The sequence below is a fragment of the Hirundo rustica genome, chromosome 2, assembly GCF_015227805.2.
Source record: "Hirundo rustica isolate bHirRus1 chromosome 2, bHirRus1.pri.v3, whole genome shotgun sequence".
Taxonomy (NCBI): Eukaryota; Metazoa; Chordata; class Aves; order Passeriformes; family Hirundinidae; genus Hirundo; species Hirundo rustica.
Genome location: NC_053451.1, coordinates 116,060,193 through 116,348,550, shown reverse-complemented (window position 1 = coordinate 116,348,550; position 288,358 = coordinate 116,060,193). Strand labels below are relative to the sequence as shown.

General features: G+C 45.5%; 3 protein-coding genes across 9 annotated transcripts in view; 2 read left to right on the top strand and 1 right to left on the bottom strand.

Annotated features, from left to right (window-relative positions):
* The window catches only part of KCNJ15 (potassium inwardly rectifying channel subfamily J member 15), a 24,077-nt gene extending 10,570 nt beyond the window's left edge, over positions 1-13,507 (top strand). For 2 of the 4 annotated variants that reach the window (XM_058419345.1, XM_040055689.2), the window contains one exon: positions 11,368-13,501. In XM_058419345.1, the coding sequence (XP_058275328.1) occupies positions 11,384-12,514 (1,131 nt within the window). In that variant the 5' untranslated portion in view covers positions 11,368-11,383 and the 3' untranslated portion in view covers positions 12,515-13,501. Of the gene's footprint in view, positions 1-7,254; positions 7,392-10,854; positions 11,001-11,367 lie in introns of those variants that run through there. The other 2 variants (XM_040055690.2, XM_040055688.2) reach the window with 2 other exon arrangements.
* A 36,507-nt stretch (positions 13,508-50,014) lies between these two features.
* On the bottom strand, positions 50,015-192,507 carry ERG (ETS transcription factor ERG). 4 transcript variants are annotated; one of them, XM_058419399.1, is made up of 12 exons: positions 192,474-192,507; positions 151,559-151,646; positions 140,723-140,908; positions 81,926-82,143; positions 69,623-69,774; positions 65,759-65,962; positions 64,786-64,866; positions 62,786-62,857; positions 56,825-56,893; positions 56,458-56,514; positions 54,805-54,852; positions 50,015-52,073 (listed from the first exon to the last, which is right to left on the bottom strand). In XM_058419399.1, exons 4-12 carry the CDS (start codon positions 82,063-82,065, stop codon positions 51,553-51,555), a joined length of 1,344 nt encoding a protein of 447 aa, XP_058275382.1. In that variant the 5' UTR covers positions 82,066-82,143; positions 140,723-140,908; positions 151,559-151,646; positions 192,474-192,507; the 3' UTR covers positions 50,015-51,552. The 4 variants fall into 4 exon arrangements, with proteins under 4 accessions (XP_058275382.1, XP_039912139.1, XP_039912138.1 ...); XM_040056205.1 differs by lacking the exon at positions 192,474-192,507 and adding an exon at positions 189,979-190,007; XM_040056204.1 differs by lacking the exons at positions 140,723-140,908; positions 151,559-151,646; positions 192,474-192,507 and adding an exon at positions 111,656-111,777.
* Positions 192,508-264,710: 72,203 nt separating this feature from the next.
* On the top strand, positions 264,711-280,104 carry ETS2 (ETS proto-oncogene 2, transcription factor). The gene is made up of 10 exons (XM_040056700.2): positions 264,711-264,962; positions 268,058-268,129; positions 270,896-271,016; positions 272,626-272,745; positions 273,223-273,423; positions 274,025-274,108; positions 274,766-275,008; positions 275,183-275,446; positions 276,127-276,245; positions 278,492-280,104. Exons 2-10 carry the CDS (start codon positions 268,058-268,060, stop codon positions 278,705-278,707), a joined length of 1,440 nt encoding a protein of 479 aa, XP_039912634.1. The 5' UTR covers positions 264,711-264,962; the 3' UTR covers positions 278,708-280,104.
* The last annotated feature ends 8,254 nt before the right edge of the window (positions 280,105-288,358 follow it).

Sequence of the window (288,358 nt, the reverse complement as noted above, 5' to 3'; positions counted from 1 at the left end):
TCTTTGATATTCTCTCAGTCCCCACCTAAAATGTCAGAACATTCAGGAGGGTTAAGTACTTCATTTGAGCAGAATGGAGTTTTACCAACCAGCAGCTACTTTTTCTTCACATTTATTTTTTAAATCTCCTTGGCACTCCACAGTTCCAGCTTGAAGTCCCAAGCAAGTGCTGGGGCTCAGAACCCTGTAAACCTTAGGAACAAAGCATTCCCATGGACAAAGACTGAGGTTCTTTTCTATTTCTGCTCTGAAAGCACAGGTATAGCTAAATTCCTCTTTCTCCTCTGCGTGGTTCTCCCCTTAAAAATGTGCAGGAGTGGAAAAAAGGGCATTTTTCCACTCATTGCAAGGAGAGTAGGGAAGCTTGGCACACGAGTGAGCTATGTACTGGAATTTGGGTGGGTCTAGGAAAAAGCACAGACTTCAGTGGAAAATATATATGGGTGTGTGTATGTGTATGTGTGAGCAAAAAACCTTTCTAAACCTTATATTAACCACATCCATGGATTGGTCAGGAACAAAAAAGAACCAAAGAAACCACCCAAACAAAACAAAATAAATGAGAAAGCTTTCCCAAAACAAAACTTTTGGGCAGTGCTGAGGATAAGGAACCCTACACCAATGGGGAAGTGTCACTGATATCTTTAATTTTTTGCCTGACCACCCCAGGGAGGCAGGTGGAAGGCCCTGGTTTGTACAGCAGCCCAGAATTTTAATGGTTTAGAGGACCCCCATGACCACTTCTGTCCCCTCTGGGAGCTGGTGAGGGGCAGCAGGGTTGGGACAGGAGTGGGGACAGGAGTGGGGACAGGGATGAGGATGGGGACAGGGTGTGTGAGCCCCAGGAAACCTCTGGGAGGTGTTTTAGCAAAGGGCTTTGCTCTGAGACCACAGCCCCAGGTGGTGGTTCCTGGTCCTTGTGGACGTGTCCAAGACTGGACATTTGAGGAAATTACTTTATTTCAAGATCTAGAGATTTTATTAAGGGTAAAAATGGCCCAAAGGGGGATGTGTGTGAAATAAGATGCATCCACCAAAGACTTTAGATAAAGCAAAATCTCCCACATCAGTGTTTTAGGTTTGCAGCTGATTGTGCTTTACAGAACTGGGAATCACAGAATCCCAAAATCTTCTGGGTTGGAAGGTTCCCACAAGGACTCCATCAAACCCAATTTTTAAGGGAATGATCCATCCAGGGATTGAACCCCCAACCTTGGTGTTTTTAGCACCAGACTCTAACCAGCTGGGCTCACACTCCATGGAATGATATTTTAAATAGTAGGAATACACCTCTGACTTCTGTGTAAGTGCACATGAATGTTTGCCCATGAAATATCACATCCTGAATCTATTGGACGCCATCAAATTTTCTTTCCAGCACTTAAAAATGTTTGAGTTTTGTTTAGGTGAAGTAGCTTCCAAACACTTGTTTGAGATGAGGCAGAGCTTTCTCTCCATTTATCAGACCTGGACAATTAAGGGAGATGGGTTCTTTATGGAATTTGAAATCTTTGTAGCAGAGAGAAATGTGGTAGGAATGAACATTTTTGAAGATGTTGTGCCCCTCAAAGAGAATATTGCTCACAATTGCTGTAATTCACTGTAAAGTAATTAATTTTCAAAAAATAAGTCATTTATATGTGCCAGTAGCATCATCTGTGCTTTGACTAGGAGAGAAAGACATCCAGTGCAAAAATAATTTAGGTTTGGGCGAGGGAAGTGGGTACTTTGTCTCACAGGCTGCATTTTGTCAGCATGAGAGAAGAGTCTCTTTTTGAAAACATTTTCCACAGAGTGAACTTGTTCACACAGGCAGGGCAATTCTTCATAGCCAAATATCTTCCTGAGACAATCAGCTTGCAACAAGTTTTAAGATGAAACCCTGACAGACCCATCCTTCTTTCTTGGAAATGTGCTTTGTAGGGTGGCAAACATCACTCCAAATCCACTGCTGTCTCCTGGCCATGCAGAGATGACAAAAATTTGGATTATTTAGCGGGTTACTCTGCATTTATCATTGCTCTGCCTACATGAAGCAGCACAAATCAGCAACAGCAAACAGGTTAAAAGGATCCAGGAATTCTTTTAAAGGAAAATTTTACTCCAGTAACAGTATCCACCTTCCTGCTTGGTCAAGGTGTGCTGTTTCCCCAGTTAGATTTGATTTTGTCCACATTAGGAACAGATGAAAAAAGGGTTACCTGTATATAGACCTTTAAATAAAATTATTTTTTTCTCTTACCAGCTTTGTGGCCTTTTGCACCCTACGGTTACTTTCAATACTATTGAGGCTTTTAGATATTTAAAAGGCACAGGAATTTTAATATTTTTTGATGGAAAAATCTTTTCCTAGCCTGACGTTTCGGTGTTGAGATTTAGTGGCTGGACAGAGATGGAAAATTCTGAGCAGGTTTATCTCTGCGGAGTGTGCGCGCACAATATTTTTGGGGTACTCACTGGGTGTTAAAGCAGTTCCTCATGAGCTCGTGGCGTGGGCTAAAGGAGGGCTGTGACTTACTGGAAATGTGATTTATAGGGGAGAAAGCAGAGCAAAAACTCTCCCCCAGCGCCCTGCAGGGAGCCTCACCCCCGTGGCCACACCTCCACACGGCTCTGAGAGAGCCCCGGTGCGCAGTGACTAATTAAAAACAAACCCCAACTTGACTGGGACGCAGCGCAACGAGCTGGCACAACAAATTGTAATTAAAAAGAGAGCTGACGAGCCCCAGGATGTGCTCCTTCCCTTGCAGGGTTGGGGTGCAGGTAGGAGATGATGCTGGAACCTGGACCTGGCATCCGATGTTGGGTTTGGGGCGCCGGGGGACCTGTCGTGAAAAAAAATAAAGAGGGGCAAAAAGCATTGTCAATTGTTTGCTTTAACTGGTCTGAAATGCCCCAATGCTGTCTGATAAATCTTTCCTGTTCCAGCTGGGAGTCAGGGAGAAGCAGCAGCCCTGGGGAAAGCAGCCTGCAGCTGTTTTATCCAAATTTTTGAACCACCAGCAAAGCGCTAACTTTCCTCCCCGCCATGACTTGGCACGCTGCTCTTCATTTTCAACCACCTGCTGGCAACTGAAATTAAAAATCTAGAGGAAGTGTCTGTTTGGGGGTTTGCTTGCTCGTTTGTTTTTAAACAAAACCACATTTTTATTAGGCCAAGAAATGAATTTGGAGGAGAAAGGCAAACAAACAAGAGAAGAAAGCAGAGCAGCTTTCTGTTCCACTAACCCCTCTTCAGCTCCAAAACAGATGCAGCAAATTTCAAACCAGCTGCACACTGGCAGATGACTTGCTCTGAGTTTGAGTTCATTACTCTTATTACTGTTATCCAAGGTGATGAATTGATGAATGAGTACTGGGAAGGTTAAAAACAAGGTGCTGTCCTTTATCTGCTGTGGAAGAAGATAAAGCAGGGACACAGCCTGTGGTGAGCAGGGAGTGACAGTCACAGCAAGATTATCATGGGATCATGGGGTCGTGGGATCATGGGATCATGGAATGGTTTGGGTTGGAAGGAACCCTAAAACCATCTCATTTCAAGCTCCCACCATCCCAGGCTGCTCCAAGCCCCAGTGTCCAACCTGGCCTTGGGCACTGCCAGGGATCCAGGGGCAGCCACAGCTGCTCTGGGAATTCTATTCCAGGACCTGCCCACCCTCCCAGGGAACCATTCCTGCCCCAAATCCCATCCAGCCCTGCACTCCTTCAGCTCAAGGCCATTCCCCCTTGTCCTGTCACGCTCTGTCCTTGTGGAAAGTCTCTCTCCAGCCCCCTTTAGGAACTGAAAGGCTCCTGTAGGGTTTCCCTTACAGCAATCCTTTGTTCTCCTGCTGACCTGGGATGGGATTCCCTTCCCCTTGGACTTTTTCCAACATAACCTCAGCAGTAAATGGCTTCAGATGAATTATTTTCTATCTCGTTGCCACCCTGTGACCAGAATACTGAGAGGGAGCACAGACAGCCCCCCCTCATTTGGGTACAAAACCACGAAACTCTTGGCACGTGAGCTCCTGCAGGTGGATTTCTGCCAGGTGATTTACACCAGGCAGTATCCAGATGGGCAGAAATCAAGGGAAAACATGCCTTTGGGGCAAACAACTCACCCACCTTGAGCCCCAGCCCTGGAATCAAACAAAAAAAGGCAGCATCAGCCTCTCTGGGTGCCTTTCCCCTGAGAGCCGTGCCCTGGAGAGGTGGCCTGTCCCCTCTCTGGGATGGGGAGGGCAGCAGGAGCTGTGTGAAATCACTCTCCCAGCAGCCAGAGCAGCTGGCTGGCCGAGGGCCCGTTCCCCAGAAAAGGAATTAAGTACTTAGGAAGGACTTAGGTAGGCCTGAGTTGACTAAGTGAAAAGCTATTTTGCAGAAAAATCCCTGCCCAGCTCCTGTTTCGTGCTGGAATGTGTACAGGTGTCTTCATCCCTGACCCTCACCCTGCTGGATGCCCAGGAGCTCTGCGTTCAGGCACGCCACAAAAACACCACATGGATTAATTGATCTTGTGTCTAGGCAGGAGGAGCCAAAAAATGAGGCATTCCTTGGCTTGTGTTCAATCCTCTCCCAACATATCCCCTGCTCTCCTTCTCCGCCTCCCTCCTGCATTGCGAAGCTCCTCAAACCCTGTGGCTGCTGCCGCTTGTGTCCCCAAATCTGACCCTTGGAGGTGAAGGTGAGGCTCCTCCTTGAGTCTGAGGCTCTGTTCCCACATTTCTGATTGATAAGGGACTGGGAAGATGGGGAGGGGAGACCTTGCACTAAACGAAGCTTTGCAAAGTTTGAAACCGCTCAAAACAGAGTTGCTGCTGCCTGTGGCAGGGGCTTGGAATGAGGTGACCCTCAAGGTCCCTTCCAACTCAAACCCTTCCATGATTCCCTGGTTTTCTGACATGATGGAGAGGTCAGGAATAGGTGGTGTGAAGCCACAGGGAGATTTCTGCTGAACATAAAGTGTTATGCACTCATCTACACTCTTCTCTAGGGTGAGGAGAGGCACCCTTGGTTTGGATGTTTTGATTTGATTTGATTTGATTTGAGGGACACAAAATGAAATGAGGCAATGCAGGATAATGAGTGACACCCTTGTGGTAAAGAGAAATATCTCCAGGGAGGAAGAATGACAGGATTTAGCTGTTGGAAGTCCCCAGGGTCATCCCGGAAGGGCATGAAACTCTGGCAGTGACTGCAAAACAGGACAACAGTTGGCTTTGAACTCCCTGAAAGTTTAGTCCTGGCTTTATATTGGCTGCAAAGCTCGGTTGGGATAGGACATCACTCCTGTTCTGTCCCAGCTTGATTCCCTCTCTGTGCTGAGATGTTTGATGTCCCCACAGCAGCTGAGGTGTAACTGAAAGTGGAAGTGCAGGGTAGGAGCTCGATGAGCAAAATGCAACAATAAATGTCCCTTTCAGCCTTGCAGAGCAGCTCTGGCACCCAACTTCCCAGAAACAGAGAGGGCAAGATCCCAGGAGTCTGTCCAGACTTGTCTGTGCAGAAAGAGCCAGGGATGGTTTGCACAGCAAGAATGAGGAAAGGGTTTGTGGGTGGGAAGAGCATCACAGCACGGGCAGGTTCTAAATGCTTAACTGCTCTCCCAGTGTTTGAAAAGACTTTGGAGCAACAGTGTGCCAGCCAGGGAGGCTTTCTGAAGTATTTTGTACTGCCCTGCTGAGGAAAAGCCATTCATGGAAAAAAAAAAAAATAAAAAAAAACATTTCAGGTTTCTGGGGAACTTTTCCCTTTTTATTTTTTTTTCCCCCAGCTGTGCATAAACCATATTGCTGAGCACAAAAAGGAGAGTTTCGTGATGTGAGCAGTTAATTCATTTCTTCCTGGAGGAACACTTTGGTGCACTTGAAGGATGTGCATGGCCAAGCCCCCTGCTCGTCCCCAGAGCCCAGGGCAGAGGCTGGAGGGCAGGATTTTTTGGAAGGCTGGATGCTCACTTGCAGAGAGTTAACTGCTCACACCCTTGCAGGATGTGCTTTTTCTCCCCTTGGAGGCCTGATCCAGAGGCTTGGGAATCGCTGGGAGCTTCTCCATGAATTTCAATAAGCTTTGAGTCATCTTTTGCCTCCGTTTTACTTTCTAGCTTCTATTTTTTCACATCAGTGTAATTCCAAAGGCTCCTCGGTGTAAAACCGTAACTACTGCAAAGCCTTGCACCCTGACCTGGGGAACAACAACATTCCTGGACAAATCTCCCTCAGAAGCAACACCCATGAGACTTCTCCAGTTCAATTCATCTTCCATGCCCAGCAAGCAGCAGCCTCGGAGAGGCTGATGGATTTGGGGATTTTGCTTCCTTACCACTTCTCTGTGAATTGTTGTTGCCCTGGCCCTGTTCTGGGTGATGTAAAACCCATCTCTGGCTTGACCATTGCGCCCTTGATCCCTCCCTGAGCTGGCCCAGGATGTATCCCTGCTTTCACCTGCTCCTGGAACCCAGACTGGAGAGAGTGACCACTGCCAGGGCTACCCTGTGCTGATGGGTGGCTCCAGCTGGTTTGGGAGCTGATTTTGACTTGAGGCTGCATTTAGGGTTCCCTTGCCTCAGTCTCTTTGTGATAAAACCCAAAAATGTCTAAGTTTATCTTTTCAAGCTTGCCTGTCACCGCTCCCTAGCGGGTCCTAGCACTGAAGGGCTCTTTTTGGGGCCAAGGGGAGCAGTGTCCAGCTGTGTGGCTGTGCCAGAGGCAAAGCACCCCTTTCTCAGCCTCTCCTTCCCCCCCTCCTTCCTCTCCTGCTCCTCTCGAGTTCCATAACTCAGCCACCGAGGAGGATTTTGCCGGCTGACGGTCGTACAGCCCAACCTGCCGCGCAGCCCAGAGGGAGGAGGATGTTCATGCTACGCAGAGCACTGAGAATTCAGGAGGCACTTTTGTAACCTACTGAACCACATCAGACCTAGGAAAGATCTGAAGATTATGCAGCCCTCCTCAATGTTTTCTTTCCTCACCCCGGGCTTTTCATTTCTTTTCTCGGTGCCAAGCCCGCTAATGTTTTTTTTTCTGTTGTTGTTTCTTTTTTTTTTTTTTTTTTTTTTGGCTGGTTGAAAAAACAGCTCAAGTTCTGCCCCCGTATCGGAGTGGCAGCGAAGCATGCGTGAGGATTTGCTCCAGTGGCAAAGCCATATCTGACTGGGGAGGGAGGGAAAAAAAAAGGGAAAACAGCTGAGGCCCTTCGAACAAGTCATGCTCCTGTGTGCTTTTAATCGCTCGTGCCTGCCAAGAGAGATCTTGCACAAGCAAAGCTGGCTCCATGCGAGAGGAACGTTTTTGCGTGTGTGCGAGCTGGCTCCCTGAGAATGCGCTCCCTGGAAGCAGCGGCGATGTGCTGCTTAGATCCCTGCCTGCTGGAATGACCTTAATGTCAAGGTGTTCATGCTTGGTGGTTTGGTACGTAGCTCCGTGTCCTGTCGACTTTGTCTGCGCTGAACTTCCATCTGCTCTGAGGGGGAGTCTCCTTTTGGCTGCTCCAGAAGGGCTGGTGAGGAAAGGAGGTAATTCAGAGGGCATTAGAGCGCCAGATAAACCTGGAGCAATTTCATTTTCTTCCCTCTTGAAGTATGTTTCCTTTAACTCGGCTTCAGCTCAGTTTTATTTGCAGCTCCACTTTGATTTACGGCAATAAAAAGTGATTTATCAGTGTAAAATCTGTGAGGGAACAGACAGAAGGAGTTCCTTTAATTAAAAAAAAAAAAAAAAAAAGGTATATTGCTCTTATTATTTAAGCTTGTTTGCTCAGATTAACTTACTGTGGTAGATGTGCTTTGTGATTTACAGCAAGCATGAACCAAACAAACCAAAGTGTTTTGGCTGAGGTGCTGGGGTTGATTGTCAGGGCAGAGAGTGTGAGGCGCCTCTCTAAGATGGGAAATAGCGATGCAGGTGCTATAATGTTTTTTTTTTTGCACACACACCCACAAATAATCCATTTTGGGATATTATAGTGGTCACTTCACTCAGGAAGCAGTGGGGAAGTGGGGGCAGGAGAGGATCTTCATCTGAAGCCCCCCTTTTTCTTTTTTCTTTTCTTTTTTCTACTGATGGTTCCATCAGTTTCTTGCCCCTAGTGATTTGATAAGGGAGGGCAGCAGAGGCAGCGTGACAGATCCTCTCTTCCCATGCCAGTGTGGCAGAGAAGGGAAGTATTTCTGCAGGGAAAGGAAACCAAGAGGAATTTCCCGGGGGAGGAAAAGAGCACTGGAGGAATTCAGGATCACACAGGAAAGAATGATGTGAGAGAGAAAAAAAAAAAAAAAAAAAATAGGAAGCAAATCAACACAAAAAATACCCTGCCACCAAAAAAAGCACCAGAAATTGGCTGGGATCCATTTCAGGAAGTGACTGTGAAGCTGAGTAACTTTGTCACAAATCAAGGGAGGACGCAGAAGATGATGGGGGAACTCTGAAAAAGCCTCTTTCACCTATGGCAGACTCCAAAATTTCCCACTCTGCCACATGTGGGGATCAACATCACACATGGGGAGATGGAGAGTGAGAAACAACCTTGGCTGTGAGTCTGGAGTGTGCCAGACTCGTCCAGGGCTGCACCAAAACTTCACTGCTCAGCTTAAAACATGAAATTTTACAGCTGCCCCTCTCTCTGTTGGTGCAGCCCAGGGAGGAGACTGTGCCTTGACACTTCCTTCCTACCTCCCATCTTTTTGGGGGAGCTCTTCTGCCACGGCGTTTTGGTGTCGTACCTGTGGTCCTTTAGCAGGTCTGGAGATGTGGGAGGCTGAACTTCCAGGATTCTTTTCATTTGGGGTTCTTGGACAGGGAACGACCAGGGCAGAGCAGAGGGAGGGCAAGGACTCTCACCAGGCCCTTGGGAGGGATGAATCTTTTCCTTCCCTGGAAGGGTGGGCAGGCCCTGGAATAGAATTCCCAGAGAAGCTGTGGCTGCCCCTGGATCCCTGGCAGTGCCCAAGGCCAGGTCGGACGTTGGGGCTTGGAGCAGCCTGGAACAGTGGAAGGTGTCCCTGCCATGGCAGGGGTGGCTCTGGATGGGCTTTAAGTTCCGTTCCAACCCAAACCACTCCATGATTCTATCACTTGTTATTCCCACTGCATCCCACACACATTCACCCACCCCTGCTGCAGGATCCAGGGTCTCCTGGGCATGGCAGAGCCATGGTGAGTGTGGAGAGCTGAGTGTCCTTGGGCCATCGCTGACCCTGGACAGGTACCCTGACCTTCAGACACCCCGGGAGCCCTGCCCCTGCAGCCCAAACCCACCAGCTGGAGATCCAGGGAGGGAAGGTGGAGCCTTGGCTGTCCCCATCCCTGTGATCTCCAGCGGAGGAGGAGCTGTCAGCCCTGGGAATTGCTCCCAGGAGCAGACATCCAGGTAGGCTGAGCAAGGGGGTGGGATGGGGACATGCCACCAACACTGGAGCAGAGATCCCAGCTGTCTCCTGGCACAGCATTTCGTGCCAGGGAAACTGCAATGTGCGGCTAAAGGCTGAGGGGAAGCGTGCTTGAGAGGGAGAGGTGTGCTGATTTCGGAGCAGAGTTTTGTTTTAAATCCCTGTCCTGTCCAGGGAGAGGCTTGGTGTGGGGAATGGAGCCTCTTCCCTGAGGAACATGCCTGAAAGGTTCCCCATTAGAGGCTGCACACATTTATCTCCCCCTGGCAGGGGTGCTGGGCTTTGGGTGGGCCTGAGGAGCAGTTGCATGTACAGTGCTTCCCAGCCCTACCCCTCCCAGCCCCCACATTTCCTCCCGTTGTTCTTTTTCAGATCACTTGAAGGTTTTTTCCTGTTTATTATCCGGACGTGCTGCGCTCTCTGTGTTGATTTGACTGTCACATAAGGAATCTCCTACTGGGATCGTGGATGCGCTCCTTTTCTTTTGTAAATGTGGATCTGTGGCAATGGTTCATGGCTGTGGAAGAGAAATGTTGGTGATTAAACCAAAACTGGAAAGGGCTACAGTTGTTAATGGGGCTAAGTTTAATTACCCTTTCCCAGAAAACCTGCGACAGTGTGATGAGTACAGTCACAAACAGAAATTCTCCTTAATTGACATAACAGGAAAGGTACTTCAGTGAGCAATTATGCTGATGTCCTGGGCTGGCACATGTGTGTCCTACAAATATATCTCGTACTTCCTGCAAAATTCTTTTAAGTAGCTATAAGGAAGACATTATTTTTTTTTTTTCTTTTAATTTTTTTTTTTCCAGCAGTTGGCGAAAACTAATCACTGACTTGGAGGCCCTTTTTGAGGAAAACAATGGGACAAAACAATGCCTTTTTTGTGAGACCTGCCAAAGCACAAAGGATGCATGGGATGTTTTTTTTCTTTGTTGCTTTTGTCAGCAGGAAGTTTTGTTGTTGGGAACGACTATAACATGCACTGTCCTTGCTCTACGTAATCTCTGCCTGGTCCTGCGAGCCGGGTCCCGTTCCCTGCCTCTTCCAGCTGGCACGGGCAGGGCTCTGCCTCACCCGGGCGGCTCTGCCCAGCCCTGGGTGCCCGCACTCTCCCTCTCCATCCGGACTGATGCCCAGTAAACAAATCCAGGAGTCGGGTGCTCCAATGATTGCTGGGGTTGAGCAGGTCAGGGCCCACGTTTAGAATGCTGACTTTGTGAATTATTTCCTTTTTAAATTTTTTTTTTTTAATTTTTTTTTTTTTCTTCCTCAGACGGCTTAAAATGTGGGTGTGCTGTCCAGTGAGGGCAGATTCAGAGCGTTGCACCCAGGTGTAAATATTCCAGACCTCGCCTTTGATGTGCTCAGGTCTGCTTTGTTTCCCTCTTGGTTAGTTGTAGGTCCGTCACAAAGAGCCAGATCCGACTGAGTAAGTCACTTGTGGAAGTTAATTGTTCCCAGTGAAAGCTGGTCTGGCTCATTCTGCCTCCGTCGCAGGAAGGGACAGAGGTGGTGAGCTGGATCTGCGTTCTGAACCCAGCGACTTTAATTCTGATCAGATGTCTCTCTTCAGGGCATTAAAGAAAACCTGCTCACTAATCAAAAAGAGCCTCTTCTCTAGACAAACGTAAGGAAAAAAATAAATATATATATATTTAATGCCTTTTACAGAAATAAAGTACTGATATAAAATTTCAGCTTTGACAAATTTCTTTTGCAGGCTATCATTAAAAAGAAGCCTACTTCTGTGTACTTGGCAGGCACCAGAATCAAAGAATGATTTTTTTTCCCCCCCCCGGGGCGGGGGAAAAAAAAAAATCAAATAATTTGTAATGTCAGATACTGAACAGTGGTAACTTTATATCCCAGCTGTTTTTATTCACTGCTGCTGTGTTTAGATTGTGTTTGTGCTTCTCTCCACCAACATTTTCACGTGCTCCTCAAAGTCTGCTCCGGCTCCATTGGGTAACGGCTTTGCTTCCTTCTCTCCTCAGGTCTGAAGCGGTGAGGATGGAGCCCACGAGGATCAACATGTCCCGCGTGCCCCTGGTCGGGGCAGGCATCGACGGCGCCATGCTCAAGGCACACAAACCCCGCGTGATGTCCAAGAGCGGCCACAGCAACGTCAGGATAGACAAGGTGGATGGCATTTACCTGCTCTACCTGCAGGACCTCTGGACCACGGTCATAGACATGAAGTGGAGGTACAAACTCACCCTGTTTGCTGCTACTTTCGTCATGACCTGGTTCCTCTTCGGGGTGATCTACTACGCCATCGCTTTCCTCCACGGGGACTTGGAGATGAACAAGTTCTCCCCGAAGCGGGAGCCGTGCGTGAAGAACGTGGATTCCCTGACTGGGGCGTTCCTCTTCTCCCTGGAGTCCCAGACAACTATTGGCTATGGATTTCGTTTCATCACCGAGGAGTGTCCCCACGCCATCTTCTTGCTCGTGGCGCAGCTGGTCATCACCACCCTGATTGAGATCTTCATCACGGGGACCTTCCTGGCCAAGATCGCCAGGCCGAAAAAAAGGGCAGAAACGATCAAATTCAGCCACTGTGCTGTCATCACCAAACACAACGGGGAGCTTTGCCTGGTGATCAGAGTGGCCAACATGAGGAAGAGCCTCCTGATACAGTGCCAGCTCTCTGGGAAGCTTCTTCAGACCTACGAAACCAAAGAAGGGGAGAGGATTCTGCTGAACCAAGCCAGCGTCAAATTCAACGTTGACTCCTCTTCGGAGAGCCCGTTTCTCATTTTGCCTTTAACCTTCTACCACATTTTGGATGAAAGCAGCCCCCTGAGAGACCTCACGCCTCAGAACCTCAAGGAGAAGGACTTTGAGCTTGTGGTGCTCCTGAATGCCACGGTGGAGTCCACCAGTGCTGTTTGCCAGAGCAGGACTTCCTACATCCCCGAGGAGATCCACTGGGGCTACGAGTTCGTGCCTGTGGTTTCCCTCTCTCCAAATGGAAAGTACGTGGCGGATTTCAGCCAGTTCGAGAAGATCAGGAGGAGCACAGATTCCACTTTTTACAGTGTGGACTCTGAAAAGCAAAAGCTGGAGGAGAAATACAGGCAGGAGGACCAAAGAGAGAGGGAACTGAGAACAATGTTGTTACAGCAGAGTAATGTTTGATGGGATGGACAAACTGTTCTGAATAATCCTTTTTCTGCAAACTGAAAAAAACCCCAAAACAACCCATACCTTCTGTGCTGTATGTCTGCTGTGAAACCAGAAGTGAAGTCCTTTTCAGGATTATTTCGTTTTCAGTCCTATTTCAGCAAATAGCCTTGGTGTACAGTAAATCTACCCCTTTGGCTGAGTTGGTAATCAAGTATTTTGTAATTAGGCAGGGTTTCTTTGTTCCGTGACTTAGCAAAACTGGGTTTGTGTTAAACCTGTGCCTTATGCCACTCCTGAAAGCAAACACGCCGCTTTCCGTTTGGAAAGCGAAACTGGATGCGCTGTGCTGATTCCCTCCAATATTTATTTGACGTGGTTTTACTGTGAACATGCAGGGACAGCACACAGCACTGCTAGAGGGAAAAGTGCTGCTTTGAAATGCTTATCTTTAAAAGGCATATTCTCGTTCCAGGGATCACCTGTGTGGGGATTCCTGGCGCTGAAAGTAAGTTGATTGAAGAGACAGATGGTTGGATGTAGGAAGAGCTTCAGGGAGGGGTTAAACTCTTGAAATCTCCAAGGAGGGTGACAGAGCAGTGCTGGGTGATGGGAAGAGAACTCTCTCTCTGTCTCCGCTCCTCAGAGCTTTGTTTTGTGATTGTTTTAGGATCACTCACTTTTTTTTTTAACCTTGCTAATGCCTGATTTATATCCGATAGCAAAATGGGGAGGTGAGGGCAAGACACACACAGGAATCACAACAGTAATCAACTAAGGTTATGGCTGGCTTTGAGACACCTGGTTTTTTATCCAATGTAAATAGTTTGTAACAGCAGCATAACAATACAATTCTACAGATTGCTTGCTTTGCTCCAGACTGTATTTAATTTTGGTTAAAAAGAAAGCCGTGTAATGTCTGCAGACCATATTTACTTTTTTTTCTGGCAGCCGTGAAGGACAAGCATTCCTTTCATCCAAATCAATTTTGGTCCTGCTAAAACCATTCCATTAATAAATGAATTTAATTTGAGCAGTTCCTGATCTCTTTGTGGCATGGGGGAGAGGGTGAAGGACCTTGGAGATGTGGAAAGGTCCCAGTGCTTGAAGGAGGCATTTGGCTCTGGCACAGAGCTCTGGGAATTCTGCAGCTCACTGCAGTGGCCAGAGGACAGGTGGCAAACCAGCTAGCAGTGGTGTCCACGTAGCATCCCTGTTACAGAGGCTTTTTTAAATGGGAATTTGAAATTATTTCTGACTCACATCACTTTGGCAGCTCTCTGAGTTCTAGAGATTGCGCTCCTCTAAAGCTTTGGCAAGGAAAAGCTGTTTTAAATGGGTCTGGCCTGAGAGCCACCAAAGCTGGCAATGATGAGGGGACGGGGGGGGGAGTTGGAACCAGATGATCTTTAAGGTCCTTTTCAACCCCAGACCTCCTGTGATGCTGTGACTTCTGGCATCATTGCATTTATTTTATTTTTTACCAGTGCTGTGCTGAGCTTCCCAGCACCGTGTGGCCTGGTGGAGTGCGGTGCTGCAGTCTGCCATACAATATTCTATAGAGCAAATAAACCCAGTTTGCAGCCTAGAGAGGCACGCAGCACGCTGGGCACAGAGGTGGCAGCACCAGGAATGGATGTCAGGAAGAGAGGAGCACACACTGCAGGGGCCTGTGGGGTGTCTGTGAGTGGGGCAGGATGGTGGTGGTGAGGAGGGGAAGGAGAGGCTTGAAACTGCTCTTTTATATAAAGTTTTAGCTCTCCTGTGGGGGAAAACCCACATAGAATGATGGAATCATGGAATGATTTGGACTGGAAGTGATCACCTTCCACTGGACCACGCTGCTCCAAGCCCCATCCAAGCTGCCCTTGGACTCTCCCAGGGATCCAGGGGCAGCCACAGCTTCTCTGGGCAGACTGGGCAACATTTTTCTTGTTTGAAAAGATGAACTTTTCTTAATCCACAGAGCTTCTCTACCCGCTACAGAGTGAGCAAGCTCTCTCCCTGTAGGCAGGGTCAGCCTGGCACTTGTGGAAGGAATTTCCAGGTTGTTTTATGCTGTGTGGTAACACAGGTCTGCAACCTGATATAGAGGAAGTTAATGCTTTAATTCTGGATTGTTAATTTCAAATTTCCCATCGCTTTTCCTGATTTCTTGCTTCATCACACTCATAAATTGCATGTGCTCCAAGAATTTCTGCAGTCACTTCATCGATCTGAGGTTTGTGTCCTGTGACTCAGAGCTTTGGGATGCTGAGGTGAGAGTGCACAGGTGTCTCAACCCTTCATCTGCCAAGTCCTAACATCCATGTTTTGATAATCAAACAAGCACCCCTATTATTATTTTTTTTTATCCAGATAGGGACTCAGATCGTTCCTAAAATAATAGTCACAGCTGTGTATTGACTATAAAACAGCTTCACCAAGAGCAAATGGGCTGGTTCTTCTCCAGGAACATCTGAAGATGACCTGGTGCCTTTGTACACCAATCCCAAAGCTCAGTCACTGTGTTCCTTAGGCCATTCCTGTCATCAGATTATCCTGGAAGAAAAAAAAAAAAAAAAAAAAACACGCATTTTAAAGCTTCTTAAAGCTAAAGCTTGGAAAAGAGAAAAAGAAAAAAAAAAATAACAAGTGTTTTTTTCTGTCCTTTTGGTCCTACAGGGAGAGGAGAGGAGAGGAGAGGAGAGGAGAGGAGAGGAGAGAGGGAGATGTTGCTATGATAGTATAGGGAGGGGAGAGTCGCTAGATTATAGATAGTAGAGGATATGAGCGGTCGGAGTCGCTTCTCCGTTATCTTCCGTCTCGTCTACTTATCTTCTCTTTGCATCTTTCGTCTTCTCTGCGCGTGCGCTCTCTGCTCGTCTCTTCTCTTCTATTCTCTCTCTCGCTCTCTTCTCTTCCTTCTCTTCCTATCTCTTCTCTTCTCCTTTCTCTTCTCTTCTGCTCTTCTTTCTCTTCTCTTCGTGCTCTTCTCTTTTCGCTTCTCTTCTCTGTGCCTCTTTCTCTTGCTCATCTATTCACTGTCTGGTTCTTAATCTGTTCTTCGCTGTCTGAGGAGAGGATAGGAGGTTATTCCTGTGCAAAAGAAAGAATAAAGTTGTTTCTCTAAAACACCGAACTCCCAGACAGGAGGATCATATAATGTAAGAGTTGAGGGTGGGTGGGGCGACGCCTCTGTGTCCCAAGGGAAGGAATGAGAGTAAAAAGCCTTGACTGCTCCAGGGGAGGCTCAGTATTAATCCTGAAAAGAAGTCAGAGAACAGTGGTTGTGGCCTTGGGATGAGCTGCCCAGGGAGGTGTGCAGTCACTGTCCTTGGGATGCATCAGGAGGAGTCTGGATGTGGCCCTTGGGGACAGGGTTTGGGTTGAGTGATGCTGGGACTGGGTGATTTAAGGTCTCTTCCAATTGTTGATAATTCTGTGAAAAACATTGGAAATCTTTTACGAAATCAAGACAAATCTTCATTAGCTGGTGAGAGACGGTTGCAGTAGTGTTATATATACATACATTAAAATAATAGTTATTGACTTCAGCTTGAGAAAGCAGCCTTGCTCTGGGATGAGCTGATGTTTTCCCTCCTGCTGTTGGGCAGGTGTAACTTCCACTGCCCTTTTCGAGGCCCCGCAGGGCAGCAGGGGAGCAGGATGATCAGCAGCAGTGGGAAAATGCCAGGACGCGTGGATCTGATAGGAACCAGCATCAAACACCACCTTCTCACTGCTTGTGCAACCTCAGCTCTGGGGATTTACCTTGCCTGGGATGGGGAGCCAAAAAGCAAAACTTGGGTGAGCTCCCCCAAGCTGCCTCACCCACAGGCACGGAGTGTTGAATCTGAATTTAAATTTCGGGGTCTAAAGAAAGCAGTGGAATCCCATGCCCTGTGTGAACAAGAGCATGATGTATGTAAAAAAGTAAAATCCTCCATTCCAGAAACTATTTAAAAGTCAGACTTTTTAAAAATCCAGCCATTTACTTTTTCAGAATTCACTGAGGAATATGACATACTTATGTTTCTTTTATGATGAGCTGTCAAGTGAACAGAACATTTTTAGAGTAGCTTTATTGTTGGGACTTTACAATCCACAAATGAGTGAGAACTTATTTCACCTCATGGACTGTCTCTGAACTCATTTGCTTTGGCTTCAATAATTCATTGTTCTCTTTTATTTTTTCTCTCTCTCTTCTGTTTTTTAAAATTTATTTATTTTTTCTCTGTAGGTAGGTGATTGAATAAGCATGTTTCACCATCTGTTGCTTCCTTGCAGAAGGTGAGTGTGCCAATCCACATCCCTCACTAAAATTCCACTCCATCTTCCAAAGGGATGACACAGTCTGTGGGAAGCCAAGGATTTGATAGGGGAACAGGGTGGTCTCCAGAAAAACACTGTTCTCTAATTTTCTGGCTAGAATTAGGAGGGGAAAATAGCCCTTAGGTGTAAAATATACTGGGTGAGGTGATGGGAAAACAGAGAAAAAAAACCAAACCCAAACACACTTACAGATATCTGTACAACTGAACATTTGCTACTTCCATAGGATGCCAGCTTAAAAAAAAAAAAAAACAAAAAAAACAACAAAAGAACCCCAAAAATCAACTCCCAGATTTGCTGAGATGACTCAAAGCTCTGGGAAAAGTGAATGTCAAGTCCTGTACTTGAGCAAATGTTCCTTGTGAGAGTGTTTGCTCAGCGTCAGCCTGATGACAGCCTGAGCTGGTGAAGGAACAGGTAAGACTCTGTGATGACTCTGACAAATCCACGATGGAGAGAAGTTTAAAAAAGCTCAGTGTGTGCTCCAGCTCCTGCTTATCCATCCTGCCTGGCTGTGTCCTTCTCACCCTCCTGTTGCTGGGATTGTGTGAATAAAGGCATCTTCCCCAGCCTCCAGCAGAAACTCTCTGCAAATATGAGATTACCAGAAGAGAGCCCTTGCAATGCCAAAGGTGCTGCCTGAACATCCTGTACCTCTGTGGCCTGAAAGGAGCATTTCCAGGATGTCACACGTTCCCATCCAGGGCTGCTTTGTCCCGTGTCAGCACGTGGCACGGAGGGAAGGGAACTCCACCAGCAGCGCCACTTGCAGGGGCGTTTTGCATCTCCTCCCAACACTTCACTTTTTGCACACATTCATGCTCTTGCACTCGCAGGGAAATGGGATCCCACTGCTTTGTTTAGACCCTGAAATTTGAAATTCCTCAGTGCTGGCTGTGCCCCTCACCAGATCGCAGAACTGATGATTGCATTCCTTCTTTGACATCCCCTGAAAACATTTATCCGCACAAACCATGACGTGGTGGCTGCTGACACTAATACACTGGGAGGAGAAAAGTGTTTAAGGAAATACAGGTACAGAAGACATCTTGCTGTCAATTATTCCCCATAGACAAAACCCATTCCTGCTCTACCTCAGCACCAGCAGCACAACTGAGCAATTCCTGGCACTCCCAAAGCTCCAGCTGAAATTCTGACAGGCTCTGAGGGACCCAAAACCAGCTCAAGGAGGGTTGTTGGTACTGAGATCCTGCACTGTGGAGGTGCTCTGATGATTTTCATGCAGAAAAAAAAAAAAAAAAAAAATCCAATGGGTGCAGCAATAAACTTTCCTTGCCCACCCTCCCTAGATATTTGCCCTCTCTGGGGAACCCACCAACCTCAGACTAAAATGTTGAGGGTTTTTTATACATTGAAAAGGACCTGACAGAGGTCAGATGACTCCAGGATGCATCACTGGCGTTTGCACTACAAATTGTTCACTCCTATAGAACAACGTCAATGTTTTTTCCCTTCTCCTGCTCACATTAAGCATTTAATTATCCCCTACAGCGTTACAGGCTGGGGACAGTGTGGCTGGACAGTGTTCAGGTGGAAAGGGACTGGGGGTGCTGGTCGACAGCCGGTTGGATATGAGCCAGCAATGTGCCTTGGTGGCCAAGAAGGCCAATGGCATCCTGGCCTGCATTAGGAATTGTGTGACCAGCAGGAGTAGGGAGGTCATTCTTCCCCTGTACTCGGCTCTGGTGAGACCACATCTTGACTACTGTGTCCAGTTCTGGGCCCCTCAGTTTAGGAAGGATATTGAGATGCTTGAGCGTGTCCAGAGGAGGGCAACAAGGCTGGTGAGGGGCTTGGAACACAAGCCCTATGAGGAACGTTTGAAGGAGCTGGGGTTGTTTAGTCTGGAGAAGAGGAGGCTTAGAGGTGACCTTATTACTCTCTACAATTCCTGAAGGGAGGTTGTAGACAGGTGGGGGTCGGTCTCTTCCACCGGGCAGCAACTGACAGAACAAGGGGACACAGTCTCAAGCTACGTCAGGGAAGGTACAGGTTAGATATTAGGAAAAAATTTTTCACTGAAAGAATAATAAAGCACTGGAATTGTCTTCCCAGGGAGGTGGTGGAGTCAGTATCTCTGGATGCGTTTAAAAAAAGACTGGACATGGCACTTAGTGCTATAGTCTAGTTGAGGTGTTAAGGCATAGGTTGGACTTGAGGATCTTAGAGGTCTCTTCCAACCTCATTATTCTGTGATTCTGTGATTCTGTAATTATCCAGTGTTGGTTAGGATCGTAATTTATTTGCCTTTCCTTTGCTGCAAAGATGCGTTCTTGAACCATGAGCAGAGTACGGTTTCACTTAACAACTGTGGTTAAGCAACAATCTTCAAGTTAGGTAACTGTTATTCATTCTTTACGGGATGAAATGGGTAAAACGGTCTGAGAAATGTACCCTTTGCTGTGCTCCAAAATAAGAAATATCTCAAAATAAATATCAAAGTCCAAAATCTGGGATGAATTAGGTGATTCATGCTAAATGACCGATCTTGCCAGTTATTGAAAAAAACAAAACAAAACAAAAAAACCTCAGATGGTTATTTTCAGGGAAAAACTAAATCCTAAATGCTACCCCAATGGCAGGAAAAGTTCAGGAAGAACACTGTACACCATAACTGCCCCTGAAAGGTGCCTGCTGTAAGTCAGGGTAGTTTTCCAGACAAACAGCCGCTTTCCTGTGAGGAACACGGGTTTTAGGGAATGCTGGCTCCCCAAAGCGTGTCCAGCTGATATTTGTGTGACAGAACCGCTCTGGCTTCAGTGCAGCACCATCAGGTGTCTGGGGAAGGTCAGAATGGAGGTTGTGCAATTCCTAATGACATTCCAGGTTTCTTCTTCCCTCCCTCTCCCCTCTGCTCTTTTCCATGGGTTCAGAGTTGTTCTGTAGCCCAAGAGCCCTGAAAAAAGCAGTGAACAACAAATGCATGAACACGAAGCACCTCTAAAACTGCAGATTTGAGTGTGTGATAGGACATTTTTTCATGGCTGAAAAAATAAGGAAAATGCCTTCCAAAAGACAGACAAGGAAGAGGGGGAGCAATAAATATCTTCCCTAAGTGTGGAGCACTTCAGAACGGAGACTTGCATTCCACTCCGAACAAACTGCACCTAAGGATAAGGAAAGCTGTGTTTTCTTTCTAGAAAATTGTCTTAAATCCATTTTTTTTTAAAAAAACTTATTCCTGGGTGAATGACAGCTGATCTTTTCTCCTGAAACCAGTGTTTGAAAGCCAGAACAGACCACTCCAAACCAACGTTTTGAAACTAAGAAATGGTTGAGCCTTCTGATACGTTGGAAAAAAAGTTTACTCAGCTGTGAAATTCCCCTTAATGAAACACTGACTGCTTCACCCGGGCGGTTTTATTCCTACAAACCTCACAAACCCAGGCAAATCTTTCACTGTGAGAGGAAATAAACCAGGCTGAGTTTATTCCCTGATAGGCTTCTTCCATTCCCCACTTTTACAGTGAAATGAGAGGTCGTATTCACACGGAGTTACTCCAGCACAATCATTTAACAACTCTGAGTAACTCAGGCCACCGTGGCGGCACCTATGGATGCTGGGGGACTTGGAATGTGGGTGTCTTTCCCTGCCTCAGCTTCACTGAGCAGCTCCAGCAGAAATAAAAAAAAGGAATAATCACATTGGCACATGGCTGGCTCCCTTTTGCCGCCCTCACACTCCGAATTTACGGCTCCTCTGATTCCAGATGCGCTCAATCCGTGTGCAGAAGAGCCCCAGACTGCGAGGAACGGCTCCAGCTTCCCTCATGGAAGTGGTCCTTCCCAGGAATTCTTTCTGGGTGTTAATGTCACTGAAATCCAGAGGCCAAATTCTTGGCTCCACTGTCCCCCCTCCTCTGCAGCATCCTGGCTTCGCAAAGGGGCCGTAAAACGGATCCAAAAAGCCAGCTGAACCTTTTCTCTGGCACAGAGGGAAGGATCATCAAGACCAGGCTGTTTCCACTGGAAAAATGAGCTTCATTTTGTTCAAGAGACAAATGAGCTGCAATGAAATTTTACAACTCCCATAATAAGACCATTATCAAGATTGTGACAAAAAAAAAAAAAAACAAAATAAAACCACCCCCCAAAAACCCAACCCAACAAAAAAATGAAAAAAAAAATCTTTAAAGTTCCAGCAGTTTCATGCTAACCCAGAAGAATTTCAGCCAGCTCTGATTCTGATTGGTGATGATCAGCTGGTGTCAGACACAGGTTTGTTTAAACATTACATTTTACAGCCCTAAATTTGGCTTTTTAGCTGGAATTTTAACTCAGGCTTCACTGCTAATCCACTGCCAGTGACTGAACTGGTATTTCACAAGTTTGTCTGCGGACTTTCATATTCTGAAAGCGTCTATTTTTAAACCTGAGTTGTGACACCACCATCCCATTACCAAAGAGTCATCTCCTACCTGAATGCAGCTGCTGAATTACAGCAACCCTGCCTGGTTTTGCTTTTGCTGCCCTTCAGAACAGGAGGGGTTTTTCATGCTTCTTTGAGGCAGTCAAGGTGATTTACTGCCATTCCTCTGCGGAGCTGGGAAGCTGTGGCACAGAGGAGCAAAACATCAGCCCAGCAGATCAAAGCTGGGGCTGTCCACACCAGGTGTCAAAGCTGAGTTTTAGTTCGGTGAGGTCACACTTAGGTCAAATTAGTAATTTTTAATACATTTGATGCTGCCTGAGAGGTGGTATGTGTGAGATCTTTCATCTCTTCCAGGGGCCTTACAGATAATTTCTGAACCTCTTTTCTTCTGTCCTCAACTTCCTCAGCAGGGACACCTTCTGCTATCCCAGGCTGCTCCAAGAAAAAAATTCCAACCTGGCCTTGGACACTTTCAGGGATCCAGGAGCAGCCACAGCTTCTCTGGGCACCCTGTGCCAGGGTCTCACTATCAGTTTGTTGGATTTCCTTTGGATTTCTTTAGTTACGTGGTGACTGGAGCCACTGCGTTGCTCAGGTGGATCCTCTCTAAAGCTGGACAGTATTTGAGGAAAACATTTGATGTCCAGTTTGAGGAAAGAAAGCTCAGCAACTTTCTCCTACCAACCAGCCGTAAAAATGTGTGATCTTCTTTTCTCCATCTTCCTTCCCCTTCCTAACTTGTGCCAAGAGAGCTTTCTTGGGAATATCGTGTTCACAGTTAGGCTTAGGGGAGCAGACAGCTGGTGGAAGGCAGGAATATGTTCATTTATAACCACATCTCTTCTGATGAAGCTTCATCCAAAATAGCTTCAATTTTCAGGCAGCTACTGAGAGATTTGAGGGGGCGATGGAACAACATTCTCCAGGGGTTTAAACTACAAACAAACCCAGGGGCTGGCACTAAGTGGCAATGTTCTAAATGTGAGGAGACCAGCTCCAAGTGCGGGTTTGGGTTACAGAAATGGAGTGTTTGCTGCTCGGGATGCGTTTCCAGTCCTCCCCACGCCTGGGTCACTACGTGTCACCACCACACTGCCTGTGTGTGTGTACAGGGTGATCTGTGCTGCGACTAACTCAGCTGCTGGCAAAACACAGAGCACCCCAGACATGATCCAAAGTCCCTTGAAGTCAAGGACCCTTTCCATGGACTTCTCAAGGCACTCTGGATCCATGCTGGAATGGTGCTGAGCCAAGCTCCCTGCTGGAATAAATGATGGCAACTCCACGGAAGCCAACATGGCTCCATTTACTTGTGCCAGCAGTGAATCTGGCCTATAAACTTCATTCTGCAGCGATCAGAGACTGCATAATTCATTCAGTGGCTCGTAAGTAATTAAATTTTCATGGCCGTCAGTGTATCAGCCATGTTATGGACCCAGTTATGTTCTGACTGTATGAAATAGTTCTTGCCCACAATCATTTATTTAAATGCTGCCTCTTCCTTGCTGCTGTTGTTGAAGCTGTTAGGGTTTGCTCACTCTCCTTATCTAAAATGCCATTTAATCTCTGAAGCCTTGCTGTTCACACAGTGGCAAGGTAATAAAATTGAACGTATGATTATGAGCCTGGTTTTCATTTATCCAGAGTGTTGGTGGAGGAGAAACGGGATCACGTGACTTGTAAAAGAGCAGGATGGAAATAACTCTGGACATTACTGGTTCTGGTAAATGTAGCAGCAATGCTGAGCTGGCTCAATGCTCATTTTCAGCTCAGGTTTTGAATTCAGAGGGGACCTTCAAAGAACTGTATTTGCTTTCCCTTTACCGGAAGGTCTCAGTGATAGATGCAACAAAGTCGTGGAGACTGTAATGGCGACATTTATGATCACAAGACCACACAGACAAAAATAATAAACGGGAGAACATTATGGAGGAGAGCCTGGTATTTCTTCCCCTTTCTGTTGTTTAATTTAAATCCAAAGGCTGATTGCTTGTTTTATTGGATTTTTTTTTTCATATTAGCATCCCGACAAATGACCATCATCTGTGGACTGTGGAGAATGAAATGCTCCACAGACTTCCATCTTTTTTTGGCCAGCTGAACAAAAAACCTTGATCGAGATAACAGATGTCAAGTAGAGTATAGCTTTTTATGAACACATAAAATATAATGAAAATAATTCACTTTACATTTTGGCAGGAACAGGCGGTGAATGTAATCAGGGCCCCCAAGAGCACTTGCAAACCTTATGGTAATGTGTGTCTGGGCAGGAGAAAAATTGTGGGTAGTGCAAAAAAAAAAAACCAAAAAACCAAACCAAACCAAACCAAACAAACAAAAAACCCAACAAGCAAACAAACAAAAAACCCACAAAAACCCCCCAAAAAAGAAGCAAAGGAAAATTTCAGCATTTCATTCTTGTTTTTTATAAACGCCCACCAGTGACCAACTAGGAGGAAAAACCCTTTTATAAAACACTTACTGAACCTCTTTTCTTCTGTAAACAAGTTCTTTTGAAATTCTGTAAATAAAGATATCTTCCCCAAAAGTTCCAACACAATTTTTAAAGCAGAGCACTTCTGATTTAAGGTTGTTAAGGTTGAATACCTAGAAATACAAATTTTTTTTTGGAGGCTTCTTACCCTTCAGGCGACAGCCACCCATAAATAGGTTAATGTGGCACTCAGCACATGTGAGGGATCTGTGGTGGAGGAAGGAACAAGGGTAGTGATGGGTGGGAATTTCTGATAACCCCAATAAAAATGTGTCCTGATTTCCTTTTCGTAAGCCACCATTATCGGCAAGCTGGTAACATTTGCCAGCTGTATCAGGAGCCATGCTAGAGTGATTAGGTTTAATTAACGCAGAGTGGTTTATCAGAAAGAAATGATTCAGCCTTGCAATTTCTCATTCATGTCTTCATGGAGGGGAAGGCACAAACTCCAGCATCATTTCCTCTTCTTCCCATTGTTTGCACAATCGGGCTCTGAGGGTGTCCTGGGTATTGCTCTGCCTGGAACTGAGGTTGCTGGAACATCAGGGTGATAAATCCTTCTCTCCCCCAAAATGAAAATGTTTTTCAGGCTGTTAAGAGCCTTCACAATTGCATTTGTGGTAATGTCAGTGTGTCTCAGGAAGGTTTCAGACTGGAGAGATTCACAGTTTGGGATAAATTCTGTCTGACATTTCTGTCACCCCGTGAGGTAGGGACCTACATGGACAGGTTTGGTGGAAGGGTCGCTCCTTCAAGAGCACAAAGCACGGGAACAAATGTGTGGGGATGGTTCAGACCATCACCCAGATGGTACTGGGTGTAATTTAAATCATGCCACTGAAGGTGGGAGTCTCCCTGATTATAGGCTGGGATAGGAGCACTGACATAATTTTCATCTCCTGGAATGCTTGGGGTTGGAAGGAGCCTTGAGGACAATCTAATTCCTACTCCCTGCAATGGGTAGGGACAGCTTCGAGTAGACCAGGTTGCTCAGAGCCCCATCCAAGCTGGCCTTGGACACTCCCAGGGGTGTTCACCTGCACTGTTCTGCTGGCTGATGTCCCATGGGTGAATTTCAAGCACATTTGGAGAAGTGCACAGGTACCTCATCACCATCCACAACTTCCTCAGGAGGGGAAGAGGAGGGGCAGGCACTGATCTCTTCTCTGTGTGACCAGGGACAGCACCCAGGGAGTGTCTGGAGCTGTGCCAGCAGGGATTGAGGTTGGATTTTAGGGAAAGGTTCTTCCCACAGAGGGTGCTGGCACTGCCCAAGCTCCCCAGGGAATGGGCACGGCCCCGAGGCTGCCAGAGCTCCAGGAGCCTTTGGACAGCGCTGCCAGGGATGCACGGGCTGGGATTTTTGGGTCTGGGCAGGGACAGGAGTTGCTCTGGATGATCCCTGGGGCTCTGTTCCAGCTCAAGATATTCTGTGATTCTGTGATTCAATGAGGGCTTTGCTGGAACCCCCCCCGGCAGCACCAAACACCTCTTAACATGATCAGTTCTCCACCAGTCTGATTATTTTTCTCCAAGGCCAAGCCTCACATCACCCTGACTCAGCACTAATTAGTTTTTTGTGCTGAATGCAGCCCTCACAAGCCTTTCTAGCAGCAGAGTGATGAGACCAGTGGAGCCTCTGCTCAAGAAAACCCCCCCGAGCACAGAGCGGCTTCGGGAAATATTTTTCATGCCTACGACAAGTCAGTCGGAATTTCCAATCTGCAGCTTCCCCACAGCTGCAGACACCCCTCTGAAATGGGTCTGTCTTGAGGTATTTATAACGTGTCTGTCGCCAGGGGAGCCGAGCAGCACGTGGAAAAGCAGCACCCAGGTTTGCAGCTGATGCAGCTCGTCATCCTTTTGTCTCTCTCCCGTGTTCCACACCCCAGAATTCTTCCCTCCAACAAAGAGGGGGTTATGAACATTTGCCCCTCTGAAAGTTCCCAGTGTGGGAACGCTGAGCAAGCCTGGTGTCTGCCTCCCTGCAGAGCAGCAACCCCTGCACAGAGTAAGGGATTTTAAAGCTTTGATTTTTCTGTTCAAAGAGCTGGGGTGACTCTGGATGCCACAGTGAGCAGGAACACTTAGCCCAGGAGTACTTCTACCAGCTCTCCAGACTCTTTCCAAATTAACTTTCAGTGTCTGGATCTACCAATCTTGGCGGGTGAACACTTGGGAAGGATCACAGGCCGGTGCAGAGCATTGCCCTTGGTCCTGCAAAGCCATGGACTGCTTTCCCCTCTAATCTTCTTTCTGACCAATTCCAAAGGTACTTCAACCTGAACTAACTCTCTAACAACCTCATCAGCCATTTCCTTTCCATTTTGTCTGCATTTTTCATCCTTTCCTTGTGTTCTGCCCAATATTTACTTGGAGGAGAGTAATCTTATCTGAAAGATGGAGTTTCTTGCTCTTCAGAGTAAATATGCAGCTTGGACTGCCGGTAAAATACCTGTAAAGGAGCTGATAAAGGAAAATCACTCCCAAGCAGTTCTGGTCTGATCCAGATCCGAAGGCAAGGTAAAGACCTGAGACTCCAGAAAGCAGCCAAGGAATTTGAACATTTGTGCTGTTTAATTGGAATATATGTCCGGGCACAGTCACCCAGGGGCTTCCCAAACCAAACCCCGCCGCTGGGTTTCATATGTGCTTGCACGCCTGATCGTTGACAATTTGCAAAATGTGTTCGGAAAAGATGACTCCAAGGGGCATTTATGTGACAAAGAGCTGAGAATTCGTGGTAAAAGAGGCACTCCTGGTCACTCAGCCCACCTGGAAGGGCTCAGCCACAGGGATTTGCTGAGCCCCAGTAGCTGGGGGGAGCCTTTTTGTGTCAGCTCTGAGCAGGGCTGGGGTTTTCACACGCTGGGGGTATTTTGCTCCACTTAAAATGTTCACAGGGCAAGCTCTCCCAGGGGCAGACAATCCAAAGGATGGAAACACCAGGCAGAAATTGCTGGCATTCCCTTTTCCTTTTCTTCATTAAGGTTTCAAACATGAAGAGAACAGAACCTTTGGGGGTCTTAGCACAGCCCCTCTGGTGCTCCCTTCTAGCTCTGCCTCGTTTGCCGAGCCCTGCCCTTACAGAATGTTCCAGACACAGATTCCACCACTGATTTCCCGTGTTTTCCCTAGAGAGCAGCCTCGTGAGCTTCCAAGGTATCACCCACAAAGCAAACAATTGCCTCCACTCCTGTGGCCCTGTGCAGCCCCCGTTCCGCGCTTGCTTTGCCCACACCGCCGCTCCACAGAGACTATCACAGACCACGGAAAATTCCAAAATTCCCCTTTGGAATTCCTGCGTGTTCGGAGCGGGGGAAGGGGCTGGGTCTGCATCCAGATTAAGTTTAGATTTGGTTTGTGGCTCAAAGCTGACCTGGCACTAGAGTTCATGGTCATAACTGAGGAATGGAAAACTTAGGGATTTGCCTGATGGGGGATCTTAGTGAAAAGAGCCACTCTCATCAGATTTGGGGCACATGGGAAGCAGAGCAGGACATGGAGTATCCCCTCAACATCCATTGATTCTCACGGGATGACCAGAAGACCTTGCATTAACCTCTAAAAACAATCTGTGTGAGGCTTCTGATTTTCTAATCCTTATGCTGAACAGGATTCACTGAGTGGATTTGCTTGTGGGGAGCAAAGCCCTGGATATTTAACAGTTATTGTGACTTTTTGCCTCTTTGTGATACCTAAACTATGCCCTGGGCTGGGATTTGTCCCAGTCTATCTGGGGGAGAGTGATCTTCCACTGCTGCACACTCTAAAGGAAGAGGAGGCCTTCAAAATTTATGAGGGTGGCATCTCTTAGCTTAGAGAAGAAAACCTCTTCTTGGCAAGAGCAACACAACCTGTCCCCAGGCCAGCAGGGTTAGATGAAATCTGCCTCAGGTCCTCCTGGCTGATGTGCTCCAGCACTGTGAGAAACAAATCTGTTGCTCTTTTTATCAGTGCAGCACACGGCACCAGTTTTCCATTCATGCATTGTTAATCCAAAGGGGAAAGAAGCCAAACCTTTCACTTTTCCACTGTTGTTAAAGTGCAGGCATTTTATTTGGAGACTCTGAGAACATAATTGTTTAGAGTCTTAAGTAAGATTCCTGTGCTGCCAAAGATATCCATTCAGAAACCACGAATCAGCCACTGAAGTTCTTAGGGCTGGCATAAACATATGAGATCTTAAACAAGACAAAACAATTCCTTCTCTCTCTCTTTCTTTCTTTCTTTCTTTCTTTCTTTTTTTTTTCTTTTTTCTTATTTCTATTTTATTGATTTTTTCTTTTCTGTTTTATTTTTTGATTTTCTTTTATTTGCTTTTATTTCTTTGATTTCTTGATTTTTTTATTTCTTTCTTTCTTTTCTTTCTTTCTTTTCTTCTTTTTTCCTTTCTTCTTTCTTCCTTCTTTCCTTTCTTTCTTTCCTTTCTTTCTATCTCTCTCTCTCCTGTCTCTTTCTCTTTCTTTCTTCCTCTCTCTTGCTCTGTCTTTCTCCTCTTTCCCTCTCATTCTCCACCTCTCTCCCTTGCTCCAGGAATAACATTCAAAAGCTTTTCTCTGGACCATTAAAAGCAGCAAAACTTGGTTTTCAGTGGGAAGTGAGACTCAGTTGTTACCACCTGACTCTGGGACATGAAGTTTTCAAAAAAACCCCAAATACTGCTGAGGCTTTTAATGCCGTTACAAGAACCTGCCATAAGAGCTCCGCATAACCTAGAGAACTAACAAAATCCAGCTGCACACCATTTATTTAATTTCTTTTTGATTCCTATCTGGTGATAGCAATTTCATGGCTACTTCTATTACTATCCGTTGTCTATTTTAGAGTGAAACCTACGGGCTGTGGCCAAACTCAGGATGCTCATGCACCATTAAGTCTTAAAGGGTGAGATGAAAAAGAGGAGAAGAAGAAACGAGAGATTCCCTCTCCCTCCCCATCCCAGCACGAGGAGATGGAGTGGCTTTCCCACGCTGTCTCAGGAAGCCCGTGGCAGAGCTCAGAGCCCTGGTGCCTATTTCCAGGCAAGTTTGCCTTATTTGCAAATCCTTCCTATCAAAGCAAAGCCAAAGAGATGAGATCAGCAACCTGAGGTGACCCGACACCACACGAGCCGTGTCAGGCCACGCTCTGCCCCCTCTGCCTGTGCAGGGGTGCTCAGGATCTCTGCTGGGACAAGTTCAGGGTCCCTTTTGGGTGTCCCCGGGTGCTGAAGGGCAGTGCAGCCCCTGGCACGTCACCTGTGACCTGAGGGTGACTTCAGGGCTTGTGCTAACACACAGAGGAGAGCACAGCCAGCGCTGCTGTGACGTGAACTCAGTCACCCCCAGCCCCCAAGGGCTCCCTCTCAAACCATGGCCAGCTCTCCGGGGGCTCCTCTTGGTCCAAGAGGGAAGAAAGCGTGAAGGGCTTTGCTTACTGCAGCGTGAAGGGAACAAAGGAACAAAGTACACTGCTCTGGGAAGTCAACAAAGTACGGAGAAATATCCCAGACCTGGCAGGAATATCACTTCATTAAAGAAATAAAATAATAATTTTAAAAAAAATCGGTGAGCTGATCAACGTCTTGAATATTAAGGGATTTGTTTGATTATCAGAATGGAACTGCTTTCCACATACCTGGAAAACTATCTAATGTAAATAAACTTTATGACCCCCCAACTGTATGTTATTAGGTAATGAACATAGTGACTTTATGAAGGTTATTAGGAGTAACTGTATAAACTGTATCTGAGTCCCGGGATAGTTAATTTAAATTATTCCGGGGAAAACAAAAAGAGGGAAGTAACCTTCCAGTTTTCTGGATAAGGTGCTTTAAGGTTATATCATAAGCAGTGCTCTTGGGTTCAGAGGTCTTGCTGCCAATGCACTGAAAATTTGATATCAGTGGGGTTTGGGATCAAAAGATTATGGAACCAAAGCTCCTTTCAGGTGGGAGGTGAGGATGGGCAAGCACAAGCAGGAGATGGGCTTGTTTTTGCCAAGAGGATGGGATAGGTCTCCCCAGGAGCAGGGAAGGGTCAGGCCTTAGGAAGGGGCTAGAATCAGGGTCTCTCCTGTTTCCTTGGAAGTGGATTTGGTTGAAGGAAAATTTGTTATCTCTGAGGGCTGTGCTGGTGATGAGCTGGGACTGAAGTCAGAGTGGCCGGCATGAAACAAGCCCAGCTGGGCCCAAGGACGTGGGCTGGCAGTGCCTGGGGATCTGGAGGGACCTGGGAGGACCTGGAGGGACCTGGAGGACCTGGGTCACTGCCTCCCCCAGCACAGGGAGCCATGGGGACCAGAGTACAAGAGGGTTTGTGTCTGCCTAGGTCAGAGGAGTTGTTCATTTGTCACCTCTGGCAGGGCTCTCCTGGAAAATATTCCTCTTCTGGATGCTTCTCATGGGCCAAAACTTTGTCCCTGTCACCCCTGTGACCCTGCCAGGGCTCTCTGGGGACTGTGCTGCTTCCAGCTGTGCTTCCCCAGTGCCCCTCTTCCTCACCACAGGCTGCCTCTGAAAGGAAAAGGAGCTTTGCTCTTTATTTTGGATGGTGTTTACCCCCCCTTCTTAGTTATCGCAGGGCACACACAAAGGACAACCTTTGTCAGTTTTATTCTGATCCCTGTCCAGATCCATTTCCAGGGCTGATGCAATCTGGCTGGGTGCAAATGCAGTGCCCTTTCCTTCCTGCTCTCCTTTCTCGTGGTTACACAAGTGAAATAAATTATTTACAACACATTTTGCCACTGCAGCATCGTTTCATTTTATTGAAAGTGCCCCTGTTTAAACAGCCAAATCGTGCTGCTCCGTGGACGTGTTCCCTGGACTCTGAGAGGAGCTACAATTACATAATTTGGTTTTATGTGTAAATGGGCAGATACTTTAAAGGCTGCTCAGTTCTTCCAGAAAGGCTCTGTAGGAGCGTGGCAGGGCTGACAGAGGGCAAAGCACCTTGTGTGCACACGTTTCTGGATCCAGGGTACAATCACAGAGTCACAGAAGGGTTTGGGTTGGAAGGGGCCTTACAGATCACCCCATTCCACCCCCCTGCCGTGGGCAGGGACACCTTCCATTAGACCAGGTTTGTTTCTGAGCCCCTCTTGGGGTGGAATCACCTCCAGGTGCAGTCTGTGGGATTTGTGGGCATTTTGGACAAAGCTCCAGGTATTTAAAAGGGACGGAAGTGACAGGACACAGGGAACGGCTTCAGACTGACTTGGATCTAAGGTGAGAATTCTTCCTTATGAGGGCAGTGAGGTTCCTGGCACAGGGTGCCCAGAGCAGCTGTGGCTGCCCCTGGATCCCTTGCAGTGCCCCAGGCCAGGTTGGACACTGGGGCTGGGAGCAGCCTGGGACAGTGGAAGGTGTCCCTGGATGGGATTTATGTCCCTTCCAACCCAAACCATTCTGTGATCTGTGAAAACCATCAAGCCCATGGGAACACCAGCTGCAAGAGAAGGCTGTGGCAGCTCTGCTTTGCAGTATTGGGGACCACAGTCCTTGCCACAGGTCTTAGCCCAGCATTTCTGAATTTCTGAATGACCTCAGTGTGCCAATTACTTCCCCCATAAATTTCGTATTTCTCTATTCTAGGAGAGGAACTTTGGGAGATGGTCCTGCACCATGAAAATCATCTGCCCACAAGGAGCTGTGGGCCCTTGTCATCCTCTAATACACACCCCAAGAGGAATGAGGCTATTAAAAAACCCCAAAAGTGAATAATGAAACCCTGAAAGCACTAAATCAAACACACAAACACTGCACAAGTCATTTTTCCTCTGGGAAAAGAACGCCAAACCACATGCCCCATATGTAATTATGTGATATAATACACTTCTGAGCCACATACAGCTCCTGAGCAGATAAAAGCAGGATAGGATAAGAAACAATCCCCAACTATGGACAGTAGAACAGCCTAAACAGAATTGTTGGCTAAATTCAGAGAGTCATTTCCATTAAGCTGAAGTAGGAATGGGTGAGATACACAGAGAGGTATTTCTGGGTTGGTGTTTTTGTTTGGTTGGGGCGTATGTTTGTTTTTTTTTTTTAATTTTTAAAAATTGTTATTTTTTTTATTTTTTTTTTTCCCCCACCCAGAGAGAACTCAACCCTTTGGTCACAGGAAAAGCTGAATGAGGGAGCTGTGGAGGGCACGGCTGAGAAGCAAGTCACACACAGAACTCACGGTAAAGCGCACGGTCTTTGAAGCACAGGTTAAAATAAAGATCCCACGGGGGTTTCTGACCTCCCAGAGGCTCAGTGCACCATGGGCACCATCAGGAGAGAGGACTCAGGGATGGAGGCTTCCTGCTCCTCCAAGGCAACAGGATGAGAGTCCCAGCACGGCCCCAGGCATGCCCCGCACTCAGATAATGTCCTGCTGCAGCCCCTCGGCCCTCCCACTTCCTCCAGAGGATAAACACCTCTGCTTCCTCTTGATTCTCCCAACAGATATTTGGCAGTGGAGCTTCTCAATTTCCTCGGGAGAGATGAAGAAAAGTCTAGGGTTCTTCCCAGTTGCGCAAATACCTCCCCCCCCCGATTATAACCTTGGCATGCAGCAAGAAATGACTTCCTCTTTCATCAGTGAAACCTCTGCACAAGCCTCCCCCGGCTCCTCAGAGGGCAGGAAAGGCACAGGAGAGGGCACAGCATGCTCTGGGTCGGTGCAGCTTATCAGCAACTAAATATAGGCAGCAGGAGGATATTTCCTGCATTTACGCCATTCGCGCTCCCGGCGAACTCCGCCGCAATTCGCTGCAGCCCACCACCTCTGCCCCCTTCTCCAAAAGGGGCTGGACACAGGGTCATTTCCAAGGCCTTTGCCACACCAAACCTAGAGCAGGATGCCAGTAAAGCCTGCACAGCTGGAGGACAGCGGTGAGTGTGTTTTTTGGAAGGTTGGCCAGGCAGTTTGCTGGGAAGAATCGCCATAAGTCATTGGCACCTCTCTTCCCTCCAGCTCTGCAGGCCGCGCAGTCCTCCTGCAAGGAAATCATCCCATTTCCCTCTTTTTTTCTGGGCAGGGAGAGACATTTCAGCCCTCTGAGGTGCTCTGTTTCCCACGTGCTCCCCTCTGGAGCAGGACCCATCCTTAGGGACGTGGACTCTGCTGTGACAACGGCGCTGCCGGCCCGGGCACCTGCGCTCGCCCTGCAGGCCCCTCAGCACCTCGCGGAGCGAGAGGAGGGCTCTGCCTTAGGAACAGCCAGGACAGGATGCTGTGCAGTTTTTAGCCTTTTGTGTATTGAATCCCTGCTCTGCACAATGGCGTGTTTGGGAGCTCGCAGTCCCTCAGGAGGAAAACACACCGGAGGAAGCATTTCCTGCCGCGGGCAGTTGACAGCTGGCGTTGGAAAAGGGCGTCTCGAGTGATGGCGAGGAGGCTATTTTGGGGCGGTTTTGGTGACATTATTCCTCTCCTCTTGTCAACAGGGCTGGTGGTTGCCATAGCACAAGCGCAGTGACAGATCCAAGGGGGAAGGTGACAGCGGGGAAGGGCCTCAGGTCGGTGTGTGTGTCCCAGGCAAGCACAGTTGTCCACACTCAACTCATTCCGGGTTGGGTTCTCCTTCACCTGCCGGTCGTATTTTCTGAGCAAGGGTGGAGATGATGAGCACAGAGGTGCCACAGACCCTCAGGTGCACAATACCACGCATGGATTGCGTCTCTGAAGAGCTGTGATAGCTTGGGGAGGCCGCAGTGACAATGTAAAAGAGTATGGGGTGAATTCAAGCCACTTATGGGGCCCTGGAAGTGTCCACAGCCTTGGATAAGACCTTGAGTGGCCTGGTCTAGTGGGAGGCATCCCTGCCCATGGAAGGGGAGGTTGGGACTGGATGGTCTCTAAGATCCCTTCCATTCCCTTCCTTAAAATTCTCTAATCCTCTTTCTGTGGTTCAGTCAGCTCTTAACAGAGAAGAGATTTCGTGGGCCTTATTTTCTGCAACGAGACAAGGACAAGTTGGAACATACGGGTCAGGATTAGGATGATTTTGCTGAAGTCCTGAAAAAACATGACCATTTCAGTCGGCAGTGGGAGTATGAGAGGAAGAAACAAAAGGAGTGGGCAAAGAAATTAATCTGCTGGGCTCTAAAGGCAGCAGAACTGCAGCAGCCAGAGTTGGGGGAGCTGGGCCGCTGGGAAATCTGTGAAAAGCAATAATAATTTCTATTAACTGGCAACAAAATGTTTTATGGGTGAACCAAGATTGTACATCTAGTACAATCACATGTTTCCAGCCAGTAACTGCCTCCACAAAACCCATGGCACAGCTTAGCCGGGCAGTAACATCACTTATTTTTGGGAGAAGGAATTCAAAATAAAAATGATATAAATATGGAAAAAAAAAATCGCTCTGGACAGTCACAGTTTCCATGAGTGGAAGTGCCTGAAACAATTTCTAACTAAAGGGTATAACTAAGAAAAATACCTACTTTAATTGACCAAATATTTTGTTGAATTCCTATCAAATTCATTGAACTACTTCAACCAGAAAGGGCTGAGAAGACAAAATGTTAACCAACAAAATATTTAACTTCAAGATTCTCAAACAAAAATATTTGGTTTTCCACTTTGAATGCGAGGGTAGCTTTCCAAAATAAATCTTTGTACAAATATATCTTTAAGATTAAGGCAGGTGGGCGAGTGTTTGTCTCTGAACTCATTTATTTGCAGTTTGGGGCAGCTTTGCTGGAGATGCAAAAGGACATTGCTCAAAAAGGCTCCTGCTCCAACCTCCTGGCATGTCACACACCACATTTTCCAGGACAGCTGCACAATCCTCTTTTGTCCATCCGTCCCCTGGCATCGTGACTGTCATCACTTCTCCTGGCTTCAGCTGACAAAAGGAACTTTACAGCACAGACAGGCTCGTCCTTTGTGCTGCTGATGGGCTTGTCCATGGCTACCCCAGCATGTCCCTTGTGTCACCACCCCTGGAGGTGCCCAAGGAAGGGCTGGAGGTGGCACTCAGTGCTCTGGGATGGGTGAGGAGGTGGGGATGGGTGACACCTTGGACTTGGTCACCTTGGAGGTCTTTTCCAGCCTCAGTGATTCAGGGATTTTGGGATTTTGTCAGCCCATGGCCAGGTATCTCCTTTTCCTGCAGCGCTGTTAAAGTAAGGCTGGTTGCCTTTACTCCTTTTCTTCGTAACACTTCCTTTATTATTAAAAGAAATGTAAAATAACAGGCAGCAAGCTGAATGTTTACTTAATTATTGGTCAGGAGTTGGCTCCCGTGGAAATGTTGGCTAAAGGCACTGCTGTACAACTCCGTCCCTTCCAGGAGAGTGCCAGAAAACCCAGGGGCAGGTGGCAGCTCTTGAACAATGGTTAATTAGACTTTTTAGGCAAATATTTGCTCATGTGTCCAGACAATAATGTCTTGTGGAAATGTGTTTGCACAATGTCCTTGACAAAGGCTCGTCTATTAACCTGCACACAATCAGCTGCAGCCCTGGAACAGCGTTTTAAACACATGAACTTCTCAGTTCAGGCAACAACAAAACGTCACCGGTCCAGCCCTGAACAAAATAAACACCCCAAATCGCCTTCATATGGGGGGGAAAAAAAAGTCTCTTCAGACTATTTACTTTTAACCTATAAAAGCATCCAGTATGTGCTGGGATCTGTGACTCAGTTCCCATAATTTCATGTGCTTCCAGTATAGCCTTGGCCAGGTCGCTCATGAATGGAGTTTCCAGAGCATCTGCAGGGTAACTACCTTGTGCTGTGCCACCACAAGGGGATTTTGGGGTGGTCTGTGGGGTTTTACAGAATACTCCTTTGTGGTTAGTACTCATAGGACTAAGAAACAATATTTTAGCCTATTAGTGGCCAGATTTGGAGTACGGACTGCTTAGGAGGGTCTCTGGACTAGAACTAGACGAAGCCAAGCTGATTTTTCTGTATTTCTTTGGGTTTGGGGGGCACACAAAATGAAGGGTCTCTTATAGGGGTGACAGCCAGAAGCATTTGGGAATTGTTAGCTTATCCCTCTGGCTCGCAAATAACCACTCACGAGCTGCTGCTCTTCGTGAATTCCCTAATTCGTAGCAGCGTTTTGCTGAGTGTTTTGGCTGACAGTGTTCCAGCCTCTGCTTTGCACACCACATGTTCACCTCATCCCGATGGTGATTCAGTATCCACGAGGGTGTGGTGAGTCACCTCAGGGATGTGGGATTGTTTCTTATTCCCTGACTGACGTGTGGGCACTTTTAGAGGGCAGAAACACACCGTCTGTGACAGACGGGAAACAAATAAGCGAACGAAGCAGCAACAAACACGGTAGTGGCTGAACTTTGGCAGGAGCACATGTCTGGGCTAAAAACTGATTGAAAGTGGCAGAATTCCTGTAGTTTTTTTAACAGGATATTAATGAAGAAGTATGAACCTCTCCCTTAGTTTGTTATGGGAATAACTGGATTCAATGGTGAGGTGTTGTGTCGTTGAAGGAGGTCAGGCAAGGTAAGAAACTGGGCCCTGCTGACCTCAAAAGCTGAATCCAGGGGTCACAGCAAACTCAGCTTGCCTTGTTTGCTCCTAAAAAATATTCCTCACCCAATTCATTTAGGCTTTGTCCCTCCTGATGAATGATAAAAAAATCTCAAATTCCTCCCGCAGTGTTCCTGATGGTGAAATCACACTCACAGCCATTTTATTGTGATCATTATCTTATCCCTCTTTCCCTCCCCAAGGTTATTATTTTCCTGTATTTTTTTCAATGCTTATTTTTCCATAGGCTTGAAAAGCTCAAGCTTTTAAAAACTCCATCCTGTGCTAAAAGTAACTTTGTTCTTCTGGGAAGGTAAGCTCAGGTTTACATTGTGGGCACCACAGAAAGAGACACTGAACAACAGTTATGATGGCTTCAGTTCCTATAATGCATCACTTTTTCCTTCTTTCCAGTTCTTGGTGAGTTAAAAAGCAATGACTCGACTGGAGGCACATTGGTGCCCCAGTTTTGACCACTAATGCATGTAATTGAAGAGAACCTAAGCAGATAAGTATCAAACACCAGGACTGGTTTAAGTTGCACTCAGAATATTTTTTTGAGGTTGTGGGAGAGTGGGGCCAAAACTGCTGAAGTGGCCCAAAAACTGGAGTCAGGGGTGGTAGAGGCTGGTAGGATTTCATGTGCCTAATCCATGGTGGCATGAAGGAAATCCTCCCAGGAGTTGTTGTTCTGCCCCAGAGTCTGCTGCTGGCACGTGATGGAAAGAAAATCATCTCTTCAGAAGAAGAAAAAAAACATGTTTTGAACAACCACAATTAATGGCTTATCACAGAATCCCTGAGGTTGGAAAATCCCTCCCAGCCCAGCCAGTCCCAGCTGTGCCCCGTGCCCACCTTGTCCCCAGCCCAGAGCACTGAGTGCCACCTCCAGGTGCCACCTGCAGGGATGGGCACTGCAAAGCTCCCTGGGCAGCCCCTGCCAAGGCCTTAGCCCCCTTCCCATGGGGAAATTCCTGCTGCTGTCCAAGCTGAGCCTCCCTGGTGGCTCCTTGTCCTGTCCCTTGTTCCCTGGGAGCACGGCCTGATCCCCACCTGGCTGCACTCTCCTGCCAGAGAGTTGTAGAGAGTGAAAAGATCTTTCCTGAGCCTCCTTTTCTCCAGGATGAGCCACTTTCCCAGCTCTCCCAGCCACTCCCTACATAATTTACCCTCTAGACCCTTCTCCAGCTCTGTTGTCCTTCTCTGGACCCGACCCAGCAGCTCAACTTCTTTCTTGAATCGAACTCCCCCATCCCTCGAGGTGGGACAATCCCTTCCCTGCTCCACCTGGCCACCCTATTTCCAAAGAAGCAGCTAAAACAGAACCTCCCCCCCCCAAAAAAAAAAAAAAAAAAAAAAAATTCCCTAAAATTTCTGAAGCTGAAATCGATCCGCCCCCCAATCACCCGCTCTGCAAGAAGGCGCGTTTCACACCACGACCACAAAGCACAGGGCGAGCACAAAGGCAGGAATCATCCATCCCCCTGGGCCAAACCGTGTCCCATCTGCTGCCACTGACCTCAGCCGGTGGGGCAGGCACACACAGCTCCCCGTGGCTGCTCAGCACTTGCCAGCTGGAGCTCCAGCGCCCAGGAGAGGCGAAAGATGGGGAATTCTGCTCCCCTGGTTGGCAGTGGTACGAGCTGGGCTTGGAGGCTGTGAGGGGAAACGGGTGTTAGGAAGATTAATCCACAAACACCAGAAGTTTATGTCCGAAAAGGAGACAGAGGAGTCCTTTTATTTTATTTGAATAAAGGGAGAGGCCATGGGGCATTTCTCCTGGGGTCTCTCAGTTTTTTGGAGGATGCAGCCTCCTTTTTATCCTAATTTCCTGGCCGCATTTCCCTCTCTCTTTCCCCATTGGCTGAGGTACTTGAGAGGCACAGACTTCCCAAAATGCCTAAGACTTATGATTCCCCTTTTAATGTATAACCCCCCTAATTTTTAATTTTTATGGGATTTATGGGTTTTCCCCATTGTTGCTTTCATGTTTCAATATTCAATTTCATTTACGGTTTGTTTGTAAAGGCAAACATCTTCTTTTCCATCCATCAATCAGTAGGATCCTTCCCATTGTTTCTCTTATCTCTCAGTGCCAGTTTTATCTACCAGCAGACCCAGGGCTTGTTTGTAAAGAAAAATCTTGTCATTCCTCTCACAGGGGAAAACAGGGAAAACAGGGAAAACGGCCCCCATGGCAGAGCCAGACAACCCAGGGCCCGTTTTGGCACTGCAGGTTGGCTCCTGTTCCCTGGGGATGATTAATTTTGGTAATTAGCGAGGCTTTTCCTGCAGTTTCTGGGCAGTGATGCTGCTGGTGGAGGCGGAGGAGTGGAGCTGGGGTGGGGCCGGGCTGGCAGAGGCAGCCGAGCACCTCTCTGAGCCCTGACCCCCGAGCACACGGCTGCTTCAGAGCCCGGCGCCTCTGGAGAGGAGGCTGACAAACGTGCTCCATCCTGCCAAACCCCTGGAATGCGCTTCCAGCAGGATCTCCGGCGAGGAGGGATCGCGCTAACCCATCGCTCCATCTAGTGCCAGCTCCTCTTACAGCACCCCGTGCCTTCGCCTCCAAAACATCCCAAACTGATGCTCTTTCCTCCCTTTGGGCAGCATTTTGTTGTAGGTTTTTTGGGGGGTTGGTTGGTTTTGTTTTGTTTTGTCAGGGGCCTCCTGAGTTTATGAAAGGCAGAGAACTGCTGCCCTAAGGAAGGGTTAGGGGTGAATCCTACCCTCCTGGAGGGGTTTGGATGGATCCTGCCCTCTGGAAGGGCCATGGGTGAGTCCTGCCCTCCAGAAGAGGTAAATCCTGTTCTCCAGAATGTCTGTGGGTGAATCCTGCCCTAAAAAATGCCCGTGGGTAAATCCAGTCCTCCAGAAGGGTTATGGGTGAATCCAGCCCTCCAAAACATCTGTAGGTGAATCCTGCCCTCCAAAATGTCCTGGGTGAATCCAGCCCTCCAGAATATTCATAGATGAATTTATCCCAAGCCAGGGAATGTGGGTTCATGTCCCATCTGAATTGCCAGAAACCGATGCCTTGGGAAGGCTGACCTGGAACAGAGACTGAACAGAGCTGGAGAATAAAGTAGATATTTATTAAAAGGCCTTTAAGGGCACACCTTAGGCAGGACAAGAACCTGGTGAGGGCTACACCCAAGGTGGACACAAAATGGACACAAAATGGAGCCCCAGTCACGAGGTCTCACACTTTGATAAGTTTGGGTCCATTTGCACCTTGGGGTTTCATTGTCCAATTCCAGCTCCAGGTTCTGCAGTCCCATCCTTCTTGTTTTCTCCCCTCAGCCACCGTTGTTTGTGCTTTTGGGCTGAACACTTGTCCCAGTTGTCCTTGGTGTGCAGCAGGAACAGGATTTGTTTTGTGTGGCTGCTGTGTGCAGAGAGCTGAGTGAGCCTGAGTGTGAGCTCAGAGCTGCACCTGGGCAGCACAGAACAGGGAACACAGGGAAGAGAAAAATTAAGGCATCACATCCCTCCAGAATTTCTATGGGTAAATCCAGAACATGGGTGTATCCTGCCCTCCAGAATATTCACGGATGAATCCAGCCCTCCAGAATGTCCATGGGTGAATCCACCCCCTTGAAAATGGCCATTGGTGACTCCAGAACATCCATGGGTGAATCCTGCCCTCCAGAATATCCTGGGTGAATCCAGCCCTCCAGAAAGTCCATGGGTAAATCCGACCCTCCACAATGTCCTGGGTGAATCCAGCCCTCCAGAAGGGCTACAGGTGAATCCATCCTTTCCTCCAGATGTGTGCTACCACTTTACTGCTTAATTAGCAGCAAAATGGTGAGTGGCAATTTGTAAATCACTGAACAGCCCCAAAGACACGAGCAGCAAAAATGGACTGCACAGGGGCGAAAAAAATGCATGAGTGGGATGTGCAGATCGCTGATAAAAAACAAGGAAAATGGGCAGGGGCAGTAAAGTGCTGGACAGACTCCTCCAAGCTCAAGGTCCTTGGAAGAACCCCTGCACTGCAAGGACATCACCTTCCCCCAGCTCTGCCACGAGGGCTTTTCACACCAGGGCTCAGCAGAGTCTTCAGCTGCCTCTCGCACTCGTGTTTTTAATCACTCTTTAGTGCCGGTAGCACACAGAGGGCAAAGAAAAGAACTTTTCTGGCTGCATGATAAACTTTGGCCCTCCAAAACATTGAAAGCACGGGGGAATCAGGCGCCTGTCTTTAAGGAGATACCAACATTTGCAAAGCAAAAGAGCAAAAAGTGTCACTGCTGAAGTTGCTGTTGCTAATGAGCACGGTTTTAGAGCAGTTGTAGGATTCAGTGGTCCTTGGACGCTGCTGAGCTGCCCAGGCAGGGGAATTTCTTGGACAAGGTGCTCCCTTCATTATTAAATGCACATTCAGCCATGGAATTCTGCTGTCTTTGGAAATCCTTCATCTTCACACTTTCTTTTCATTTATAGAGCTGTGATCCTATCATTTTCTTTAATGAAAACTTCCACCTCTTCAGGTGATAGCTCCATTAGAGATGTTAATGAATACAAAAAAAGTCCATTATCTTGGAATGGGGATTGTTTTCCAGGAAAAGAAATGGTTTCTTTCCTGACAGATAAAAAACTCTTCAAGGGGTTATAGGAATTGCAAGGAAAGATAATCTCCCTAGAAGTTATTTTCATTGGTTGTATCCTTTTAATCATGGAAATATTTCTATAATTATCTTTATGCACAAACATTCGCATTTAAAAAGCCCTTAAAATGTGGTCTAAATTACCAGGCAGATTCTCTTTTCCTAGGCTTATGGGATGTGTTGTTCAAATGAAAAAAATAATTAACTTCTGAGTAAAAAACTTAATGTTGTCAATTTTGCTACAGCAGATAACGTCAGCGCTCAAGCAGATTAATTCCAATATTGCCGATTTTCTTTTCTCATTGCCTCGGGAATAAAACCCAGGGTGTAAAGGGAGGGAGGAATATTTGCATCCTAGGAAATGATTTCTAAGGAAAAAAACATCCCCTCCTGCTGCACACTCTGAGCAGGTGACAACTCGATTTTCCCCTCTGCTGCTGTTGCCCACAGCCCTGAGTCCAATCCCAGGGAAGGATGCTCCGGAGGGTTATGGAAGTGAGGGCTGGACACTGCCTGCAGGGTCCTGGTGGGATTTCTCACCAACACGAAAGCAGCCAGGGGCGCCGAGCAGCTCATTTCGGTGAATCCTAGTGCCATCTTTTGGGAGAAATGGGAATATGCCTTGGGCCGGCAAATGTGACCTGACACATCCGGGCAGAGGGAGCTCCGGCTCCGGGGAGCCCCTGGGGGTGAGCACACAGGGACCTGCTGAGGGCACAGGAAAAGGGAAGGGTGCTCAGAAGGAACTGAAGTTGTACCTGCAGTGGCTGCAGCAGCGTAAAACCATCCCAGGGGCACTGACTGTGGCATTTCCAGCCCTTGCTGCCTTCGTGTCCCGCTCTCAGGCACCTCTGCCTCTCCTTCAGCTGCCCTGGTGCAGGGCTCAGCACCACAGCCTGGGAAAAGGGCACAGCCCAGACCTTCAAACTGCATGGAGCATCCCAAACGTCCTGTGCAGCCAGCTTTCACCAGCCATAACACTGTGAGGTGAAAGAGGTGAGGGGAGAGAGTCTGAACAAAGCCTGTGCTGCAAAACACGGCCCCCAAAACACCTCTTAAAAAACCACCTGGTAAAACCCTGCAGGGTGCTGGTGTGGGAGTGAGGAGGTGATGGGGGACACTTTACCAGGGAGCACTGGGGACATGGAAACTCCGCGTGTGTGCGACGTGTTTTTCCACACCCTTCCCCAGCTCCATTCCCTTCTCCAGCCCCTCAATCTCCTTTTGGAAGTGAGGAGCCCAAAACTGGACAGGGGAGGTTTGTGGTGTGGCTCAGCAGTGCCCAGCACAGAGGGACAATCCCTGCCCTCTCCTGCTGGCCGCACAATTCCTGGATGCCACCAGGAATTGTTGGCTTCCTCGGCCACCCAGGCACACACTGCCAGCTGCCAGCCCACTTTTAAAATATCTCAGCTTTTTAAAACAGATATTTTTTGTTGTACTTCCTGAAGACAAAAGCTCCTGGTGCCTTGCACAGCCACAGCTCCATCAGAAATAGGGATGGATCAATCAGGAGCTGACTGATCCCATTGTCAGGATCGGAGTCTCAAGCTGTACCTGGGGAAGTTTAGGCTGGACATTAGGAGCTTGTCTTGAGCCCAAGGAGGCATTTGGAAAATACTCTCAGGCACATGGTGGGATTCCTGGGGTGTCCTGTGCTGGGCCAGGAGTTGGACTGGATGAATCCTGGTGGATCCCTTCCAACTCAGCCAGTTCTGTGACTTTTTGTGGTGGCATTTCCTGCCCGCAGCCCCAGGGCTTGCCTTTGCTGCAGGGAGGGTCCTCCAGGGCTGGGCACTCAGCTTCAAGCCCTTCCAAAGGAATGTGACTTTCTTAAAGGACAAAACACCAGGGAGGGATTTCTGGAAGGTCTCAGCAACATAAAATCCCATAATCTAATCGAATTTGAGGGCCTAAGCTGCTTTTTGGTCTTTTGGAAACTTTATCATCAGTCAGCTCACATTCACTTCACTACACTTGCCAGGTATTCCGACAAGTACGCTGCTTTACTTCTCAAATTTCTCTCCTTTACACTGTGCCAAAAATGGGGGGGGAGAAATGCATGGCACAATCAATGACTCTGCAGCACAATTCTCCCTCTGTGCCCCCTCAGGTAAGAGCCCAGCTGCAGAGCTGGGACCCAGCACAGGGAGCACCTGGAGCTGCTGGAGAGAGCCCAGAGGAGGCAGCAGGATGAGCAGAGGGATGGAGCAGCTCTGCTGGGAGCAAAGGCTGGCAGAGCTGGCATTGTTCAGCCTGGCCAGGAGAAGCTTTGGGCTGAGGCTCAGGGTGGCCGTTGCAGGGCCTGAAGGAGGCCCCAGGAAAAGCTGGAGAGAGACAATTCCCAGGGCTGCAGGACAGGACACAGGGAATGGCTTCCCAGTGCCAGAGGGCAGGGCTGGATTGGGAGATATGGGAATCAGAGAATTGTTCCCTGTGAGGGTGCTGAGGAGGCCCTGGCACAGGGTGCCCAGAGCAGCTGTGGCTGCCCCTGGATCCCTGGCAGTGCCCAAGGCCAGGTTGGACCTGGGGGCTTGGAGCAGCCTGGGACAGTGGAAGGTGTCCCTGCCATGGCAGGGAGGTGGGATGGGATGATCTTTAAGGTCCCTTCCACCCAAACCATTACATGAGTTCTGTTCTGAGTAAAGCCACCTGACATTTTTGAGGAATAAATGACTGAGTCACAAACCAACACACCTCAGCTTTTGTCCGAAGTAGAGAAATAGAAATCCATCAGTAACTGGATAACTGTCTCAGCTCAAGAGCTGTTCCAGTAGTTGACAATGTAACATCCAAAAATATCAAGCAGATTTCCCACCTCAAAGCCTGCTGTGCTGAAACCTTCCTCTGTGATCTGCTTGAGTAGGAAAATGGAGAGAATATTGGACTTGGCACAGAGCAGGAGACACACGCACAAGAGTATGAATGAAACTTTCCCGTTTTTTGGTGTACAATTAAAGTAACAAGAGCGAACAAAGCCGTCTGCAGAGTGCTAAGCCAGCACTTGTACAGCTCATGACAAAACAACAGAGTATGTATGGTCTGAATGCTTTTATACAGTCTGCAGTGACTGATTACTACACTACCCATTTAGCATATGCAAGACATTTAATTGTTGAGGTAAGTGGTTAAGAAATGAAAAATGCCGGTTAGCTCATTTTGTACAATGCTCGTCGGCGACTGGAGCTGGATATTACATTCCCAGTGCAAATTACCAGCATTGGCAGGGCTATTTTACAGCTGTTCCCTCTGCGGCCTGCATTGTAATGAAGTCGTGACATGAAATGTTTGTGGAAATTGTAATGAAATGTTAGCTGAAAATATATTAAAGCAGTAAGTGTAGAAAGAGAAATGAAGTACAACATTTACCCGCTCCAGCGTCTCCTCGGCTCAGGCTGCTGCCTCAGCCCAGATGTGCTGACCTGCCTCCTCCTACCGAACTGCACATCACAGCTGCTCTGCAGCCCATCCTTTGGGCTCACTTTTTGAGTTAAACCTGACCTTATTTTCTTTTTAAGCCTCCCTTTTCTTCTCCTGAATGTCTCAGTTCCCTCGGGTTCACAGTCACCTTCCACTTTCCTCTCTCTTTCTGCAAACCTCTTGACATCCAGTTCCTGTTTCCTTTCCCACATCCCTCAGATCCATCTCACTTTCCATGGTTAGACATGGAAAATGAGCTGCTTGGGTTTCCCTGGCAATTGGAGGCCTCCCTGGCATCCCCTGTTGTCCTGTGGAATTCCCCTTTTTCTAAGGGCAGGGGGAGGTTGAGCTAAGTCAACCTCTTTTGGCGCTGCTGTCCTCATGTTGTCATCCCCGTGTTTTGATGCTCTGGTTGTCTCCGTTTGCTGACAGCTCAGGCTGACCTCGTGTCACCATCATCAAATCAGGTCCCACAGCACACCAAGTAACCCCTGCTGTCTTAAAAACCTCCACTTCCATACGCCCTTCCATAAATTGTTAATAAGGGTGTCAGGGTCACAGCACTTGCTGCATCTCTGGCAGCACTTAGAACCTTCTTCTCTTCTTCTTCTTCACATCTCCATTTTTGCCTCGTTCTCCTATTTTCCCTTCCTCTTCCCAAGCCCTGCTGTTAAAAGCTCTTTCATTTCGCTGCATCCTTGGCTCTATGTCCCCGCCCCTGTCACCTCCCAGAACAGCCAAGATAATTTTCACACCTGTTTTGAGATTCAAACCCTTCTCCAAAGGCTTTGTGCCACTTGCTGTACTCCTGATTTTCCCATCTTTTCCTCAGAGACCTGTGGTGGGAGGTTTACAGTTTGCTTACAGCCATGCAGAGGCACTTGGAATTTTTCCATATTTGTAACCAGCAACTATTCTGACACTCCAGTCCCTTGGGGAACCAGGATATGAGCTGTGTCTCTGTGCCAGGATATGAGCCCATCACAATGTCCAAGGACCTTCCACATATTTCCTGGATTTATCCTCAGTGTGTGCTGGAAGAAACAAAAAAAAAAAAACAAAAAAACAAAAAAAACAAACAAACAAAAAAAATTCCATCCCCCCCCACCCCCTTTGAAGAAAGAGTGGAAAATGCTCAGCCTAGTCTTGGTAGAAAATACAGAATTTTCCAGCATTTATTAGCCTTGTGTATTTAAAGATACGAGCACTTCAAAGCAACATCTGTTAGTCATGATCTGTATTTACCCTCTCCTGCACAATGGGAGCCGACTCATGGCTGGGTCATCTCAATTCATTCCCATCCCAGCAAAACTGAAATGTGTGGATGCACCCAGACCGATTCTGGGAACTAGACAGCACGAGGGCATTTTTCAAGCCATGAAAAAAATGGATATTTTCATTTTCCTCCTTCCCCCCTTTCTTCCCCTTGTATTTTGAGTACACCAATGCAGGTGAGCATCCCCTCCCCAGCCAACAAGGAGAAAAGGGATATTATTTCTAATCTCGACCATTCCAGTGGTCAGAGTGGTTGCAAGCGATACTGAGGAGCTTCACAAAGCCCTCCAGCTCTTCTCTGGGAGGATGAAGGAAGTGTTCTTTGAAGCCCTCTCTCACCCCTGGCAGTCCTGTGCCCATGTGTCCAGTGGCCAAGGGTCCTACACGGCTGTTTTGTGACACAAGCTGGGAATTCTGCAAAAATATATGAAAGAATTGAGGAAGACGTGCCAAAAACTTAAAACTTGTCTTTCACATCCTCTTAGAGCTGCTTGGAAGCTTGAAAGTGCCATGGCAATCATTTAGTCCAAGTTCTTGTGCCTGTTTTAGAAGCCTGTATCCAATTTGGCATCTGGATATGGAATTTGGGGACAGGGTTTTGGGGTGATGCTGGCGGTGCTGGGGGGTCAGTGGGACTGGATGAGCTTGAAGGTTTCTTCCAACTTTGATGATGCTACAATCCTGCGATCCTCTGCAGAGCAGATTTTAAGTTTTCCGTGGAGAAGAACGACACCTTCAGCACAAAGAAAATTGGAAATGAACAGGCACTTTTTTGGGGGCAGGATGAGCTGGTGGAACCGGCGCAGCAGTTTCACTCCAAGAGTTTGGAAAAACCTTCCCAGTGGTCTGCTGGTGAAGACACCCGAGGACAGGAGGATTTTCGGCTCATGAGAAGGAAACTCCAAAGAAAGAAGAAGATGGAAATCCATCTTTTAGCTGCTCAAGCTGCTCACCTTTCACCCAGCTGCTTGACCGGGAAGAACAGCCTCCAGCGGGATGGAGGTGCAGTCAAAAAGTCCTAGATGGGAATGGTTTAAGACAGGAGGAGACATCAGCCCTGGCAATGTCAGGGGAGACAGAGGTGGAAAAAAGGACAAAAAAATCAAAACAAAAAAGAAGAAGGGCACATTAACGACTGTCAAGAATAGAGGGATAGGTTTGTGAAGTGGAATATGTCAGAGCTTGGCAAACACCCAGTCAAAGGCAGTGTGATAACAGACCACAAATATTTGGAAAGCTGTAAACACCGAGGCAGGCGAAGGAACTCGGAGGGTGATGCACGGGGAGTGCAATCCAAGGAATTTCAAAGTACAGAAATGCAGGAAAACAAAACAAAACCCAACAAACCACCCCTTTGACAATGAGATGTGCTGGGCTCCGTGTGACAGGAATGGGTGGAAATACCCTGGAATTGAGACCTTTCCAAAGGAGAAGGTTAAGGAAACATCAGTAAACGTAGAGTAGAAATAGTTTTGGTTATAATGGGATGGATGGACGGGGTTTCCCAAGCAGAATTCCTCAGTGCTTCTAGGATTGGGCACAGAAAAATTATTCTGCGCCTTATATTTTTATAAAATATATGTGGATCCATATTCTGGCACGCAACCCCAAAATTTTCTGATTTTGAGAAGTCCTCAATCCAGTGATTTAAAAAGACATCTCAGGGGCAATTCCTGGCCTAAGAACCCTGGGTTTTTTGTTAGTTACTCTGAAAATATGTGCCCTTTAAAAAAAATGCTGCGAGGGAGCCGACAAGATAGAGAGGGATTTTAAAAGAGCCAGGAGTGCCAGGACAAGAAGAATGGCTTCAAACTGACAGACCGTAGGGTTAGATGGGCTATTAGGAAGAAATCCTTCCCTGGCAGGGTGTTGAGGCCCTGGAATAGAATTCCCAGAGCAGCTGTGGCTGCCCCTGGATCCCTGGCAGTGCCAAGGCCAGGTTGGACATTGGGGCTTGGAGCAGCCTGGGACAGTGGGAGGTGTCCTTGTTGGAACTTTTATTTCCCTTCTGACCCAAACCATTCTGTGATGCTACAAAATCAAATTTTGAAATAATTTCCCACATTCCAGTTGGCCCCAATATCCTCATTAACCAGCTCAAAACACTCTCATTAACCAGCTCAAAACACTCTCATTAACCTTTCTTCAAGCAGAGCTCATGCTGGGTCGTGCTCTGATGTCCTTCCAGTGCCTCCAAGGAGAGGTCACAGCACCCAGGGGACAGCAGCAGAGCCAGGACACTTTGGAGGGTGCGGGCAGGATCTGCTGTGAAGATATCCAAGTGCTCCCACCACTGCCCAAAGAAGGAATGAAGAATTTGTGTTGCATCAGGCAGGTAAAACTCAGTCAGGGATTAACTGAACCCTTTGGATGGATGAGGTGCCCTTCTGACTAACCAGCAATTTAGATGAGAGGGTATTTTCTTAACGTGACCAAAACTTGAGAAGATGGCACAGACAAAGATCATGGGATGACTAATCATATGATACAGGTAAAATGTTTTCTTTTACCTTTAACGCACACATAATGAGAAATTTATTTTAAAATATTTTGGCTTGGGCAAGAAATAATCTGAGATAGAAAAAATTTGCAGAAGGAAAGTCTAAATCCCTGATGATCCCTGTGTTTCTGTGGGCAGTTTAAAAGGCTAGTGGAATCTGAGGTACCGAGTGTGGACTCTTTGGAATGTGGGTAAGGTTTGCAGCTTGGCTGACAACTGACTTCAAAAGCAACTCTGACTTAAAAAAAGGGCTGAAGCCGTTAATATTGCCAATTTCTGCAAATGTGGGCACATCAGGGCCGTGTTGTCCAGGTGCTAAATGGCAAAGAGAAGATCCAGCCAAGGTCTTGGGGTCTGTCAAAGCTTCACTGAATGTCTCCTGTGGTATGGACATGGAGTTCCTCAGCTCTGCCTCGTCATGGTCACAGGGAGACCCTACAAACAATCCCAATGCAGCAGCAGTAGGGGCTCTCCATCCTTCACTCCCCTCTTGCAAAATCCGTATTTTCCAAGGCTCCTGGAAGGCAGGGAGCAGGTCCTGGAGGAAGGCGTGGCTCTGCAGTGGGTGAGCACGGCTCACCAGTGAGCTTCCCATGGGCAGCTCCAGGATTTCACTCTTCACACGAGGGGACTCCATCAGGCCATCTGCTCTGGCTCCATCCCGGGATCTGCACACCAATGCCGGGACATTGTTCCCATTGCACTGGACAGCAGCCAGGCAACACAATCTGGAAATCCTGCAGCAAGCCCCGAGAGCACTGGGGATGCTTTGGAGGCCTCCGGGCACATCCCTGCCCATCTCAACAAAGACCTTACTTAAATCTGGATTTTTAGTGTTTAATTAAAAGCTGGTTCAAAAACACACTTACCATTTTGGGTTGGAAGTACACATGAAGCAGACAGTGAGGATCTGGAGATTTATTTCCACTGAAAGGCAAATTATTATCTTTATAGTCACATGTAGGTGTGCCTGCCATAACTTTCTAAAACAGTGATGACATTTTCCGAGAGTTCGTTTTTTTTCTTTTTTTAAGAAATACAGACTTACAGTACTTATTTCCCTGCTCAGGTCTCATGCATTGGTAACACAACCCTGTGCTTCTAAACTGCCACCAAGACACTCCTCACACAAAGCATGGCAGAGCTGGGTCCCATTGCTCCCCCCAAAAATGGATATGCAGAACATTTCCTACAAAACCTGAAACCACACCCATTTTGTCTGGGGAAAAAGGCCACAAAAGAACAGCAAAAAGGAGGGATACAGAGGGCTGAGCTGTCTGGGATTCCTGCAGCAAACACTGTGGAGAGCCACTCATAAATGTCAGTGCTGATTTTCCAGGCCAGTTCTTCAGATGGTGTTGGGAAAGAATGGATTTATGCCAGTAGGCACCAGATGCAGTTTTGGGGCCCAGGGTACAGAGTGGGAAGCCTCTAAAGCTAGAAGAGAAAAATAAAAAACCCTGCCCTTTGTAAACAGCCAGGATGGGCTGCAATGACAAATGAACAAGGCTGCCATACACTCCATTCTGAAGTGGGGAATAATGGAAATTGTTCATTATTCACTTTTTTTGCTAATAATGATACAGAATGTATTAAGGGCAAGGGGGCAAAGCAATTCAACACATGATTCAGGAGGAAGATACATCTCAGGCTGAGCTTTTGCAGCATAACTTTGTGGCAACAAAAGATAATTTCTGAGTATAAGTACTCTTCCTTAGAGGCCTCCCTTAGGCTTCATTTCCAGTCTCGGGTGTGGAGCTGTCAATTAATTAACTGGGGATGGCTGCAATCTCTGGGCCAGGGAAGCTCAGCACCGGGATGGCAAGGCACTGTTAAAGAAGGGCTGGAAGTGTTTCAGGAGAACAGTCTGGAAAAGAAGACACACAGCACCGCTGCACTTTAAACTCAGGCTGTTTGCTCCTACATTTTCACAGCCCAAAAAGCCTGGCCTGTTTTAAACTGGTGAGTAGCACATCTGGCACGGGTGTAACACACAAAAAATGCAAACACAAATGCAAACCACAGTGTCAATCTGAAATTGCCATGCTAGGCCAAGCTTATTTTATTACATACATTCTGCAATCTAAGGACTAATATGTTCATAATGTAAACATTAAGCATACAGAGTTAAAATTCAAGGCCACAATAGGGTTTTTTTGGATTGTCCCTTTTTTTTTTTTTTTGGATTTTTGTGTGTGTGTGTGTGTGTGTGTGTCTTTGGTTGGCCGAGATCAACTCGTAGTGTATAAATGCATAAGTTATATAATAATTATATAAAAAGGAAAAAAAAAATAACACTGAACTTGTATACTTCATTCTGACAAACGCACAGCGTTCGCGACTCGGTAAGAAAAACTGGCGCCCGCCTAACAAAAATACTCAGGTGATTTCTGATTCTGGCAGTCAGGGGTTGTCTCTTGCTCTAACCCATAGAAAACAAACTCCCTTGGTAATGATGAGGTTCTAACTGGTAACTTTTAAATATCAAACACAATTCCAGTTTTGCTTTTTTTTTTTTTTTTTTGTAAAAAAAAAAAAGAGAGATGCATATTCTGATTTCTCGCTTCTTCTGCTTTTCCCTTTTTCCACTTTTTATCACTACTGAATCAAGTCTGTTCCTCCTGAAATACTGGGAATGGTATAATACTGAGCAATATGTTTCACAAGTCCAAACAAGTGTTTCTTCATAGTCCCAACACTACAAAGTTTTCAGTCTTTTCAGTCTCTACTAGTCAAGAAGTTTCTTTCCTCCCCTTGTCACCACCTTCATCCTCCTCTTTCTCCTTCCTGCGTCCTGCTTCCAGGTGCAGGCCTCTGATCTACAACCATACACTTGCCCTCCAGCACATTCTCATTTCCCACGTTTGGCTCAGGGTTCCTGTAAAACTGTCAAGGAATCTGAAAGTTTGGGTTGTCTTCACAGTTTGAGCAGCTGATCCGCTCTGATGAATGGATCTTGTTTCATTTGAACTACAACACTGCTGTTCTATTCCAAATCAGCTTACACACTCACCAGTCTCTTCTGCTGATACGTTTCTGTTTTTTAAATACAGATAGGCTCTTTTTTTCCCTATTTTTTTTTCCTTTTCCCTCTTTTTTGTAATGATCCATATACTGTACGTTAGGTCACTATAGCCTTATCCTTATATTGCTGTAGTATAGTCCCAGTCTTGCACTAGCATGATATCAAACTTTACACACTTTAACAAGCTTATCAACTTTTTAAGACCACCAGCTTCCGTAGGTTTTCCTTATCATTTCATGCTTCTACCTACAATAGTCTATTGTTGTTTGGTCCACAGAGTCGATGCCCATATACATTACATTTTAGTATCTTAATACTTCTTGGATATTTCCTTTAAATCCCTACTACAAAAAGTCTTTTTGACATCTATTTTTAACGTGGTTTTGGGGTTATAATTTTTTCCCCCAGCCAAACCTTCACTTGTCTCTTTAGGCACTTTTAATTCGAGTACTCCAACAGAGTTCATTGCGACTCCTCAGGGGCCGAATCCCACCGAGAATCGCCTTTGCTTTGCCTGGCTTCTGTCTCCCCCACCCCACTTTAGTAGTAGGTGCCAAGATGAGAAGGCATATGAGCAGCTGGCAGCCTGGTGTTGGGGTAGATCCCTCCGGTGGGCGAATTCCAGTACGGGTTGGGGGCGGCAAAAAAGCTGGAGGATGTCACGGGCAAGGCAGGGGGGTGGGGGGCCACAAAGTTCATCTTCTGCGGGTGCGCGTGGTAGGAGCTCATGTAGGGCAGGTCCGACGGGTATTTGTACATGGACGACTCCGGGGGGTGAGGCTGCAGGGCCTGGGCGATGCCGTGGAAGTCGAATTTGTAGGCGTAGCGCTTGCCGTGCACCTTGGTCATGATGTTCTTGTCGTAGTAGTAGCGCAGGGCGCGGCTGAGCTTGTCGTAGTTCATGTTGGGCTTGCTCTTCCGCTCGCCCCAGCGCCGCGCCACCTCGTCGGGGTCCGTCATCTTGAACTCGCCGTTGGTGCCCTCCCAGGTGATGCAGTTGGAGTTGGAGCTGTCCGACAGCAGCTCCAGCAGGAACTGCCACAGCTGGATCTGCCCGCTCCCTGCGGGGAGGAAACAAAGCGGGAATTGTCAGGGCTGGCGCTAATAATGTCAAGGCGTCAGTTCTGCGGGCTCTCCCCGAGGACCCCATTAGGAAATGTTGTGATGTTGGCTCCTAATTCCTTCTATTAGCCAGTCCCCCCTTCTCTCAGAACTGTCTCACGAAACCCTAAAGAGCAGGGATAATTGCAATGTGTCGTGTTTTCCCTCATGTGAGTGGCAGAATGCCATTCCGTGGAGATTTAATTGTTACCTAATGTCATTCAGCGCAGACAATTGATGGGGAAATAATACAGCGCTCATTTAGGAAACTAATCTCTAAAGTTCAGCACAAACAGCTTTCACTTGCGTAACACTCTGCTTGTTCTCACAGCATTATGTTGCAACTAAATGTTCCCTGCTATGGAATGAGCCCACACAAAATGGAGAAGTTTAGAGCAAGCTGGGCCCGTGCCAAACCATATCATCCCTTTGCAGCATTTGGGGAAATGCAGAACGGAAACTTATTAGCTTGCTGTTGCACTGCATACAACCAGAGGGCAAAACAATTGCAAGAACAGTGAAAAGGTCCATAAAATACATCCTTGTCATCATTCTGCTTCAAATGAGTTAAAATTATTTTACATTAAGCCGTAAAAGGTTGCTGTTGCATTTTTCTCACCTCTCTGCCAATTCCACCGCAAAAAGAAAACAGTCTGCTGTGAACTTTGCAAGAGTGAGGTAGGGCAACAAAATTTGTCCGTTTTAGACAAGCGAAAGTAGATTTCAAGGGGCCTTGCCACTGATAGTCATGTTAGAAGCTTAGCATTTCTTAGCAAAGCAACACTGAAATGATGCAAAATGCAGCCGAAGCAGCCTGCGATGCAATCTGTTTCACAAGCACGGTGTCAGCAGAATTTGCCAACCAGCCTGGATGTGCTAACTCTGAACTATGTCTCTGAGCAGGAATCGGTTGGGTTTCTTTCTTTTTTTTTTTTTTTTTTTTTTATCCAAACCAGCTATGTGGGTATAATAAATAAGCTTTTCTTTAGAAAGCTTATAGTAGCAATTACAATATCGAGCTAGAGCGGCATCTGAAACCCATTAGCAGTTTATACTTCAGTGCAACTGAAACCCATATTCATTTAAATTGTATTTATCCAAACCGGCCTTAATGAATTTCTTCTGTTCCATTAACATGCATTAAATAAACAAACAAACAAAAGAATCCATGGTATGAGCAAGGCATGCAAGTTTTAATACACGAAACATAACAAGAGGATTAGGCTTTGAAAATCAATAAACAGTTCAGCACCGGACAAAACACAAACTTTTGAATAAGCAATCCAACATATGTTCTAACATAAACACTTGCCTTCCAAATGTAATATATAGTCCTATGAAAATAAATGGTTGCTGTCAATTTCCTTTTAATGAGAGAGTAATTCCACCGATTTATAAACACACAAAACATGTTAAAGCACAGGAATGACGGCGTGGAGGAATTCCACATCCAAATGTTAAAAAGCATCCCAATCCAGATTGTGTTAGTGTCATCCACAGAAATGAAGTCAACCAAATGGACACTTGATAAAATTTGGGAAGCCATGATTTATGACCAAATTAAAGGGATGTAGGCCCCCACTTCCAGTCAAGACCAGTGTTGCCTGGAAACCCCCACCACCTCAGGCCATTTGGAAAATCCTGTTCTTAACACTTACTTAATTACTTTCCTCTGCCACACAAAACTGTTTAGAGTCAGCTAATCTAGAATTGTGCTCGATGTCACTTGGGAGAAAGAGAAAGGAAACTGATCAGCATTTTGGCAATTTCAGGCCTTGAAAAGCCATAAGACTGTTGTAAAAAAACCCTTGTCACTGGGGGCTGAGGAGATCTGCGTGGAACAAGGAATGCTGTGCCCTGGGACTGTCCAGGCAAGGGACACAAGTGGAACACACAGTGCCAGTCCGTTGTGGCGGGCTGTGGTGTTGATCATGGTGCTTTACATCCACAGTGTGTCCTGGGGACTTGGAGCAGTGAAATCTGCACAATTCCCAATCAGAGCTATTAAATCACCCGGAAAATCCCTTGTCTGTAGCAAAAACATGCTGGCCCAAGGTTGCACTCGATGACCCTTGAGGTGTTTTCCAGCCTGAGTGATTCTCTGAGCCTGTGATTGTCTTCTAAGGTGCACATCCCTATCCACAATGCACCCCATTGCCTTCTCAAGGTGGGAGAACATTTTTGAAGTGTTTAAACCCAATTATTATTTGCAACTAGATTATTATTTCCTGGTTTTTGTTTTATTTTTCCTATATATTTCTGCTGGGTTATTCATCCCAAAATTTTGTATTCATCGAGGGCAGTATGATGCTGTGTTGTGGATTAACAGAATCTGGGACACAGCTGATGAAGAGATTTGTACCCTTCTGGAGCGGTAACTGGAGACCAGACGGGGTCTCTTACACCCCTTAACCAAATCCTGATGTTCAGGTAACTGAAGTGAACTCCAGCTTCAAAGGTTGGACTCTTTGGAGGTCCTTTCCAACCTTAATGATTCTAAATTCCTCAGTCCCACCCTTGTGTAATTCAGAAATTCTGCAACACCCTGTGTATCATCAGCTCTCCCTGATCCACGCTGAAGAGTGGGAGAATCAGGGACATCCTCTTCCAGGTCTGGTCTTAAAGCTGGAGTGGGGACACTCAGCAGTGAAAGAAAGGAAAGACTCCTAAATCAGCAAAATCCCTTCTCACCTGGATTTGCAAGTCGGCTGCTGGTCGGTCCAAGAATCTGATATGGATCTACAAAATTGTGAAAGGAAGATTTAAAATCATGCAACGGTGACGTCAAATATTTTAGGTACAATTTCTGAACCTTTTAAGGGGCAGTGTGCACTGCCTGATGGGACAGCAGGTCCAACACCTAAACAACTTTCTCCCTCTGCATGGTGATATTCCCATGTTTTCCTTTCAAACTTGGAGTGCAAGGATATACATTTGCCTTTTGTACTGTACTAATGTGCAGGTGCATATATTCAGAATGTAAATTTTGTTATGAAGCATTCTTCTGGTGGAATCCCCATCCCTGGAAGTGTCCAAGGAAGGCCTGGAGGTGGCACTCAGTGCTCTGGGCTGGGTGACAACATGGGAATGGGTCACAGGTTGGACTCAATGACACTGGAGGCCTTTTCCAACCTCAGTGATTCCATGATTCTGTGATTCTTTTTTGCCACTGGACTCCAGTGAGGGATCCCATGGATTAGCCCTGCAGCTGGGGTTTTCAGAAGAGCCTCTGTCAGCCTTCCAATGCCTGTAGCATCTCAGTATTTCCCTCTAGGAATTCCCTCTGGAAATGAAAACTTACTTTGGCCTGAAGTCCAACAGGGAAAAAGGGAGGGCTGTGACAGCAGGACCAAAGCCAAAGTGATGGGCTGAGACCACTGAGTGACCTTGTGGCTTTTACAGCCAAGAAGACAATTAAGTTTTGTCCCTTACACGTTTAAATCATCTGTGCAGCTCACACACAGACATTAAAAGGTCCTCAGGACTTACATAAATCATCAGTATATTTCTAGGAAGATTCCTGTGGTTGGAAGGTGAGATTAGACAAAACACTGTTTGGGCAAAAAACAGTGTACTACTTCCCAGGCAGTCTGTGCATGAGTTAATGAGACCTAGTCATGCACAGTCTTGTTTAGCTATAACAAAAACCAGAATAATGATTTAAAATCCATGTGATAAAAACTGGCTCAGAGTCTTCTGAGCTAAGAATATCCTCTAAATCTCTTTTATTTCCTCCTTCTAACCTTTTGCTGTTAACAAAAGCCACGACTGACTCAGGACCTTTGTAGTGCTCTCCAGCTACCTGTCCAAAATACAGCTGAATTTGCTATAAGGGATTAGGTCCCACCCCATGGATTTGCTGCTCTGAAAACACAAAAGGCACCCATCTTGCTAAACCACTACTCTACAAACCCATAAGCTCCTGCTTTCTCCTCAGTTTTCCAAAAGACTGAGAATCCCTCTAATATTCCTGTTGTTTTTCAGGAGCCAAATTCCAATGGGTTTCTGTAGCTGTAATCCCCTTTTTTTTTTTTTTTTTTGGCTTGTGCAAATTTTCCAGCTGCTGGCATCACAACTACTGGGGTCTTCTGACATCTCTACCTTCCATCTTTGTACTCAAACTGTAGATAGATTTTTTTTTTAAAATAGCAGTTTTATTCTGGAAGGGTGTCGCTGCCTTTAAACATTGCATTCATCCCAAATGCAGCTGCAGAGCAAACCCCACGCACATCTGGGGTTTTGGTGGTCTCCAGCTGGTGTGGTCTGAACTAGATCGTGCAGTTTGGCTGCCCTTCTCATCATATTCAACAAAAAGAGGCAGAACTCAAACCAAATGACACCCACCTAACTGAGGACGCTGGTCTTCTGTTTTGGGAACTGTTGAGGATGATGGCTGAGTAGCTGAAAATGGAAAAAACAAACAACAAACCCATGTAGTTATTTTTCCAGTTAGGAAGTTGCTCACCAAACCTATGAGAGGTCCCCTATGAGAGGATGGACACAACAGGATTTAAAGCTCCTAAAAAGCTTTTAAAGGCTCTATGCTGATGGACTTGATGAAGTTTAAGGAAGGATGCTGTTGCCCAGTGACACCTCCCAGAACTGCCTATACAACTAGCTTTCCGAAAATGCACAGATAAAACCCCTCCAGAGCTCCTGCAATTCCTCTGGAGTCTAATCCACGTTTCCCCAGATGTGCAGATGCTTTTACCTTTTGACTGAGGGCTGGGGTGGCTGTGACTCGTCCATGCTGATCTCCTGGCTTGCTCATAAGGCAAATCTGTGAAGGAAAAAAAAAGACAATTATTGATGCAGATATGGCCTAAAATGGTTATGTCCAAAAAGGGCACCTTTGAAGGGACTCAGGGTCTGGAAAATTACTGAAACAGGCAGGGAATTCTTTGTTAAAAACTTTATCATCTTTACTGCCTCTAAAAACAACAGTAAAAACAACAGTTGTGCTCTGCACTGCTCTGCAGAGGTGCCTTTTGTTGCAGGAGTCTGAGCTGCACTGAAACAGGTGGTGCGAAGAATCTTTAGAGACAATATTGATTTCAGCACTTCCAAAGGTTCAGGGGACTCCTTTCAGTCTCCTTCCTCAGCCCACGACATCAAGGAATGGCACACACTGACATCATGAATAATCTGTGCTAGAATCTTGCAGGAAAAGTCTCCCAAGAGCTTGTTTTATGCATAAATCCTCCCAAATTCAGCATCTAAGAGCATTTCCTTTGAGAAAGATAGGCTTTAGTTGATTTATTCCTTTCTGCTTCTTGGGACAAGCTCTTTAAATCTACACATCTAAATTTTCATTTCCCTTTCTTTCATTTACTCATTACTTCTATTTTATTTCAGTGCTTTAGCATATTAAAAAAATGAAAAGAAAAAACTAAACCATAAAAGCTTTCTTCATAAAGCAAATGTAGTAAATTCAAATGTTTGGTTTATCCTCAGAAATCTTTGGCAGTTTCCCGTGCTTCTCCATGGCTGATTTCAGCACATTAGCTAAAATTACTGCCCAAATCAGAGACTTATGTTAACTTCCAGGACCTCAGAGAGGGAGCAGTGCCCACCTGGTGGAACTAAGCTGGTGCAGATGTCTTGACTCTCAACACTACTTGTGCTTTATTTCAGACTTCATGTTTGGAAATGAAACCAGTTAGAAAGCAAAGAAACAGCCCCAGACTGGCTCTGTGCAAGGCAGATGTATTTTCCCATTCCCAAGCACTGGAAGAAGCAGCATTGCATGGAAATAAAGTGTAATGGAAAAGGCACAACCGAATTGCCATTAATTTATTTATTCTGTTTGGCACTGCCGGCACTGCCACCTTCCAGAACCCTACACTTCAAAACATTTGCCTTTGATGAGATTTGCAACGGATTTCTGTACTGCATTTTCATACTGAGTAACCTCATATCCCTGATTTCTTCAGAACTATTCCACAGCTTCAGAGAAAATAATGTGAATTTTACAGGTGCTCATCTCTGAGCAGAATTATGGATTATTGTGACTGCAGATGTCCTGCCCAGGCTGAGATCAACACTGCTGTTTAGTTAGAGACTTTATCATCTGGCAAAAAAACCAATCCTGAATTACTCTGGTCGTAATTCCAGTGGGTTCTGAGCTCTGTCTGTACAGAGGGGGCTCAGCTGTGGGGGGCTTGCAGGTGTATCCTGTGCAGTCCTGCCTTGCCTGCCCACTCCAGAGCAGGTTCACTGCCTCCTCCTCTCCATATTCCCCTGCCAGGCAGATTCTGGTGACATAAGGAACCTATTTTTTCCCTCCAGTTTTCCCACTCCCTGCCCAGAAAGACGTTGTCCCAACCACAGTTTCTTCTTTTTCTTTTTTTTTCTTTTCCTTTTTCTTTTTCTTTTCCTTTTTCTTCTCTTCCCCTTTCCTTCTCCTTCTCCACCTCTTCCTCCTCTCCTCTTCTTCTCCTTTTCCTTTTCCTTTTCCTTTTCCTTCTCCTTCTCCTTCTCCACCTCCTCCTCCTTCTCCACCTCCTCCTCCTTCTCCACCTCCTCCTCCTTCTCCACCTCCTCCTCCTTCTCCACCTCCTCCTCCTTCTCCACCTCCTCCTCCTTCTCCACCTCCTCCTCCTCCTCCTTCTCCACCTCCTCTCCTCTCCTCTCCTCTCCACCTCCTCTCCTCTCCTCTCCTCTCCTCTCCTCTCCTCTCCTCTCCTCTCCTCTCCTCTCCTCTCCTCTCCTCATCCTCTCCTCTCCTCTCCTCTCCTCTCCTCTCCTCTCCTCGTCCTCTCCTCATCCTCTCCTCTCCTCTCCTCTCCTCTCCTCTCCTATCTCCTCTCGTCCTCTCCTCTCCTCTCCTCTCCTCCTCCTCTCCTCTCCTCTCCTCTCCTCTCCTCTCCTCTCCTCTCCTCCTCCTCTCCTCTCCTCTCCTCTCCTCTCCTCTCCTCTCCTCTCCTCTCCTCTCCTCTCCTCTCCTCTCCTCTCCTCTCCTCTCCTCTCTCCTATTTTTGGATCTCCAAATCATCAGACACCTGTGCCCTGAGAGGACTGGGAGATGCTGTGTGTGCTTGTACTCAGTGCCACTTGAAACATACTTGGTACAAATTCAGTACTGTGAGAAAAATGTTTTGCCTTTTAACTCATCACATCACAAGACGATCTTTTGACTACGCCCTCTCCATGAAAAGAAAAATTACATTATCAGCTTTTCTTGGAGTAGAGCAAAGCTCCAGCTTCATGCTTGGTTTAGAATCGTGCCTTGATAAACACACTGTTATTCCAGATTAGTGGATCCGTTCTTGTCCATGAGATATCAGCACAGCATGTCCTTACCTCGGACAGACCCCTGATGGGAATGCTCCTGTCTGGGGAGACAAACCCCAGCCAGGGGTCCCTGAGCTCCTGAGAGCCTCATTGTGTCACTGTCACTGAAACCTCCTGTTCTGTTGTAAAGGTGACTGGAGAAATCCTCCCTTGCACTGCAAGCCCTGCTCATTTCCCATTTTCTATTGTAGTGCCTTAACAATGGCAGTGCTTAATTACTCTCTCCAGAACTGCACCCCAGGATTTGGCTGATTCCCACTGAATGTTATTTATTCCCCCCGCTCCTCGTTTTTGACCTTTTTCATGTCATCAAGTGGCTGTCCCCAGGGTCTGCTTTTGCTCTCACATGAACAGTGCTTTGTTAAGGGAAAGCTTCTTCGCAGCCTGGTTGAAATGTGACATTTAACTCAAAGGAAAGCCACGGAATGAGCCAACAAAACAGAAAGAAAACAGAATTTCTGCAAAAAACCCCTTCTTCTCTGAATAAAAATTCTGACTTTGAAGATGTCGGTCAACTTTCAGTTGTAAAAGATAAAATAAAACAATACTACCAAAATCACTACTGTTCATTGGGCAGAAATCGTTCATTCTGGGCAGAAAATGTTTAGTTCTGCACAGAATAATAGAGACAACCTAAAACCAAACTGCAATTCCACGAGTAATTGTGTGAAGGCAGGAATATGTTGACACAAAGCACTTTGTTTCCTAAGTGCCATTTTAAACGTGAGTTAGATAAAAATGCTGAAATGAAGGAGCTCACCATGTCTGATATGTGGTGTAGGACCTTTTCATCTAGAGAAAATTAACATTTTACTTTTCCATCACACATAGGATGAAACAAATATAAAAATCATAGACCTTGTCAGGGAACAAAAAAAAAAATCCCAGTTTTCATCCAAGTCCAGTGGAAAACAGACTCATTCCAACCTTTACCTGGAATTCTCTCCATTGGCATAGCTTTTCCTACAGCACACCAGCTCCCTCTGGTCCTATGTTACATGTTCACTTCCGCTGGGAATTACTGAGACTTTGGGGCCTCTGGATTTATGTTTGGTGATTGTTTCTATAATTCTCCTTTGTTTTCTCACCCTTATTTATGTTGACATTCCCCAGTGTCCCTGAGAGCTCCTGGGTGCCCCAGTCTGCTTTAATGCTCCATGAAAATGTTTAATTTATTTGGGATATCCCTTCTTATACTCACACTCCGCAGGTGTTCTGTGACACACTTTATTTTGATAATTGTATCACATTTCCTCAACCCCAGACCACGATTTGAACAATTTCAAACCTCTGTATCTCTCAACATGCTCCAAAGATTTCTCTATACTCCCATGGCTTTCCCAGGCGTTTCTAAGAACCTCTAAACTCTACAAAGAGCGCTTTTGATAAGGCATGATTGACACAGCTTTCCATGCAAGGCCACACTGCTGGGGTATTTCATGGCACAGCCACGTTTCCCATGGGATTCTCCACTGTGGCTCTTCATTTGTTCACATTTTTACTTTGGCCCACGAGCAGAGCAGTGGCTGTCACCGTGCCATAAATAAGGATGACTGTGTTAAGTTGCTCCTTCATGAGTGAAGGGGGCTAATTTGGAATTAGTAGATATGCAAATAGCTGGTGCTGCATCTATCACCTTGCATTTTCAGTTCTTAATATATTTCCAAGTTGTTTCTCCCTAATGAAATTCCTGGGTACCTGGGAGGAATCCTGTACAGGAATCTCCGGGTTTAAGTGACAACAAAATCATGGAATGGGTTTGGGTTGGAAAGGACCCTAAAGCTCATCCAGTTCCACCCCTGCCATGGCAGGGACACCTTCCACTGTCCCAGGCTGTCCCAAGCCCCAGTGTCCAACCTGGCCTTGGGCACTGCCAGGGATCCAGGGGCAGCCACAGCCGCTCTGGGCACCCTGTGCCAGGGCCTCAACACCCGGCCAGGGAACAATTCCTGATTCCCAGTCTCCCATCCAGCCCTGCCCTCTGGCACTGGGAGCCATTCCCTGTGTCCTGTCCCTGCAGCCCTTGGGAATTTTCTCTCTCCGGGTTTCCTGGGGCTCCTTCAGGCCCTGCAAGGCCACCCTGAGCTCAGCCCAAAGCTTCTCCTGGCCAGGCTGAACAATCCCAACTTAACTTAAGATGTCTATTACTAGAGACAGTCTAATTAGCCAGTTCTTAATTTCTTTCTTATGATGCACTGATTTAAATTCTACTGTAAATAGTTGTGGGGCATTTTGGTGAATGCCTTATGAAAGCCAAATGTATGCACTGGATTAGCAGTTCCCTTTTCAGGCATTAATATAAACAAACAAATCCAGCAGAGTTTGATTTCCAGCAATGCAAACAAGTTGAATTTGTTGATGTAATGGCCTGGTAGTTGTTTCCTTTTCTCTCTTGTCTAATTATCAATTAAAACCCCCCACACATGCATATATACAGGTACACAAGGCTATATAAAATAGTATCTCTATGTACCCTCCTGGACTCTACCCTAGAGCACAAATAGAACAATTGCTGTTCAATCCCCCTCTTTTTAATGTGATAATCTATCTTTTCACCAGAGCTCAGCCAATTCCAGCCCATGTCCCTTCAGAGCACTTGGATTTTTGCCTCTGGCTCAGTAATGGATTTACTTCCTTTAAATTCAGTATCTGCTGCAACCCCTCTTGATGTCCCTTAGTACTCTGCACTCATTATTGGAAAAGCAGATGTCCAGATCAGGTATTTTTCCAGCGTTTTTTGTGGTGAAGGGTGATAAAAAGAAAATATTTAGCTTCATAGCCATGTCCTCACCTTCTTTAATTATTCCCATTAGCCTTTCACAAATCAGCACATCCACAAAACTTTCACAGGTTTCAAAACTTTGAGCGTTAAGAACTTCCTTATGTTTTGATTTTATGTAAGACTCAAACTCATAATCAGATTGTTGTGGGTTCTGCTTGCATCAAACATAAATAAAATATAAATAGCAAGAGAAGCACATATCCTGCATTTTTAGAGTATTTTTCCACAACAGACTTCAAATAAAAAGGAATTTTAGCCTCATTTTATGAACAGAGAGCTGGAGGGCATTGACAAGTCACTGTGCTGGGACAATGCAACAGAACCAGTAAACAGAGCTCAGGTTTGTGATTCCCTGGTGCTTTAAAAAGTTTATACACTTGCTTCAAAGACAGATATTAGTGGAAGAAATGGACTTATTAAACGGCTCTCTTTAATTATTTCGCTCTACACAATTATATAGACACATAAACATGTGATATAAGTTCAAAATAGAGCCTCATATTTATGAAAAGGGAGTTGAATGAGAAAAAGAATGAGATACTTCAAGAGATGAAATGAGTAAGATCACAGCACACAAAAAGTGGTCATTGTTCATACCTGGCCTGGTTGCAATTCTTTGTGTTGCTTCTGGATAAACTGATGTGTTTGGAAAAATAAAAGTGGCGCCTCCTGAAGAGAAAGAAGAGGACATAACACCTAAAGATTCATTTCCACAGTCCCTAAATCCACCAATATTTTCCCCTCCTGTAGAGTGAATTAATGAAGACTCTGAATAACTTATTTCTACCTTTGCACTGCTAAATATAAAAGTTCCTTCCAATAATCTTTATATCTAGGTAAGTCCACTCAAATTACTGGATAGAATTCTGTGAAAAATCTGTTTTAAAAAGGAGACAGTCAAGCTCAGGAAATCCCTTCTATCACAACCACCTCCACCTGGGAAGGTGGTTTTGTATCCTCTGAAATAAAACCTCTTTGCCTTCGTTAATGCATTCCCAGAAAGGTTCATATTTTCAACAGAGACTTTTGGGTCAGGCCCTCAGATATCTCATTAATCTTCCCCAGAGTGAAAAAAAGAGAAATATTGAGCATGATGTAGGAAATGGACTCTCTCTTTTCTTGGGCATTGGAATTGTACTGACTGCACCAATGGACTTCTAACGACCCCCAAGAAGATCAAAAAGGTCAATCAATTACTGCTGATTTCAAGAAATTTTTTTCTAACTTTTTTGCGGTCCACTGAAAATTGAACAACTCATTTCCCATATGCTGATGATCAGCACGACATTATTCACACTCTCCAATGACAGACAATCTCATTTTGGTGAAATGAATTTCAGAATATCATTGTCAGTGCACACATAGAGAAAAAAGATAACACACAGAACTGCTGAACAACACTTGGATATCTGTAAGTGGAAGCTGCTCGGCAAATCAGAATCTCTAAAGCCAGCAATGGAAAAGACCATCAAGTCCATCTATTTTTAAAAAGGACTTAAATCTTATTCCAAACCACATCAAAGTAAATGGAAAAAAAATTTCGTTGCCTTTGGTGGGGCTTGCAGCAGGCCTAGGGCCCACAGCAGGACTTTGTTTGCCACTATGACCAGTGGCAAACCCCTAATCTCAGGGAAAGATCTTCTAATCCAGTGAATTTTGCTATGAAACTCACTCAGAGTGAAAAACAAAATAAAATACGCAAGAAGCATTGCAATCCAAGTTTTGTTTTCTTTTCCTTTTGCATTATCCTTTGTATTATCTTTTTCCTTTCTCATAGAGAATTGTTATTTCTGGTCACTGTAAGTAACTAACACCCTCAGGCATGATCATGCAATATTCCAAACATCTTTTGTAGGGACGTAAACCACATTATTTGTACAATTCCATGCCATCCTCTGTTGCACAACTGTTAGAGCAAGTCAAAATAGATTCTGAATTATTTTCATAAATATTTTAAGTTGCATCCTGAAAGACAGATGAGGCATGTGTCATTCTCCTGCCTACACTCAACACTTTCCTGGGCCAAATTAACAGAAGGGTGAATATCAACAAAAATCATTTTAAATTCAGATCAGACTCAGTGGTGAGAACAACATCAGACTTAGTGGAATTCCCAGCTCAAGTCCCACAGCAACTAGAAAATGAGATGAGCTAACTGCCAAAAGAGAAATTGTATTGATTTCTACAACATTTAGTTCATGGGAGGGGAGACATCCCCATTCCCCAGAGCCCAAAGCACTTCTGAGCTCCAAGAAGCTTCTAGGGATCCATGGAGTAGATCTGACAGCAGAATGGACAGAAGGACCAAAAAAATCCTCAGAAAAAAGGCCCCAAACCTGCAGCTTTCTGCCGTGTCAGGGACCCCATTCTCTTGCAGGACACAAGAAACTTTTGCACCATTTTCGCACCACCTGGTCCTGCGTGGTCTCACCTTTTCTCTGTGTGTCTGTGCAGAAAACACACAGACAGCAGGGAGGGGATTCTCTTGCCTCCCTCCTGATTTACCACTTCCTTTTTTTTTTAGCAATCAGCCCATGGAAAGGAACCCTGTGCTGTTAGAAGATGACCTACAGCAGTGGGAGCAGTGCCAGCATTACCTGTGTTTCTAGCATGCATTAACCGTGGAGAGTTTTGTAAGGCCTTATCAACATCATCTGAAGTCAAATGTGGAAGAGGAGCTACAAAACAAAACAAAAAGCAACACCAAAATGTAAAAAAAATCGCGAATTATCTTTTTAAACCATATTTTCCCCTGACAGGATTGCCTGAATGTGAATCTATCAACAGCCTGCAGTTTGGAGGGAGGTATGTGGGCTATGGGGTAAATCAGGGCATCCATTTATCCAATATCATAATTTATTGTTATGAATGCACAAAATTTCTGGCTGGTTATTGACAGTGTGCGTGTGGAGGAGACTGCACCGCACTGGTGTTGCAATGCTTGGTGTTTTTTACTCTAAAAACTATGTTCATTTTAACTTCTTTAAACTGAGACACATTTTCCTAAAGCTTAGGTGAAAGCCCTCAATCCAGGTAATCCCTAGTCCCTTTTTTCCCATTGAAATTCTAGCCATGCACTACAATTAATTTGCATTTGGACTTCAGGGACTGTCCATTTTTTCCCATGAATTTACAGGTATTTTTTTTATTCAATTCAGTTGAATCTTCCCGATCCTACCCGGCATACAGCAAACTGCTGCCAGTCCTTAGAATCATGCCTGGAATTCACTTTATGAATCAATTGCACTCTCGATTAGTTAAAATGGAAAGAAATGAGTATGTGACCAGAAAAAACATTAGCACTGAACCCCATGTGATTTCTCTTCCTGCTGAATATGCTGAGCTTCAACTCGATTTTTCTCTGAGATGGATACATAGAAAGAGCCCCTAATTCTTCTCTTTGATAAACATGAGTGAAATAATTTGGAATCTTTCCATCAAACCCAACAGGATTTGGGCTGGGCTCCCTCTTATGTTCTGAGGAACAGCGACACTTGCAACAGACATTTGAAAACCCAGTTATTCACGGCAATTCGGACCGACTGCAGGCACGACGGAGGACTGGCTTACTCTCTCTGAGGTAGTGTAGGTGTGACAGGAGGATGTCTGCATTGTAGCTGGGGGTGAGCCTCTGGAAGTCATCCTTGGTCATTTTGCAGAGCTCCTTGCCGTCGATGTTCTGGAAGAGCAGGATGTCCACGTCCGGCAGCCCGTACTCCTTGACCGCCCACTCCAGCCACTGGCGCACGTGGTCGGTGCTCCACAGCGTGGGGTCTGCGGGGGCCACACAGCGGAAAATCAGGCAGGGAAGGGGAATTTATCTTTTAGCTTCTTTTTTTAGCCAGAGCTGGGATTAAATGCTCGAGACAGCATTTCTTGTTTGGACTCAGATGTTTATTAATTCTCATCTATGTTACAGTCGCACAAGCCGTGAGTTCTACAGCACTTCTAGATAGCAAAGTGAAAAATGGAGCTCTATCTGTCTCTCTACAAGGCTTTCAAGGAGAAACTGTCCAATTAAGAAATGATACATAAATTATTTTTACTTTTAACCCAAAAACCAACCACTCGTGGTCCGCAATGCAGATTTTTCTATCCAATTACCAAATACCAACCAAACCCAGGAAGAAAGTGAAAAAGAAGAACTCAGCCTTTACCGTAAAACCTCCATCTTGCTTTATAGATATCACTATATTCTAAAACCTTAAACTCTAAGTTTTCTACCCTGTGATATCACACACTTCTATCCAAACTCCACACCCATAATCCCAGTGCTGTCACTCAATTTTGGAAACCTTCTCCACGGCCTCAAGTCAAATGCAGTGTTTGCTGGGGGCTCAGTGCCTGTCAGCACAGAAAGTCTGGAATTCTCAGTGCCCAGGGCTCCAGCAGGGAATTGCTGAGGCACTGGACTGATGCGTGGCTACGTGAAGCCAGGGTGTTATTAGCCTCATACCCTGAGGGATGCCCACAGCCTCAGAAATGGCTTATAGAAATTAGTGAAGATGACATGATTGGAGGTGTCTGGAAAAGCAAAAAGGTTTTAATTAAAGCAGGAAATAACAAACTATACAAAACAAAAGAGTGAAGGCTGTGCACGGCACAGGGAGGCACCTTACACCTGCTGAGACACCCTGAAAATGCACAGATAATCTCCGTGCTCTCTCTTAAGCATGTTTTGATTGAGGAGGGGTTTTTGGCATGCTGCCCAATAGAAAATAGCTACAGTTCTTATTTCAAAGACCCAACAGGTGCCTTTGTGCTGGCACCGGGCCAATTACGGTGAGAAGAGCATCGAAGTTTCTGGTTCTTTTTCCTTGTAAGTTCAGGGATGAAACTTAAACTCTTTCCTAATGTGGAAGCACCTGTTAAGGTGTGGGAGTGCATGGCAACGCTGGACCAGTGCAAAATAATCCCCTCTTTACTGACTGCTGGAGGAGTTAATTTGGTGTTGGGAGTTAATTGTTGGTGCTCCCCCTGAGTGCGAGGGAGAACTGTGGAGAGCTGTGAGCTCTGAGTGTTAACAGCAAACCCTGTGCTGACGAGTGAGCTCCTTCTCCCACTCAGCTCTTCTGCCTCATTGTTTTTTAGGCCATTTTAGTCACAGATTAACAGAGCTTCTGGCCCACCGACAGCACTGCAAGCTGTAGCTGAACAATTTCCAAAACTCTCTGTTCAATCCTTATCTTTATTCAAGTGAAATTTCCACTCGAGTCTGAAAGAATCTTTCTTGGGTGCAGGCTAAATCAGCACTCAGAGATTTGGGTGGTTATTTCAGAAACTGGAATGGGTCTCTAGTTAATAATATTGGAATATAATATTAAAATATTCTGCATTTTCTTTCCCAGATTGCTGTGTTTTACATTGCTACACCTGCGTGGGTTTGCACTCAATACCTGAAGTGTTAGCAAAACCATCTAGGGAAAAAGAGCCTCAAACAGTCGAGATTTCTAGCAAAATGTTTTTTAATGAATCCTTAATTTTAACTTCATTTTCTATTTCTCTCCCATTCTACTCTTCCTTGTTTTTGAGTAAGGAACTAACAACACAGAGGTCCCTCAGCTCATAGAATTTATACTTTTTGCAGAGAAAAGATTAAAGCCAAGGTAAAAAAAAAAAAAATTCTTCAAGGCTTTCTTCCTTATAATCTAAATGAGTCTGTGATTTTGTGATATCCTCAAGGCTGAGAATGGAGTACATGGAGGTCAACTGGCTGTTGTCCATCCCATGAAAATCTGGGACATGAATGGCAGCCTAAATTGGTTTTCCATGGCTTAACTTCAGTGCCATTCTCTCTATTTTCACTGTTGTTCAGGCTGGTCTGAAAGAGGTGGAGATCCCCTGAATTCCACCAAAAAACACTTAAAATAATGCCTCCATCTGGTATGAAATAATCAGGAATCTAGAGGGGTGCAAGTCTGGTGGTAAATCTTGGGTCTTGATGAGAGCACACCTACAGCAGAGAACCCTGAAAACTTCGGTTTGCTCTGAAGTAAACAACCAAACACCAGGAAAATTAACAAAATATTTTCATTATGTCTGTAATTTTGAAACACCCCTTAATTATGATAAATAGAAAGCTACCACCACTGGAAATGTGAATTTTATTTCTAACTTTACCACATGACCTGCACACTGCCTATGCAATAATCAAAACAAATTGATTTTTGCCCATTAACTTCTTCAAGTGACCTCAAAAAGGCAAGGCTGTGACTGTGACCATCTGGCTCCTCAATGGACATTCAAACCCATCTCAAACACACCTCCAGGAATACACTAAATAAAAAAATCCCTTGCTGAGCTAGTCATGCTAAGGATTACTAAAAGACTTTAAAAAAAGAAGTGCCAAACACCAGGAAGAGAAATGTTTTAGGAGAACATTCAAAAGCTGTGTATTTCAGTATTGGCAGGACACTCATTATTCAGAGCATCACTCTCCTGTCTCCAGAACAGAATTGACAATACCATTGCAGAGGACACTGCAACAGATTTGTCCACACCTTTCTTGACAAATAACTGAAATAATCACAGCTTGCAAAATTTGCCACAGTCAGTACTCTTGCATGTCTAAGCAACCGAAAAACTGTAAGAATATTAAGCAACCTGGCAGAGATAGAAACATTTCAGGCAAGCACCTCTCTGCTGGAGAGGAACCAGCAGAAAAACATTCCCTCCTGGCTGCTGGTGTTGAGTTTACCCTGTGCAGATCCTGTGGTTTAGGAACACCCACAGATGCCATGGTGCTGTGACTTGGAAATAGGCACATTAATTACTCTGCAGAGTATTCCAGGTCTGTTTGGAGGACAAGGCAGCCAGAAGTGACAAGAAGGCAGCAGCCTTCTTGTCCCATCAACTGTTGAATCCCACAGCCAAGCCTGCCAAGGCTGACCAAGAATTTCTCAATTGTGCTCTTACATTGCAGTGGAGTTGTCAGTTTGCTTATTAAAATGTTTCATGCTGCCCAGACTCCGGGGATAACCCACATAAAGGCCTTTCATGCCCTACTTGATTCTACAGAAGCTACTTTTTGGTATTTTCAAAGATAATCTGTGCTACAGTGACCCTTTCTCTCTCTCTCCCCCACACACCCTGCACACAGCTTGTCCAAAGGATTAAGAAACAGAGGTGCTTCTTCCTTTTGCCCACTTTAGGGTGAAATCCTCCAAAAGGAGCTACAGGGGTCAGATAAGATCTGAGTGCCTGTTATCAGCCCGTTCTGCTGCCGAAATGGGAAGAACAGATTGAGGAGGTGTCCTCTCTGTGATTCTCCTCAGCTCATTCTCTCAATAACCCCTAAAAATTACTGCTCTTCTCCTCCTGATGGCCCGCATCACTACTTTCCTCCAAACCCTCTTAAAAAATCTTAGTGGGCTTGAGGGAAATGCATTTTTTTTTTTTTTTTTTAGCTTGCAGTTTTGTTGTAGAGGGTCTAACCTGCTGGCACAATGACTCTTCGTTCGTTGGTTGTCATGTTCGGGGGTGGAACGTGCTTCTCCTCCATGTAGTTTCCATAGTTCATCCCCACACTGTCTGAGCTGCTGACCATCTTCCCTCCTTTTGCCACGCTGCAGTCATCTGGAGAATTCCTAGACAGACAAGAAAGGTGTGCTTCCGTTATTATTCCAGTCCTTATTAATATCACCGGCAGAGAATCACCTGGAATGAAATGGAAAACTGGGAGTCGAGCACCTGGAAAACCCAGTACCCCCCACCCAGTGACTCTGCAGATCCCTTCAGCTGTCTAGAAACACCAGCCAGGTTCAATGGACCATATATTTATTTCTCATATCACAGGATCAGGCCCTCATATCTCTCCAGAAATTATAAATACTAATAATTTAATTCCAGACATGGAATGGAGGCTTGGTCATGAGCTTGTTCAGCCTGGCGGCTGCAAGGAGCTGCATTTCCCTCTCCAAACAACTCACAGACAACTGAGAAACACAGAAATGCACTTATTGCATATTTTCTGGGGGAAAACTATTCTTAGTCGCCGTTGTCCAAGCAGCCCAAGGCTTGGAGAGCTGCCCACCTCCACTGCCATCGTTGTTCCACACTCAGTTGCACTCCATGTCATGCAATGTATTCACATTTCTATGTAAGGCTCACAAGAAAAAGGAGTATTTGCCAAAGCCATGATTCAAAATACCACACGCATGACTGGAAAAACCTTTCAGCTCCTGCCTAGCTCAGCCTCCACGGCACTGTAGTCAAGACAGGGAAATCTGCAGAGGATCTGCAACCAGACACCTCTTTAATTTTGGCTTTGCTTTCTGAATAGAGTCTTTAGGTTTAACATCCCACAGGGGGTTCCCTAATGGCATTTTAATTGCATCACAGTTTTCTTTCTGGCAGACACAGACATATTTGTCCCTTAATTTAATGTCTACAACGTGTTTCATCAGAGGGAGAAAAATTGTTACAAAAATCAAAATAAAGAACTCAGCCATGGGGAATACCTTTAAAAGTAAAGAGGTTGTTTGGCAAGGGAAGAAGGGTGTTAGCTGGGGTTTGGTTTCTTCAGCAGTACCTCATTATTAACAAGCTTTCCTTTAGTCCTGCTGTTTAACTCCTGAAATCGTGCCGTGGTCTCACTAAACAAGAGGCAAGTCATAGATCCATGGAATCACGGAATCACAGAATGGGTTGGGAGGGAAGGGAATTTAAAGAACACTCAGTTCCACCCCCTGCCATGGCAGGGACACCTTCCACTGTCCCAGGCTGCTCCAAGCCCCAGTGTCCAACCTGGCCTTGGGCACTGCCAGGGATCCAGGGGCAGCCACAGCAGCCAGGGCCTGCCCACCCACACAGGGAAGGATTTTTTCCCAATATCCCATCTAACTCTGTCCTCCTTCAGTTTAAGGCCTTGTCCCCCTTGTCCTGTCACTCCAGGTATTTGTCCAAAGTCCCTCTCCAGCTCTCTCGGAGCCCCTTTTAAGCCCTGTGACTCAGTTGTGTTGACTGCTGAGCACTACCATGGTTCAGGAACTAATCCAGTTACAATTCTCACATAAGTGTTTTATAAAAAGAACCGGCACTTGGAAAGCTGAAAAACTAGTGTACATCTTAAATACTAAAAGAAAATACAAAATATAGCATTATTTTTGCCACACAGTGTTTCTACTAATTTTACCCTTCTGTGTTAGGGCAGGTATTAAAAGAAAAAAATCAACTGCTGCTGACTTTCAGTTTAAAAATCAAATATATCACAGAGATCACTCAATGGTTGACAGCATCATCTTTAGGAGAAGGAAGAAGGCCTTGAATGTTGCCTGGAAAACGTTGGCTTCACACACTTTTTCCAGGATGCCTCTAAACACATCCCATATGAAATGTGCCCTGTGTAAAAACCCTGCAACTGCTCCATCAGCCCCAAGACTGAAAAACAACCAGGAGGGAAAGCACAGTCAGCACCTGCCACTGTGTGGTGGTGAATTCAGCCCTTCCTCTCACAACCAGAGCACTTGGGCAATATTTTCTCAGGTTTAGTTTTGCTCTCCTACCACACACCACTAAATATAACCCTGGGATGCAGCCTGTTTCTGTCCAAACAGAGCAGAGCAAAACAAAGCTGCTTATTGTTTCAGACATAAATGCTGAAGGAGAGCTTTTGTGATGGTTCCTTGTGAGTGAAATGTTGGCTTTTTCTTTCACAAATACAAATGGCATAAATGCATGAGTGAGTCTGGATAAATTATGGATATTTGGAAACATCCTCCACCACCTGCCCTTATACCTGTGCAGATGTGGACCCCGACTTCCAAAAGCAATCCTGTTACAAAGAACTATTTGGTCCATTCAGGGATTTTTTTTTTTTTTTAGGAAACAGAGAGCTAGCAACAGCCTTTAGTTTAACTGGCACAGTTATTTAATTTTGGGTTTTTTTCTGGGTAAAGAAACTTGGGATAAAGGGGCTCCAAAGTGAAATATCCCATCAGCAGCAGCCTACGGCACTTCTACAGGCAACGGTGCATTAAAAACACTCTTGTAAACACTGAGCAGTAAATGATGTGAAAGATCCAGTAGCTTTTGGCAACCTGACAGGGCTTCTGAGATGCTTTTCTGATCTGAATATAAACAGACAGGGGTGGGGAAGAAGATCATAAATAAGTCATAACTTTTCATTAAAATCCAGAAGCAGATGGTCAAGAGTTTTGTCCCTTTAGCTCAGTGGGTGGACAAGCAAATCCCCCATCCATCAAATCTCCTAAGACCACGCTTAATTTCAGGCATGGAATCAGCTCCATGGGATTTAACAGGACTACTCTGGTACTTCAAATTGAGTGTGTGCCCTAAACCACTGAGCCAGGACTTAACTGCCTGGAACAAACTTCTACAGTACAGAAAGCAAAACCAAAAATGCAAGCAGACGCAAGAAAATGGTGTTTCTAGTGTCCAGAACAACAAGAGAGTGATTGTCTACGGAGGGGTTTTTTTTGGGACTTTCTGTGAGTCTGCTTTATTTCTGAACCACCAGGGGAGCAGGGTGGAAAAGCAGCTTTTTGGAAAGTGTGCTCAAGATGAAGGGTGCAGCTCTGCAGTGATTCATCCCCAGGTCCAGGTCTGAAATGAAACCTGAGATGTTTTCTTTCACGGCTGCCTGTTATTTTTGCCCTTTGTAAATATACTGTGTTACACCTGGAATTCACAAAAAAAAAAAAAAAAAAAAAAAAAAAAAAAAAAAGTAAGACTACACACAATCATACTACCCAAGAACATTTCGTCCAGTCTTGAGCTGATCAATGTCTGCTGAGAAAGTATTTTCTCCTTGGACCTGAAAGCCTCACCTTTATGCAGGGCTACTTAAAATCAAGCTGATTTGATAGTTAAATTTATCACCCACTCCTACTGAAGCTAGTTGGAGTTTTGCCAGCCATTGATTCTGATGAAAGCAGATGTAAGTTCATAAATAACTGTATGAAACACATTTTTTTCCTTTTCACTATGCTACTATTTTCCCCAGGTGACATGAAACACCTGCGTTGTGCTGAAGTGCAAGGTGTCAGAGAAATTCAGATTAGGAATCATCAAAACCCTGCATGTGTCATTCCCATAATATAAACTCCTCTGTTCAATATTTCTGAGTTGCAGAGGGAAATAAATGAGAAAGAAATGTATTCTCCAAATATCTACGTGTCTTCACAAGTTTATTTAATAAGCACAGTTTGGACTTCAGAGGTTGCTACAAGGTCAGCTCATGCTGAGGGCATTGCAAAGCTTGCTCAGTCTCATCCTCATTCACTGCAGCCACTCAAGCTCTCGTGAATTTGGTCAGTGCTTCCTTCCCAAGAAGTTTGTCACTGAAAAAGTGGCCCATGAAGAAAAAACCTGAAACTTTCCTGAAATTTGTTAGTCTGAAGTACTGTGGGGACAGCCAGATGCTCCCAGGTGAGAAGGAGCCTGTGCTGAGACTCTGAAAAGCATTTCCAGGGGTGATTTTGGAGGCTTCAGCACTTGTCAGAGAATCCCAGAATCACAGAATGGTTTAGGTTGGAAGGGAACTTGAAGATCATCTCGTTCCACCCCCTGCCATGGCAGGGACACCTTCCACTGTCCCAGGCTGCTCCAAGCCCCAGTGTCCAACCTGGCCTTGGGCACTGCCAGGGATCCAGGGGCAGCCACAGCTGCTCTGGGCACCCTGTGCCAGGGCCTCAACACCCTCACAGGGAACAATTCCTGATTCCCAATCTCCCATCCAGCCCTGCCCTCTGGCACTGGGAAGCCATTCCCTGTGTCCTGTCCCTCCATTCCTTGGGAATTGTCTCTCTCCAGGTTTCCTGGGGCTCCTTCAGGCCCTGCAAGGCCACCCTGAGCTCAGCCCAAAGCTTCTCCTGGCCAGGCTGAACAATGCCAGCTCTGCCAGCCTTTCCTCCCAGCAGAGCTGCTCCATCCCTCTGCTCGCCCTGGTGCCTCTTCTGGACTCCCTTCCAAGACTTCTTGTGAGAGCAAAATTTCCCACAGAGAGCTCCAGCACAATAGAGGCACGAAAATGCCAGAAAACTCACACTGGTTGGAACATCCCTGGGGTGCTCCCACAGGCTCTTGACCAACTGCTCAGTGACCTGGGCTGGGGAGCTGTACACAAAGATGTAAAAAAATGAGTAGGTGAGTAATTGGAAAAGGGGATGGACCAGGTGGGAACGAGCTGCCAGCTCTGTGGAAGGCAGGGAAGTCCCCCAGATGCACACCACTGGCTAAAGCTGCTTAAACCGGTGCTGAAGCCATGGCTAATCTTCACTATAAGGTGTCAAAAGCAGCCCTGAGAAGACAAAAGAAAAAAAAAAAAGGAAACTGTCAGAGTCCAGGGCATTCCTTTGGTTGCCCTGGAGGGTCAGAGATCTGGGCAGAGGGGTCTGGGACCTGGACAGGAGGGTCTGGAACCCTGGCACAGAGCCCAGGAAGATACTGGCTTTGATCTCAGTCCATGGGAAAGGCTTCCTACATTGCAAGATGAATTACAGGCCACAAGAGTGTGAAAGGTAGTAGTTTAGCTTATCACAGGGTGAAAAATCATAGTTTTGGGTTTTTTACTATGGAAGTAGATGGGAGCAAGATGGAGGATTTTGGGTGTTGTCTCTTGCTGCTTCTTTCTTCTTCCTTCACTCCATTTTCTGAAGTGACGGTGGCACAAAGTAGTTTAAGGAGATTGGGTCAGAGTAGAGATGACCTTTTTAGAATAGACAGTAGTATTGGCAAATAATTACAAATAAAGAGTACGTAACAATTAGTATAAGAGGCAGTGACAGCCCAGTGTGGGAGGAGTCGCCAGATGCCCGAGCTGCTGCACAGACCTTTGTTGGGCACTGAGAGAATTGTAAGATAAGAAACAATAAACAAAGCGCGCAGCCTTGAAAATCAGAACCTGAAGACTCCGTCTCTTTCCTGTGTCTGGCTCAGGGCTTTGCAGAAGGCAAAAGATTCTAAAGCTACCTGAGTATTGGGAACAGAACCCGAGAGGAAACTGCAGTCATCCCTGGGCTCCTCAGTCGTGGCACTGCCCTGCTCTGTGTAGGGCTTTGCGTGGTCCGGCAGGCCCAGCAGCTGTGGCCATGGAGAGGCTGGAATGGGACATCCCCCTGCAAACAGAGCACCCAGAGCTGGGGCAAACACCTCTGTGTGGGGTGCCAGGGCTCGGTGGGTGCTCAGGGTTACGTGGGGCTGGCCCAGGGTCACCCACAGATGTCACCTGGAGGCACCTCTGGCTCCTTTCTCCTCCGACAGCGCACACGGAGCTGTTGGATTTCTGTAAACAAGGCGCTTTTTTTATTGAGCTGTACACGCAGCAACCCTCCACCTCCAATCGAACAATAACTTTGGCTAATTCAACCTCCTCATTTTCTTTTTTTATTTTCTTCCCCTGAGCTTTCCCCAGCTATCCTGCAGCCCACAGTGAGCCTCAAGGCCATGGTGGCAAACGCAGGCAATCGGCGTCTGGCTCACTAGAGGCCAGTCAAGCTATAAATATTCCCAGCCTGGCTCTTTGTGCTCCCAGTGCGGGGAAACAGCTGGTTTAAGTTTGACTGCACGTTGTCATTTCTCCATTAGTGCAAACACTTCAATATTTCTTACGTGTCAGGTTGGAGTGAAGAAAGGGAAAGCAGGGAAGGGGGTCACGGAAAGCCAAAGCTAAGAAGTGATGTTCTGTATATACATAATTTACAATTAGATCGCTGCCTGGGACAAGGCTGAGGTTTGACATGGTGATAGCTAGGCCAAAGCCACAACGACTTCCCAGTTGGCCTATAACTTTCAGGACCTATTTTCTCTTGTTTTTCTTTTATTATTTTTATAGAAATTCTATTATGATGGTAATGGATTACATTTCTCAAATTGTATTTCATTTCAAGAGCTTGTAAGGCTGTTGTATTTGTGGTTTCGTAAAATATGAAATACCAGGAGATGGGGCCCTTCCCAAGCCACACGTGCCTTCTTTTGTGGGAAGGGATCACATAGAAAGTCATGAAAATAGAGCATGCCAGGCATAAACAGAAGTGACATCTTGTATGGAAACCATAATCCCCTATGTCTGTGGAATGTCTGCTGATTTTCATGATTAGCACTGAGGGGCTGTGTGGGTGCAAAATGCCGAAGCCCACGATTAGGCACTTTTCCTTACCTTCTGTTTCGTCTTAAAAAGCTATTCCTAAACTTTAAATACTGAACACCCCCACCAATACTACCCTGATCAAAATGAAACACCCACTAATGACAGGGCAGAGGAGAAAACTCACCACCAGCTCTAAGTGCTCTGGACATGGTAAACCCTGTACAGGAAATCATAAAGCAATGATGGCAATAGTCCTGAATAATGCCAGCGATCACGACTCTTGTAGGGTCCTATGTCATTATTTGAAAATTATTTTTATATTTCACTGCCCATCTGAAAGCCTTCGGTCGCTGGGAATTCAGTGGTCAATCCCAAATGTAGCCATGATAATTATGAATGAGCCCATTATCCCAGACTGGAAAGCTGCTTATTTAGCACCTGCCAGCCCAGCACCCCCACCAAAAAGCTTCCAAAAAAATAGAATAGTTGTAGTATTAGTGAGCTGAGTTTGTTTTTCTCCTTGGCAACATGTTTGCCTCAAAACAGTGCCAAACCATGCCCCCACACACACGCAAGTGCTCATGTTAAGCTGGTGGATTTTTGGAGGAAAGAGGAGCTCCTTGAAGCAGTCACACATCCTGACTTTGCCATTTTTCCAGCTTGGGAGGCAGCCACCCCACCAACCACCCAGCCACTGGGAAAAAGCATTATCAGACTGAGATGTTCAATGTCTTCTTACCCAAAATCAATAACACTTTACACAGGCAGCTCCAATAAGGAAAATCATCCTTTTAGGATGAAGCTCCCAGCTCTGCCCTGGGCTGCAGTAAGGGCTGACTCTGCTGGTAATACCTTTTCTTTGGTTTTAGTATTAAGAGCTAGACATGGTTAAGGGATAAAGGGTTGTTATTTTGGTATTTAACAAGGATTTTTATGGTGTAATAATTTGTTAAGGTGAAATGTGCTGAAATGTATATATATCATAGAATGCATATACAATTGTATAGATTCTGTAAACTAGCATATTTAACAAAGATGTTTTAATGAGAGGCTTAAATGAATAGTGTGACATTTTTCTATTTTAAAGTATTTTTTTAATAATAATTTTGGTTTATAGGATATGTTTTAGAGGGGGCTTTTAAAGACAGTGTAAAGTTTTTTGGTTTTTGATCATGAGGGTTTTAAGATGTTTGGTTTTTTGGCTTAGTAGAATATTAGGATTATGTTAAGATATTAGGTTTAAAGAATTACAAGTATGTACGTTAAGGGTTTTGAGAATATATAAAAGGTATATAAAAATAAAAGGTAAAAAAAAAACCATCATGGCATCACTGGAGACAGAATCCCATGGCCTGTAGGGGAGTTTGGGTTGGGCTTGTTGTTTAGTCTGAGCTGAGGTTTCCCAGGAATCCCAGGCTGGATGCCGGTGGTGTGCCACCAGATGTGGAAGGCACCGCGCCCCGGCCGCAGGGTTGTGCTCCAGGGCTGGAAAAAGCCGTGCCTTGGGAAAACAAGTGATGTCAGGGTGGTGGATGCACATCAGCCCTGTCCCTGCACACGCTGGGCACTCATCAGGGACGGTCAAGAGGATGGGGCCAGAATTTTCAGTGATGGGATGAGGAGCAATAGCCGTAAACTGAACCACAAGAAGTTCCACCTCAACAGGGGGAAGAACTTCGTTGTGGAATAGCTGCCCAGGGAGAACAAGGAGTTTGGAGACATTCCAAACCCACCTGGATGTGTTCCTGCGCCACCTGCTCCAGGTGACCCTGCCTTGGCAACAGGGGTAATCTCCAGAGGAGCCTCCCAACCCCAACAAATTCCACAATTCAATGATTCTGTGATTCCGTGGAGCTGCCTAAATGCTCTAATTATATCCACCAGTACCACACCACGATGCAGAGGTGTCTCCTACAGCTTAAAGCCTCCCAGCCTGTATCCTGGGAGCAGGATGGATCTGCTGGAATCCAGAGCTCCACATGGATGAATTCTCCCTCCCCAGTGCCTGGGCACAGCAGCTGTCACACATCTTGATGGTACAAGGTACCTCAAAGACTCCCCACTCCAATTTGCTGGCTTGCATAGCACAAAGGATCTACTCCTTAGGAGACTTCACATCAAGGGAAAATGAAAAAAAAACCACCAGCAAAGAAACTCAAGTTCACCCTGGACTCTGAAAAGTCCTCCAGTGTGTCAGACGTTCTGAACTCAGGGAGTACAGAGGCTCTTTGATGAAAATTTGGGCAGTTACATGCAAAGAAAAATGGTATTTCCCAAAAGAGCCAGCACAAAAGATGTATTAAGTGATAATTTCATTCTCAAATGGTTTTCAAGCAACAACTGGTAGCACTTAAATCAACATTTTGCACATGATTAAATCCTAAGGACAACTAATTATTTCTGGCATTTCTTTAAAACTTCTCTATCGGCCAAGCTGATGTTGGAAAGTTTCTGCTGTGCTTTCACTGCAGTTAACTTTCAAAATACTTCTTCAATGAAATCACCACGCTGCTCAGAGCAAGAGAAATTTATCTGTGGCCTGAATAAGACTCTGTGTTCCACTTCAGCCTGCCTGAAAAAGATTGATTACCTACAGTAAATATCATTATTCCGAGCTACCTTTGTGTAGTCCCACCCATAGGCACAGCAGAGCCCCATGGGTGAGTGGGGAAATCCATAGATTTAAATGTTTTTTAAGCAGTACCCAGAGCCTCATGAGAGCATTTCCACGGAGTAAATTTCTCCCTAAATGCATGACATGAATTGCAGTCATTGTGGTAGAACTGCTCATGCCTAATTTGATAAAATGCATAAAGAACAATAAACGGCAAAGTGGCATATGCAGCCTCCAGATTTATACTACAGGGAGAATCTTTTGGCTTGACCCAAGAGCAATAAATAGCAGGAAACAGGATTGTTACATGCAGGTGAAAGATTGAACGTAGGGTAACACAAAAGGTCTCATTAGATTTATGTACCTGGAAGGAACAGAATTAATGTACTTCAAGAAACTCAATTTGATACTGCCTGTCACAACCTGCATTATATATGCAACAGCAGCCAGGTAAATGACAGCTTTAATTTAAACTTTTCTTGCTTTATTTAATTTGAGGTAAGCCCTCAGGCTGTGTTTTGTGGTGCTGGGCTGCAGGGTTTATCTTGAAAAATACTGTTACACTTGAAAATTACTGTTGTTGTTAAAGAAAAGTGGGCAGCTAATCCCTGTGCAGCACACTGAAAATAACCCTTTAATTTCATTCTAATAGCATTTCTTTGGTATTCACAGGAATTCCAGCTCTGAGACCCTTATGTTTTGAAATTTAATGTAAGGTAATTACAGCCAAAGGATATCTGGGGAAAGTCCTAGCAGAGGGGGCACGTTCCTTCTTTGAGTGGGTGCTTAATTGGGGATGTTTAAAAGGTTCAATATGCTCCTAAAATTTTATACCCTCCTCCAAAGAACAGACTGTATGGCCAGGAAGCGCTGACACAGTGAGAAGGTAGAGCTGGACAGCAAAAAATAGCAGTGTTAGCTTCTCCCTGGACACCAGTTTGGGGGATCTCATTCCCTGCTTTGCATCCTGAATTATTCAGATCCAGGTGCCCACGTGGGGGGACAGCTACAGAGAATGCCCTGAAGATCCTTTTGCATGGTTCTGCAATGTGAGGTTGTATTTTAGACTCCTCTGAAACTGAGATTTTAAAATGGTCTAAACAAAGCAGGTACAGTTTTACTAAAAATGAAACGCAGCTCCAAGCACTCCAGGTACTGCTTGTGGTAATATTTAACATGCAAGGAATTTTAAGAATTGTGGAAATATTGTCATTTAGTAATGTCATTTAAGGAAATAAGCTGATGCTAACAAGTAGAGTGGGGAAGGCTTCTGAAGAAAAAAAAATGCAAAGTAGCTTACAGAAAAGGCAGGATAGCACAGTCTGATATACACTTTGTTTTCCCTAAAACTGGCAAGAATACCACATTTCAGTTCCCAGAGCATAATAGCATATTTCATACACACATGTATGTGAGATTTAGAAATGCCACAACATGTTTATTTTTGTTGATTGGCAGCGATAGTTCTCCGTTAAAAATGTAGTATTAAGATCTATTCCTTCAGGCATGAGATAGGCCCTATAAAATAGAACTTCTCTGATGAAATAAAGTGTTTTTTAATGACAGTAATTTTTTAAAATTATTTTTGTGTACAGTATGAGCATGCCCTATTTTTTGTTCAGCTCTCTTACAGAAAGGCCAGCACAAATACTTCAGAGGCAATTTTAGGAAGCAGGTAACAATGATTTTGAATCAATACACAGTTTGTGATTATACCTGTGCATTTGCTTAGCACAAAAAAATTAAAATTTAAAAAGACACTGAAATAGATTAAAAACACCTGAATTTCTGAATAAGTAGCTTTACTAGAAGACTTCCTCTAATTCTTTGTAACTTCAGCTCACCGTTTATTTCTACGTATCTCAAATCTTTGACTACTCACTGGAAATTCTGATTTGACTTCGGCACAATTTCCATCCTCACCACAGAACAGAGGAGGTGTGATAAGCGGGCAGACCACTTTGCCCTGCTTGTGGTGCTCATCACATCAGAACAGCAAGTGTGAACAGCAACCACAGAGCCCAGGGCTGAGGTTTTCCTGAATAACTGATCCTGGGAGATGAGATTCAAACACAGGTGTTTGTGAAAGAGAGATGTGAAGCACAGGCTCCACTGGTATATCACCAACAATTGTCAGCAACTGACTCTTCTGGACCTTTGCCCTTTCTGCAGTACCAAAGGAAAACTGTTTTGACAGTCAGGCATTTTAAACAGGAAAGCACTTGTTTGGATAGTTTCCTCAAAAATTAAAAAAAAAAAAAAAAAAAAAAAATCTTCATTGTATTTTTTCAGATGTCCCACAGGGTGCTCCTAAGCTTGGGAAAGCCACCAGTCAATATCCAAAAATCCACTGCAATACCTTTGCAGCGAAATTGATACAAGTCTCCTTTATATAGTGACATTCCCCAAAAAATGTCCTGAGACAACAGTTAATACACAGACACTCTGTGGCTACTGCCTGTTGAGCCAAGTAATTTCTTTTTTGGTTCCCTTCTACTCCCCTGCCTGTCTCCATATTTATGCTGTTTTTTCAGCATGAATTCTAAAATCCAGCTCCACTTTTTGGCATTATGTTCACAGCAAACAGGAAAGGAAAGATCAATAGTTCAGTCCCTCTGCCATTAGAAGATTTTTACTTTCAATGTTTCCCTGTTTGGTGATCTTTGGAGCAAAGGCAAATGACCAAATTACTGGATTTGACAACTTCCATGGAGCGTTAGATCATACACACCACGCTCTTTGATGGATCAATGGTGCTCCTCCAGGCTACAGCAATTCCCCATTTTATTAACTTTAATAGGTGCTCTTTCACCTGGTGTGCAAAGCAAATTCACATCCGAAAATTATCTGCAGTCAGAGGAAGGGTGTTGCCCAAGCTCACAAGAAATCTGTGCCCATAGCACCATTTTAGACCCCCTGTAACACCTGAACACAGCTGGCAGGTCAAGGTAGGGCAACCTGGAGCCTGGTGGGATATACTGAGGCACCTAAAACGGTGCTAAATACACAGATTTAGACAACTGAGCCACACCCATCACAAAATTCCCTGCTCTTGAGCCACCACCAGCCTCATTACCTCGACCCGTTAACCTGGTTGGGGTTACACTCCATCTTGATGGTGACTCTGGCCGGGGGCTGTGACAACCAGTCCTGCTGGGGGACACGTGGGCTCATCTTGGAGGTCTGCCCATATTCACTGGAGGAGGAGGCTGTCATCTCTGTCTTGGCGAGGTGGGGAGATCCGTAGGCGCACTCGAACAGGGACTGGTCTTCGCTCACCACCGATAACGCTTCCTGCAAACCAGAGAAAGGTCAGTGCGGCCACGCCCCAGGGCACGCATCACAGCGTTCCCCAAGGGAAAAAGGGGATCATCTCACTGGGAGGTGAGCAGTCTCAGTAGTTTTAGGCACGGCATTGTTTTTTGTGGAGGTGAGGACCTGTGGAGACCCTCCCAGAGCAGCCGAGCCGATGCAGAAACACACAAATGCTCAGGAACAGAGGAGAGGGCAGGGTGGGCAGCAAAGCCCAGGTCTGTGGGATCTCAGTAGAGTTGCACAGGGTGAGATCTCCTGAATGCAGCAAAAATTGCTGCCCCTGAGAGGAGAAACCGAAAGCCAGGCCCTCCCTGCTGACCTGTTGGGATCTTCCTTTCCTTCCTCAGGGACCCAGGTAAAGTCCTTTCTGGACGAGGAGACGAGAAATCTGGGCACAACCTCCAATCCAGAGACACCATGCCCACCAGCCACCTCTCTCCTTCTCACGGCAACGCTTCCTGGTGGAAATCCCACTCTGGAGCTGTGGGAAGGGCTTCCCACTCTCCTCATGGCAGCACTGGGGTTATGGTCATTGAGGGCAGCAGGGCCCATCAGGTCCCTCAGTGCCATCGTGTCCGTCTGGAGGCCAGACAGACATCAGAGGGAGGGACAGTGACCCTCTGTCCCCTCTGCCAAGCATTTCTGCTGGCACCAATTCCTTCCCTGAGCTAGGTGGAATTGAGCCTTGTCAGCAAGGCAGCACCTGGCCCAGGCTTGGGATGGTGCTGTGGCTACCACATCCATCAGGAAGTGTGGGAAGAGCTGAAACTCCTGAAGGGACACATCCCACCTGAGATGAGGCTCCCCAGACATGAGAGCAGGTCTAGGCTGTCCTGCTGTCCTCCAGCAGTGCACACACACAGGGAGCATCCTCCAAAAGCAGAATTCTGAAAAAAATCCACCTTCTCCAGGGGTCACTTTGGGTGGATAAGGTGCATAAAGGTGCAAATTCAAGCACTGGAAGGGGCTTCCTGTCGGGATATTAAGAGATTTGGGACTACTGGGAGGCATCTTAAACCATGAATTATTGCCTCAATCTCATGAAGGGTGAGAACATCTTCATCGCGTACGCCAGGAGTTCGTGGTCAGTGGTCATCAGTGGTCAGTGGTTGTCAGTGGTCACAAGACCACAGGTTACAAGAGGTTTTAAAGGCTTATTAGCCAATAATCTACTGCCACACAGATTGTTTTATTTTCACACCAATGGCTAATTAAACTGTATCACACATCCTGCTGCAATGGGGACAATTTTATCCCATCGTACAGTGACACACAATCCTACAGAACTACACCTTAAAACTTCTTATTACCTTTATGACTACTTCTGTATCTTAACTTAAAAGCTTTAAAACTTTCCACTACCTAGCTTAATATGTTTTTGCTTGAAGTACAAATCCACATTCTTGCTTGTGGTCTCTAAATTTGGAAGCCTTTTCCAAGGCCTCAGGTTGAACCCTGTATTCTCTGCTGTATTTGGGCCTGCATGCAAAAGGATTTGAAAATTTTCTGTGCCTTGATCTCCCACAGCTGCCCAGGGAGGTGTTGGAGTGCTCATCCCTGGAGGTGACCAAGGAGTGACAAGGTGGGCATCGGGCACAGCTTGGGCTCGTTGCCCAGGAGGGCTTTTCCAACCTCAGTGACTCTGTGAAAGGACAGCAGCCCACTGTGTGACTCCATCCTGGCCCTGTGGCACGGAATGGAGCAGGGGGTGCAGCCCAGCACCTCCTCCCTGCCATTGTGGGGACAATCCCCAGCCCTGGGCCGGCGAGGAGGCTCCGTGTGAGCCCAGGGGCTGACAGCAGCTGAGGGGGAGGCTGGGCCAGCTGGCCACGGCTGCGAGTGTGGGGGCCAAGGATCAGCGAGTGGAGGGGATCCTGAGCCAGGCTCGGGGCAGGGAGCTCCGTCAGGCAGCATGGGTGGGCTGTGCTCCTGCCAGATCTGCTGCTGACGGCCAGAAATGCGTGGTCCTGTCAGCAGAGGAGAAGGGAGAGAGAAAATGGATGGGAGTTCCCCGGCCCTGGAAGGGTGGGTGGTTGTCTGCAGGCTCCTACCCTCCCAGGTTGCTGGAAGAGGCCTTTGCCGATCTCCAGCAGTCACATGCTGCCCTAAAAATCAGTGTTTGCTCATTTTAAGACCCATGGTGTGACCTTTGCAGATGTTCTATGCGAGAAGAGCTGGAGTTCATCCTTGTGGGTTTCTTTCAACCCTGGATATTCTGTGATTCTACATTCCTCCTTCTTTTTATCCACCTGGTTTGTGAGCCCTTGGGATACACTCTGCTAACATTCATAGTTTGCTCTGCAGCTGCAAAGGTGGGGACATCACTTCCAGCTTCTTACTGCTTGTGGAAACTGAGATCACCCCTTAATCCCAGGACTTGGAGAGAGGGATCTCAGGCCCTTCAAGCACCCTGAGACTGATGACTGAATTACTAACACAGAGTTCAGGCAGTGATCTGCACCTTTTAACTGCTGATTTTCAGATGCCATCTGAGTGCAAAGATCACCACTAGGCTGCCACCAGTGAATTCTCAGTTACCACCCTTTCTTCTGTGTTCTGCACACTCCCACCAACCTGCAACCAGCTGCCTTTTTGGTTCTGGGAGACAAGAAGGATGCCAGAATAACACCTCTCCTTTTTGTCATGCCTCTCATGCCAGGAACCTTTGCTGTTGGTGGTCTGAAGCCTTTCTGAAGAGCTTTTTCTGAGAAAACCGCAGACCAAGGAGGTGTGGGGGGAAATGGCCACTTGCTCCCCAAGGATTCTTCCCAGAGACAGCCGGGAACTTGATGTGCTTGGGCAATAAAGTAGCAGGGATCATGTAACAAGAACTAAAGAAAGAAGATGTTACACTGGAAGGAAAAGAAAGAGTTTTTTCTCAGCAGCCCACAAGATTTTCTTCATGAAATAACTCCCCCAAAATTAAATATATATATGTGCACAAACACAACCTGGCCAGATGTTCACAATGCATCCCATGCCTGATGCTACTGAACGCACATTTCCCTCTCTTCTACCTCAATCCGTGAGACAAAAAACATGTAACAGAATGTTAATTTTGGAAGAGTTAGCTCCAGTAAATACACTAAAGTGTGAATTATACTGGAGAAAGCTGATACAGATTGCAAATGAAACATTATTTAATTTTGTAAATCATTTACTAAAGGACATTTTCAAAACAGGCATCAAGCACTATATAATGGATTTATTTCTCATCCTCCCCCACACAAGTGAAACAAAGCACATTTTTCTGGTTCCTATTAAAAATCACTCTGCCTAATGTAAGTTAATTTATGGATATTTAGGGTAAGTATAAATGTAAAGAACAGCAAGAAAAAAAGAGTTTTCTATTTATTGGCATTACTAATGACAACAAACACTGCTTGTACTATGGGTGCCCAATATGTTGCCTGAAGAGGGAAAGTGCAAACATTTAAACTTCCTGACGAGCATAGTAAATGCTGGAAATACGAACCCAATTACTTAGGGCTGTGTGAATATCTACAACTAATGATACAAAACAAGACAAACATAAATGAGCCCAAGAGACAGACTTAAACTTCACATTTCAGAGGGAAAATTCATGGAGAAAGCAAGCTCAGCCCGAGTTTAGCTGAGGTTTAATAGCACTCATCTGTACTCCATCCTGCTGGTTATCAGTTAGTGCTCGCTGACAGGTCTGGGAAGGCTCTGGAGGAATAACTGAGTTCCTGCCAGCTTTGTGTGCTGTGGGTCGGGCCCTTGGTGGAGGTTCATTAATGTGCACTCCACAACAGTGTGGGCCTCTGACATTCTCCCCCCTGGTCCTGGCTGGCCTGTCTGGGAGGACAGCAGGACGTGGATCAGCCCTCCCTGCGTGACAAAAGCTGCACCAGCCATCGAAGCCTTTGCAAGATGTTGAGGAGTCAGCACAAGAACGTGGCCCATGCTGGGATCAGCCTCATGTCCTCTCCAACCCCCTCTTCCTCTCAGTGTCTTCAGTCAGAGAATGTAAGAATGGTTTGGGTTGGAAGGGGACAAAATCACCTCATTCCACCCCCTGCCATGGCAGGGACACCTCCCACTGTCCCAGGGACACCTTCCACTGTCCCAGGCTGCTCCAAGCCCCAGTGTCCAACCTTGCCTTGGGCACTGCCAGGGATCCAGGGGCAGCCACAGCTGCTCTGGGCACCCTGTGCCAGGGCCTGCCCACCATCACTGGGAACAATTCCTGATTCCCAATCTCCCATCCAGCCCTGCCCTCTGGCACTAGGAGCCATTCCCTGTGTCCTGTCCCTCCATCCCTTCTCCCCAGTCCCTCTCCAGCTCTCCCAGAGCCCCTTCAGGCCCTGGCAGGGGCTCTGAGCTCCCCCTGGAGCTTCTCCTCTCCAGGTGAGCACCCCCAGCTCTCCCAGCCCAGCTCCAGGGCAGAGGGGCTCCAGCCCTGGCATCAACTCAGACCACTTAAAAGGAGAGGATTTCTGGCTCAGGCTTTTCTGAATCCTCTGACCTTGCAAGCCCCAGGGATGCTGAACAACCAGAACTCATCCAGCCTGACGGAACCACCCCTGAAGCTCATCCTGGGGAAAAGCACGGAAATAGCACCCAGCAATGGGAAGCATTTCTCAGTTATACAGGAATGTCTGATGATGGGCATAACACGATGTCCCCAAACTGTGCAAGGAAGGCTCCAACAGCAAACTGCTGTCCTGGAACAGCTGACAGAAAGCAGTGCGGGTGATTCCTAAATACAGAGACTTCAAAATCTGTTTTGTGTTATAATTGCAAATGCTAGCTCCTGGACCAAATCTAATATGAAAATGGTCAGAACTCACCATCATGAAAAAATAGCTGCATGGTCTGGCCACATATAAATGTAAACAAAGCTATTAATACTGAGAGTGTTTGGCAAGGTTTTATTACATGTGGATGCCAGTTCTGTTCCTAGTAAATGCTTTTCATTACTCATTTACATGTTAATTTCTTTTTCTCATCCATATTAATGCTGTCTCTGGAGCAGTTTGGCAACATCAAGCCATAAGTGGGATAAAGAAATGTAAACATTAATAAATATTACAAAATAGATGCATTACAGGCTTCTTTCAGTTTTGCAAAGGTTTGTACCTTTTTGACAATAATTTTAGCAGTGAATGGGTCATCTTCCTAGATTTGACATGATGTAACATATTCACATGACATCTCAGAAATTAAGACTTTAATTTCTCAAAGTTAATGTCTGGAGTAAAGGGATATGAAGAAAAGAACACATGGAGCTTAAAGGAGAAGGTGGGAACGGTCTTTCATACAAGTCTGTGAAACAGAGTTGTTGGTATTTGAGGTCAATATTGAACATGAATCTTCTTTATTTCATCTTCCTTTCTCCACATATTTCCTCTCATGACATCACAGAAAAAAAAAAAAAAAAAAAAAAAAAAACAAAAACAAAAAAAAAACCCCACAAACAAACAAAACAAACCCAAAACCCCACAATACCCAAACAAAACCATGTTCTTTCATTATATTCCTTTTATACTTTAATTGGTTGTACTATGCCAAACCTGGCTTCTCCCTTGGACTTTCTGTACTAAAGATAAAAGAACAAAACGATTTCTCTATTTGGTTTTGACTTACACTTCACTGATAAGTTTAAAAAAAGAAAAAGAATAACAGACTGACAAATCTGTAGAACAATAGGTGCAGCAACGCCTTTAAAGTAGGCATAAAGTCATTAGGACAAAGGTGTTTACTTAATCAAATGCAAGATTACTTGGCCTAAAAACATGAAGTTACAGGAAATGTGATTGAAGTAGTTCCCATCATGAGAAGCACATGCAAGCTGCCCTCTCCTTTAAATGCAATCTCAGGAACTAAGGACAAAGAACTTTTTTTTTTTTTTCTCCCTAAAGTTTGGTCAAACTTAAGGAATGGCTACAGAAGACAATGAGGTGTGTGGTTGTGCAGCAGAATTTGCTTGGGGTGAGGGATATTGGGGAATAAACACAGCAGCAGGATTTTAAAGTACTTTGGAGGCCACTCTAACCCGGGGGTTAGAATGGACAAAAGTTTTAGACTGTGAACTGGGTTTTTTTGAGTGTGGGGTTTTTTTTTTGGGGGGGGGGGGGGTTTGTTGTTGTTGTTTTTTCTTCCATGAGCAATGGTTTTAAACTGAAGGAGGTCAGGTTTATATTATATTTCAGGAAGAAATGCTTGGCTGTGAGGATGGTAAGGCCCTGGCACAGGCTGCCCACATAAACTGTGGATTCCTCATCTCTGGAAGTGCCCAAGGCCAGGCTGGACAGGGTGGGCCAAGAACTGCACCCAAGGAGGAGGATGAGTGAGAGGACACAAACGCAGCAAAACCCGTCATTGTACATTGAGATGCTACAGAAATAAAATGCATTTTTTGCTTCTTCAGATAGCATTCCCATACTCCCAAAAGGCCCTCTTACCCTTGGCTTACAACAAGACTGCAATAAAGAACTTTTAATTAACTTTGCCATATGCATTGCATTTATACAATCTATTTTTTGACACCAGTTTTAAAACATTTATCCCCATCGATGTAAACACATTTTACTTTTCTAATCTGATTTCATGATAATACATAGATAAGCACAAGCTTTGACCTCCATGCAGCCACAATCCATTCAGAGACATGGGCTGTTTCTTATCACTTCTCAGATGTCTACAGTTGGTCAGAAAAACCTCTCTGTTCTAAAAAGAATTCTGACATATTGCAACTTATTTTCGTTCTAAATTAGACCAAAAGCTGTTATACAAAAACTTTCACCAAACTGTTTATTATGAGGATTAATTGTAACACACCAGCGTGTGTTCTGCAGATGTTACAACTTTCTACTAAATAGTCACATTTGGAGAGGACCTGCATTTTCTGAGGGAAGATTGTTCTCATTATGGCTGTGCAATTAGCTCCTTAAGCGTTTCCATGCTTTAGTGCTCTTGGTATCCCTCGTATAGCTGATAACATTTGTTGTTGAAGGTTTGTAAATTGAATTATGGCTGTTACTGAAAGAAAGAACAGGTGAGGGTGTGGAGGAGAGCACACAGTGCACAAGATTTGACCAAGTCACTCTTCTTGCTTGTTGGTCTTCTACCTATCCCCCATCAGACTGCATCTTCTGATGCTCTAGGCAGCTGCTCATCTGGAGTGAAAACCTAATTTCAAACAGGCCAGGAATGTCATTTCCAGGCTGGAACAGAGAGCACAGGGAGGCTGGACACCAGAACCTCCCTGAGCAGCGGGAACTCTTCCAGCCTGAGACTCTGCTCACGTCTGCAACAGCCACCACTGTACGAGGAAACAAGCTGGGGTTGAACCGCTTGAAGAGCCTAAATTTGCAGCCCTGCTCCAAAGCCAAGCCTTTGAGCCTTGGATTCATTGCATCCAGCAGCAATCGGGTGAAACAAAAGGCAAATGATTGATGTTTCAGCCTTGCTGTAGCTTATTAATCATGATGCTTGTACAAGTCTCGCCCGACCACTTACTTGCAGGAGGAAGATATTCAATACGGTGTGGGGAACATACTGGAAAAGGTTACTGCTTAAAATGCAGTCACCTGAGTCAGGAATTGCAACACACATCTGGAATATGTTTTCCTTCTAAATCTCTGAGTCCTGGATTCATTAGATGAGACAAAACCCCCGCATATTATATTCATGAGGAGAGTTCAGGAACAACGAAAAGCCTTGGCAAGTACAAGATAGGAAAGACAGATGTTGTCCTCACCTCCACCCATGAGAATCTTATTTGCCAGCTCAGTCAACATCCTCCACCTCCTTTCAGGGAGCATTTGGAGACTCCGTGTTAATCCAAACACAGGCCCGGTGCTGCCACTTATCACCTCTCCTCACCTCTCGCTGAGAAAAATACAAGGATGTTTGGAGCCCCACTTGAAAAAAGGAATAATCAAGCATCCATCAAACTGATGTTATGAAATTGCAGGCTAGATTCATTTCTGGGAAAAGGCAGCAGATGTTTGAGGCCTGATCCTGCAGCCTTCTTTGCGTAACTCTGACTTCACCGCTAACGTGAACAGAGGCCTCGCGGCTAAGCCCAAAGGCTTAGTATTTTGTGTCTTAATGAACAAATTCTGAAATACTATAAATTCAAATGCAGACCCTGCTGCCTTATCACAATTCCTAATAAACTGTCATTCCTGAAATGTCAGCAAAGCATAAGGTAATGTTTGCAGCATGAGCCATTCAACTCCATGTCTGCAAGTGCTTCAGAAAATAAAAAATCACCATTCTGTTATTGCAGATGGTGAAACTTTGGTCAGAATTGCCAAAAATTGGTCTTAGAAAACATATCTCCCTGTGCGCTGTATTTGGGACTACCCTGCATTTCACACATTAAAATTATCACGCAGAGTAGAGAAACTTCCAGAGCAAGCAACAACACATAATTAGAAGAGTTGCCGTTTCACAGTCGTTTCACCTGCAGTTTTTATCTGTCAGCAAAGTGCAAATGGGTAATTTAACACCAAGCCAAGATTTAATAAATGGAAGTAGGAAACTCTTTTTGTACATGTCACGGAGATGAAGACTTCCACCCTGCACCTATTTCAACCTTCTCAACACCTGAGTGGGCTTCAAGCTGCTTGGAAGCACCACCAGGCTCCTGAGTGAAAGTGAACCGCAAGAATCTCCTCCTGCACCAGCAAAGTGCTGGAAAATTACTTAAAATACAGAGGCAACACTAGGTTTTATCAGCTGCACTATGAGGTGAACGAAGACGGTGCAGGGTTGGAGCAGCACAATGATCAGAATACGGATTCCTGAATGGTTATGTCAATCTTAAATCACCAGGGCTGGAAACAATACAAATATATCCTGCAGATTGTATATTGCATACAATATATTGCATTTTTAAAGAAACTGGAGCTTTGTATGCTTATTTTAGCACTTCCATCCATGGAAAGAGCTCGAGCAGTGACGTTTGAATGACTTTTTTTTTTAAGTCAATACAATAGACTTTTCTTCCTTTTCATCTAGAGAGAGTATTGTCAATTATAAACTTTGAAAACTTGAAGTTTTTTGCTCTTTCATGCTTGGCTGGTAACTTCTAGACCTTCAAAATGCCTAGAAAACTGGGAGAACTTGGATGAGAACTCTTTAATTTCTATCTCAGCCCAGAGCTAGCCTGTTGGTGCTATTTTGCTTTTCTAGTACAGGACTGTACCAATCTGAAGGAGGAGCCAATCTTCTACTTTGTTGAAAAATACAAACATCTTGAGTGTTTTTTCAGCAACCTTTTCAGCATAAATTTGTTTTGCAAAGCAGGTTTCAGGTTTGTAAATTGGCCCAGAGCCTCATAGGAAGGGAACTGAGGTTGCACACACCTGCTAAGAGCTAAAAGATCAAAATGATATTGGGAAAGAACCCTGGGACAGTCTTGAGATCAAAACAGTGCCCAAACAAGGCACTGATCCCATTCCACACCATCAGTCTTACCCATTTTTTTTATTTATCTTAAAATCCTTTGCATCTTGGCCAGACCCAGCAGTTCAGCTGGGGTTTCTTCAAGAATTACTGCGTGCTAATCAGAGTTATTCTCTGCTCAGAATTAAAGCTTTTCCTTGTACACAGTAGCTACCCTCACTAAAGTTTGGAAACTCTAATGAGAAAATTTTTAACATCAGTTTTTTTAGCCTTATTCAGAAGATCTGTCCAGTGTTACGGTAACATTTGCAACTCTATTCCCTACCATCCAAGGAAAACTACAAGATTATACATTACATTTGTAATTTGTTCTGCTGCATTTAGTATTTGTTTTGCTGCATTTAGTATTTGTTCTCTGTGGTGGGTTGACCCACCATAGATATATTTTATATATAATTACATACTCCTGTTTTATATATGTTTATACACACACACACACACACACACACACACACACACACACACACACACTCTTAAGTATATGTACACATACACATTTTTAGAGAATCCTACCCTCAATCTCCAAGCAAACTTTAAAGTAAAAATAACTCAGGCGTTAAAATACCTTTCCCTAAAGCACAGCATGTACCAAGGACAAGCTCATCAGCAAAGTGATTAGAAATGTATGGGAAGGAATGAAGAGAGCCACCGCATTGAGGAAACCTGAAAAAAAAATGCATCCAAACGAGTTTCCTTTCCAGCGAGGCTTCGTTTTGCAGGAATGCCTTGAGAGCATTAGGGAAATAACACTTGGATGGAGGCCACGAGCTGAGCTCCTCGGTGACCCATCACTTCCCTGCAGGGTCTGTGCGTGGTGTTTGTGCACGTGCACACGCGAGGGTGAGCGTGGCTGTGTCACGAGGGGGTCACTCACCTTCCTGCTGGAAACACTGCACTCACAGGGCAGCCTCAGCTCCAAACATCCCCTGAACCAAGGGAATCACAGGAAAACAAAAGGGTGTCTCGCTGGGTGCGTGACCAAGCAGCAGCACGCTGGCCAGTCTCAGATGGTGCCCTGTGTTCACCTTCCTATGTATTTAAAACTCTCACCTCGCTATTTAGAGAGCACTGACAACGTTCAACTCTCGTGAATCTCCTCGCTTGAAAGATTCTACAAACACTGCTCAAGTCATCTTTATTTGTATGGATGGTTTTTATTCAATTCCAAGTGTATTTTGTCTCTATGTAATTCTTCCCTGTGAGGGTGCTGAGGCCCTGGCACAGGGTGCCCAGGGCAGCTGTGGCTGCCCCTGGATCCCTGGCAGTGCCCAAGGCCAGGTTGGACATTGGGGCTTGGAGCAGCCTGGGACAGTGGAAGGTGTCCCTGCCACAGCAGGGGTTGGGAAAAAAGATGATTTTATAGATCCCTTCCAACACAAACCACACCCTGATTCTATAATTCTATAATTCTATATATTTTACTGACTTCTCCACATTAGATAACTGGACTTTAACCACAAAGCTATGTTGCTTTTTAAAAATTTACCCTGTTAACAGTGCTCTCTGTTTTTGCCCAGCATTGGAGCAGAAAATCTTTTGTTTACGTTATTCTCCCTTCCTTTTCCTCAGACACTTTTCATTCTGGAGCTCCCATGTATACACTGGATATATACATATGTAGTATTGCATGCCGCTCATGGTATTCCCCATTTCAGGAGCATATGGAATATTGCTCAGATGGGTAATCCTTCTAAACTCAGAATGAGCTTCCCAAATATGCCCACTGTGTATGTAAAATATGACTTCCTGTCACGATAACCTTTGCAGTGTATAGCCCAGCATACTTTCCTATAATTGTTTATAATGAATATCTTGATTCATACTCCTGCGCACGTTATTTTAGTCATCTAAAAAACATGACTAATGAAATTAAGATGGGGTTGAATGTCACAGCATTAAGTAATTTCTTTGTGTGCAAAGACTCACACAGGAGAGAGTTTAGTGAAACAGCAATAAAGTTAAGTGCCTGCTTTTCTTTAAGGATATTTAACCTGCTCTGCTGAACTAGTGTAAAAAAAGGATGTTGTCAAATATTAACTACAATCAGTCCAAGAGACTGGTATTGTTTCTGATGTATTTCATTTTGAGAAGTAGCCAAACCAATGGATCAGAAGAAAATGTTGTTTCATACCTATGGCAAACAAAGTGGACATTCTTTGTTTGTCCCAAATAAATCAAAATAGAACCATCCCAAAAAGAAACTCTCACATACACACAAAACAATTTGCTTTGTGACAATATAAAAAAAAAATCTAACCCCATTTACACCTGTGCTTTTGCTTTTAAACTAAGTTCTTACTCCTTTATTTAAGCAATGTCTTTCTAAATAAAATCTTCGAAATCACAAAATATAAGCAATTACTTCAGAAAATTTTCAACTGGTTCATTATTTTTCCTTTATTTAGAGATCTGCCTCACAAATTTAACTGTTATCTTCCAACTCAAACCGTTTTATGATTGTGGCTCTCTGCTGAATCTCATATGCAACAGAAACAGGTTGTGGCCCATTTTTAATTTTACATGTGAAGAAGAAAAGGAAAATGCACGTGGCAATATCTTTGATGTGGTGGCAAGAAAAAATCCTGCAGCTTTTCACTGTGGCAATATTTCTTCCAAGCTTGTGATTACCAAAGTTATCAGTCAAAAACCAGGCCCTGCAGCTCTGACATTGACTGGTTTTTGCAACAGCACCAACATCAGCTCCAGAAAGACAAAAAAGATCCGCTGCTGCCATTGATGAAAAGTGAACTGAGAACATCAATGCAAATTAAGAGAATCTCCAGTCCAGAGCTGTGAGATCTGGATTTACCACAGCAATAGAAGCCTTTAAGATGGTTTTCCCCACACCTCACTAGTGAGTGTTCAATACACATTGCTACAGGAAATGAAGCTGGGTGGATGCAAAGCTTAAGATACGCTAAAAGAAAATATTTTTATTTGCTTTTCTTCGTATTCTGTTGAAAAGCGACCCCAAAAATGACTTTACATACTGTAACCCAGGCCTTCCAACATCCAGAAGAGGTAGAGATGTATGCAGGCTGTTTCTCTTTTATTGTTTCCCCAAACAAACCCATTTCCTACAAGCTGTTCCCATATCTTTCGTGCCATGTCCAGCTTCCCAGAAAAACAGCAGGAAAACAAAGTGTGAACTCCAAACAACCCATTTCCCCAGAACAATGTGCCATACTAAGGAGAGAGAGAGAGATAAAGGGGAGGAGGGCTGGGGGGAAGGCAGGGAAGAGCGGGAGGGAGGCAGAGGGGCTGTTGCGATGCTGCCAAGGGACCTGGAGGAGAAAAAGGAAGGAGGAACTTTTAGAAGTCACAGAGGGGAAGAGTTGTGAGTTGTGTAACTGTAAATATGCAACAGGCAGGTTGCCAACTATTTCAAAGGATTTGAGGTTTCAAAATCGTCGAGAATCGTCGAGGAGGCTTAACTGATTTGCGCTCTGGGTCTGGAGCTTCCAGGAACACCTTTACACGTCTGAGAGCCAGAAACTAGTACCTTTTTATAGACTCCTCAAGCCATACTTGGTCAGCATGGCAAGCTGAATCAGTAAGGAATGCAAGCAGACACCATTTCTAATCTAATAAAATTAAAGTGTGGACTAAATAAAGCGAAATGATAGATGTCATTGGGTAAGAAGGGAAAACCAGATGAGCTTGCTCATTTAGTTCATGGCTGACCTGAGCAATGTCCAATGCTCCTGCTCTTCAGTAGGCCAAGAAAAGCTATGCACCGAGCTCCCACAGGAATGAAAACCACTCATTGAGACACGTGCGATAAAAGAAAATGATAAATGTTACCATGACCTTTTAAAATCCCGTTTCTGTATTCGAAGGAATAAAAGGAAGGAAGGAACAAATAGTTTCAGCCTTTCTGTCCATGAGGATAATTAAAGTAAGAAAAAAACACAGTATAGAATCAACACAATTGGAATGCTCTTCCCCAAACTGTGGCCTGGGCTGATGCCCCAGCCTGGGCTGGGAAGGGGGGAATTCTGTCCCTGTGCCCTGGTCAGGTGAGAGCCCACCTGCAGAGCTGCCCCAGCCCTGGGCCCAGCATAGGGAGGATGTGGAGCTGCTGGAGAGAGCCCAGAGAAAGTCTTGAAGTTGATCCCAGGGCTTGCCAGGCTCTGGAGCCAGGCTGGGAGAGATGAGGGTGTTCAGCTGGAGAAGAGAAGACTCCAGGGAGACCTCAGAGCCCCTTCCAGTGCCTAAAAGAGCTCCAGGAGAGCTGGAAGATGAAAATATGTAGTGATAGGACAAGGGGGATGGCTTCAAACTGAAAAGAGGGAAAAGTTAGGTTAGACTGGGAATGAATTGTTCCCTGAGAGGGTGGGCAGGCCCTGGCACAGGGTGCCCAGAGAAGCTGGAAGTGTCCAGGGCCGGGTTGGACATTGGGGCTTGGAGCAGCCTGGGACAGCGGAAGGTGTCCCTGCCCAAGGCAGGGTTTTGGAACTGGGTGATCTTCAAGGTTCCTTCCACCCCAAAATATTCTATGAATCCATGAAATCAAGAATCTGACCAGCTTTGAAATATTTGGGTAGGGAGACACAGCTTCTGTAATAAAAGAGAAAAACTTGGTTCTTTTTTTTTTTTTTTTTTCTGCTGAGAAAAGATGCAAACCCATAGATGTTGCAGTCAGTGCAATGAAAACCCACACACAACCATTTGTCAGAGAGACCTGGCATGACCATGAAAGGTGCACTCTGCAGAGAGGGAGATGTGGGGCAACGCTCATGTCACAACGTGCTGACTTCCTACTGTGCACTTCTACTTAAACTGCTGTAATTCTGCAGCAAAAAGGACCTTTCCAGTGCCTCAAAAGTACTTACTGACAAATTTTATGCAATAAATAAATGGGGTCTGCTGTCTTGGGCACAGAACTAAGGCAAAGGATTAGACACACCTTGTCAGAAAATGTTTACAGCTAACACGGAAGAGACAGGAGTTGAGGGAAACAAATACAAAGCACATGTTGAATGCAAAGTGTGAGCACTGACTGTCACAACTGTGTCAGAGGTTATTTTTTCAATTTGAATGACCAGAAAATAATAAATAATGAAACAGCACTAGACATGACAGGCAAGATGTGGAATGAAGGTAAAGAGAAAAGCCTGATGAAAGAGGAAGGAAAAGCAAAGTTTCAGGTTGGAAGGGATCTTAAAGATCATCTAATTCCAACCCCCTGCTGTGGGCAGGAACACCTTCCACTCTCCCAGATTCCTCCAAGCCCTGTCCAGCCTTGCCTTGGACATTTCCAGGGATGGGGAATCCACAGCTTCTCTGGGCAAACTGTCCTCTCTTGACATGACAGCAGGAAGGTGGGCTTTTCAGGGTTTTTTTTTTTTTCCCTCTGAGAGCTCGGCAGCCTGAAGATTGGACTTTGACCAAGAAAAGTCTTACTCTTTTATTAACACGTCATTCAGCTCGTCTGAAACACATGCAGGTAATAAAGCTTTTGTAGCTGGTGGGTGATTGATACATTGGCAAGGCAAAGAATTAATTCTGATATACGTGGAGGTGTCCAGTCTCAGCTATCAGAGAATCCAAGACTGATTTGGGTTGAAAAGGACCCCAAAGATCAACTGATTCCCACCCCCCACCATGGGCAGGGACACCTTCCACTGCCCCAGGCTGCTCCAAGCCCCAGTGTCCAACCTGGCCTTGGGCACTGCCAGGGATCCAGAGGCAGCCACAGCTGCTCTGGGCACCCTGTGCCAGGGCCTCAACACCCTGCCAGGGAACAATTCCTGATTCCCAATATCCCATCTAACCCCCCCTTTCTGTCAGTTTGAAGCCATTCCCTCTGTCCTGTCACTCCAGGCCTTAGTAGAGTCCCTCTCCATCTTTCTTGTTGGTGTCCATGTCTGAACTGGGCATCTGTTCAAAGCATCAGTTTCTCAAGACTGTAAATTTCCAGCCAGCCAAACACAGTTTGTTGAGGATTTCACACACCAGTTTTACCAAAACAATTAGCAAATTCATTTTGCTCCATCAGAGTTAACAGAAACACTCAACTGGTTTTATCAGGAGAACTCTGACTCTTCAGAATATCTTTTAAGTATATAAAAGCTTTCTGATAAGATACTTCCAGTGAGACTGAAACCTAAAACAGATCTTTAGAAACCAACTCTTTTGTAAGAATATGGAAAACAGATCTAAAGCTTCAGTAAAAGTTTTTGCTTCCTCATGTTGAGTATTTCATCACTGACCAGGCATGTTTTAAAGCTGTTTATGGCCCTCTGAAGCTTCAGGCTTCAGACAAAAGTGTGGAGAAAACATTTGCTAGAAACATTTAAAATTCCTGCCACATCTTCTTATATTCTACTTTTTCTACAAATAGGTTTTGTATGCTGAGTACATTAAATACTATATTGGTGACATGTACAAAGAATATTTTTAAATAAGTTATTTGAAAAATTCTTTTTTATTCCTAAGTCCACAGCTCCTGATCCTGTATTTCTAAGAACATCTCTCAGGATATTTTCCTAAGTTTTACAGAATTTTTGAAGTGTCAGTGAAATCATCAGTCCTTGCAACGAAAACCACACTGCTCATTTTAAAACTTGGTAGCTAAAAAAAAAATCTGCATTTCAAATTTATCTTTTACATGAGCATTTGTATTGCCATAAATAGAACTATTTGCAAATAAGAGCAAAGAGCCTCTAATTAATAGATATTTCTCAAAGCACTAGAACAACTTCTGCATTAATGGAGCTTGGTGGCAGCCCATGCAATTTTAGCAGCTGAGCAGAATAATGTCCCATTTCAAGTCAGATGAAAAGCTCTTAAAGGCTATTAATGAAAATTCAGTGGGAAATAGAAAAGCTCTGAAAATCACAATGAAAGTGTCTCAGCTGGGAACATGAAAATAAACCAGCTGTTTCTGAAAATGCAGAGTGATTTTATTTCATATCACAGTGAGGATCTGTGGATGTGACTGAAAATTCTCTCTCCCAATCCTCTGCCAGAGTCAGCACTGATCACATGGAATTAAAAAAAAGCCAAAATATCCCGTCCAGCAATGACAGGAGCAAACAAGAGGCTGCTGATGATACATTTGGGATTGTTTCCCCCCTTATTTTCATTATTCAGAGGGAAAGATTTTCCCACACGAGCAAACTACTGTTAGAAACGTTTCAACAAGACCTGAATTTGAGGAGTTGGGTGAACTGTGTTTCTGCTGGAAAGGGGTGTGAGATGGTTGTGTGAAGATGACAGAATTATGGAATGGGTTGGAAGAGACCTTAAAGATCATCCCATCCCACCCCTGCCATGGCAGGGACACCTCCCACTGTCCCAGGCTGCTCCAAGCCCCAGTGTCCAACCTGGCCTTGGGCACTGCCAGGGATCCAGGGGCAGCCACAGCTGCTCTGGGCACCCTGTGCCAGGGCCTCAACACCCTCACAGGGAACAATTCCTGATTCCCAATCTCCCATCCAGCCCTGCCCTCTGGCACTGGGAGCCATTCCCTGTGTCCTGTCCCTCCAGCCTTTGTGGAAAGTCCCTATCTCAGAGATACAAAGTGTAAAACCAGCTCTGCCCTCCAGAAATGTGTGTTTAGAAATTGGGAGCAACTGAGGATTAAATAAAGCAAAGAGATTGAAATCTGAGTGTGAAAGAAAAGAGAGGAAGAGATGAAGAAGAGCAAAATGAGAGAAATCTGGTGAAGAAAGCCCATTAATGACTAAAACCAGGCTGAAGTCTGTGGTAGCAGAGGGCTCTTCTGGTGGCTGGAGCACTGGGAAGGTGTGGAATTGTGGAATCCAACAGTCACCCAGGGAATCGGAGAAATTCAGGGGTGACTGAGGCAATATTTTGCATAGCACTTCTCTGTTTGCAAACTCAGACTTTTTTTGGGAAGTTTGGGCCTCTGTTCTCCTTTGCTTGGGCACCTTCTCATTCATTTCAACAAGCCTGGTGATTTGTAAATGGTGTCTGGAACTGGAGATTACAGTTTATACTCAGTGCCATGAAAATCCACAGTCTAATGACTTTGTTTTTCTTTTCTGATACTGTCTCTCCAATATGAAGTTGACAGCTTCGAAAAAATTGAAAACTTTGTCCTCCTTAGGACCCTTCATGACACAAAGAACTTTCTCAACAGATTTTGTTTTCCCACCTTTCGCTTTGGTTTGGTTTCTTCAGCAGCACTGACTGGCACCGATAATTATTGCTTCAGTTGTTCATGGAATAGTGGGGAAATTATTTTAAATCAAATTTTAAATCAAGCTCCTCCTTCTGAGATTATAGTTTTAGTGTCTTTATCAAGCTTAGAAATTTCATTTTCAGCATTATCCCATTCCTATTTAACTAGGAATTAAAATAGTTAATTCTGAGAATTTATCAAGCTTCCTTTGTAATGATGGTGGTTGCCAACTTTCATGATCTTACTGAACCTTAGGTTCCTCTGAACCTAAATTCTAGAGTCAGCTAAAAAGACTGTTGGTTTTCATTTTGAGCAATGTACTTGTGAATTAGAAGGCAGATAAGACAAGCTATATATATATATATGTATTTCCCTGAAATTCCATTATTTTTAAGGTCACGTCATTTTGAATTCTGAATATTTTTACTGACAGGAAATTTAACATATTTCTTAACATTTTAACATCTTTTCACCTTAATTTCAACATCACAACCCACTGCTTTCTACCTCAACCTTGAGACTTTCATATAAAATGTTTTTTTGCAACATTTTAACTCAGCTTCTTATTCAACCTTCTGAATTTCTCTTCCCTTCACTAAGGAAAGAAACAGAGAATTAGGAGGGGAAAAAAAGGAAAGAAAAGCCTTGGGGCTCACAAACACTCCACTTTATACAGAACCTTCTCAAGAAACCTAGAGCACCTTCAACTGATCCTCTCCAGTGTCATCAAAGCCATCAACTCCCCTAAATTGCAATATTTGGGGGGAAATTTTCTATTAATATAAAAATAGAAATGCATTTTATTTACTTGTGATTATATAATCACAATTTCGTGCTGCAAAATTTGAATGCTTTCGACTTTTTTTTAAATATGTGCTGAAGCTTTTGGCAGTTACTACACAGCAAATATATTTCTCCAAGAGGCTGAAGTGCCAGCTTTATTTCTTGACACCTTCAAGAATAAGATTTAACCTGATGACAAGAAAACATCTGAATCCCAACTTAGAAACCAGAAACATGACCAGAAAGTTTTGGATCAGGCCTTGGGAAAAAAAGTACTTAAACCCAATATGTTTTGGGTTTGTATCTTGGCTTTTAAGACAAAATTTTTATAACTAGAGCCTTTTGTCAGTGAACACTGAAGATTTCGAATGTTCACACAATTCAAGAAACTGACCCTCAGTTGCTAAATATCACAAGATTCCCAATAAAAATGGTGAGAGCTGGTGAGAATTGCGTCCTCTAAGAAGCAGATGAGATGGACAGAGGCCGAATAAAAATCTTACAAAAGAGGAAAACAGTTTTGTGAAGATCCAAGCTCGGAAGACAAACATACTTGAAATGGAATTTGGTCTGGTCTGGGTCCTAAAAGGTTACATTAAGGATGTGATCAAGGTGTGGAGAAAGAGAAGTAAATTTGAAGACAACGAATGAGGGAGACCTTGTGGCTCTGCACAAGTCCCTGACAGGAGGGGACAGCCGGGGGGGTCGGGCTGTGCTCCCAGGGAACAGGGACAGGAGCAGAGGGAACGGCCTCAGCCTGGGCCAGGGGAGGCTCAGCTTGGACAGCAGCAGGAATTTCCCCATGGAAAGGGGGCTCAGGCCTTGGCAGGGGCTGCCCAGGGAGCTCTGCAGTGCCCATCCGTGCAGGTGGCACCTGGAGGTGGCACTCAGTGCTCTGGGCTGGGGACAAGGTGGGCACGGGGCACAGCTGGGACTTGGTTGTTTTGGTTGTTTTGTCTAACCTCAAGGATTCGGTGATTCTAGAAGATTTCACATTCATGCTGATTGAAAAGGATCTGGGCACCGTTGCAGAGAAAAAATTCACACAGGATGGGTTTAAAGTCAGTAATTTACATGTGCATTTCAAGGATTGTGCTTCAGCTCAAAGCATTTCCAATGTCTATTAAAATGAATTTTGTTTTGTTTTTTTTTTTTAGATGTTGCAGTTCTCAAATCTTCAACCCTCTTGCCCAACAAACAGCTTTGGAATTTGTAGTTCATTTTGAATGTCTGGATCTTAAGCTTCCTGTTCTAAGTGAGAAAACCAAACCATCACGGAATCACGGAATAGTTTGGGTTGGAAAGATTAAAGCCCATCCAGTGCCACCCCTGCCCTGGCAGGGACACCTTCCACTGTCCCAGGCTGCTCCAAGCCCCAGTGTCCAACCTGGCCTTGGGCACTGCCAGGGATCCAGGGGCAGCCACAGCTTCTCGCTGCCCTCAATTCAAAGATTCCATTATTTTGCTAAACAAAGACCTTTCCTTGAGAAAAATAAAATAAAATAAAATAAAATAAAATAAAATAAAATAAAATAAAATAAAATAAAATAATAAAAGATCTGACCACATTCAATGTCCTTTTTCTAGAAAGGTGGTATTGAGGGGGAAGGGTTTTCTCACGTCAGGTAAGTGGCATAACAATTCATAATTGTTCATAAAACTCTCTTCAAAAACCATCTGAATTCCCACTGAGCACAGACAGCAGGAACTCTCAACTCGATCAGCATCTTGAAAAACAAGATCCTCATTCAGGGCTCTGAGCAGAGATTTAACAACCTCTTAGGGAGTTTCTTCTTTTAAAAATAATTCAACCTGGCCTATTTAAAAAGCTTTTTACTAAACTTGCCTCCTTCAGCCTAAAACACCAGTGATTTAGCTGGCATTGTAAAGATTTACTATGCACTTTTCCTATCTTATTAGAACCAGTAATGGAATTCACTCTCTTGAATTGCTTTGGCTCTGAATGCACAGTGCTGAAGAGGATGACATCCAGAGGTTACATTCCTGTCTACCTTTCATTTCAGCTTTATAACTGGAGCAACTAAATTTCCTTAAACCCTGTGGATTCTAAATCAAAGGAAAATGCATTTTTAATCTCACTAGTATGAGAAACCTTAGGAATTCAGCAGTAAGGTTATTAAACTACTCAGTGATTAAAAGAAAATTTAAAAAAAGAAAATTAAGAAATTTTCAGAAACTTGTAGATAGATTTTTTTTTCTAAACAAAACTTGTTTTTCATGTAATTTATTAGTATTGTTGCATATTTATAGAACAAATTAAAAATAAATCATCCAGTGAGTGCCGTGCAGCCCATGACTCCACAGAGCTGGATTTCTTGGCTGGGACAATGCAGCCTGACTCAAAATTCACAGAAGTCAATGAAGAGGCTCAGCACCATCGACAGGATGGAGCTGATCCCAAGCCAAGACAGGAAACTTGAAGGAAACATCAGAGCTACCCTGTTTGTTGCCTTGAATATTTGTTTGGTGTTTTGGAATTTACTGACTGAAGCTGCGTGGCAGAAACCTGGCAGCCAGAGCCTTCTGCCAAGTTGTGTTATTTTGGTTGTATCAGAACTCCTGAAATAAACCCAAAATCTCCTGCGAGACTTTTGCCTTCGTGCCGCAGCCTCCTTGAACTCAGCCCATCGAAACGCTCAGGATGAGCCTGGACTGGCAGAGCTGCTGCAGCCTTGGCTGGAAAGGCAATGTTGTGCTAGGAACATGATGTGCCTGGTTCTCCTCACACTTTACATCCATCCCATACCTCTGTAGCCCAGTGGATCCATCTCTGAATGACTCCAGCTTGGAAAAAGAGGAAAATTCAGCAGGTTTGCTTAGAGCCCAAGACAGAACTCCCAAAGTCTGAATTTCTTTGAGTGGTCGCCATGATTTATTGCCTCTCCTTTAAACGTAAACTGAAGGCCTCGTCCATCAATCGACTGGACAGAAGCATCTTGGGTTCCACATCTCACCAGCTTTGTTGGCTAAAATTTTCACCAAAAATACACCTTTGGACCAAAAAAACCAGCTCCAAACGGATGAGGAGGGACGCAAAAAAGGAGCCTACGAGTTTGTGTCCACGAGGAGGGTTAACACAAACACTCCTGATTGTTTCTGTTGTTTATGAATCTCGACCTTCAGAAGAGCACTGAAATGTGCTGTCTCCTAAAGATGTTCCCCGCCGATATGACACACACTCTGCATTGTTTCGCTGCTCACAGGCATTAATATCCCAGAGGTAACCCACCCTTCTCTTAACGGCTGGTGACAGGTCCAATGGCTGAGCAAAAATCAGTTGGAGGAAAGGGAAGTCTTGTCGGAAACGAGATTAATCTTGTAACGAGTGTTCAGCCCTGATAACCCATCTGTGCAGAGAACTGCTTTAACTGGAGAGCAATTAACCTTCACCTGACAAGCTCTGTCCAACCGTTATAAACAACATTAAAGGCACAGGATCCCCCTCGTTTTCCCCCCTTTACGTAGACTAAACAATCGGATTCTGAATTCCATGAAAACAGCAGAGGTAACGATGCCTCGATGACAAATCGCGGGGAAATTTTTTAGCAGGTAATGCCTGCATGGAAATTATGTGAAAAATGTCTCTGGCCACCGCTTTAGTGAATTGATCTGATTAGTAAAAAGCAACAGTTTTGAGCACTTCCAAGGGAATACCTGACGCATGAGGAAAGCTGCTGTGAGTACGCCAAAGATTAACAATAATAAAAATTTATGTGAGCAGATAAGAACTGACTAAACCACATCTGAGGAACATTGCTTTCAGGACAAAGTGTGCATTTCCCCAGCACCCCTGTGAGCCCAAAACCAAGGGGCAAATTCCTAAAGCTTCTTCATCCATTGCTTTGGGAAAGACACTTGTCAAAATCAACCTCCAGCTTGCAGAACTTGCTGTAATATCTGGGGTTTGGGGTCAGGTGCCCACAGGAGCATCCCTCTTGTCCCATAGCCAAGAAATCTCCAAAAAATGTGTTCACCATGGTGTCTGGATGGGCCTGTGAATCCAGCCTCAGATTCCATGCCTCAGTAAAACCAACAACATTCTCAGATGCCAGATGCAGAGCACAACATGAATTTAGCAATGTGAGGAGGTAACCTAACGTGGGACTACTCATCCCAGATGAAAAGGTGGGATAGCGATGAAGCTACAACAGCAAAGGACTTTTCAATTCTGCAGTGAAAGGCCAAAATACCCATCTCAGTCACAATGGCAGAAACCTGGAATGGCTCCAGTGGAATCACTGACAAAACACAGAAATTTTGGGCTTAACTCCTGAATAACTTGGGTGAAAGCCTGGCCCCAGTCAAGCCATACTGTTGACTTCATTTTGGCCAATTTCACTCCAAGTTTCATAAATCCTCATTCATCCTGTTCATGTGCCTGAAACAAATTACCCTGAAGTTATGATTAGCAATGGAGGTTTTCTGTCTTTATTTCCTCTCCCTCTGCTCTGAGTTTCTCTTTTCCATAGCAGAGGTTCAAACACACAGGTTAGTCATGGTTTTATTTCCCAGCACAGTGACGCAAAATTTGTTTCAGTCATTTTGACTGAATATGTAGAGCCCTGTGGATTGCAAAAAAATGGCCATGAACCTCCAAGATCTCCAGAACATGCTCTGAACTATTTGTTGGAGAAGTCCACCCCAAGTGCTACTGAATTGTGTATTTTACTTGGAGGTGTAGAGAAATGATGAAAGGATTCAGGCAACAAGGAGTTTGAGGGAGGATGCTTGTTTTTCATCTGACAGAATGACTGTGGATTTTGAAGCATCCTGATTCCCAGTATTACAAAACGCAGGGGCACTTCTCCTACCACTGCAGAGAAAAACGCTGATATTTCATAGTCCAGGATAACAGCATTGGTTTGAAATTTATTACAGCAGCAGCTGCATTGTACCAGGACTTGAGTGCTCAAATAGTATCAGGTAGAGCATTACCTTTATATGAAACAAGAAGGACTTAGAGCTTTTCAGTGAATTAGATATTAACAGATAGGAAGTTCCTATTGAAAGCATTTCCTGTATTGGTAGTCCCTGATTTTGGCAGCTTATCTGGGTAGGAAATGAACGCAGGAAGTATCTGTCTACAGACCCTTTATCATCAAGGTAATTGCTGTGGCAGCATTTTGCTGTTTATCAAGGTAATAAACAGAGAGTCTAAAAAAAGATGTTTTTCAGCTCTGAAGAATGAGGTTTAAAAAAACCCCCTCCTGCAGTTATGCAAACCCTTCCACGCAGAATTAACGTGCTGCTCCTTGCTGTAACGAGGCATTTGTCAAACAAAGCATTTCCAGTCTCCTGGGGTTCTTTTTTCTCTGCTCGTGGTACTGTGTCTTTGTTTGCCACTCTCTCATCCCCGTTAAATCAGGCAGGTAGCTTTAAAAAGTCCTGCCACTTCCCAAAACACAGGGATCCACCCCTTCCTGCAGGTATTTGCATAAAGCCAGTCCCTGTCATCTGTTGGCAGCACACACCTTTGACTAAGCAAGTCAGCTCCTCTCCCAGGGTGACAAGGTCACGCCAGCCTGGTGACACCACTTCCCACCCACGGCTGGAGATACAACTGCAAACAAACAGCACTGCAAGGGGAACACATCACATCCTAGGCATTCCTTCCACCCTGCATTCCCAAAAGAACATTTCCCTTGTCCACTCTTGAGTCCCTCAGTCCAGCCCTTGAAAAAAAATTTCACTATTACTCATCATTCTTTTTTAAGTTTTAATGGTCAATGACATTCTTGTGACAAATAATTGTCAATTCGTTCATTTTACTTTGAAACAAAGTTGATAATGATAATTACCAGAAGAGGTAACCGCTGGTTCATACACAGCAGTTACTAAAAACTATAATGAATTTTATTTATCAACCCTTTCCTGAAAGAAATGTCCAATCTTTCTCTGTGCACAGTAAAAATTGCTAACCCAGTGCCTCTCAGGGAGGAAGGTAACCCCTTGCAAGCCAAATCTCACCAGATGTCCCAAAACAACTTCTGTTCATCATTATAAATTATTTACAGGACTCTACAGTCCTTCTAAGAGAACAGGAATAAGCTGAGGGACACAGCATTCTCTAACCTCAGGCAGGCTTAGTTACGACATTTAAAACAACCCCTCCAACCACAAAGACACATCCACTCCTTAAGAAAAGGACTGATGCCTTTTTCACATAAGTGCTTCAGAGTTTTCCCATCTTTGTTGATGTTTTCAATGCAAAAAATTTCTTCTGTAATACACAGATATATATATCAAACACATATATATATAATATATACATATCCATCAAGGGTGGCTGTATAATTATCTATCCAAAGAAATTAATTTTTCAAAGATGGATCTGATAAGAATCACATTGCAATGAATTAGTTACCCTGACAAGGTTCGGCACTGTGGTATCTTCTACTTTATCACCCTTATTTTGCTAAAATTCGTAATTCTAATGATACAAAATATTTTTTTTTCTCTTTTTTTTTCTTTCCCCCCTGATTTTCCAAATAAGTCTCTTAGCTTGATTTAGAAACTTGCATTATAAAGGCTACTTCTTCCTGAGTAAACAGCATTATATATTTTTATTGTATTATAAAGCGCCACCTGGAAAATAAACATCTTTTTTTGGCAATCATATTTTGCAAAACAGCTCCTGTGTTTATCTTTCAGCAAGTCATTCTCCAAGAGCACTTGTCTCTTTGAACATTTTTTCTGAAAGGCCTTTTGTAACACGGGGAACTTGCTGAAAAACATTTTGTTAAGGGATAATGTAGTTCTTGTTCAGGAAAAACAAACAAACCAACAAACTCAGACAGTCAAACATATGCATTTTCCAGCTGTTGTTCCTTGCCTGGGGACTTAATTCTAGAAAGCAAAATCCTTATATTTCACTTCATTTTGGCATATGAAGACACAAACCAAATTGAGATAAATGACTGCTGATTAAAAGCAAAAGAAAACAACGCAAAAATCCCCCCAAAATAACTTCTGCTCATTTCTGCCTTGAAATTGGCACATTTGTAGGGGAGTCAGAAATACTGCTTTACCTGGAAATAATTATAGCTTTGATTCTACTGCCTTTATTGGGACAAAACCCTCATGAAGTTGCTGGGAAGTTTGGATTAAGGGGGGGAGGATCAGCTTTAAGGTTCCGTTGCTGTTACCTCTGGTTCTCCAGAGCACCCAGGTGTGTGCACAGCTTCAAATGTGCAACAAAGCCAACAGAAGCATTTACAGGCTGAAAGTTGAATATGTCATTGGATCAGTTGTTAACTGAGATGAGGAAAAAAAAAAAAAGATAATAATCTTTATAATTGTTCTAATGCAAAGAACAAAAGTACAAATTACTGTGTCAGCTCTGCTGGACTCAGTGCAGATGGAATCCTCTAAACAAAGCCTTAAACATTTCCATATGCCAAGAACAGATTTATTTCTTAACTGTCTCCAGCTTTCAGAAGCATTTGAGTGACTGCTTGGAGTTTCTAAAAGAAAGTGAGAGAAAAGTAATGCTATAGAGACAAGAACAGGATAAGACTCCTCAAAAAAATTAATCTTGCCCCCTATATTCTGCTTTAATCAGTGCATCCACGCCCTCAAGCCTCAGAAACCACAAAGATTCTCCTCTCCTTTATCAAATACACAGACTTTTTCTCCCCGAAACCATAGATTCCATATGAACATCACTTCAGAAAATAATTATGAAGAGTAGATGAGAACATATTTAGGTGTAAGTTAAAGTAAGAGAAATACCCACAAGTATAACCAATAAATCATTATAAATTCAATTTAGAGTTTTTCTAAGAGTAAGCATAATGGCACCGGCAGGCAAAGAGAGAAACAGAGCAAGGCTTGAACATGGCAAGGAATTAGAATCCTAGTTGTACTTTTCTATTTAATGCTCTTTCCTCCATTATGGAATGGATAATAGGAAAAAGCACCAAAATTACCTCCAGGATAACTATTTTTAGTTCACCTCAAGGTAACACTTCAATAATTTTTGCTCCATTCTATTAAAAAAAAAAAAAAAAAAAAAAAAAAAAAAAAAAAAAAAAAAAAGCTGGAACACAAATGAAAGACTGATGCCTAATTCAGATTTGTTCTAAAACTGCATTTACAGTGGTGTGACTAATAAATATAAACAACTGCATTTATTTGATAATGTTCAGCTCCAGTGCTCTGCAGTGCCGTGCCACCACAGAGCTGTCAAGACACCATCTGAGCCAGAGGGAAACCTGTCAGCACTGAAACCTTCACTCTAAGGAGACTTTTTCAACTTGAAAAGCCACGTTTTATCCTTCAAAATGCCAAAAAACATGACAGAGAGCTCAGCTGAGTGTGGCACCAGGTGTTGGGATGTGAAATATGAGCCCAAATCCTGGCAGCACCTTCATGCACCACCTACCCCTCCACAGCTTCTTGTGCTGAACTCTCCCCATCCAAGGGAGAGATCCCTGGCCTGGGCAAGGATGGTCCAGTGGGGAAATCAGGATTAATATTATTTATCCATGTCAGAGCCTGGGAAAAAGGTGCTGCTGCCTCCTCATCCTCCTCCTCTTGAGGAGAAACCTCCCAGCATGGCTCTTTCCCCTTCCCAGGGAAAAAGGAGCAGTGGGCAGCAGAAGGAGGGCATGGGGTGAGGAGAGAGCAATCCACCAGGAAAACCACGCTCAGGATGTCAAAGCCAGCGCCCCAAACCTCACAGCAGGGTTTGCCTTCCCAGAGCCCAGCGAGCCCCGGTGAAAGCAGCCCGGTTCCTGCCGAGCCCCGGCGTCCCACGGGTCCGTCTGCAGGCTGGTGAGGGGGAAAGGATGAATCAGACACCCTGACTGGAAAGTCACCTTGGCACGGGTGTAGGTTCCGAGAAGTCTCTGCCCGCTTATGGACAAATACAGAACCATTCACGTCCTAATTCTGAAATTTAATGACTCCACGGCTTCCTTAAAGAATACACTGAGTTCCCAGGGATCCCAGATAAGGCAATCTTTCCTCAAGCAAACTGGGGTAGCTGGGCTACCCGCTGCCAGCAGACAAACACTAGTAATTTATATTAACTATATATATATATATATATAGTTAAATATATTCATATATATATAACTGTTTAGCAAAAGCTAAGCAAACACCTGCCTGGCCTTCAAACAGAATTTCTTTATTTCAGAATCCCTCCAGTTGAAAGATTTCTTTATCCACGTCTTTACTCTATAGAAGAGGAATTGAAAATCTTTGGACTGTCTCATGTCAGAGCACATTTCCTGCACCTCGAGTACAAAGCACCTGTCATTTCTTTACAGTCATTCCACATTTTGACTTGCTTAAATAAGATTCTTGCTACAGCATGTAAGGCCTTCCCAGCACTCTGGCCAGCAAAATCCTCAACATTTTGGGTTGCCTGAGACCTCCTGCAAGATTCACACTCCAGATGAGGATAGAGAATTGGACATTTTTCCATTCTGCTGAGTACACTGCATTACCAGGCTATATAAAACAGTTCCCTAAGTGTAAGGTGGAGGTCAAATAATAACAATTAGGCATCACTGAACAATTTTCCATCCTATTAAATTCAGTCGATACAAAAAATAAAGTAAATAAATAATAGGAATAACCAAAATACAAATGGCATCCGATCTCATGGGTACCATTATTTTTGAAAATAAACTTTGTATCAATATTCTGATTAATAGAAGCAAACCCAGCATTAAAACCTCAGTACACAGCCCTCCTTTTAGCCAGAACTTGACTCCCTGAAACTCAAGATTTTCATTAAGTGCCTGTCATGTCCTGTGTGCCCTGAAATGCACGGCCCTAACCCTAACCCCAAAGGGAACTCGGTTTCAGGAGCTACTTAGCATTTAGCAGATGCTGGCCAGCAATGCAGAGCAGAATCAGATCTATGTCTCTGTTGATAGCCTCATGAAAACATCAGTGATCACAAAAACAAAAGGTTCATTTAGACTTTTTAATCATGCTGCCCTCGGGCAAGACTGTCAGATTCCCAAAACCATAACAAAAAGCATCAAATTATCTCAAAAATGTAAACACTGGAGCAGAATTTACTGAAAAATCCGACTGCAGCCCTACTTATCCAACAGCCAGGCTATTCTATATCCCTCATTAAATCTCTGAAATAATTAGAAAAGTACAGAAACAGACAATGCCACAAAGAAAACAAATACCTCAATCCTGAATCCAGTAATACCTTGATCCCAAACCTGATAAAACAACACCGCAGAGTCCTCCCTGTCCGTGCTCTTTATGTAAAATTAGTTTCACTATCACAGAGCGCTTAATTACCATTACATTCTGCAATTAACAACAGCTATTGCTCCATTGGCAACTGCTGTCCATAGAAACAAAATATAGGCAGACAGATTTATTCAACTTTCTAAGTGACACAGCCCAAAACAACTCAGCAAAGCCATTCTTTAAAAAAAACAAAAACAAACAAACCCCAAAGCCAACAAACCATGCAGCGAGATCAAGTTATGCACCAAGAAGAGATTTTTATTGTCCAAAAAATTAAAACATGAAAAAGAACACGCCCGCGAGATCTTCCCGCCACCATTAAAACAACCTTCAGAAAGGTCCCGAGTTGAAAGTCAAGAGTTTCTAGAAAAGCACAAAATTAACACCTGCATGAGACAGAGGAACAAGAGCTGGTGCCTCTCCTTCCCCGCTCGCTAAAATTTGTGTCCCCGTCAGCAAGAGAAAACATTTCAAAGTATCCAAAAGTTTGGTGCCCTTAGAAACCCGGTTTTTCCTTCCAGTGCACACCCTCTCCCCTCATGGCAGTCCACAAACACATCCAAGTTGTCCGAGGGATACCTACAAGAAATTTCAGAAGCTCTCACAAAAGGGCTTCGCCTATGCAATCCACACCACTGAAGAGTGAATTTAAAAAACCCAATTTTTTTTCCGAGTTTGAAGTTTTTAAGCCTTGCGGATGGTTGGAGTAGGAAAAAGGAAATTTACTAGGCAGTACAAAGGAAATCTTGTTGTCCTCTATTGTGGCAGTGGGGGTGTTGCCCAATTCTAACTTATCTAGGTTGATAAAGGAAACCAAAGAACACGCCAGTGAGAAAAAAATTCCAACAAAAAAAGGTACCCCCTCCTTACCTTAATAGTGCTTGCCATAATGTGATCAAGGTTATTGATCGCTAATAATTGCTAATAATAATTATTGCTTCGCTCTGACCAGAAAGAAGTTTTGATGAGGTTGTTTAGAGCGGATGAGATTGTGCTAACTCTGGGAAATGAAGTCAGCCAATGGCAGGAAGAGGTTTCTATTGGTCCTGGCCACCGCAGCTCGAAGAAACAGGATATTTGGGAGTGAAGAGATAAGAGTCCTAAAACAATGTTGTTTTTCTTGATGATATGTGACTGATTTTTTTTAAAAACAATTTGGTTTTTTTGTTGGGCTTTTTTTTTTTTTTTTTTTTTTTAAAAACAAAAAAGTCAATTGCCCGTGGCCGCCTGGGCAGGTGTGATCTGATGTGCAGTAAGTGTGACAGGCCACTTCGAGGCAGGATGCAGATGTCAGATGAAATGGGCCAAATTCAGCAGCGGTTTGATGCAGGCTGTTCACTGGGGAATTGCTGATGTAGGGCCAAAGCCAGGCTGGGTATAAATGGGTGTAACTCCAAATATGTTAATGAGGTCTGGCCCTGCTTACACCACGTCTATATTTGTCCATTAACCTCATTCCTGCATTCCTGAGCGATTGACACTTTTCCAGCCTATCTGATTTAGCACGTTTTTCTCCTTAGAGAAGAAGCAAACAGGTTGGAGACAATAATTTCTTCTTGATGTCTCTTTCTTACTGAGGAGAGGAAGTCACGAAAAGACATAAAACTTCAAAAGCATATGCCTGAATGCCATAAACAGTCTTAAATCTCCCGTGTTCTTCCCTTAATTCACAGCTCTATCCATGAATGGAAATGAGACGGTTTCGCTGGCAGTTCCCTTCCTGGTTAGAGTGCGATGGCCATTTTTTATTCAGTGTTATATTTTCATTTGTCCTTTTGGAGCACTTGGCAGTCATGGGGCACCCCAGAATTCCCAGCTGTGCAAACAAAACACTGTCCCTGTCCCAGGCCTTTGTATAAGAGATCTGAACTTTTTAAAAAAATACATATATAATACAAGGCAAAGTGCTTCCACAGTGGAAGCTAGAGTTATTCCACTCAGGATCCAGTGCTGGCACAACCCTTTCCCACTTAGGAGCCTCACAGTTCTCTATGTTTTCATGAAAGACACAATCCCTGGTGTCAAGAGATTCTGAGCTTTCAGCCTGAAGAGAAAAGCTTGAAAATACAACCCGTAAAAATGGAAGGAAAAATTCGAACAAGTCAGAATTTATTAATTTTTAAAAAACAATTTTAAAAATCTGGTCCTACTCTAACAAGTTCATAATTTCTCACAGCTCCCTGTGTCAACACCCAACCACAAACAGGTTGCCTGGAAGATAATTCCAGCTGTAGTAAGGTCCTGCCCTCTGACCAGGGACTCTGGTACGATAAAAAAGAACAAGAAATAGTGAATGGCTCGTTGCAGCATTATTTAGTGGAAGCAGATGACCTCACCCTCGCCCAATGCCGCCTTCTCCTGCTCCTTAGGAAAAGAAAAAGGAAATGGGAGCGTTGTTCTGTAGCTGGCGATGACTGCTGGCATTCAACACGGAGTTTTTCCACACAAAGGCAGCAGAAAGTCCCCGTTCACTTTTCCCCTCCTATCCTGACCCAAGAAAGGCGAAATGCATTTTTCCAGAGGTGCACACGGTGTCCCTCACTCATCTGTCCTGCAGGTGCTGCCCCATCTCCCACAAAGCAGGGCAGAGCAAAGGCTCATCCACCCGCTCCTGCTCATGGGAATGGCCCTGCCAGATCCAGGAAATTCTCATTTCCAGGTGTCCCATGGGGACCACAGAGCTGGGAATCCCTGGATGCAGCAGTAACAAACAGAATCACTAAGGTGGGAAAGAGCTCCAAGAGCGTGGAATCCAACCTTTGGGACACAGGATCAACTCCCTGCACAAGATCAGCTCAGTTTTAGAGCTCACTTTAAGGAGCTCTGGTTTCTTCCACTGTAAAGATGATTTTTCGTGGCTTCAGAGCAATCTGGAGTCAGCACTGCTATACAATATTTTATATTCTTCAGTAGCTGGTTCATACAGAATTGCAGTGTTGCCCTGCTGAATGTCCTCTTGCAGTCTACATCCACCAAATTACAGTGCTCCTACAGAGTAGGTGACTTTCCTATTTTCATTATGAACCGTATGAAAAGAAAGTAATTTATAGTAATTGTATTTCGTGGGGATGTTGATTTCCTCCCTTTTCATCTCCAAACAATGAGCAAGACAGCCAAAAGATTAGAACCTTTCTCTTGAAATTTCAAAGCATTGTATAATGTTTCAGTTGGGTGACTTCCACTCCAGTTAAGCCCCTGATATTTTGGTTTTTCCTCCAATATATCAAGAGGTTGCAAGTATCAGTTCCAGCTCCCCAGTGGAGAGGATCTAACAAACTCATTCACGAGCAGTTTTTAGGAATGATTCTTCTCCATCCCACCTCCATATACACAAACCTCCTTTTGGTTTACAGAGGGATTTTGGAAGCATAAGCAGCACTGCTGAGCTCTATTACTATTATATAAGTTTTACAGAGCCCACAGCCCAGCAAGGATTTTGCCATTTTCAACTGGCACACATTCTGTGCCAAAGAATCCAGTAAAGTTTATTTGACTTTCAAACTAATACCCACAGGCAGATTTCTGAGTGCTTACGCTGAGGCCGATCCAATTGCAAGCAGAGCCTTGGTATTGAGAGGCAAGGAAAATATTGGGTTATCAAATCACCATCATCCAGTTGCAAAAGAAAAAAGAGTACAAACGCTTCTACTATTTTTCTCTTTTCTGTTTTTTTTCTTTTTGTTTTTGTTATGTTAGGCAATTCTGTGCTATTGTCTCAAACAACGCTCTGTGAGTTTGAAAAACTTGGTCAACAGGCAGAATAAAACCATGACAAAAAGTACTAAAAATCCACACAAGTTACCTAATGCTCCCCTCTAATTTCTCTCTGAAGCTCGTCACCCTAATTTGTCCTGGCTCGTTTCAGCTGGAATATTCTCCTAGCTTCAGCCTGCATCTGGAAACTACAGAGCAGCAAAATTCCTCAGCATGTGTTAACACTGAACATGTGCTTAAGTGTCCTGATCAAAGCAGGGAGTTGCACATGCTTTAGAGTTACAGCTGTGCTTGAACTCTTTCCTGAACACACTGAAAGTCTGCTTGAGGTGCTTTCTACCTTCAGGACTCAAGAGTTCCCTCTTTAGAGATGGTCTTTACAAACTGGAGATGAAGGATCCAATCCATGTTGATCTAAGCCTGCTTAAACCAACAGGGCTCTGGACCGACCTGAAGATTTGGTTTGATCATGCAAAAAAAGTGATCAGGCTGAGTCCTAAACATGAAATTCCAAACAAAAAAGGGTTTTTTTGCTTGCTGCATCCTTTCTAGGATGTAACAGAGATATGCTCAGTATGTATGTACTCACTTAAACACCTAAAATGTTTTACATGGGTTCAGGTGAGAGGGACTTGTCACAAAGACATGGAGTGACAGGACAAAGAGGGATGGCTCCAAACTAAGAGTGGGTTTAGATGGGATCTTGGGCAGGAATTGTTCCCTGGCAGGGTGCTGAGGCCCTGGCACAGGGTGCCCAGAGCAGCTGTGGCTGCCCCTGGATCCCTGGCAGTGCCCAAGGCCAGGCTGGACACTGGGGCTTGGAGCAGCCTGAGACAGTGGAAGGTGTCTCTGCCATGGCAGGACATGGCATGGAATTAGAAGACCTTTAAGATCCCTTCCAATCTAAACTATTCCACGATTCTGTGAAGTATGAAGGAAATACATTGCAATACTGGAGGTAAAGCAAGAACTCTGCTCTGGGCTGACCAAGAGAATAGGGCCACACTCTACTATGGTAATAATGTGACCTTCATCCCTTGATCTGTAGAAAAATCTTTGGGTAAATAGCTGGAAAACCGGAGATACATCCACCTTTATGTTGTGGTTGGTATGGGTACACACAGTGTCTGCAGATGTCGGTATCAAAAGAAAAGACAACGGAGAAAAGAACTGAGTTTTGTTCCTCTTTCCAACCTTCCAGGTAAAAAGCAGATTCTCTTCTAGGTAGAACCAGGCTACAAATAAAAACACCCCCCCTGCTCCCCCTCCAAAAAACCCCAACCAACTGGAGCACAATAAAAGAATTTGCACTGCAGTTTTTGGAAGCAGATTTTAGAAGTCCAAGCAAATTACCGCTACTTCATGACACATGAAGACATGTTTGTAAAGGCCTTAACCCTCTCAAAAAACCTCAGCATTTTGCTTAAATGCAGCTCCCAACATCAGTTTGGCCATGCCCAGTTTGGTGTGTGAGGATCAAGTACGCTCCTACCAAGCCCTTCAGCTGAACTGTCTCCCTTTAATTCCCAGTTTTCCATAGGGTCTGATGAAAACATCAGTGAATCTGCTCACAGAGGGGTAGAATCTCCGTCACCCCAAAGAAAGATCTCACAATCAGGGTTTTAATGGTGAAACAGAGAAATCAGGCACTCGGAACTGTGTTTAGGAGAGAACAGAATTCCAGAACATGCCCGAGGGACTGCAGGATCAGCAGCTAAGGGATGATGGGCTCTGCTCCCCAGACAGAGCTGTGGCTGGAAACCTGGAGGTCAACTCCAGGAGGACAGAGTGGAGTCAGGCACTTCCATTCCCCAAAATCCAACCACCACGTGGGAGCCAGCGGCCCGCAAAGCCACGTAATTAAAATAATTATCACTACCCTATCACGGGGATGACACAACTCGCATCCCACTAAAGGCATCCTCTCCTCCAGCACTGCTTCCAAGATTTTGTGCCTCTCAATTCCCTCCCTGCCCGGCCTTGCAGAGCAAAGGAGGAGCAGGGAAGTGTCCCCACGCCTTTCCCTGCTCCCTGCCCTGTGGGCAGCCCTGTGGTCACTAGATGGTGCTCCCTGCCCCTGGAAAGGAACATCCTCCACACCAGGCAAGGAGCAGCTCTTTCCCGAGTCGGCACTGACACCTTTCAGTAAAGAGAATACTCTAAAAAGGATTTTTTTCCTGTTGCCCTGGCACTCCCCATCACTCTGCACCCTGCACTCAGGGCTGGCTGTGCTTAGTGCACCCCCACTTTTGCTTCCCTTCAGCTGCTCCAAACCATGTGTACCATCAATCCCTTCATGACTTTTCCCCCATCCCCACCTTCCTTCCTCTCACAACGAATTCACTCGCTGGCAGAAATGAAAACATGAGAGAGACCCTGATTCGGGGACACCGTTTTTATTTGACATTACTTCATGAAATAACAGCAGTCAAGAATGGGTTGTTTTCCCATGGAAGCATCTTTGTAGAAAAGAAACGCTGGAAGTTTTCAAAGTGAAAATCCAAGTACTTCATCTACCACCTCTTATCTGTGACTCAAGCTACTTAAGGTTTTACCAGCCAAAATATTTTTGGTGGCTAGACCGCTGTTTGCCCACCTTTTTCTGGAGACCAGCTACAGTCTCTACATAAAACAAACACCACAGAGCTAGGAAATGAAACAGCAGCTCTGTTTAGATGACACTGGAATTATTTTCAATAATCAGTGCACGTCCTTCATAACAGGGAAGTGCTGGCACTCATTTACAGATAGAGAATTGAATTCCTCTCTGCTGACGTGGGATTGAGTTCATCAGACTTCAAGATTTTAAATGTAGGGGTGAGAGCTACCCTAGTTCTCCAAGATTTCTGCAATTCCCAGCACAACCACCTTCATAATTTTGTTCAATCTCACCTACAACTGCTACTTGAAAAAGATGCGATGAATTTCACCTTTAAAGTATTTCTGTTCTTTTCCCTACAAAGGGAACCTCTAGTATTCCAAATTTTTTGACAGCTCTGCTTATATGAGATCTCACCTAAACTTTACTTCCTTTTTTCCTTAATTTCCCACCTCTGAAATGTCAACCTGTACCACCAAATGCCAAAGGGGTGCTGTGAGGATTGATTAATAAATTGATAAATTAAAGTGCACTGAAATTTTCAGCTCAAAGTTGTCACTGACATGAAAACCTATTTAATTTATGCTTGATGCTAATTTAAAGCTTAACGGTTAAGTGACAATGATAAGGCAGGGCACAAAAATAAAAGAAAAACAAACAAACAAACAAAACAAAAACCACAAAACAAAAAAAAACAAAAAAAACAAACAACAAAAAAACCCCCAAAACAACAACAACAACAACAACAAGAAACAAAACAAAACAAAACACACCAAAGCAAAACACTTCCAAAAAACCAACTTTTCTGCAAGGAAAAAAGAAGCAACCTCGAGGGCAAAGGCCAACATTTTTCCTCATTTCTTCCAAATGTTTTAGGTAATTTTAACTTAACTACACAATGGTTTGAAGTGGTTATTGGACACTGTCCTTCAAAGTCTTCCCATCCCTGGATTGATGGCCACTGCACACAGCAAATATTTCTGGAATATTGGATTTCTACTCCTTATTAGTCAGGCTGCTCCAAGATTTTCATCAAGAATGGAACCTATTAAAGTGTCTCTCACACTCTGCTGTTTGGGACTCTCTCGATATTGTACTTCTTTGTTAGTGCCTGTGAACAAGAAACAGATGTGGAATATCTGGGTTTGAAACTCAGTGACCCCGAAAGACCAGGGCTAACCCAGATCCTTCTTAAAAACTGAAATCTGCCACTCTCTGAGCACCTTGAGGTCCATGCCCACACTCAGGGATAACCCCATCCCCACTCCAGCAGACACAAACAGAAACCCTCAGGACTGTGAAACACCTTGATGCTAATTATTGAAAAACAGGGGGAAAAAAAAAAAAAAAGGATTCCCCATCAGTCTTTTTCCTCAGTGTCAATCAGCCCTCCACCAAAGGGAAATTCTCTATTTTGCCGTAAGATTCAAAATACTCATTATAAATTAAGCATTTGGGAAGTGTGATCTCCTAGGAATATTCCCAAGACCAGGCTGTGTGATCTAAAAAGGATAAAATTCACACATTTCTGTAAGTGTCTGATATTTCTGTCTCTTGCTAAGACACACTAATACCATATCCGTTGTGAGGTAAAAAAGTAAAAAAAAATTCACTCTTAACTATCACTGCTTAGCTACATGGTTTTATAACAGTTACAAAATTAAATTATAAATACTGATCACATTGGGTCTGTAAGGCCTGGTGTCAAATACCAACTATTCCAAACACACAAGAAATTCCACGTTAAGTCCTACCTGATCTGATTTCTGTATTTTCAAACCTCAGTATGTCTAGAGAAAGACATTTCCAACAGCATATAAGAAAATGAGATTGTTATCTTTAAAGTACTACAGTGAAATCAAAGGACTTGGCAACGATTAATCAAAATATTTTCTCCTGGGGACTACTCATTTACTTTAATGGATAAAAATTGTGGGCATTTAGGAAAAAAGAACACTGAATATAGTTAATTGCCAAGTTAGATTTAACTCAGAGCTTTTACAGACCTGGGATTTGTCATGATCATCACAACCTTTTTACCCATATCTAAAGCACTCTGTAGGTCACACAGTGTTTTAAGAAATAAATATAGAATAAGAACATAGTATCAAGAAATAGATATAACGAAAATAAAGACAAATGTCCTGCTTCCACCAACATGAAAGGCAAAACTCCTTTTGCTTCAATGGGAGTAACGTTTCAACCCACTGGGAATTCAACAAAAAGACACAATATCACAGTTTTCTGCAAACTGGAAATTCTGAGCTTCAGAGAGAGGGCTCTAAGTTAATTCTGGTACAAGGCAAAATAATTACTGCCCAATAACAAAAAAAAGAGCAGAAGTGGAAACAGGGAGGGAACCAATAATTGATAGGATTTAATGCACGATTTAAGGCTGGGGAAAGAATCCCTAAAGCCTTCTCCTACTGTGAGAGGCTTGCCAGACATGCGTGAAAAGCTTGCTACAACATGTGTGTTGAATTACCTCGGTGGCCCGTGACTTTCCCAACAAGCACTCACAATTAGCTGGGATCCAGCAGAACAGGAATTCAATTCTGTATGCAGCATTATTCCATGGAATGGGGCACTCATTCTGACAGGATCTGGCCCTAGAAAATGCCAAACTTTTCATGGCAGTCACCTGTGTGGTGGGTCTGCATCTCTATTTTCAACTGAATGGTGGATTTTTAAACGATCCTGTCTGGATCTGACTTTGAATCACTTGATTTTACTCACTCCAGAATTAGCCCAGAATTTCTCACATTGCATGACGGTGACTGGCCTAGAGAAGAGAGCCCTGGCTAAAACATTTGGATCTAAGTTCCTACTGCATTTCCCAAAAGGAGCAGTGAAAATCTGGACAGGATGTCCTCAAGGAAAGCCTGTCCCAGACTGTCCCTCCAGTCAGATTTGAGAATCTGGACGGAGGGGTGATCCTCTTTTCCCCCATGAAGTTGTAACCAGCATCCCACACAATTCTGTTTTAACAACCAAGACATGAGGAAAAGCTGGGAGAATTTGGATTGTTCAGCCTGGCCAGGAGAAGCTTTGGGCTGAGCTCAGGGTGGCCTTGCAGGGCCTGAAGGAGCCCCAGGAAAGCTGGAGAGAGACAATTCCCAAGGGCTGCAGGGACAGGACACAGGGAATGGCTTCCCAGTGCCAGAGGGCAGGGCTGGATGGGAGATTGGGAATCAGGAATTGTTCCCTGGGAGGGTGTTGAGGGCTGGGATGGAATTCCCAGAGCAGCTGTGGCTGCCCCTGGATCCCTGGCAGTGCCCAAGGCCAGGTTGGACACTGGGGCTTGGAGCAGCCTGGGACAGTGGAAGGTGTCCCTGCCATGGCTGGGGTGGCACTGGATGATTTTTAAGGTCCCTTCCAACCCAAATTATTTTGGCTTCTAAGTGGCAAGTAGGTTCTGACAGGAGGGCTGAAAAAATGTTATTCATGCCACTGTTATTTTATCCTTATGATCTTGCATTTAAAAAAAAGCAAATAGAAAAAGAGAACAGGAAAGAAAAAGTAGAAAATTTTTTCTTAGACTTTAAAGTAACTAAGATTTATGTTTTAGTTAAGCGGCAATATTTCACAGCTTTTCAGTTCCTGGGTTCAACAAAGGACACTACTGGTACCTGTGATGTGTCACTTGGTGACCATAACTGCTGGATTTCTTTTTAATGATCTCATTTTTGGGTTGAAAATAACACCACAGACGTGAACTCCAGTCCTGCAAAGACTCACAGCTGGCTTATCTTCACACAACACTACATTCTCACTGAGTTCAGTGAGGACTACATAAAATATAAGGAACAAATTTATGGATGTGGTTTCACAGGTTTGGGGCGTTATTTTTTTAAATTTTCCCTTTTTATGAGATGTTTCATTGTAGCTGTTACTAAACTTGGGTATGTTCCTTCATACCCAACAGGCACAAATGATTGAAGGCACTGGTTTGTACGTCCAGCTTGAGTCAGTCACCTGTGAGATTTATCAGTGTCATTAAAGCTTTAGGTGATTTAAACAGAAGGTGAAAAAAATGCAGAAAAGTCTCAGAAAACCTGGACTTTCCTGCCTGATGTGGAATATCGACCTTCCACCCTGAGTTACTGACAGAACTGATAGAGCCAGGACTGCCTCAGGAGATTCTCAGCAGATCAACCTGTTTTAAAAGCCAACTAAACACAGGTATTTAGGGTGGCCAGGTGGTTTAACACCTGAACACTCAAACACAGAGCTCCTTCCCCTCCAAGGTTCCAGACTTTCCAGGACCTTTCACCATCTCTTCTGCATCTCTTCCATCACAGCTCTGTGAAACCGTATTTATTCATGGGAAATGCAGTTATTTGCCAAAGAATGTGGTTTTGGGGACAGCTGAAGATATTTGTTAGCTCAGGACAAACTTGCTGGGTTGTTTTGGCGTGAACGAAAATAATAGCAGGCTTTGAAAACACCAGGCATTCCCTTGAGCTGGTATTTTTAAGTGGTTTCCACACTCAGTTTTCGGGGCACTTGTGAAAGCAGAGGAAGGAAAGAGGATGATTCTCAAAAGTTTTTGAGGAGGGAACCCCCAGTCCTTTGCCTGCAGTAGCCCAGGATATGCTCAGGCTCAGCACTGGGGTCATCTGCATCCCTGAACTTCCAACCCAGCAGTGCCAGGAGAAGATTCACCACGCAGTGCCTCCCTCCAGCGCTCAACCACCCACTTGCTCCTCAGCTTTCCTCTGAGAAGTGGGACAGAAGGAACTGCAAACACCAGAGCTACAACATGACACTTTCTCAAGCACTTTCCTGAATCAGAACCTTCAATTCCAAACCTGCCCCAGGTCCTGCACATTGGCAGCCCCAGGTCTGGGGGTCAGGGAAGCTTTGTTTGCCATTGGAATATCAACAGCACACAGGAATAAAGTTATAAAGGGGCGCATTTCTCTCCAGGCTGTGTTTATGTAGGCTTTGTTCAAGCCAAGCATGTGCAGAACCATCTGCCAACATCACAAGCAGGATCCAAGCAAGTCCATCGAGACACTGCCAGCCACACAGCTCTCTCCGCGAGGAGAGAATTTGGAATGCCTTATTTGACACAGAACCACATAACTGCAGAGTCAAAAATCAGAGTCAGTGGTTCTAATCAACTGCCAAAAATTGGGGTATTTTTCTGGCTTGAGTTTCTAATAGGAATGTGAAAAAATGCAAAGAAGTTATGGCAAGGCTGATGTTACTCAGCTGTCATTCCAGAAATTGTCCTTTACGAAAAAAAAAAAAAAAAATTGCAGGGGATAACAAATAAGATGATACAAGTTAGTTCAAGTAAGGCTGGAAAACATTGCTTTTTGAAGCTTCCTATAGCGAACCACAGAACTCTGTGCACCATGAATATCCAAAATCATATGTGGTGATTTATGTTATTCATTTAAAGACTGTACAAAAGAACTCAAAACAACTGACTCTTCGATTACAAAGATGATTTTCGCACATTCAGCTCTTAACAAAATGTTCAGCTGCTACAGGTGAAGGTTCATTGGAGGGATTTTCTCCCTCAGGTTGATTTTTTCTTATTGAGAGGGGTACCTTTTTTCCTACACTTTTAAAATTTTTTATTTAATTATTTATTTGTTGTTTGTTTACTTATTTAAAGTTACTCAACCATTTTAAAATTGGAACACCTCCAGATTAAATTAATCTCATGCATTAAAGTACCTTATGGAAATGGTACACATAAATTCATGCTCTAGTCACCGTGTTATTTCAGGCTTCAATCACATGGAGATTCCCAGGGCAAGACATGGAAAGAGCCTCCTTCCCCAAATATTTAGAATATCCAAGGGAGGAAATGCAGAGGGTACAGCAAGGTGACAAACATCTTTATGCAGTGGGCAAATCAGGCTGCATGAAACAGATCGTTAGGGATGGGACTTCACTGAGGGATGGTTTTTGAGGAGAACTGCTGACCAACGATATCAAAGCAGCAGACTGAAAGTGAAGGAAACTTGTGGTTTCTTTATGACTCGGAGATGAATTCTTTCATCAGATTAACCACTTCTGAGAGCATCCGGCGTGTCTGACACACTCGAGGGACAGCCAGGGCCTATTCTAAGGCAGTGCATGCAGGGGCTGACTCAGGAGAACATCCTTATTCAGGAAGGACATTTAATTTTAGATTTCACTGCAAGCAGATGCTCAAACCCCATTACACTTGGTGAATTTTAAACTTATCCTCAAAGTCAAACACGTGCTTTGGATACTTCCCGAATCCAAGATTGGCAGGTAAATGAAGGTAGAAATGCATGGAACTGCAGGAATCAGTGGAAGAAACAAAAACCTCAGATTGGGAGATAATAAAATGTTAATTATTCTACAGAAAATTTCCAGAAAATAAGGAGCAGGACTAGCATAAAAGTGGTCTTCCACCCAAGGTCCTGGGGGACCAGCACCTCTCCAGTTCCAGCCTCAGGAGAATTACAGCTGGGGACACGGATAAAAGAAAAATCCATCTCTGTTTCATAAAAGCCAGGCTTATAAATCACAACTTTTTTTCTGGGAAATGCTCAAATTCAATGCAGGCTTGGACATGGAATCAAAGAATCATTAGGGCTGGGAAAAAATCTCCGAGATCAAGTCCAGCCTTTGATTGAACACCACCCTGTCAGTTCAATCATACCACTGCGTCCTCCAAAAGTCTGAACTCCAAGTAATCAAGTGCATGTATTCAGAAAAATAACTCCAAACACTCCAATGGTAGAGCTGGAAATTCAGATAAACATTCAGGTAAGTAAACAAATTCATCAAAAATTGGATATGAAAACAGGAAATAATCATTAGGGAGTAAGTAATTAGAGAATAGGCTTAAGATGAAGGAGGGAAAGGTTAGATGGGATTTTGGGTGGAGTTGTTCCCTGGCAGGGTGTTGAGGCCCTGGCACAGGGTGCCCAGAGCAGCTGTGGCTGCCCCTGGATCCCTGGCAGTGCCCAAGGCCAGGTTGGACACTGGGGCTTGGAGCAGCCTGGGACAGTGGGAGGTGTCCCTGCCATGACAGGAGTGGCACTGGATGAGCTTTGATGTCCCTCCAACCCAAACCATTCCGGGATTCTGTGATTTATGCTATATAAAATATCCACAAGCCAAATAAACCTCCCCAAAAAAACAAAAGAGAAGTGTGTTCCCTAACAGGACCACTTCAGATTTCTTTTCCTCTTGAAGACATCTTGGGATGCAGAGAACCAATATCCACCCCTGACAGAGTGAGAGGAAAAACTGAGCAGCCTCTCCAAGCTGTGTCAGGGCAGTCTGTGGGTTGTCCCAACCAGAGTGAAAATGAAGCCACCCAGGTGAGCACAAAAGTGAAGTTTGTCCTCCACAGGCTCCACACAGGAGCTGCTATTGAGCCTTTGTCTTTTGGTGAAATTTGTGACAGCTTTGTAATCCAACCTAATAATAGGAAACCTAATATTCTGCAAGGTGTTGATCTCCTTGTGAGACTCAACTTCCATGAACATGAGCCACTGAGGAAGGATGCTCCACGTTGTTCTCAGCTTCAGTGGCTTCCCAGAGCTTTGCTTCATGGAATAATTACAAAGTGCAAAGATATTTGCCAGGATAAGTTGATGCTATTTTCTATTAAGGGAAATCAATTCAGAAAATAATTAAGAAATGATCACACTTTTCTTCTTCAAGCAAGTAAGCAAGCAGGAAAATGTCTCTAGTCTTCCAAGAGATCCAATTAGCTGAGGAAAAACAGTTTAGCCAGGTTTTGGAGAAACACAACAGGATTCTCTGGCAAAGAATGGAAACCAGTGGTCAGTAAATTATCCAGGGAAATAATCATAGAAATGACTAAAATTTATTTTAAAGGATTTGCTGGTGGGAAAGAATATTTCTGTTCTGGCACAAGTATATAAACATATGTGAAAAACTTAGGTCAAAGTTAATGGAGGACAGCTCAAGAGTAAATGTTTTGAAGAAAACACTGTTGGAGGAGGAAGCTTTTTGTATTACAATCTCCATTTCATTCAACCTCCAGGAAAGGTCATTGATTTAATCAAAAGCTTTTTTTCCCCCTTTGGTCAGACTCCCAAATGCACATACCATCAAGATCTGGTGCACAGAAATAATTTGAAGCAAATCTTCTAAAAAAGGTTTTGAAGATGCCTGCCAGTAGAACATTGTGCCTCACAGCTATAATATCAGAAAAAGCCATTCAATTTAAATTAATATATTTGGCCAGACAGCTATATTAAAATTCTTGTTGTTTTTTCGGTTATAATGGTAGCCTGTGGTATGACTAGCCCCCCTCAAAAATCTGTGTAGTTATTGCCTTTCTCTTGCCTAGGGTGCATCACATGTTTTTGATTTGGACGATCTGCATCGCGCTACCTCATTAAAACAAACATTTATGCAAAACAAAGGCCGCGGATCGCAGGGCAGGGCTCGGGAGCCAGCTTTGAAGGCTGCAGCCTTCCAAGAGCATCCCTCAAAGCAGAGCTTCCGCCGGCCCAGCTCCACTTGTGCCGAACATTTGTGGGTGATGCCGGCCGTGCGTGGTGCCCCCGCCAAAGGGGAGGCCTCAAAAGCGATCCTGGGAGCAGCTGTGGAGCAGGGAAGCGTTCGCTGGGGGAACGGAGAAGGTTTCTCCTGCTCCCCTCTCGGAGCAGCAGCCCAGCCCTGAGGAGCTGGAGGTGCTGGACAGCTCCGCTTCTCCAGGGCCACCGCCCCGGGACAACCCTGCCCTCCTCCCAAAGGCTTCCCACCCCTGCAGGTGGGAAAAGCCCAGGGAGAAACCACTCCCAGAGCATCTGTGCAGGGAATGAGGAGGATGTGTTCCGTAGGAATTGTGTTTCCTGGGTCGTTTGCAGCAACTGCTTTCAGCTGAGGTTATTTTTGCCCTCAATAATGTCGGGTTCCCTCACACTGGAGGAGGAAACTCCCACACTTCCAAAAAACGTTCACTGAGGGGCTGGAGCATGTCCAGAGAAGGGACTGGAGCTGAGGAAGGGGCTGGAACAGAAATCTGGTGAGGAGAGGCTGAGGGAGCTGGGAAAGGGGCTGAGCCTGGAGAAAAGGAGGCTCAGGGGGAACCTTGTGGCTCTGCACAAGTCCCTGACAGGAGGGGCAGTGAGGGGGGGTCGGGCTGTGCTGCCGTGTCCCAAAGGAAAGGAGGAGAGGGAACGGCCTCAAATGGCACCAGGGCAGGCTCAGGGTGGAGATTGGGACAGAAAATTTCCCTGTCAGAGTGCTCAGGCCTTGGGCTGAGCTGCCCAGGGAGGTTTGCAGTCGCTGTCTGTGGCAGTGCTCAGGAGGAGTCTGGATGTGGCCCTTGGGGACAGGGCTTGGGTGGCACTGGGGTGACACTGGGTGATCCTGAGGGGCTCTTCCCACCTTGATGATTCTGTGATTCTTCCAAAAGAGCTTCAGATAAACAGTTTAAATGCAGACATTACAGATGTCTGAAGGCAGGTGAAATGAAACCTAACAAAAAAACCCCTAAGATACATGAATTTGTGTACACATATTCTTAAAAAAAGCAAACAAACAAACAAAAAACCTCAAAACCAAACAAAACCCAAAAACCCTCAAGTGCCATGGTTAATGCTTTTATCCAAATCTCCCAAGTCGTTTACATGTCAAACTACACCACTACTAATATAGCAAAGTTTATACATGCTGGATTTTAGAAGGTCATAAAGATGTTACAGAACCTTGGTGATTATCATGGTTTTGTACAATGTATTCCTCACACTAATGCTTTATCATTATATGTCAAAATGTAGTAATCAATGCAGGCAAATATTTGCATACTTTAAAAAAATATTTACTGTTTGGCACTTCTGACACTTCATAAGCTTATTTTTAATCACTTATCTTCAAGAGTCAATAAACACCGCTAGTAAAAATCAGGAGAATTTTCTACAAACTCCCTTAAGATGTAGCACAATTAGTGACTGTATTTATAACTCCATACAGAAAAGGAATTACCAGCCTGTGTGCTACCTCAGCCTTCCAAAGTAAATATGGCCAGTCCATATATTCTATAGTTGTAAAAAAGTAAATATTTTTAGTTTCTGATGTGGCAGATTTTGGAAGTGACTGACATGAAATTGTGGCAAGGCTGTGATGCTTTGGAGGCTGAGGACACAAGTCACTTTTCACTGAGTATTTATTTGTGGGAGTTCTGCACAAAATGATTCCAGTGGAAAAATGAGCCCTGCTGGATTTGTTTCTGGCCCGCAGCTTGGACAATTTCAATTATCCGTTAACCAAATCTATTACAGGAAATGCAGGGAGCTCACCAGTCCTACAGTCTGAGCACAAGTTTTTAAATAAACTTAGTGAATTCAGGCTGGGGCTTGCTCAAGCTATGAACGGACTGATGCAATGTATGAATTACTTCAAAATAATATCTGTACAGATATCTGTACACAGCTGTACAAATATGCAGAAAACTCCATGTTCATGGATAACTATGGAAGAAAAAAAAAAGTATTTAGAACTTAAACAGGTTGTTAAAATATACTCAAACACTTGGCCTTAAGAGCTCTACTCATCAGTTTATCTTGTCATCTCCCTCTGGATGACTCTACTATCTCTTTTTTTTTTTTTTTTTTTTTTTTTTAATAGACTAATCATGAATAGAAGTGAGCATTTAATTTCCTTTTACAAAGCTAGCAACTTGACTTTTAAAAACACATGCTATTATCTTGCACTGAAGCCTGCCAAAATAAAATAGCAGGGAGCGATACAGTTCATCACCAAGAGAAGTATATACAGAGAGCTGAAAAAGAGAGTGAGGGTTAAATCCTGTCTCTGTTAAAGCCAGGGGAGTTTTATCACTGTCTTCCTCAGAGCCTGCACTCCATCCCAGCTACTCATAACACTTTTCATATTTGATAGGGGACAATTTAAAGTGATAAATAGCAGCAAATTGCAAGTGTGTGTGAGGAGGGGAAGATTTCAAAACAGCCTCAGTGTCGAAACTAAACTACTCCTGTCAGTTTGGAGATTTTTTGGCCTACCAGGCTAAAGCTGAGTTTAAGCAGGGGAAATATTTCTGCTTCTGCTGGTTATCTGAAAGCTCCAGGCTGGTCAGACTGGCTGCTTCTGGAGTCACCTACCTGGATGTGAAGTTCAGGCTTCCCCCGATTTTAAAAGGGGCCACCAACCTTCACTCAGAATATGAAGTTATTTTTATTAATGTGTCTGTGTATCAGTTGAAGATCTAGTTTCAGGCAGAAAGAAGAGGTCTCACACAGCTCTAAACAAAATCATGCTTTTTCCTCATTTCCAGTTGGTAAACCTTTATTGCACAGTCCTGAACCAGAAGCCACACTCACAATGTCTGCAGCTCTGTCTGGAATGTGCTGCAAAATTTCACCTTTGAGACCTGGTGCCCATTGATGCTGAACCAACCATCATCATCATCATCATCTTGGTGGGAAGAGGCTTTCAGCATCCACTTCCAGCTTTTAAGGTAATTCTCCTACATTACTTCAATTTTATTCCATTCGGAGAGTGGAACTCTTCAAAGCAGAGGAGTTTCATATCTTGCACTGCTCTCCTGAGAGTGGATTCATTAATACCTTTGAAATAGCAATTTCATATCCTCAGTCTCTTTAAAGGATTTATAATTTTTTGCTTCTTAGGAAAAAAAAACAAAAACAAAGCTATAAAGATATTTCTTATAGAGTTTTGCTCTCAAATATAAATATACATATTGGATAAGAAAACTTGTTTATGCTTTGGAATAAAGCAGCCAACAGACTCTGAGGATAGATTTCTACTGATTTGCTACCTGAAAATTAAAGTCATTAAAATGCAGGCTGACAGCAATGAAAGTTATGTAATTACAGATTCCTTCCCTCCTTTAAAGCACCTCTCCCTTCAAATAACATTTCCTCTGCTCCATCAAGTGAAATATTTCAGGAAACTCCCTCAGAGCTTATCTCTGGAAGAGGGAGGAATATGATGTGTGGGTTCTGCCCATATGTGTGAAGCCGATCCTTGTCTCCCACATCCAAGGCAATTTTTAGCCAAAATTGTTCGCTGGCCCAGAGGGAATAATGGTTTCAAAGTTAAAGCCACATGCAGACAGAGCAAGTCAGAGAGAAGAGATGCTACCCCCTGTCAAGCCTCTCAGATGTCTGGCTCTAAAAATACTTTTCTCGTGTCTGCCATGCCAAAACCAGTAATATTAACAGCGCTGCTATTACAGCCAGCACTTCCAAAACTGCCTCCTCATTAAAGTCTCTCATCCAAAACAATTTAAATGCTCTATATCTAAACCACATGAAAGTCTGTAACAGTGGGGACAGGCGTTATCTGAGCCTCACCCAGCCTGGTTTGCTCATCACGAGCTAGTAAAGCATCACGGGCCCACTGTCCAGTTTCCTGGAAAAATGCTGTCAGCCACACTCTCTCTCTTACACAGCTCCACCCAGGCTCTCACAGCCCTCATTTTTATCGTATTTTTTCAGAAAAGCCCAGCTGACGCTGTGGGAAGTCCTGCAGTACCAGATCCCAGTGCTCCCATTAAACCTGTCTTGGAGAGCCTATACTTAAGGCATGTACTTATAAGATCAGGAGAATGTGCACCCTTTAAAGACAAACCCCATCATTTTGGAGCTGCTGGTTCATTTCTTCAGTTTGAGCTTTCCCTCTGCTGTGAAAGGCAATGGATGCCACCCTACAGCTCTGACTCAAACATCCTACAGATTTTAAGAGGGGCATGAGAAGAGCAACTCCTTTTAGAAACTTTCTCAAAGGAAAATTATTAATTTGATTTATCTTAAATGATAAGGAAGCTTCGAATGTCAATTTAAGGAAGCTTAAATGTCAGGAAGCTTTGATCTCTAGCACTGGGCATCCAACAGGGTGCCAAGAGGACACCACCAGGCTTTTAGTTGTGCCAAGCAATGACATCAGAGCCACAGGCAGGGACTGAGCCCAGCAATTCCCCTGCACAGGAGGCACAACTTGTGCCCTGGGCAGGGAGCAGCCCTGAGCAGAGCCCAGAGAGGCTGGGGAATCTCTCCCTGGGGATATTCCAGAGCCATCTGGACACAACCCCAGGATGGTATTGTTTACCTCAGTATATTTTTCTGGTGTTTCTTTGTTTTTAACTTCTGCATCTATGTGGCAGCTCTTTCCCTGATAAATTCATCCTCCTAAAGGATGCATGAAGTGGAAAAACACTCCTGCCTCCTCTGCTGGCTGGGTGCCATCTCCCAACTGCACAGCAGGTAACTGAAGCAGAGGGAGACCTCAGGATGGAAGAGGCAACTGGCAGAGATGTGCAACTGTCTGAAGATCAACAACTGAGGAGAGAGGCTGAGGACACTTTTGGTCTGTGCAGCTGGAGCAGAGGACACTGAGGTCAGAGCTCCTCAGGGGCTGCAGCTCCTCAGAGGGACAGCTCCGATCTCTGCTCCTGGGACAGGGACAGCACCCAGGGCATGGCTGGAGCTGGGCCAGGAGAGATTGAGGTTGGATTTGAGGGAAAGGTTCTTCCCCCAGAGGGTGCTGGCACTGCCCAGGCTCCCCAGGGAATGGGCACAGCCCCGAGGCTGTCAGAGCTCCATGAGCCTTTGGACAATGCTGCCAGGGATGCACGGGCTGGGATTGTTGGGGGATCTGGGCAGGGACAGGGGTGGGACTGGATGATCCCTGTGGGACCCTTCCAGCTCAGAATATTCTGTATTTCTATGGAACAGTGACCATCTGTGTTGTTACCTCCATGTGATGTTGGCTATAAGGATAAGCCAAAACCAAACCTGTTTTCTCTTCCCCTCATCCTGAAGTGGGAAGGGTGAGGAGCCTGCCCAGGCTGCAATTTATTCACACCTTGTTTATTCACACTGAGGGCCTGGCCTGATGTTGGAATTAAATTTAGGTTTAATATATAGTAATATATATGGGGCAATATGGAGGATTTAAGGTGTTGTTTAAGTCCTTCTTCTTCACCAGCTTCTTCTTGATTTCAGGTGTTTTTTTCTAATTGAGTGAACAAGGTCCGCATTGTGGACATTGTGTGGTCAATTATTGGGTCAAAAGTATAAATAATATAGGTGTCATCTTGTTATTGGGTTATTAGTGCTTAAATAACCTCGGAAAGAATTAGAGGCATCCATTTTACCTCCATTTTCTAACCTGCTAGTTAGAGCTCACAACTCGTGAGACTGTGATATAGGTAAGAATTAATAAACACGGAGTCCGAACATGAAAACTGCGACGCCCGTGTATTAATCCCAGCCCTAACACAAAGAAAAGAAGATAAAAAACCTCACAGCCTCCCATGACCAATGTCATCACAACTACCAACAATTTGCAGAGTGGTCCCAGTTTTTCAGAAGTGCTGCAGACTTTTCCAGAGGCTGCAGAGACATGGCAACCATTTCCCCTGAGCGGCTGCCACATCTTCCCCCAGCACTGGCTCCACTTCAGCAATGACTGAAGGGACTCCCATAAAAATAGACTGAAAAGCACTCAGGGATTGCTTCAGGATAAAAGCTGCAGTTCCTCACCATATGGTGCAAATGGCCAGGAATAAAGTACCTCCTTGTCAGGAAAAGCTAAGATCTCCCACAGGCACAGGGATCCTAGCTAGGAATGGTACCATCAGCCTTGGTTGGAGGGTTTTGCATTTGGATCTATTTTAAAGGACATTTTCTGTCACAGAGAAAAAATAAACTTTTTTAATTTTTAGGGAAATCTAAGCACACACAAAGTGTTGAAGCAACACATTTCACTGAGCTCCTAAAGAGACAAGATTAAATACATTTTTAAAATTATATATAATTCTACAAGTACCGGTGAAAGGAAAATTAACATACAGAAGGGAAGTATGAAACTTTAAAAAAAATCACAGTCCCATGAGAGAGTTTTGCCCTCCTATCTCACACAGAAAACATCAAATTACAAGTAGTAATTTGTAAATCCAAATTGCTAATCCCTGTACCTCTGACACCTTTAACTGGGTGCTAAAACTACCCAAGACAGTCATTTGAAACCCATTTGGTAGAACTTTTATTCCATCTGATCCATGGTTATAAAGTTGGCATGCAAATTTTAAGTTTTAGGAAACTCTTCAAGGCTGTGAATGCACTTTTCCAGTAAAGAATCAAGAAGCAGCAATGTATGCAAATCCTTTAGAGAGATTATCTTTACCTCACCTTAGCTGTCCAAGAATTCAACATCTAGATTAAAACTATTGCCTAGGCTCCTTTGAAATCTATTTTAAAATGGGATTAAATACCCTCAGGATATGCCAATATTTCTATGAGCTCTGAAGACAGGTTTAGCTCTCAGCGTTAGGGGAGATGGATCTTGATCCCGAAGACATAAAGTCTCTTTTCAGTGATGCCCAGTGACAGGATGAGGAGCACTGGCCATAAACTAAAATCCAAGAAGTTCTCCCATAGCATGAGGAAGAATTTCTTCCCATGGAGGGGGCAGAGCTGCTCAGGGGGGGTGTGGAGTCTCCCTCTGAACACATTCCAATCCCTCCTGGACATTTTCCTGCATCACCTGCTCCAGGTGACTCTGCCTTGGCAGGGGGTTGGAGTGGATGATCTCCAGACATCCCTTCCAACCTCAAGTAATTTGGGATTCTGTGACAGCCACGCCATGGAATTCAGAGCAGGGCTCCACAGGCCTCCTCTGCAGGACGTCAGGAGGCAGAAATAATCAGAGATGTGAAGGCAGAAGACACATCCTCCAAAGCACATGGCCCAGCAAGTGCCAGCCACTGCAGCTCCTGATCCGAGGGACCTCACGGCACACTGGGATCTCACTGACATAAATGAGAACTTGGCTCCCTCTGCTCTGATCCTGGTGAAATTGTGAAAGAAGCATGTGGCCCCTGCTTTGTGCAGCTCCCCGGATGCTGACAGATCTGAGAGCTGAGGAAGCTCTAAATAGGAATTGGGTCATCCACATCACCAGTTTATATTCAGCTCAGCACACAGGTGCTTATTTAGTGGTGGGTTTAGGCCAGACCCTGGAAAACAAGAGGTTGTCCATGCTTCAGGTCACACCCATGCCTTGGCATTCTCCTCTGGAAAGGAAAAACTTTCCTCAAGAGACAGAGACAAAACTATTCTCTCATCCTGCAGTGAATGCCTGAGGCTGTGCCTGAGGCACCGGTGTGATGGCAAGGATGCTCACACTAATTCCTCCTGCTCCACATTATTCTCCCAGGCCAGAGGGATCATCAGTCCTTTCCAAATGCCCACCCCACTAGCAAATGCAGGGATGAAACCCGAGTAGAAATTTCACTGCCTGATACAACAACTTGCAGAGGCCACAGCTAACCCCAAGGCTCCCTCTATGCATTTTTCCAAGGACACCACCTGATGGTATGGCCAGAGGCCTCTGCTGTCACAGTCACTGGACAAGTGACATTTCCTTGGCCAGGAGAGACTTATAAAGTGGATTTCTAATACATCACTGACCACCTGTGTTTCATTTTTGTATTTCATTTTTTTTCTTTCTGGAATCTCTTCAGCCTGAAGAGGAGCCCCAGCTGAGAGGGGCCCTCAGCCCTGGGTGTCTCTGTCTGTCCCTGTCTGTCTGTCTGTCCCTGTGTGTCCCTGTGTGCAGGGAGGGGCAGAGCAGGGCCCAGGCTCTGCTCCAGGCCCAGCAATGGCCCCAGAGCCACGGGCAGGGACTGAGCCCAGCAATTCCCCTGCACAGGAGGCACAACTTGTGCCCTGGGCAGGGAGCAGCCCTGAGCAGAGCCCAGAGAGGCTGGGGAGTCTCTCCCTGGGGATATTCCAGAGCCATCTGGACACAGCCCTGTGCCCTGTGCCTTGTGGCCTGGGATGGCCCTGCTGGAGCAGGGAGGTGACACCAGTGACCCACTGTGGTTCCTTTACCCGTTCTGTGATTCTGTGTATTTCTAATACAAATCAAACCCCAAGCATTTTTACACCATCTGAGCGGCTCCAAAAGCTGATTATGGTATTAATTACCATCCCTGCCATTTGTCAGCCACTGCACCACATGGATCACTGCCTGGCCCAGACAGAATACAAGTGTACCACAAGCTTAGGAGTATGTGCAGAAAAAATTTTAAGAAGGTTATCAAAGAGAAATGGTTGTCATAGAACGCAGGTTCGTATTTCACTATAAATTAGAACCTGATAAGTGAAGTGCCAGAGACCAGTTTTCAGCATGGGAGAAGATTAATGCAGTGTCTCAAAAGTGCTTTTCATTGTATTTAATTGCAGTGATAGTTATTCAGTGGCACAGATTTTTTTTACATTACTTTCTCAGATGGATTTGTCAGAGTGCAGAGCTTTCTGCTTGGCTTGGTGAAACGTTCTGTATTTCCTTCAGTTTGTCCTCAATAACCTAAAAAATAGATGACCATGGATTTAATCTCCAATCTGACTGGGGTCTCGCTTCCAGCTTTCCAGCTCATTACCAAATGGATTAAACAATGCCAGATTTAGGATGTGATTTGAGACACCCTGCTACTGATCTTGAGGGCCAGCCTGAAAAACTAGTTTTGACTCTTCTTTAAAATGGTTTTTCCTTGTTATATTTCCTTGTTTCTTTCCTATCCATTTTTAATGGCTGACCCAATGTCACTTTTTCCTTTGACAAGAAAGCTTTTCAGGCTTTGGGTTTTTTTTTTTTTTTTTTTTTTTTTTTTTTTTTTTTTTTTTTTTTTTTGTGCGACCTAAAAAAATGCACTACAACAAAGACTTCCAATTTTCCTTTGGAAAATACGTCCCATTTCATACGGTTGATGGAGGAGGTGTATTTATAACTTGGCCATTGTTTATTATTGCGACTGGTTAGGTGTTATTTTTGCCCTGCAGTAAGGCCTGGAGGTGCTTCCCAAGCTCTGCTCTCATGTTTGTTTTTAGAAGTAAGTACAAAGACTGTCACTCGTAAGTTCCCCACTTCCCCTGAGCCCATATATTCGTGTTGTGAGCAGCTCAGGCACTTCATTCTTCAGGCCTTTCAAAACTCCTGGATTAATACCATTAGGTCTGGGTAACTTGTTGCTATTTAATTTATCAGTTTGTTCCAGCACCTCGTCTGTTGATCCTGGCAACAGAAGCAAAATGCTTTAAGGGCGCCTCTAGAGAAGATATCTAAAGAAAGTCACACACACATCCCTAAAAAAAAAAAAAAATCCTCCCTCCAGCAGCCAGAATTGGAGATTAGTGCCTGGTTCATGGATGTGAGCCACACCAAACCAAATGGGGGATCCAAATAACTCGGGTCTTTCTGCTGCTGAATGTATGGTACCACGTCAAGGCTCTTTATAATTAGCACAATCCATAACAGATTTGTTTTTTCTCCCAAGTAGTAAACATTCTCATGCTTTATTCAGCTGAGGTGGCTGCTGCTCTGCTCACAGCTGTGTGTGTGTGTGCAGGGACACGTATCCAAGAGACTGAGCACAAAGTGCCACAGCTGAGAGACAAACCTGATCCACAGTGCAGAACCATGAATTGCAGAATCATTCACAGGGAATAACCTCCAAAATCATCAAGCCCAACCTGTGAGTGATCCCCATCTTGGCAAACAGAGCACCAGGTGCAATGTCCAGGTGCTCCTTGGGGCTGCAAACCTCCCTGGGCAGCCCCTGCCAAGGCCTGAGCCCCCTTTCCATGGGGAAATTCCTGCTGCTGTCCAAGCTGAGCCTCCCCTGGCCCAGGCTGAGGCCGTTCCCTCTCCTCCTGTCCCTGTGCCCTGGGAGCACAGCCCGACCCCCCCCGGCTGTCCCCTCCTGTCAGGGGCTTGTGCAGAGCCACAAGGTTCCCCCTGAGCCTCCTCTTCTCCAGGCTCAGCCCTTTCCCAGCTCCCTCAGCCCCTCCTGGGGCTCCAGCCCCTTCCCCAGCTCCCTTCCCTGCCCTGGACACGCTCCAGCCCCTCCAGGGCTCTCCTGCAGGAGCCAGAGCTGGACACAGCCCTGGAGCACAGAGGGACAATCCCTGCCCTGCTCCTGCTGGACACACAATTCCTCATCCAGCCCAGGTGCCAGGGGCCTCTCTCCCACCTGGGCACCCCTGGGCTCGTGTCCAGCCCCTGTCACCAGCACCCCCAGGTCCAAACCCTGTTTCAGAGGAACTCTTGGTGAACAACCACCATCACTAAGGGGGTATCATCCCAAAAGCACCTATGCTCATTAATTCAACCCCACAGAGTGGGCTCAGCGCTGCTGGCCACGTCTGCCACTTCCTTGCCCCAAAACTGTGGCAAGGAGAACAAACTGAGGAACTGACCAGGCCTGGACACCCCTGAAGACAGATGAACCAGAGAGGGAGCTCACCTGGCAGCAGCCCCTCAGCCCTCTCCTCCATCCCAGCATTATTAGGGCTGCAATGGGACCCATGTGTGACCACCCCACATGTGCACAGCGCTTCCTGCGCTCTCAGCCCTGCTGTTAAAATGACAGTGTTTTATTTATAAATCTGCTGCCAGAGTCCTGCAAAGGCTGGGCTAATTCTGGACACCTGCAAGGTCCATTCAAGGAGCAGCCAGTTGGGAAAAGCAGCAGGAAAAGCTCTGGGAAAAGAGAAGAGCAGTGCCAGCCCCAAAGACAGGAATGCTAGGAGCAAGGACAGCTGCTCCCTACATTTGCTTTGGAGCATGTTTCTTGAGACCAGACAAAAACCCCATTAAATTTGGGGATTTGTTTGAGCTGTATGAGCACATCCCATGGTGGAGGTGCTGCAGGTCACAGTGCCCAGGAGCAACTGTGACGCATTAAGACACTCCCAGGCTCCACAATTTGGTTCCTTTATACCTTGAACACATTAAATCAAGAGCAGCCAAAAACAAAGGTGGGGGAGGATCAAATCTGTGCGACAGTAAACCCACAGAAATGCCTTCTCCAAAGGTCTCCTGGTAGATTTAATATGACTGGTTTTTGAAGGCTATCTATCATTTTCATTTGGCATGAATATAAATCCAAAAATCCCTTGATCCCAAGAAGGCACTGAGAAGACTCAGTCAAGGTTTCAGAAGGGATGTGCTCCTTAACTTGGAAAGTTGGCAGATGATTGAATTTTGCGAGCAAATTTGACAGTGCCGTAGGAATTTTCCAAAATCAAAGAGCCCTTTCATAGGCTTCCCTACCCAATACTCAATCCAGTGTCTAAGAATAACATTCAGCCCTCATTAATTAATGATATCAGTCCTAATAATGTCAGAATGCCTCAGAGGCCTTGCCGGCAGGGATGAATCACACTCGGCCGGCTCCAAGGCTCTCCCTCTGACAAAATCCAGTGTGTGATGACGGAAAGCTCAGCCTGGAAAGCTCTCACCCACGGAGCCCCAGAAGCCCTCACCTTGTCTGAGGTGTGTGGGGCACACCTGGAGAGGCCACCTGGCTGCCATCAGGAAGGAAAATATTTATTTTCACCCTGGTTAAATGGTGCTGCACCTCCTCATCTACTCTGTGTGGTGGATGCGAGAAAGGACTGCAGAGGTCCACTCATTTTTGGGATTCCCAGCAGAGTTGAGATCGTATCCAACAGCAAAATACCACAAAGAAATCTCTATCTGTGGTTCTGGCTTTTACCAAAACTACAAACTGAGATTTCTCACTGAAGCCCTACCCAGCTGATCCGATTCCAACTCGGGAGAAGGCACACCAGCTGTCTCTGTAAATGTACAGTTTTACTGAAGCCACGATTATGTATGAAAACATCCAGACTGCTTCCAGAATGCTCTGTCCTAATATTGACATAAAATTGCCTCATTTCTACTTGCGACATGATTGCAAATCCATGACTGGAGTTTTCACGTATCCACACTCCTGCGAAGGCTGAGAGCAGTGACTCCGTATCAGTCATGGAAGTGAAGCTTGGTAATATTCACGTATCACCAACTTTTCACATCAGCGTTGCATTCCTGGGCCTCATGAAAGATCTCCAGGCAAGAACAACCGCCTTGTTTAACGCATTCACATAAATATTTATCCACTCACGTTCTCCTTTTCCCTTCACAATGACCACGGCTGGCCAGGCACGAACCTCGTGTGCCATGGAACACCCCGGTCTTGCCACGAGGAGCAGCCCAGGGCTGAGCCTGGCTCAACCTAAACACGGGCTCAGCAGAAAGGCACATGTGGCCCTGGCTGTGGGATCCCGGTCACAGAGGTGAAGTGTCAGGCAGACAGAGCTGGGATTTGTCCTTTTTTTGTGCAGTGTTTGTTTATCTGCCGCACACGTCGTGCCCGGTAACACGAAGCCACCAGTTTCGGATTACAAATATACCATAAATGCCGTAAGTGATTTATTTTTTCTGCCGTGCCTGGGAAAGCAAATTTGGCGTTTTTTAAAAAAAAAAAAAAAAAAAAAAAAAAAATCTTAACTTGACGTTGATGTATTCTGATTGCTGCTGCAAATATAGATGTTTTTGTTATGCACAAGCACTGTTTTGATGTGATGGCCAAAGCTCTCAGAGGGTTTGATGCAGAGAGATGGAGCCTTGAGAAAGATCCATCAGGTTTTGGGACCCCCGCCACAAACAATTTTCAGTTCAGTAGGACTGGTCTGAGAACAACTCTAATGTGCTTTTTACTCTGAGGCATGTTGGTTCTAAAAGCCACTGACAAGTTTCGCACACAAACATTTGTGTTTGGAGGAGGCGCTGCCAAGCAAGCCTGTAAAAACCATTAAATCTAGAATTTGCTATTTCGCTAAAGCACTCTGAAAAATCACACCGAGCAACTGCATTTTGAAAAACCCTGAGACGTTAATTTCACCCCTGAAATGTGATTTCTTTTAAAATCCTTTTTTCCTCCGTAGTCTCTGCCACAGGATCCACCCCAACATCTGGAGAGCAGAATCCAGGCTGACAGACTAATGCACATGTGGAGCAGTGTGTCTGCTCCTTTGCTGCTTCTCAGGACAGACACATTGTCTCCCTCTCATTCTGCCTGTCCCCTCCTTTTCTTTTCCTTCTTTTTTTTTTTTTTTTTTTTTCCTCCCCCCCTTCCTTTAATAAGACTCCACATGTCTTGCAGCTCTCTGCTGTGAATGTGACCAGGATGTGATATTGCCTTGCACCAACACACAACGTCTGGCTAAGGTGATACCAAGTTACTGCCCTGGCTTTGAATGCCTGCAAGGTTATTAACCAGCACATCTGGCTCTCTCCCTAGGAGGGTGAGTTCTGCAGTGCCCCAGGAATTTCTTTCATACACCACTTTTATTAGCTTTTCAAAAGAATACGGATTACCACTGGAAGGGAAGACTTAGGTCGTTTGCAAACATATTGGTCGCCAACCTGCTTGCCATGTTTGAAAAGGAACACTAACCAAAACTCGTTATTTGATTTTCAGAAGTAGTCTTCCTTCGTTTTAGCACACTCTTATTGCTCTTGATCTGCATTAATGAAAAAAAAAAGGCTGGTGATTTGTGATAAATAAAATTTAAAAAAAAAAATGACATTACAGAAAGCCACAAGGATAACTTAGTTTGGAAATACGGCCCCTAAAACATTAATTTCTAATCCTATTTTTCCTGCAGACCTCACTCCATGATCACAGAAAGGGAAGAAAAATGTGTTTCAGGCTTAATCAAAAGAGAGAAGCACACGTGTAGCTCCAGAGAGCAAATTTATCTCCTTTGCCCACACATGGAAGTTGCACAGGACGTGAAGTTTGAATGCACAAGTGATATTACTGTAATTTCCCATCTGGACATCCCTATTTCAGTAATGCCAGAGAGGCCTTTTCTGGTTTCATTTATGTCACTTCCGAAGCAGTTTAAGACAAACGGGAAAACTATGGAAAAAATAAAAAAATCCATGTGGGGTTGTTAGAGGGGGAGCTCCCCAGGGCTTTCCTTCTACCTGCCCAGCAAAGTTCAACATTCCTGGCCAAAGTTCTCCTGAAAAAAACTCGGGAAACACCTGCCCAGCTCCCTGCCTGCCTCCCAACCCACCTGGAATTCAACCTTCCCAGGAGAAACCTCTACCACCTGCCACTGCTGAGCACAGCTCAAGTGCGATATTCTCCACGCAGAACTAAGCAAGTCCAGAGAAAGAATTAAGCAACTCTAAAAAAGTCCTATTTTGCTGGACTCGCTAATTAATCTCCTTTTGAAGCCAGTGAGGCCAGATTTTCGGAAGCTGTCGGCACTCAGCAGCTCCCATTGTTCCAAGTGGGAGTTGTTTGGCACTCCCAGCTTTTGAAGGGCTGCTCCTCCACGTAGGTGTTTAAATGGGAGCTCTGCTCTCCACTAACCTTTCGCAATTGCTTTTGGCCGGGCTGATCCTCCAGAAATATCCCACTGCAAAGAGCAGTGCAAGAACTCACAGAAAAGTCTATTTTAAAACTGAGCATAAATAGCCCATGCGCCTCCAGCCAGGGAAAAGAAACAACATTCTGTGATTTCCCCAACCAAGGGAGACGGCCAGGCAAAAAGTTCACAAACTCCAGTAAATTCATACAACGAAAACAAAACAAAGATTCCTAATTATGCAAATGAAAACAGTGAATGTTTTCAAGAATGTCACAACCTTACGTAGGGATTTCTGCCAAACAGAGCAAGAATTTAAATCCTTCAGATAAAATCCTTATATCCAAAGAAAAGGCATGCCTAGTTGAAACTCTGACCATAAATTCTACCATCAGATAAATTACACCCAACAGAACATAAAGATCTTCTCACCTCCTCAGGTCTGAATCTTCTGAAAAGCCCACCTTGGCAGCCTCAGACTTGGCATTATTCTGTCAGCTCCAGCCTTCAAAAGAGCCGGCCACGACTCATTTGGTCCACTAAGGCTCATGGAAATCCTTACAGGGCTTTTTGTTGCGCCTGCCTATAAATTGCATTGTCTTCTTAAGGCTTCCTGTCCTGCAAACAGAGGCACCAGCACAGAGATTCAACTGAGATTGTTTTCCCCCTCTTCTGCTGCTTTTATTTAACACACACACACACAAAAAAAAAAAAAAAAAAAAAAAAAAAAAAAGGCGGGGGGGGAGAGAGAGAACTGGTAGAAGTTCCTTACAGGAGTTGGAAGAGGACATCTGCAGGCAATTTAACATGAGGGTTTGTTTCTGTGTCAGCTGGCAACCCCTGGATAACTCTGTCATGTAACTTATATGCTAAAACATGATGTAGGACAACCAGTGAGACTGGGTAAGTATGACAGCACATCAGTTTTATTTGATTAAGATTTACACTTTTTCGAAAGGAGCAGCCCTGCCATAAACTCTGAGAACAAATACAACCCTGGAGCTGTGACAGTGTCCCACCCTGATCTTCAAACCCACCTCCTGCTGCAGCCCAGGAAGAGAAAATAGGTTTTTTCAAGGTGAAGACAGGATTTTTTTCCATTCCCTCCCAGTTCGGGAGTGACCCAGCTCATCCTCCACTGCAGGTGACAGCAGCAGAATGTGGAAGGGCTCAGGCAAACAGGAGGCTGAGCCCACAGTTTGTGCCTCAGTTCACTGCTCCCTGCCCATCCCAAAAGGCAGCTCAGGAACACAGACCAGTATCTGAAGGGAGCTCTGGAGATAACCCAGCTCCCCAGGTTCCCCCACCCCATGTGTTCAACTTCCTCCCAGCCAGAAGAATCTGGTCAAGTGAGGAAAGCTCATCCATCCTGGTTCCACTGGCACTCTTGCATCAGATCTTCCGTATTTTGATATTTACAGCCACGCATTTGAACTGAGGCCCTGATTAGATTCAATTAGTAAAATTACCTTCCTCCCCTTCCTCCCCCTTCCTCTTGGTGTGTGTGCACACTTTGGTTTAGATTATTAGTAATTTAAAAATCAATCCTGCAGTAAAATGTTTAATGGCATAATTGCTCCTGTTGCCAAAATGTGTTTAGTTTGTGCTTTATTAGCATGTAATAACTGAAAGTATATTTTCCCCTGTCTCGGTTAATAACATCTCTGCCATGGCTGACACACTGTGAGCCAGCTGTTTGCAGTTTTGGGACAGCTCTGGGGGAACTGGAGACATTTTCTGAAGCTTTAACTTAGGAGTCAGTGGCTTCCCTTAACTGAATCCTCAGCTGGCCTCCACTTAGGTTTTAAACAATTTTTTTTGTTTCTGAGTTCATTTTTAAGGCCATTTTAGCCCAGCTGTTGGGCAGGTGAGCTCTGTTGTCCCAGAGCTGGACACGTGTGCCAGCTGTGCTGTACACAGGATGGGTCAGGCTGGGAGGGACCACAGTGGGTCACTGGTGTCACCTCCCTGCTCCAGCAGGGCCATCCCAGAGCACAGGGCACAGGGCTGTGTCCAGATGGCTCTGGAACATCCCCAGGGAGAGACTCCCCAGCCTCTCTGGGCTCTGCTCAGGGCTGCTCCCTGCCCAGGGCACAAGTTGTGCCTCCTGTGCAGGGGAATTGCTGGGCTCAGTCCCTGCCCATGGCTCTGGGGCCATTGCTGGGCCTGGAGCAGAGCCTGGGCCCTGCTCTGCCCCTCCCTGCACACAGGGACACACAGGGACAGACAGACAGACAGACAGGGACATGCAGGGACATGCAGGGACACCCAGGGCTGAGGGCCTCTCTCAGCTGGGGCTCCTCTCCAGGCTGAGCAGCCAATCCAACAAAGAGCTAAACACAAGTCCCTCTGTATTTAATGTAACTTCACCAAGTCCCCATGGAAAGAGTGGAAATATACAGCGCTTCACAAGGAAAATTAATCCCTTCCTAATACAAGTCACCCCTTTTCTTTAAAAAGGGAACCCAGATAGTGTTTAAGTAGTTGAATGGTTTGGGAAGGAAGGGACCTTGAAGACCATCCAGTTCCAACCACCCCTGCCGTGGTCAGGAACACCCTCCACTATCCCAGGTTGCTCCAAGCCCCATCCAACCTGGCCATGAGTATTTCCAAGAGTTGGGCAACCACAGCTTCTCTGGGCTACCTGTGCCAGGATTTCTCCCATATTATCCACAGCCTGGACACGTCAAGTTTCTGAGATCCTGGAAAATCTCTCTATGTGACTAAGTGAGTATGGATGGAAACCTTGTCAGCCCACACCGGAAGGCTCACAGCACACCTCAGATTTACCTCCCTCCTTCCCAGTGTAATTTGAATTTGCAATAGCAGGTTGCAGTGTCCCACCAAACATTTACTGCTGTTCAAGGAGGTGATAATGACTGCCAGCAAGTTTATCTCTTTGATCCAAGGCAATCACAGATGATATGGAATACACAACACACATGCCAAACACTCTTTTAAGCCTCATCAGCAGAAGAAATTGATCCCTTCCGTGTCACAAAAAAAAAAAACCAAAACAAAAAAAAAACAACCCAAAACACTGAAAGCAACAGAAGCATGGGCCTAGAGATGCAGGAGAATAGGGTTAGATGGGATCTTGGGCAGGAATTGTTCCCTGTGAGGGTGATGGGGCCCTGGCACAGGGTGCCCAGAGCAGCTGTGGCTGCCCCTGGATCCCTGGCAGTGCCCAAGGCCAGGTTGGACACTGGGGCTTGGAGCAGCCTGGGACAGTGGAAGGTGTCCCTGCCCATGCCTGGGAGTGGAACTGGATGGCTTTTAAGGTCCTTTCCAACCCAAAACATCCTGGGATTTTATATCTTACAGTAAAAGTCATCCATATTAGTTGAATTTAAACATGCTATAAATCTGGATGGCAACATTTGGGATTTACAGAATATAAGGAAGCATAAAGCTGAATTTCTGAGGGGGATGTGGTAGTGTAGAAAACACTGCAGAGCCTCTTGGGAACAGAACTCACTGGTCACACAGAGATGGAATTTTAGGGGCACAGCAGTTACCCTTTTTGCTCTTCTAGGTGAGGACATGACACTTTTTTGATAAACAAACAAAATTGCACCAGGAAAACACATAATGCACAGAATCAGTTTCTCTTTCTAATTAAACATGTATGGAAATACCCAAATATTCCCTACTGTCTTGAGCCAAGGAAGATTTCCTACAACGAGAACTTGATTTGTCTTGGGAGAGAACACTGGGAGTCAGAAAATATCCTACAGAACAACAGGGAAAGGCTTATGGCAAATGATAAAATAGCAAGTTGGTGAAAGGTATCTAATCAAATGCCCATAACTGTTTATGAGGTAATGTCTGTATTAACAGTCTAAAGAAGGGGATAAAACAACACATCAGCCAAAGATACTGAACCCCAAAGTCAACTTTGGGACACCAACAGGATCAGTGAAATAATCCAAAAGGGTCTTGAGGAGATAAGAACAAGGGTAGGAAATAATGAAGTAAAAATTCAGATTTAAACAGGATAGAATAAGTTGAAATGTGAGATTTTCTAAAAAGGGAGGGAAGAGAGTGAGAGGAGGAGCAGGGAGAATGAGAGAGAGGAGAGATTAATTTTTGAACAGATGAAGCACATCACCAAGTCCAAGAGAATCATTTATCCCTGTCTGGGCTGCTGGAGCAGCAGCTCCTGGAAAATGCCTTTCAGCCCTTAAAAGCAGTACCAGAAGTGTAACAAACTATTCGTTTATGACCACATTTAGTTGACCAAACAACCAGGGCAGCTGAAAGCAGGGATGGATGCAGAGGTGAGGGGTGAAGCTGCCTGATCTCCAACACCCAAAACGGACCCTGAGCAGAACCAAACTCAATCCTGAGCACTCAATGTGCACACGCTGTGTGCTTGGCAACCTCCCCTCAGCTCTCCCTATAAATCTCCCTCTCTACGAAGGTGAGGAGAGCAAAGTCAGTGTGGAATTGAGGAGTTTGAATCCATACAGAGTAGCTGAATACGAGGAAATGCTTCACAATGAGTCACGGGGAATCATCCCGCAGGAAAGGTGAAAAATGAGCCATTCCTTGGGATATTTGTGGCCAGATGAAGGCAAAATCCAAAATCCAGTGTATATCAAACAGTAATCTCTGACTTGCTCCGAGATAATCTCCACACATCTTTAGCATTTGCTCTGCAGATCTGTGTGAGGATCGTCCAGGGCAGGTGGTTTCTGTGACCAGTTTTCAAGGAAGAAGGACACAGCCCTTTAGAGAGTCCCAAGGCTGCTCCAGAGCCAGACTTTCCTGCACTCCTTCCCTTCAGTGATCTCAATGAAGCCACACACAAAAATCACAGCCTTGGAGGCACAAAACAGCACTGGACACTTGGGCTCGCGCCAGGGTTGGCAGGACCTAAGGAAGAGGGGACAAATATTTTGGCAGTGGGCTTGAGAGATCTTTACAGGCTGAGGTCTGGGAGCCCTCAGTCCCACTCCAGGCTCTAGAGCAGAGCAGTAGGAACAGGATGAATCTTTCTCAGTGTCCCCCAAAGTTTAACCGGTTTTGTTCCTGCTCCAGTTTGTCTCGTCCGTTTTTCTCAACTTCTTCTCGTTGCTTCCCCCTACCCTCAGCTTCCCTCCCTGGCTCTGGTTTCCAAGAGCATCCATTTTATGATTTCTACCCATCACCAGTGGGAATGTCCAGACTTTTAACAGTCTGGCAGACTGCAGAAATGAGATTTAAACACATCTGACTCCATGCAACAAAGGGCTCGTGTAAAGCACATCTATCAGCCAGAGCTCTGAAAATGCATTTGGTACTCTTTAGTTTGCTCTTTCCTGCTTATGAAGAAGATAATTTTTGTTTAAAAATGGCCCCACTTAAGGAATTATCCATGCCATTAGTCCCTATAACAATAGAGATTAAAGTCTCTAGACCATCCCCTATCAAAATAACATACTCTTCTTTGAACATGTCATTAACACCGTTTTCCATCTGGTTGTTGGCAGCAATCTTGGACTTGCTCTGAATTGCTGAAAGTTCATCAATTATAGCACACAGAAGCCATTATCTCTCTTTTCCTTTAGCAAGGAGGTATTTGCTCAGGCAGACAGAAGAGGTAGAGTTCAAGAGCAAAGAAAAAAAAATTAAAAAGCAGGAAGAATTTACTCACTGGAACTCTATGGCAATCATTTGGTTACCATCCAGAACTTTAGGCTGCTGGGAAGTGAATCACTCTCTGCCTAGGAGGGGATTCTAGAGTTCAAATCCAGTAGTGATTCTGGCATTATTACAGGTAACTGCTGTGTGCTGACACAGAAGGGAAAAGGAACAGCAAATCTGAACCCTGGCAGTGTGGGAGCTCTGAACGAGCATGTGAGGGGAGGAGTGCCACCCACATCCATGGTAAACTCTATTTATAAACTCACCCATGGTCAACTTTATTTTCTGAGGACACAGAGTAAGCTGTGGTGATCATTCAAACAATATTTAGGGGCTGCAATCCAGCACAATAAGCAAGAAGAACAGTGAAACTCAAACTGTGGTTTTACCCTGTCAGTACTAAAAGAGGGGAAGAGCTTTTAAAATTTCACCAGAATAATAAATGAAGTCCACAGTGTGAGGTAAGAAAAGGGGATGGAGCTACAACTCCAACATCCAACTCCAGCTCTGGGGGCTGCTGATACTAAAAACTTTTCACATCTGTCATGAAGCAGGCAGCAGTTATCCCTGAGCAGCAGCCAGGGACCAGTTTACAGCCCAGGTAACATCCAGGAGCTTGTTCACCTCCATGCTCTGGGGCTAAAAGCAACTTCTCCCAGTGAGAGGCCACTGCAGGACTTTTGCCATGGCCGGGGGGGGGGGGGTCATCACTGATTCACACCTGGAGGAGGGTTGGCTCATCACCCAGCGGCTTTCAGGAGCAGCTCTTCCCTATTTTCTGGAAGGGACAGGAATATGTTATCACCCGGTGGCAGGCTGTGATCCAGCAGAACTCCATGCTCCACACGGATCACCTCCTCAGCCAGGCTGCAGTGGGTCTCAGTTTACTTCACGTGGGGCTCTGGGCAGAGCTCTTTGTATCCTTGGCTCAGATTTCCATGCTCTCACTCCCAAGTGAGCTGCCCAAATATCACTCCATAAGCATTGAAAGAAGTGTTTTAGCCATGCAGAGAATCCACAAGGAACAGGCTTTTGGCTCAGGCAAGACTCCAAAAAGAGGTGGGGGTAAAAGCCTGGCTTTATCCTCCTTATCCTGGAGGATAATAATAAATAATAATTCTGTTGTCCTTCCCTTCTTGTCCCCCTGCCTGTTCAGGCAGAGACTGACTGTATTGTGCATACAAAACTCCCAGCATAACAAAGTCTTGGATCATATTTAGAGACTCTACAATTCCAGGAAAAATAACAGATTGTTTCAGACCCAGAATATACTCCTTCACAAATAATACCACTTAAAAAAAAAAAAAAAAAAAGATTTAGACATAACTCAACAGCTTACCCTCCAACAGCATCTCTACACTGCCACAATTTGAAATCCCACATATTCTTTGCCCAGCAAAGGAGTTCTGAGGTCAGGTTTCGTGATACTTCCAGTGACAATATGGGACGTTGTGCATGGAAATGTGGATTTGCCACCACAGCCCAGGCAGAGAAGTGCTAAATTCAGGAGTGGCTTTCAGAAACTGCTAGGGAATAATTATTTTTTTTCGTCTGAAAAACCAGGTTTTCATTCACTGTAGTATCAGGAACAGCTTCCAGATTTGATAACCCAAAATTGACAGAGGCAGCAACCTCAGTTACATCCACAGAACAAATGAGGTTTTACAGACAAGGACCAGCCAAACTTGGCTTGAAATGTTTGATGCCCTTGGAGAATTTTTTATCAAGAATGTCCTCTTTGATTGAGTTGTCTGGGGTGTAAATTGTTCCATTCTTCACCTTCTGCAGTGAAAAACAAGGGTGTGCCACCCACAAGTTGCTGCCATTGACCCACCCCTTCAGCCATCCCACACCTCAAAATCATCACCAACCAAGAGAAAAATCAGATCAACTAAATGTAAATGGACCAAATCTTTCACCAGCCTTGATTCAGTGAAAATCACACCCATTATCTCAGGATAGACATCATTACTGACAAATACAGTAATTTTTTTTTTACCCACACCATGCCTTGGATTCTCTTCTCCAAGGCATGAGAGAGAATCCAAGGGATTGGATAAAATCCTCCTCTCCCAGTGAGGCCCAAAGGAACAGCAGTAACTTTTTTTTTGATAATTGTTTCGACAAAATCCCCTCACAGTGATGGCACAAGCTAACTAAAGTCAAACAAACGTTTGACCCTTTTTGAAACCAGAACTTCGTCCTTAAAAAAACCCAAGGTTTATTTAAAGGTTAGTATTTACAAAACATAAATCCCTAAAAACAAAATATGTAAATCTCAGGCAGCATTTCAGAGTTCTTCGGTGACTACAGTTGCAAGAACTGGAGTTTAATGATAACAGAACAACAAAAATATGAGATTAAAGTGTGTGTAAATGACAGTACTGCCTATACAAAGCCACAATTTTATCAATGTGAGGAGGCTTATTTATTTCAGATCTCTTACAGGCACTCAATGTATGAAGCTACTCAAAGATCACGGTCAGAATTCCCCATATTTTACTGAACTAGAAATGAAAATCTGAAAACATCCACATCAAATGTTTCTTTCCGTTGTGCTTGGACAAAACACAAGGTCGTGACTCAAGTGAAATGACACATTAGGGAGCCACAGGGTCACCAGATCAGTGTCAGATGCTTCATTCAAGCTGAAAAATGTAAAGCTCAATCTTCAGTAGCTCTGGAATGAAGCTGCCCAAACAGAAGGAGGACACACACTTTGAGGCTTTCCAAACATTCCCAAAATTGGAGAGGATCTGCCTGGGTGCGGAATGGGTAATTCTGGGTAAGAATCCAGCTCTTGTCCCATCCAGGGATGGAGCACAAGAACACTGAGATTTGTTACATTTTCCTTCTGGTTCCAGAAGAGGCTGATTTCAAAAGAGAACACACAAAACTCACACGAGGCACATGAAATCCCCTTTTCTGAAAAAAAGGCATCTCTGAGTATTCATCTTGCCATATTCTTGTGTATTTTGCATTATTTTTTTGCACATGTTCAGACAGAAAACTTAAATCTTGAAATCTGCCAAATCTTAATAATCCAGACACTTCCCAGAAGGTGAATTTTCAAAGCTCCAGCTCTAATTGTGTGTGGATGGGGCTGTGTCTGCTTGTTGAAGGATATAAGGAAACACCACCACGTGACAGAATACAGTTAATTAAACAAAACCTTATCAAGGATGATTGTTATGAAGCCAGTTTGTCTCTTCTGCATCAAAACAGCAATGAGAGCTCACAGAATCATAAAAGCATGGAATGGGTTGGGTTGGAAGGGACCCTAAGGGTCACTGAGTTCCACCCCTGCCATGGCAGGGACACTTTCCACTGTCCCAGGCTGCTCCAAGCCCCAGTGTCCAACCTGGCCTTGGGCACTGCCTGGGATCCAGGGGCAGCCACAGCTGCTCTGGGAATTCTATTCCAGGGCCCACCCACCTCCCAGGGAGGATTTTTTCCTAATATCTTAACCTAAATTTCCTCTGGTCCAGTTTGAAGCCGTTCCCCTTGTCCTGTCACTCCAGTTCCTGATGAATTGTCCCTCTCTGGATTCCCTGTAGCCCCTTCAGACACTGGAAGGTGCTGTGAAGGCTCCACAAAACCTTCTCTTCTCCAGGCTGAAAAATTCCAACTTTCTCATCCTGTTTCCACAGGGGAGGTGCTCCAGTCTCTCTTATCAACTTTGTGGCCTCCCCTAGACCTGTCTCCATGTCCTTCTCATGCTGGGGAGCAGCAGGGCTGTGATGAGTGCAGACAGAAAAGCCCCCCACACCAAAGAGGCTTTCCCACACCCCCTGCACTTTATCCTGGCTTATTTTTAAGAATGCAGCTATGTCCACTTTTAAAGCCGAAATGACCCGAGCATCCATGGCTGCCTTCCAAAGAATGTGTTTAGACCACAGCAGGCCCTAATGACATAAACAGAAATCAGAAGGATTTGAAGTGGAGTTGGCCAGCTTTCTACCCAAATACAGCATTAAAGTAATTGCCTTCCTCACACCCTTTTCCAATAAAACAGCAACTTTGGGGTGATGCTCTGCTGAGAACAGGCTCCTCCAATTCCCTTGAACACACCATTAGAGAGATTTTTCTGCAGCTCTCTTGCTGTAATAAGATACTTTCATACTCAGCCTTGCCCTCTCCCACTAACTCCTGTGGTTACAAAAACCTTATTTGGGCACCAGTTTTGGCAGAAAGCACGAAACTGAGTTACTCTTTATGTTATTTCTGCTGCTGTGGGCATTTAGGCAGCGTGGAGAAGTACTAAATCCTCCTCAATGTTTTCAAGTCTTACTGGTTGTAACCCATGTTGAGGCAAAAAGGTAAATTTTGAGGGGAGGAAGATTTGTTTTTCTGCTCTTTCCAAAAAAACAACTGAGGACCAGAAGGCTGTGGAAGTGCTGGGGTTGGAAAGCCTGGAGAGGGGGAAAGAACGAGCTCTCCCACTACTGCAACTCATCCTAGTAACTAAACTCGACCCAAAAACAACAGAGGGATAGAGAGAGAGAGATTCTTTCATTCACTGAGTTTTATAGAAAAAGGGAGTTGTTTAAAATAATATTTCATTTTTATTCTATGCTTCAGTTAAAAATAAGTTGTAAAGTGGAGCTTTTTCTACAGAGAGCTGCCGACTGGTAGATGGCAGCCAGCTGAGGAAAAACTCCATGAAAGAAGTTGCAGAAAATGTAACTTCAAAGAAAAACAGACAGAAAGGCAGTCATAAAGAATGAAAGAATCCTTAAAAGTCACCCAGTGCCACCCCAGCCATGGCAGGGACACCTTCCACTGTCCCAGGCTCTTCCAAGCCCCAGTGTCCAACCTGGCCTTGGGCACTGCCAGGGATCCAGGGGCAGCCACAGCTGCTCTGGGCACCCTGTGCCAGCGCCTCAACACCCTCACAGGGAGGAATTTCTTCCCAATATCCAACCTAAATTTCCCCTCCTTCAGTCTGAACCCATTACTATTTGTTCTATCACTTCAGTTCCTGATGAAATTTGTAGGCAATACCCCAAAATTAATTTTTCTCTGCAGTAGCTACATCTTCCAGGTCTCACAGCTTCCAAGTCTTCCATAAAGAAGGATAGGAAAACCACAGCAATAATAGTAATAGCAATAATAATAATAATAATAATAATAGTCATAATACAGTAAAAACAAACACTTCCTCCTGAAATACAGCAAACCAATGCTGGTTTTAAGGCATTTTAAACACAGCACTGTAAGATATAAGGGATGCTTGTTTGGATCTGAATTTTTGCATTATGCTCATTTTCCTTCTGCAATTGAATTAAATGTTTGCCACTGGATGTCGTGGAGCAGAATCGGCGACATAGAAATCCAGTATTTTTCAAGGAGGTATATTTTATCAAACACCAATATTAAAGGACGATGAAGGAGGGTTAATTTTAGAAAAAGTTATCTTTAAAATATCCACGTGCTTCAGAGCAGATCGCACAGGTGTCAGCAACAAAGACTGCAGGACTGACTCAGACAGCAGCATGTAAATATTCAGGAAAAAAAAAAGCCCACGCTGGGCAATAGCACAATTTATAAACATGCAAGAGAAGCTGTGGTATGTGTACATATTCTTTAATTTTACGGCTCTCCAAACATCTGAGGACTCACAATAAACAGGAAACTAACCTTGATGTGAGCTGCTGGATCGGGGACAGTCTGAATCATGTCCTTTAACAGGCCAACGTGTTTACCAGGAGCTCAGATCCCAAGGCAGCTGCATAACCAGAGAAACAAAAGTCATATCATTATACTTTAAATGTTTATTTTCAATAGAAATCTCTTTTTATAGACTGATAAGCATCTTTCCTTCCCCAGACCTCCTTGAGACTCAGCACAGCTGAAGCTCTAAGACACATCTGCCTCTGCAGGGTCTGTTGGGGATTTATTTTATGCAGGAGAAAACACTCAGCCCTGAAATTTTCATGGAAAAATGGTCTTCATTTGCAATGTACAGCTTTCCCAAAATAAGGACTTGGGACCTGGTCTGCCCTGCCCAGCCCCATTATTCACCCAAGGTATCAGAGATTTCCACAAGCCATTCTTCCCAATTTGGAAACACACAGCAGGACTGGGACAGATCTGCAGCTGGTATAAAAAAGGACCATTTCACTGAAGCTGTGCTCGTTTACAAGAGCTGCAAATCTGGTCCAGACCCTCAATTAACAGCACTACAGAGCAGGGATGTTCTGGAATCCCTTACCCATGTCCAGTAATCGAGTGCAGAGGGGCTGGGGCAGGTGGGGTGCATTTGTCTGCACGTGTAGCTGGTGGAAAACCATTAAAGCTCTTTAAAATAACAACAGTACTTAAAGTAAATAATGTGGAGGACTACTCAGTAACTTGAATACCAAATAACTGCTAATAAATTGGGACGAATAAATTAAAAAAAATTAGAAAATGTGGAAAAATGCGGGAACATGGACATCATTTAAAGTGACCTTGTCTTTTTCTCCGTTCTCCCTTAAAGACTGGAAATTCCCATTTTTCACACAAGAGGTTTCCTTCTGCCCATGATCTTGAACTCAACTTTCAAAGCAGCAAGGCACTATCAGGGAAACTGTAATTTTCCTCAGCATCAGCTTTTTTTATATTTCTTTATCTGCTCTTGCATTGACACTGACTTGAAAATTAAATTGCATTTTTACATATTGATTTAGGGGAAATATTGCCTGGCTAACACTGAGCTGCAGCTTGCCCCAGAGACAGTGATATGAGGGAGCCATCCATGAACTATTCATGTCTAATCTGCATAAATTGCACAAAAGAGTGCAATTAAAGGTATCATCATTTAGATCTTTGCACACTTTTCCCCTATTACTTAAAACAGCCAAATTTCCCCCTTTCAAATCCACGAAAATGAAGTAGTTCATTTGAAGGCCTATTAAAGAAATCCCTAAACAAGCCAAACTCCCATTTTGTCCACATTTCCCAGCTATCTGTGGATGATCAAATGGGATACCGACATCAAAGTTTTAAATGAAGATTTTCTTTCCACAGAACTTCAAAAGCAAGAGACGCTTTTTCGGTAAAAGCAAAATTTCACCAGCAACATCGTTCAGACTGAAGTCAGACAGAAACACCAACAGCACTGATGGGCTTTTAGTTCCCTCCCTCCCTTCCCCAGTAAATCCATGCCTGCCACATCCTCACTGGATTTATGGGATTCATATTTTACGCTTTCGAAGCATCACACACAGGATCTGGAAACTGCTATGTTTCACATAAACTGGACAGAAAAGTATTTTGGATCCAGTGTTAGATCATGTTTTCTGTGTTTTCATACTCCCAGCACTGGGAAGCCACAGCTGCACCTCGACCCCAGTTAAAGAAGCCCACCCAGGAAAGGGGATTTGTGCCACATCCAGATTTATTTTGGTCTCTCTAAAGCCTTTGCCCAACTTCCAACGGCACCTAAGCTTAGAATATGTGTGTTGAACTCAGAGGTGGGAACTCCATCCCAAAAATGCCCTGTGTCACTCAAACCAGATCTTTCCCTTAGAGTTCAGTCTTGAAGCTCTCAGGGTTAAAGAGAAGTTGTTTGAGTTATTCCGGGCCACTCATTTCACATTTTTTCCCAAAAAGATGGATCCTTTTGGAAGAGAAGACAACAGAGAACATTTGCAAACCAGTTGCCAACTCTGCACCACAAGGAATGGGAATCAAAGACAAGCAAATGTTGTCCAATATGAGTTGGAAAAATGAGTATGCAGCTGTTCTGGACATTTGACTTTTCCCTTGTACTGTTATGAACTTAAAAGGGGGAATTCTGCTTTAAACTCAACCTTTGGCAGTGTATTCTTTCTCACCCGGATATTCTCAGTCTTGCTGCTCTAAAGTGGGACAAGTCCTTGTCTACAAAACACATGATTTTTATCTTTTCACCTCTGGAAATCCTGGCTAAAAAAAGGAGCTACAGTTTTCCTTGGTCATTCCTAACAGAAATACGATTTTCATTATTTCAGCGCCACCTTTACTGGCTGGAACTGGAAGCTTCCAGACATTTGGTACTAACTTGCTGAAGCAGATGGTATCTATTGCCAGACCCTCCTCCACCTTCACCCCAAATTTCACGCTGGTCATGTCCGTGCTTCATGGTCTGTGACAACGTCTGCTTGTGGCTATAGGGATTGCCCTGCACCCCCTAAATTAGCAGGACTCTAAGGCAAGAGCCAAAACTGACACTACAGCTTGGTTTAGGGAGATGACTCTTTCCAGGAACCTGAAACAAGGCTACTACAACACAAACTGAAAGTTAAACACTTGCATAAGAGCCTTCCTGATTTAGGGTTGTCCTGGAAGGATATCCTGGATAAGACTCGGAGCAACCTGGGAGAGTGGAAGGTGTCCCTGCACATGGCAGGGGTGGAATGAGATGATCCCTTCCAACCCAAACCATTCTGTGATTCTATGATTGTGTGATGCTGTGATTCCACAGAAGGGTAAATTTGTAGCCACAGAGCAAGTTTTCTTACACTTCTTGGCATCCTGAGTCAAGATTAGCATTTTCTAATCTGGCTTTAGCAGTACAGGTTTTTGGGACTGGCTTCTATCCTCTGTTGTATCCAACATGTCACACAGAAGAATGGCACTAGTGAGAAGTAGCAATACATGAGACAGGAGGTGTGAATCCCCCTCTGATGCTCAGGACAGATTAAAAAAATCAAGACAGAAACAAGCTATTGTACAAAACCAGCCAGAGCTGGTGCCAGCGCTACCCCACACAGGAGATTGATAAACTCTGGAACCTGTTGTCTTTCTGTGCACACATTTGGGGAGCTATGTAAATACATCCAAGGGTTGGGGAATCACGTACGGATCTAGAGCTCACCAGATGTGATGGCATTGTTCTTTCTTTTCTACAGATGCATCAAGAGGATCAACTTTTTAATCCACACGTATATTGACAAATTACTGAGGCTGAACGTCCCCTTTATACAGGGGCTGAATACAAACGCCTCTGGTGCATTTTTTCATCTCTCAGACAGAAATTTAGGTGCATTTTCAGTCACTTGGCATGCTGTGCTTGCCTAAAAACCCCAGCAGGTTCCTCTTGATGTGTTCTAAACCCTGTACCAAAGTGCTGCAATAAAGCATGACCTAGCAGCGTGAGCAAGGCTGGCACAAAAGGGCTCCAAGCCAAACTCCGGCAACGCGACGCCCATGGGGAGCAGAGCGGGGCTGAGAAAACAGAAACATGGCCTCTGCTGCTCTCTGCCAGGAATGAACGTGGCCCAAATCACAAATAATGGGATCACTGAGGTTGGAAAATCCCTCCTAACCCAGGCAGTCCCAGCTCTGCCCCGTGCCCACCTTGTCCCCAGCCCAGAGCTCTGAGTGCCACCTCCAGGTGCCACCTGCAGGGATGGGCACTGCAGAGCTCCCTGGGCAGCCCCTGCCAAGGCCTGAGCCCCCTTTCCATGGGGAAATTCCTGCTGCTGTCCGAGCTGAGCCTCCCCTGGCCCAGGCTGAGGCTGTTCTCTCTTCTCCTGTCCCTGTTCCCTGGGAGCACAGCCCGACCCCCCCCGGCTGTCCCCTCCTGTCAGGGACTTGTAGAGGCTCCGCTGAGCCTCTCTTTACTCTCTTTAGCCATTTTTTTTTTTTCCCCAGGCTAAAAGTATTTGTCTGCACAGGGAATAACAGTCAGAATATAGCCACAGTTGTAGCCAATTCTGGCTGCTGAAGGGCTGTTTAATCAATGGCAAACGAGGTGCCAAATCACTGGGCCTGATTCCTGGTCCACTGACAGCAAATGATGCCTTAAGTTTTAGCTTTCATATTTTTCAGATACTGTGCTGCCTTAGTGTGCAACTCTGAACTTCATATTAAGTGGTAGTAAGTTCTCTTCCCAGAGTAGTCAGACAAAATAATTCTTTTCTAGCTTGAGAACCAAGGACAACCCTCACAGCCTCAGGCCCAAAAGCACAAACGGCAAACTGAAGAGAGCAAACCGGGAGGATGGGACTTCATAACCTGAAGCTGTAACTGGACAATTAAACCCCAACATGTAAATAGACCAAAACTTATAAAAGTGTGAGACCTCGTGAGCATTTGTCCATTTTGTGACCATTTTGAGTCCGCCTTGGGTTTAGCCCTGGCCGGGCTCTTGTACTGCCCAAGGCGTGTCCTTAAAGGCCTTTTAATAAATATCTACTTTATCCCCCAGCTCTGTCCAGTCTGTTCTAGGTCAGCCTCTCTAGGCACCACAAGGACAACATTAAATGGTGATCCAAGCACAGGCTGCCTGGGAGACACAGCTCTGCCTGCAGGCTCTCTCCAAGGAATCTTGTGTCCCTGCTGCCTGAGATGTGTCAGACATGAGAACAACTCTAAATGGCACTGAAAAATCAAACACAATCAAAAAAGGCTTGAGGAGAGCCCCCTTTCCTGTGACAGGCACCCAGCACTGGGACTGGCACACACACAGGGGTGCTCACTCTGGTGGGATGAATAACCACACTGGCATCACACCAGATTTCTATCAGCAGGACTCAGGATGTTTACTGTTACTCACAGGAGGTGAATCCCTGAGCAGCTATGCAGAACATCCCAAGTCAGTGCCAGCAGGACTTTCAGACCCCCTCACGCTGTCATGCAGCTGGACTGGTCACATATTTTAAAAGAACTGATGCTTTTCAGCTGTTGGAAAACTTTTTGGGATGTCCCTTGCTGGATTGTTTTGCCAGGAAATCTCTTTCTGTGCCTGGGTCCCACCAGCACTGGTTAAACAGTGTGTAGCAGAGAGAATGGTTGGGACATTCGAAAGGCAGAGCACTAGAAACCTGCTCTCAGTGGCATGCAGAAACAGCGTAAGCTCCTGTTGCTGCAGGTTAGAGCTGCATTTCTTAGGTAGATAAATCTGCTACATGTGATTTTCAGCCTTTCTGGACACCTAAAATAATTCCAATTTTGATGGAAGCCTTCATGTAATAAATTTAAGCCAAATTTGGGCTTGCTGCACTTTAGAAGCAGCCTGCACATCCAAGGATGCACTGAGAGAAAATCAAAGTGCAGTTATTCCTCTGTGCTGCTGCTTTATTCATACCACAGGGCTTTACTGAAATTATTGCACTGTTAATAAATTTTTTTAATTAAGTCCTTTAACGGGAGTAACAAGTAAGAGGTGAAATCCTCATCCACTGAAATAAATTGTTTGAACCAGCCCAGCAAGTCACCCACCCTGCCTTCGTTGATGTAGGCAAAACTCAGGAGCAGAAGATCCTTACAAGCCTGCAATTGGGGAACTCCTAAGCAAACAAAATAACTTTCCTGCCCAGCATGGTACTGTAAGTTTATGCCTTCCCTTCTCTAATATTTCCAGGTTTAGAAGAAGGTGCTGCAGCTCCTGCTGGCACCTGGGGTTTGCCAAGAAGCCAAAGGGGTGCCCCAGGAGGGGCTGAGGCAGCCCCAGCCCTTCTGTGCCTGCAGGCACAGATTTCTGGGGAAAATGGCTCAAAGTACAAACTCCAGCAGCGTCCAGTGGAGAAAGGCCTCAGAAATGTTTATAATTCACATTTGTAAAGCAGATAAGTGTGAAACACCACAACTCATCCACTGGCAGAGAGCTATGATACAGCAGAGCTGCATGACATGAGCTCAAAGCCTTTATGTTTAACTTGTGGTTGGATATAACCACTTCAATATTTGGGGTTTTGTTTTTTTTTAATTTCTTCTTTCACTGCAACCTCTCAGTGTTTTAACAGCCTTAACAACAAAATCTTGAGGAAAGATCTGCACCCTCAAGAAATGCTACTGCCAAGGCTGCTCACGCACAGTCAATATTTGTTGCTAGGGTAAGATGTGATTGCAGTTGAATATCACAAATAAAACACCAGCACTGGACAAGAAAAGCTAAATATGAAAAGATGTGCCAAGTCAGGAGGTTTCTTCAACTTTCCATTCTCGGTGATAACTTTTTGTACTCATCCTGACCTTTCAGAACAGAACCCACTAGCTGTGTTGTACACTGTCTGATGTGCTTAGTTCTTTAAGAGCTGTTTAAACAGAAGTATAACTCATTGAAAATTTCCAAATGACACCTCTCGATAGTTTGGATGAGGGACTTTTATTATTATTACTATTATTATTGTATGGCATTACATGTTTAAAAAAATCAGTGGGAGAAATAAAATCTGAGCGGGGATTGATGGGGCTGGTCTCAATTCTGGCAGCAAAAAAAATTGCCAGATTTTTCACTCTCAACAAACACCTCCAGAAGTTAATCATGGATTGACAGAACAGTTTGGGTTGGAAAGGACCTTAAAGATCATCCCATCCCACCCCTGCCATGGGCAGGGACACCTCCCACTGTCCCAGGCTTCTCCAAGCCCCAGTGTCCAACCTGGCCTTGGGCACTGCCAGGGATCCAGGGGCAGCCACTGCTGCTCTGGGCACCCTGTGCCAGGGCCTGCCAGAAAAAAATTTTTTCCTGATGTCCCATCTAACCCTGCTCTCTGGCAGTGGAATGCTATTCCCTGTGTCTTGTGAAAAGTCCCTCCCTTGGAGCTCCCTTCGGCTCTGGAAGGTGCTCTAAGGGCATCCTGGAGTCTTCTCCAGGCTGAACAGCTCCAACTTTCTCAGTGTGTCTTCTCCAGGCTGAACAGCTCCAACTTTCTCAGTGTGTCTTCAAAAGAGAGGTGCTAAATCTCTTTTTTAACTCTTTTTTATTTTTATATTTTTTCTTTTCTGGAAATAAGGAAATCCCCCCTGAGGATTTGTTTTCATGGCCACGCTGACAAGTTCTCTCCCTCACACCAGGTTAACACTATTTCTGTCACTCAGCCCAGGAACACTGATCTAACTGGCAGCAAATCCCCTTCCTGATGGGATTCCCTTCCATCAGCACCAGCTGGAATGCAGCGAGTCCTGGTGGCCCTGGAGACCTCAGGACAAGGCAGGAGCGGACAGCTCAGGGCTGCAGATAAGCTCTGCCGCTGTTGAAGCAGCCGTGGGTTCAAGCTGACCATGACACCTGGAGTCTCACCCTAAGCAAGTCAGTAACTGAGGGACAAGCCACTGTCACCCCCTGCTTGAAAAGCACAGACAGCCAGGGTTTAGCTGGCTCTGGACTAACAGCAGCACTCCATGTCCCTAAAGTCTGTGGGGACAAAAGGGTGCAGCAATCTGAGAACGTCTCTGCCATCTGTGTCTGGCCCTCCTGGAGTTCATCAACACTGAACATGGATTTTCTTCCGAGTCCATTTTTCCTGGAAGGGTCAGTTCTCCCACAGAAATTCCCTCTCCTCCCGTTTGAGGGATGGAGGAAGCACAATTCTGTGCTACCACCCAAAAGTGTCTGTGCAGCTACTGCTTATCTCATGTTCTAGCCTATGATCTCAGGGGAGGACACGGCCCTAAATTAGCTCATTTACAGTAGGAGCTTTCAACTACGGCCAAAAATGTTTGGTTTTATTAGTACTCCCTATATAGTATGCCTCTGACCAATAACTTGTTTTATTTATTTTTCTGGCGAATTACCATGTTCTTATTCAAAGCCATAATGAGGATTATATATCAATGTGGAATGCAGAGCAGCCATTCCTGAAACTCCCAACTGCATATAAAAGAGTTTGGAATTCCCCAAACACTATCTCTTCAGCCCAGGCCACTTACAAATGTGGTTTAACATGAATGAAGTAATATCTTCGGAAAGGAAGGAGACTTCTGAGTCACGTCTGACACATTTAACTGCACCGACCACTTTCCACAGCTCAAGATTTTGACTCTGTGTCTTAATACCAGGCAGGGATGCCTGATAATGATTACTCCCTGATGCTTATCCTGTTGCAGGATACTTGGACACACACATGGGATGCCAAGGAGAGAGCTGAGGCAGGAATTCAAGGCTTTGTGCCTTTTCAAGTGCAAAACCACAGAGGTCACCAGCAAAATTCTGAGATCCAGTCAAATTTCCTGCCTTTCTGTCCCATGCTAGAGCTGCCCTGGCAGATTTCTGTGTTTAATTATTCAAACTCAGCTCAAGTCCCAGCTTAGCTGAAGGTGTGCACCAGTCAGCCCTAAAGACCATGGAGTAACCATCACGTTATTCCTGACTGCAGGTTGCAATTATGGACCTTAGTCCTCTACAGAAATACAACCTTCCAAAGAAAAATATCCTATTGTGGAAAAGCAGGATGACATCAGGAGAGATATTTAGCGACAAAGAGTATTTTCTAATTTACATTCATTCCACTGGTTAAAGCCCAAGCCTGTTTCAAACATTTTAATTGGTGCTACACTTAAAATTACATCTGAGGATACACAACCTGTTTGCAAAGTAATGAATGACTAATTACCTCGAGGTAAGGAAAACTCACACCTCCTTTTGAAAGATAAAAGCAAATAAAAATGTTTTAAGACAGTGAAACAATATCTAATTCAATAATAATGAATTACATATAGACTCATGGAATCTCAGAATGGTTAGGGTTCGAAGGGATCTGAAAAATCATCCAGTTCCAACCTCCTGCCACAGGCAGGGACACCTTCCACTCTCCCTGAGCTCAGCCCAAAGCTTCTCCTGGCCAGGCTGAACAATGCCAGCTCTGCCAGCCTTTCCTCCCAGCAGAACTGCTCCATCCCTCTGCTCATCCTGCTGCCTCCTCTGGGCTCTCTCCAGCAGCTCCACGTCCTCCCTGTGCTGGGGCAGCTCTGCAGGTGGGGTCTCTTATCACCATCCCATGGTGGGTGTTATCAGCTCCTTCAACCTTCCTTGGCTTGTGCTTCTTGGATTTTAAGACCATCATTTTAATCTGAATATCCCAGACCAGGAAGGTTCCTCTGTGAACCTGAAACACAGCTGATGTACAGAAGATTGGACTAGCTCCTCCAGGGGCTCTCTAGCTGTCAGATACCTCTGCCTCTAGTTTTAATTTTGTTCACAGAAGATCTGTTTCTAATAATCCTGTGGAAGATGGGAGCACAGAATCAGGACAACTTTTGCAGCTCACACAGCAATTCATATTTTCAACCACATTTAAGCATGGAGTACAAATTGATGGCACAGGCTTAATAAGCAAATAGTAGTAACTATAAAAAGTCATGAATTACTGTGTGAACACTCACAGCTTTTTCAAGGATAACTACTTGATTAAATCTGCATAATCAGAAATTACATACACCATGAACTTTCAGTAATTACTGAGTATATGAGACCTGTGTATTATTTACTGCAGATTATCCAACAGTTCTGTCAAACCCAGAAGAGTCCCAAATTGTTACAATGAAAAACAATCTCTAAAATCTGGAGAATCTTCAGTTCATTTTGGGGAGATCAAAAGTACAATGATAGTTTAGAAATGCATGAGCAAGAAAAAAAAAAAGTTAACATTTTCTCTGCTTTCAATAAATTTCTTCAGTTGTCATATTCAAGAAACGTATATGTTGTTCAGGAACAGAATGTACTGGCACTGAAGCTGTTGCATGCAAGCACTCACTTTTGGGGATGCAACAAATGTTTCTGTAATCTGCCCTGGAAAGTTGTCCTCCTTTTTCTCTCCCCCTGGTTTCTGGGGATGCTTCTCATTCTAATGAGGAAAATTACTTTTTAATTTTTATATATATATATTTTTTTTTTTTTTTTTTTTTTTTTGGTTTTGTTTTTGTTTTTTTTTCTCCTGTGCTTATGGAGTTGCTTCCATTAGTTCAGGGTCTGCAACAAGCAGAGTCCATCCTGGGGAAATCATCCATGAGGCAGCTCCTGTGACCACCTTGGAATCTATCCCAAGAAAAGTCCATTTCTGGAAGTGTTCAAGGCCCGGGGCTTGGAGAAATCTGGCCTGTAAGAAGTGTCCCTGCCCGTGGCAGAGGGATGGAACAGAGTGATCTTTAAGGTCCCTTCCAACCCACACCTTTCCAAGATTCCATGATAAACTGATATACTTTCCCAGCCTAGACCTGCACACCCCAGTCATGACCTAAAAGAAAAGGAATTAAGCCGGACCGAAGGCGCTCCAGGGAATGTGAAAAGTCATCCCATAGGAGGAAACTTCCCCAAAAGGAAGCCTGGCATAGCTAAGGACACTCAGTGAAGGTGAAAAAACGCTGGGCTGAGGTTTCGTTTCCAAAGGCATTTATGGCCCTTGCTTCCCTTCTCCAGGCAGGTCTGGGTGTCCCTGCACTGGCAGAAGGACAGGGATGGTTTGTGGGGTACCAGGGGGAAGAAAAATCCTCTGGGAAAGGATAAACGAGACAGAAGCGTGGAAGGTCCTTCGCAATCCCCCCGCAGGGTTTTTCTGTTGTTTCGAAGCTCCACCCTTCACAGGGAACATTAACACAAACAACATGACTGGCAACACCATTTTTTCCCCCAAAGTATTCTTAAGACAAAGTGTAAATACTTGTGGTGATCCTTCTTCAGAATATTAGTAAATACAGCCAGCTTCCAGTGGAAATGATCATCTGACCACGGAACAAAACTAAACACGCCTTTGAAGTTCTTCAAGACTAATCCTCCTTTCTGTTACTAAATGCTTTTTTATTCCTTTTGTATGTCTTTGGCACAATATACTTTTTTTAATTTCTCTTTTTACTTGTGGCTCTTTCAGTTCTGATGTTGGAAAGCAGGAGAGAAAAAAAAAACAAACAAAAAAACAACAAAACCAGAACAGCTGTATAAACACAAGGTATTTAAAAAATAAGTGACTTCCATTAAGTGCTGACCTGCACTGCAAAAACTGTTCAAATATACAGACCAGAAAGACTGGCACCTCCATTGCTGCTTGAATCTCACTTTATCAATAAAAAATGTTAATGCATTACAAAAACAGAAATATGCCACATCCTCAGCAAGAATGTACCTTGGAAGGATATAAGTCATCTCCAATAATGCTTTGATTTGTGACCTTCACAGATTTGTTTTCATTTTTGTTTTTAAATGCATTTGAAGAATGTCTATAAATAGATTATACTGACTGAATGCATAATTTTAGGCTCATTTTTTCAGCATCTGGATTTGGAAGTACTTTGCTAGATGAAGCATGGACCTGTCATCTGTGGAACTGTAAAGTCCAGTGTTTGCAAAAATAATATTTTAAGGATCTAAATATATTTGCTAATAGTGAGTGTAAAGCAGTAGTATTAAATTTATAATACATTACAGAACCTGCAAAGCAAGTTTTTAAGCAAAAATGCAAGTCTGACTTAGAAATTCAAAGAAACAAATTTCACATGGAAAAAAACCCCTCATTATTTCTATATATATGGCGAGGGAAATGCCTGTGCTCCTCCTCACACACTAAAAACAGAAGGAAGTGGAATGCCTTTAGTTCACCAAACCTGAATGCACAGCAGGCAAAAAAACTGCAGAAAAGACAGCACAGAGGGGTTTTGCACGTGGATAAGTGAAAAAGAGATATTAACTATTTTATTAACTGTAATTACTACGTGTTTTATTTCCAGCTGGAGGAGAATAGTGATTCCAGGGTTAAGGCAGGTTTCAGTCACCCTTTTCCAGCAGAACCTGGGAAGTCCCCAGCATGGAAAAGAGACACAGATGCAAACACTTTGGAAGCAGCTCCCCCGAAACAAATGGGAATGGCTGTAACGTCTACAGACATGGAATCATCACAGAATCCCAGAATGGTTTGGGTTGGAAGGACCTTAAAGTTCATCCAATTCCATCCCTTGCCATGGGATGGGACACCCCCCACTATCTCAGGGTGCCCCAAGCCCTGTCCAGCCTGGCCTTGGACACTTCCAGGAATGGAATATCCACAGCTTCTCCAGCTTCTCTGTGCAAGAATGAATAGAACTTTGCAGGGAAAAGGCTGCAGTTTCCTTCTTGTTTAGCTTGAATTCAAAATCGGGGTTTAATGGAGCAAATACTAACCAGACTTTCCGTAGATGTAATAGGAAGCTCAGGAATGGGATACAGGAGGGCTTTCTTAAGCAGTGGGGCCTTTTATATTTAGTTATTCTGTAATTAGTTGTTTTTATTGACATACGGCCTACAGATGGGCTTATCCATTGCTGCAGAAACAGGGCCAGAGTTTATGATCTTGCTCCATTTATCGTCATGCCTTCCACAAGGGCTCACGAAAACACCCAACGAGCACAGGGCTCCATCCCATTGCTGTCAAAGAGCAAAACTAGCAGAGATTTCAGCCACTAAGGACCAAACTACAACCACTGCATAGGCACACACAAGTGTTTCACTCATTTCTGAAGGGGTCCATGCCTGGAAGGAAGCAGCAATTCTTCCAGCCAGGAGTTCTGCTGCAGAAAATCACTAATTCTGGCAGAAACAAAGGGACGTTTTAGAGGAGGCAGGAATAACTCACATTGCTCCTTTAGCAGGGGAAACCCAAATAATGCCTTGCCCCACAAAACTGGTGTGTTTGGGATGGTGTTTGAGGGCTGCGACACTGCATGGGAATTTTGCCACAGGAATGTAAAACACTGTACCCCAAGCTGGCCATCCACCCTTTCTTTTGGTCCAGCCATATATTGGATTCCTTGTCACAATGGACCCAACCTCAAATTGTTTAGATTCTTCCAGCACTTCCATAATCAGCATATTTCCTTTGTTCTCTGCCCCCAAAACAACAGACCCCATCTCAAATTCTCCTGCTAAAAAATTATGAGACATAGGCACGTAATAATGTTGAGATTTTATGGCAGTTCTAAACCTGACTGCTGAGTCTGAGTTTAAAATAGATTTTTATGTAGTTCCATGCTTTTTTTGTTGTTGTGTTTCAGCCCCTCTTCCCCAAAGATGCAGCTGTAGGCAAGATCAATCAGTATGATTTAACACTACAAAAAAATTCTCATTCTTTTTTCCTGTTGCCCTTACTTATTTCCCCAGCTCCCAGTATACCTAGAAAGGACATTTTCCCAGTTCCCATTATTACCTAGGAATTGCTCACTTTTTCTTTTTTTTCACTTTTGATGTCTAAAACACTCTCAGTTTCCAGGTCTCACTCCTATCCCTATGCTCTGTAAGAGATGAAAAATGTTTCACCTAAAAATGATTCAGCATCTTTTTATTCCAAAACTCTTCTGTGATCATCCTGACCACTTCCAACAATAGCAGTGATAGAAAAAGGGGAAATGGCCTCAAGCTGACAGACAGGGGGGTTGGATGGGTAATTAGGAAGAAATTCCTCTCTGGGAGGGTGCCCAGAGCAGCTGTGGCTGCCCCTGGATCCCTGGCAGTGCCCAAGGCCAGGTTGGACACTGGGGCTTGGAGCAGCCTGGGACAGTGGAAGGTGTCCCTGCCATGGCAGGGGTGGCACTGGATGTGTTTTAAGGTCTCTTCTAACCCACACCATTCCATGATTCTATGATGATTCTATGAATTACAACACTGTTCCGGCCACGTGGCCAAATTGTGGCCACCCTTAGAGCAATCTGGTTTTTATGTGTATTCCTAGTCACAGTTTCCACTGTTGCAAGTTAAACTGCAACCCTTTGGACTTTGCTGAAGTCCTCCGAGAGAAGTGTAGCTCTGCTTTCTCTGCACCTTCCCATTACATAGCCAATGATGGCAATAATAGTCAATTTTTTTGTCCATTCTGCAAACTCTGGACTTTTCTCATTCATGCTTTTGACCTCTTCCCTCAGTGCTACACTGGCTACTGCCTGACTGTTGTAGCAATTCGGTACGGCTGAAAAAGAGATTTAATGTCCCTCTCTGTGGGTACATCTGCACATGTGTGTGGTGTTACAAGCGAAGGGATTATTTCAAGAGCATGCCATTAAAATAAGTAATTAGCCTATGTTCCATTTCTGAGGCCCAAATCCTCAGATTGTAGGAATCTTGTACTGACTACATGTTAAAGTATCTTTTTGCCATCCACCAGTACATTAAAAACAAACTGGCATGTGGCCATGGTGGCCTCATCAATTCTTCACTCCACTGACTTGACATGTCAGAACTAATGTGTGATCACGGCTTTAGCAGGATTCAAAGCCCTGGTGCAGCTCTAAAACTTCACTTTGGGCTCCCTGAAGTTATTAACTATTAGAAAAAATCAGGTATGTGAGTGTTAAAGATATTTTATTAGGCATGTTAGCATGTAGATTAAGATTTATGTTTTCTGCAACATCAGTCTTGCTGTTCCTTAAAACAAATGTAACCCTAAAAGAAGAGAAGGAATAAAGCAAGCTCCAAGTTCAAAGAATTTAACTCAGTGATGCAAAAATATTTCCTTTAAATGCAGATCCAATTTCTTCCACTTTTTAATGTTCCAGGTGCGTATAAATGTCAATCCCCAGTCTCTTAACGGCAGTGACTCTGCCTTTTCAGTAGAAATAAAAAAGTAAATTACTGTCCTCTCCACTCCAAGCTTTGACTTATCCTTGTGCTAATGAAATAGAGTTGGGATGGTAAGAACAAATCAGTACTGTCACTTCCACTCGCTGTGTGATGATTGCAGTTGCAGTGTGGCATAATTTTGTAACAAAGCAACTTGGAAGTTCACTTTCAGAGTGTTTCCACAATGGGTTGTGCATAATTCATGTGCTTCATCTTCAAGCAGCTCACACCTCCCAGAACTCCTCGAGCAGGTACCTGACTCAATCTCAGGTATTACAGATCCTCCATTAACTCCACCTTGCCTCAAGTAGCTGCTCCCAACATCCTTGTCCCCCGCCTCCTCGCAGAAAGGCAGGAGGAGACGAGCTGATGCGTCCAGAACTGCACAAAGCACAACGATTTGACAATCTTCATCCCACTTCTGAGGCCTGGAGGGCAGCTGGGGATCCACAAAAATCCCCCCTCAGGGAGACCGTGCCCCCCATCGATGGAAAAATAACATGCTCCAAATATCTTCCCTTTTCTTCTGGCTACAGAGGGAGTTCAATGGAGACAAAACACCCTTCACAGCAGTTCTGGGAGTAAGCAGGGCATGCAGTCGGGGGGTAAGGAACAATTAGGCCTCGTTTATATTTGTGAAACAATTAGTCATTAATTAGGCCGGCTTCACATTTGGAAAAAGGGGGAATAGCTTTAATTAGAGTGGAATTACATCCCTCTGACAGACTTCAGAGGGAACTCTAATGGCAGGATGCAAACTATAAAGTCTGCCAGGCTTTTACAGAGTTTAATGGCTTATGGAGCATATTGGACGTATACAGTCCTTTCAGGGTGTATAACAACCATCTGCCACAAAACCCCACATCCCTGCCAGGAGCACAGCTACTAAATGGGAAGGAAAAGAATTCTAAAACAGTAACCAAATCCCCAGCTTGGATCAAGCATCTTCATAGCTGCATTAGGGCAGCTTCTCTCCCTAATCTAGAAACCTCTCTCCCTGTGGAATTCTTGCCACAGAATATAAAGAAAAAAATGAAGTGGCATTTAAGGAGATAAGTATTTAATGCATAGCTACAAAGTACACTTTCTCCTCTCCATTCATTCTGTTAACTAGAGGAAGGGTCTGCATGTGAACTTCCAGCCCTAAGTAAAATTAATTTAATTGATGCCTTCTGCTCCTTATGCTGGGGCTGAAAATGGGCACTGGCCTCAACATAAAAGTTCCCTGGGAGCTGCAATTGTTCTGCAGCTTAGATTGCATTGCCTTAGCTTAAAACCCCTTCCACGGGGATAAACAGCAAATCTGCCATTGCAAGCTGTGGGATCACTCCTGTAGAGTCCAAGAAATTCTTTCTGGAGTTTGGCTTTGAGGCAGGACAATCCAATCAAAGATATTCACCTAAAAAATACAAGCACCCTCCCATCCTCTGAAATCAAAAGCAAGCAAGATGGAAACAGAACATGTTAAAATCCTAGCAGGGACCAGCATGGATGCATCCTATTTCCCAGGTATTTCCACCACGGAGCTACAGACTTTTCCATCTTATGACTAAAGGTTTTACCAAAAAAACCCCCAAAACTACTACTCTAAGTGTTTTAAAGTACAGTTGTGGACACCCGTAGTCTGTGAAACAAATGAAGGAGATTTATAAACAATAATTTGGGCTTAGGAGCAAGAACTCTTTAAAAAGTGTGTCCTACACTTGTAAATACTCCCCCTTCTCATCTCAACGATGGAAAAATGGGACACTTATGGTAACTGAGTGTCAAAGTATACAGAACTACAGGTTTAAAGCAAGACCTGGGGTACCATAAGCTTGTTGGAAGCCAGCACAGGTGATGCTCCACCAGCCAAAAAGTTCTGCCTGCACACACTCATACAAATTACCAGGTAAACAGTGCATCCACCATGCAAAGATGTTATTTTCCATAATCACTGAGGAAAAAAAAAAAATCACTCTGGGAATAATTTCATAGTCAGATTCCCTGCTCATCTAACATTCCCTGAAGACACAGGCTGCCTCTAACACAGTCATCAGGTAAAAAGCAAATAAAAGAAAAAAGCATAATATATATGAAGGAATGTACAGGCAAGGACACAGCTTGTTTCCAAGACGATGTTGCTTTCCACAGGAAAGAAGAAGAGTTAATGGCAAAGGAAAAACAGAATAGAACATTGTCTGTTATGTCAGAAGATCAAGGAAGATAACTAATATCCTGCTTTGTGCCAGTCTTCACTTTACAGCAGCCTTGGGAATAAAGTAATAGCAGCACACACAGGGATGCTCAGGTTGCCCAAAGGTTATTATGACCACTATTGTAGTGGTGCAGAACTGTTTTATTGGATTTTTGTAAGAAGTTTATGTTATGGTTCGTTTCACTGTATCCCCAATTCTGTATCCCTTTTGTGTTGTCTGTATAATAAGGTGTTTTGTGTCAATCATCCCATACCTCACATGACATGTAACATCCCCTCTGCCCCAACCCCCCTCTCTGGGGCAGCTTGCCAATCACTCCCGGGGTCCCTCCCAGATTGTGAAATCTCCGGCAGAGGGCTTCAGGTGATAGGTAGCCTGGGGGGAATTCCTTTGGCTCTGGATTTTAGTGGTCTGAAGCTTGGGGGTGGGCACACCTTGTTACCCCCTGAAACCCCTGATTTGTGGTCTTTTTTGTATCCTCCCTGGGACCCTCCCCCGCTTATAGGGGGTGGGAGGGAGGAGCAAACTCTCTCAGCCGCCAGGTTCTCAGCCTGGAAGCTCTCAGCCGCTGGGTTCTCCACCTAGAAGCTCTCAGCCGCGGGGTTCTCAGCCTGGAAGCCCCGAGCCGCTCGCCTCGGAGCTTGGAGATCTCTGCTAATAAACATCCTTTAACCTGCTAAGCTGAGAGCCAGCCTTTTCTCTTCTGCTGCTGTTGACTGTCACCTTTGGGTCCAGCTGCCGAGCCGAGAAGCCAAAACGAACTGGAAACTTTGTGTCTGTGTTGACCCGAGCTAGCTGGAGGTCAGCTCCCACCCGGAGCGGGGACACAACCGGACATAATTGGCGCGCCAACGTGGAGCACACCACGCCGGCAGAAGCAGCTTGGACCACGTGGAGCACGGCTCCACGGTGACAGAGCGTCCAGCGCCCACGCAGGGGCCCTCCCGGAGACGAGGCGGACCCTGCGAACGGACTGGGGCTGATTTAGCCCGAAGAACAGTCTCTGGGCGTCACGCACCCCTGTGAAATTGACTTTTAAACAAGGCACGTTCCAGGGGAAAGAAGGGGAGCTTCGAGCCCCGACCGGAGTCCTTCTTGCAGCAGAATATCCAGACCCACGCATCCCCCAGGCACAGGAACAGGTAAGTATACCCACAAAGGGACATACTTACTGGTTTTAGGGTTCCCCCGAGGGAGGGGGATCTATTGGGGAGGAAAAAATCCTCCAAAAATAGCTGCGCAGCTAAAGGGTTAAACCTCCTGTGATTTTGAGCGAACGGGGTCCTCGGGGGAGTGCTTTTCATCTGGGTTTGGGTTCAAAAGCAACTTAGTATCGAAAACATGGGCGGAAAGCTCACGACTGCTCAGAAAAGGTTGTATTATAATTATGCGTCAGTAATTAACGAGGCCAAATTGAAAATCTCAAAAGGCGAGTTAAAAAGTTTTGTTCGCTGGGTTCATGTGCATTTTCCCCAAGTCTCTCCGGACAGTCTCTGCAGCCCACATTTCTGTGGCACTGTAGAAAAGGAATTAATTAGGTTGATTCAAACTGGGGACAAAAAGGCTACAAAGTATTTTACTGTAGCAATGAAGTTAAATTCGGCAATTCAATTTCAAAAGGGAATGCCGAAAGAGCCCAACGGAGAAACGTGTTCTCCCCCTCCTCCCCCCACCTCTTTTCCCCGGTCCCCATGTCCCCGGGAAAGCGTTCTCGATGGAGCGGCAGGGGTCCCGCCCGCCCGCTCTGCCTCCGGGGCACCCCAGCCTCCACGCCCGTGCTGGCCCGGTAGGGCCAGGAGGGAGGTCTCGGGCAGCACTGGCCATGCTGCATGGGAAAACCCTCCCTCCCCGCTTTTAATCGGGTCCAGGTCCGCGTGGTCCTCTCGGGGTTCCCAAGATGGCGGAGACCGCATGGCGGGGGACTCCCCCGCCCCCTCAGCGCCGCCCACCCCTCCCTACCCCGGTGACGTGGTGCCCGCAGCGCGCGGCCCCGCCCCCTTCCCCGCCCCGCCTTACCCCTGTGACGTCGGGTGCCTGCCGCGTGACCCCGCCCACCCCAGCCCCGCGCCGCGCGGCCCCGCCCCCACCCCACGTGGTACCGGCCCCGAGCCGCGCGGCCCCGCCCCCGCCCCACGTGTTACCGGCCCCGACCCGCGCGGCCCCGCCCCCACCCCACGTGGTGCCGGCCCCGACCCGCGCGGCCCCGCCCCCACCCCACGTGGCGCCAGCCCCGACCCGCGCGGCCCCGCCCCGTGTGCCGCGGCCGCGCTGCCCCCCCCAACCCCCTGCGGCTGCGCGTGCGCACTGCGGCACCCCTTCCCCCCCGCAGCCGCCGCGCCGCCGCCCGCCCCGGAGCAGCCCGGTCCCCGGTCCCGGGCCGCCGGGGCTCGACCCCGCTCCCCCGGGATCCCCCCCGCCCCCACACTCCTCAATGATGTCACCCCCCGGGCAAGCCGCGGCCCTTGCAGGGACTCGGTTGCCAGGCAACCAAGTGCCTCAGGGCACAGGCGTCCCAGCTCCCTCAAACCGGGAAGTGCCCGGGCAGGGAACGGGGGCCGATGGAGCTGCCAGCTCCTGCTCCATTCCCACCCTTGCCCCTGTTACCTTCCGTAATGCCCGCGGTGGTAACAACAGGGCAGAGTATCACCCATTTCCCCGAGCCACCATCAAAGAGATCTGCAAAGCTCACAGGATATATGGCCGTGATGGACCATATTTCAGAGGGCTTCTCAAAGCAGATCTCTCTGCAGAGGAGGTAGTGCCTGCTGATTTAAAGTACCTGTTTTCTTGCTTGCTGAACTCAACAGAGTACATCCTATGGGTCACAGCTTGGAAAAGGCTGCTCCAGGAGGCCTTACCAGGGCTCCTCAACCATGTTAACACCAGGGTTGATGCTCAGGGAAACCCTCTCACTCTCGACCACCTGGCTGGGGAGGGGCAGTGGGCAGAAGCCACTGACCAAGTGGTCATTCCTGTCCAGTGCCTCCACGTAGTGAGAGAGACAGCCCTGACTGCATTCTTCAGCATGCAAACACAAGGTCCTGCGATTTCTTATTCGAAAATCAGGCAGGACCAAAGTGAGTCTTTCACAGATTTTGTGGAAAGGCTGTCCCGAGCTATTGAAGCTCAGGTCAAAAATGAAATGGCTCGGGAACACATTTTATCGGAGATTGCGTTTTCAAATGCAAATGATTTATGTCGTGCTGCAATTTTAAGTTTACCCCTACACCCCAAACCAACCTTACCAGACATGCTTCAGGTATGTCACGTAAAGGTGCCTTGTATGAGCTTCTTTACAGGTCCATGGCCCAAACCTCATCAAGTTGCAGCCATGGAAACTGAAGATTCCCGAAAAACACCGAACACCGGGAAGAAGCATTCTGCGCAAAGCTCCCAGAAGTGTTTTTTGTGCGGGAATTTGGGGCATTGGGTTTCCAAATGCCCCCTCAAGAAAGAAGTAGAGGACCTCAAAAACAAAAAAGGGGGAGGGGAAGGGGAAAAAGGGAGAGGGTTTAAACCCTCACAAAAAAACTGGTGAAAGAGCGCAGGTCCGCCCTGCGTGAGGAAAAAAATGGGGTGGACCAGGCAGGAGGGGAGGGGAAAGAGAGCCAAAGGAATTCCCCCCAGGCTACCTATCACCTGAAGCCCTCTGCCGGAGATTTCACAATCTGGGAGGGACCCCGGGAGTGATTGGCAAGCTGCCCCAGAGAGGGGGGTTGGGGCAGAGGGGATGTTACATGTCATGTGAGGTATGGGATGATTGACACAAAACACCTTATTATACAGACAACACAAAAGGGATACAGAATTGGGGATACAGTGAAACGAACCATAACATAAACTTCTTACAAAAATCCAATAAAACAGTTCTGCACCACTACACACTATGACCTTTTAAATCCTCTCTTACCTTGGAATATTTTATGGTAGGCCCAGGTTAGTTGATCATTTTAACACAAAGTATTTTTTCATCAGATTTGCCTTTTTTATATTGCCACTGCATTTTGCACCTTTATGGTACAACTCTGCTCAGTTTTATCACCATCACCTTTGTGATGATGTACCACTTTCATTTCTGGGAAATGAAACCACAGCATATCGTTTTGTTGAGAACATGCTATTACAGTCACTCAGTTATTGAGAATGTTCTCAATTCTCTCCATTTTTTATTATTGTTGAAGGAAATAAGATAGAGGCATCCTCTAATCAGCCTTAGTTTCCAAGAAAACAGTATCTACCAGTTATTCCACTTCAGTAGTGGTGAGATAGCAAGGAAAGACAAAGATAATTTCAGTATTATACTGATTTCTTCAAGGTCAGGTTGCATGAAGCTCTGAGCTGGTCTAGTCAAGGTGTCCCTGGCCTTGGCAGAGGAGTGGAACTGGATGATCTTTAAGGCCCTTCCAACCCAAACCATTCCCTAATTCCATGATTTACCAGCACGGCAGAGGCTTCACAAGGCACTGTCTGGATCTGGCTTCCTTGTACACTGAGGTCTTCCATTGCTGAGACCTGTCTGGACAATTTCTCCACAGTACAAACCCAGAACGTTGTCACAAAGTCCAGACAAATTTATGCTGGGAGAGTGAATTTCCTCCCTTGAAACTCCTCTCCTCACATTTCCCTCTGCCCAAGACTTTATCTCTTCGGCTCGTCTTGGGGAAGCCACAGGAATGAAAAAAAATGGGAGACGTTGTCAGGAGCAGGACTGGACTGTTAATCAGGAAAATAAATGAACCTATAAAACTCATATAACCTCGCAGAATATAAAGTAAAATTGGCGTGGTGGTGACAGTTTAATTCTAACCACTCTCTGCCAAAGTTTTGCTTGGGTATGAATACATGGGTTGTCCAAAAGAGCAGCAAATGCCCCTTCTTTCCTAATGCTGAGACATTTCTTTCAATGCACATAGTTCAAGAAAAATCAGATGTTAAAGGAGATATTTATGATTTCCAGGACTCAATAAACTGCATTTACACTCACAGTCCATTGGCTCAAAAGACCATAAGACCTCATGTATAGTTGTATAAATAAATGAATAGATGAAATTTAGTAACAGGAACTCTTCTGACTCATAGGATTCTTTGGAAAAATCCCCGCTAATCTATTAATAATAAAGAATCTGTAATGCTAAAATTGCAAACCCCAGCACGTCCCCTGTTCTTAGCATACCAGAGAGACTTTTTTTCTGGTAACAGTAGCATATTCAAGACAGCACAGGCTTGACACAAGCCTTGTTCAAATTCTGAAGCCGGATACCTGGAATTAAGAGCATTCCCGTGCAAGATATTGGATATTCAGCAAAATTCTCAGCTTGGTGTAAAAAGCAAATATTTTTAAATGAGATAAGTACAAAAGTGCCCAGTGCAATCAGTGTAGAAATCTCAGCCTTACTGGAATGGGTATCAAATTGTGTTCATTTCTTCCATGTCTCTCCTAAGAAGGGTCATTTTTATGTCCTCCATAAGGACCTGGAACTGTTGGAGCAGGCCCCAAGAAGGACCATGAGGTTGATCAGGGATTGATAAGGAGCACCTTCCCTATGGAGACAGGACAGAAGAGCTGGGGCTGTTCAGCCTGGAGAAGAGAAGGTTGTGTGGAGACCTCAGAGCAACCTCTGAGCAACCTCTGAAGGGGCTATGGGGAAGCTGGAGAGGGACAATTCATCAGGAACTGGAGTGACAGGACAAGGGGGAATGGCTTCAAACTGGCAGATAGGGAAATTTAGGTTAGGTATGTGGAAGGAATTTTTCCCTGTGAGGGTGGGCAGGCCCTGGCACAGGGTGCCCAGAGCAGCTGTGGCTGCCCCTGGATCCCTGGCAGTGCCCAAGGCCAGGTTGGACATTGGGGCTTGGAGCAGCCTGGGACAGTGGAAGGTGTCCTTGCCATGGCAGGGACACGAGATGGTCTGTAAGGTTCCTTCCAACCCAAATAATTCTATGATCCTACAGTTCTTGCTGTGTCTAAATTAGAAATTTAGAGCACAACAAGCATGCATTAAAGTCACTGGGATTACATTTCAAGGCTTCTTTTATTGGCACTGTCTTTGGGGATCTGAAATCTTGATTATTCAGCACAATTCTGCTGATTCCTGAAGTCAGCTACATCCAAGTAACTCAGCAGCATTTCCCAGAGCTTTGTACCCCAAAAGGCTCTGCCTGTCACTCTTGCACTTAGCTAGTACAGAAAATATTGATTATTTCCTACTTTCTGCCTGTTCTCCATCCTGAGCACCGATATGATCGTTCCTCGTATTTCCAGGTTCCTAAATTGGACAAATAATACAAATGAAAACATGCATATAATATTTCATTAGCCATTAAAGGCACAGTGCTGTGACTGAGAGGCCTAAATCCCTTTCTCCTATTCTTTGTTAGTTTTGTCTATCTTTTATTTTTTATACAGTGCTTCAGGCACCACTCAAGAAACGATAATCTCCCCACACTGAGACACGGTACAGTAAACAAAGCGAGGTGGAGAAGATCCCTTTAGCAAGGAGACCACAAGGGTTCCATTTTTAGCCTCATTCTTCGAGGAATGAGACTTCAGATACCACACTCTGTGCACAAAGGAGTGTTCCTTGACCTTTTCTTCCATCAGCTTAGGAATCATTGCCTGGTTCTTGCCCAAATTTAACAAGGTTTAATAGACCTGAAAATATTATATTCCATCAAGATTGAAGAGAGCAAAAATCTGGGTGAAGCAAGGCAATAGAGCTGGTGCCCTGCTGAGGGGAAAGCTAAAAATCAGCACATCAGAGAATCCACACAGGACAGCACTGCTGAAAGGAGCTGATTTCTTTTGCAGCTCACAAACTGCAGGTTTGGATCACTAAAAACCATGGATTTGCCTGTCTGAACAAAACCCTTTCTTGTGTCCACAGTTCTGCCCATCAGCAAGGACAGACACTTCCTAAGTGACAAGTTCCTGCCACCATCTGAGCACCACCACCACATGCTGGGGCTGTCACCAGCAGGTTCAGCTGAAGTTTACCTGGGCAAGGCAAGGATTTCAGCAGGACAAGAGGAAGAGGCCTCACGTTGCACCAGCAAAGGTTTAGATTGGATGTTAGGAAATAAAATTCTTCCTTGAAAAGGTTGGGTCAGGCATGGGAACAGGATGGTGGAACAACCATCCCTGGAAGTGTTCAGCGAGGTAGTGGATGTGACACTTGGTTTAGTGGTGCTGAGTTAGCAGCTGGACTTGACCTTGGAGGTCTTATCAACATTAATTATCCTATGATTCTAAGGTTGACAGTTCAATAAAGCTGGATCTCAAGCGAATTCCTGTTCCAGCCTGCATGTTATTTTAGTGTGAGATGATATTAATGGCCTCAAGCTGACAGAGAGTAGGGTTAGTTTGGATATTAGGAAAACATTGTTCCCTGGCAGGGTGCTGAGGCCCTGGCACAGGGTGCCCAGAGCAGCTGTGGCTGCCCCTGGATCCCTGGCAGTGCCCAAGGCCAGGCTGGACACTGGGGCTTGGAGCAGCCTGGGACAGTGGAAGGTGTCCCTGCCATGGCAGGGGTGGAATTGGATGGTTTTTCACATCCCTTCCAACCCAACCATTCCATGATTCCATGAGAAGCAGCCTTTGCTCCTTCTATGTGATGTCTCTTAAGCAGTACTTTTCCTTTTTGTAAATGCTTCTAAGATTATACACACCCAGTATCTTGAATTAAACTTCCTGTCACCATACTCTGGAGATGGAAAAGTCCCTTCCCAATTGTCACACACCTCCCTGGTTTGACACAGAGTTGTTAAAACATCCCCAATTTATCCAAGCAGGAAATACAGGCAGTGCTTTGTGGAGGTACAAGATATCCACAGGTGCCTCCACAGTACACAAATCTGTGATTTGGCCAGGAATTTTGTCACGTTCACAGCAACAAGTCTTGCAAAGAAACAAACAAACAAAAAAAACCCCAAAATTAATTTCTCATAGTTTTTTAGGCTCCAGTTTTCCTCACAGATTCTTGACTCTATTTCAATCTCAGTGACAAAGGGCTATTCAAACACAGATATCTCTCTGTCCAAACACCAGGGCACCTACACCTTATTCACATGACAACTCCACTTTCTGTGACAAATTTATCTATTAGTTGCCCTCAGTAAATCTTAGGAAGAAAAATACCAAGCAATGAGGTCATTTATACTCAGAGTAAAAGAGAAATTTTTAGTAATACTGTATTTAAAAGAAATGTTCTTTCATAAGAATATGATTAGCAGAAGTTGCCCTCGAGAAAGTCAGCACCGCAGCTAAATAATAATTTGTATTTGAACAAGAATGAAAGAATATTCAGATAATCTGAGACATTTTCAGTTTACACGGAAGTATGTTAGCTCTATCAACACGGTGATTTTCAACAGGATTATAAAAAAACCTGATTTTAAACTATTAATGTTTTAGCAGTAAAGTCAGAATAACATTGTTCCTTATCCACAGCAGAGCAAGCTCTTCTCTCACAAACATTTTGACAAAAGAATAAATTGCAGATGTCTATTTTTCAACCCAATAAAACCCCTCAAAAAACAAAAAACCAACCCCCCCCCAAAAAAAAAAAAAAAAACAAACCCAAAAAACCCCTCCAACTACTAAAAGGTAGAAAATAACCAGGGAGAATTATGGCCAAATACCAGATATTAAAAAGTTTTCCACATGTGGCACAGAAAGAAACAGCCAACTCACTGCAATTGTCTGCTTAACAGGTTGAGCCTCTCTCCAACTGGTAGCAATCAGGCAGGACACTAGAGCGGGCAGGAAATCTAAAATTAGGTTTTACTACCTATAATGGAGGATTTATGGGATAATTTAATTGGCAGTCTTGGGACTGAAACCCATGGTGGGGGAACAAAAACATCTTTCTGGATATACTCCCTGAAACCTTCCTGTAGTGGGCCGAACAATAAAAGTACTGGGGAAATAACCTGGAGATGTAATATCCCCTTCCTCGTGCAAAGCAAGTGGTGCATGACAACGTTTGTGGGCGGGTGGGGGTTCAGCAGAGACAGGAGGCAGTCGTGCACTGATGCAAACTGATTTTTCTTCTTTTTAGGAGAACTGAACTGCTTCTTGTAGAGAGATGTGCCTGTAAGGACATGAGAGGTGATAAAGAGCCCCAGATAAAGGGTAGGCTGGAAATCAAGGCTGCAAGGGCATGAAAGCACTGCCCCAACACTTCACTGCCCGTGGCAGATTGAACCCTGTCCTCACCACCCTGGGACGGCCACTGCCATCCCCAAGATCTGCTGAGCCACCTGGGCTTCCCTGTAGCCCTTCTGTGCTGACACAAACCTTTAAAAGTCAAACCTCAGGGTTCTCAGAAGCACTTTTTTGCCTTTCTCTGTTGACCAGAAGAGCTTTGAAAGGGTTAACATCCATTCTATGCCGGCTGAAAGGCTGTGCAGCAGAACAGGGGGTAACAGGATCCCCTGCTCCATCCCCAGGGGTGTTCCACCCGTGTCAGCACTTGCTACTGATGTTTTTGCCAGGCTTATTGCATATATTAGATGGGTTTGGGATTAAAGAGGAGTAAGGACACGTCCCACTGTCCCTGAGTGAGGGGGATGCACTCTCGGGTGCTGCAGGCAGGTGATTCCCAGTCATTTCACTGGGAATTTAAAAACCATGGATCCCCAACTCCATGGCTGCAGGGGATGCAGGGAACAGACTGACATTGGATTGAGGGAGCAACAGCCCCACCAACTCCTTAGAGAGCCCATCTCCTGACTCTGCAGTGCCACCACCAAACCCACACAAAAACCCACAATCTCCCGCTGAGATTCCTTTTTAGTTTGTTTTTCCCATTTCCCAAATCCAGCAGTTTAGAGAATGGCTGTCACTCATCTCTACTTCCAACCCCTAGAGCCAAGGCTTACCCATTCCAAAGTTTTCCTTGTAATGGGATCTGCACTGCAGACCTTTATCGAAGCCATCATGGCATTTGACAAATGCCTTCAGCTTTAGAACACATGCACAGTCATCTTCTATTCCGTGGTGACAAGTTTTGAGAGGATGACAGAGGAGTATGTTCAGTGTTACTACCTCTGGCTTACCACTGGCAGTGCCAAAAGGAAATGTAAACAATCAAGCCAGTATAAGAATCCTTGATTATTATTCTTACAACAGCCCTGACATCACGTTATAAGCTATCATAAATTAAAAAACGCATTCCCATTTATTTCAGAAAGCAACATGCAGGAAGAGGCTGAAAAAAAATGTCAAGGCTGTCTCAAGAACTTCTCTCTCAGTGCATTTCAAACTTGATTGGTATGACATGAAAAAGTCCCAGAAACAGTGGAAAATTAACTCATTTCAAAAATCACCTTTTGAAGTAGCTCTGCTGATAGCCACTAAGTCTGCAGTGAAATCAGTCAGGCAGTTTGGAAACCAACGCATTGAGAAGGCTACAATGACTCAAAAAAAAGGTGTTTAAGTAAATCCAAGTGTGGCAGTTCCAAGTTTGGTTTCTTCCAGGTTTCTTCTCCCTTCCCACCTTTTGAATATCAACCATTTCTTGCTTTTTATACAGTTCCTCTCATCTTTTTTTCTGGTGATGTGAATAAGAAAAGTGCCATTGCCATCAACAGGGAAAAGTTTTTGCAGTTTTTAAGCCACTTGTGCTCCTCCAATAAAAGGACCACTACAGCCCCTGACAAAGACCTATCACTGCTATCCTCTAGGATGCTGTTGAAATGTCAAATTAGGATCTTTCTATGATCCTGAAAAGTGTCCTTTCTGATAGATCAATTTACTTTCTATTTCAAATTATATTTGACCTTTACTTTATATTTGAAATGTTTCTTCTGCAAACTTCCCTTTTTATTTTCCCCTGGCTTACATTTTCTTCCTTTGGGGATAACATAATTACACTGACATAAAGAAGAAAACCTTTGTGTCTTAAATATTGCCTCTCTGTTGCCTGAACTTAAAATATGTGAAAAGTTTATGGACCTTGACAGATTCAGGGTGTGGTACAACACACTCTCCTTCATGCAATGCAGCCTCCATCTGCAAGCAAGTTGTCTTTTCATGGAAATACTATTCAGAGAGCATTTCCATAAAAATTCACCCTGGCACCGCTCTGTTTCTCTTGTCATTCGCCCAGCTGTGCTCCTGCCTTGATTGAGTTCTCATTTTGAATAGGGCACAGCAGTCATTTTCGTGTCACTTTCCATCTTTTACGTAAGAGCAAAGCCTGTGGTTGATGCAGCAGGGCTGCAGGAGGCACCAGTAAAACCCAGGGCAGTTGGATTTACAACCAGAGACGGTGTGAGAACGCATTTCAACCTCCTCCTGCCCTCATTTCTAGTGCCTTACTAAAGACATGGAATGCAGCACACTGAGTCCCAAACTTTGCTTTGCCCGGATGAAACACCAGGTTTTCTTGGGGGTAGGAACAAGATGATCTTTAAGCTCCCTTCCAACTCAACTCATTCATTCAGTGACTGTCAAAGTCCTGGCTGAGGTCAACACAAGGCCCTGCACACTGAGCAGGAGACAGAGCCCAGAGAAAGAAGAGGATGTGTTGGAACCCTGGTCACTGAGAATTCCAGGCTTTCTGTTCTGACAGGCACTGAACCCCAAGAAAACACCGCATTTGACCTGAGGCCATGGAGAAGGCCTCCAAAATTGAATGTGTAGTTTGAATAGAAGTGTGTAATATCACACAGTGGAAAACTTGGAACTTTTTAAAGTTTTAACTTAAACTTTTAAGGCTAGTCCTTCTTCACCTTCTTCTTCACGGTTTGGGTGGTATTTTGTAATTGGATAGAAAAGTCCCCATTGTGGGCCATGGGTGGTTGGTTATTGGGTTAAAAGTAAAAATAATTTAGGTGCCATTTCTGAATTGGACAGTCTATCCTTTAGAGAGACAGATATGGCTCCATTTTTACTTTGTTAGCTAGAAGTGCTCTAGAACTCACGGCTTGTGAGACTGCGATGTAGGTAAGAATTAAAACACATCTGAGTCCGAACAAGAAATACTGTCTTGAGCATTTAATCCTGACTCTGGCAAAAAAGAAGATAAAAACAACAGAGGTGCAGAAGAAGGAACCATCCTAAAAGAAGAGATCACCCGACCCAGGTGGTCAAGTTAAACAAGGTCACATCACTGCTGCTGCCACTGCTCCTCAGCCACCAAATCCCAGAAATGCCCTGAGCCAACCAGACCCAGCCTCTTTTATTCCCTGCTCTAGCAAGCCAAACTGGGACTGAAATTTCACCATTTGCCAAAAAATTCCCCACTCCTGTGGCAGGAAACAGCAAGGCCACTACAAGAAGGATCCCAGGATGGCCTCAAGTACCCACTAAGCCCTGGGCCACTACCTGAAAAATGAAAATTCAGCTTTCTCCATGCAGATGGGGATACCAAAGGAAGTCAGAGGCTGCTCCTGCACTGCTCCCAGCAGGTGGATGAGCCATGGCACCAAGGCAAGGACACCCAGTGCTGGGGCTCACACATCACCACACTCTCCTGTGTTCAAAAGGCATTTCAAGCACGCTTCGCAAACACAAATACTAAATTATTATTTTAAATTATGGGGTTTGTATTTTTCCTGAAGTGTTTGCCCTGCACTGAGGCTGAAAATGGACAGTCTGCGGTCTCTTTTACGAAGCTGTTTTTATCCTCTCGGAACCAAAGTGGTAAACCACTAATGGCATGAGCATTTTTCTCATTATCAGTTACAATGTTAATGACTCTTATTTAAGCAAGCAGTATTTTAAAACCTTTCAGCCTTGCTTGTTCACTTATTAGACCTCAGACTGTTTATTGTGTCTTCTCTTAAGAGAGTTCTTTTATGATGTTGAAGGGAGGAGGCCATTTCAAGACTGGGCAGCAATTTGCATCAGTAAACACTTTAAGGAACATATTGCTCCAGTGTCTTAAAACAGACTCATTTTCAAAATCCCTTGCCTGAAGGATCAGTGCACTCTGGTGCTCAGGTCTAACTGCAAATAGCTAAATGTTCAAATAAAAGCAGCAGAAGCAAAGGCAGGTTTTTAATGCCAGTGTTGGGATCAAGCTCTGCCTTGCAATCTTGTGCAAAATACTCAGCCCACTCTTAGAAAACATTGACAGAAACAACGGTGTTTCAAATTTTTTTGCCTTAACCCTCCATCTCCAGGGCTCCAGAGCCACCCACACAGATGGGCACAGGCCACTGAGGTTATTTTCACACAAGGATCATAAGGGACTTTTGTTGGCTTGCTGTTTTTTTTCAAGCCCCATCCCAACAGCAACATGGAGAAAAACAGAGGCCTCACCACAGCTACCTAAGGGCACTCATGGAGACGTATCCAGGGTTGAAATGGGAATGGGCAACTTTAGGAAGGGTAGAAAGCCAAGCACAAAGGCTCTGGCAGCCGAAAAACCAAGAGCGCGTTCATAAAACAACAGCCCAACATTTTGAAAAGTATCGAACAAAGTGGTTGCCAAAGGGCTGCTGTCATCTCCAGGAAAAGCAAGCATGCCACAGATATTTCCTGTGCACGCTGATCCTGAGGGAACAGTAAAAGTGGGTTATTACACAGACCTACTCTCAGTGTTCTCACTTTCATAACACACACGAGTGTTTCCTCACTGCATCCATTCTTGTTCGAAGCCCACGGTGGGCAGCATACCTAACTCAGCTTTTGTTTAAGTTCTTATGTTCCTCCCAGGTAATTGGCCCTACGGGACTTTAATCTAAATGGAGTGTGTCTTTGTAGGGACCTCGCAGAGGTATTTCTAATGTTTAATGGTCTCCTGAATTACTACTTTCCTCCCACTGTGAAGGAAATGGCCTCACCGCTGTCCGCTTCCCCGTAGCATTCATTACCACTGGAAACACGGATGTGGAAACAGCATCCCTCAGCCCATCCCATGCAGCAAAAGCACATGGAAGAAGCGGCAAATATTCATCCTCCTTAACAGTAAAGGACTTGCTCCACGTGGATGTGACCAAGCAAAGGTTCTCCTCATGTGCAATTACTCACAATTCACCTATCTGGGCTCCCCCCAGGACGAGGGAAATGGAACCCTGGCTCAGGGTGACACGGGCACGTACCTGGCAGCGGTGTGGGAATGGGGATCTGGCTCTGTGGGGTTATTTGTTGCCTTTCCTGTGCAGCCCTTTCTCAGACCATGTCTTAATGTCTTCCAGACCCCCAGCAGCCCTCACACCATATGTGGAATAAGAGCACCATGGAGTAACTGGTTAATGAGTTATTCTCACAGCCTGCTCCCCTCAGGAGCTGGTACATATCTCAGTGCCTGCGAGCGGCACAGTGGAGAACCAGCTCTCAACTGTGGTCAATACCTAATTTAAAACCCTTGTAATTACAGCGCTACAATAGTAACATTTAGTTCACCTAGAAGCCAAGTGCCTCATTCATTCCCTCTGTCCCTGGCTGAGGAATTGTGTGTCCAGCAGGAGCAGGGCAGGGATTGTCCCTCTGTGCTCCAGGGCTGTGTCCAGCTCTGGCTCCTGCAGGAGAGCCCTGGAGGGGCTGGAGCGTGTCCAGGGCAGGGAAGGGAGCTGGGGAAGGGCTGGAGCCCCAGGAGGGGCTGAGGGAGCAGGGAAAGGGCTGAGCCTGGAGAAAAGGAGGCTCAGGGGGAACCTTGTGGCTCTGCACAAGTCCCTGACAGGAGGGGACAGCCGGGGGGGTCGGGCTGTGCTCCCAGGGAACAGGGACAGGAGCAGAGGGAACGGCCTCAGGCTGGGCCAGGGGAGGCTCAGGCTGGATATCGGGGAATATTTCTTCAAAAAAATGTTGCTAAGTGTTGGAATGGGCTGTCCAGGGAGGTCTGGAGTGCCCATCCCTGGAGGTGTCCAAGGAAGGCCTGGACATGGCACTCAGAGCTCTGGGCTGGGTGACAAGGTGGGTGGGCATCAGTCAGTATAGACTTGATGATTTTGGAGGTTTCTAACCTTAATGATTCTGTGTTTTTGTAGCACAGAAAACTTCTGAACCAGCTCTACTCAAATGCCAGAGTAGAAAGTTTCCCTTCAGACAACACAAGTGGGACTGAGAAGGGAGGCCCATCCCCAGGGCCATTCAGTGCCAGGTTAGTGACAATCCTGTGTGTCCCAGAAGCCTGCTGGGCTTTTCCTCCCTTTTCTTGCCTGTTGAGATCACCTGCCTTGCTTCAAGAGAAGGAGACAATATTAGAGGTGATGTGCTTTGGCTGTAAATGTCATCATATCCAAAACACCTTTCAAATTTAAACCAGAAAATAATAGGATTCCCCAGCAAGAGGAAGCTACTGGGTCTGGCGAGGAATTAAAACAGGAGACCTTGACAGCAAATCTTCACTGACTCCTGCCTGCCAAAGGACTGGGAGGAGACCAGAGATGGAGCAGGAGGGAGCTGTGAGATCTGCAGGCGTATGACCCATGTCTCCTCCTCTATGAAAGATGAGCCCACACAGAGAAAGTGGAAATTCTCTGAGCTCATACAAAGGAAATTTTATCAACAGAAAAAGCAGTGGCTCTTTCCTGTGCGAAAAAGACGGTGCCTCTAAATGCTGTACTAACTGGGGGGAATTAAGGCTTTAGGAAATCACAGTGAAAACACTTCCAGGGCTTTCCAGCCCCAGCAGAATCATGAGGAAGAAACATTTAAGCTGAAGAGCTTTGCTCCCTTGAAAGCCATCAGAGAAGCTTCAGCCACTTCAGCAAGGATAAGATTTCATCCACTGAACAGAAATTCAAAGTTTTCAAACTCTTTCAGGGGTTATTCTGGAACAGAGGAGGAAGAGGAATTTATGGGTTGGTGTTCTTTTTCCATGTAAAACCAACTGAAAGTGGTAAATAGGTTAAATCAGGCTTGTTGTTTTTCTTTTCAAGACAGCAATGCTCCAAAGGAGAACAACAGGACTGTCAAACACCCAGGAGCACATGTGGTGCGCTTACACTGCTGGTTTTGAGTTTCCGTGCAGCAGCCAGGCTCCAGCTTCCTACCAAACCATTAAAAATGAGAAAGAGACGAGAAGAGTTCAAAAATTCAGCATCACCTACTTAGCTGGGAGTGACTTTTTGTGAAATGATTTGCCTTGCTAATCCTTTCCACGGAATGCAGATGAGAGTCAACAGGGATGGGGATCTGGACTGGGCTCCATGGGCTTCCCCAGGAGCTGGAGGGGCCCTGGGCTCACCAGTGCAGGGGGAACTCGCCCCTCGTGTGGGGGACAACCCGACTGGGGCTCTGGTTGCCAGCGATGATTTGTTTCCTCACAGGTCCATAAACACGGATTACGTCAGTGTGGTTTCAGGCTCATTTTTAGCCGAGGCCACTCAGTCCAAGAGGAACCAGAGGCAGTGGTCAAACGGAGCCTCTCCATGCTCCAGACGAGCCCGCTGATCCGAACCTGCTCCTGCAGGGACACGAGGATGCCAGAAACTGGCGCAGAGCGCTGGCCAGAATTCATCCAACCGTAACAGGCAGGAACGAGGGATCACGCTTTTCTACCGCGAATGGTAAAACTATCCAAGCCCAAATCCCCTCCCCACGAATTTCAAATGCCTCCTTTCTTGCTCTTCCTGGTGTTAAACACATGTTGCACTCGCCTTACAAAACGCGCACAGTTTGTCTGGTTCCGAAGCAGGGGCTGGAGCGCAGCAAACGTCCTCGCTCTCACTCCCGTTCCTGCCTTCCAAGAGAAGTGCCAGAGAAAAGATTCTATTTTTGTAAAGAGTTTAAAGGGCACGGTCAGAAAAGCGACTATGTAAAAATGGCACCTTTTCATCCAGCAGATCTGTTCCCAGTGAGTATTCTGAGTCATGTCTGCTTACTTTAGTGACCAAAATAGATTTTTAGTACTTCTCACTCCTCTCTAGTCCTGCGGAACCAACACAGCGAAGAGGGAGTTATATAAATCCAGTCTTGGACCAAAACCTGTCAGGATGAGCCTGAGGGGCAGAAGGGAGGGCTGGATGTGCTCCTGTGGGTGGCTGAGGGGGCAGTGCCCCACCTCAGTGCCACAAATGCCACATCACACAGGGAGGTGACAGCCCAGAGGGACAGGGGTGGAGGACAGCCCAAATTCCCTGCACCTTGGCTCCTGCATCCTTCTACAACCTGATCCCGACCCCGCCCCGTCCCACATTCCTGCTCTGCAGACAGACCACAGGCCGAGCTCCCTGGGCTCACATTTGGTTACAACTCTGTCTCCTGTAAACTGTCATGGAAATCACAAGCAAATAACAAACTGGGAGCTCGCCCCTCCTTCCCCACTGGCTCCATGCAGAGAGCTGCTTTGCAGGCAGCTCAGCTGCGCTCCTTGCAGGGACCACTGTCATCAAGGGGCTAAAAACTGCCCCTGACAAGTAAAAAGCTCATGGCCTGTCCAAAATGAGCCATCCATAGTTGTGCTTCGAGAGATTTAAGCAAAGTATAGACCCAAGGCTGTCATCTAAACAGTTGGACTAGCCTAAAAAAAAAAAAAAAAGGCACTGTAAATGGTTGTTACTATTTCCTTCATGGGCAGAACAGACTCCTAAGAGAAAGGCAGCAGCATTAATCCATTCCTATCTGACTCTGAAGCTGAAAGGAATGATGGCTAACCTTCTCTTACTCCGTTTTTCAAGGAAGTTAAGAGAGCAGTGCGGAAAGGATAAAAAGGTTTTCTGTTGCTATTTCTAATGTTCCTATTTTTAAACAAGAAGGAAGCTCAATGGCAAAAATTAAACTGTTGTTTACTTAAAATTATACTTTAAAATTAAAATTATAAGTCAGCAATAATAATAATTTCCACTCAGAATGTATTATTCATCCAGTCTCTGCTATATTTTTCTTATATTTTTTCCTTCAGTCTCCCTAAGATCAGCTGCTGGAAGGACCGGATTTGTCTCTGGATGCAGAATTCAGGGCACTCCATGCCAGCCACGTAAAAGCCAAAATACCCAGTCCTGCAACCCCAATTCCTACCCAAGCTGCTGGACCATCTCCTGCATCTTCAGTGCCTTCCCCAAATGAGCATCACTGTCTGAGACTGGCAAGATTAACCTGTCCTCTGGCCAGGCTGGAATTAACACAACTGCTGTAAGCCAGATCCTTGATTTTTGGATGGCTACAGCGAGGCAAATTGAATGCTACCCTCCTAAAGCCATTTTACAGTCTCATCCCTTAGAAGTGACTTCTCTGCATGGGAGAAGGAAGAGGCCAGGTTCAGGTTTCTCCAAGCTCTTCATTTCAAGGGGGTGATGAATTGCTCTGCTGAAATGAAGCCTTGGAGGTGCCTACAAAGGACGGTGCCCGCGGTGGTGTCAGGATGTTGACACACATATTGGTGACAGATGATTTGGCTTGTCTTGGTTGCGAGAGGTACAGAGACTGCTACAGACTGTTCGCAATAAATACATAAAAATACCAGAGAACTTATAAATGCAGCGAAGGAATGAAGAGCACCAGCCCAAATTCCCAGCTTCGCATTCTGGGCAGATGTAATGAAATTTAAGAGAAGGCACAAGATATCGACCAGGACTAAACCAGATCTTGATTTGATATTAAATCCTTTATCTTATCTTAGTGTGGCAATAAAACCTTTATTTTTTTCCTTTTCCAAACTTGTTTTTAATACAAATTTTTGCACAAGCCTGTGTGGAAAAAAACCCCCTTCTGTAAGTCTTTTAAGAGCCAACTACAATCAGAACAATTAGTGGAACAGCAACAGCAGTTCTTTAGAGAAATGATGGAGAACTTTTCCCACGTCTACTTTGCAAGTCCTGCAGATCAGCTGCTTTTCCAAGCAGATTTTTCAGCTTAATCTCAGTGCATGTTGCAATGCAACATCTTTATGTTACTTTAGTGGTTAATCCTTTGTGTATAATTTGTGAACTCCATAGAGAGCAGTCCGTTTTATAAACAGAATTTTAAACCACCAGGTTTAAATTTATTGCAGGGTTTATTCAGAACTGACAAAGCCTCCTTAGAAAAAGGAATTTTGCTAAGAAGCCTTTCCTTCTGCATAACTACAAGACTTCCTTCTGTACAAAACCCTTTTCTACTTACACAGAAAAATATAAGCCATAAAATTGCTTGCCATTTTTTCTTGTTTAATTTACAGAAAGAGATAGTGCACAATTTTCTAAATCCCTGATTTTCACATGTGCATTTAATTGCATTAAAATCACACACTACATGCACTCCAACTATTAAGTATCAAAATATAAGTGATTTGTTGAAAGAATTTTTTTCAGTCAAATCAGATCAAGTATACCATGTATATCCATACTTGAGAAGTGAATATAAAGTAATCAACTCAATGCAAAAATTATGGAAGTGAAAAGCCTACGTGCCTTAAAAATTAGAAGAAATCAATCAGATTTCACAAAACATTTTGTTGTAAGTCGTCTACAGGGCAGCAAAAGCTGCTCCTCCTACGCCAACGCTCCCAGAACCAGAAAAACGAAACGACCTGAACAGCTGACAAATCAATGCACGTTTTAACAGCATAATAGTAGCAAAAAAAATGAAAAAAAAGGAAACAAGTCCTTACCGACCACTTGTAGCAGACAGTTAAAAGCAGGAGGACAAGATGCTAATTTGGTGGGCGATGCACTTGGGATGACGGAAGAGAAACCTTCCCCTGACCCACTCACACCTGCACAGGCACAGCCAGGGCTGTGACCTGCTCTGCTCTCCTTGGGGCAGGAGTTGGGCGCTGGCCACAGGCAGCATTCCCAATTCCCAGACCCCGCAGCTCCAACGCCTTCTTCGCGCTGCCCCGTCCAGCCCAGCGCCCCAAATCGCTCTCCCGCTGTGCGCTCAATCAGGGCTTTCCTCCCACTGCCATGGCTTCGAGAGGTGAAAAGGAAACGAGGCTGTTTCATTAGGGACCTCCTGGAGGAAGCTCAGAACTTGGGTGTCTGAGCGGAGCTGATTGAAACCACATTTGAGGTGGTATTTGCCGAACTGGCCTCACGCGGGAGCGGCCGTGCTCATCATCCCCTATGAGCCAGCCTCGCTCCCCCCAGTCAGCAGCTAATTAGGAGAGTGGGGAGCTACACACCGATTCTGGAGGCCTGAAACACAACTGAAGGCGGTATTTGTTGGGCAGGAGCAGCACCTGGAAGAGGCAGCAGCTTTGGAATATCCCACCAATGCTGCCGAGTGCCCAAGCAGCAGCGCGGCATCTTCCCGAAGGCTGGAAGCAATGCTGCTGCCAGGACCCTTTAACAGGCACCTGGGTGTTGTATCATGTGTTAAATACTAAAATGAATCAACACAGAAGGCCTCAAAGCAAAACCAAACCCTCACCTGTGCACAGCAACCACTTCCCAACCCACTGTGGTCAGCCAGAGTTGTGTGGCTACAGCTCGAGGCCCTGGGGTTTCAACCATCCCTTATCAAAGCTGGTTGTAGCCCCAGCTAAAATGAAAACATGTGTTTACTGTTTTTCCTTTGGGCAGACGATTAATATTTATGTGATGCATTATCAAACAAAAAATAACTATGTATTTTGTTCCTGGAATAATGGGGGTTTTTTTCTTGTTGGACTGAAGCTGTGCCAAGGAGGGATTGCAGCTGATGCAAGCAGCGTGCAAGGACAATCCACTTACCACGGCAGCTTTCTAAATGAAAAAAGGGCATTTCTGAACGGGGGTAAGTTGAGGGAAATAATTGCTGTGGTGGAATCTCACACTCCACGCAAAGAAAAGTGCCACCCCAAGGCAGCAGGAGATGCTTCTGCCACGGCAGTCCGAGAAAAGCAGGCGTGTTGCAAATCCATTCACGCTTATTTTAGATCAAGTCTCATTTTTGCTCTCAAGCAACATTAAAAAATACCTCACTGCACACGTTTTACTTTTGATAAATCGCTGATTAATGAGGGTGTGCACCGTGTCCACAGCAGAATAAACTCTTTGGGTTTCATTGTGAAATTGCTGTTTCTTGAATTCAATTAACCCCTCCAGAGTATACACAGACCACTAAATATAAATAGAAGAGGTTAAAATGCAGTTTAAATATAACAGATATGGCCACAACTCCATATTTAGATATACCCTTTAATTTTTTTTTTCTATTGCCTGTTTTTTACTTACATTTAAATTTAGCAAAGTAATTTTAGACTGCCAGTTTTCTACCTACACTAGTTAACTACACTGTGAAGGAAATATATTAGCTTAGATACCACTATATTCCAAAATGACAAATTGGTACAAATATTTTGGACTCAAACCTTCAGCCAAAAAGACAAAATGCTCGATTTTTCTGGGAAACTTGCGTGTCAGAAAGGGCATGGCCAGAACCACCCTGGGAAGTAAAAAAATATTCCAGTGGCTGCGAGAGCGGCCAGTTGTGGGCATAATGAAAACCAGCGTGGTGTTATCGCACAAAAGGTAATTCTTCCAACCCAAGACAAACAACATTATAATTCAGGCTGAAAATATCCCTGCCCCAGCGTGAACTTTTTTTTTTTTTTTTTTTTAAATAAAAAAACATTTTAAATCGACTGTATAGGAAAAGTGCCATACAAAGCATACACTAATCCCTGGCATCCCTTCCCAGCTGCACAGAGAAGCAGCGGGCAGCTTTAGGCACTCAGGGCTAAGCCTGCCCCGCTGACCTCAGCTGATATGGATCAGGCCCAAAGGGCCCTTTCCGACCTTACCCCCTGTCAACAACTTCCACCTCGAGCTGGGGACACAGATTTCCACAGAGCTGCTCACATGATTCAAAGGAGCACAGTTTGCCCTTACGGCTGCCTTTTCCTGAAAAAAAATAAAAATAAAAAATAGAAAACAGCAACTATTCACTTGAAAGAAAATGGCAAGCTTCCTGATAGTGGGACAAAACCCCAATGCAATGGATATTCAAGGGAAAGGGTTTGTTTCGACCCAACCATTGTAAATTATTTTGTTGCTACCTGCTTCTAACTCCTGGAGCATTTAGTAAAGCTCAGGCGAGGAAAGGAAACGTAACGTGTAGTGTTTTGGGGATACCAGATGCCATCAGCACCGCAGAAGCTCCTCAAGTGTTTTTTGATCCTCACTGGAGGAGGAACTGCTGTGTTGAGGGATCACAGCGAAGCCCTCAAAATGAAACACTCGGCAGAGGGAGAGCAGTGCCACGAGCCTCATGCTGTGACAGCAAAGCGCTAGGGGTTTGGAGAAAGAGCAGTGGGAAAGGATTTGCCTCATCAGTAGCCAGGTATTCTGTTCACGGGGTGCTGTTCAAAGCAATGGGACTGCCACAGCCTTCCCAGGGCTTTCTGTTTGTTTACACAGCCCTGTGCATGCACAGAAAACAAACTTCCCACAGCAGAGCAGGTAGCAAAGACACTTTCACAGGGCAGGCTCTTCAGGCAGAATTGTCATTTGAACCCCGACAACAGCGAGATCCAAACTGGTGTTCCAGAGGGAAAAGGACAAACAACCCAGCATCCTTGTGATGAGAGACACAACTCCCAAGTCTGGAACAACCTGGGATTTAAGCTCATGGTTGCCATCATTGTGAGTCCACACTGGACTCATACACCCAGATTTCTTCACTGCCTTACAAAGAGCTCAAATTCATTTAAAAGAAAGAGAGAGAACCCCACAGGCACTACTGCTTAAAAACCATCAGAAGGAGAACGTGCATAAATACACATGTCTATTAGAATCTATCCCTAAGAACCAAATGCTACAGAAATGACAATCCAAAGGGAGTAACACCTCAGGAGCAAAAAGTCCGACTAATCACACCTAGGACTTACCCTGACAGATCATTTATAAAATTCGTGTAACACGTAACTCTATCCAGTACTATATGATTTGTTTAACTTTGGGACTAAATTGTGGGAGGTGGGGACAGATGCTGTTCAAAGCTCTAAACCCTGACATGTTTTTGGAGCTGGTAGATTTTTCTTGCAAACCTTTTCAAAGAATTTGCCATTGTTTGCCCACATATGCATATGAAAGAGAAAATAAGGACTGATGTTGCTATTCCAATGTACCATAGCTTTGTTTTTATAAATGCCCTTTAAGAAATAGATCAGGCAATCAACATATCTATTTGTCCCTTAGAGGTATGGCTTGGTCTGTTTATGCCTTTACTTATTTACTTCTTATTGGGAAACTATCAAATGATCTATTTCTCTCCTTGATTTTCCTATCAGTTCAGGTGTGCCTGAAATCACATACCTGATGTACGTATCCCGACAAAAGTTTACATTTCATACCCCAGTGAGAAGCTGTCTTTGCCTGCTTCACTTGTTTCAGTGAAACCAGGGAAGTGCTCAAAGGGTTAAACCAAAGGAATGTGACATTTCTCCATGTGCAGTTCATAGACCTATCCTGGTTTTCCTAATGGACTCAAAATTACATGGGCAGAACGGGGCAGAATGTAATTTTCAAACTCTTACTTCAGAACAGAGTTAATTCACAGAACGACACTTAGAATGCAAATAATAATAATAATAATAATAATAATAATAAAAATAAAACTTCATTAAAGAACGAGCCATTTCCTCGAACCGTGGGCTCTCAGCAAAGGCAGAAATGAATGGAAGTTTATGTTAGCCAGAACTTGCAACTCCCGCTTTTGTAAATACAATTACGTGCACTCCAAACTCCTCAGCGAAGTCATCTGGTCACCAAAACAGCCCCGCATATCCCTTACTCCGAAAAGTACCAAACATAACGACGACTCCCCTCAGCCACGCAGGTAATTGAAGGTTTTCCTACGTGCAAGAGCTGCCCAGCTTTGGGAAAGTCATAGAGCTATTAGTTAACTGAATGATGAATTGCTGAAAGAATTACAAAAGCACCAACGCTGCTTATTACGATCCGCAGGCGGGGGAAAATTGATGGCGAGGGGGAAACGCGGTTTCTGCCCGAAAAGCCAGCGGCCAGCCCGAAGCCCAACAGCGCTAATCCTCCAAAACTTAAAGAAAACTGTTCGCGCAGAGGATGCGCGGCTGCGGCTGCCGAGCCCTCGGGGCTGCCACGATCCAGCCGCCGGCCAGGGGACACCCGGCTGTCCCTGTCCCCGGCTGGTCACTCGCCCGGCCGGTCCCTGTCCCCGATCGGTCCCTCGCCTATCTCCCCTCCGCTCCCGCCCCGACGGCCGGCTCTCCGCTCTCCGCTCGCCGCCCCATCGCAGCCCCGAAGGGAAAGCACTTACCGGGCTGGGGCTGGGGTCACTCCGGGCTCCCGGGGAGGGGGGACGGGGCGGGACGGGACGGGACGGGGGAAGGCAAGCGGCCGCCAGCGGCGGGAGCTCGGGAGGGAGTGAGGCAGCGGGCAGGGGCCGGCGGCGTTGCCGACTGCGGTGAGTCACTTCAGTCGGGACGGGCTCAGCCCATCGCGCTGGCCCCCGGCTCCGGGCGCCTCTTCCTCTCTCCAATCGCCGAGCGCGGCCGCCGCCGCCGCTCCCGGCGCTGCCCGGCTCCCCCGCCGCCGTCGGGGCGGCCCCGCGCCCGGGGCGCTCCGGGACCCCCGCCCCCGGTGCCCGCGTCCTCCCCCGGCTGCGTTGAGGGGGCGGGAGGGGCCGGGCGGAGCTGGAGGTGAGCGGGACCCGCGGGGGGAGGACGCGGAGCTCGGCGCGGCCCGGCCCGGCCCGGCCCGGCCGCTTCGCCCCCACAGCGAGGGGAACGAGAGAGCGTCTGAAGGGGCGAGAAGCGAGAGCGCGGTTGTGGAGGGGACCCGACGTGAATGCCGGCCTGGCTCCTAAACCAGGTGGCAGCGGGAGGAACAGCGGGATGCTCGGGAATAAAAGGGGAGCGGGGAAGGGGGGAGGGAAGCAGAGGGAGGCTGGTCCGGCCGAAGCTGCAGCCCCATCTCCCAGGGGTGATGGAGCGGGGACCCATCCCGGCGGTGGCATCGGCACTCACCGTGCACCGAGAAAACCCAGGGGAGAAGCGGGCTGTCCGCCCCGTCCGATCCCCTGTCCCTTGTCCCTTTCCCGTCCCGGCGGTCCCGGGGCTCCTTACCGGGGCTCCGCTTGTCCCCGCCGCCTCTCCCCGACCTTCCCCGGGCACGCCTCGGCCCCCGCCGCACCGCCGGGCATCGCCCGCCGCTCTCCGCCAGCGGTCAGCGCCCGGCACCGCCGTCCGCAGCAGAAAACCCAGTAGTCCCTTAATTAAAAATAATAATTAAAAAAAAAAAATTATAAAAAAAATAATTAAAAGCGTCTCGGTTTTTTAAAGCAGGGCTACATAATGTATTAATTGGTCGCTATTAGCATGCAGTTTTATTGAGCATAGCACACAGAAGTCTGATTGTAAGCGAGGAGTGTTTTCAATGAAAGTGGAGTTATTTTAGCTGCAGACATGTTTACATTTCTGTGGTTTAGTCTATAACTTTCTCTTTTTCTTGCTTCAGAATTCTGCTCCGTGAAGCAAAGCCCTTAGCTCCCAGACATTCCAAAAAGTCTGCCAAAATAATAGGAAAAAAAAAAAAAAAAAGGAAAAAGAAAGAAAAAAAAAAAAAAAAAAGGGTGAAGGAATTAAAAAAAACACACACAGAGACCCCCAAGTCTGGGTCAGGCTCAGGGCTGGGTATGGGCAGAGCGAGTATACCCCCTCCTCATTCTCCCTCTCCAGTTAAAAAGCCTTCAGGGCTCCATTTCCTGTTTTTAAGGAAAAAATAAAGCGGGTCTAGGACTGATTTTAGACACTGCCTAGACCAGGGCTGGTGGGTGCCGAGGACCTTTAACTCTCTCGATGCCAAAGAGTGCCTGATACCACCCATCCAGGCAGCCACGCACCTCCCTCCCCTGGAGCAGCCCCAAGCAGAAAGATGGGCTTTTACCCCAAAGTGTGCTTTTTTGGGGGGTGAGTAAGAACCCAAAGATCCCAAGCGACCACCTAGTGCTTGAATGAGCAGAGTAAAGAGATAAAATACCCCAAAAGCTGCGCTGAGTGCCCTCTGCTACTGCAGCACCCACCTATGGAGATCTCCTGGTGAGCCTGTCCCTTCTCAGAGTTGGGGACAGTGTTGTGACCCACCCCTCCTTCCCCGCAGCCTCCCCTGGTGTGGATGGGCAGCATCACTCGTGTGGCCCTCAGCGAGTGGGCGTGAAAACAACCCGAGCTTCTGGACCTTAAATCCGCAGCTTTGGAAAATCAAAAGGTAGCAGCTCGGCTAAAATTAGGAACACGCAGCAGTGAATGAAGCACGAAAAGTCGTGGATGCCTCCCCACAGAACTCCCGAGTCAAGTTTTCCACTCCAAAGCTTGGTAGGGTGTGATAGGAATAGAAACAGGAGTGTTAGGAATAAAGCACCCCTGTAATGAAGGGTTGTGTCTCCGGGGAAGGCACGAGGAGAGGTGGCAGGAGAGAGGAAGCTGATGCACTGCCAGGAGCCAGATTGGGCACCCTGTCCCTGTCCTGCCCCTCTGCCCTGAGCAACCTGCCCTGAGAGAGAAAATCCTTGGATCTGCAAGCAGCGATGCAAAGCCTCAGGTGAGGCGGGGGAGGAAAATTCACCATGGTGTTTCTTGGCCCCCTGGCCCTCAACGTTTGCCTCCCAACCTCATCCGAAGCAATTTTTATGTGTGTGTCCCCTCCCCAGACTTTTTTATTTTTACATGCCAGATGACTCCTGTATATTTGGACCTCTCGCTTTTGAAGAAGCCAGAAAGCATTATGATTTCCCAATGCTTAAAAAAGAAAAGAAAACACCTTTCCCCCAAGATGTTTCATATTAATTTAAGTATCGGTTCCTGGTTCATGTCAGCCCCTTTCACAATGAAATGTCCTGCGTGGGCTGTCACACCTGCTAAATATAATCCTCTCATTCTTTTGATATTCTGCAAAGGGCCTTTAAAGGTTCACATCCTCCTGTCTGGAGGTTTAATTGCTTCATCTCGGATTTTTAAGAAGCCTTATAAATTTCTGATTTTTTGTGGATTTCAAAGGAGCAGGGGGAGGGTTGGGATGGGGATGCGAGGGCGATGCTGAGAGCGCTGCACTGACACTGCAGGTCTTGTAAAAGCTCTGACCCTCCAGCCCGTCCCACAGCTTCTGCTCTTTGGGGCAGACAACTTGAGCTGGTTTTATGAGTTACCAATGAGTTAAATATGAAAATAGTAGCCTATTTCGCTATGGTAAATGCTCACCTGGGAGGAAATCATAGATTCAGTTTTATAGAAGGTAATGGAGTGAGATTACCCACACTAATGTACTTAACTCTTCAGAGAACATAAATCCAGCAGGAGACAGCCCCAGAACCAGTTGATCCCCGAAACAAACTGCAGCCAGCAGCAGTTTCATCCTTACGAGGTGCTGGTGGCACCAGCTTGGCCCGGCAGAGCTGTTGTTAGAAACTTCTGCTCTAGAGGAGTGTGGTGGTTACAGACTCCAACAAGGACATTCCTGGGGCCAGAAAATGCCTGGCAGGATGGGAACAGGAGGGCTGGAGGGCTGGGGGGGTGTGGAAATCCTGCAACCCCAGTCTCTGTACACTGCACACAGCAGCTCTTGGTAATGCCACAACCACAAGTTCTCTGGAAGTGTGATGCGTAATTCCTGTTAAATGAGATGAAAAAGCAGAGAGAGGGATGCTGAGCATGCAGACAGCTTCATGCTGCACCCAGATGTGGCTGCACCCAAAGCAGGGCCCCCAAAATGCTGTGTTTTCATGGAGGATCTGCAGCAAAGCCAGTGGGGTTTGTGTCCAGCTCTCGGTGAGGCTCCATCTCCTGCATCACCTTCAGAGTTCAGGCACTCCCAGGTGCAGGGCACGGGCTGGCAGCCCCACCGGTGACCAACACAGAAGACAGCTGAGCTGCTGGGCTCCCACGTGAAGAGCTGCTCCATGCCCAAAAAGCCCAATCTTCTGACCTTCCAAGCGGCACCTGCGTGGCTAAAACCTGCAGAGTGCAAGCAGTGGGAGCAGGAGGTAGGAAAGGGAGGAAGGGCCAGCCAGGTGGGAGGCTGGAACATCCTTTTCTGTGCCACCTTCCTGCCACCAGCCCCAATTGCCACAGCCCTGCAGCTCTTTGCTCACAGCAGTTGTCCCCAAAGCTGACCCTAATGTCCTGTGCAGGGACAAGATCCATCCCAAAGGCTCATTCCTGGTCCTTTCTCTCAGGAGGAAGGAGGACATTTCAGAGCAGATGGGTCTTGGAGCTCTGCCTCTTGCTCAGGAGTGTCGTGGGGAAAGAAAAAAAGTGGTCGCATCATTTTCCATCTCCTTAAACACAGTTTTCAAAATGCCAAACAAGCGATAAAAATTAACAGATTGTCACATCTGGATCAAGAAAAGAATCCCACAACTAGCATTTTTCCCATATTTCTTCCAGAGCAGTGGGCCTATGAAAATATATTTACAAATATATTTGTACAGCCTCAGATTTGTGGCAGAACCTCAGATAATTTTGAGTTTAAATGTCAGAACTAGGGACTGAAGCACTTAAAGGATGAAAAACTTGCTTTGGTTTCAGGCTGCTGCTGTGTTCACCACTAAACCACATCCTCAGGTACCCCATCCACGTGTTTTTTGCAGATTTTTACAGACAGCAATTCCACCACTTGCCTGGACAGCTCACTCCAGTGCTTGACCATCCTTTCAGTGAAGAAATTTTTCTTTATATCACCCTAATCCTCCCGTGGTGCCACCTGAGGCTGTTTCCTCTTGTCCTGTCACTTTGTCACCTGTGAGAAAAGCCCAAGCCTCACCTGGCTACAACCGTTCAGGTGGTTTTAGAGAGCAATATGGTACTCCCTGAGCCTCCTTTCCCCAGGTTAGACAGCCAATTCATTAAAAAAAAAAAAAAAAAAAAAAAAAAAAAAAAAAAAAAACCAAAAAAAACAAACAAACAAACAAACAAAAACCTGAAAAAAGAAGGATAATAATGCAAATTACATAGCCTTAATCATTGTGGTTATTATCAATGAAATGGGAGGCATGAATGATATTTATTTCTTTTGATAGTAAACTACAGGAGTAGAGCACAGATTATTTTATTTTTTTGCCCACCGGCAAAATGCAATTCCAGCACCTGATTTTCTCATTAGGATCAGAAAGGATTAACATTTTACCTATGAAAATATCATTTAGGATGAACAAGTCAGGCAACAAAAAGGGGACACCTTTATAAATATTACCTCTCACAGGTGTGGGTGACATTAACTAATAAAGGTTCCCTTATGTAAAAATGACATTTAATTCAGGAGAGATAGGCAGTTATATAGACACATCCTGTTGCCTGGATATGAACAGGAAACTCTTTTTCAAGCAGCAGAAATTATGGCTTTTTACAGCGCTCATGGATTTGTTTTAGTCACAGACTGGACACCAGTCCACCACCAATATCATTTTGGCAATCTCTGAAAAGACTCTGGTGTCCCTCCTATGAGAGAGCCACTTTTAATTAAGGAAGGAAAGATCATTTCTATTTAAAAGCTCTAAAGTTGCAAAAAGAAAGGATTTAATTTGGAGTTTACTTGTGTTTAAGTATCTGGTTAGATAATGTGGTTGGGTGAAGGGGATATGGATCACCAGGATACTCAGCATCAGTGATTATTCAGGACTGCTGTGTCGATTTGAAACAATTCACACTCTTTCCCAAGCAATGGGCTAAGGGAAAGTGAGATAATTTGTTTACTTTCATTTTTAGGTTTGGGGTGTTTTTTTTTTTTTTGTTTTTTTTTTTGTTTTTTTTTTTTTTTTTTTTTTTTTTTTTTTTTTCTGCTTACACTGATAGTTGAATTCAAAAAATGGTATGTTGGCAGGGAAGGTCCAGGGAACACTTGAAACTCCCATGAATTCAGGAGAGGCTTTATGAGGCAACAAGAAATGATGGGAAAAAAAAATTAAAAATGTCAAAGGTCTGATCTGAGTGATTGGAGAGCTGGGATGCTTGCCTGAACCCCTCTAAATATATCGAATCTCCAAAATAAGGTGAAACTCTCTGCTTTTTTCCCCTGTATTTTAGCAATTAAGTCCCAAAAGAGACAAAGCTGAATATCAGTCCAAAGGCAAACTGCAGTAATGGTGAAATAAACTCTGTGCAAATTTCTGTGAGCAGAACTGAACTCCTCACTCATTCTCATTTTGAGCTTGGAGGGGCAGAATTTGTGCTTCTTCCTATTTTAACCAAAGCATTTCCCTTCCTCTCTCCAAAGGGGCATTTCTTGGCATCACTGCTGAGATTCGAGGAATCACTCCCCCAGTAAATCAATGCAGAAAGGCTGAGTGGAGCATCTTTGTAAGAACTGCAAAGTTCTTCAGCCACATGGTGAAAATTAAAAATAAAAAAGCTAAAGGTTGAAGTACTTAAAAAAAAAAAAAAAAAAAAAAAAAGGGAAAAAAAAGTAAAGTTAGGGTGGAAGGCAAAATGTCATAATATTAAAAATATTTACTGGTGAATAGGATAACCAGTATATAGAAATGAGCTGTGTCAGAATGGGTGTTTGAACATAAAAAAATAGCTGATGAATAATGGATGGAGACAAGCCTGACCAAAAATAAAACGTTTACACTTCAATAGAAAGCAATTAACAAGTGTAAATACATTCAGTCACTTGCTCATTATTTTCATATATATTTACATTTTTGCATTCTCTTGGATTCCTTGGTGCCTGGTGATCCCTGAGGGAGTCATAGCTCAATGCAAATGTAATCCAGTGAAGAATTAATGTCCAGATAAGCATCATTTTTATGGGATTTAAACTTGTGAACTATTGTCTCTCTTTTCTTTACATTCGTCAGCTTCTCTGCTTTCTCTGTTTGTCACGGTACTTGGAAAAAACTTAAATTTTGCCTTCAGGCGTATGGAATTGGTGTTGTTCACACACAGGTGCCTGTAGTGCTGTAAATCCAGCTTTGTTAACAGATCTTCAGGAGCTCACAGCTCTAAGAAAGGTGATATTTCTCTATATTAATAATTTTTCAGCTATTCCCATGTATAACCACACCATTTTATCTTTTATTTGGCTAATTCTCACAAGTTCTCCACAGCGTTTCCCCGTTGCCTGTGTCATGCAACAGAGGAACGCCTGAAATTATAGTATGAGGCAGAACACCAGCCTCCCCCAGGACCTGAAGCTCAAAAAAAACCCTCCGTGATACACGAACGGGAGAAACTTGATTTTCCACAGCTGCAACTCTACGCGCACCAACGCAGTCACAGACGCACAAACACGCGTTTGTTTTCACACCTACCTCGCGGCAGCAAGTCACAGAGATGCCCAGAAAATGCCATTTTGTGCATCTGCAGGCGGGGCAGAGCTGTTTGCGCTGGGCTGTGCAGGTGCCCGTGCATGGCGAGCTCTGTGCTGGCCGGGCAGGAAGGGAGAGGCGGCTGCAGAAGGTGACTCAGCTGAGGATGTGACATTGAATCACGCTCTGGATGAGCCACCCCTGCTTCCAGCTGCTGAATCAACACCCTGAAGAGGAGCGTGGCAGCTCTGTAGGTGTGTAGGTGCTGTAGCTGAACTTCTCAGATGTCCCCATGGCTGCCTGGCCGGTGGCAAATGTCCTGCATGTCCCCAGTCCCAGCCACGGCCAGTGCTGTAATGCACTCCCCACTCCAGAGTGAGCATTTTTGTATAAGGAAAAGGGTTTCAGTTTACCTGAAACATGTAAGGAAACCAAACTAGAAAGTTCTGTGTCTTTCTCTTTGTGATTTGCTCAATGCCAAGAGAAAAGCACCTGTTGGACCTTGTCACTGTCCTTCAAAGTCTGTACCTCTCCTTATTGGCAATTTACCAGTGGAACCCACCTGGACTATTAAGTACTAAAGGGACCACACAAAAGAACCAAAGAGCTTTTGGGGACTGCCCTAACAGTGTCAGGATGGTCTCTGCACTGTGTTCGACCTGCATTTTCTTTATCTGTTGATGTTTATTATTTTCCTTGTTACTAAACCTTTTATTTTACAAAGCATGTCCCCGGGGAAGTTGTCTCGCTACGTGATTTAAGCCATTTACCTAAACAGGGCTGGACCCTTGGGAAATACTAGAAAACTGTAGGTCGGTTTTAAGAGCTGGATGTGGCACTGGGTGCTCTGGGCTGGGTGACAAGGTGGGCTTCAGGCACAGCTTGGACTCAAGATCCTGGAGGGCTTTTCCAGCCTTAATCATTCTCTGCTTCACATTTCTTTCAGAGCTGATGAAAAATGAAGATGTTTCATTCAGGACAGCCCTTTGGACTGGATTAATCTATTTGTTCTGTCACAGATTAAAAAATGACATGTTGAACCCCAGTGTTTTTTGACTCAAAGCCCCAGGAAACTTTGGATTATCCCACAAAGAAATGTGGTTTCCTTGATTTTGTATCTGAGCCCTTGAGCTAACTGGAGAACACTGAAAGATGCTTGTAGGTCAAGACAGGACCAGCCCCACATGCACCATTTATTGCAAAAAGCAAAGTATTCAAAAGCATATCTCACCCAGAAATCTGCTTCTGACACTGTGGTTTATAGCAAAATAAAACCGTAAAATCACAGAAAGGTTTTCATTGGAAGAGACATTAAAAATCATCCCATTCCCACCCCTGCCATGGGCAGGGACACCTTCCAAGCCCCAGTGTCCAACCTGGCCTTGGGCACTGCCAGGGATCCAGGGGCAGCCACAGCTGCTCTGGGCACCCTGTGCCAGGGCCTCAACACCCTGCCAGGTGCAATTTCTTCCAATATCTGACCCAAATTTCCCCTCTTTCAGTTTGAAGCCATTCCCCCTTGTCCTGTCACTCCAGTTCCTGATGAAATGTCCCTCTCCAGCTTTCCTGTAGCCCCTTCAGACCCTGGAAGCTGCTCTGAGGCCTCCCCACAACTTTCTCCAGCGTGAACAGCCCCAGCTCTTCCTTTCTGTCTCCACAGGGGAGCTGCTCCTTACCAACCCCTGATCAAACTCATGGCCTCCTCTGGACTTGCCCCAACATTTCCCTGGCCTTCAAAACATGAGAATAAGTTGCTAAACCCAAGATCTGATTTATTTTGTCCAACTGCACACGTAGCAGAGCTGGACACGGGGATCTGCTGTGATGTGGCTCCTGAAGGATGAGGGATTCCCAAGACCACAATGGTTTTGCAGGAAGGCTGAAGAAAGACTTTGAGGTGATCCTGCTCATACATGTTTGGTGACACTCATGAGTGGGATCAAGACCAGAGCAAAGCCTTCCACATCCTTGAAAATACCGAGAGAAATGCCTAGAAAAGGGCAGCAGATGATGCTGAGGCAGCAGCACGAAACAACTGTAAGAAATCTTTGCTACCATTCAGCAGAATAGATTATGATAATTGGTCCCATCTGGCTTAAAGATTTAGGAGATCGATCCATTCTTGGATAGATGCTCTGTGAAATAGCTGTTAGTGGTGATGTGAAGCTCGCAAACACTCACCTCAGCCTTCATGTCAAAATTCTGACCTGATTTACAGCTCAGAAAATCCCTCCTATAGTGAAATGAGCCCTCGCCTTCAGGTTGGACTTGGTGATCTCAGAGGTCTTTTCCAACCTAACTGATGGTGTGATTCCATGAAGCAGAAGGAGGAAAACCACTTCCTGTGAACTTCCTGTGATGGATTTAGCTAGAGGACAAGAGATTTTTTTTATTTATTTATTTTTTAAATTTTACTTAAATGTAAAAAAAAAATACTTTAATTTTACTTGAAATGTAATTACAAATATTTCACAATGACCAAGAGAAGGTTGAATGGGGCTCTGAACAACCTGGGATAGTGGAAGGTGTCCCTGCCCATGACAGGGGAGTTGGAACAAGATGACCTTTAAGGTCACTTCCAACTCAAACCATTCTGTGATTCTATGACCATAGGATTACCCTGTCTGCTGTCATCATTTGGAATTTCAAGGAGAGCCCCATTTTGATCTGGCAGCTTTTAGGTTTCATTTCCCTTTTTCAAATCTGAGAAAATATTTGCACGGTTATTTCAACCATTTCAAAGTTTATCATAACAAAAAAAAAATTGGGACTACGTATTGAAAAGTTTGCTCAAGAAGGTGGATGTTTTTTTGATGGAAAGAACAGTTGGTTCTGCAGAAGCATGGGAATTTTTAGCAAGCGCTGCATGCTTCCCTTCAGAAAGGAGTGAAAGTGTTTTTGTTTTTCCAACCAATCTGCCGTTCGCACAAAAGCAGGCAGAAGGACGTGTTCTCAGTGGGACAACAGCTATTTTCTGGAGAGCAAAAGGAAAACATAAAGTGTGGTGTTAGAACAGAAGAGATGAAAAGATAAGATTAAAAAAAAAAAGAAAAAAGAAAAATGGAAGGAAATTTGCACAACTGTTTCTGGGCTAAAACAAGAGCTTTTTCTGTAGAAAAAAAAGTGTGTGCAAATTGCAGCAAATCCCAGGACAAGGTGGTGGAATTGCCAGCATGGGAAAGCCTTGCTTTTTTTTTTTTTTGCTTATATTGCACAAAAGCATCTTTCTGTGGAAATGAGCCCTCTCTGATCTTTTTCATTCTCTTGACGCAGAAATAAAACAACTTAAGAGTCAAATAAAAAGCTGGGAACAGAACAAGCAGTCTGAAACTATATCACACCAGATAAAATTCCCTGGAATTATCTGTGAATTCATTGAAAGTGTATTTTATGTTTTGCTTCAAGACAACTGCTTTGTTGAGGAGGTAATGTATAGATTAAGACAGGACACTTAAACTCCAAAGTCCCCTTGGAGAGTTCTTTCTGGTATAAATCTGCTCTCCTTTAACTTGGATTATAAACAAACTCCATGATATGCACCTGGTTCTGGCAGGATCTCCATTATTTTGCTCCCAAAAGCAGCTTTATAAAGAGAGCACACTGCATTTCAACAGCAATATAAATAATGTTGCAGTTGGGGATCTCTTGCGCCGCTTTCATTTTTCTTTCTTCCCTTTTCATCTGAACTGAACCACACCTCTCTAAAAATACTCACTTTCTTAATGAAAACCATATTTTTGGGCATTTTTTTTTCCCCCCGCATGTGCATGACCTGTTGAAATGCCTGCACAATCTTTAATGTCAGATTCAGACGACACATGTCTTATGAAAAAGTCTGGGACTCAGCTCTCGGCGGGGCCTCCCAGATCTGTCCCACGTCTTTATGAGAAAGAGGGACAAAACCTTCTGGTTTTGGCATTTTATATTGGAGTCTGCTTTAAGCTAGGCAAGAGAAAAAAAAAAAAAAAAAAAAAAAAAAAGGAGGAAAAAAAATAGCAACGTAGAGTCTAGACAGAAGAGATTGGGTTGAAATCTGGAAGCTATTCAGTGAGGCTACGGCACATGGCAGCTTGACTGCAGAAAGAGATCACATTACGCTGCCTAATTACACATGAAAAATGTACACATCACTTTTCTTAAATGCTTGGAAAAATAGATGTTCAGATGGCAACTGCAAGCCAGTAACTGAGCCAGTCGTACATAGTTGGAACGCCTCACAAATGGCATTTCTAAAGCCCGCTTCTTTATTTTATTTTTATTTTTTTTTACAATGTAATTATTGTGTGTGTGTGTGTGTGTGTGTTCATAAAACAACTTCTAAAAAAGGCTTTCTAAATTTAGCAGGCGGTTGTGCTGCAGGAGCATGAAAGGTGAAAATCCAGCATGTAAGCAGGAGGAACGAGGGCCTAATCCTGACTCCTCATGAACCAGTTCAGCCAGGTTTCCTTGGAAGTTTGGGTTGATCCGAACCCCAAACAGGCTCATCTGCTGGTCTGCTGGGAGCAAATGATGTGGGGTTTTGACTTCCAGTGGGAACAACCCATGGGAGAAAAGACAAGCAGATGCCTGGGTATTTGCAGCACCTATGGCCCTGAGGTTGTGTGTTTATATCCTGCCTAGGAAATGTTTAAAAGAGAAGTTTCTCCTTGCTCGTGGACAAAGGAGAGGGGAAAAAATGATCTCATTTATTGTGCTGTTTGAGCATGAAGCTCTCCTGTCATCGCCTCCTCCTGACCTCGTGGCTCAGGGCTGATGGCTCCTGTTCTGCCCCACTCCTGCCATGTTCCTGCCAGTGATGGGTTAAAAGAACCCAGAGATAAGTTTGATGGAGCTATGCTTTTGTTTCCATCTGTTTGGATGGCATCGGCTCTTCTTTTTTAGCTTAAACACAAATGCTCAAAGATGGGATACAAATAAGGCTTGGGCTAGATCGTCTCCAGACGCCCCTTCAACTCTAAGAACTCTGTGACTCTGTGGTTCTGTGATTTTGTGATTCTGTGACTGCTCCAAGGGAGAAAACAAATTTTTCAAGCTGTTTCCAAAGATTCGCTGTTTCAATCCTGCTATCGAGATCCGTGGAAGTGGATTTTCCAGGGGGAAACGTCGATATGTCCATCTGCCTCCCAGACTTTCCTTTTCCTAGAAGACTCATCAGAGCAAACTCCTCTAAGAGCACAAGTGCCCAATCCTGCCCTCAGTGCCAGTCTGCATGAGCACAGAACAGAAAACAATCCCCAAAGCCTTCTCTGGTAGCCAGGCTCTCCATGTGATTACTCCCTCCGAGTGCCTTTGAGTCCTCCCCTCCCGGAGCCAGCGGCCAGTCAGACCTTGGCTGAACTGTTAATCCTTCCAGACAAAGAGGAAAGAACATCTTGTAAAGTTTTGTTGCTGTTGTTATTGTTAAAACGGACTAAGCACGGAGCAACTGGCCAAGCTATCTGGCAAAAGTGACCCGCAGAAAAGTCTGTCAGAAGAGAAAAAAAAAAAAGGTCTTTTCTGGATATGGGACTAAGCTTCCCCAGTTCAGGGAGAAGAACTGCACTAATCCAGCCACTTCCAGCTGGAATACGGGTCATTGTGCTGATTATTTCATCGCCGTGCTCTGCAGGACCTTCCTCGGCTTCTCCGTTTTTGGACTGGAAAAAGAAAAAGAAAGGTGCTTTGCTGTTTGCACAGCCTGCGCCTGCTGGACTCCTGCATGAGAAATATCAGTCACATGAGAAGTAGGCAGGGGCAGAATTTGGGTTGGAAACCTCTCTGCTCTTCCCAGGGGCAGCTCTACGTCAAGGGGAAGGATGAGGGCTCTGCCAGACCCTCCGGGGAGCCAGGTTTGCCATGGAGGAGTTGGGACGTGGGTGAAAGTGGCGGTCGCGACCACATGAAAGCTGTTCCCCTTTAGAACAGGCAGGAAGCATTGTGGGCAAGGGCTTCCTTCCCAGGTTAAGCCTCTGCAGAGGTTTGGGAGGGATGGATGGACAGACCCAGCCTGGCCTCTGCTCCTCCGGGTATTTCCCCGCGGTGTATTTCGTGTCCCGCTGCGGTCAGAGGCAGCAGCACCGAACTCTGAGACTCCTTCAGCGAAGCAAGGCCTCCTCTTCCAGAAGGGTCAGCCTTGGGTGTAATTTATGAGGGTTGTGGTAGCCCTGCTACCCTCTGGCTGCTTGTGATGAATTTTAAATCAAGCGAATATTTTGTGCTCGCAGGAGAAGGGGGGGAGGAATGATCGCAGGAAACAAATCACTTCCTCTGGTCATTCCTCTCACCACAGCCACTCTATTTTTAACAAATCTTATTAAAAATTATACAACCCTGTATTTTCTGGAATCTGTTTCATTGAACAAGTACAAAACAAACCAAGACAGGAAAAATGCACCATTTGGAGCAGCTCCTTTTGCTGCAACTGATTTAGCAAAACAAGCCACGGGGGAACGCAAAAGGCTTTCTAGAACTGCTTCCTGCGGCCATCCCTCTCTCTCCGTGTGGAAGAGAGGAATATTTTACCAGCTGCATCACTTCATGCAATAGTAAATTATTCTAAGTGTTCTGGTCACCACAAATTACACTGCCTTGGAGGTTATTCCCATTATCAGAGTTATTTGTTTAATTTCGTGCTGCAGCCAGCTTTAAACAGCGACTTTTCCAAAAATATCGTCCAACCCACGGGCGTCTGCTTAGCAGGAGGGGCTAAAACTGGAAACAGACCCTCCAGATTTGGGCATTTCCTAGGTCGGGGTCAGCTGGGACATTATTTTGGTGGAGGGAAATTCTTCTTACAAATAACTTTCAAGATTCCTGGGCCCTAGTGAGTGTTTATTGTGATACCATCTAGAAATGATTAATACATTTGGAATTCTTATGGGCAAATGTGAAAAATTTCTTTGTCTGCAGCTGTGTCTGGTGGCAAGAGGTGAGGGTGATGATTAGATCATCTTAATATCTGTTCACACAGGTGTCTCATCCTCGCTGCATTGGTACCATTCATTACCAGCCACTCCTCACTCACAAAGACTGAATTTTGTACTGAGAGATTTTGTATAAATGCAGAAGACATCAGAGTTGCAAACAAACGTAAATTTGGGCCCTGACCATTCCAAATATTTACATGCCTAACTTGTAATTATTTCAACAGGGTCTAGGTGCCAAAAGACCTTGATGAAGCTTTTCTGGATCAGAAATGAAACTACAAGGTCACATTATCACAAGTATTACTATTTGCCATGGTATCCTTGGCACAAGAAAGAGGATCTTCTTTTAAATTTGGCATCCTCACCCACAACATTTTTGTCTCCATTTGTGAAAGCACACTTTAGTGAGTTTGGCTTGGAGGAATCTCATTAAAGGTTTGGGATGAGGGGCAGGAAATTTTCTGTATTTCTTCTCTTATGTCTTATCACTACCAATAACAGCAATGATGCTCTTTATGATGGCGAGTTAAGTACTTGCCCTACTCATTTTGTTCAGGCTTCAAAAGAATTGTTAACAAGCACATCTATTACTGATCTGGATCAGATATAAATTATTATACAATGTAATCAGAAACAAAAGCTTCTATATCCTTTGAGATCCACCAGCATGGATCTCAGTGTGTTCCTCCTGCTAACCCTAAAGTGAACATCTTAAACCAGTTATTTTGTGAGATCTTAGACAAATATCACTGTAATAATAAACATATTTATTTATAAATATTTTTTAGGTAATAGAATAGCTTCAATCTCTTGATAATGATGGCATTTAAAACACTTTGCTCTCACATCTCTGAAGAAGTACCTCAGAAATCTCACCATGACACCTGAACATTTTCAGCCCTGGGTAACAAATCTGAAGTAAAAATTGTCCCGTATTTCTCTCCCTGTGGGAATCACAGGTCGTGTGGCTTTTACTGGTCAGGGCTGATTTATTTTTATTTTAGGTATCAGAGGATGAAGACACCTTAGATATTCAACCATGTATTTTATCCAGAATGTTTTTCCATTGGTTCCCTTTCCTACAGATCATTCCAGGAGATTTGTACCTCAGTGTGAAACAGGTTATTCCTCCCTCAGAAATGTTTGCAATTTAGAGTGACTTCAACAGGTAACAAAGCTGGTGGTTGTTTTAGGATATCAAGCTTAAAAATCATCCTTATTGCTTCCAGGTCACATCCTTGGGGTCACCTCTTCCAGGAGGTTGTTCCAACACCTGTGACAGTAACAGGGGTCTGTCCTGCACTGGAATTATGCCTGCATGCTGCAAGACCCTGGATCTGAGGTTAGCACTGTGGATTAGTCCTGGAGGAAATCCTGAAGGTCTTAAAATACATATGAAGACTTTCCCCAAACCTGAGATGCATTTAATGGTAAGAGGCACAACATCTGCTGGGAGAGACCCATCCAAAGAATAAGGAAATTCTTGAATTCAGATGGTCTCAAGCCTGGGCTGAGCTTATATGGAACCCCTGACCAGTGAGGGTGTTTTGGGCAACTGAGGCCTCTCTGCTAACAAGGTCCTGACACTGACCTAACTGCAGGCTGGAGGAAAAAAAATTAAAAATCCAATCAAACAAACAAAAAAGCTGAAAGAAGATTTAGCGCCCTACAGAGCTTCGAGCATGAGGCAGAAGGGAAAAGTGGTGAGCATTTCAACAGCAAAACTGGTTTAATCTCCACCTAAAGGCTTGTTCAGGAGACCTGGGGATTAGGAAGGAACAGTGGTCTTTGCAGAGGCCAAGGAGTGACAGCGCAGAGCAGAGGGATGCACACTGCTCGTGGCACAGAGCCCACCAGAGTGAGGGAGCAGATCATCAGCCAAAGGGAGAGCAGCAGCAGGCTCAGGACCTAAATCCCCTTGGCTGGGAAAGCTGCCTGCTACCAGCAAAGTCCAAGGAAAGGTCAGTGCCTGAGGTCACTGGCAATTTTGGAATGACAGAAAACCCCGCTTAACTCTTTGCAGGCTGTTGCCGCCAAAACTTCTCATAAGAAAATCCTCTTTTTACTAATGCCGCCTCTGCAATTTGGGATAAAATTTCCCATCAGCTCAGAGGAGCACAGGTTCACAGTGAGCAGAGGACAGCCCTACTCAAATCCTCGTCCCACTGTTCCTCCAGTCCCAAAACAAGGAAAAAAATGTTTGGTACTGTTTACTGGAACCAATGGCTCTTGCTACCTTTTTTGCGTTTGGGATATCCCAGGAGGGCTCCACACCTCACAGATGGAGTTCCCTAACAGGATGCAGCAAAGGTAAACAGACAGAAAATGAGGAATAGCTTATTTAGCTGAAACTGAAGAAGGGCTGTAGGTCAGGAGGAAAGATCACACAAGCTGGAATACAGCCAGGACAGCAAAGGTAGACCTTTAAAACCTGAGGGGAAAAACCCCAAACCTTTTAGAGCTTCACTGAATGCAGTCGGGAGTCATGAACACACTCAGTTTCTCCTTTCTCTCTGCCCTATGGCAACTCCAAAGGAAAGAAAGTGGAGACTTCTGAATTGCTGTGGAACATGATCCAAACTGCCCAGACTCCTGCAGGATTCCATTTGTGCGTCCCCCGTGAGAGGTGACAGCACTGAGATGCGAGGCAGGCTGGGGGTTCATCACAAACAGGGCCTTTTCAATGATTCTTTTCCCAAAATCTCCATATGGATATGCCCCAAAGGAACATGCAATTTCTCCCTGGCAGTGGCTACTTATAAAAGCAAGATAACATTTAATTCTGGATGGAAGGTGTCTTCCGGTTCAATAAAATAAAATAAAACCAGCCCACCTCAAAATCCTAGTTCTGTGGTATGTAGAAAACTGTGGGAGCCCTGTTAAAAAGTGTCACTGTATTAAGTTGTGCAGTTGGGTTTCCTTCTAATTTCTGTGTCCTCTTGTCACGATTTAAAGTGAGGACAAGAATGTTTCTCAAACCAGCATTGTGCTGACGTTCGACAATTCGGGGTATACGTCCTCGGAATTTTTATAAAGTGCAATTCTTAAATATTATTTTTCCAGAATACTGCCCAGAGGACCCATTCTGGCTGATCAAACAGCCCTTGGAGCTGCAGTAAATGCTCACACAGCATTTCTCCAAACAGGGCCTCGTATGAAAACGAAACACCGCAGGGGCACCGTGAAACACCAGTTAGCACCTTTATAAAACCCTGCTCCGGAGGTTAACTGCACTACAGCCCTGGCAGATCACAGAGCTGCGAGTCTTGTACGAGCACAGGGTGGAATTGTGTTAATTTGTCTCAGAGGGTGCAATTGCAATGGTCCTTTCTTGTCTTCAGAGGAATCCAGCTCGGAGACGGTGCACGCCAGGAGAGTTTTTACGGGAACCTGCTTCTGCAGGGGGGTGCTCTTGCTTTCACACAGCTGCTCTTATGCCCTTCAATCTGCACCAGTCTGTCTGGAGGGGAAATACAAAGGTCTACACTGAAATCTGCTCTGTGATCGAGTGATCCAAGTGATGTTTCGTCCTTACGCCGCGCCGGGTGTTTGGCACGGCGAGGTGCCTTTGCCTGTTTGGGAAAAGACAAGGCAAACAGTAAAAGGGCTGAAATCCACGCTGCTTCCTTCCTCTCTTGTGTTTTCTTTTGCCAGCTACACAATATTCTCTCAGAGAAATCTGCAAGCCATCAAGTGCAGCAGGCAGCGTTGGCTGGGAGCTGAGCTGTGCGTTCAGCGCGACCCCGTCCCCAGCGGGGCTGGGACCCCCCTGCAGTGCTGCACACACAGAAAGCTGCTGCAGGGCAGGTTAACACAACACTCAGACTGATCCAGCAGCTTGAGGCTGTCAAAAGGTGTGATCCCACTCCCAGACCTGCTCTGGAATGGGGCCTCAATGCTGTTTTGGAGAGCGAGATTCTTTTTGTCCTTAAATCAGGACAGCTGTGCGTCCTGGAGCCCAGAAACCAACCCTGTCCTGGGCTGGTCCCACAGCCTGGGCAGCAGGAAAGGGATTGGGATTGTGTCCCTGTGTCCTGCTCAAGTGAGACCCCACCAGAGCTGGCCCAGCACAGGGAGGACGTGGAGCTGCTGGAGAGAGCCCAGAGGAGGCAGCAGGATGAGCAGAGGCATGGAGCAGCTCTGCTGGGAGCAAAGGCTGGCAGAGCTGGCATTGTTCAGCCTGGCCAGGAGAAGCTTTGGGCTGAGCTCAGGGCAGCCTTGCAGGGCCTGAAGGAGCTGACAAGAAAGATGGAAAGAGAATATTTACCAGGGGTGGAGTGACAGGACAAGGAGGAATGAGAGAAAGAGAGTAGGATTGGATTAAATATTGGAAGAAATTCTTTACTATGGGGGAGTTGAGGCCCTGGCACAGGGTGCCCAGAGCAGCTGTGGCTGCCCCTGGATCCCTGGCAGTGCCCAAGGCCAGGTTGGACATTGGGGCTTGGAGCAGCCTGGGACAGTGGACGGTGTCCCTGCCATGGCAGGGTGATGAAACCAGCTGATCTTTAATGTCCCTTTCAGCTGAGGCCGTTCCGTGATTCTGTAATTCTCTAATCCTGTAATTCTATGATTCATGGCAGTAGTATGACCTCAGTGGTGACAGCCTGGGATGGACTCACATGGTGGCCTTTGCTCCACAATTCACTCATTCCTTGTGGTCAGTGCATCAGGTCCCCTGGCACAGAGGTGGTCACGCTCCAGCAGTGAGATACCCACAGAGTCCATGAAGGCTGAGGCAAAAAGAGGAGCTGACCCCAATTTTCATAGTCCAAGCAACGTATCCTAACCCCTGGAACATAATTCCCCTCAAGAACAAAACTCTTCGCCTCACCTCATCCTCCTCACCTTTATGGCCCCTCATCCTCGCAGCCTTTTGGAATTTTCAGTTCAAATGGGAACTCTGGAGCAATTCCCGCCCTTTGCAAATAACGCACAAGCTGATAAACTGCTACAAAAACAGCGAGGCCTTGCCAAGAGGCTTCGGCGAGACGCTTGTGTTTGGGAAACCCTCTGCGCAGCGCGGGCCGCGCGCGCACTTAATCACGCGGGGAAACATTTACCCTAGGATATGTTTTTAGGCAGTTTTTCAAGTGGCAGACTTCCACGGGGGTACAGCACTTGGCCCGTGGTAATTAACTGCACAGAAAATATTCGTCTGGAGCTGGCCTGGCCGGTGGTGGAGGCAATGCGTTACGCCCAAGTTCAGGAGAGGAGCAGGGTCTCTCTCTGTGTGGGCCGCAGAAGACGGAGCACGTTACACACATATTTTGGCCACCGCCAGCAAGAAAGGCCACGAGCTTCCCTCACACTGTGGAGGGAACTGAATCGCTTTCAGCTGAGCAGGAGGCTGCTTGGCTGCTGCGGGAGAGGGAAAAGAACACGTAGGAGTCGGTCACAGGCTGGATTTAAAAGGGGATTCGTGTGACAGCCGGGGATCTGAGGGGTGGTGGAAAACCTGACGGGTGCCACAGCTCCCGTGGAGCCAAGCTGCACAGATTGGAGTGTGACACATCTCCCAGCTTGGATCTCCAGTGACTCCAGGGCTGGAAGCTGCCCCTCCGTCCCTGAGGAACCAGCGCCTGCCAGGGCAGCCTCCACCTCCTCCTTTTGCTTTGAGTGTTGGTGGGATTTTGGAACAAAACCGAGGGTGGCTGCTGAGGTGAGTCCTCCAGCAGGGAACCTCTGTCCCTCCCACTGTCCCCTCTCCCTGGCCTTGTGGATGGGGATCCTGAGCATCCCAAAAGTGCAGGCAGGGCTGGTCCCTTGCTCCTTAAAGCACATTTTGGAGTCACCAGGGATGGATTTCAGCAGGTACCAGAGGGCTTTGCTGAGTGAGAGGCTCACAGAACAGGATGGGAAATCATCCACAGCAAAGCTGCTTGGGTTTTGGTGTTTTTTTTAACAGGGGAATGTTGTTGGCATGGAAAAATCCTTCCCACACATCCTCAAGACAGGGAAGGGTTGGAGTAGGCGTTCTAAAGGCAAACCAAGTGGAACTCAGCTTTAAAAGCTGTAATTTCTTGAAGAATTCTTGCCTTTTTTTTTTATTTTTTCAGTTCTCTGGGGTAGTAGAGGGCCAGATGCAGCTGTAGCACCATTCCAGGGGCTGTGCTGGGTCACTGGTGTGGCACTGGCCTGTCTCACATACCAACCACCATCGTATCTGCTGTGTCCCCTACACAGGCACAATCCATGGACTGCGACAGGATGGTGAGAGAAACTTTCATCATGTCTTGACCAAATTCAGTAATTTTACAGGAGAATGTTCATGGGCTCAGTGATGGCGAGAACTGCTGAAATTTCCACCTTATCCTATCAGACATCTCCACTTTCTCTGGTTTTATTGATCGGAAGTCATGCAGATTGATCTGGGTGCACGTCCACAAAATGTGAGGTAGACCAGGAGCCAGAAACTCATTTATGAAATTGGGTAATACTGATGAAATTGGGTCATATTTTTAAATTGTGAAATTTTCCCACCAAGTTGGGAAACTCCCCATCCCTGGAAAAGTTCAAGGCCAGGCTGGATAGGGCTTTGAGAAACCTGGTCTAGAGGAAGGTTCCCTGCTCCTGGCAGAAGGTGAAATGAGATGATCTTTAAGGTCCTTTCCAACCCAAACCATTCTATGATTCCATAATTAGCGCTTCATTTATATTTCTCCTCCTCAGAAAAGTATTGTTTGGGATTAAGTATTTTCCTTCCTTACTCTTCATAGTCTTTTGTTCACTGATTTTTATTTTTTCTTTTAACTAACTGAATCTTTAACACATTTTACAAAGATGTTGAGAATATCATTTACCATTTATCACATCTGAGTATCATTTACTCCACTGTGCTTCAGTTTCATTACACACAGAACACATTTATGCAATTGACAGCTCCTCAGGTGAAATGTGCCTGCCAAAACCAGAAAAACTCTTTTCATTTCTAATTTCCTTATTCCATTTTCAGTATTTTAAACAAACACCGCTAGGATGATACTAAAAAAAAATTAAAAATCAAAAGCCAGCCTATCACAATTTGCATAAACAGATGTTTTCTAATTTTGTTAAGTTACATTGTTCAAATCCACAAGGCTGAGCTGTGAATAAATATTTTAATGTGTCCAAAAATGAAAATAAATCCTACACAGGCAGCATACAGAGGATTATCTTCTCTAGCTGGTGCTGATGACTCCACTGGGAAGTTGTATGAGGCCTTTACTGTATTCCTGAATTTTAAATGTTAAAACACTATCCCAGTGCAGAGTATTCCCATAAAATTATTTGATAGATAGTAACATAAAAATGAAATTCAGTCTGTTGCAACCTCATATATAAAAACATTAAGACAAAATGAAGAGATCAGTATTTGTTCTTCAGTTCTAGCCCTTAGGAATGATGCCACATCCTTAGCCCAGCTGCTGGGGGAGTATTCTGTTGCCGAAAACGTCCAACACACTGAAGAAACCAAGGAGGGCAAACCTCCAGTTCCTGTTCTGCAGATCGATCAGATCACAAGTAGCCAGGGAGGAGAGAGAATGAAACCTAGAACAAAACTGCAGAAAGTACCTCTTCCCCCTCCGCGCCCTGCCAGGAAGGATTTTATTTTGCCCTGTTGTTGTCACAGAAACGCTGCGTAACTCATCAGTGCCCCACTTCCCAGAACTGCCATTCTAGACGCCTGGGGGATCCCTGAATGATTCTTGCAGAGCTGCTACAGGGAAGACACAGCCGTGGATTGAGGAGAAATCCATGGAAAAGGAATCCCTGGCTGTGCTGTTGTGCAGCAGCTGTCCCCCGTGTGCTCCGTCACGCGGTCACCGCGCGGTCACTCGTGCATCCACGCTGGGCTGTGTGACACCGAGTTTACATCTCAGCCTGGCTAACCAGGAATCTTGGCAGTGCTGGGAGAGTCCCACCCTTTCCAGGGCTAGACATCTATCCCGTGCTGTTTCGTGTTTTAGTTAATTATTTTTCTTTCCTGTACTTACACCATTAAACTGCTGAGGAGTCTCTTATCCGCTGGATTATTCCTCTGTCAGGAGTGCAGGACATCAGCAGTGATTCTGTGTCTGAAGTTCTCCCCTCTTGCATTTACAAGGAGATTATAGGCATTTTATTCTGCTGCCTTTTTTTTTTTTTTTTTTTTTTTTTTTTGGGGGGGTGCTGAAGCTGACTTATTTTGCTTACATTTCTCCCTGATAAACTTTCCTCGCAGTTTCCAATGGGGATAGGTAAGATTTTCTTTTGCCACCATTGCTCCCACACCCTCCACTCCTGTGTCACAGCCAATCTAGGCCCCACCTGATTTATGTCAACCTTCAGCAGTAACAGGAGCTGAGCTCAGAGCAGATCTTTTTTGGGCAGAATCATGACTGTTTCAGCATTAAAGGCCAAAGCTCTGGACCGCTAAGGATAAGCATTCCAACAACAGTCATGACAAATAAAGTGGCCAAGAATGTCTAAGAGGCCTTTTAAAATAACAGTTCTGAGCTCTGTCACTTGAATGACTGTGTTTAAGATAGTTCATAAAAATTATGCCCATAATTGCTGAGCTATTTTGAAATATCCAACTGAAGCCATGTCTGCAGAGGATTATGAGGAGCTGAGGATTCACAGATTGACTTCAAACTTGATCCTGCTTGGCTTTTCTTATGTTAAATTGAAGGGTCTCTCCAAACTCAGCTTGGCTCCAAAACAGATCACAATATAGGGAACCAGAAGTCACACGTTTTCCCAGTCCTCTCAAATATCCAAGAAATATCCACAGAACTGGCATGAATGTGGAGCAGCTCCCAGCCGAAAATGAGAGGGAAGAAAGAAAATTAATTTCCCCAAACCCAACGTTGTGATACAGCTCAGAAACAGACAAATCCAAACAGAAGGTCCTGCCAGTACGGAGTGAATATTAATGCCCCCATGTTTGTATGAAGATCTTGATATTGCAAATGTTGCTGTAAAACATCCAAACGTGAGCAGATGTGGAGAATGGCCACTAAGACGGCAAAGAAAAGAGGATTTTCACCCAAGAATCTGGAAGAGTTTGGTTTGTTTACTCCAACAAAATTAGATCTAGGGAGGAAAGTGCCTTCTACAAGTAAATTAGGGAGGTATTTGAGCTCCTGAAGCAAAGAATGGACTTGTCAAAAGAGAAAACAAACACAAACTGGCCACAAGTAAATTTAACCAGGGAATGAGATTGCCAGCCATCAGAGTGAAATTCTTATTCAGCTCTGGGACGGATGCTGAGCTGGAAATGGAGTTTTTAGGTGGCTCTCAATTTTTCTGCAACATCAGGCAAAACCTGGTGACTCAGACAGCCTCTTTAGGCTCTATTTCACACAATCAGGCAAATAGAGATTTAAAAATGAAAAGCTTCAGGGGAGACTGGCGAGCCCCAAATATTTTGAGCACATATTTTGCTGAAGTCAAAGCGTGGCATCAAAAAAGAGCAAGACCCTGTGGCATGGGCCAAAGCTGCTCCTGGCAGGTAGGATGGGAAGAAAAGATTTCCAGTTTCGTCAGTGAAAAGATCTCGTACTCCCAGTAAGTAACTGAGGAGAGGAGACAGGCTCAGGGAACGAGACTGAGGACATGGAAACTGTTCAGGTTCTACCTTAATAACAAAGAAGTCTTTAAGAATTCCTCTGCATGAATTAAAATCTCTGCACAAAATATGCCACACGCTTAAACAAACTCTCTCTTATTTTCTATATGGTTTTTTTTCCCCTCTACTACACCTTAAAATAAGCAGTGGAGGAGTGGACTCTAATCTGGATTGAATGAGAGGGTTGCATTAGGGAAAATACTGAGTGTTCCCATTCTTGAGGCTGAGATTATTCATAGATGGAGGTAACAAGGAAAAGGGAATTAACTGCTTAATGCAGCTGCTCTGGGACTGGAAATTCTGAACCAGAAAATATCAAGCACACAGGAATGTCCTCCAGAATGCAAGCAAAGGCTGCCTGGTGTCTGAACAAAGCACACAAAGTGCAGAGTGTGTCCCAGTGCAGTGCTCCCAGGTGTGTGCCAGGAATCTGCTTACAGGGACAGAACATGGAAAACACGACTCAAAACCCCTCTGTTAAGTGAAGCTGTTGGAGGAAGGGGAGTTCCTGGTCAGCCAGTTTGATTCTGAGTATCTCCAAGGAGGGAAAGTCCAAAATCTCTCAGATTCCCAGAGTTCTTCCCCACAACAGTAAAAGGTTGGGGGTTTCTTTATGTTCAAGTTGAATTCCCTTTATTTCAGATTGTGCCTTTTGCCTCTTGTCCTTTTGCTGGGCACCACTGAGGAATATTGAACTCCATCTTTTGGAGTCATCCTCCACCAGGAATTTATACAAATAGACAAGATCCCCCTGGGCTTCCCCTTCTCCAGGCTGAGCAGTCCCAGCTCTCCCAGCCTCTCCTGGCACATCAGATGCTCCAAGCCCGTCCCAGTGCCCCTAAAGAACAGGTTTTGAAATAGGTTTCCCCTATTTAGAGCAACTTTTAAAATGCTATGATAGGGATATCATTAATTTAAATTAGAAGATGGTGTGTCTTGTAATCCACTTTGTAATAAATGTTTGAGATTACACAGAGGCTTTGGGCTTTGAAGACACAGCATGTATTTATGATTAAATGTTTCCTGTGTGTCATTGGAGGAGTAAATGTTCTCACAGACATTTGAGTGGATCAAAACAGAAAGAAACTCCATATTCAAACTTGCCCCTCCACGACCCAGGGATCCATTTCTTCTAAGAAATAACAGGATTTACAATTAAAAGGTGTTAATAAATTATCTCTGCTCAATGTAGTCCATAAGGAAACATTGCTTCCATTCTTTGAAGTTTCTTGAGCAGGGTTAGGAGCACTTGTGCAGACATCACAGGGCTTGCAAGTAACACAGAATTCCTGAATAGAATGTAGGACAATTTCTGCCATCTGTGGGAACGCACATTAAGGGAGACAATGATCACATCCTTCATATTTCTTACATAATTTTGCAAATGTATGAGGAAATTAACACAGAACAAAGCACAATGGTTTTGAGAGACCACAAGGACCAGATTTCAGGGCATCCTGAGCAGCTTCTGAGAAAAACAGCTGATGGATTTCTCAGAGTTGTGAAGTTTGGTCCCAGTAATCAAAGGTTATTTAGTTAAAAAAAAAAAAAAAAAAAAAAAAAAAAAAAAAAAAAAAAAAAAAAGACACCTGGCAATCAAGCACACCTTTAGGGGAAACTTGTTTGAAATCAATGAGGGAACCTAAAAGAGAAATTATTAGTAAATCTGAAAACTCCCTGATTAGTCAGGCAACAGAAATTTGTGTTCAGGAGAATTCTGGAGGCCTTCCCTCTGTCACATACCGAGAAATCTGATGGGGCAAAACCAAACGGGGTCACGTTAGAAGGTGGGAAGCCCCTCCTATCCAGAAAGTAGCTGATGAAAAAAGAAACAAAGGTGTGGGTTTTTTTCTTTCACTGCGTGTTACACATCTGAAAATCTGATCAACACAATAATCACCTTATTTCTGAGGAGCAGAAGCACACCTTTGCATCTTTCATGAGTTACAGTCACAGCAATCAGGCAGTTATTGTTATGATTACAAAATGTACTCAGGAGTTTAGCCTTTTTGCATTTATTTATGGTAGCCTAAGAGACAGCCTAACTCAGAATTTTACAGAGTGACCTCTGAAGGTGAATTTGGATTTAATTAAGAGAAACCAGAAGGAACGACTTTGGAGTATTAACTACTGAGTTTCTCTTACACACACACCCACTCAGATTCACTGTGACATTGTTGAATCACATATTTGAGCAAGACCACAACTTCATATCCATGCACAGTCAAGTATCATATTTTTCTCTAAACTGGCCATTGGATATTTTAAGAAATGTCAAATAATATTGTTCTTCCTGTGAAGAGCTGCTGGCTGCCAGGTCATAGTTAAAACAAGACTAGCACCTTATCACAGTTAGACAGAATACTGGAGTGAGTCAAAAGACCCAGGTTGGGTTTTTTTCTTTCCCCCTTTCTGACACTGAATATCTGAGCTGCAGTTTACTGGGTTTTCTGCTGCTGTATTCCCAATTACAACCTGGGAAAATTCTTTTCCCACATCTGTAAGGGACTTTCTTCACAATAGGTGGAAACTGCGACCTGAGGGCTGTGTGTTTTTATTCCACAGTGTATTTCATTCCACAATATGCGTGGATTAAACTAAAGAACTAAACTACTGCTAAGCCTATAACTGGTGCACAGATGAAAGCTTAATTTCTAATCCATAGAAAGCTTATTAAGTAAATTATAAGGGCTTATAAACTGATGGTTACTGTAGTGAAAGGTTAAACTGTTAACAGTTTCCATCCTAACCTATCTTTATTTTTACTTCTCCCTTTTAACTTGTTCCCTGGCAGGGTGCTGAGGCCCTGGCACAGGGTGCCCAGAGCAGCTGTGGCTGCCCCTGGATCCCTGGCAGTGCCCAAGGCCAGGTTGGACACTGGGGCTTGGAGCAGCCTGGGACAGTGGAAGGCGTCCCTGCCATGGCAGGAGGTGGCACTGGGTGATTTTTAAGATCCCTTCCAACCCAAACCGTTGTATGATTCCTTTATTGCCATTCTGGTCCTTTAGACAGAAGTGGTTTATCCTTTACATTTCTTGCTACCTGCCCAGAACACTTGCTTGCATCCCTGTACAATGCTGTGCTCTGTCAGCCCTCTGAGTTCTGCTCTTCCTGGAGGAGATAAAAGAAATCCAACATGGGCCCATAAATCACACAATAAATCATAGAGTTTCCCACAAAGCCCCTTATGTCTCAGTCTCCTTTATCCTCTAGCTTCCCCACCAGGAACAACCGGAAGGAATGTGAACAGCACAACAGAAGATATTTAATCATGGATATGGAAGTGGATGGAGCCTTTCCCCGCAAACACACGTTCTACCTCTTCGCTGCATTATCCTCACGTTTCATTTATTCAGTATTTAGCAAACATACTCATTTTTACTTCCTTTCTCTGCTTTGATCACAGAACATCTTCAAAGAATACCCCAGGTGCACTGCTCGCATGAGTGCCTTCCTTTAATTGCTCATGTAACTCCCCACATGTGCTCACCAGGCTGGGGGAGCTTTTCTGCCATGGGAAAGGAAAAGCTGGGAAGTGGCAAATGAAGCCTTTTCTCCTGAGTTTGTACAACCAGGGGCATCGTGGGCACAACAGCACAGAGTCGTTGAGGTTGGGAAAGTCCTCCAAGGTTTTTGAGTTCCAGCTGTTCCCTGTACCCACCTTGTCCCCCGCCCAGAGCACTGAGTGCCACCTCCAGGTGCCACCTCCAGGGATGGGCACTCCAAAACTCCCTGGGCAGCTCTTTCCAATGTTTAATAACCCTTTCCACGCAGAAATTCCTCCTGAGATGGCGACGACTGCAAAGAGCAAGCACAACGTGTCAGAGCAGAGCTTCATCGCAAAGGCAGATTGAGGAGCCTCCCCTCCTCAACAGCAGCCCAGAAAGGACTCCAAAGTGCCACTGCCCTTTAGATAACGTTGTGACAGGCCCTTTACACATTACCCAGAATTTATGGGCTCACAGTGACACCATTACTCATGCTGAGAACCAGCGAACAACTTCAGCAGCCCTGCTGAAGGCAGCACAGCCAGACCCCAAGTCACGAGCGAGGCTTTCTCAGTCTCGCTCAGCTCTGTCCCTGCAGGTTTTGCAGCAAAAAAAATCTGATTAAATGCTTTCCAGCAGCAAATTTGGGAAAAGGAGAAAAGCTGTAGGCTCTTTTAATGCTTTTTTAAAGAATCCCTGGCTCCAAATGTTTAAAAAATAAGCGTTTCGGCAAGTCCAGGAATGTTTTCCCCCCATCCTTCTCAAGATCAGCTATATTTGTCTTCAGGAATTATAGAGAGAGCAGTGCTAAAGTTAAGAATATTGCCTTATCAGTCAGCTCCATACAAGCAATAGAGGAGTTGTCAGGACAATGTTAGGGGTTTTAATGATATGCCAAAGCCCCTTTGGGAGGACACAGGCTCTCAAAATCTTTTTCTGAATGCGATACCAGGTTACAAATTACCCACATCTCGTTCCTGTGTTCTCCTTTATCTCTTCCTCCACTCTTCCTCTATGATTGCTGTAGTTTTTGTATTTTTATTTTCTTTGTGGAGTTAAGCTCTGATCATACTTGATCCTAGACATATGAGCTGCTTTCTGTGAAAGGGGAACACTTTTATAACCACAGCAACAAACTTCTTTGTGACAGGTTTTATCTCACTCTTTTTTATGGTTGTGAAGCTCTTCCCCCCTTTAATTACCCAACAGAAGCAAAGTCTCTCATCCTCTCCTCATCTTTATGTACTTTGCTTTCAACCACATCCAGATGACAGCATGGAACAAAGTTATCCAGCTCCATGTAGCCACCTTCTCTTTTGTATTTGGACTGACCTGTGCTACAGAAAGCAGGCAACGGAGTTTATACTGACCACCCAGGAGAAATGTCTTCTGCTGCAAGAGCTTCTTACAGGATTATTCTTTTCTCCATATTGAATTAGCGATTAAATTAAATTTGGTCTTCTGCACAGACCAAAGACCTTCCAGACCTTAACTGCAGCAGGAGGTTTCAGATCTCATCTGTTCACTCCTACAGGGGCAGAGGGTCTGGAAAAGCTGGAAAAGCCCTGGGGGTGCTGGTGGCAGGGGCTGGACAGGAGCCCAGGGGTGCCCAGGTGGGCAAGAGGCCCCTGGCACCTGGGCTGGATGAGGAATTGTGTGTCCAGCAGGAGCAGGGCAGGGATTGTCCCTCTGTGCTCCAGGGCTGTGTCCAGCTCTGGCTCCTGCAGGAGAGCCCTGGAGGGGCTGGAGCGTGTCCAGGGCAGGGAAGGGAGCTGGGGAAGGGGCTGGAGCCCCAGGAGGGGCAGAGGGAGCTGGGAAAGGGCTGAGCCTGGAGCTGCTCTCTGTCCTCACCTGAACCCTGCTCTGCCTCCCCCTGCATCCCTGCTGGCACTGCTCCTGCCTGTGGAGTGCACTGGGAAACCCAAGGATGTTCCCACCTTCTGCTCCACTCAGAATCATGGAATCCCAGGATCCCTGAGGCTGGAAAAGCCCTCCCAGCCCAGGCAATCCCAGCTGTGCCCCGTGCCCACCCTGTCCCCAGCCCAGGGCTCTGAGTGCCACCTCCAGGTGCCACCTGCAGGGATGGGCACTGCAAAGCTCCCTGGGCAGCCCCTGCCAAGGCCTGAGCCCCCTTTCCATGGGGAAATTCCTGCTGCTGTCCAGCTGGAGCCAAGTGCAGGACCTGGCACTTGGCCTTATTGATCCTCGTGCCTCAGCCCCCGGATCCCAAGTGCCCAGATCTCTGCAGAGCCCTCCTGCCCTCCAGCGCTTACACACTGCTGCCCACATTAGTGTTATCCATGGATTTACTGAGGCTGTACCTGATCTCCGCATCCAGATCATCAGTAAAGGTCCTGAACCCCTGGGAATCCCAGCAGTGACTGTCCCCCGGTTGGATGTGGCACCATTCACCAGTCACCTCCCCTGGCACCGTTTGTAAACCCTCCCTGGGACAGGCTGTGTCTGGAGAGGTCTCAGTTGTGCTCTGGAGTTCCATTTCCCTTTTATTTCCTGAGGAATGACAACCAGGGAATCCCAGGCAGCCCAAAATCTCCTTAAAAGCTGAAAAAGCCATGGCTGATCCACTGTAGCCCGTGGTGGCACCAGCTCCGGCAGGTTTTGAGTGCTGTGAGTGGTGATTCCCAGCCCTTGGCATCTCTCGGCTGCAGGAGGAGACACCAGCACAGACACAGCCCAGGGGCTGGGGAAAATATTTCTGGGATGAAGAACTGACTGGCATTTAGGAGTGCAAAGCCTTTTGTGCAGCGAGGGAAATGGCACGAGGAATTCTCTTTCCAGGGGAACGTGTGGGCTGCACTTTGCAAACGCATCTTGCAGAGCAGAGAGGGACCCAGGGGAAAGGACCTTGGCTTTGCTGGCAGCAAACAGAAGCAGAACTCCACCTTTTCAAGGGAAGGCGAGTAAGTCAAAGTGCTGACATCAGAGGGGAAGCTCCCTCCCTCTGTGCCGTCTTCACCTGGCCTGCGTTGCTGCGGCGAAGCCAGAGGTTGCAGAAAAACACATGGGATGAAAAATAAAATAGCCCATAACTCTGCAACGATCGGGAGGGAGTTTTAGCTCATTCTTCATCCCTTTCACGTGCTGTGTTGAAATATGAGGCCAAGAAGGAGGCCAAAAGACTTAAAACGCCTATCATGAGGTAATTCAGCCACAAGCCTCGAGCAGGGGAACACAATGATGGCAGTGTGCTCGCTGTTTGCACAGAACTTGAAATATCAGAGCCCCACAGACCCTAAAACACACAATTAAAAAATGGAACAACTCCTCGGGGCCCAGGCATTGCCCACAACTCCCCCTCTGAAAACGTCTCACTCAAGTATCCGATAAAATCGGTAATTGCTTGTGGCACCTGCACAAGGTAGCTGTTGAGAGGGAGCCCATGAAGGAGCTCGGGTCACATCCCTGGGTTTGTGTCCTCCAGTGAACACCTCTTTGTGCTCTGTGCAAAGGACAGAAGGCCCAAGCAACACCTAAATGCTTTTCCCAGCTTTGGGAGAGGCAGCAGGACATTGCCAAGCCGTCCCATAGGAGAACCAAGTTGTCCAGCAGGACCCAATGAGGGAATTATTCACCAAGAAAAAGGGTCAGAGGGTTGGACTGCAGGTCCTGCTCCTGCATTTGTGTCCTCCTCGAGGGTCTCCAAAGGTGAAGGCAGAGCCCAAGAAAGCAGCAGGCAGCCTTCTGCCTCTTGGCCACAGGACAGAGGTGGGTTTAAGCCACTTTTGCACCCCCACAAAGTGTTATAGCCCAACCACCCCCAGCTGCTGGAGGGGTTCTGGGTGACTTCAGGCACCTGGTGAGGACGGAATGGATCCATGAAGATGGATGGAATGGAATGCCTCAGGGAAGAGGCAGCGAAATCCCCAAATCCAGCGCTGAGACTGAAACCCGAGGCCAGCTGGGCACTGGGAAATCCCTGCTGGCAGCAGGTGGATTCCAGCACGGGCAGCACAGCAGGCACAGACCTGGCCTTCACCAACGGCATCGTGTTTGTGGCACCCACAGGATGGCAAACACGTCCGAAAAATAAACGGAATTACAAAGCAGCCCAGCCCGTTCGGACACTCCCTTGCCAAGAGGGATACCTGCCCCAAAATCTTCTGCTACAGAGCTTCCCTGCTCTGTCAGATCCATCTGACTGAATGCTGTCACAAACATAATTTCCTTATTTTGCAGCCTTGCTCCCATAATCACCGTTAATGTGGCTTTTACAGCGGCAGGGTCACACTGTCAGGAAAGTCAAAAACAAAATTTAAAAAAAAAAAAAAATCAGCTTCAGTAATTTCGTTGCCTTTTTCAACTGAATCAGTGAAGCACAGGGAAAAATAGGGCATTTTTGGAATGGCTAAATACACACAGAAGGGTTTTGTGTCACAGAATCATCAAGGTTGGAAAAGATCTGCAAGATCATCCAGTCCCACCACCACCCCAGCACCACCATCATCATCATCCCTAAACCACATCCCCAGGACATTAAACAAAGATCAAAAACACAGACCCATTTAAAAATTGGGAACTCTGTCCTATATTATTAGCATAAGTGAATAATCACAGTTTTCAAAGTGGAGAAATTAAATTATTCATGCCCCATAATGGTGATATAAATCCTTCTCAAGTGCCAGTCGTTTTAGCTGCTGTCTTCAAACTTCTGTTCTCAACAGCTGAAAACAAGAGAAAGGGGTGTTAGAAATAGCACAAAACTGGCTTGAATTTCCTTGTAGCAATAGGAAAAAGTTCATTTAAAGATAAAATCCGACCGTGGAGACAGCAACTGGCTCAACCAGACGGTGGCACTGTAAGCACTTGCTATCAAGAGGGCAGTATAAATAGGGAAAATAATTATAAAACAACTGAAAAAAATAATTAAAAGAAAAACAAACCAAGGTTACAACGTTTTACGCCACTGAATCTTTTGATTTATGAGAGATCTTTGCATAAGTGATGGCTAAATATAAATGAATTGGGCTGTGTTGCCCAAACCTTTAGCTGTGAATGAAAGGTGTGGGAATAGAAACAGGGCAAGAGTGTCCTGTGGCATCTTTTAAAAAGCTTTCAAAACAAAAGCCAAAAACCAAAAAAAACCCCCCCAAAAAACCCAAAAACCAAAAGCTAAAAAGAGCAGGGGAGGATATCCCAGTGGGTGCCAGATGACCTTGCTCATCAAACCAGTAACAACAGCACATGGGTCTCAAAATAAGTCAAAATAAATCAAAATATCTCAAAATATCTCAAAATATCTCAAACTATATCAAAATATCTCAAAATATATCAAAATATCTCAAAATATAGCAGACACGAGTCGCTGAGCTCAACACCAAGCTAAAGCGTGAATGTCACAAATTCCGGAGGGAAGTCTTGACTGCTCTGCTGGCAGTGGCACCTGTGTGGCCAAGATTTCCCCTTCAAGGTGGCATCAAAAAGTTCAGGGCCTGACTTTTCACAGAAGTGGGAGTCTGTCTGCAGGGGCAGAACCGTTCCAGGCTGACAGGGGAAAATCAACCCAAAAACGTGTCTGAAGGCACAGTGGGTGCTCTGCCTGTTGGAGGGAAAAAGGAAGCATGAAGCCCTCTGGACATCACCCTACCCAAATTCCCTGGCTAACAAGAGAGCTTCTTAATATTTTTTTCCTCCTTTAATTGAATTTTCCACCGCTTCTCTACAGATTTTTATTCCTTTCCTTCTTGCAGCACTTTTCAGGATTATTCCTTTTTAAGAACTATTCCTCTCTTTCCCAGGTTAATCTCTGAAATGTTCTATTTTGCCATTCTTGTGGAAAATGGAAAATACCATTTTGGTCTTTTGGCCAGCATTCCTCCTCTTCCCTGACATCAGCAAACGAGAAATTCATAAATACTGCTTTGAATTAATTGGTTTCAGAGTGTTTTCCAAATGAATCCTGCACCATTGCTGGTTTACAGATGGGGCAACATGAGAGAACTCAGAATTACAACAATGATCCTGCAAACACTTGCTCGTATAAAGAACTTTATGAGGCCTTTTGATGTGGCTGCTTAGATATCTCAAGTTGCTTTTGTGCAAAAGTGTTGGAGGACCAAGTCCTCATCCACTCACAGCAGCTGCAAGTGGCTGCTCTTCTCCTTCTTCAACTGCCTGGATAAAAATTGTCATCTTCAAGCAAAACATTGTTTTTAGCAGTAGCTTCTCAGAAGGGGAAGAAGGGGGAGGGAAGTAGTAAAATACAAAGCTGCTGTAAAAAAGAAACTATTCTGATTTGAAAAATGATGCAGATTAAAAAGAAATACAAAATCATCTTCTTCTTCTTTTTTTTTTTTTTATCATGAAGAAAACCATGCAGTCAAAATTTCCGTGGTCTTTCTCATGTTGAAATGTCAAAAAAAAAATTGGGTTGCCAAACACAATTTGAAGTTTGGTAACAGCAACAGCCTGTGTGAGGTTACACAGGAGACTTCAACACATGGCATTTTAGCTACTGAGATATGAGACCAGTGTCAGGACTAATATCAAGATATAAATATATACCTTTATATATAAATATATAATGTTTCTCGATTACATAAAGTTACTTTTTTTTTTTCATTGCAAAATCACCATTATTCATTGCTTTGAAAATAACCAAGCTCCAGGGGGACACCTTTCTTTTTTTTTTTTTTTTTTTAATCCTGGACTAATGAACACGTGGGAAGTTTCCTTGCCTTCGATTTACAAGAGGTAAAATTATTGCTGTTTTCAGTTCCCCCTCTGAAAGGAAAATGCTCTGAACCAAGATGAGAGTAAGCCCACAAATTTGAAAAAAAAAAAAAAAAAAAGTAGATATGTGTGTGTCTGTGTATGTACACGAAGATACGAACACACGAACACATACTTTACTTATTTCTTTGTTAGACTTTCCTTCCTAGAATGCAAAGAAAGCTGAGGCTATGTCTCACAGTGAATAATCAGACTGACTAACTTCTTCCTTGAGGAAACAAAAAGGAGGAAATGTAACCAAGGCTTGCTTCTTGCTTTTCTCAGGAAAAAAAAAAAAATTAAATATATATATATATATATATATATATATATATTTACTTCTGGTTTCCCAGTGAAGAAAAAAAAAAACAAAGCCAAACAAACAGAGACAAAAAGCCCCATCCTCACGGGGACATGAGCTCACTTTTGCACACTTCGATGTTACTCATTCCCACTTGGTTCCTCTTGTTTGATGGCTTATCTTTGCTCAACTTAGAGAAAATAAATTCAGTGAGGCTTTATCAGGTTGGCAGAGCAGGAGGGAAATACTCTGACTCTGGTGCTGTGCTGCTCATCGAGCCAGAGCACCCAACAGGACCCATCAGAATTCCCACGGGAGATGCTCCATCACCACAACAGGGCAGAGTGAGGAATCCACGTCCTCAGAACTCGAGGATGTCCCAGAGCCAACCCCTGAGCTCCTTGTGCGGCAAAGCACCACCCAAACCCCCTCTGGTTTAATACACAGCTCAAGCCTTTTTCATGCCAGAATCCCAGAATCATTCAGGTTGGAAAAGGTTGGAAAAACCTCCAAGGTTATCGAGTCCAACCTTCGATCGATTTTTTCCCCCGTCTCCTTCATTTCTCTGCCACGCCTTTTCTCTTTCCCAGCAGTGACTTGGGAATGAATGATGAAAATAGGAGCCCATAAGGAGGAATCACACAGGGCTCTGGACCTTTTCATAGAATCACAGAATTCCTAAAGTTGGGAAAGACTTTTAATATCATGCAGTCCAACCCTCAACCCAGCAGCGGCACCACGTTCACCGGTAAACCACAAGTGCCACATCCACACATCTTTGAGCACTTCCAGAGCTGGTGGCTTCCATTTGCCAGGACTGCAGTGAGGATATTTCAGAATATGTGCTTCTTTACGGAATTAAACCAAGGTTTGCTCTGTCAGCCAAGCCTGCTCACCTGATCTTCCCTGGAGGATTCCCTGTGTTCTCACTGCTGGCAGGAGCAGGGTCTGGCCCCAGGTGAGATCACTGGGTGCATCCTGCCAGGCTTCTTCTGTCAGTGCTGACAAGAGCAGCATCGGATCTCTCCTTTTCAGGCCCACCATCACTTGATTATTTTGGCTTATCAGCCAAAATACACACACACACAAAAAGTAATTTCTTTTTTGCCCAGGTTTGGTCATTGCCTTCCTCCTCTTACCACAACTTATAGCTCAGGATAACCAAGGTGCTGTGATAAAAAAACCTCAACAGGGTTTCTTCTCAAAATGCTTCAGTGCTCTTTCCTCTGAGTTACGTTTTCCTCTCTGCTCAGGCTGAGCTCCCTCAGAGCAGATGAAGCAAACGCTGGTTCTCTGCCCAGAAAAGGATCCTGACAAGCATCGAGCTTCCCCCTGTGCCAGGCAGGGAGAGCATTCCTCCTGCAGACAGCCCTGGGAAGATGCTAGGAGAGCCCAGGGACAGCAGGGTCACCCCGCCTGGAGCCGAAATGAGCGCGTGATCTTCTTCCATCACCAACAAAAGCTGTTGCAATGGACTCACTCCACGGGCCCACTTGTGAAACTGAGTCTGCACAGCCTCAGGAGGTGCCCCCAGACATCCCCCAAAGCCCGGGTGCTTCATTCCAGCACAGTGCAGAGCACGCCCAGCGCTGAACTGCCTCAAAATCAGGCCATCAGTGCTTTTCAAGAGCTCACAACGTGAGAAACTGCAAGACACGAATTTCTTCAGGCTTTATTTCTCCAAATCTGTCTGGAGTGCAGTCTCAGCACGGAATTGCATCCCCAAGCAGGGCCCAAATTCCCCCTGGGGGTTCCAGAGAAGTGCCACAACGTGGAGAGACCCTCAGGAAAACGCTCAGCCTGAAACACGCTGTTCACTCGGCCTCTGGTTTGAAGGGTTTTCGTCAGCATCACAATTCCTGGCCTGTCCTCCTCGGAGTCAGGATTCCTTAAAATTACAGAGCTCCTTGGCCACGGGGAACAAGGATTCTTTGATGGCTGCTGACTCCCTGAAGTCCTGGCAATGCTGAGCAGCTTTGCCAAAGTGCCATCCTTGCAATGCAGCTGTACATGGCACCTCTTTCACTGATTTATCAGGGATTTCAGAGAGGGAAAAGAATCAATTCTGCCCACTCTAGGTGCAAATCCAACTTTAGAATGATTTTTTGTTTTGGTTTTATTTTTTTGGTGGTTTTTTTTTTGTTTTTTTTTTTTTGGGTTTTTTTTTTGTGAATTAGGAAAGAAGACTGCTTTTTGGCTAGCTTTGTACATAAATACTGAAATACTAAAACTCCCTAAGCAACAGCTCTAAAACAGAGCTGGGATAATTCACTGAAGTCATCAACACTCAGGAAATCGTACGCATCTTTTAGTGGCACCTCAGACACAAAACCAAACTCTCCCTGGTGCCGTAAAACGCAGAAACCGAATCTAGATTAAAAATACATGCTGCTATTATGTACCATCATTGCCTGGGCTTCAGCAGAACTAAATCATCTTCCAGCAAACACAGAAAGCAACCTCAGCTAACGCCGGCGAGAAGAACTGCCGCAGAAATCAAGAGCGGAGCTGCAGCAGCGACTGCAGAGGGAAGATAAAAGCCACTGACAAGAACAAGGCAGGTTGTGACACAGCTTTCTCCTTACAGGAAAGGCTGCCAGGGCCAGGCAGGCTCTCGGTGTCGATAAATTAGAAGCAAAAATGGAAAGAAAAAGCTGAGAAACCGAAGGGGGACGAGTAGGTGGCTGTGCTGAGGGAGCAGAGGCTGCTCCCAAGAGCTGCTTTCTGGCTGAGCCCTGAAAGTGTGAAGGAGGCCAAGACAAAGTAATTCAAGATGTCTGGGGAAAAAAAAAAAAAAAAGACAGACCTCTAATTAAAAAGTTTGTGTGTGGGAAAGCTGCATGCGGTCCTGGGCAGTGGGGAAGACAGCAAACCTCTTGCTGGATCAGCAGCCTCGTGCCAAATGAAGACTCAGGGACTGACAGAGGATGCAATCCCAGCGTGAATGGTGGAGTTTGATCTCCTGACAGATAAATCTGGCGGCTATTTGAGGGTCACAGCACTGGCAGAACTGAAGCCAGCTGAGCCCCTCACAACACAGTGTGGGTCTGCACAGCCTGGGGCACAGCCCTGCCTCCCCTGACACTGAGCTCAGCTCCTTTGGCCCAAAGGTTCTTTAATTAAATTGCTATGATCCCTTTTCACTGCAGATACAGGTCACTAATCCCAAAGGAGGGCTCTAAGCAAGCCCAGGTTTGACAAACTTGATCCTACGCCAGTCTTCACTCTGATGTTGTTGCTGGCAGCTGGGACAGAGGTGAGACATTTCCAAAGGGACCTCATGCCCACGGTGGCTCCCTGGGAGACACAAACCTGCCAGCACTGGCACAGGCTGCCCAGAGAAGCTGTGGCTGCCCCTGGATCCCTGGCAGTTCCCAAGGATGGACAGAGAACTACCTGGGACGGTGGAAGGTGTCCAGGTGGAATGAGAGGATCTTTACAGTCCCTTCCAACCCAAAGAAGTCCATGGCTCCATGAAACCCTTCCCAGTGTGGAAGAGGGAGATCACACTGGTCACTGAAGGTCACATTGATTTGACCCCAATCTTGGAGTTGTCAGGAAAAGTTCCCATGTCACACTGACAGCTGAGGACATCCCAGGAAAGCCGGGGGACAAAATCTTACTGGAAGCAATCCAGACAGAAGGAGGCAGAGGAAAATTCAAAGGTGTTTCCTTTTGGAAAGGGTGAATAGAATGATGACAATTCTTCAAAGGGACCCTCCCTCCTGGGACAGAAACCTGAAAGATTAAGAAAGAACGAGACTCACCTAAGGTAGAGTCAGGAGTGGAATGAGAAGTGATTGTTTTATTCTGTACCTTTTAGACTGATTTTCAAAAGGGTTTGGAAAAAATTCCTTCATTTCAAAACTGGCAGGAGCCACACCTTCCATCAAAGCTACACTCTTCCAGTTAATCCCATCAAGGCCAAATACTGCTTAGCTTGTTTGCCATACAGAGACCAGAGACTGATTCCAAACCACCATTTCCCTCTTCAATTCATCACCTTCAGGAAGGAAACGCTCTTCTGGAATGCACATGTATTATTATCCCCACACAAATTCATTTAAAAGGCAGAAAAGTGCCCCCAACCTCGCCCTCGAATCACATATGGCAGTGACTAAAACCTCTTTTAATGCGAGAGCAACATTAAATATTTGCAATAAGAATCTGACAGTAACCAGCAGAAGCTCCAATCAAGATAAGAGGCTGTGGTGTGATTTATTGACTGTCAGGAAGCTCCTGGTAGCTGGACTGAGCTGGAAAACCTCTCTGCATCATGTGGAGGAGGCACAAGTTAACAGGCAAAGGTCAGAGGGGCTTTCTTGCCTCTCCCACAGACTCAGATGAAGAGGGAGGGAGAAAATCAAATGGAGCTGCTGGGAACAGCTCAGAGCTCTTCCAAAAGCATTGTCCTTCCTAAAAGTCAGGAGGCAGAGGAGACAGCATTAACATCTTAGGATTATACGCTAAAGAAAAATGTATTGGAGCATGTGAGGTCTAAAATATTATGGGAATGGGACAGTGTAACACTTCTTAGGGGAGCTGCCCCCAAAAAGATGTGGACATGGTGTCTAGTGGCTTGTCACTGTCACACACGCTGTAGTGAGCAGCACAAAGTCAGATTTGGTGGGAGAGAATGATTAGGAAATGTGATGGTTATGGTCAGAAAATCCCACAATAAGACAGGAGGAGATCAGAGAATTTACTCGTGGAAAACGCGGCAGCAGAGCTTTGTTTACTCGGCCCTACGAGTGTGTTGTACATTTCCCAAGTGACTGGGGAGCCAAAACAAAGGCAGGGATTTCCTGTGACCTACCTGTGCGTGCCAGCAGGTGAGGAACCTGCACAGGGAGCATCGCCCAGGCCCCACTCACTGCCAGGGGACAGCAGGGAGCAGGAGCTGCTTCATCTGCCCTGCTCCATTCCCGCAGGAGGAGGAGGTGAATCACGTCCTCCAGGTGTCTGAACCTCCCCACTGACTGCAGGTGGAGCCCGGGTGACTAACTCTGACACAGATATCAAGGACACTGCTTTTGGGGACACTAATCCCTTCCCACTCCTGTCCATCCCATCTGTGTGTGTGTCCAAGCATCCCTGTGCCTCAGCACAGAAGGTGTGGTGGGTGCTTTAATTCCTTTTGAGAGTACAAATCACACGTGCTGGTTCTGGCCCAGGAGTTCAATCCACAGGTCCACCTGGAAGGACTTTGGGGGCTCTAAAGCATAGAAGTAGAGAAGCACAGAATGGTTTGGGTTGGAAAGGACCTTAAAGATCGTCTTGTTCCACCCCTGCCATGGCAGGGACACCTCCCACTGTCCCAGGCTGCTCCAAGCCCCAGTGTCCAACCTGGCCTTGGGCACTGCCAGGGATCCAGGGGCAGCCACAGCTGCTCTGGGCACCCTGTGCCAGGGCCTCAGCACCCTGCCAGGGAAGGATTCCTGGTTCCCAATCTCCCATCCAGCCCTGCTCTCTGTCAGTTGGAACACATTTTCCTGTGGTCCTGTCACTAGAGGCTCTTGTAACTCAAGGCTTTCATTTGTCTTGACCTCCCAGAAAGGAGTGCTGTCTGGCCATGCCCTGTGACAAGGGACACCAGCCTGCCACGCAGGACATGCCACCTCATGCTCCCAGCCCCAGCCAAGCTCTCTCACGTGAAGCTCACCAAAGCAGAGGAGGCCCAGCAGAAAGCTGCTCCTTCTGGCTCAGGTGTCGAAGGAGGCAAGTTCAGTTAAAATAAATTTTAAAATTTAAAAAACAAAACAACCAACCCCCCACCCCCCAAAAAAAGAAGGGGGGAAAAAAAAAAAGAAAAGAAAAGAAAACAAGCCTTGTTGTAACTTGGAAATTCAAATTCAAACTTTTCTAAAGTGTCAGACTAATCATCAACCTCAGGTCCAGTGGAGCAGAGAAGTGCAGGCTTGGTTTCAGGCACACATTGGCCAAGGAGGGACTTAAGCAATTTTGCTGACAGGAGAACTGCACAGAGCATCAGAGCCCCTGCACAGCCCTCCAGCTATAAACACCTGCCCCTCCTCGAGTCATCAGCAAAGCTGCCACTTCTTCCACTGCCACCAGAACTTCACCCTGGCCGTCATCTCTTTGTTTGTGTACGGGCAAATAACACAGCTCGAAGGCAGAAACTTTATTATCCTGTAAACAACTTTTTGATAAGCCATCCCCTTGCCCTTCCCGGTTCTGAGTTGAAAGACTAACTTTCTTTTACTGCCCAAACAACCCTCCCATATCAGGTTCAGTTTCTTTCCTACCACTTCATCAGAATGTTTGTTCTCCTTTATCACCCAGATCAATATTTATCCTTGTGGGTGGAAACTGCTCTCTCTGCTCACCACGCTCTTATCACGTTAAAGTTTAACATCACTAAAGAGGCAGTAAATGACAACTGAGCCTGCATAACCAGAAAGGCTTTATTTATTCCATTAAAGAATGCATTTTACTGAGAAAGCCGACCATGTCATTCCCAGACAGGATCCTAAACACATTTTTCACAGTAATGAGCCTCCACCGACTGCCTATGTTTTGATAATGTAACTCCACCTTAAGAAGTGTCCGGCACAGTCTGATCCCATTCTGGCTTCACAACACTCCGCCAGGTAACTCCATAGTTATGCTGTTGACTTACAAAGGGCTGGAATCAGACCTGCCACCTCTATGTTTATCAAATGCTCTTTTTTGTGGGTTTTTTTTTTTTTTTTTTAGCTGCAGTTTCCCAACAGTTTTTAAAGCAGAGGAGAATTTGCAATACTTTGGTTTTTTCAAAGGTTTTTCTTGACCATCCGCTGAGACAAATGTCTGCTCCAAACTCTTGTGCCAGACAGTTTAAATGATGGGGTTTGTTTATGTCCTTTTGTGGATTAATTCATTATTGAGACCACTTTCCAATTTTAATAAGCTTTCTAGTAAGTATTAGCCACTGCTCGGCAAACCCTGAAGTGGCTCGGAGCTCGAGTTCAGTTCAGATAAGCACACAAACGTTCAGATGCTTATCCAACTGCTTGCACTTCTTCAGTCTGCAGAACACGTCCGGAGGCCTATCGAGCTCCCCATCTCTCAGCTCCCACATGCCAAGTCATGCCAAGAATGCTCCAGTTTCATTTTTTCACGGTGCTTTTTGCATGTCTGGTTTTGGTGCCGTGCAGAACCAACGGTTCGTGAAAGGGGAGATGATGGGCGAGGCCCTGAGGAAGTTCCCTCCATCAAGAACCTGCCAAAAAGCTCTGGAGTGACCCAGTCCTTGCCAGAGGGCTGGCATCACAAAGAATTTAAACCCACCTAAACCACATGGGTAGCAATAACCTTCCTCCACACCCCTACACCCTCCCGCCTTCGGATAGGATTCGGTCACACAAATTGATTTAGAATTTCTTGGTGACCCTGCCTCCCTCTTTGCCTTCAACTCCCTCACAGCCACCAGTGGTGTCCAGACGCTGAGCTGAAATCCCCTGGAATCAGGAGCTCCCCTGGATTCAGGAGCTCCTGACGAGTTTCTTGCAGCACAACTCAAGCAGGTTCCTCACCAAAGGGACTCAGAAGGATTTAATTTTAAATAGCGCCACGGCACAGCCATACCAGCTAAGGAAATGAAAGGGCTGGAAACAGCACCCTGCTGCCTGTGGGGAGTCCAAAAAATCACTAGGATATCTAGAGAGTAATAGGAAAAAAATATTCAACCTGCAGTAGTGCTGGAGCGTTTTCCAAAATGCTCTAATTTAGGCTTTCTTTACATGATTTTTTTCATAAAATCCAAGAGTCCTGGAATGGTTTGGGTTGGAAGGGACCTTGAAGATCATCTTTTTCTACCCCCTGACATTGGCAGGGACACCTTCCATTGTCCCAGGCTGCTCCAAGCCCCAGTGTCCAACCTGGCCTTGGACACTGCCAGGGATCCAGGGGCAGCCACAGCTGCTCTGGGAATTCCATCCCAGGGTCTGCCCACCCTGCCAGGGAGCAATTTCTTCCTAATCTCACATTTCAATCCTCCTTCCTTCATCTTAAAATCCTATCACTCCAGGCCCTCGTAAATATTCCCTCTGCAGGTTCTTGTGGGGTCCCTTCAGGTCCTGGAAGCCCCCAATTAGAGCTGTTCTGGTTTCAAGGAATAGCTTGGAAAGATAAAGCAAACTCATCTCACACATTTTGAAATGAACAGAAGAACCCTTAGCTTACATAAGCGGGAAAAAAAAAGAAAAATCTCAGTTTTAAGGCCACCTGTGCTCCTGTGTAGCTCTGCACTGTTTTCTCTCTCCTCTAACATAACACATGGCCATTTTGTACTAATGAATTATCACATTCACCTCTGCAAAATATGGCGAAATATTTCCTGGGAGCTGCGAAGTGAAACCTGTTCTTTTGTCACAGCTCTTTGCTAGCCACAACTCCATATGGAAACTGAAGGTTTTAAAGTTTTGTTTGTTGAAAACTCGTTCCTCTAAGATGGTCCCTTCCTTTACCCATGAGATGGAGAGAACAGACTGTACATGTTTTGCACCAGGGAAGGTTGGACATCAGCAGGAATTTCTCCCTGGAAAGGGTGCTGTAGTGGTTTCCAGTTCTCCAATTTCTGTTTCCCAAAATTAGTGTAGTGGTTTGAGTGCCCATTCGAATTATTTACTCTTTTTTTGCTGTGAGATAGGATTAGGGGAAAAGCAAAGCAGGCTCAAAACTTAAAAGGGTATAAAGAGAGGTTTATTAACAAAACTACAAAGAGAAAAATGAAATAAAAGTCAGAAAAAAGCCTTCAAATCACTCCTCCTCTCCCCCAACATCTTCTCTTCTTTCTCACAGACAAAACTTGGAATTCTAGGTCGTTTTATCACTTATAAAATAGTCTTTCATCAGTTCTTTTAGAGAAGGAAGTCTCTTTTGGTCTGCCAGGAAACTTCCCACAGGACAAGAACAGTCTTGGCAGGGGCTGCCCAGGGAGCTTTGGAGTCCCCATCCCTGGAGGTGTCACCTGGAGGTGGCACTCAGTGCCCTGGGCTGGGGACAAGGTGGGCACAGCTGGGACTCAATCAAGGTCTTTTCCAATTCTGGAATTGGAACAAGGCAATTTAACCAGGGGGAAAAGAGGAGGTGGGGGAATATGGGAGGATTAATCCCATTGCATTACAACTTTTCTGATTTAGTGAAAAGGAAACACAATTAGGAGGAACATATTAAACACACCTACACTGATATCTAAATATCTCCCAGGTGCACTCACGCTCCTGCCTGTGGAGGAAACAGGCAGGCGCCGCTTCCTTAATCAAATTAGAAAACTAAACTTAAAATTATGCCCCTCCAGAGAGATATTTACACCTCCAAACATATTCAGCAAAGTAGAATATGAAGCTGAAAGGAAATCGCTGAATTATTTATTATAGTTTTCTAATGTTCCAGGCTTACAATTCCAGACAGTAAAACGTACAGAGGAAAATGACTGATTACAGTGTACACCGGAAATTTTGGGGAATTAAAAGACAGCTGCTTTGCATAATAATTGCACACTTCCATTTCTGGGGGAAAATTAAAAAGCCATTGCTCCTCGCTAAAAAAGACTGTAATTGCAAATAAGGGAGTTTGGAGATGGGGGAGGGAAAGAGAAAGGAGAGGGGGAGAGAAAGAATGAAGGCAAAAGATTCAATGTGGAGAATAACAGTGAATTAGGTCCATTAAAACAGCTTAGTGGCTTCCAGATTTCAACCAGGAAGGAAATGAGGTTTGCACCTTTCTGTTCGGTGAATGCACTCCGCACTCAATCACGGCGTTGGTGCACTGAGATGTCCAACAGCACAGTGGAAAACTTGTAACACAAGGCTTTTTCAAAGCAAATTTTCCCAAGGAATTGGTGAATTTATAGTCTGGGAGTAGTCCCACACAAGCCTCTGAATGAATCCCACTGAAACTGTTCTCCCAGTCTCCTGTCATAATGATTTTTCGTGCAGCTGTGGCTTGAGTCTTCACCTGCACAAACCAAAACCCTTCCGTGTGCTTGTACAAAAATCACGTAGTACCAGGTTTTGGTGGCCCTTTGTTGGAGTTCTCTGAGGTGTTGCTGAGGGCAGCTCATGAGCAGGCAGGAGATTCCTGCATCCCATCTCTTCTGAAATGGAGAAAAGCTGGGAAATCTTTGCTGGGTGTCCTGTAGGATACAGCCTATCTAACCCAACCCACCCAGTCACACTGGTTGACCCAGGGATTGCTTCCAGACATGGTCAGAAGCTCAGGAAGATGCTGGCACATCACAAAATGTACGCAGAAGACCAAGATTTATGATTTAGAACATATATCCTGAAAAGTTCCTCAAGAATTTTAGGCATGAACTAAAAATAAAAAGAAATAAATTTATAAAAGCCCCAGTTGATGACATCCAGCAAAGCCAAGCAAAGCTCCTCTAAAACACAGGCAGAGCAAAACTGGGGTGTCAGAGGGAAGGAAGCAGAACAAATCTCTGTGGAGAGCTGGGAAAAGGCATTTGGGGATGTAAGACCCCACCGGAACATGGCATAAAGTTCTGGTGTTCCCAGCACTAGAAGGAGATGGAACTGATGGAGCAATTCCAAAGCTGATGAGGGAACTGGAACACCTGCCCAGTGGAGACAGGATGGGAGAGCTGGGGACGTTCAGCCAGGAGAAGAAAAGGTTTTGTGGAGACTTCAGAGCAACTTTCAGTGTCTGAAGGGGCTGCAGGGAAGCTGGAGAGGAACAATTCATCAGGAACTGGAGTGACAGGACAAGGGGGAATGGCTTCAAACTGAAAGAGGGGAAGTTTTGGTTAGATATATGAAGGAATTGTTCCCTGTGAGGGTGGTGGGGCCCTGGCACAGGGTGCCCAGAGCAGCTGTGGCTGCCCCTGGATCCCTGGAAATGTCCAAGACCAGGTTGGACACTGGGGCTTGGAGCAGCCTGGGACAGTGGAAGGTGTCCTTGCCCATGGCAGGGGTGGCACTGGGAGATCTTCACTAAGGTCCCTCCCATCCCAACCCATTCCATGATTTTAAATACCTATTTCCAGACGTGAGAGCTGTGACATTGATGCATCTTCCCCAAGAAAACCCATCTGCAAATGACTGGCAGTTACACAAAGATAATCTCAGTGTGAGCAGTCAGTGCAAACCCAAATTACACAGCAGATGTGCACTAAGTGCCAGCCTAATGGGAGGTTTTTGGTTTGGGGTCAGCTGGGAAATTTCAATACTTTTCTCTTTGTTCAGCTTCCAGTCACCCAAAAACATGCCAGCTCAGCTTTCTGACCATAGATTATGTAAGTGGCTTCACTCATAACTCAACAAAAGCTGTTCTTAACTGTGGGAAAGGGATAGAAGAGACATCTTCCCCTCTGAACAAAGCACTTTGCTCCCAGAGCTTTCTTGTCTTGGCTGGAGAGGAGCAAACTCAGCACACAGAAGAGAGACTCCCTTCAAGCCTGGCTTGCATTTTCAGAGCTGTTATCCCGAGGTGGTTCTTAAAAGAGCAGAGAGAATTTATGTTATCAAGGGGAAAAAATGGCATAGACCAAAAAAAAAAGCACAGCTCCATTGAGAAGTAGCATGGCTACTGTGGTAATACAAAACAGCGCGTGTTAATGTAAATAATTAATATCAGAAATGTTAACTTATATATTTTATTTTATATTATATATTTTATATATGTTATGTGCCATACACGTTATAGATATTGTGGTGTGTGTTATATATTAATATATTATATATGTGAATTAATGTTATATATACTAATATAAATAATATTCATATAAACAGGCCCACAACTTCAGTTTTGCAACAGCAGAACTGGAGAAGTTCAGCTTTTATGCAAATGGGGTAAAAATAGCTCTCAGGAGATGGGAAGCCCTTGGTTTGCACAAGACACAGCTCAAGTAATTCGAGTGTGACAGCGTGACCCGAGCGATTGGGAAAGGACAAAACCAGGATGTTTCTCCTTTGTTTCTCACTCTGCAAGATGTGGAGAGAAGAGGAAATGGGATAAAACACACACACTCACACTTGTTCACAAAGCACACAGCCACACTGTGGGATCCTTTACCATCGGGTGTCGCAGGAGCCAGAAATACGACTGGAGAGCTCAGCCCAGTTCGTGGAAGAAAAGCCCACCGTGAGCTGTAAAACACAGAAACAAAAATCCAGCCTCTGGGCCAGGAAGTCCCCGTGCAGGCAGTGCCAGGAGTGGGGAGGATGCTCAGGAGGAAACGGGAGGATGTGCCTGTCCCTCCTTGCAGCCTGCCCTGGGTGTCCCTACACAGATTTGGAACAGGCAAGTGGCTGCTTTTTGTCCCCTTGCAGTGGGGTTGCTCTTCTACAAGGCACCAAATGCTTTGGTGCACATTCAGGCCTCAGGAATTCGAGTCATAAACATCCTTTGGTCACCTCAGTGCAAAATTTCTGTGAGCATTCAGGCAATTTCTTTCCAGCTCTATAATTTTTACTGAGAATCTTGGGTTTGCTGCGTCTGAGGGTAAAGAATTGAGTGGCCAAAATCTCCCAAAGTGAGTGCGGTGCCCTGGGGAAGACGGTCAGGCTGGAACAGTGGCACCCCCCATCTCCACCCACCCTTCCTGTGATCCGGCCTGATCATCTGGCCAGCCCAAAATTCTGAATTGTCCACATACATCCAGAAATATCTGTGCATGGTCAGGAGTGTCTGGGGGTACTTCCAGGTGGATTACTCCCAAAAGTCATACTACAGATCTGTCTCAGTCTGGAAAAAATGAATAATATTTGCCCTTCCACTTTTCCTCCTAACTTAACGCTTTCTGTATCCACCTTTGGCAACTAAATATTTAAAGACACGGATTTTGAAATCTCCTGGAATGCAAATATCTGGGATTACCCAGAAGAATTAAACAACTGGAGCCGGCGTCTCACCATCCCACGCGTCACCAGTTCCATTCCTGAAGAGGCCACGGGAATTGATTTTGTTAGCAGCTTCTACAAATATCATTTGTTAAGGGGAAGCAGCCATTGCTCAAGGAGGGAAGAGATATGTGCCCGTTATGTAACTCACTGAATCCCTTTTTCTCTTGTTTTTGCCAAGATCCTCTCGATAATGGTGTGAATTGTTTCGGCAGGCTCATGCAGCCTACAGACATATGTACATACAATCTCTGAAAGAACTTTCTGTTCCTTGTTCCCAGGTACGCACCACACCATGCTGCATATTTTAAAAACCTGCTATAGCCTGTTAATAGAGTGTGGAAATAACCCTGGAGGATAAGGCGCACGGAGTTTATTACATAACTTTGGAAATTTTGGCCAGGAAAAAAAATGTCGGTCCTGTTAAATAGGTTTTAATGAAGTCAAGATTTAGTGATTTTTATGATAATATCTTCATTCCAGTGGCTGCTCCAGAATGCCAAGTCCTTGTGTCCCATTAGCCCCTTACCAAAGAACAAACTGTTATTGCTGGACTTTATTTTTAATTTTTATTTGTAAAAGGACAGGATGGGAGGTTGCTTGTGTTGGCTTTTTCTCGGTGCTATTATTCCCCTAAAATCTGATTATAAAGGGAATTCCAGTGAGGCAATTAATAAATAAAACAAAAATATGTGGTTTGGAAAGAAATGCTCAGGGATTGTCCTTGCTGCAGAACATGGAGCCAGAGTAGTGCCTTTTGGTTGAGACCCACTGAGATATAAAGACCTTCAGTTGCATTTTGTACCTCTTAAACCAATCTTAGCCAAAAGAAACACAGGCTGAAGCTTTAGTTAATACAATCTCAATTGCTCACAGAACAATTTCTTCTTTTTTTTGGTTGCAACTGGTCATGGACCTGTTGGAGGAGGCAGCAGGATGAGCAGAGGGATGGAGCAGCTCTGCTGGGAGGAAAGGCTGGCAGAGCTGGCATTGTTCAGCCTGGCCAGGAGAAGCTTTGGGCTGAGCTCAGGGCGGTCTTGAAGGGCCAGAAGGAGCCAACAAAAAACACAGAGAGAGATGTTTTAAAAGGGATGAAGTGGAAGGACAAGGGGGAATGGCTTCCCAGGGCCGGAGGGCAGGGCTGGATGGGAGATTGGGCAGGAATTGTTCCCTAGGAGGGTGGGCAGGGGCTGGAATAGAATTCCCAGAGCAGCTGTGGCTGCCCCTGGATCCCTGACAGTGCCCAAGGCCAGGCTGGACACTGAGGCTTGGAGCAGCCTGGGACGATGGAAGGTGTCCCTGCCATGGCAGGGAGTGGCACTGGATGACATTTAACATCCCTTTCAACACAAACCATTCCATGATTCTATAACTCTATGATTACTGACTTCCCTCAGCTCCCCTGTGTGCTAATACAACTGTAAAAATTCAGAAAATGAGCCAAATTCCTGCAGAGGAATCCCTGGGATGAGCCCCTCAGCATCCTCAGCACAGCCACCCTTGAGTTCAGGACCAGCCTGTACTGAACTGCCCACATTTTATTCCAAGGAGAGGCTGCTTCATCCACACTATTTATCCACATTAGCATAACTTGGGAGGGGAGAATATCAAACCAAACGAAACTCTGGTTAATTGCAGTGCATTTAATCAGCAATTAAGACATATCCTTTCTTTGACAGCAAACTGGAAAAGCCCTTAAGCCGTGTCATCGGCGGTAGGACAAAAAAATTTGCATTTTTATTCTGGAGGGATTTTGTTGCTTCATAGCAGAAGTTCTGGACTATTTTGTGTTGTGGTTTGAAGAAGCAAACTGAGCTGCATGTTCTCTGCTGCAATTGACTTTGAGGAAGTGCTAAAATGGAAATGTTAAATGAATTGCTTTGAAAGCCTTGATTTTCCATTGAAAGTAGTTCACTGTATACCGTGGCTGAAAACTCAGTGTATTTATGTGTCATCTAAATGCCTTCATCCTTTTCACAGCGTTTGATGAGGTACCACTTCAGTTGTGGTGTTTATGCCATTTACTGAATGTGCTTAACTGTAAGAAAAACGAAACCATGTCTCAAATTCCTGGAGAGAAGTGGAGGAAAATCCCCTCTTCCTCTACGTGCACCCACCCTAAACCATGAGCAAAGGGGATTCTAGTTTCCTATAGACAGTCTGCTACACATTCCACCCACTTCCTCAGGTTTTCCATGGGTGCTGGACTTCCAAGGACCACAGCAGAGCTCATAAACAAGCATGAAGACACATCTCCCAGTGCCTCCACCCCGCAGTCTCCCATCTGAAGAGAATTTCCATGGGCCACATTAGCATGATCAATCAAGCAAAATCCATCCTCTTACTTCTGGAAGTAAGAGGCTGAACTACTGGATGCTTGAAGTTTTTGACTTGTAAATCAGCCATCTGGTACCAGCATCACTAGAAAAGAAGAAATACATAAAAAACCCACTCAGTCTGCTAAGTTCACAATGACAGCACAGCCTGCAGCTCTTCCTTAATATTTTTCCTTTTTTTTTTTTTTTTTTTTTTTAAACTTCTTTGCCCTGAGCTGTTCCGATCCTCACACTTTGTGAGGATCAAAAAAACCCCAATAACCCCTAGAAAAATAACGCCCATACAAATAAGGAAAGTATACAGAGGTGGATATTGCGTAGATGTCCCGAGATGGGCACGTAGCAGCGTTGGAAAAGAACCACAATGAATGTTATAATGAGCATGTTCGAGACTGGGTAAGATCAATTACACCCTCAACAGTAAAACTGATGTCACAGGAGGTTGCAAGAGCTCCAGGTAAATGTTGTGGGGCAGGATGCCAAGAGCTGTGAGATCTCTAGCTGGAGAAATTCAAACCCACATTAACATCAAGATTAAAAAAAAAAAAAAAGAAAAAGCATTAAAGGAGACAGCGCTACAGCACACAGCAGCCATGACATCACTAATCTGCCTGGAGTAGAGTGCAAAAACACATTTGCTTCTTGCTGCAAGTTCCACTTCTGATTTTACTTCTACTGGGAAGCAACTCTGTCAAGGTCGCTGAAACCGCAGATGTGCAAACGCCGATCCCGCCGAGTCCAGCATTGCGCAAGGCTCGGTTTAATGATAATCTCTGGAGGGTGGCTTTTAAAACTCATCCTTCCACGTGACACCTGAGATGGTTTCACACACGGTCCTTGCTTCCAGGCCTCAAAGGGTTAGGATTTTAGTGTGAGATCAGCTATATTCAGAACGGAGCTTCCTTCGCCGTCGGCGCAGCGAGCGTGTCAGGATATCGCTGCTGCGGCGTCAACAAAGCCTCCTCCTGTGTTTTAATGTATAAAAAGAAATGCTTCCTGAGCAACAGGCCCCATCCATTGTGTTCCAGGTCCGATTTTTTGAAGTATGGGGATGTGCAATAGGCACAACTGCTTTCAAAAAAGGGAACAATGGGTAGTGACAGGCTGCAGAATGGGCTCCGACACCCCAGTTTTGCTCTGCTTGTGTTTTAGAGGAGCTATGCTTGGCTTTGTTGGATGTCAGCTACTGGGCATTTATTATTTTATTTTATTTTATTTTATTTTATTTTATTTTATTTTATTTTTATTTTTATTTTTATTTTTATTTTTTAGTTCATGCTTAACGGTCTTGAGGAACTTTTCACGATACATGTTCTAAACCACAAATCTCGGTCTTCTGTGTACATTGTGATGTGCCAGCAGCTTCCTGAGCTTCTGGCCACGTCTGGAAGCAATCCCTCGGTCAGCCAGTGTGACTGTGTGGGATGGGCAGGATAAGCCCCCGTGCTGTGGGTTTCTTATCACCCCATCAGGCTGGCTCACCCTCCAGCTGGAGATGGCCACAGCCTGCAGCTCCAAACAGCCTTGTTTCCCAGGAAAGAGGGGTGATGTGAAGGTTGTGGAGCAGAGCGTGACCCCACATTCCCTTCTGCTGGCACCATTTTGGGAGCAGGAGCCTCTGTCCGAGGGGTGGGAGAGGCGAGGACCTCCGAAACCACCACAGCTGTTTTCTTAGGGAGCATGGCTCTGTTACAGCCTTTGTGACTTGTCATTACGCTTTGGCTTCACCCTGGTCCTGCTGAAAACCAGCAAAACCCTTGGAGCTGGCTCCAGATGGAGCTGGCTCCAGATGGAGCTGGACTCTAGTCTGTGCTGTGAACCACAGGAGAAAGGACACTAAAATCATGGACTTGCTGTTGTTTTCCTTGCCTTCTTTCCCCACAGCTAAACAGAAGCCCCCCTCAAGCTTGCCAGTGATCCTGAAATGAGTAGCAGTGACCGGAGTGAGCTCAGGAAGGCTTTATGGCCAGCTTTGGAATGTCTGGTGAGCACTCACTTCAGCATGAACAGCAGCCAGCTGCTGGTTCTGGGCTCCCCTAATCTGGTATTTGCAGCTTTTCCTCGCTGCCAGATGACATTTTAGGCCTTGGATGGTTTCACTCCTTTTGCTTGGTTTGGTTTCAAGTTTACACATAAACAGCCACTACAGGAGACGCCAACAAACCTCGACTCAATTCCTCATCAGAAAACAATTTTGTACTCCCACACCAATCCCACAAAATGCCTCTGACTCTCTAATAAAGCACATTAAAAATGTGCTCCCTGATGTGACTTGGGGCTAAGATACGGTCAGGGCTGGAGGATCCCTCTGGAAGGAGAGGGTGGAAAAAGGACCCTGAACCGAGTGCCTGCTGTTGCTGTTTTATTCTCTCAGGACATCACCTTTGAGGAGCATTCTGGGGCAGGTGAAACCTCAGTGTCAGCTCCTGTGCAACACCTGCCATTCCACCTTTTCCAACCCTGCAAATTAATCCTTACAATACAGGACTACTCAGAGACCCATGAGCGTTGCCACACGCTTGATTGGTACAAGTGTAATTACAGCCCAGGTGGTGTTGATGATCTAAAAATAAAGCCATGACTTAAAACTACATGAGATTTTGGACCAGGAAATAACTGGTCCTGAGTGCCGGGGAGCAGTTCAGGGATTTGAGCATTTTCAGATTTGGGGTAGCAATGATGGAGGGCTTCTGTAGGGTACTGGAAGGAGGTCCAGGTTCACTCCTCACCCTCTTGGCCTCAGTTTCTCATCTAGACACAACACCAAGCCGTGGCCTTTCTCTGGCTTCATTATTTGCGGCTCATCTGGGCAGGGTTTATTTGTCCCCATGTGGTACACAGGACACGGGGACAAAAATTTCCATTGGGACTCTGCGGGTGACAATACCCCACAAAAACAGCGTGTGCCCAAACAGGCCCAGCAGGATGGCCCTGCAGGGAGGTTTTGGGAGGCTGAGCATGTGAATCCACCCAGCACAGCCAGCAAGGGGGTGGCCACAGCAGTGATAATGGAATCATGGAATATCGTGAGTTGGAAAAAACCCACAGGGACCATCAATCCAGCTCCTGTTTCTGCCCAGACCCCCCAATGATCCCAGCCTGGGAATCCCTGGCAGCGCTGTCCAAATGTTCCTGGCGCTCTGGCAGCCTCGGGGTCGTGCCCGTTCCCTGGAGCAGTGCCCAGCACCCTCTGGGGGAAGAACCTTTCCCTGATCTCCAGCTTGAACCTCCCCTGGAACAGCTTCCATCTGCCCTTCAGAGTTCATATGCAAGGAAAGTTTAGGCATGAAAGTGTCAGCTCACCAAACTCAGCGTGAAACTTGTTGAAGCTCTTGGAGGGCGAGGTAGACCTTCCTTGAGGACTTCAGGACTCCAGTTAGCAAAGACCTCCTGTGGGTTATGCAAGGTGACCTGCTCATTTTGACTAAAACTGGTTTTAGCCCTCCCATCCCCACCCCAGCCCAAGGAACAGGTCCTCCAGGAGATGGAGGGAGGGATAATTTTGGATGGGGAAAGCATTGATGAGCTCCACTTGGCAGAGCTACAGCCGGGACAAGGAGTGCATCCGCAGCCTAGGCTTCAGCCAGGGGTTTAGGATTCTTATTTTCCCCACAGAAATTACAAATCCTCACATCACCCTGAACCAATCTCATTCGGATGAGTTTGTTTTGCTCTGGCTTTGTCTGAGCAGCTCCAGCTCCAGCAAACCAGTCTCTCCTCCAACCCTTTTGAATTTTCCTGCTGGGAAGAAGCAACCCAGGCAAAACCAGCAGCTGAACTGGGAAGGGAGAAGCGGGGACTGGAACTGGCCTCTTCTGGGACCCACAGAAACCATCAGAATGATTTTTGTGACCTGACTGCTCTACCCAGGGGGTGGTGGAACGCTGATATTTCCAAAACCTAGCGCTCATCCCAGCAGCACAGATTGCTGGCTGAGAACTGAGTGTGCGATTCTCAGAAATACCAGGAATATCAAGCCCTTTCCCTCTTCCAACTCCCAACTCCCCGTGAGCTCAGAGAAATGTCCTGGATGCTCTCTCTGCTTCCGGAGGGGCAGCAGTGAAACAGAAGCTGCGGGGCAGGAGATCAGCTGCTAAATCCTCCCTGTTCCTCCAGGATGAGCAGGGAGCTGCAGGCATTCAGGGAATGCCACCAACAACAAACACCGGGAGCTTTCCAGGCTGCCTTTACACTTTGGGAAAACAAACAAACAAGAAAGGCATTCAGACATCCCCACTGCGTTTGACGGAGCACTTTAACGCCAACACTAATAAATCCCGGGGGCTGTCAGAGGACAGAAAAAAGCACGAGTCTTGTCTGTGATCTGAACATCAAACTGCAGCTCGCGCTACATCTGTGCACCTCAATAGCTGAAGTCCTTCCAGCCCAGGAAGCTGAAGAGCTGACCCCGTCCAGATGTTTCCACAGGACATTATCAGCTGCTCGCAGAGAGAGCCCTTTGAGAAGCTGAAAAAATACCTGATAAAGCTGAGAGGCAGCGGAGCTGCTCCCAGCCTGTGCCAGGCAGCATTCCCAGAGCCGGCCTGGGAAGCGATCATCCCAGCGGTTCAACACCTCGGCTTAGGGAACAAAGCAGAGGAGCAGTTCTAAATTGAAATGGAAGGAAGCTAGGCAGAAAACAATTATCAAAACTGGGATTCGGCCAGGACTGCCTGGATGAATAGTCCGACATAAAAACCACCGCGGGATGGTGATGAAGGCTGAGCAGTGAAAAAAAAAAAAATCTCAGTTTTCAGTTTCCCAAAAGGCTGTAGAGTCCTACCAGGGCTTGGACGGGGACAGAGTTTCATGAATGGTTGAGAGCAAGAGTGTCAACTCCTTAATCACCAAACTGCTTCCGGCAGCACCCACGGGCTCCGTGATGAAACCTCACCAATTATTGATTAGACTCAGCCCTTTTGAACATGCAAGATCAGATAAGGTCACAGCCCGAAGTGATTCACTGCTAACCTGGAATAATAATAATAATAAAAAAAAGGCTTCATTACACACAGCGACACTTATTAGCCACACTGCTTAATGGAAAATATGCATTTTAAAGGAGGAGAAAAAACATTGCCAGGATTATTGTTCTTAATCCAGTTACACATAGCTAAGTGTGAGTGCTCACACACGGCTTTCAAATTGTTTCCAATTTGGAAAAAGAGGGGAAAAACCGCAACAATAAAACAAACCAACCAACCAATCAACCAAAAAAAACCCAAAACAAACAAACAAACAAAAAACCCCAAAACAACAAAACAAAACAAACCCACAAAAACCAAAAAGCCACACACACACACACAAAAAAACCCACCAAACAAAACAAGCAAATAAACAAATAAAAACCCCAAACAATAAAACCCCACAAGCATACCAAAATCTGTGCCTGGAAAGTCTAAAAGATGTATTCCTCCAGAACTGTGGCACTGAAAGAGGGTTTCTAAAGATTTCTTAGGTCTTTAATTAGCGTTTTAAAACCTCACTTATCATGAATACATGTAGAAAATTCCTTCAGATCACTCAGGTGTTTATGTAAGGTGATTTTCATTCAGAGCATCAGACACCACTTACACTGACTCACCCACCTGCATCGTCTCCCTCCAGTCTGCAAACAACAAAGAACAGTGACCTGGGTTAGAAAATTTCCACTTCAACTTTTATTTCCCCCCCCAACACAATATTCACCAGCAATCACAACAACAAAGAATCACCTTGCTGAAAGTTCTCTGGCGACAATCAGAACAAGTGAAATGCAAAAAAAAGAGTGAGGGACTGCATCAGGCAGCGGGAGTAGAACAGCATTTGAGTGAAGTGCAGCTTGGATGGATCCCAAAGAAGAGATGTGCTGAGATTGGTGACAAATACAGAGATGTGAACGCTCAGGCTGGAGATTATTGAAATCAGGAGGAATTCTCCAGCTTTCCTGTGGCTGATGCCCTTCACTGCATCACTGGGAAAAGGGAAAACTGCAAGGAATGTGAAAGCCTCTCTCAAAACAGGCAACCTTCTCCCAGCCTTTACTCCCAGTCTGTGTTTTCCTGTCATCCCAGAGCTTCGCTGTTGGTCCTGAAGGAGAACTGAGGCAGCCACACTGCTCTGCTGGGATGCTGGGCCTCTCCTACTTTTGGGATGATTCCTTTATTTAAGTCAGAGTCCATCTTCTGCCACTGCTGCAGCCCCTTTACACTTCTTGAAGAACACAGAAGGTCCATAAAAGTGGCCACTCTGCTCCCTGGAAATTCTTCTGCCCTACCTGGGATCTTTGCAGGGTGGCACATCTGCACCATCGGGTTTGTAACCCCAGAACATCTCTGTGTTTTTCTGGAAGGATGTATCGATGAGGGAAGCTGCATCCAGGTAAATTCTCTGAGCCATCTTGCAGGCCACCATTCCCCAGCTTTCTTCCAGGAGTTGAATTCCCTCTCTGAGCAAGCTGCTTACACAGGAATATCGTCCTTACACTTTCATCCTTTCTGCTGAGGCTCCACAGAGGTCTGGGGATAAGTGTGAATCTCCCTGACTGAGCATTTCACACGGAGTCAGAACCTCAGAGCATCCCTTCTGGGGTCAGTGGGAATGGAAAACAAACTTCTGGATTTATCCAAGCTCCTTTCCACACTGGAAAAACCCACATCCTAAAGGGAATCTGCTGAGTATCAAAATCTCTCCCCGTGCTGACCTGCAAGCTGCCATACTCAGCAGGGAACATCGTGTTTTGTTGGTCTTCCCAGCAAATTTAATTCATGAAGAAGCAGAAGTTTCAGCTGAAAGGATTTTAATTCTTTCCTTTCCATGTGAGTGTAAAAAAATCTGAGCTGACACTGACCCAAGATACCTTTATCTGAAGGGCTGATAGGGTCCTGTCCTGGGCCATCAGGGGAAAAAAAAAAAATTAAAAAATAAATTTAAAGGAAAATTTAAAATAAAATTTAATTACAAAAGTATATATTTAAATACATAAATAAAAAAGAAAAGAGCAATAGATTTGGACTTCAACCCCGGGACCAGAAGTTTAACTGGTGTGGACTGGTAAAAATCAGTGGACACACCAATTCAGAATAGGCAGACTCAGCTGTTTTTGAGTATTTGGTGTAGAAGATGATGAAATCTTGCTTTAATTTTACACCTTTCTCTAGATTTCAGTAGCCAGCACCCCAAGACCCCATTCCCATCTGCACTGATTTATTTCCACAAAACTGGATTTCAATTCTGCCTTGAGAAAAGTGTTCCTTTAGGAGCAGGGGGCTCCTCCTCCCCTGCCACCTCACCATACAGATAATTTATGGGTCGACACCATACATGGGAATATTTCAGTCCCAGAAAGATAAGATTTCAGTGGATTCCATGAGGAGAACTCAGGTTTCCAGTCTTCCCTTGCGATGGGGACCCCAAAGCTCCCTGGGCAGCCCCTGCCAAGGCCTGAGCCCCCTTTCCATGGGGAAATTCCTGCTGCTGTCCGAGCTGAGCCTCCCCTGGCCCAGGCTGCGGCCGTTCCCTCTGCTCCTGTCCCTGTTCCCTGGCAGACACCACTGCCAGGGCAGCTGTGTGGCCCAAAACACCGTCCCCAAGGCTGGCCACAGCTGTAAATGGTAACTCAGGAGCAAAAGCCGTGCCTCTGAGCCATAAAATGACCGCATTAAATAGGAAGGAAGTTAAACAATTATTGCCGTTGCTTAAGGTACGGGCTGAGAACATCAAAAGGGCTGATAATTAAAAATACAGTAATGTTTTCCCAAAGTCTCTCCACTCTTATTTCCTCTCTGGAGCTGCCTGATGGGTGTTTTATGAAGTGTCATTTTATCAAGTTCTAAAAATACCTCCAGACTTGTTAGGAGCTGTCCCTGTCACGTACAGGACATTGAATCACTCTCTTTGCTTTAAAGGCACAAATCCCGCTTGGGCAAAGCCCTGGGGCGGGGAGATGGGTTTGCTGCATGTGCCCCGTGTTAACCACGCAAAAATTCCACACAAGCCACAGTCTTGGAGTGCCTCATTCAAGTGGGATTTGAGAGGGAAAAAAACCCCAAAAAACAAAACCAAACATGTGAAAAAAGCAAACCCAGACAAAGGAAAAACATAGAGAGCGATTATCTGAGTTCTGGAAAATGCATGTGTGTTCCTGAGAGGAGAATCTGGCAATATTCTCTTAACTTTCTGGAGGTATAAACACAAAAGCTAAATAAATAAATAAATAAATAAATAAATAAATAAATAAATAAATTTAAAAGCTATAAATTATTTAACTGAGCTTGCAACGAAATCGTTTTGGGGTTTTTTTTTTTTAATTGCACCATCTTGTCTCATAGCGTGGTTCCCACTGCCACAAGCTCGACAGGTCTTTAAAAAGACAACAGAAATGTGTGTAAAATGCAGATTGCTGGACAGGGAGCTCCCCTCGTGGATGTCACACACGCCTGACAACGCAGACACAAATCCACCAATCCAAGTGTCCTGGGGTGACTTGGTGATGCTCCCATCCCCAGCTGTCTCTTCTGTTTACGCTGCATATTACGTTCTACACCTTTAACCTAAAGCAGGACACCAAGTTATGCCTCAGGCACAGAGAGATGAGAAGTTGGAAGCGCTGAAAGCAGCAGGACAGAATTAAAGGAACAAAAAAAAAACAGGACAAAACCCACGGAGACCCCTCCATGCCTGTGCTGGGCTTGGCGTCCCCACAGCCCCCACAAGCCCCCAGCCCTCTCTCTGAAGTCTCCCCCGTGACACTGCTGGGTATCAGGACACATTTTCCCAGCTCCTGGATTGGGAAAGACGCCGATAGCGCCTCACACCAGCACCTGACGCTGGTACTGAGCGAGGCAGCCAGGCCAGCTCTGCTCTGCCAGCCCTGCACCGGCTTGGACGCCTCGCCCTGAGTCACCTTTCCCCAGCTGCAGGCACGTCAGGCTCCAGGATGGCAGCGCCCAGCTCCTCCAGGCAGCCAGCCCCATGCAGACCATCTCCCTGGGAATGCCACCAGGCAGGGCTGGGAAGGTTGGCTCTGGTTTCTCCGTGCTCTGGCTGATTTTTGTCCCACCTGTGGCGTGCCCGCTCCGGTGCTGAGTTTGCCCAGCGTGGGTGTCCCATCCCCTTCACGCCTTCCTGGGTTAAAAAAATCAACAAGGAGCTGGCTCAGGGGAGCCTGGAGCTCGTACAAATCCATAGGCACAAGCAGCAGCAGCAGAGCGGGGTGAGGAATGAGGACTGTTACTCTCCCGACCACACAAATTAAGGATTATAAATAAAAATGATGAAAGGCGAGGGGAGGGAAGTTTTTAATAGCTTGAGGATTCATCTGGACACCCTGAACTTACCGTGCCCTGAAATAATCCGTTGGGCTGCGTGTCACTCGCCCAGTTTGTGACCTCTGGAAATTTGGACAAAAAAAAAAAAAAAAACACCAAAAATAAAAAGAATTCCACACTTGCAGCACCTCACCTAATTTGTATTTACAGAATTAAATACCAGGCTGGTGTTCTGTCCATCTCTGCCTAGAAGATGAGCAGTTATTCCACATTTTCAAGAAGCCATATTGCAAATAGTCAGTTCTGCTAATTGCCTTAATTATTCAACCCCTGATTTAAATGCAAGTTTTTCAGCATACTGCTGGCGACTTAATTAATTATAATTACGTACAGGTCACGTTTCAGATATATAATCTTTATAAATGATAGACAGATGAGTAAGGATAGGAATCCAGATCTCCAAACACAAGCTCAGCCCCCAATTAAAGAACCGTGCGCATCCCGAATTTACATGCTGCATAATAATTATTTCTATAAATACTAGTATCTAGAGAAGGAGCTGATGACAGAGCTGTATCCCAATAATTAGGAATGACTCCAACTTTGTTTACTATTCCCTAGAGATGCATGCCTCTTGATTTTGTTTTTAAATGACCAGTTCATCCCAGCACCTCGGTGTGTGCTATCAAATATTCAAACTGTCTCTTCAGCCACCTGCTCTGCAGAATTAACACCATCTCCCAGAGAAGGCATTCCTGGGGTGGAAATAGTTTGTTGTCCCGGTAAGGAAACCAAAATATCAGCCAACAGCATGATACATTTATTCTCAGAGCTTCTGTCTCAATTTTTGGTTCACCAAAAGCCATTTCTGGAATGTTTTTAGCTTTAAAAAAATAATAATAATAAAAAAAAGTTAAATATGCTGTATTTTAAGTTAAACATACAGCATGCAGCTCACCAAGGTGCATTCAACAGAGGTGGAAAATCTGTTGAGCTGATTCAGATATTTTGCTATTTTAATCGCATTTTTAACAAGGAAAGATGCGATCATGCTATATCTCACATGACTGGCTGTTTTCCTATAAGAAATTTTGATCCCTCACCCAACTGCAGCCCCGTTTGGCAGATGACAGGCATAACACAATTATGTTCCTACCTCTACTGAAAATGAGCAGCTGGGTAGAGGAGAGGGACCTTGTCTGGGTCCTCATGGAAAAAGAAATTTGAAGTAACCAGGAATCCAGCAGGGAGTAGCACAGGGATTCAGGCTGCCAGTTAAGTATTGCTTTCAACAGCATCCCACAGGGGAAGAATAGGAGACATGGTTCTCCAGATTTCTTTTCCCTTTGGAATGTTCCAACCTCCCCTCTGTCTCTCCCACCCTCAACCCCTCCCTCGGAGCTGAGCTGAAAGCGCTGCCACTGAAGTCACCTGCGTGGTTGTGTCCTTCCAACACCCTTTTCCCCAAGGCTTTTCATCACATCAGCCACAGGCTTCCAGCCCCTACCAGGGATGTGACTCAGGAGGCTCAGCCCTTCCTACATCCCAGCTTTTGTCCCTCCCCACCTGCTCCCACGCTGCTCCTGCGTGGCTTTGCTGCTTCTTCCACCTGAAAAATGCGAAGCAGCTGGTGATCCACTGGGTTTCTGGTGGAGAGCACGGAAAGTGGCTTTAAACAAAGGAGTCAGACAGCAGGCTGATGTTCCCTTCTAATTAATTCTCTCCTCCTGTAAACCTTGGCTCAAAACCTGCCACTTACCTAAGTACAAGTTATTCTTTCACTCCCCTGCCTTTTTAAACTCCCTGGCAGGTCTCTGGGAAAGGAAGGGATTGCTTTCCCTGTATAAAACCCGACCTAGGAGCCTCACTGAGTCCCCAGCAGCAAAAGCAAGCATGAAAATTGAGACCCAGAGGACAAAAACAAACACAGGGCATAATTGGTAATTCGACCTTTGGAGCTTACAGGGAAGATTAGGGGTTAAGAGCTTTACAAAGTTTGCTCTCGAATTCACTGTTTACGAAAGATGTCAGAAAGATAAGCAGGGCAGATTTATTTTTGGAAACACAGGGACAAAAGATGTGCAGGTCCCAAGTTCAGCATTGCTAAGCTCATGCTTGAGGTCATCACCTGCATGACGAGTGCCCCAAATATCACAAAACTGAACGGATCTCCTGTCCCACCACTACCTCTATAAAAGATATGATGGACCATCCATGCTGAAATACCAGAAACATGGGAAACTGGTAGGATTTATGAGAGAGCCCTGAAATCCAGTCACAGCAGGGAGAAGAGTGTCACTCTTCCCACTGGGATGTCGAGCGCGAGGTCCCCACATTAGTTGGACCTGGAATAAATATTAATAATAAATAAAGGGAAGGAGGCACTGATGACATTCCTGAAACAAGGTGTGTGATTTACACATCTCTAGGGATGGATGGGTGCCCGTTTTCCACGCCTGATCACTCCTTCCTGGTAAGACCTGGCAAACCCAGAGTATCAATGGCACTGGCCATTTGCCAAATGGGCTCCCAAGTGAAACTGCCAGCTCACTCATGAATGGAATTGGAATAGCCTTCAGACAGTCACCACTTTATCTCCTTTGGGGAAAGGCTTTTCATCAGGGCAGGACCAGGGGGAATGGGTTCAAGATAAAGGAGGGCAGAGTTGGATCAGATATTGTTACCCTGGTTTTTCTGAGTTTCTTTATTAGCCTTTTGATTTTCATAAATGGAGTCAGATCTTTTAGTTACTGTAGAATGTTAGAGCAGTTTTTCTACCTTTCCCACAGAAGTAATATAAACAAATCCTTTGTTTTTCATTCTCTGTCTTTTGTTTGCATATTTCTAACCGGAAAACAATTGTAACTGACAATTCATCTGGCCACTGAGGCTGAGGGGTGGAAACCCCAAAAAGCCAATCTTCTGCTAGACCCACAAATGTATAAAAAAGTTAAAGAATAAACAAAGGGGTCTCTTCTCTCTGCTCTTTCAGCTGGGAGCTGGATCAGAGGAACCTCTGCGGAAATCTCTTGTCTGCGTGTGATTTCTTTGTGTGTCTCGGTGACAAGATATAAGGAAAAAAATCTTTATTGCAAGATTGGAGGCCCTGGCACAGCGTGCCCAGAGAAGCTGGGGACTCCCCATCCCTGGCAGTGCCCAAGGCCAGCTCGGAAACAGCTTGGAGCAGCCTGGGACAGTGGAAGGAGTGAAAAGGGGGTGGAAAAGGCCCTTCCAACTTTAACCATTCCGTAATTCTCTACCTCTGTGCTTCTAGGAATGTTTCCACCTGGCATCTCCCGGTGCAGCCTGGGAGTCACCCGGCCCCACCACTTGTAGGTTTGGGGCGGATTTCGGGCTGATCCTCACAACTGCGCTCTTCAGGCAGCACCGAGACAGCAGCACAGGTCTCTCACACCCCAGCAAATGTCCCCACAGGAGATGCAGAGCCTGAGGAGGGCTGAGCAACCACTGAATCGAGGTAAATATGACACTTCACCACAGCAGCACGTCCTTCTGCCAGCAGGAGAACAAATGATGCTGCTCTCTCGTGCCTTGCATCTTAGAGGCCCTTATCTCATCCCCAATAACACACAAATTCTTATCTCGAGCCTGGTAAGATGTGAGCCCTGATCAAAGGTTCCTGTTAACAGCATTTATTCCTTGTGTGATTCTCTGGAAACAAATAGAGTCGACCCCACGTTTCTCGCCTTTATCTCTGTGGGGGGAAGGAGGTCTGGTGTCTTTTATCTGCTCTGCTGCCTCTTATTTCTGAGATGTGTAAGAGCTTTATTTCCCTCAAATCAGGAGATCCTTCCCTGCTTTGGTCAAATTCGACCAAATGGTTCAAAAAGTTGTTTGGGGAAAACAGGAAGCCAGAAGAAAAAAAAAAAAAAGGCTGAGTGACTCCGTGACTCCCATTTCCTTAAACTCAATCCAAGCTAAAACACATCCTTGCAGAGAAAGCAAGAATCCCTGGAATAATCACTTGGTAAACAAACTTCTTCTTCAGGGACGTGCTCTTTTCAAGGGAACACATGCAGAGGTGGGAGAAGGGAGTATCCTAGAAAAAATAAATTCCTTTGGGTGTTTTCAATACGCCTGAGAACAGCAAAAGGAGTGGAGTGTGCTCGTTTAAAATCCCTTCACCTCTTCCTCAGCAACTAAACTCTCCACTGGAGCATGGAACAGCACAGGATACAGAGCCCTAAGGAAAATGAGGGAAGGTTTTAATAGCAGAGTATCAGCTGTGAAAAGCCAATGCTTTACTAAGGATTTATGGAATATTTTCTATACAATCCTTAACTTTTTTTTTTTTTTTTAATAACATCAGGATGGTGCTACAACACAAATGCTGGGCTTTACGGGTTTGAGTCCAGCATGTCTCACTCTGGAAGCATCATCTGTCCCTCTGTGCTGGGCACTGAGAGGCCCCTGGAGGGCTGTGTCCAGCTCTGGCTCCTGCAGGAGAGCCCTGGAGGGGCTGGAGCGTGTCCAGGGCAGGGAAGGGAGCTGGGGAAGGGGCTGGAGCCCCAGGAGGGGCTGAGGGAGCTGGGAAAGAGCTGAGCCTGGAGAAAAGGAGGCTCAGGGGGAACCTTGTGGCTCTGCACAAGCCCCTGACAGGAGGGGACAGCCGGGGGGGTCGGGCTGTGCTCCCAGGGAACAGGGACAGGAGCAGAGGGAACGGCCTCAGCCTGGGCCAGGGCAGGCTCAGCTCGGACAGCAGCAGGAATTTCCCCATGGAAAGGGGGCTCAGGCCTTGGCAGGGGCTGCCCAGGGAGCTCTGCAGTGCCCATCCCTGCAGGTGGCACCTGGAGGTGGCACTCAGAGCTCTGGGCTGGGGACAAGGTGGGCAGGGGCACAGCTGGGACTGCCTGGGCTGGGAGGGATTTGCCAGCCTCAGGGGGTCTGGGATTCTGTGATTCACAACCCTGCCCCAAAATGTGTTTGGTGTTTGGGAGCTGCAGCAGAAGCTCAAGCAGCCTGAGGCAGGGCTGCAAACTGCAAAAACGTTGGGAAGAGACAGAGAGTCCAAGTCCAGGGAGTGGGTATTTCAAGGTGATTGCCGACCATGAACCTTGGCATCCGCTTGGTGTGGGTTCCCAGAAATGCCAGGTTATCGGGAAAGCACAGTAGGTATTTAAAGAAAGTGAGACCAAAATCCCTGTCTTTTAAAATCTGTTCAGTTTCTTTCCTGCCCGGCCAAAGTGTGCATTCCTCCGAGATAAGAGCTCTACACAACTCCAGCTTCTCCTGGGTTTAGTCAGGAGCACTAAAAGCAACACAGGTTCTGCTTAAAGAAATCCAGTGGGAATCAGCAGAGCTCACTTGCATGGGACCTGAGAGTGTATTGCTTCCAAAGTTCAATTTCCATGCAGAGTGAAAGCTGGGGTGTGAGGGGCAATCACTTATCACACTGATAAAAAAGAAACCGAATTATTACCATAAAGATCATAGTAAAATCAATATTCTCATTTAAAGGCTTCTGGGGAACCCTCGGCTTCCTTTCTGGAAGGAAACCAGATTGCACCGAGACAAAGGAAAGAGACTGCACTACAAGAAAGAAAGAAACGAGGACAGCTTACTTCTCTCCTAATTAAAAGATTTCCAACGCTGGGAGAAGCAGCAACAAAGTCCTGCGGCTGCTTATCTGCCCCAGGCTGGAGAGAGCAATCCACTTCACACCTGGGAGTGAGCAGCGACTCCAGAAATCTCGGTGCTGTCAGCAGGACAGCTCAGCTATGGAAACACTCATCCTCTGTGAGGAGCAAAGCACATCTGGCCCACAGAGAGGGAAAAGCTACACGGAGATCTGTGTGGAGAGGAACCGCTCACGGCACTGCCTCTCCCTCCGCTTGGCGCGTCCAGAGCTCCGCCAAAAACCCGCCGTTTGTAAAAAAAGACAGTTCAAAGTGAAAAACATGCTTTAAAATAATTCAAATAAAATTTGAAAGAGCAAAAAGACTACAAGGGATTGATCAATCATGGCTTGGGTTTGCTTTGTTGGTTTTTTTGGTTTTTTTTTTTTTTCCAAAATGTAATTCACAAAGGGTTTCCTTTTTTTTTTGAGACTGACTTTGTTGTTCCTAGGGGAGGAAAAAGCCCCGATGCCTAAGGTCCAGCAGATTCTCGCGGGGTAAGGAAATGGTTTCTCCTTGTTTTATGCCAGCCTGGCACTGCCTGTCCCCCTCAGAGTGTTTGCTGGGCAGTGCCATCAGTCCTGTGTGCCACCAAGCCCCTGCTGAGTGCTTGCAGCATCCGGGCTTCACACAGGACCAGGAGGCCACAGTGGACAGGACAGGGACATGTGGCCACAGGAGTGGCCGTGTCACATCCTGCAGGAATGTCTGCTTTGCTGGGAGCACGAGCAAAGCAAGGGGACCCCGGTGCTCCGGGGCTTCTGACACTGACAAAGCTGCACACGGGGTGGAACAAGATTTATGGGTGCACACTGGTGTGGGATATCACACCCCATAACCCCGGCCACCCCCGCAAAAGCGAATTATTTCACACTCCAAATACAGAATTTGCTGCCTGGTGTTGTTGGCCGACACAACTAAGTTCACTTTTTCGCTCTGCTAATAATAGTCTGTGAAACCAGGATTGCTCCCAAGATCCCTGGTACGCAGCATATGTCTTATGTTCTCCACAAATATTAAACATACCCCCGCCCATCCCTTCCATACTTCTCCCTCATTTGCTGCCGTGACAAAGATATTCTTTAATGAATCTTAATGACTCATCCCAAAATTGTTTTTTTTTTCTTCGAATTGTGATAAGCACTAGACGGGGTGACTAATGGGCTGTGTGCAACACCTAGACAACGTGAGCAATTCCTTGTTTGCTCAAACCATATTAGATACTGATAGCAGATACAGGCATTGCACCTGCTCCATTGTAAAAAAAAAAAAAAAAAAAAAAAAAAAGGAAAAAGCAACCGGGACAGATAGAGCGACTGCTGCTCGTATTTGTATAAAGTGAATTTATCCTGTCGGTGTTGCAGGGAACGTCTGTTGGGGCTGCTATAAAGCTCCCCGCTCCTGTAAAAATGACTAATTTGACATTGTGCCCCTGGGGAAGTAAAAGCAAAAAAGACAGCCATCTTGGCTAGGATGGAACAGAGCCTCCCAGAGATGGCTGTGAGTGAAACACAGGCAGTTTTCCAAGCCTGCCAAAGGCTGCACCAGTGGACACAACCACCTACTCATCCACGTACAGCTCAATCTGGCATCACCGTTTTTTTCCTGCTTCTGAGGGAGAAGGGTTGAATTCCTTGATGGAAAGGCCTGAGCAGCCTTCCAGCAGGAGAGGAGGTCAATAAAACAGGATGTAGATCTTACATAGGGGTTATTTTAGTCGAGCTCACTCCAGAGATGAATTTTTGCTCCAGACGCTTCAGGATGAGATCCTCAACACGGAGTAGGGGGAATGCTCCTGACTGCAACGCTCTACTCCTGAATTTTTGCTTAGGTCAGGAGAGAAGCCATCAACTTCTCCCTCACTCTCAGAACTGAAAAACTTGTCCCAGTAGGATCCCAGAATCATTTAGTTGGAAAAGACCTCTGAGGTGATTGACCCATCCCCACCTTGTCCCCAGCCCAGAGCACTGAGTGCCACCTCCAGGTGCCACCTGCAGGGATGGGCACCCCAAAGCTCCCTGGGCAGCCCCTGCCAAGGCCTGAGCCCCCTTTCCATGGGGAAATTCCTGCTGCTGTCCAAGCTGAGCCTCCCCTGGCCCAGGCTGAGGCCGTTCCCTCTGCTCCTGTCCCTGTTCCTGGGAGCACAGCCCGACCCCCCCGGCTGTCCCCTCCTGTCAGGGACTTGTGCAGAGCCACAAGGTTCCCCCTGAGCCTCCTTTTCTCCAGGCTCAGCCCTTTCCCAGCTCCCTCAGGTCCCAACACACAGCACCTGCCCAGAATGAATTTCAAAATATTGTGTAAACAGAGATATTCTTATTCACTGACCACAGCAAGAGTCACTGCTGAGTTTTTTGTGAGGATGTAGATATGCACATGCAGTAAGAGGGAATCCATGGATGAAATCATGGCATTCACTTGCCAAAAGGAATCAAGTGATTAGAAGTGACTCCGTTCTCACTTTCAGTGCCACGAGTTCTGCCGCTGCCCAGCACTTGGCTTGCACTGCTCACTCCACAGATAAAAGTCTATGAGGTGAAAAAGAGAACTGGGAGTTTGCCCTGGGAGGTGAGGGATTAATCACTGAATATCCTGAGCTGGAAGGGACCCACAAGGACCATCCAAATCCAGCTCCTGTTCCTGCCCAGACCCCCCAACAATCCCAGCCCGTGCATCCCTGGCAGCGCTGTCCAAAGGCTCCTGGAGCTCTGGCAGCCTCGGGGCCGTGCCCATTCCCTGGGGAGCCTGGGCAGTGCCAGCACCCTCTGGGGGAAGAACCTTTCCCTGATCTCCAGTCTGAACCTGCCCTGGGTGCTGTCTCTGTCCCAGGAGCAGAGATCGGAGCTGTCCCTCTGAGGAGCTGCAGCCCTCGAGGAGCTCTGACCTCAGTGTCCCCTGCTCCAGCTGAATGAGAATGAAGTCAGTTGAGAATAGGAGGTAAAAGAAAACAAAAAAGATGAACAAATTCTATGATGCCAAGGCCCGAGCCCTGACACATGGCAGAATATGTCAGCATGGAAAAAATAATCTTAAGTCATTGCTCCAAAAGTATTCCCAGCACTCACATGGACAGTTCCCACTTAGAGAAACCTAGAAGCAGCTCCAAGCCATGGGCTCTCTCACTCCGTGCTGTGAACATCATTATCTACACACCTAGGGCTTAGGCAAAGTTTTTAAACAGCTGTGACACCTCACCAAAGTGACAGCATGCCACTTTTTTACAGCCATGGACCAACCATGCCAAACTCCACTGCCTCTTGGTGAGGGCGTGAGGAAAGAGGGGCCAAACACCCAGCAAGATGAATCCCTGCTCTCAGTGAGCTGAAGGGCACAGCACAGCCATCAGGGAGCTGACCAGGGGAATCTGTGCACAAGCAAAGTAATTCTTAAATGAAACCAGCAGGGAACAAAAGAAAAAGCTCTGCTGCTAAAGGAAGCTCAAACATACTTTTTTGAACCCAGTCACCCAAGAGCAATTACTAAGCTCTTGTTGTTTCTGAATACACTTGGCCTTCAAATATTAACATGTGCTTTTTGTTTTATGCCTCAGACTGCGTGAAATGAATTAAATACACCCAAAATGGCATGAGCAATCTCTCAAGCACTAGCCAGTTTAACAGCTAAACTTCTGCTTTAGTATGAAAGGTAAAGGTTTGGGTTTTTCAATCATATGAGGCATCATCCTACAGTTCATGCGTTAGGCATCTCTCCTGTCCACCACTGGCAACATTATTTGAGGCATGCCTGCAACATTTTCACTTAATTAAAAAACATAAAAATAAATAAAAACCAACAACAGATGCAAAACCACTTCAAATTTTTTATATTTTACACAGCTGGGAGTTTACCTTTGAGAGTTACGAAGGTGAAACGCAGCAAAATGTAGCAATATCTTCTGCTGCTGCTGAAACTTTGACACAGTATTTTTTTTTTTTTTTTTTTTTTTTTGCTGGGCAGTAATTAGCCGTGCTGGTTTGCATGTGCTCAGAGTAATGACACGCACACACACACACACACACACACAAATAACTCGCTGCACTTTGTGACTCACTGGGATGCCTTCGCAGAAATTACCTTGGTCACACTTGGTGCACCCAAACACCGTGGGGAGAACTCTCCCGTGGGGACAGCCGGCCGTGTTTTATTTCAGCTGTGAACAATCGGAGTGAAAAGCCATTCCATACCCTCGTTTCCCCCCCGCCCCCCCAAAAAAAACCTGTATAAATATTTTGCTTCAGTCGCGTTTCAATGGCAGAGTGAATGAGTTTCATCCTTTGTTTCAACCATAACAGCGCCTTGTTTGAAGTTGCTATTTCAAGCTGGGAGAGCTGGGCCTTTATTTTTCAAAGATGTTATTTCCTGAGACCTTTTACTCTGTGAACTTACAGCCGGCCAGCCACCACTGGAGCTTCATTGTTAATTGTCTTTTTAGGGGCACAAATATACAGCCTCTCCTTTCAAATTCAGGATGGCTCTGTTTATTTACGCCGCTGAATGCAAACTCCCTTTGGAGTAGGCATCCCTGGTGCTGCAGGGATGCCAGGAGCAGTGGGAAGAGGTGCAAGGGATCTACTGAGAGCCCTACCAAACATTTTTGGGGCTCCTAGCAAAGGGCTGCTCCAGCCCAGCCCTCCTTAGAGCACCTGGAGGAGGAGGAGGAAGAAGAGGAGCAGGAGAAGGAACACGTGCACCCCAAACCTCCCCAGGCGGAGGAGCTGAGCCAACATGCAGATGAGGGTGCCACGCACACCGGGACAGCACGACAGGGATTTTCACTCCTCTGTGTGTGTGTGTGTGTCCTCTGTGGCGCAAGAGGAATTCTGCAGGAGTTAAGTCACAGCTGCTGCGGAGCTGCAATGCGGCCCTGCCGCATACCTGCCTCCTCACATTCCCTCTCCACGCTCTAAACCTCGGCATTTTTAGGATCTTATTCCCCCTCTCTGTTGTCCCCGGTGAGAATGTGGTGTTTCAGGGAGCGAATGAAGCCCTTCCCTGGGATGCTCTGACCATCAGCTGCTGCCCATCCCTCCAAAGAGCTCACAGTTCAGCCCTGCAGATGCTCAGATCAGAAATAAGGGGCCAAAGAATCCCCTTTGGGCAGCCATCCATCGCCAGGTAATTCCAAAAAGTCTACCTGGTTGTTTTAATTGACTACAAGGAAGTAACTCTTCTGCTTTTTTCTGAGACACTGTTGCAGAGAAAGGCAGTGAAAAGAAAAAAAAAACAAAAACCAACAGAAATAACTCCTTAGCACTTACTTTCAGCCTAGGTCCTCCTTCAAACAAAAAGATATTGATCAAGAAGGACTGAAAATAAGTCTTACCTATCTGGACTACCACAGAAAAGAGAACTTTGCAATGCTTTTTTTTCTTTATTCTTTACCAGTTGTCTTTCCTTTTCCCCTTCTAGCTACTTCACTCTTGAGCACCACAGCTAGTTTTTCCTCACTCCTAAAAAAAAAAATATATATATATATAGCAAAAATATCAGAAAAAAAAATCTCAGAAGTTTGCATCTAGATGCTGATTCAATAACTCTTAAATTGATGCATAACTCCCCTCTTTTGTCTCTGGAAAGTTGTGAGGAGGACGGACAATTCCTGAAATAGAATTAGCACACAGGCGCAATACAAAAACCAACCCAAGCCTGTGTTTCTTTCGACTCTCCAAGTTAATGGTGCTACATATTGAAAATTCAGAGTGATCATGGAATTAAAGAGAAACTTGGGCTGGAGAGGAAAGTTTCAGGTCTCTGCTCTGACCCTCTGCTGGCCTTGCTCTGAGCTCTAGCCTCTCTCTCCAGATCAGAGACTCCCCCAGACGAAGCTTTCACTCACACTGGGAACATTCATTCCCAAATATCGAGCTGGCATTTTCCCTGCTGCCTCCGTGCACCTCCGGAGGAGTCTGGCTCTCCCTTTGCTCCAACCTCCTATTAAGGAGTTGAAATTAGCAACGAGACTCCCCATTAGCCTGCTTTTCTCCAAACTAATGAAACCCAGCTCCCCCAGCCCCTCCTCATACATCATCCAGCCCACTAAGCACAAACCACTTCTAACGAAGTCTATTTCTATACGAACAATAAGTAAAATTTAATGATCTCAAATGCTCTTACGCAAAAGAAGAACGGCTCTAAAAATAAGACCTTTCAGTAGAGCAAAGTATGGCCAGGTTAATAATTTTGCTCTGGGTCCCAGAATGTTAATTTAGCAAGAAATAAATAACTCCCAGCCTTTCATCTTATCTTTCTGACAGATGTTTCCCCTATAAAAAGGGTGTCATAATTGTTTTTGTCAGTGTTATAATTAAAATTGCTATGCAGCTGACATACAGTTTTTAATGGTTTCCCCTAGGATTATAGCAGATGTTGCCTTATTAGATCGGGGCTCTCCTGGAGTAAGAAATGTCATTGGCATAATCAAGACACTTCTTTAAGCCTCTCAAAGTAGGCTGTCACAATTTTCCCAGTAACATTTGACCCTTCGGGATGAAATATTATCCTGCGTTTCTAAGGAGAGAGTTTTCTGAGGAGTTTGAAAGAAATACTTAAAAAAAAAAAAAAAAAAAGAAGAAGAAGAAAGTTTTTGCTACAGCCAGAAATAGCTGGAAGATACAGGAGAGAGCCCTGACAACTGAGCAAAGCCAAAGAAACTGTGGCTATTTAATGGCAAAAATATTCACAGGCAAAGGTAGAGGATCAGATGAAACGTGGTGAGGAGCTGAGACACAGCAGTTAGTGGGCTCTTATTATAAGAAAAGTTCCAACCCCATGACACAAATGTTAATTTGAAATGGGAGTTAGTTTAAATAAAGCAAGGTGTAACAGCAGCAAGCTTCTCTCCAAGTGCAAGTTGGATCCCACTGAAAATCCAGAGAAGTCAAGAGAGAAGCAAGAAGAAGGGGTGGCTCCAATGGTCAGCCAGGCTGGGCAGCTGGGAAGGGCACGTGCATCCCTTGTCTGAATGCACACAAAGTGTTTAATGTCATTCTAAACCCTTCGTAGGTGGTTTGGCAAGAGAAGCAGGCGAGTTAGGTGGCTCCAACCTAAAAGCCACCCAGGCCCCTGCCTGCCCGTTCACAAAATCTCCACAACCCCGCAGGGAGGAACTCACTTGGATAAAATAAATTTAGCAGAAATTAACTTTACATTCTGAGGTCACCAAAATCTCTCCAACCCCTCAGGGGGGGCGGCTCACTTGGACAAAATAAATCCAGCAGAAATTAACGTCACATTCTGGTGTCACTGAGCTCCTTGCAACTTTCCAAGGGCCACCAATTTTTTTTTTTTTTTTTTTTTTTTTCCCCAAGGAACGCCAACTCTGTTTCACAGGATCTGCGATTCGCAGGCTGCAGCTTTTCCGCGTCGTTTTATATTAAGAACTCCCCAAAATAATCGCGGAAGGTGCGACATGACATAACCGCTGAAGTTCCACAGCACCAAGTGTCGCAGTTTACTCAGGAAAATCACAGAGCCAGGTTGGGAAAGATCTCTTGAGAGCATGGAGCCCAACTTTTGACAGACCACCAAACCGTGGCTCCTTGAACACCTCCGGGGATGGCGACTCCACCATCTCCCAGGGCACTTCTAATGCCTAGTCAGCGTTTATGTGAAGAAATTCTTCCCGATGTCCAAAGAGACTATTTCCATCCGGAATTTTAGCGGTTAACTCTCCTAACGCCGACGAGAAAGGGGCATTAATTTAACAACAAGCATGGAAAAAGTCCGGCATGAATTATCGCACGCGTCGTGCGGGTGAGGGAGGGGGGAGAAACAAAATTAAAAAAAAAACCAAAAAAACAAAAACCACCACCACCACCAACAACAAAACCAAACCAACCAGCATCCATCTCTCGGATGGATTTTTTTCTTTTTTTTTTCTTTTTTTTTTTCCTGCCGTTTTTCCTCCCCCAGCCGCGCTCGGCATCCCCGGCGCTGGCGGAGCCGAGCGCGGCTGTGCCGGTACCAGCGACGACAACAAGCGGAGAGGGGCCGGGCTTGAGGGAGGCGGGTCCGGCCGCCTCCCCCCGCCCGCTGAAGAGCGCCTGCGAGGGCGGGCAGGCGGCACAGCGAGGAGCGGAGCCGAGAGGCGTCGGAACCGGCGCGGAACCGGCGCGGAACCGGCGCGGAACCGGCGCGGCAGCACCGCGGGCCGCCCTCACCCGCGCCCCGGCCGGCAGCGCCCACACACCGCGGGCACCCGCCTGCCTTGCCCCGCCGCATCCCGCCCCTTGTGTGCCCCCCTGCTCTGGCCGGGACTCTCCGCCGGGATCAGCGCTGTTGTTGTTGTTGGCCGCGTCGAGGATATTTTGGCTCTCCCGGAGGCAGCGGCGCCTCGATCCCTTGGACGCCGCGTGTGGGGCCGGGGCCGCCGCCGGGGAGGGAGCGCAGGAGCGCCGGCATCGGGGGCCAGGTGAGGCGGGGGCGGCGGCGGGCGTGGGGAGAGGGAGGGGGGAGGAAAGGAGAAAGGGCTCATCGGTGCTCCGGGACCCCTTCTCGTTGGTGCTGCCCCGACCCATCCGCAGCGCGGATTCTCCTCGGGGATGTGCCGATCCCAGCCCCAAGAGCCCCGCTCAGCCTCCCCAGGGGATGAGGAGAGCGGCCAGGGGTTGATCCCCCCGGGGATGCCGCGGCCCTGGCAGGAAGGGGTTAATGGGCAGCGCGCTCTGGATTTGGTTAGGACTTTAAAGGGACTTAAAAAAAAAAAAAAAAGCCGAACAAACGTTGGGCTGTGTGATCTGCCCACCGAAGTTTTTTTTACGTGGGCGAAGCGTGTGTCATGTGTGAGAGAAGCCGGGCAGGCTCCGGGCGGAGCCCGGGGAGCTCAGGGACTGCGCGGGGCACGCCGTTCTCTCCTACCGTCTTCCTAAAGGGAGGCTGGTTTTTGCCCCCTGAAAAAAATTGCTATTTGAAAGGAAAACAACAACCGGGGATAACATCCCCTTGCTCGCTCTCTCCCCTCTTAAACACCCCCAAAAAGCCGAGGAGAAATAACGCTGGAGGTAGATCGGATCCGTCGGGGACTCCAGCGCGCTTCGCCTCTCCATGTGGATGCTGCCCAGCTGCGCCCAGCTGTGGGCAGGCACCTGGCTGCTGCTGAAAAGAAGGCGATCAGAATTCAGGAGTATTAGTTAATAAGTGCCTGATCCTGTTGACCCTGTTCTGGTTCACCCACTCAGCTATGCGGGGGTGTTGAGGAAGGTGTCCTGCCAGTTAAACCAATTATAGCTGGCGAGTCGCAGTCATCAGCATTAGTGGAGGGCTCGGAGGTGAGGCCCAGTCACACCGTGGTGGCTTTTCTGAACTTGAGACAGCGGCTAAGTCCGGCAGAAAGGCAGATTTAACCCTCTGTGCCACGGAAATCCGCCTTGCCTTGCGCAGCTCCGCTTGTCTTGTGGCATCTCGAGGGTTTCGTATCTCAGGGCTGGGAAATTTGTGCCGCAGATGGGGAGAAAGCTGATGCGGGATGAGCGGAGGGTGTAGAAATTCCTCTGCTCGGAGGAAGAAAGCTGGAGTGTGTCGCAAAACGTGCTGAGGACCTCCATGTGTTTATCAGCCGGAGCTCGGTGTCTCATTTTTTCCAAAGCTTTCCTTCGGAACAAACGCAGCGTGGAGAAACGGGGCGCTTGGGTTAATGAGCAATGCCGTGCTATCAGCACTTGGTGTAAAGCTTTTGTCTTAGGGCCCTAAACACCTCAAAAGAAACAGGCAAACAAAAAAAAAAAGACGGGGAGGAGAGAATCCCAGCCCTTTTAGTGTATGGGGAAGTGCCTAACAGGATTTGTGGAGAGGTCAGAATTGCACACAAGTGGCAGGAATCTCATTTGTACTCCTAACCAGGGGTCAGACTTCACCTTACAGAACGTACATGTAATATTTTCACAGATCCTCAAATCCCTAAGCCAGTTATCCCTGGACACCAGAGCGGGATTCAAAGGCAAAACGAAGGGTGTTGGAAATTGCCGTGTACTTTTTCAAAAGCCCAGCCAAATGCTGGGATAAACAGTTGTTTAAACTGTGGCAAATTTAATGAACAGATTAGGATGCTTGCTGAGTGAGACTCACGCTGTGTGAAATTCTTTGCTGCTCAATGAGATGTGTAATTTAGATCAAATATTTGTACGTGCTGTTTGAGGTAAAAAACATCATCCAGTGGATTTGCCCTTTTTGGGTAACATTAATGAATATTCTTCTCAGTGCCAGTTTATTTGTTTTGTTTCAATTATAAGACCCAGTCAAGTTGAAATAGGCCTTCCATGTTAAGGACTCTTGCTATTTTTTTTTTTTTTTTTTTAAATTTTATTTTCAAGTGATCAGCTGTTTAAGAGGATGAAAGGGTTCCTCATCTTTGGCTGTTGGATGTTTTTATTTTCTTTTCTGTTTATGTGGATGGCTTTTGAATGTGTTGCCATTTTTAACAGGCTTATTTTGTTAAGATCCTAGTTTACGATTTTTTTCTGAATTTTAAAGCGATTTTGGTTTGGTTTTTATTTTTTCCTTGTGTTAACATGGTGAGTGATAGATTTGGCTTGTAATAAGTGATCACAATTTTGTGGATATCTTGATAGTGTCCTCTGTGGCTATTTGAGTATAAGAGCATGTTTTGAGGCAGTTGCTGTGGAGCCAGGGAATTCAGCCCAATGCTGTGAAAAAAGGGAAGGAAAATTAAGAGTGTAGCTTGATAAGGTATCGTTCACTGACACCTGAATTGCAGCATCATGATAAACCTGAACAATGGCCATAAAAATGGCTTTATTCCTTATGTTTGATCCTTACCATAGAATATGAATCTTATCACTCTTCTCCTTAAATGATATATAGGAGAAAAGTTACACAGGCCTCACACAGCCCTGTTCCTGGTAATAAAGGCAGTAAGATAAAGGTTTGAGTTCAGTGGAATGAACATATTGATAGTGGTCCCATAATCAGCCCTTTAAGAAGGGCATTTTACTGCATAAACCCCTTTTCAGTTAAGACTTAGGCCCTCTAAAGCTTTATAACTGTGTAAAATGTACAAGATTGATGTGGTTTGGAGTGAAGTAGTAAAGGCAGGAGGTTGGGGGCACTGGCAATTGGCTTCTCTGATTATTCATGAAGGGGTGAATGTAGGAGGTGAAGGTGTATCAGGGTGTCACTCTGTCACTCCTCTTCCTCTGAAGGCCAGAGTGTAAAGTGAATCATGGCCTGTGAGAGAGCACAGGCTAAGCAAAAAGAACACAAAATGGTTTACCTAAGGTAACGGGTGAAAAGCTGGAAAATGCCCCAAAGAGACAGGTGGGCAAGGGGTTTCTGTGGGCTTTCCAGGCAGACACAAGTTTTGTGAAAGCCCTCCCAGCTGGAAAAACCAGGTGGGAGCTGCCCTGTGTGGTTGGGATGTTGGAAAAGCTTTCCCTGTATCTCATACCCAGAGCTGCTCTGCGCTCTGTGCCGGAGCAGTGGGTACATCTGTTAGCATCTGCTCCCTCCTCCTCTAGCAGCGGTTTTAATGTGACCCCTCTCGTTTTTCAGATGAGTGACTTTGGGATCAGGAACATGGATCAAGTAGCTCCCGTGTCCAACATGTACAGAGGAATGCTCAAGGTGAGTACCCTGGAGCTGGCACCTCCCCAACCCCAGCTGGGGCAGCTCCCAGCTGGTGCTTTGGTTGTGTTCCTGCAGTGCTAGAACAGGAATTGGATAAGCCAGGTTTAACTGTAATCCTCTGCCAGAGTGTTCCCACTGAGTTCCACGGAGATGGGAAAAGCAGGACTGAAATAGGGAGGTGCAAATCTTACTCCCTCAACCCTCTCCCCCAACAGGGCTTCCTCTCTCCATTCCCTAATTCCTAAGAGCTTAAAAGAGATCAGCGAGAACTGAGCTCAAATTTGCTGGTGTTGGTGGAACTTCTGCCAAAATTAAGGTTCAAGGATGGGCAGCAGGAGAGGGTTTGTGTCTTTAGTTTGGTGAGACTGGCAGAGGCCTGTTCTGATAGGGCTGGTCAGGTTTGGTACCTTCCTGAACGCTGTTTGTAATAAAAGTAGGTTATTCACTTACAACTCTTATTAATGGGAGGCAAACACATTGTGATAACTCCAAAAATCCTTAAATTTATTTTACCTTTTTGTAGGCTTTGTCTGTTACCTTGTTTTGAAAGAAATTTACAAACTGAGGTCAGCAGACTGTAAAGGCTCTAGTCTTAAAGGGCTTCTTCCCCCCTCCCCATTTGTGCAGGTTGCTTTTTAGTCCCAGTATAATTTTTTTTTACACAGCATTGATTAATGTAAACCAGTTAAAGGTTAGGGAGACCCTTTCTGCTCTCATTAGAAAGCTTTGAGGAATGGCCATGGTTTGAAGAGCCAGTGAGGCTGTGGGATGCTGACTGCTCTGACTCTGTGTGTCCCCTCTTAGCTTTTTTCCTCCACACCAAAAAAAAAAAAAAAATCCAAGAGATCCCTCAATTTAACATCTGTGTGCTGTCAACTCAGTGGTTGCCCCTAAGCAGTTATTCAGTGTTCAGTTGTCACAGAATTAAGTCTGAGATTTGTGTTCTGCTGTGCTGTAGCTGTTCACGTTCCGTTTTATTTCGCTCTGCAATAATTACACGTATTGAAAAGCCAAACAAAGTGGTTGTGTAACAGATAGGATGAGCAGAATTCATTCTGCATTGTGTTTTTCCTCTTTTACTACTATTAAATGAAGAGCGTGCTTGCACATTAATTCTCTCCCTTTTGAAATATGAAACTAGCACGGTATGGATTTTACTCATTCACATGCCACAGCATTTTTTCCAGTGACTCAGGATAAGGGTCAGCTATTTACACAAAATGCAGGAGTTTCCAGATTGTGTTGAAAGAACTTGTCCTTTCTTTTAGGTGCTAGAGATGAGTCAGAGCTTTTATCTTGTAACATGTAAAGGATCTTTTGCCAGCAGATTTGGCAGCTGTTGCTAGCTTGTTTTATTCAGACAGGAGCCTTTCCAGGGGCTGGCTTTGACTTGAATTGGGGGAGTACCTGAACCAGAGGTCCACAAATTGGCCCTGCTGGCCAATTTGGAGATTTCTGAAGCCACTAAATGAGGCATGGGAGTGTTTGTGGTGACACGAGAAGTTATGGAATGTGAGGGGGAATTCATCCTAAATCGCTGCTCCAGGAACACAGTTTAATTTTTTTTTTTGTTTTGTTTTGTTTTGTTTTTTTTTTTGCATTGCGCATGAACACTGCCCTGGAAAATCCTTGCCTTGTCCTCAGCTAAATCCACTCCTTTGGCACAAGCTGGTAAATCAGTGTTTGCCTAAACCAAATAAACATTTGCAAGTTGCCTTTGTCTCCAGCTCCTTGAAGGGCAGGAGCTGCCATGAGCCAGCTGCAGCTTTCCAGAGCAATGTTCCATCCTCGGGTGTCTCTCAAAAAATGTCAGGGGCAACTTTTATCCATCTTTGCCTCAAGATATTGCAGATATGGTTTCCCTGTGACTAACATGCAAGTTTCATAAGTGGTTTTTGAAGTTATTTCCTCCTCTGCTCACATTCCTTCTGCACCTCCCCCCCCACCAAAAGACTGAAATGGCTGGGGGAAATTTAGTAAATTCATACCAGTATTCCTGGCATACACAGTTGGCACAAGTCAAGCTTGAAAGGAGTTGGGTTTTCAAAATAGAACAATATTTCTTGAATGTCAGTATATCAAGTAGAATCCGCTTTTATCTGGAACATTTTTATCAGTCTTGTTTATCCCTTGCTGTAAAATGAAAGTAGAAGTGTTTCACTGAGCATCTGAGCACTTGAAAGACTTCAAAATGGGGTTGCTGGCAAATCCAGTAAGGCAGAAGTGTAAAAGTTGCTGCAACATCCTTCCTCAAGTCCTGTAAAGCTGGCTGTGTGGCTTCAAGTGATGTGGTTCAGATGGGTTTTATCTTAAAAAGAAAAAAACAAAACCGTCATAAATCTGCCCTAGGTTTTGTACTGGTAGTTTTCCCATAATTTACTGATCTGCCATCCAATCCTCACCAAGTGGATGATCAATTTCAAGGGTTAAAGAAAAGAGGATTTCTTTAAAATGCACCTGGAGATAAATACATATTTACACATGCAAAGCCTCAGTTACAGGAAAAAAACTAAGAATATCCTGATTTGGCTTTACTGTAAGCTGCAGAACATCCCCCACCTCGCCCTTATCAGCTGGGTTTTATTCACATAGCAGAAGCTGTGCCCTCATTGTGGTTATGTTTCAAAGCTGGCTCGTTCAAGGCAGTGGTTGTTCATGATCTCCAGATCTAGGAAACCAAACCCAGACGCTTCCTAGCAATGCAGCTCGCAGCTCTCCAGCGAAATGCTTACGTTGTTCTGTGTTTATTCTGTTCCTTTGCAGCGTCAGCCAGCGTTTGACACCTTTGACAGCTCAAACTCGCTCTTTGCTGGGTATTTTTTCTCACTCAGTGAAGACCAAACGCTTCAGGAAGTGCCAACAGGATTTGACTCCACTTCTTATGGTAAATCTTCACTTTGCTCCTTAGTCCAGTCAGCAGAGCAGTAACTTTTGAGGTCTAGCTAACATCTCCTGGGTGTGGAACGTGGACTTCCCTAAAAAGACGTGGTTTAATACACAGACTTCTGTGTATGTGCTTGGTTTTATTCGTGTGAGTTTCTTTGTGGATAGTTGTTTTCTGCACTGAAAAGAAATAGGAGCTGGGATGCAGTAGGCTAATAGACTGATTTTTCATGGAAGAAGCCTTAGGTAGAGTTTAGGCAGAGCTGAGAGTTTAAATATCTTTTAAAAGAGGGTTTTGTGTATTTAAATTTGTAACATCTCAACCATAACTAAAGTGCGAATATTCTGGAAAGCTTTTTTGATTCCCTGGTGTTAAATCTCAGTATGTTTTATTCCATACCTTAAAAAACAGGGTGGAGATGTTTCAAGATTTTTGTTTTTTATTTTATTTGTGTGTGTGTGTGTAGGTCAGTATCACAGATTTGCAAGGATAACAAATCCTCGCCTAAAATCCCTGACAAAATGTAGATATTTTACCTGATGCTGCTTTTATCTCCCCTTAGGGAAAGAGAAAAAAAAAAACCCTCCAGCCCTCAAACCCAGAAAACCACAGGTCCTTTGTTCTAGTGTGATTCTAATCAGTCACCTGCTCTGGTCAGCAAAGCAAGTCCTTGCAGATATTAGGAAGGGCGTGGTAAAAACAGAAGTTAAGCACGAGTGGAGCCTGTAGATAGTCTGGGAGGGCAAGAAGAGCTGCACAGCTCTGAACTGACTTGGAATTTGCCAAGAGCAACCTGGACAGTGGAAGGTGTCCCTGCCCACGGCAGGAGGTGGCACTGGATGGGCTTTAAGGTCTCTTCCAGCCCAAACCATTCTGTGACGTCATTCTGTGATAAAATGAGGCATCTTCTGGTAAAAAAAAAAAGAAATTGATTGATAAGAAAAGCTGAGTGGGAGCCGAATTTATCCTTAAAATAGAATCTTCTTGTAAGTTTGAAAGTCGGTGGAGTAGTTCGGTGGTTTGTACTGACACATAATGGTGCCAGCTTTGTGGTTTGATGCATTATTCACCCCCAGCTTGTTACCAGTCACACTTGTTTGGTCCAGATGATGGAATAATCCATTGCAGCGTGTGCTTGGGTGATGAGATGCGATAAGGTCTGGAAATGCAGTGTTGGATAGAGCAGGCTGTCAGTTATTTAGCTCTCAAATTAAACAGAGGTTGTCTGGAGATGCCAAGAAGTCTCAGGGCAAATTACAGGCGGTGAAATAGGAATAAGCAGTCTCGTTTCCCTTAAAACAAACAAAAAAAAGTAATAAATTTTCCCTGCAACAAAGGCACTTAATGTAACTACTGAGAGTAAATAAGGATCTGTGCATGGAAAGCTGCAAAGCTGTAATTAGTGATGCAATCTCATCAAATGAGTAGCACAGAGATTTTAGAGCACGGTGATCTCTTTTTTTGTTTTTTTAAACACCAACTTTCTAGCATCTTTTTTTTTTTTTTTTTTTTTTTTAATTCTCCAGATAGCAAAACCCAGCCACTCCTTTCAGTGGCCTGAAGTTAATGTGTCTTCTTCCTCCCCTCCACCCCTTTTCTTTTCTTGCAGAGTCGAACAACTGTGAATTGCCTCTGTTAACCCCGTGCAGCAAGGCTGTGATGAGTCAGGCCCTGAAAGATACTTTCAGTGGTTTCACAAAGGAACAGTGTCGGCTGGGTATCCCAAATAGTAAGTGTTTGCTATTTATAAGCTTTTTTTTTTTTTTTTTTTTTAAATGCTAAGGAGGAGGCTGAATAGCGGCTCTTTGAAAAGGAAAGAGTGATGTCAGTAGGAAAGACAAGAATGGATCCTATGTGAATCTGGCACAGCTTGCCTTGGAAAGGCCAGACTTGCTGGTGTTAAAAATGGGTGCATGGCGAGCTCATGCTTTGGCAGCATGAGAGAGAATCAAGCAAGCTGAGGACATCTCTGGTTGCAAGTGAATGCAGAAAGAAAAGAGAGGACTGGGGTGGGGGGTTTTTTTGTTTTTGTTTGGTTTTGTTGGGTTTTTTTTTAATTCAAGAATACATTCATTCTGAATTCATTCAGAACTCAATAACTTGGCTAAACAATTTTTTTTTTTTTAAATTCACTGTTTTCTGAGAAAGATTATATGACAAGAGCCAGGAGTTACCTCTAAATGTTGGGATCCTTCCTGTCTTGCAGATCCCTGGCTGTGGACTGAGCAGCAAGTTTGCCAGTGGCTTTCATGGGCTACCAACGAGTTCAGCTTGGCAAATGTGAACTTCCATCAGTTTCTTATGAGTGGCCAAGACTTGTGCAACCTGGGCAAGGAACGTTTCCTGGAATTGGCACCTGACTATGTGGGTGATATTCTGTGGGAGCACCTGGAGCAGATGATAAAAGGTAATTAGAGAGCCAGAAAAAGCTTTTGGTTTGGGGCTCTCCTGACAGAAACAGAAATGGGACTCGATTCCAACACTGGTTTCGTTATGAAGGGTTTTATTGCATATGAAAACTCGAAATGAACCTTAAAACTTGGTTAATAAAAGCATTATCAGCACTGTCAGTACATCCTTGGTATGCAAAGCACAGATGCAGGTAGCTGCAGACATTCTGTGGGTAGGTTTTATTTGGGAAGATCACCGGAATAAATGAAACTGGGGTACGACCACTGTAAATACCCCGTAAATAAAATAGTTAACCCCATAAATACAAAGTTAACCAACAGTTGGACCTTAAAGCACACTGCAGTTTTTGTTGGTGTTAAAGTTTTATGTGAAAATTCAGTTGGTGTGATGGTTTTAAAGCCTGTTGGAAGTTGGTTGGGGTTTTTTTGGTGTGATTTCTATCGTGAGAGAGAATTCAATACAAATAGAGTGTGATGCTAAAATTTTTGTGAATGGTGACCCCAAAATACTCCCAAGAGTCTGAAGCTTTCTGTGGCACGTGGGTCAGATCTTCAAAACTATAAACCCAAATCTTTCTCTTTTTCTCCTCTCCCCAGACAGCCAAGAGAAAACACAGGATCAGTATGTGGAGAATTCCCACCTCACCTCAGTTCCTCACTGGGTCAATAACAATTCCTTAAGTAAGTGCTTTTAAAAATTCATATTTTGCGTCGCTCAGTTTATTCTAAGCACGTCACAGATCCCAGGGTAGAAACAAAAGGCACCAGAATAGTTACTGTGCTTGAGGAGAACATTTGACTTCAGCTGCTCCAGCCTTCTTTCCTTGTATTGTTCAATTGTCACCTAATTTATAACGGAAATCGTTTGAAGAGCGAAGGCTTTGAGAAAATGAAATTTCCTCTTGGCTATGCCAAACCCTCCATCTGTGGAGCAGAATGACCACTCCCATCTCTAGCAAACCGAGGCAAAAACTGGGAAGCAACAAGAGTTCTGTTTAGGCCTTTTTAAAGGCTCTGGAAGTGTGCTAGAGCTGTTGGAAGTGTGTGGGATGCAGCGCTGGCTCCCTCGGATTGTTTGATTGATGGTGTGTTTTATTCTGCCACAGTCAGGCTTCAGCTCAGCCTGATTACACCACTTGATGGGGAGAGCCTTGCTCAAAACCACGTAAAACTTCCCCAGTTTTTTCCTGTAGGTTCCTTGAAGAGTGAACAATGGGCATTTGTGGCTGGCAAGCTGCAGAGGGGGATTTGCGGAATCTGATTTGGTGTATTTAGTGTATTAGTTAGTTTAAGGGTCTCCAGGGAAAAATCATCTAATTCTTTGGCTTCTTTTTTCAGCTGTTAACGTAGATCAGAACTCCTATGGAATGCAAATGCCTGGATACCCTAAACCCCTCAGTTATCCCAAACCCAGTCTCCTGACTGACGTCTGTCAGACTTCCACGGCCCCGAATCTCCTCAACCCAGAACAAGACTTCCCATTGTTCCCCAAAACACAAGCAGATGCTGTTGGTGTGAACTACTGTGCAGTAAACCAAGATTTCCCGAGGAGCAATCTCAATCTGCTGATGGATAACTCTGGTGAGTCGTTATCTGCACGATAAACACGGGGCCAAGGCCAGGTTCTGAGTGCCTCTTCCTGCTCTGCATGATTTATATGGACAGGCTGGAGTGAGGGGGAGGGGAGAAAAAAGAAACAAAAACCACCCACCAAGGCTTTCTGTTTTATTTATTTTATTGTTCGATTTGATAAAGGCAAGCTGAGAGAGCACGAATCCAGCGACAGCGGTGCTGAGAGCTACGAGAGCTCGGATTCTATGCTGCAGTCCTGGAACAGCCAATCCTCCCTGGTGGATTTGCAGCGTGTGCCATCCTACGAGAGCTTTGAGGATGACTGCAGCCAGTCCCTGTGCCTGAACAAACCGAGCATGTCCTTCAAAGACTACATTCAAGAGCGGAGTGATCCTGTGGAGCAAGGCAAACCAGTTATACCAGCAGCCATCCTGGCTGGCTTTACTGGTGAGTAGTGAGGCAAAATGGTCACTCCTTTTTTTTTTTTTTTTTTTTTCCTTCCTTTATGTAACATCAGTGTTCCCTCTAAGTGTGTGCCACGGGGGTAGAGACCACTAGTCACAAATAATTTCAAGTTTACGTGTTACTGAGCAGAGTCTCGGGGATTATCCACCCAAAGCAAGAACGGGCAGGCACGTCAGATCAAGTAAAAGTCAGAAGCACTTTTTGATCTGTTTGAAAAAGAGGGGAGCTTGGGCAAAGTCTCGGATTTGGAAATTCCCACAGGTGTTGTTAAGGCCTGTTAAGGCCTCGTTGCTGTAGTCCTTGCTGAAATTGTTTCTTTCCTGTAGGATGTTTGCCAAGCCAAAGACTTCAGGACAAGCCCTGGAGCTCCAAATGCAGCTGTTTGGGAGGTGGGAGTGAGGGTTAAAGGATCCATATGAGAGGGAAAGCCTTAAGTTTTGTCAAATCCTTTGTTTCCATGAAAAAACTGACTTCATTTTCACATGGACAGGAGCAGATTCATGCTATAGAGTAAAACCCTGGGTTTCTTTCTGATCTATATAAAAGATAATTCAGATTAATTACCAGGTCTCTGATATGAGTCTGATCATGTACGTTGGTTGTGGTTAGAGCTGGCAGAGGCATTAATTTGTGGTTTTTCTGTTTCTCCTCTTTCCCAACAGGCAGTGGACCTATCCAGCTGTGGCAATTCCTTCTGGAGTTACTGACTGACAAGTCCTGTCAGTCATTCATTAGTTGGACAGGAGATGGATGGGAATTCAAACTTGCTGACCCAGATGAGGTATGTGGCTAATTGGGGTGAAAACAAAGATTTTGGGGTCTGACATCTGTGGACCCAGTCTTGGATATAGATGTGTGTTTAGCTGCACATCAAATATGGTAGTGCTGCTTTTGGAGTATTTTGGGAACTTCACTCATTAAAAGAGATGCATTTTCATTTTTCTGATACTGTGTCCAGTAGGAAAAGTATTGTATTAAGAGATGAGATCACAGAATAATGAGGTTGGAAGAGACCTCTAAGATCATCAAGTCCAACCTATGCCTTAACACCTCAACTAGACTATACACTAAGTGCCATATCCAGTCTTTTTTTAAACACATCCAGAGATGGCGACTCCACCACCTCCCTGGGAAGACAATTCCAGTGCTTTATTATTCTTTCAGTGAAAAATTTTTTCCTAATAAAAGATAAAAAGTCCAGTGAAACTTTTTGAGTCAAAAAAAGAGGGGATGGAAATCATGAGCTCCAAGGAGCTTCATAGCATTGAACTTCCAGTAAAGAGTTGTCCCCTGCTGCCTGATAGCAAATCAGTGGTAAAACAGTGTTTTTTCTGAGAGAGCAGATTGTGCCAGAGCTCCAGGAGTGTTTGGGCAAAACTCTCAGGCACGGGGTGGGATTGTTGGAGTGTCTGTGCAGGGACAGGAGTTGGGCTTGGATCCCTGTGGGTCCCTTCCAGCTCAGGGTATTCTGTGATTCTTGGGGTTGTCCTGTGTAGGGCCAGGAGCTGGACTGGTGTTGGAGTCACTGTCCTTGAGGATGTTTAAGAAAAGACTGGATGTGGCAGTCAGTGCCATGCTCTGGTTGACATGGTGGTCCTAGGTCATAGGTTGGGCTCGATCTCAAAGGTCTTTTCCAGCCTGGTTGATTCTGTGATTTCTTCCATCTCAGGCTATTCTGTGTTTCTCGGGGTTGTCCAGTGCAGGGCCAAGAATTAGACTTTGGTCCCTGTGGGACACTGCCAGCTTGGGATATTCTGTGATTTCTCCATAAACCTGACCTCCTCGAGCATGTGTTGTCCCATTCCCTACAAACTGGCGCCTTTTGCTGTCAGTCACCTCCTCCTGGAGCTGCTGTTGAGGTCTTATGGGATCAGTCATCAACTCTTCTCTTGTGAGGTTGGGCTATCCAAAGCAAATAAAATCCCCTGACTGAGAAAGGGTTTTATTCAATCAGCCACTAAGAAGGAGATGTGTTGGAACCCTGGGCACTGGGAATCCCAGGTTTTCTGTGCTGCCAGGCACTGACCCCCAAGCAAACACTGCATTGACCTGAGGCCGTGGAGAAGGCTCCCAAAACTGAGTGACAGCCCTGGGATTGTGGGTGTGGAGTTTGGATAGAAGTGTGTGATATCACAGGGTGCAAAACTTAGAGCTGAAGGTTATAGAATACAGTAATATCTATATAAAGCAAGATGGAGGTTTAGGGCATAGTTCTTCTTTTTCATCTTCTTCATGGGTCTGGGTGGTATTTTATAATTGGATAGAAAAATCCACATTGCAGACCATGGGTGGTTGGTTATTGGGTTAAAAGTAAAAATAATTTAGGTGTCATTTCTTAATTGGACAGTTTCTCCTTGAAAGGCCTTGTAGAGAGATAAGGAGCCATTTTTTACCTTGTTAGCCAGAAATGCTGCAGAACTCACAGCTTGTGAGACTCTAATACAGATAAGAATTAATAAACATATGAGTCCAAACACAAAATACCATCTTGAGCATTTAATCCTGGCTCTGGCAAGAAAACAAAGAAGATAAAAAGCAATGGCATTGAGTTGACTTATTGGAATTCAAGAAACTTGGATTTGGGGATTTTAGTATATAGTAATACATGTGAGTCAAGATGGAAGACTTTGGGCATTGTCTGGGTCCTTCTTCATCACCTTCTTCATGGGTTTGGGTGGTTTTCTGTAACTGGGTGAAGAAGGTCTGCAGTGCGGGCCTTGGGTGGTCATTGTTAGGTCAGAAATATAAATAATATAGGTGTCACCTCATTATTGGGTAATTAGTGCTTAAACAACCTTGGAAAGAGATAGAGATAGAGATAGAGAACGTCTCCATTTTACCACTTTTCTCTAACTTGCTAGTTGGAGCTCACGGCTCGTGAGCCTGTAAATAGATAAATTATAAACATCCAAGTCCGAACACAAAACCTTCGCTTCCCGTATATTAATCCCGACCTTGTCAAGGAATAAAAAAAAGGAAGCAAGAACCTTCACGTTTGACCAACCCTGCTCTTTTCCTTCCCGGCAGGTGGCTCGGCGGTGGGGCAGGCGGAAGAACAAGCCCAAGATGAACTACGAGAAGCTGAGCCGGGGGCTGCGCTACTACTACGACAAGAACATCATCCACAAGACGTCGGGCAAGCGCTACGTGTACCGCTTCGTCTGCGACCTGCACAACCTGCTGGGCTACACCCCCGAGGAGCTGCACGCCATGCTGGGCGTGCAGCCCGACACCGAGGACTGATCCCGGCCCCCGGCGGTGGCGAAGCTGGAGCCTCCGGTGGGGGGACGATGCCCGGGAGCCGTCGCAGCCGGGCCCGCCGTGCTCGGGGAGGGGGAGCCGGGACCTTCATCATCCATTTTGCGGCCGCGGAGAGCTGGGTGGAAGCGGCGCGGCCGGCGGGGCGCTGCGGGGAGCGGGCGCGGCCCTGGCTCTGGCCTGGAGACACGGGGGGTGCTTCTGGGGGTCAGCGTTTGAGCTGCCTGCCCTGCCCTACGAAGCCGCCCTGTTGAGGATGGGTTGGCTTTGAAACCAAAGGTTGGCCGTGAGAAGCCGGCGGACGCAGCGGAGCTCGCGCTCGGATGTTTTGGAAACGACCGCCGTCCTCGTGCAGTTTATTTAAAAAGCAGACTAATTTATTCTAAATCAGCAGTAAGGAGACCGGTATTAGTTTTGTTCTAAAGCACGTTTTTTTATTGTTATTGTTGTTATTATTGTTACTACTCCAGGAATGTGCTGCGTAGGTACATAAGCACTCTCGTGTCCAAAACCAGATGTAGCAAGTGTTAACAAAAAAACCCAACAAAACAACGCACCCTTTAAAAGAAGGGAAGGAAAATCATACCATTTCAATATTCAGTTTGTACATATTCCGTGATTCCTTTGGAAACTCCTTTGGAAATTCCTATTTAACAGATACTGTATAGTGTAAATTAAACTAATTGTGTGTGTGTGTGTGTTTTGGAATAGGATGAATGTAAACTTAATCAAATGTTGGGGGTTTTTTTTCTTTTCATGTTTGTCATGGATAAACAACCTTCTGCAAATATTTAATTGGCCTGAGAGACAGCAGAAGGTCTGTGCTCAGTGTGCATGCATTTTGGGGGGGCAGGGAGGGAGGCCGGGCTCAGGATTTTGCCAAGACTGAAGCTGGCAATTCTTTGTGCATTTTGGCATTTTTACAGGAAACTAATGTTGTATTCTGGGACATAAAAAGGGCCTGTTTGTGATTTCTTCTGTAACTGAAAAATGAAAATATTAATATGGGTAAAATTACCCTTTTTCTTTATAAATGGCATATGTTTTTCAACTTCTATGCATGTACTTTTAAAAGAAAAATTTATATACAAGCCTTATTTTTTCAGTTCACTTGTCTCTTCCTGCAGTTTATTCTGTATGATTAAAATATGAATTCTATTTTTGGAAATAACTGTGACTCCTTTTCAAAGATCAGGAGAGTTTTATGTAGCAGCTATTTTTACTGCAAAAAGAAAAAAAAAAAAAAAGAAAAAAATCACTGGAAAAACGTACTTTGTAAGAAAGCTTTATTTTTTATCTGAGCTTGATGTACAGTTAAATGTGTTGTACAGTGTGAGAGGTTTAAAAATATGACTCTTCATTAAAACCTCTTGAAAAGAAAATTCTGTGTGTGCTTTTCGATCTGGAAAGTCTCCGAGGAGTTCCTTTTGTGTTTGCTTGTTGGTTCAATCCTTGTCCATCCTGTTACCACCACCCTCAGCATCTGCAGGACGAAAAAAATTAACCCAAAAAGAAAATAACCAGGAAGGCTTAGGGCTTATTGGAGAGAATACTGCACAGGCTCGATGGGTGCAACCTCTCTGGGTAGAAATTCAAGTTAACACCTTTGTGTTGTGCCTCTGAAAGAAAGCTGGCAGTTCTGTGGTGTGAAAGAGCGTGTAAAGTGGCGGGGGAAGATAAGGAAAAACGGAGGTGGGAAGACAGCTTCAGCTTGAGCTGTTCCTATCCTGTGCAAAGGAACCCTACAGTCTCTGTGATTCTCCTCTTCATCCCTCCACCTTCCAGAGAAGCAGGAAATTCGAAAAGATATAAAAAGTAAAAAAAATAGATACTAAATTAATGCTGGCCCTAAGCCTCTTGATCTTTCCACCAAACTCTTGTCTTGCTGTTGCTTTTGGTGTAGTCACCAAGTGAAAAAGCGTGGGCTTGGGGTTTTTGGGGATGTGCCTTTCTAGATGGGAGGAGTTGGGAGGGTTGTCGTGTGTCTCGCAGCATCCCCCTGGTCTGCCCTGAACAGCTGCAGATTTATTTTTCCTCGTACTTCAGCCTTAGTTTTCCTTGTCCCTGTGAAGGAAAAAGAATCACAGAATGGTTTTGGTTGGAAAGGACCTTAAAGATCATCCCCTTCCAGCCCCTTGCCATGGACAGGGGTAGTGCTACCTCATCGTTCCTGCAGCCCTGATCCTGAGGGAGTTATTTATTTTGCATGAAAATAAAAGTATGGGCTCTCATGATGAATGTGGAATTTTTCTTTTCCCCCTTTCTCACACCGTGGCTGGAGAGCACTAATTGTCCTCTCAACCTGGTCCAGTCTCATTTGCAGCCTTTTTTTGTTTTCCCTAAACACAGAACTATTTCTTTATTTAGACTCAAAACACAGTTGCCTCTTGTGCGGGTGATCACTGAAGGCTCCAAATTAGAGGCTAAAGGGAAGTTGTTTATTTTCCTTCTCCAGCAGGAAAAAAAAAAAAAAAAAGAAATTTCATGGTGCTAGAAGTATCCTGATCCATTCAACCCACGCCAGTGTGTTTTCCAGAAGTAAAAATGTTCCAGCAAAAGCCTTGGCAGGTGGTGGAGTCCCCATCCCTGAACGTGGTACTCAGGGCTCTGGGCTGGGGACAAGGTGGGGATAGGACTTGGACTCAATGGTTTTGGAGATCTTTTCCAACCTCAGTGATTCCGTGTGATCTATTCCATGAAAACCCTCCTGCACTGGATCGGGTCCACACAGGGGTTCAAGCTGTAGCCCAGGGTGACCCAGAGGACGATCATTAAAGGATATTTTGTCACAGCGCACACAGAGAGCCTCGCTCTGTGTTCTCAGCCACCCAGCATCAAAGAGGCTGTTGAAAGCAGCCTGGCTGAATTCTTCACCTTCTTCAGGACGTGCCTCCCTGTGCTCCCAGCTGCCAGCTTTCCTCAGGAGACAGCAGTCAAAATAAAGTCTTGCAGTTGGCACCTACCCATGGCTGGCGTATCACCTCTAATAACAAGAGTTTGACTTCAAAGTCTTCTTTGCCTTTTTTTTTTTTTTTTTTTTTTTTAAAAATATTTTTTTATTATTATTTTTTAAAGTTAAAAACGAAAGAAGGAGAAAGTAGGATTCCATCCCAAGTAAAACACCACCTCTTGCTTGGGGAATCTGTGAGCTCAGTGTCTGGGGGACTTTTCTGGGGAACATCTGCCAGCTGCTCCTCATTCTCGTACTCACCTTAGGTCTGAGCTGTCGGCCACAGGAGCGAGGATGGGGCAGATGATGGATCACTTATCCCAGTACTTCATCCTTTATGTAAAGGATGTATGAGTAAACCCGGCCACTCTCTGCTGGTGGTTCCCCAAGTGAACCCCCATCCCCTCACGGTGCTCGGCATCTTGGAAAGGGACACCCTGCCTGCTTCTTTTCCTTCTGACTTTGGGATTTCTTACCTTGTCCAGCCTAAAAGGAAGGAGCCCCCTTGGCCACTCTCTCCTGACTTGTCCTCGAGCACTGGAGACCAGCACCTCACCCAGGCTCTGAGGTGAGGGCACACCAGTGTCACGCTCAGCAGCAAAACAAAGCTGTTTTATCTGCACCCTTACACTTTTTTTGGCTTTTTGGCCGTCTCTGCACGCACTGAGCTGATGATTTCCGAGAGTTGTCAGTGATCCCTTTCCTGGTAGCTGCCATTTCCAAGTTTAGCATCACATACACTCAGCTTGGGTTATTTTTCCTTGGGTGGATTTCTTTAAATTCACCTACACTGAGGCTCACCTGCCACCTTTTTGTGTGCTGCGAGGTCCTCCTGGAGTTCCTCACCAGTGCTCTGGCATTTGGCTACTAAAACTACTCAGCATGATCTGCAAACCTGGAGGTTTCTCAGCCCTGGATTTCTGGCCCTGATGGCTGTCAATATGCCAAGGATCCAAGGGATGGATGCAGGATCCAGCCCTTCTTCTGTTTCTAGTTCCCATCTCTTCCACGCCTTTTTTGATGCCCTTTCCAAGGATGGCCCAAATTTCAACGGGGTAAAGAATCGCCAGACCTTGGCCATGTGAGTTTATCTCGTGTCTCCTGTTTCTCTTTTTTCCCTCTGTGTGAAGTGGAGCACAAGTTGAGCTCCCCGTGCTCACAGCACCATGTGACTGCAGCAACGTTCATATGCCAGACACGTGAATGCTCGAAAGGCTAAAGAGGGAATAAAAGGTGTCCCTGTAAGACAGAAGAATGAAAAAGTCAGCCTAGGGTTCACAGCCTTTGGGAAAGGTAGCCAGGATCTCATGTCCAGTGTGTGCCATGTGATGTGCACTCTGCAGCCACACAATAAGTGGAGTTATTAAAAATAAATAAGATATGCTGGTCAGTAACAGCGTAATTTTGTTCCGTGCAAATTGAGATTTTCAAGTGATAAGCTTTTGGGCATGAATAAAAGAGTTTTTAAGTAATTCTGTGCTTTGGGGAAGAAGCATCAGAGCTCGACATTTTTCTTCTTTCTGTCTCTACTTCTCTTGGCATTTACAACAAGGTGAATGATGAACTCAACCAAATATGAGTAGCAAGTACAACAAATATGTAATGAAACCTCTGCACATGCAAAATACGTGTGTTTGGGGGGAGGGGGGGGAGTGGTTGGAAGATATTTTTCCCAGCTGCTGTGTGGATAGCTAGAAAAATTGTTCAAAATCCCGTATTTAGAATGTTTACCATGGCTTTCTGCATCATGAGCTAAAAAGAGAGAACAAATGCAGAAGTCCTGATACAACTCCTCTAAAGCCTGCATACCCAAAACCTGTTTGTTCTTTATTGTCCTTCACTATGAGCAGAGCCATCAGGGAAAACATTCATTGTCTAGGCATTCCTTGGGCTGTGGAGGGAAATCCAGAGTTCAGAGGGAGGTGGGCAAGCTGAGCCAAAATCGTGAGGTTTGGAAGTGGAGGGAGATCCCACCCCAGGTGTGTATTGGGGCTGGCTCACCCTGGCTCACCCTGCTCCCCTAATCCCATCCCAGGGGCCAAAGGCAACACACAGAGGGGTAAAACCCCTTTGTACAAAGGGGTAAAACCTGCAATCCGTCTGGAAAGCTGCTGGCCATGTCCTTCCTTTCTGGAACACCAGGGTTGGATTCATCCCCCTGAGGCTCACTCACCCGACTGGTGAGGTCTGGGGTGGGATTGCTCTGCCACAGGAGGGTTTCCAGAGCCCATCTCCCGCCTTAACCATCTGAGTGAAGTGCAGAAAGGAAGGAAAGCATTTTCCATGAAAGAGTTGCAGGTTAAAAGCCAGGTGCACTGAGCCTAATTGCCCTTCTCCTCCATCTGGGTGTTCGAACCTGGGATAGTGGAAGGTGTGCCTGCCCATGCAGGGGGTTGGAGCTGGATGAACTTTAAGATCTCTTCACACTCAAATCATTCAATGATCCTTAGGCTAAAGAAACCCATTCCTGCTTGGCTGCCTGTCTTTGGCCTGCTTTGTCTTGAATCAAGCTTCATTTCTTTGTCTAACTTTTTTTTCCCCTGACAGAAGGCAAAGAACCATCCAACAGATGCAGTTCTCCCATTTAGCTTCCTGCCATTTGCAGGGAGCTCTTGTAGGGTGTTGTTTTATTTTTTTTTTTTTTTTGCCCTGTGGAAGAAGAGGAGCTCTTCCAAGAGAAATATCATCCCTCCTACATGCCTTTGAACAGACCTGTTTGTTTGTTTTCCCCATCCTGAGTGCCAGCCCTGGGAGATGCCAAGAACACGCGTCTTGCTGAAGCCAGGAGTGAGTCCCAAATCCCCTTCTCCCACACTGCCCATCCCACAGCCAGTCCTCCCTGGAGCCAGTGCTGAGCCAGCAGGGACATCTCTGCTAAGGATGGAGTGGTTTGGAACAGCTTCCCCAACATCCTGTGCACAACGCTCCTTTTCTTCCTCATCGGGGATCTACGTCTGCTGGCTCCCCATTTTTTTTTTAAGTTTCCTCTTTTTAAACACATACAACCATTGTTGTTTATGTGGGGAAAATTCCACTTTCTCCTCAAGGGGCTTTGCCAGGTTCCAAAGGCTCGGGATGTATCTTTCCCACAGGCAGTGCCTTCCAGAATTCACAGGTCTCTCCTTCTCTTTTTCATGTACATGAGCACTTTTCATGCCGTGTCTTCAAGCAATCTCTAAAATCCCCAGCTAAGCCCAGAACTGTGATTGAGTCCTCATCCCTGACAGGGAAGGAGATTCCTGCTAGGGAGGAGCGGACAGTGAGGCTGGTGCCTGCCCAGCTCTCCCTGTTTCTCTTCCCAGACTCGAATAGCTCCAGCCTGGAGCAGTTCCTGAATGAGGGATTTTCCATTCCCCCTGCAGGATCCCTGTGCAGACCTCACCCAGGTACTCAGTCAGTGCTGTTTGGTCTCATGGTGGCTTCCTAAAGTCACTTCTCCAGTTCTCAGTGGTGGCCTTGCTCCCACATGGATGTTTTCCAAACCTTGAAGACTCCAGTGACAACCTGTAGGTTGAGGGAGCTGATTCTCCCCCTCGACTCTGCTCTTGTGGGACCTCACCAGCAGTTCTGTGTCCTGGTCTAGGCCTCCAACACAAGAAAGACATGTTGGAATGAGGGTGGAGGAGGCCCTGAAGTTGATCCCAGGGTCGGATACCCTCTGCTCTGGAGCCAGGCTGGGAAAGCTGGGGGTGCTCTCCTGGAGAGGAGAAGCTTCAGGGAGAGCTCAGAGCCCCTGCCAGGGCCCAAAGGGGCTCCAGAAGAGCTCAGAGGGATTATTCAGGAGGGCATGGAAGGACAGGACAAGGGAGAATGACCTTAAGCTGAAGGAGGACAGGGTTGGATGGGATATTAGGAAAAAAAATCCTTCCCTGGCAGGGTGTTGAGGCCCTGGCACAGGGTGCCCAGAGCAGCTGTGGCTGCCCCTGGATCCCTGGCAGTGCCCAAGGCCAGGCTGGACATTGGGGCTTGGAGCAGCCTGGGACAGTGGAAGGTGACCCTGCCTGTTACCCTGGTTTTTCTGAGCCTTTTGATTTTCTTAAATGGAGTCAGATCTTTTTAGTTATTGTACAATATTAAGAGCAGTTTTCTACCTTTTCCCACAGATGTAACATAAACAAATCCTTTGTTTTTCATTCTCTGTCCTTTGTTTGCATATTTCTAACCTGAAAACAATTGTAATTGACAGTTAGTTTAGCCACTTGGCTGAGGGGTGAAAAACCCCAGAAGCCAATCTTCTGCTAGACTCACAAATGTATAAAAAGTAAAAAATAGAACAAAGAGGCTCTCTCTCCGCCCTGTCTCAGCTTTGAAATGGACAGAGAAACCTCTGCTCTGCAAAACCTCTTGTCTGCATGTGGCTGCTTTGTGTGTCTCAGTGACACCTGCCCATGGCAGGGGCGGCACTGAGTGATCTTTAAGAACCCTTCCAACCCAAACCATTCCATGATTCCATGAAATGAGCCCTGCCACTAGCAACTTGGGCAATTTTGACCATCACTGTGCTGTGACTTTACCCAGCTCAGCCACGTGTGGTGACTCATTCAAAAAAATCCCCAAAACCAAACAAAACCCATCAGTGGAGGCCACAGAGGTCCATCTCTGCTCCATCTTCCCGTCCTAAGTGAGCAGAGCTTTCCGCCAGCAGGAGAAAAAATGTTTATGGGAAGCGGGATGGTGCTGCCAGCTCTCTGCAGAGCACAGCAACCGGAAAAGCCAGCACGGAACAGCCTCTCAGGGAAGAGCTTTCCACTGCAGAGAGACTGGGCTCGAGATGTTCATGTTTTATTACATCCATTTTTCTCCAAGAAATATTAAAATGCTCTCACTCTTTGAAGGGGGGGAGGGGGAAATAAAGCGCAGGAGGTGCCGAGCTGTCCCTAAGCAACCTATCAAATAAAACAATAAACTGTTTGTGAGGCAGAATGGCTTTAAAAGGACCCACAGCACTTTCGGGCTGTCAGGGGAAGAATAGGAATGGAAATGATTCTGAAAATTATTAGTAGTATCTTAACGACAGCCCCTTAATAACTCCCACAGAATGTTCTGTCACCAGCACAGCCGAGCTGCTGCTCCAGGCCAATTACTGTCCCTGCATTTCCCTCTGCTTGAGAGGGATTTGCAGGGGATCCAGCTGGGATCTGAGTGAGATTCTGCCGCTGTTGCAAGCAGCAGAGGTGGTGTTGGGTGGAAGTTTCCCCCAGCTCCCCAGAAATAGAGTTTACACGTGGCTCAGAAAAGGAACTGGGCCCTGCAGCTGCATTCCTACAGTTTCCTCAGGGCAGGGACTGACTTCCCTTGCAGGAGCATGGAGGGACAGGACACGGGAGGATGGCTTCAAACTGAGAGAAAGTAGGGTTAGATTGAATGTTAAGGGAAAAATTCCTTCCCTGGCAGAGTGTTGAGGCACTGGCACAGCGTGCCCAGAGCAGCTGTGGCTGCCCCTGGATCCCTGGCAGTGCCCAAGGCCAGGTTGGACACTGGGGCTTGGAGCAGCCTGGGACAGTGGATGGTGTCCCTGCCATGGAAGGGGTGGAAATGGATGACTTTTAAGGTCCCTTCCAACCCAAACCATCATGATTCTATGATTCTGTGATTCTGTGGGGTTCACACTGCTCATAGAGGCTCGTTTTCCTTAGGTTTTAAGTCCCAGACTCTTCCAGTCAAGGGTCTGCAAACACTAAAGGCAGGGAGAAGGGAGAACATGGCTTCTGCCTCGTCACTGCAGCCTGACAAAGACTTTCCCTGCCCTGTTGCCACCACTTGACTTCTCATTTCCTACCATGTTTTTGTCTCCTATCTCTGGACACCACGGGAGGGGCCAGGAATGCGAGTGGAAAGAGGGTCATGATCTTTATTGTTCCTTGTTCCTGTGTGTGGGAGGCAGCAGAAATAAAGAGAGCTGCTCCTTAGCAGCATCTTTGGCCTGGCTGTAAATCAGAGCAGCTCCATCCAGGAAATACCCAGAGCACCTTATCAGTCCCTGACAGCCATCCCAGCTCCCCCCTGCCCTTCCTGGGGACAGGGACTGCCCTTGGCAGCTCCAAGAGCTCCTGGAGGACTTTGCAGAGCCTCTGTCTGCAGGGAAGGAAACAATCAGACCCTAAAGCAGGGCTTGGACATCGAGTGGGACCTGCATCCTGGAGTAACTCTGCTCCCAGGATGGGATAGACAGAGCTAGGGGATGCCACAGGGAATGCTGCACTGCTGATTTTCTGATTCGTTCTCCCACGGAGAGAAGCCCAAAGTTAAAATAGCTCCAGCTTTCCTTTTGGGCCTGGAATAGGTGGGAAGAGGGAGCCTGAACTGGAACATAAAGTGTCCCTGTGGATAGTTTTCCCTGCTCTGCCCCTGTGGGACACGAGGTTTTGTGTGTGGAGAGAACAATCCTTCATCCCCTTGGATTTCAGGGCTGGCTACCAAGCCACCATCACCTGCAGATGGAGAAGAGCAGCGCTGGTCAGCCCTGTCCCCAAAAATAAAGAGAGGAACAGAAAGTGGTCCCTGGGTGAAGTCATGGGCGACAGCTGTGAACACAGAGTTCTCCACTGGGTTATGAAATCCCAGCTGAGATGCTAGGAAAGGAGCTTAACGTTGCAGCATAGCCTCTACACACTCAACACTGCTGCTTTACTATTAAAAACCAAGGAAGTTTGCAACAGAAAACCACATTTACAAAATGTGGGAGA

What these genes read in the sequence shown, in the direction of transcription:
- ETS2 (XM_040056700.2), top strand. Translation starts at nt 268,058, where the DNA reads ATGAGTGACTTTGGGATCAGGAACATGGATCAAGTAGCTCCCGTGTCC. An exon ending in TCGGCTGGGTATCCCAAATA is followed by an intron (nt 272,746 to 273,222) that starts GTAAGTGTTTGC and finishes CCTGTCTTGCAG; the next exon opens with ATCCCTGGCTGTGGACTGAG. An exon ending in TCTGCTGATGGATAACTCTG is followed by an intron (nt 275,009 to 275,182) that starts GTGAGTCGTTAT and finishes GATTTGATAAAG; the next exon opens with GCAAGCTGAGAGAGCACGAA.
- ERG (XM_040056204.1), bottom strand. An exon ending in AACCAGGTTAACGGGTCGAG is followed by an intron (nt 69,775 to 81,925) that starts GTAATGAGGCTG and finishes TTGTCTGTCTAG; the next exon opens with GAATTCTCCAGATGACTGCA. An exon ending in AGACCAGCGTCCTCAGTTAG is followed by an intron (nt 54,853 to 56,457) that starts GTGGGTGTCATT and finishes ACAATTTTGTAG; the next exon opens with ATCCATATCAGATTCTTGGA.